At 39.5% G+C, this 231,440-nt stretch overlaps 3 protein-coding genes and 1 non-coding gene across 9 annotated transcripts; 3 read left to right on the forward strand and 1 right to left on the reverse strand.

Moving 5' to 3' along the window:
* The first annotated feature begins 8,646 nt into the window (after positions 1–8,646).
* PARP14 (poly(ADP-ribose) polymerase family member 14) lies at positions 8,647–59,170 on the forward strand. The gene is made up of 17 exons (XM_003825201.4): positions 8,647–9,135; positions 13,247–13,380; positions 15,144–15,177; positions 20,364–20,606; positions 23,490–23,726; positions 27,462–29,707; positions 31,797–32,033; positions 32,582–32,803; positions 36,261–36,339; positions 41,448–41,597; positions 41,896–41,958; positions 42,283–42,450; positions 46,396–46,602; positions 46,684–47,283; positions 48,579–48,712; positions 56,150–56,324; positions 56,646–59,170. Exons 1-17 carry the CDS (start codon positions 8,949–8,951, stop codon positions 56,933–56,935), a joined length of 5,406 nt encoding a protein of 1,801 aa, XP_003825249.3. The 5' UTR covers positions 8,647–8,948; the 3' UTR covers positions 56,936–59,170.
* HSPBAP1 (HSPB1 associated protein 1) lies at positions 48,206–118,446 on the reverse strand. Of its 5 annotated transcripts, XR_010111455.1 has the most exons (9): positions 116,858–117,087; positions 104,255–104,440; positions 95,236–95,417; positions 85,754–85,890; positions 81,787–81,958; positions 79,111–79,194; positions 69,347–69,457; positions 68,599–69,219; positions 48,206–48,454 (listed from the first exon to the last, which is right to left on the reverse strand). XR_010111455.1 is itself a non-coding variant. In XM_034957188.3 (8 exons), the coding sequence occupies exons 2-8, from the start codon at positions 104,391–104,393 to the stop codon at positions 68,686–68,688; spliced, it is 1,359 nt and encodes a 452-aa protein (XP_034813079.2). In that variant the 5' UTR covers positions 104,394–104,440; positions 118,311–118,446; the 3' UTR covers positions 68,327–68,685. The 5 variants fall into 5 exon arrangements, 3 of the variants coding, with proteins under 3 accessions (XP_034813079.2, XP_054966327.1, XP_008948748.2); XR_010111456.1 differs by lacking the exon at positions 104,255–104,440 and having other exon boundaries at positions 116,858–117,075; XM_034957188.3 differs by lacking the exons at positions 48,206–48,454; positions 116,858–117,087 and adding an exon at positions 118,311–118,446 and having other exon boundaries at positions 68,327–69,219.
* LOC112439497 (small nucleolar RNA U13) lies at positions 76,924–77,027 on the forward strand. The gene has a single exon (XR_003027771.1). It is a non-coding gene; the product is annotated as a small nucleolar RNA U13 (small nucleolar RNA).
* On the forward strand, positions 118,434–215,212 carry SLC49A4 (solute carrier family 49 member 4). 2 transcript variants are annotated; one of them, XR_010111457.1, is made up of 10 exons: positions 118,434–118,784; positions 130,081–130,174; positions 150,059–150,324; positions 156,587–156,716; positions 168,715–168,823; positions 179,236–179,303; positions 183,013–183,140; positions 195,215–195,397; positions 202,065–204,365; positions 208,616–215,212. XR_010111457.1 is itself a non-coding variant. In XM_034957189.3 (9 exons), exons 1-9 carry the CDS (start codon positions 118,442–118,444, stop codon positions 202,178–202,180), a joined length of 1,437 nt encoding a protein of 478 aa, XP_034813080.1. In that variant the 5' UTR covers positions 118,434–118,441; the 3' UTR covers positions 202,181–215,212. The 2 variants fall into 2 exon arrangements, 1 of the variants encoding a protein (XP_034813080.1); XM_034957189.3 differs by having other exon boundaries at positions 202,065–215,212.
* The last annotated feature ends 16,228 nt before the right edge of the window (positions 215,213–231,440 follow it).

Raw genomic sequence — 231,440 nt, forward strand, 5'->3', positions numbered from 1 at the left:
CCTGGGCAACATAGCAAAACCCTGTCTCTTAAAAGAAAAGATAAAAATCTTGAAACTGTATAGCCTCAAATTAAGCAAAATCTGTGATTTTGCTTATCTGAAGATAAGCAGAAAGTGGCAATATTACAAGGAAAAATTAACAAATCATCTACCAGGTATGAAAGTCTCTATTTTCCCATACACTCACTACCAGAGCTTTGTTATTCAGGCCATATAAACATGATACAGTTAACTTGGCCTTGAGGTAGACCTGGATTCAAACGTAAGAGTCAACAGTATTCTCTGCTATAGGTGGGAGAGGTGAGGCAAAGGCAAGGCCAATGAGAGATGCTGCTATGAGTTGCCAGCAGCCAATATTTCCAGCAGCTGGGGAATGGGCTTATAACTCTGAAGAAGGGATCCAAGCAGAGCATTGCAGTATGCACTATGAAAGTACAGCATAATGTTGAACTCTACGGCAAGACAGCCTGGGTTTGTATCCTAGCTTGACCATTCTCTAGCTGTGTGGCCTTGGGCAAGATATTTAACCTTGATATTTTCTTGATAACCAAGATATTTTCTGTGTCTTTAGTTAGGTACATCTCTTGTTAACCAGTTAGGTTAGGCACGTCTCTTGTTAACCAGTTTCCTCATAATAAAGTGGAGATAATATTAATCGTCTTATAAGTTTGTTGTGAGAATTAAATGAGTTACTATACTGTTTTATGAACTGTAGATCCTACTGTAATAATGGGTTGTAAAATCAATTTGTGAGTTTCAGTCTGTTTTTTTCCATGAAATATAATATAATCAATACTTTTATGATAAGATGTTCTATTGGCAAGCTATAGGGAAACAGGTACTCTCATACATTGCTGGTGGCAGTGTAAAATGGTACAGTTACTATTGTGGTAGACTGTTACAAAATGCTGCCCCCATGACTTCTATTTCCTGTATTCATACCCAGTGTAGTCTCTGTATTAGTCCATTCTCCCATTGCTATAAAGAAATACCTGAGACTGGGTAATTTACAAAGAAAAGTGGTTTAATTGGCTTACAATTCTGCCAGCTGTACAGGAAGCATGTCTGCAGGAAACTTATAATCATGGTGGAAGGCAAAGGGGAAGCAAGCAGGCATGTCTTCACATGGCCAGAGCAGGAGGAAGAGAGAGAAGGGGGAAGTGCTACACACCTTTAAACGATCAGATCTCATGAAAACTTACTCACTGTCACAAAAACAGCAAAGGGGAAATCAGCCCCCATGATCCAATCACCTCCCACTAGGCCCCTCCTCCAATACTGGAGATTACAATTCGACATGAGATTTGGGCAGGGACACAAATCCAAACCGTATCAGTCTTCTTCCATGTGAATGAATATGAACTAGCCCTGTGACTTGCTTTTACCAATCAAATGGGGGAGGCAATGTTATGTGACCTCAAAGCCCATGCCTTAAGAAGCCTTGCAATTTAAATTTTTGCTCACCGTGAAGCCAGGGCCATATAAAGTCTAGGCTATCCTGCCCGAGAGATCACATCAAAGGAAGGCTCTGTATTCTAACCATCGTAGCTGAGGGGCCAGGTATGAGTGAGGCCATCTTAGATCTTCTAGACCAAATAGCAGCTGTATGAGCAAGCTTAACTGGCACCTCCGATAGCAGAGAGGAACCATCTTAGCTGATCCCTGCCCAGCCAACTCACAGAGTGTGATAAATATAAAATGGTTGTGTTTTAAGCCATTACATTTTGATATGGTTTGTTATCTAACCACAGATAACTGAAACACCTATGGAAAGAAATTTGCAATATATAAGGAAAGTGTACATGCATTTTCTCTTTAACCTGTCATTCCCACATCTAGGGATTTACATTGAAAATATACTCCCAACAAAACAAACAAATAACCAAACAAACATGTGCAAGGTTACTCAATGTGACATTATTTGTAATTGCAAAATATTAGAGATGCCCTAAATGCCATGCCTAGGAGATGAGTTAAATAAACTCTATATACCTATACTTCAGTGAACTGGGCAGCTGTAAAAAGTAATGAGGAAGATCTCTGTGATCTGATATGGAATAACTTACAGCATATATTAAATGTAAAATTCAAAGTATAACTGTGTGTATAGATACAGATATAGATTACTTATTTATAGCATGTTACCTATTGCATGAAAAGAAGAAAAAGTCATACATAAAACACATATTTTTGCAAAAAGAAAACGGTGGGCCCTCTCCCTCTCCCCCTCCCCCACCCCCTCCTCCTCCCTCTCCCTCTCCCTCCCCACGGTCTCCCTCTCCCTCTCTTTCCATGGTCTCCCTCTGATGCCAAGCCGAAGCTGGACTGTACTGCTGCCATCTCGGCTCAATGCAAACTCCCTGCCTGATTCTCCTGCCTCAGCCTGCCGAGTGCCTGCGATTGCAGGCGCGCGCCGCCACACCTGACGGGTTTTCGTATTTTTTTGGTGGAGACGGGGTTTCGCTGTGTTGGCCGGGCTGGTCTCCAGCTCCTAACCGCGAGTGATCTGCCAGCCTCGGCCTCCCGAGGTGCCGGGATTGCAGACGGAGTCTCGTTCACTCAGTGCTCAATGGTGCCCAGGCTGGAGTGCAGTGGCGTGATCTCGGCTCGCTACAACCTCCACCTCCCAGCCGCCTGCCTTGGCCTCCCAAAGTGCCGAGATTGCAGCCTCTGCCCGGCCGCCACCCCGTCTGGGAAGTGAGGAGCGTCTCTGCCTGGCTGCCCATCGTCTGGGATGTGAGGAGTCCCTCTGCCTGGCTGCCCAGTCTGGAAAGTGAGGAGCGTCTCTGCCTGGCCGCCATCCCATCTAGGAAGTGAGGAGCGTCTCTGCCCGGCCGCCCATCGTCTGAGATGTGGGGAGCGCCTCTGCCCCACCGCCCCATCTCAGATGTGAGGAGCGCCTCTGCCCAGCCGCGACCCTGTCTGGGAGGTGAGGAGCGTCTCTGCCCGGCCGCCCCATCTGAGAAGTGAGGAGCCCCTCCGCCCGGCAGCCACCCCGTCCGGGAGGGAGGTGGGGGTCAGCCCCCGCCTGGCCAGCCGCCCAATCCGGGAGGTGGGGGGCGCCTCTGCCCGGCCGCCCCTACTGGGAAGTGAGGAGCCCCTCTGCCCGGCCACCACCCCGTCTGGGAGGTGTACCCAACAGCTCATTGAGAACGGGCCATGATGACAATGGCGGTTTTGTGGAATAGAAAAGGGGGAAAGGTGGGGAAAAGATTGAGAAATTGGATGGTTGCTGTGTCTGTGTAGAAAGAAGTAGACATGGGAGACTTTTCATTTTGCTCTGTACTAAGAAAAATTCTTCTGCCTTGGGATCCTGTTGATCTATGACCTTACCCCCAACCCTGTGCTCTCTGAAACATGTGCTGTGTCCACTCAGGGTTAAATGGATTAAGGGCGGTGCAAGATGTGCTTTGTTAAACAGATGCTTGAAGGCAGCATGCTGGTTAAGAGTCATCACCACTCCCTAATCTCAAGTACCCAGGGACACAAAAACTGCAGAAGGCCGCAGGGTCCTCTGCCTAGGAAAACCAGAGACCTTTGTTCACTTGTTTATCTGCTGACCTTCCCTCCACTATTGTCCTATGACCCTGCCAAATCCCCCTCTGCGAGAAACACCCAAGAATGATCAATTAAAAAATAAAATAAAATAAAATAAAATAAAATAAAATAAAATAAAATAAAACGGTGGAAGATTATTCCAGAAACTGATGATATGATTACCTGGTTACTTACAGAGATAGTGGAGATGGAGTGAGAGGATTAGGGGACTTCTCTGAATATATATCTTTATATGGTTTTGATTTTTGAGTGTTAAAATTTTATCATTTCCAAAAAGAAAGAAAGTCAACAAGGATGAGGAAAAGCCCTAAAATTGAATCCAAATAGAAATGATGACCCTGATTATGTGTCTTATAACAAAACCATACTCAGGAAAAAAGTATTCCAAGTAACTTTTGAGCCTAGTACTCTTACTGTACACCCTCAATAGTTTCTATTCAGTGGATAAAAAGAACTACAAGGAAATCTTTATTTAGTAGATTTGTTGTTGATAATGGTATTGGGTATTGGTGTTTGTCTTAGTCTATTCAGTTTTGCTATAACAGTACCATAGACTGGCTAGCTAATAAACAATAGAAATGCATTTCTCACAGTTCTGGAGTCTGGGAAGTCTAAGATCAAGGTGCCAGCAGATTTCATGTCTACAGAGGGCCCAAACTGCTGATTCACAGATGGCCATATTCTTGCCATGTCTTCCTATGGCAGAAGGCAGAGAGGAGCCCTCTGGGTTCTCTTTTATGAGGACACTAATCTGACTTATGAGGGCACCACCCTTATGACCTAATCACTTCCCAAAGGCCTCAATTCCTAATGCCCATCACATTAGGAGTTAGGATTTAACATATGAATTTGGGGGGGATACAAGCATTCAGCTTATAACAGAGTTCCAATTCCAAACTATGTTGTGTGTAATGAAGGATTGAGAAAATAAGTAAATATATTAATGTTCTTGGGAAACAAAGTTCATACTTTGAGATAAGGTTCATACAAGAGAATCATATGAGAAGAAGATCATAAGAATTATACAAATATGAAATGGTAGGAGAGAAAGAACCTGTGGTGACTGATTGAAATTAGAGCTATTTCCTAACTCTGTCCACAAGGCTGAATGGAAGAATTAGGCTTATACTATTTATTTCTGCACAGTCTTCATTATATATTTTTCCCTTGCTAAAGTATTTTTTTAGGCTTCAAAGGAAATACTTTTGTCTTCTAGTATAATAGTAACATAAACAAAGTATTCCTTGAGTTGCATGATCTGAGGTCATTGTAGCAACCAAGAAGAAAGGTGAGATTAGATGTCTGAGTAAAACTTCTGGAAATATCTTTCTGTCTTTATTATTCAAGAATTTAATGGAGATGTGTGTGGGTGACACAGACAGTTCTGGAAGTGAGCCCAGAACTCAATGAGTTCTTTCAATTTTCAAGTTGAATTCTGACAGTTTTTGTTGTTTTTCTTTAAATTTGATTACCACATTGACTCTGTAGCTACATTTCCAGGCAGTCCATAATCCAATAAAAACGTCCTGCCTCAGGCTTTGATGGATCTAGGACTTGGAGCTTTTAGATAATAAATATCTGTGATATTTGTAATGGTGTGCCACTGTTCATCTCTTTCCAACTCGGCATTCACTGAAATCACACTGGGAACTTCATCAGCTGTCGTGAGAATATTTACATCATGGAATTGAAAAACACTACAAATCAGGGCCTGAGTCATTGCTTTGTTGGTTATGTTGACTTAAAGTGATGGAGAATTTGCTAACAGGGCAGATTATTTAAAAGTGGGTCACATCTATAGCCATTACATTGTAAAAAGCACAAATAATTGAGGAAATATTCTTCCAGTATTTGAAAATTATTATCCAATTTAGTAAAGAAGGAATTATGTCATTGACAAATAAGGGTTCTGACATGTCTGCATTGCTTCACTTTCATTTTACTTGTTAATGTAAACAAAAGTGTCAACTTACATTTATGTCAAAACTACACTCATTCCTCAATGGCAACCATAGTTTGCCTATGGCTTTAAAAAAAAAAAAAAAAAAATATATATATATATATATATATATATATATATATATATATATATATCTCCAACACAGACTTTATTGTTAAATGAGTTATGTTTGTCTTGCACTAATAAACTTTTATTTCACCCAAATTAGAGCAATAATCTTCCATACTTAAGTATCTTCCCTGCCCAATAATTCAAAGAAACAAAATCCAGAATGATTAGTATAGATATAATTGTGGCAAAAATCTTTGAAACATTCTTTGAGAATCAATCAGCTATTTAGAAACCACAATAGAGTATTATATATTTTGTTATTATTTGTAAATTATGTGTTATCCAACCATTATATCAGTAAAATTTATAATAAACATAACACACATGGAAACTTTGTTTCAAAAATCTGGTTGCTCAATATTTAACAGCCATTACTGGTAGGTGTCATGCATGATATAGTGTGGTAATAAAATATTGTGTGTTTCTATTTAAAAAAATATGATCTAGATTATACTGAAAATGAATGCTTGTCTTGAGACATACACATGTGTGTTCAATTCAATGGTTACCTAATTGCATGATGAGGAAAGGTCTTTACACAAACACGGAAAGATCAAGTCTACTCTGGACTCTTCTGGAGAAGCCACCTCCACCTCCCACTCAACCATAGTATTGGTGAAATGAAATTACTTCTATTTGGGAAAATGCATCATTAGTAATTACTGTCCTGGCCAGTTGAGGGGTATGGAGACTGTCCCTATGGAGGTTTGAAGATAAAAGCTCTTGAAAGGTACCTGAGCATAGGGAGTAAGGCCAAAGACTGTGATGTGTCCATCAGGGGGCTCCCTCTGAGGGCAGAACTTCTTGGAGTACTTTTCCCTTGATGTATGGCCATGTCTTATTTTGGGGTGACTGGGTCAGGAGTTTCAGAAGCAAAATGAGGTGGAGTGGTGGGCATGAGGTACCTACAACTCACTGATTCAGGACAGAAGGGAAAGCAGCCCTTTCCCTCCTTTATACCTCAATGGTAGAAATGAGGAGGCTGATGCTAGTTGGTAGAGAAGTTCAAAGGAGCACGATGCTAGGCTACGGCAGTTTGTAGAGAAACCAAAAGGGGGAATTTAGATGAAGTAGGGAAAGGGAAGTTCAGCCCAAAAATGCAGACATGGGCTGTTACATTAAGATGAGCTGTAGCTGTGAAGTAGAAGGAGAATCAAGGAACACGGCCACTTCTACAGCAGGCCACCCCCACCCCAGGCCCTGAGAAGACACGTGCTTCCCAGGAAGAAAGGATCGGAAGGCAGATACCCACAGGAAACAGAGAATTGTGAGAGGATACGCATTCTTCAAGTGAACAAGGCAAAAATAACTTGCAGAAAACAAAGTACTGCAGGAGCTAATGCCGTTCAACAATTTGCCCCTTCTAGAACTTTCTTTCCTTGGCTTTCAAGACCTGCCATCCTGATCCTCTGATAGCTCCTTCCCAGTCCACCCAGGCGTGATAAGCAGACCTCGGGTGGTAAGACACATTGTCGATAATTAAATAAACCCTCGAAAGTAATCCAGAAATGCCTCTGACTTTATTTCTTATACAATAATTATGTGAGGAAAAAGGGAAACTTTTTGCTGAGTTCTGGAACCCCAAACTCAGGGGAGAGTGGGAGAGGAGGAGTGCTGATTTTAGTTGTGGTTTGGGATGAGATGTAAAGGCCCTGGGGAGAAACAGTCACCAAGTCTGGCTGAGGGCGCTTGTCCTCCCGTCTTCCGCATGCGGGGGTCCAGAGCAGTTTTGGATCAGATGATGAGCGCCATCTGCAGGTAGCAAGCTGGAGGCAGGAGAAAATATCTGTGTACTGTTTAGGATTATTACAGAGCCGAAATAAAAGCCAGATAAACCATTTGGCCCATCTCTGGTTCTCTTCATTCTGAAATTCAGCCCGATCCTGTAACCCCACAACCTACTGCCTGGCTCCTTCTTCCCCTTCACGGTCACATTTCTGCAAAGAGCGTGTTACGCTCTCTGCTTCCACTTCCTTCCCTCCCTTTCAGTCTTCAGTAGCTGCCATCTCCCTCTCCTCCCTCCTCACCAGGAGACTATGCTTGCCGCTCCCCAGCAGTCCAGCAGACACTTCTCTGACCTGAGGTATCGGTAGCACTGGAATGATAATCCCCCCGCCCCCCTCGACTTGCAACACTGCTTTATTTGGGGTCAAGGAAACACACAGCCCCAGCTTCTCTCCCATCACTCGGTCTCCCCTCTTGCAGATGCCACTATTATCCAGCCACTTGCACGGGCCATCCATGGCTGACCATGGAGTCATCCTTGAGCTTCTCCTTCTCTCAAGGCTCACATTCTTCAGCAAGTCCTGCTTTCACTATTAATTGAGAATCCTCGTTTTCTCAGTTCTTCTCTGCCAGCACCCCAGTCTCAGCCACCCTTGTCTCTCACTTAGGACACTATGGTAGCCACTTGGCTGACCTCTCTGCCTCCACTCTAGCCACCACGCAGCAGCCGGAGTGATCCTGTACATGTGAATCACACCGTGGAACCCCACTTCCTAACCCTCCAAGGCTATCCCCTGATATCCTGGGGTTATCAGGTTACATGTCACCGCCCTATAAACCCTCCCTGAGCCGCCACAGCTGGACTAGGAGCCACTCCTCATCTGTTCCAGGAACACAAGTATATTCTTTCCCAGAGCACCTATTGCCCACTGTGTTCACCATAGCTCCGTGAGCTCAGCGAGGGTTCAGTGAGTGAGTGCATGGCGCCTAGTAAATATTCCACAAAAAAACTGTGAGTGTAATTGTTTCCCCCACATTTCTAGACATGTAGTATTAACAGATCAAGGAACAGAAAGCAAAACAGGGAAAGCAACGTAAAATTCTGATAATCACAATGATTGCTGAAAAAGTCCCCAAATAGGCAGCAAACATTCTAAAGGGGCCACAGTTTGTGAGTCATTTTATTCTTTTGTAAAGAGTCGGCTTGCGGCAAAAATTAAATGATCTTTGCGTTTGGGCAAGGTCTGGTGCCCCAAAGCTGCCGACTTGATCTGCGGTTGGGGCGAGCGGCAGGTAGGGGGCCCGGAGTTAGGAGGGGGTGTGGGAGCCCGTGGAGCACAGGTGAACTGAGGCCGCCTTCCCGGGGCGCCGCTGGCCAGCCCCAAAGGGTTACTTTGGCCTTGGCTGTGGGCCGAATGCGAAGGTGGGGAGGTGGGCGGGGGATGACTCTGCCATTCCTGAGTCCGCTGTGTTAGGCTGAAGGCAAAAGGAAACCAAGGCCTGGGAGTTTTCCAGGAAACGAAAGCGAAAGAGTCAAAGTTAGCGGCCCGGAGTTGGCGCGGCCCCTGCAGTCCGGCGGAGAGCGGAGCTGAGGATGGCTGTGCCCGGCTCCTTCCCGCTGCTGGTCGAGGGCTCCTGGGGCCCCGACCCCCCGAAGAACTTGAACACCAAGTTGCAGATGTACTTCCAGAGCCCGAAGAGGTCGGGAGGCGGCGAGTGTGAGGTCCGCCAGGATCCCAGGAGCCCATCCCGCTTCCTGGTGTTCTTCTACCCGGAGGACGGTGAGGGGCGCGAGGGGTGGGGTGAGGAGGGGGCACCTCTGCCCTCCCTCCAGGGAAATGGCGGCAGGGCACGCACGGGAGGGTGACCCGCCCGACTTCGGCGGCTGCTGTAGCGGAGGTGGCCGGGGCGGGGACGGGGGCGGGGGCGGCAGAATGGATTCCGAGCGCACCCGGGGCGCTGCGGTTCCCCGGCGCCCTGCGCTTCCAGGCGCTTAATGGCGCGGCCCGGAGGTGGCGGCGGAACCGCGCAAGTAACTCTTTATCCCTCGATCGTTTTCTGTCTTTCCCTGTAGTGGTGGTGTTATTGTTTGTTGTTGTTGTGGAAGTGAGTCTATCCTCTTATCATCCTTTTCTGTCTTTTCCTGTTGTTATTATTCTTGTGTGGGGAAGGAAACTGATTAAGAAACGTGGCAAGTCACAGAGATTCCTTGTGGTTCTTGGAGATTCCCAGGGGTCCCGGGGTCACTTGGGAGAGGGGCAGAGGCGCTACCTAAAATCACACTGCCTGAATGTCAACGTAGAGCCGTCACAGCGGCCACATTGGAGGGGCTGTCGATCGACCACAGGTGCCCATTGTCGAGGGCCTGCCGGGGCCTCTTCTCTGAGTCTCTAGTGGCCCTCAGATTGGGAGCAAGGATGATATTTTGAAGTGATTGTGGGTTGGGAGATTTGAGCTTTGGAGGGAAAGTCGGCAAAGTTCCCTCCTTACAGGCCCACCACTACTTGGTGGGCCAAGAGCCCAGAGGTGATCTGCTGGCTCAAGGGCCTCCCTGGTCTGCAATGGGAAGCCAGTGACCTGCAGCTCCCAGAATGGGCACCTTTTCCACTGGCATCTTATGGATGATGACCTATCGGGATCTAGTCAACCCCTAATTCCGCTTTCATGTCGCTAGATTTGGAGAAGCATTCGGGCCAGAGGAGAGGCAAGGAGGCTGAGGCTGAGGCCATGCAATTAGAGTGCCCAAGCAGGGATCCAAAAAGGAAAAATGAAACAGAAAAAGAATGGCGCACAGAAGGAAGGAAGGAGGGGGACAGGAGACATGCTTGGCTCATGGCCCTTATGAAAACAAAATACCATGTTTTCCTAGGATTAATTTTACCAAGGAGTGCTCAGAAGGGCAACTGTGTGATATTAGTCATTTCTCTTTTGGGTGTCACTTTTCCTTGAGGGTTTTCCCCACTTTGACTTCAGAGGACAGCATCACCATCGATCTGGCCCTTAAGGATGCTTCTTTCTCCTTTAGATTCCATTATCCTTAGAAGTAGGTCTGACCTGCATCTGAATCACCTGGAGAGCAGGTTAACCAGGCACCTTCCCAGCGCTGTTTTAGAGATTCAGGTTCAGTGAATGTGGGGTGGGTGGGAAGCGTGTATTTAACCGGCAGCCCAGGTGACCCTGATGTGTTCAAGTTTCAGAATTTCCGTAGTTAATGTTAACCCCAAATGAACAAAAAGAGAAATAATTATACAAATTTAAACAGCATGAAAATACAAATAGCACAAAGTATAATTTTGTGATGATAAAATAACTCAATTCTAGCCCTCCAAGCAGAAAAGATTTCAGTCTTCCTGCTGGGCTTCCATCCTTGACCGGCCCCAGCCCACTACTCCTCTTCCTCCACCCCCAGGCTGCTCCAGTGGCCCCTCTTGTCTTACCCCCCCAGCACAGATGACCCAAAACTTATTAAAACTCAAAACCGGCCGGGCGTGGTGGCTCACGCCTGTTAATCTCAGCACTTTGGGAGGCTGAGGCGGGGGATGACGAGTTGAGGAGATCGAGACCATCCTTGAGCAACATGGTGAAACCCTGTCTCTACTAAAACACACAAAAAAATTAGCCGAGCGTGGTGGTGTGCGCCTGTAGTCCCAGCTACTCAGGAGGCTGAGGCAGGGGAATTGCTTGAACCAGGGAGGCAGAGGTTGCAGTGAGGCGAGATCGCACCACTGCACTCCAGCCTGGCAACAGAGCAAGACTCCATCTAAAACAAAAACAAAAACAAACAAAAAAAAGAAACAAACAAACAAAAACAAACTCGAAACCTAGTATGGTCTAAGTTCTTGGGGGTGGAAAATCCCTAGTCAGTTTCAGTTTCCTACTTGAGGAACCGCTTTCTCAGTAACAAAGATCAGGAATTTGCTGACAATGAATGACCTACGCTTGAAGTCCCAGAAGTGCATTCTTCTTCTGCAGAGGACACTCTCCACCCTCCATGCCAGGAAGTGGCCTCAACAGGTGCGGGCCCATAGCATAACCTGCTTTGATTCATATAAACTGTAATAGGCAGATAATAAGAATGAGCCCACCAGCACTTCTCCGTATTTATTCATGTATAGCAAATAGAAACAAATGGGAAGCTGTATCTCACTTTTATATAGTTCACTGGATTTCTGAAAAGTTGGTGTAAATTGACATAACATTTTAAGCCCTGTTTCAGATGTGTCTATTTTATCATACTTTACCAACATAGTTTGGTTCCTGGTTGTTGTCGGGTTCCTTGTGGTAAGAACCCATCTTCTCCTTAAATAAAATTAAATGTTGATGATCTAAAGTTGGTGCAGGTGGAAGACTGTCCACTTGGGTAAGGGAGGTTGGACATCAGAGTTTCAGCTTTTTCCTCCCAGATTGACTTTCTCCTTTTTGGAGATCATGTACCCATATTATTACCAACTGTTCTCCTGAAATACTTGTGCCCATAAATATTGCCCACAATCTGAGAACAGACTGGCACATTTAGATGCCTAGACAGGACTTTATCGAAGTCTAGGGAATAAGAAAAGGACTGTAACACAGAGGTCCATGACTCTAAATAACTTGACTTACAAAATTTAGCTTGTTGCCAGGCTGCAGGGGTCCTATCCAGTCCTCAATCCCCACCTTGGTTTAGTAAAGCCCTTCAGGAGTTTGTGTGGAAACATCTGCCCTCCTCATAAAGAGTGAGATTAGAAGCTGGCGTTCCTTCTCAGGTTGTTTCTGAGGCCTATTTCTGAGTTGGCATCCAATTAAGACCCCACTTCCTCCACCCTCTTCACAGAGGGTTGAGGTGGGAAAGCTATCATGCTCCTATTCATGAAAGATTCTGATCTATATCCTTGGCCTCATCAGGCCAGCCATATCAGAACACAGCACAGTGACCCAACATTCATGCTAGAGCTACACCTGTGACCTGTAGGGCACTCTCAAAAACTCCTTTTTTCCCTGACCTCTTTGTACCATCTGACTATGTTGATCATGCCTCCTCCTTGAAACTCACTTCTTCCCTTTCTTCATGGACTGAGATACGCTGATTTTCTTCATATCTCTCTGGCTGCTCCTTTTTATAATTGTAACTCACATCTGCGTAGTTCTTGAGGATGTTACAGTGTGCATTCATGGACACCACTTTAAGTGAGGAAACTGAGAGTTGAGAGAAGTTAAGGTATTCACTCAGCTATTTGTGGTAGAGTTGGAATTCAAATCCAGATCTTTGGACTCTATGTCCACTGTTCAGTTGTTTCACTACAGCCAAGCTGCCTGATATGCTAATCTATTAATTTGTTCATTTTTTTTTGCAAAAATCTCTCCCTTCTTTTATACTCCTTTTACTATCAGATGTGAGACCTGTTTCTAACTAGGCTCCTGCTTATAGCCACCTAGCCACCTTCCTAAAACGTGACTTTCATCATGGCATGTCCCAGTACCCAATCTTCACTGGCTCCCATTGAAGGATGCTTTAATTTAATTCACTTCAATATAGAATAAATATTGCTACCTTTTGAGTACCTCCTGAGTGTCAGGTCCTGTACCAAGTTCTTTACAATGTTTCTTCAATTTAATACACGTGGCACTCATACAAAACAATCTCCATTAACCTTACAAATAGACAAGAAAACTGAGGCCTTATAAGTATGGCTTATTAGGGAACATGCTCTATATTAAAAAGTCAGTTTAAGGATGAAATTCAAATCCATGTTTGCTTGCTAAACTTTTCCTCTTTTACTTCACATATAGCCTCTCTTGAGAAACTGACCAAGCCATTGATTGATGGTAATGTAGCCCACGGAAATCATAGAATAATTTTGTAAATAAAGATTGCTTGTCATTTGTCTTTTTTCCCCCCTTTGGACATTTCAGTTCGGCAGAAGGTTCTGGAGAGAAAAAATCATGAGTTGGTATGGCAAGGAAAAGGAACATTCAAGTTAACTGTCCAGTTACCTGCAACCCCAGATGAAATCCATCATGTCTTTGAAGAGGAACTTCTAACAAAGGCAAGTAAACTTTAGGCATGAATAAAAGGGATTTAGGTCTCCCAAGGTGTGTGAGATGGGAATCACCATGAAGAAAATATAGTGGAAAGAAAAGTATGAAGCAAACTGCAGCAAGAAAAGCAGATTACAAATGTAGGGGGAGTGAGGGCAGTGGAAGGGTAGGGTAGTATGGGATAAAGTAGGAGGGGTTTTTTTTTTTTTTTTTTTTTGAGACGGAGTCTCGCTCTGTCGCCCAGGCTGGAGTACAGTGGTATGATCTTGGCTCACTGCAACCTCTGCCTCCTGGGTTCAAGTGATTCTTCTGCCTTAGCCTCCTGAGTAGCTGTGACTACAGGCATATGCCACTATGCCCAGATAATTTTTATATTTTTAGTAGAGACGGGGTTTCACTATATTGGCCAGGCTGGTATCAAACTCCTGACCTCATGATCCGCCCACCTAGGCCTCCCAAAGTGCTGGGATTACAGGCATGAACCACCGCACCCTGCTGGGGGTACTTTTTATGTGATTTTAGACACATTTGGAAAAGCCAAGATTTGGGGGTTATAATAATGTTGGTTTTGGATGTAAAATTTGGGGTCTGTGTCTCCAGAGTTCTTTATAACCTGTAACCTGTTATATTTGTTTTATTTTCTATGTCATTTTGAGGAGACAGCAATCCATACTACCTGTATTAAGTATTACCCCAGTTGTAAAATGAAATAGTAACAATAATGATCCAACAACAGATTGCAGGATTATTGTGAGGGTTGAACAAGATGATCTGTATAAAGCACATGACACAGTTCTTGTTATATATAATAAACACTCAGTAAATGTTTTATTTTTATTTGTTTTATATATTTCTTTTTTAGAGGCAGGGTCTCACTCTGTTGCCCAGGCTGGAGTGCAGTGGCATGATCATGGCTTGCTGCCTCCTTGACCTCCTGAGCTTAGGTGATCCTCCTACCTCAGCCTCCCCAGTAGCTGGGACTGTAGGCACATGCCACCACACCTGGCTAATTTTTTGTATTTTTTGTAGAGTCAGGGTTTTACCATGTTGCCTAGGCTGCTTTTGAACTGCTGGGCTCATGTGATCCACTTGCCTTGGCCTCCCAAAGTGCTGGGATTACAGGTGTGAGCCACCACACCCATCCTTAATTTAATTTTTATCTTTTTTAGAGACAGTGCCTTCATCTGTATCCCAGGCTGGAGTGCAGTGGCACCACCATAGCTCACTGTAACCTTGAACCCCTGGGCTCAAGTGATCCTCCTGCCTCAGCCTCCTAAGTAGCTGGGACTACAGGCATGCATCACTATGCCTGGCTAATTTTTTTTCCTAATTTTTTTTTGTAGAGATGGGGTCTCACTATGTTGCCCAGGCTGGCCTTGAACTCCTGGCCTCAAGCGATCCTCCCACATTGGCCTCCCAAAATGCTGAAATTACAGGTGTGAGCCACCAAGTCCAGCCTCAATAAATATTAAACAAGGGAAAAATTATGAGCTAAGATGTTTCTCTGATGTAGGATGTACCTCATATTCCAAAATGCTTGGTGTTAATTGAGGTTTCTGTTATTTGTGTCTCATCTTCATTGGTGATTTTTGTGACTTGCAAGTGAATATGCCACTATATATGGCCCCAGATGTATTCAAGAGCACCCTTATCAGACCTTTTCATTATTGTTTCTATTTACCCTCCATCTCCAGGCTGGTCCCAGGGACATTTTCTTATGTAAATAAATTGTTAATCATGTATTAATGCTACTTTATTGTTTGTGTTTCAGGAATCCAAGACCAAAGAAGATGTTAAAGAACCAGGTAAAACCTCAGTTGAGATGACTCTGACATTCACCAAGCTGTTTTGCATTTATTAAAGGCAGCACTTGAGGGAGTCAGCCCTCTCTTCTTGACTTCCACAATGCAGGATGTGCTCCGCTGGGAGCTGCCTTGGACTGCATCATCTTCATATTCGGAGCCAGCTGTGCAGAGGGTGGCTTTTAGCACTCAGGTCATAATGATTGGAACTGCTCTCTCTGGGGACTGGGAGACACCTTGCAATAGAGGAGAGGGCAAAGAAGTGCCAGAGAGCTGGGGATGAGCTGATCTTTACTTTCCACTTGTGCTGAGCCAGCCATAGAGAAGCAAGGACACGATATGTCCAAGGGAGTCACATGTGGCTTAGTTGATGAGCACTGCTTCCTGAGCACTGGGTGTGAGGGTGCTGTGCTCTGGAGCCAAAACAGGAAGTTGTGACTCCTCTGTGAACATAGGCTTTTGAGCATTGGTGCAGGATTGGATTGGAGGATTGCAGTCCTCCCAAAGACAGCAGCTCTTCTGATCTCATCTGCTCTAGGAAACAGCCAGCGACCAATTAGCTGTTGTGGACTCCAATGCTCAACTAGCGTCTGGGCATTGAGCTGCCATGCCACTTGACATTTACTAAAGAAGCAACTAGTTTTCACAGCTAAGCATGCTATTATAAAGGGTAGGAAGTGAACTACACTGAATGAACCGAGCTAGAGAGATAAAGTGGTACATATACCTAAACCTTAAGGAAAATGAACAATGTATAATCATTGTCCTCTAATATTGAAATTATCTTGAGAATATGTAGTTTTCTGCAACTTTCTCTTTTGGAAAATGGCACTAGAGTGAGAACTGCCTATATTTGGCAAAAAGATTGGATAGAGATATATGGCTTATTTTTGTCTAATATGGATGTCCTGTTAAAACTGTAGAATTTAGTATGCATGGCTTTCTTAGGCAGCTCAGGAGTTTTATGTAATAGGATTTTTTTTTTTTTTGTCTCTTTAGAGTAATTCCTGCTTTCCATTCCTCACTTGTGGAACTGGCTCCCCAAGCTCCCAGTGTTCGTTGTTGGGATCTCCTAAATCCTTATCTTTTTCTTGGAAGATGCCAAAGCGCTATACTGTCAAGCTCAACTTCAGACTAGGAAGTGGTTTTATATGTGCATATTTATTCTTGCTGTATAGCCCTAGATCTAAAATTTAATCACATCTGTGTTTCTTATGACTTCATAGATTTTTACCTTAACTCTGTCTTAACTGACATGTTAGCACTGTTTTAAATTCGCTTAAAACTCCCAAATGTATTCCCAGCGAAAGCCCCAGTCCCCTTCCACCAATAGACTTTTCATTGTCCTGGGAATTTTAGGCCCATTTTCTAACCTGTTTTTACCTGACCTGGACTCTAAGGATAGTAGCCAGCTAGGAAGTCGGGTTGTCTACACCAGATACTTAAGTTGGCTCCTTTAAAGGAAACAGAGGTTCTTTGCTGAATGGTTACTCCACACTGATCCCTGACTATGGCCCTAAGGCTGGGACTCTTGAAATTAATTGGAATGGGGTAGACAGTTTTAGAACTGAGCAAAGTGTGGGTGGAGAATAGGTACTGACTGGATTCTGTTTCTCAGGGATGGGGAACGTACTCTCCGGACAATGAACCACAACCAACGCCACCAACCAATACTCATAATTAATAATTACAACAGCCCTGGTGCAGAAGACACTGCACCATGAATGCACTAAGCATGCCCGAAACCTCATGCAAAAAGTTTAAAACTGAGGCATCTGCAGGAGCTGACAGGGCAGGGAAAGGCACACACACCAATATCAGGTGAAGTCAGCACTGAGCTAATGTCCTGTTCCAGGATAAGCTTAGTTGGGCTGGGTCTGAAAGGTAGAAACCAGCACTTGGAAGGTCCTGGAGAAGAGACAAGGGCAAGAGCAGAGAAATACTGCTTACCTGTGGTCGGAAATTCTGGTGTTTTCAAATCCATATCCCCAGCCTGGACTCCTCTCTCAATTCCAGAACTTCTGTCTGACCTTCCTGTTGGGAAGTATATTAGAGCCAACATGCCTGAAGCCACATGTGTCATCTTCCTCCCCAAGCAAGGGCCCTTTCTGGCTTCCTCATTTCTCTTGAACTACACAATCAGTCTGCTCGTCACCTACTAGACATTTCACGCATCACTCCTTTCACATCTGCTGATCATAGAGACCTATTTATTTTATTTTATTGTTTTTGGAGAGAGGGTTTCACTCTGTTGCTCAGGCTGTCTTGGCTCACTGCAGCCTCGACCTCCCTGGCTCAAGCAATCCTCCCACAGCAGCCTGCTAAGTAGCTGGGGCTATTATAACATGCATTACCATGCCCAGCCAATTTTTAACATTTTTTGTGGAGTCATGGTCTCACTATGTTACCTAGGCTGGTCTTGAACTCCTGGCCCCAAGTGACCCTCCCGCCTTGGCCTCCAAGAGTGCTGAGATTACAAGCATGAGCCACTGCACCCAGCCTCATTTTCTTTTAAAGTTTTCCTTATCCATCCTTCTCTCACCACGGGCCCTTCCTTTTTACCTCACAAGTTCAGCATGGCAGGAGCTCCCTGCCTGCTCTGTCTGTGTCTGCCACCCTTCTCCTTAAACCTGACCAGCCCTTTGCACTATTGCTAAATAGCCTACCATCCTTTTCATGGAAACCTTCCATGACTCACCCTTACCACAAGCTGGGAGATAAAGTCCAGACCACCTTTTGGATCTAGTCTGCTTTTCTGGCCTCATTTTCTTCATTCTGCACAAATGTGCTCCTTTTGAGCCACATCAGTCAAATCACTGTTTTCTAAATTGTTTGATGCAGTTGCAGCACTCTGCCTGTGCTTCTGTTGCTCACCATTCCCTCTAGCCCACTTTTCTCTACCCAATTCCACATACCCTTCAAGACCTGCTGAACTTCCTCCTCTTCTCTCAAGTCTTTCCATGCCAGCCCAGCCCTTTTATCTCTTTCTGGGACTCTTGGCCTGATTGTTAATGCTCTTGGTCAATTAAGCCTTTCTTGTGGTGAAGCGTCTAATATTGATGGGATTATAAAACTATATTGCTGGAAAGATTCTTTCAGTCCAGTTCACTTAGTCCTATACCCTCATTTTATGATTAAGAGACATGCCCAAGGTCACATGGCTAAAGAGTGGCAGCAGGGATTAAACACATATAGCCTCCTCCCTAGCCCAGCAGTCATTGTGATTTGTCATACCTGTCTCACTTAGTGCTAATTTATGTAGTTGCTTTATGCTTAAGCTATTTTGTTTTTTAATTTAGCATGAGTGTGTGTGCATGGCATGATAGACAGCACACAACAGAGTGGTCTAACTGTTGTAACAAACAACCTCCCAAATCAGTAATCTAACACAACACAAGTTTGTTTGTTTATTTATTTATTTATTTTTCTGAGATGGAATCGCCCAGGCTGGAGTGCAGTGGTACAATCTCGGCTCACTGCAACCTCCGCCTCCCAGCTTCAAGCGATTCTCCTGCCTCAGCCTCCTGAGTAGCTGGGATTAGAGGTGTGTGTTACCACACTCGGCTAATTTTTGTATTTTTGGTAGAGACAGGGTTTCATCACATTGGCCAGGCTAGTCTCAAACTCCTGATGTCAAGTGATCCGCCTGCCTTGTTCTCCCAAAGTGCTGGGATTACAGGCATGAGCCACTGCGCCTGGCCACAACACAAGTTTATTTCTCCTTCGCATCACAGTTCAGTGTAGTTGGCAGCTGTGGTGGTGGTGGGAGTGTCAGTCACTTCATGTGGTCATTCAGGGACCCAGGCTCCTTCCACCCTTTGACACCATTATCTTTAAATGTGGTTTCCAAGGTCACTGCAAGGGAGAATGGGGTTTCATATTAAGGATATTTATATTGGCCAGGCCTGAAGGTGGAATTCACTTCCACCCATATTCCATTAACTGCAGGAACACTACTGTTGAAACTGAGCTGCAGGAAACTTGAGAAATATTGTCCAGGAAGTAAGCAAAATGGATTTGGTGCACACAGAGCATTTTATGTGGCCACTGCGAACATTTACACATGTCATTTGTCTCATATACCTCCATTAGAAAATCTGTAAATTTCTTATCTAATTTTTTTTATATTCTTACTTCTCCTTACATCCAGGGTCTTGAACACGAGAAGAGTCCCCATTGAAAAATTGTCCACAGAATGCCTAAAGATCAGATCGTATCCACCATGCTTCAGTGGACAAGCATACAGTGAGACTGACCTTGTGTATATGTGTAACTCATTTTTACAGTCAACAGTGGAGAGGAATGAGTCAGCTGGGTGATTGCCATTCAGCGGGCTTTGTATGCAGCAGGCCTTGGCCATTTCACTTTCTGTGTGTATTCCTTAATCATTTGCTATAGGGATCCTTTTTTCTTTCCAGTGATGGGAACTTAACTATTTTTCGGAGTATAATGTGTTAGGTGATACCCATGTTTGGGCATCATCAGATAGTCTTGCTTTCCTCCAGTGACCCAAGCAGTAAATCTCCAATTCTGCAAACATTTACTGAGCCTCAATTATATACCATATGCCAGCAATACAAGGATGAATAAACGTGTGTCTCGCTTTTGAGAAGCTTTGTTGAATAATTTTAGTCTGGTGCTGTGCTAGAAATAGATATCAAGTGCTAGGGAATATAAGGCAGGTTCCTCAAAAAGGCCAGGCAGAAAAGGGTATAATAAAACTAAACTTCAATTATGTATAATTTTAATATAAAATTCACATATAAAAATAGTCCTATAATGTAAATTGTTCTATAAATGACTATTTACTTAGCTAAGTAATGTGAATATTTTTTCTTATCACTAATAATTTTGGACAAATTTTTAAAATTCATTTCCACAGAGGTTAATATATGTACCCATCAGCAATAAATGAAAATATTTTTATCCCTATAATGCCTATAATCTTGAAAATACAGACCTATTTTGTCAAAATGAAAATTTAAAAATATGAATTTTAATAATAGGCAATTACATGTTACATGTTGTTTTTATTTAAATAAAGCGAAAAGCCATCCAAGGTCTGTTATTCTGTGAGTTAGCCAAGAGATTGGCAAGGAAAGAGGGCAGTGCCTTGTGATAACTTACTTTGCTAAGACCATGGTAGATAAGTATAACATCTTGTACCTCTTTTGTCTTCCTAAAATCAGATGTGTCAGAAGAATTGGATACAAAACTCCCTCTTGATGGTGGATTAGACAAAATGGAAGATATCCCAGAGGAATGTGAAAATATTTCCTCTTTGGTGGCATTTGAAAACCTCAAGGCAAATGTGACTGACATAATGCTAATCTTGTTAGTGGAGAACATAAGTGGCCTGTCTAATGATGACTTTCAAGTGGAAATAATAAGAGATTTTGATGTTGCTGTTGTTACCTTTCAAAAGCACATAGGTAAGATGAAGTGACACTTCCTCTGCCTGTCTTCTTTGTACCACATCATGGGACTTGAGATATCTCTTAGGGGGACATCTCTGAAAGTTTGACTCTTTCTAGTAGCTACTAAGAGAGGTTTCCAAGTTAATATAGTTTTTTTTAATTTTGAAAGTGAAGCATATTCATATTGAAACCAAATTCCGTATTTTTAGTAGAATTAACTTTATTGCAGGAGTGCCCAAGTGTGTGTGTGTGACTGAGAGAGAGAGAGAGACAGGCAGAGACGGTAAGAAAGTGCGTGAACACAGCAAAATAGACATCTGAAGTCCAAGTGATTCCAAGTACAGGAGTCGGCTTTTTCACATGTGTTATCTCACTGGGTGAAGTAAATATTTGTATTACCAAACTGGACTTCATGGAAGGTAATGATAACACACTCTCATAGAGTGCTTACTATAAGCCAGGTGCTATGCCAGCCTCTTTACATGTATTAATTTATTTGTCCTTTCCAAAACCTTATGAGATTATTATTATTGATCCCCATGTCACAGTTGGGGAGACAAAACACAAAGGTGAGAATGCATGGACGAACTGGGTTTGAACCCAGGCAGCCTATCTCTACACCTGTCCTCTTACCACTTTACCTGATATTTCCTTAGCACTTTCATGGTCATTCACATATGTAGGTATGAATAAGTGCGTGTGATGCAGAAAATGAGTACTCTTTAAGGTAATTGTCAGGAATCTGTAGACAATCTCTGAGATTGGGAAGAGAGCTGTCACCACCCAAAACAAGTACATTTTCCACTTCTAAGCCTTCACTATTCCATGGCCGTGGCAGTGGAGTGGTTAAGAGCACAGGTCATGGAGTCAAAATTCCAGTTCTGCCATTTAACTAGTTATATGAGGTTGGCCAAGTTATTATCCTCCCTATGCCTCACTTTCCTCATCTATAAAATGGCACGATAATACCTACCTAATATAGTTTTTGTAAAGATTGAATGAGATAATGTTTGAAAAGTACTTAACATAGGGCCAGGTGTAGTGGCTCACGCCTGTAATTCCAGCACTTTGGGAGGCCAAGGCAGATGGATTGCCTGAGTCCAGGAGTTTGAGAGCAGCCTGGGCAACATAGTGAAACTGCATCTCTACAAAAAAATACAAAAATTAGCCAGGCATGGTGGCGCACACCCGTCCTCCCAGCTACTCAGGAGGCTGAGGTGGGAGAATCACTTGAGCTTGGTAGGCAGAGATTTCAGTGAGCCAAGATCATGCCACTGCACTCCAGCCTGGGTGACAGAGTGAGACCCCATGTCTGAAAAAAAAAAAAAGAAAAGAAAAAGAAAAGAAAAGTACTTAAGAACTTAACGTAGTACCTGAGACATAGTAATGACTCAAAGGGAGCTATTCTTATTTCAAATTTATTACTGTTTCTTACAAAGGAAAAACTAAATGGACTTGCTTTTGTTCATCGATCAGAATCTTGAATGCTTAATATGTGCCAGGCACTGGTCTAGGTGCTGTGGGCACAGAGATGAATAATCAGGTTCCTGCCCTTGAGAAACTCATAGCCTGGGGTCAGGGAGGAAGCCCATATGTAAAGAAATAAAGAAGGTCCAAGAGAAGAAGCTGTCTCTAAGCTGTGAACAAAAAGCTGTGGGAAATGGGAGGAAAGGGACCCAAACAAGGTGGCTTGGTCTTGCTTCTGTGAAGTTTATATTCATAATGTCCAGAATATATTCCATCTGCTTGACATAGATCTTTCCCTATCCATCTGGTAAACCCCTCTTCATTGTTCAAAACCCAGATCAGAGCCACTTACTCTGGGAACCATTGTCTGATTCCCAGTATTAGTCTTCCCACCTCATTTGATCCCACAATAGGCAATTTATTTGCTCTCAAGACTTGCTCCCACATGGATGATGCACTGGCAAAGATTTGTTATATTTATTTCTGTATCCTCAGATCCTAGCACAGTGCCTGGCACATCGTGGGCCCACCATCAATACTTATTATTATTATTATTTTAAGATAGAGTCTTGCTCTGTCGCCCAGGCTGGAATGCAATGCAGTGGCGTGATCTCAGCTCACTACAAGTGATTCTCCTGCCTCAACTTCCTGAGTAGCTGGGACTACAGGCGCGCACAACCATCCCTGGCTAATTTTCGTATTTTTAGTAGAGACGGAGTTTCACTATGTTGGCCAGGCTTTTCTCGAACTCCTGATCTCAGGTGATCCGCCTGCCTTGGCTTCCCAGAGTGCTTAGATTACAGGCATGAGCCACCACGCCCGGCCAATACTTATTATTAAAGAGACAATTGAGTTGAGTCCTAAAAGATGAATAGGATCAAGACAAAAACTAGAGAAGAGCATTCCAAATGCAGGAAATTGTATACACAAAGACCCTTTCAAGGAGAAGGGGTTTTACAAAAATAATGACTAGTTTTTGTGGCAACATGGACAATAAAATGAATGGCAGGGAATAACCAAAGGTGATGCTTGGAAATTAGTTTCGAGTCACATCACCAAGGTCATTGTACACCTGGCTGAGGAGTGTCAACACTCATACCTGCAGGTAATGGGGAGCCATTGAAGGGCTTGAGAAAGGGGTGAAATGAGATTTGTAGGGAAAACCCTCAGGAGGGTTGGTGAGGTCTGGGGCAGGAAGTGGGGACACAGCTCAGTGGCAGCAATCCAAGTAAGACATTCGTGTGTGTGTCGCTCAGCGACTGGGAGTTTTAGGTATGTAAATTCTCATGTAGGTATTAAAATCTTGTGTCTAAAAATGGAGTGCTTAGCTCTTCCTTTTATCTCAATTAGTAGCCAGACATTTTCTTCTATACAACATAAAGATACAATAAAAATTTACTGATTTTCTTTCTTTTTTTTTTTGGTTTGTAGATACTATAAGATTTGTTGATGATTGTACCAAGCACCATTCAATTAAACAACTTCAGCTTTCTCCAAGACTTCTGGAAGTGACAAACACAATCAGGGTTGAAAACCTGCCACCTGGTGCTGATGACTACAGTTTAAAACTTTTCTTTGAAAATCCCTATAATGGAGGGGGAAGAGTTGCCAATGTTGAATATTTTCCTGAAGAGAGTTCAGCTCTGATTGAATTTTTTGACAGAAAAGGTAATATTTATTAACCTGTCATACCTGGCATAATCTAGGCCATTATTAGCAGGGCTTAATAGTTATAAATTTAGTTCTGATGTGTTTTATTTATTTATGTATTTCTTTGGGAATTGAATAAATAATCCTGTTCATCTGGGATATGATGCTTAATAAGGCCAGTGATTCAGACTTTAGAGAAGCAAAATCAAGTTTTTGAAAGATATAAGGAGGTTTTTTCATGAGTCTCTACCTATGATGGGCTGAAAAATATATTCTTGGGATCTTTGAAATAATATATTAAAAAGGAGATGACCTGTGTTTTAGCCACACACTTGATAGAAGCTCTCAAATTAATTATGACAAGGTTAGGTAAAGAAATACTCAGCAACTCATAGAGTTCCTATAAAGTACCACTCCTTTCACCTATTGTATCATCATTCAAAAATGGACAGGAGTGGTTTCACATGACCAGTGGATGCCTGCTGGACTATTGTTTGGAGTGACCCTGTGAAACCCATGTCTAGCTGAACCTTAGAGAAACACTTCTGAGTGTTTTGTGACATAGACTGCCAGTTCTCTGAGGCATATGCAAGGTCAGCTTGGAGGTTCCACTTGTGTTCAGAAGTCAAGGCTGAGCAGAAGGAATTAGGGGGCCAGGCTTCTTAGGAAAAGAAGGAAAACTGTGCCTGGGATTAATCAGGGTGGGGCATGACATAGGATAATGTGGTATGCCACCCACTTGAGAGAAATTGTTTCAACAAGGTACTTGAAGGAACCTCCCTTTTCCCAACTCAGTTTTCACGCGTTGGGAAAACTGGATGAAAGTATGGTTTGAATTAAAATGGAATGAAAGACCTACTATTCCTTGGGCAAAGGGACAAAGAGGAGCTTCTGTCACATATTCAAATCTCCCTCTGCCTGGTCTTGGGCCCAGGGAGAGAGAGGGGTACATAAAATCCTCTACCCTAGAAATTGACCTCCCAGTTTGTGGTGAGAGTTGATATTTTCAGGGCTTTCAAACATCTTGAGGGCATGGGGCTGTTGGGTTTGTCCTCAGAAGGGCTATTCTGCACATACACAACTAATGTTAAGTACTATTTAATTAAGGTTTATTTTCTGCCAGAGCTATTCATGTAAACTCTATGAGGCACTCTCAAAGGTTCCCTTTCTCCCTGATCTCTTTGCACCTTCTAACTTTTTTGACCACACCTCCTCCTCCAAACTCACTCATTCGCTGTCCTCCACCATCTGTGATTTACTGACTTTCTTTTATGTTCTCTAGCTTCTCCTTTTTATTTTTTATTTTCATTTTATTATGTATTTGAGACAGGGTCTCACTGTCTCTCAGGCTGGAGTGCAGTGGCATGATCATGGCTCACTGCAGCGTCAACCTCCCCGGGCTCAGGTGATCCTTCCACCTCAGCCTCCAGAGTAGCTGGAACTACAGGTGCATGCCACCATACCCAGCTAATATATTGTATTTTTAGTAGAGATGGGGTTTCGCCATGTTTCCCAGTCTGGTCTTGAACTCCTGGGCTCAAGCAATACTCCCTCCTTTGCCTCCTAAAGTGCTGGGATTATAGGCGTGAGTCACTGCACCCAGCTTAGCTTCTCCTTCTTTTAATTTTAACTTACATTTGCATAGCTTCACAGGGTATTACCAAGTGCATTCAGACAGTCTTATGGGCATCTTGATTGTTATAATCCCTGTTTTACACATGAGGAAACTGAAGCACAGAAAGGTCCAATAACTTGCCCAAGATTACACAGCTAGTGAGTGACATAGTCAGGATTTGAACTTGGGTATTCTGGTCCCATAACATATACCCTAACTTCTCTCCTCTTTCCAAATCTCCTGTTCACCTATAACATTAATTTTTCTTATAGGATATTTCACCATTCACAATGGGTTGCCAATAATGAGGCAGATGGTAGATAGAGCTTGGTTTAAAAGAGAATTTATTGCACAATATTGTGTTTTATGTAGATTTCTTGAAAGGAAAAAATTAGGCATTTTACTGTAAAATTATTTGGTTCAACTTCACAAAATCTGTTTTATTTCTTAAGGAAGAGAATTTTCATTGAACACCTATGTCTGTAAGATCTTTTGCTGTTTTTTCTGCTACAGTATCTCACAATCCCATTAATAATCTAAACAGTTAGATAAACTTTGTCCTTACAGACAAGAAAAGCAGGATGGAGACTTTAAGGCATATTAAGGTGACATCTGTGATGGTTCTTGAGTCAGACAGACCTGAGTTTGATTCCTGGCCTTGGTGCTTACTAGCTTTGTAATCTTGGCCAAGTTACTTTAACCCACCTAAGCGTCTGTGTTCTTATCTGTAAAATGGGGTTCACATTACTGGTTACTTAGAGGAATGCTGTGAGGTTGAAATGAAATAATACCAGCAAAGAGCTTGGTGCCTGATGGTGCTCAGTAAGTTGGTAATCATAAATACTGCCCAGGCTCAGGGCTGCCACAGAGCCATGTTGAAGCTATAAAGCTCAGGGCTGCCACAGGGAAGTTGAAGCTATATGTTTGGGCCTCTGAAGGCCACTGCCTTTCCCTCATGCTTGATACCAGCTCTAGGACCCAATCACACACAAGGTGAAGTTATTTTTAACATCTTTCCACAAAGGTTGCTCTTTTAACCCAAGTTGTTATTGGAGCACATTCTGATTCCCTTTCTGCAGATGCTCTGCCTAATAACTTACACAAAACGAGGAGGGGCTTGGAAGAGAAGAGCATGCGCATGCACACACATGCAAACACACCCAGTGAAGTGGAAAAGGGAGATTCCAGCAGGGCCAGGAGGAGGTGTGGTTCTTACTGAATCAGTCTGTGGGGCTGGGTTCTCAGAGGACAGTGACGATAACTTGGATTTGGTAGAGGGGCAAGAGGATGGGCTTTGGGGTTGGACAACCACTGAATCTCAGCTGAATTATCTGCAGTCTATGTAACCCTATCCAAGTTATCTAACCTTTCCTAGCCTCAGTTTTATCATTTGTAAGTAGGATGATAATAATAATGTCTCTACCTCAAATGGTTGTTGTGAGGATGAAATGAATTAAATATATGTAAAGCACTCAGAATAGTGTGTGACACATGCTAAGCTATAATAATTTATTATTATGCTCCTCCTTTCTGAGGTATTAATGTTAATCTAAATCAACTTTGAAGCCTAAAATTATAGGACTGTACAAGAAGACCAAATAGCATAATACTAAGGTGAGCTTCACTTTGAGCACCAAAATATTTTTTATACTTTGAGCACCAAAATATTTTTTATACTAGGGCAAACATTATTCTCATGATTGTGACCAAACTCATGTATTTCTTAACATGATGGTGATATATCAGTAATATCAGGAAAACAGTAAACAGAATTTAATTAACAGGATTTCAACATAGATGGATCTTGGCTAGAAAGTAATTATTCCATTCAATAAGGGATACCTGTGCACTGCTAACACGTATCAGTTTATATTTGAGCACTTTGAGAGTATACTGCTTTTTAATACGCTGTAACATCAAAATTCTACCAACATTAGATTTTTTTTCTCTAAAATGGGAAGATTTTGTTTTGTTTTTCTTTGCCACATATCATCTTGGTCTTACATTGTTTTATTTCTTCCCTTTAAGTGTTAGAAAAACATTAGATTTTTTTTTCTCTAAAATAGGAAAATTTTGTTTTGTTTTTATTTGCCATATATCATCCTGGGCTTACATTATTTTACTTCTTTCCTTTTAAGTGTTAGACACCATCATGGCCACAAAACTCGACTTCAATAAAATGCCACTTTCTGTGTTCCCATACTATGCCTCATTGGGCACAGCCTTGTATGGAAAGGAGAAGCCTCTGATCAAGCTTCCAGCACCATTTGAAGAGTCACTAGATCTTCCCTTATGGAAGTTCTTACAGAAAAAGAATCACCTCATTGAGGAGATAAACGATGAAATGAGGCGTTGTCACTGTGAGCTCACGTGGTCCCAACTCAGTGGTAAAGTTACCATCAGACCAGCAGCCACCTTAGTCAATGAAGGAAGACCAAGAATCAAGACCTGGCAGGCAGATACTTCCACAACACTCTCTAGCATCAGGTCTAAATATAAAGTCATCCCAATTAAAGTGGATCCAACAATGTGGGACACCATAAAAAATGATGTGAAAGATGACAGGATTTTGATTGAGTTTGATACACTTAAGGAGATGGTAATCTTAGCAGGGAAATCAGAGGATGTCCAAAGCATTGAGGTACAAGTCAAGGAGTTAATAGAAAGCACTACTCAAAAAATTAAAAGGGAAGAGCAAAGTTTGAAGGAAAAAATGATCATTTCTCCAGGCAAGTATTTTCTTTTGTGTCACAGCAGTCTACTGGACCATTTACTCACGGAGTGCCCAGAGATAGAGATTTGTTATTATAGAGTCACTCAACACTTGTGCTTGAAAGGACCTAGTGCAGATGTGTATAAAGCAAAGTGTGAAATCCAGGAAAAGGTGTACACCATGGCTCAGAAAAACATTCAGGTTTCTCCTGAGATTTTTCAGTTTTTGCAACAGGTAAACTGGAAAGAATTCTCTAAGTGTCTTTTCATAGCACAGAAGATTCTTGCACTTTATGAGCTAGAGGGTACAACTGTTCTCTTAACCAGCTGTTCTTCTGAAGCCCTGTTAGAAGCAGAAAAGCAAATGCTCAGTGCCTTAAATTATAAGCGCATTGAAGTTGAGAACAAAGAAGTTCTTCATGGCAAGAAATGGAAAGGGCTCACTCACAATTTGCTTAAGAAACAAAATTCCTCCCCAAACACTGTAATCATCAATGAGTTAATTTCAGAAACCACAGCTGAAGTCATCATTACAGGCTGTGTAAAAGAAGTAAATGAAACCTATAAATTGCTTTTTAACTTCATTGAACAAAACATGAAAATAGAGAGACTGGTTGAAGTAAAGCCTTCCTTAGTTATTGACTATTTAAAGACAGAAAAGAAGCTATTCTGGCCAAAGATAAACAAGGTAAATGTGCAGGTAAGTTTCAATCCTGAGAACAAACAAAAAGGCATTTTACTAACTGGCTCAAAGACCGAAGTACTGAAGGCAGTGGACATTGTCAAGCAAGTCTGGGATTCAGTCTGTGTTAAAAGTGTCCATATTGATAAGCCAGGAGCCAAGCAGTTCTTCCAGGATAAAGCACGGTTTTATCAAAGTGAGATCAAACGGTTGTTTGGTTGTTACATTGAACTACAGGAGAATGAAGTAATGAAGGAGGGAGGCAGCCCCGCTGGGCAGAAGTGCTTCTCTCGGACAGTCTTGGCCCCTGGCGTTGTGCTGATTGTGCAGCAGGGTGACTTGGCACAGCTTCCTGTCGATGTGGTGGTGAATGCATCTAATGAGGACCTTAAGCATTATGGTGGCCTGGCCGCTGCGCTCTCAAAAGCAGCTGGCCCTGAGCTCCAGGCCGACTGTGACCAGATAGTGAAGAGAGAGGGCAGACTCCTACCGGGCAATGCCACCATCTCCAAGGCAGGAAAGCTGCCCTACCACCACGTGATCCATGCAGTGGGGCCCCGCTGGAGCGGATATGAGGCCCCGAGGTGTGTGTACCTATTAAGGAGAGCTGTGCAACGAAGTCTCTGTCTAGCCGAAAAATACAAGTACCGATCCATAGCCATCCCAGCTATTAGTTCTGGAGTCTTTGGCTTTCCCTTAGGCCGATGCGTGGAGACCATTGTTTCTGCCATCAAGGAAAACTTCCAATTCAAGAAGGATGGACACTGCTTGAAAGAAATCTACCTTGTGGATGTATCTGAGAAGACTGTTGAGGCCTTTGCAGAAGCTGTGAAAACTGTATTTAAAGCCACCCTGCCAGATACAGCTGCCCCGCCAGGTTTACCACCAGCAGCAGCGGGGCCTGGGAAAACATCGTGGGAAAAAGGAAGCCTGGTGTCCCCGGGAGGCCTGCAGATGCTGTTGGTGAAAGAAGATGTGCAGAATGCTAAGGTGAGTGTCGCCTTTACAGAACACCACCAGGGCACTGTGACTTTACTTAGTCAGTGGCTCTCTCATGGAGGGCTGAAGAAAGATAAGGACCAAGGTGAGAATCAAGGGAGAGAGAATCCCATGCCTTCTACCCCTGCCTTGAAACAATTTTCCTTAGATAATTGGGCTTCTTACCAAATCATTTACTAATAGAGATCGGCCAATTATTTGTGAGAACTGAAAGGGTATAGAGGTCAGATTGCTAGATTTCCAGTAGATGTAAAAATCCATAATATCACACGTTTAGACAGTTCTCTATACCTTACACCTGCCGTGTTTTGGTAAATCTAAGACTAATTTCCTAATTTACTGACAGCAGATACAGAACAATCAGAGCATAGGGTATGCAGAAGACAGGAATCTTGTCAATGATGCTGAGCAAGAGTGAGCTTGGGGCCAGAGTCTAAGGGGCCATCAGCGCCCAACACCAGTGAGGAAGTGAAAAGTGGACCTGAGGAAGTTACAGGTGCCAGGCAATATGTGGGGACAATTCTTGTAGGCTGCAGGGGCATGGCAGGGGTTGGGGGGAGGCTAATATGTTTCTTTTTCTTTTTATTTTTTTGAGGCAGGGTCTCGCTCTGTCACCCAGGCTGGAGTGCAGTGGCACCATCTCGGCTCGCTGCAACCTCCGTCCCCTGGGTTCAAGTGATTCTCCCACCTCAGCCTCCCGAGTAGCTGGGACTACAGGTGCATGCCACCACGCCTGGCTAATTTTTGTATTTTTTTTGGTAGAGATGGGGCTTCACCATGTTGGCCAGGCTGGTCTTGAACTCCTGACCTCAGGTGATCCACCTGCTTCAGCCTCCCAAAGTGCTGGGATTAGAGGCGTGAGCCATCATGTCCAGCCAGCACTGTGCTGTTTTTGACAAGCATGTTCTCATTCACTGCCATGCGGCAGATTCTAGGATTATTATTATTCTCACTTTACAGATGAGGGAGTGAGACTTAAAGGGGTTAGGTAATTTGCCCACATCCCCCAACTAGCAAATGGTAGAGCCAGGATTGGAATTTGTTCAGGCTCTTAACCATTGCACTCTTTCAAAATGTTAAAAATAATGTTGTGTCTCATTTTAAAAAATTAAATAAAAACTCTTTGGACCAAGCATCAGTTATGGGAATGAATTTCATTCCTTGTCCCTTTTGACACCAAATATCAAGACATTCTTTCCCAGCTAGGCATGGTGGCTCATACCTGTAGTCCTTACTACTCGGAATGCTGAGGTGGGAGGATCACTTGAACCCTAGGAGTTTGAGGCTGCAGTGAACTATGATCATGCCACTGCCCTCCAGCCTGGGTGGACAGAGCAAGACCCTCTCTCTTAAAAAAACAAAAACAAAAAAAAAAACAGTCATACTTTGCTTTCCTTTCACTCCCATAGATGCTTAGCTTCCATGGCTGTAATAACTGCTCTGCATTACTCCTTAGTGACCCAGGCAGGACAGCTTTGAAAATCACTTGGTTACATTCCCTCTCCTCTGTTCTCTTGACCTCTCTAATCTAGCCTGATTAATCTGCTCACATTCACTGATGAAAAAGCTTCCGGGGCTGCTCCCTTTCTGTCAGGGAGTCCAGATGTCTTGGCACTCGAGGTGGGCCGCCTAGTTTACCCCCAGTGTAACATTTCTAGCCTGGAGCGTACCATTTTGCTGCAGAAGCTCTCTCAGATCAAATTAATCTGTTCACAGCTCACAACCCACCATGCCTATGTTCATGCTGCTCCCTGTCTTGCTCTGCCTGCTGAAATTCTTCCCATTTCTCAAACCCCACATTGCCCATGGTATCTTCACTAGTTACTGAAACAGCTTTCTCTGGACTCCTTCAGTGATGCCATACCATTCATAGATTACTTTTTGACTGCTCTCTTTTTTTCCTAAGTGTCACTTCAATAAGTATTTAGTCACACTTTGTCTTATGTTGATATTTCAATCACTGAAACCGTAGTCATCTTAGTTGTCTCCCATTGTGCCAAGCCCAGTGCCTCAAATATAGTAATCATTGATGAATGCTTTTTGTTAAAATTTGAAACAAATTTTTGGTTTTGTCTTTAAGACCGATGTTGTTGTCAACTCCGTTCCCTTGGATCTCGTGCTTAGTAGAGGGCCTCTTTCTAAGTCCCTCTTGGAAAAAGCTGGACCAGAGCTCCAGGAGGAATTGGACACAGTTGGACAAGGGGTGGCTGTCAGCATGGGCACAGTGCTCAAAACCAGCAGCTGGAATCTGGACTGTCGCTATGTGCTTCACGTGGTAGCTCCGGAGTGGAGAAATGGTAGCACATCTTCACTCAAGGTTGGGCCTGGTTTTGAATTCTCCATGAAGTCGGGTAGCCCTTTGGGTTCTCCTTTTAGTAGCGTATTGATTGGACATAGATTGGGCCTTGTCTGTTTCTCTTCCATAATAATCACTCTTTTGGCAGATTCCATCATGTGGCCATTTCTTTCAGCTGTAGCTGACTTCTCCTGAGGACTAGTTAATACTATAAATGGATTATTGTGCTCAATAATTATTGGAGCTCAGGGAAGGGTTACTGAAGATAATATTATTGCTTGCTTAGTGAAGAAAGCCAGAGGAGGGTGTGAAGAATGGAAGAGAATGAAGGAAAAGAACAGTAGTTGCTTTGCTTCTTTCCTTCATTGTGAATGTGTTTAAGTCTCTCGCATTCTCTTTTCCTTTTCCTTGCCTTCTCCTGTATTTTTCTTTCCTCTTCTGATTGCCCTTAATCAGTGTTGACAGCAAAAAGGAGTATTCAAGTTCACAAAGTTGCTAAATTCTTGTCCTTTTTGTTCTAACTCCCATTTCTAGACAAGATGTATAAGGATGTGCTTTGTGCGTTTCAGATAATGGAAGACATAATCAGAGAATGTATGGAGATCACTGAGAGCTTGTCCTTAAAATCAATTGCATTTCCAGCAATAGGAACAGGAAACTTGGGATTTCCTAAAAACATATTCGCTGAATTAATCATTTCAGAGGTGTTCAAATTTAGTAGCAAGAATCAGCTGAAAACTTTACAAGAGGTTCACTTTCTGCTGCACCCGAGTGATCATGAAAATATTCAGGTACAGTGCCACTAATTTCTGATTATTTTGGCAACTGAGACCTAGTGTTTTTTCAAATGTCTTTTTGGTCTAACAGGATACTTTTTTCATTCATTTCCCCATACAGGAAAGTAAGAAGGTAGTTTATACTTGTAGTTGTAGTTGTAGCATGACAAATTTTAAGAAAAGTTACAGATGTAGAAAAAATTTAACTTCATATTCAGGAAAATTTTGAACATATCCAAAAGTAGACATAATAGTATAATGCAGTCCCTTGTACCTATCACTGAACTTCAACAGTTATCAACCTATGGCCAATATGTTTCATCTCTATCTTCATCTATTTCCCTTCCTTCTATATTATTTTGAAGCAAATCCCAGACATATCATTTTATCCATAAACAATTCAACATTTATTTTAAACAATAACAATTCTTTTTTAAAAAGTAACATAACCACAATATTGTATCACACCTAAAATAAATGGACAATAATTCCTTTAACCAATTATCAAATCAATTCTCAAATTTCTGACTATCTCATAAACGTTTTGTTTTTACAGCTTTGTGTTTGAATCAGAATCCAAATAAGGCCCACATATTGCAATGGAGTTGACTATAGGATTTCCCTCCATATGGACATAGAAATTTTAATACATAGTATAAAAGCACAGTCTGGCCTTATCAATAGGAAGATGTCAGAAGGTGTGGTTAGAATGGATTAGCACATTCCCATGTAAATAGGAGAGTTGGGACCAGAAACACCAGAACTATCATCAATCATGAGTTCATGATTCAGCTCACATCAGCTGTGGGAGAGCCACTGGACTCAGCATTATGGCAGCACAACAGGCTTTTAAGCCATTATCCCTGCACTCCGAGTCTTTACTTAATCAAATAAAGTAGATGACATTCAGTGTTTGAAAATCTCCCAAGGTACTGCAAAAATTGATCAAACAGATTAAGATCAGCAACCCAAGAGATACCTGTGGATCATTGGACCATCTGAATTTTTAGGTAATGCTTCATTTTTCTGTGACGCTAGATACTACCTATAAGTTCTTTGGAAGCAAGTAAATCTGACCTGAATTCTGATCAGGCAGCCAAACCACCTGAGTAAAATATGTGGTCCATTTACTTGTCCCGTATAATTAGTTACTCTTCTGTGCAACAGAAGCTTTTAAAATAATTTCCCTATGACTTGCATTGTGCAAGGTGATGTGGATCGTGGAACAGGACGAATAGGAATAGCACATACTTTCCCTCCTATAAATCACAATTACTTTGGAGCTAAGATTTATATACACAAAATGAACTAAATGAGAGGCATGAAGTGCTGTTTTTGAATGAATGGGTGATTGAATTACAGCATGAGTCCTGTGACACAGACCTGAACCTTCAAATATCACTCTTTTTCGTGCAACCTCAGCATTCATTTTCTTTCCTGAAGACTGAGTATTTTTCAAATACTCTGTAAAAAGAATTAGTCTATACAGATGCCTTTAGTACCATTTGAAATTCTCTGTATGTGTCTGTTACACTTTTTCTCTTTAGACTTTTAAAGACAGTTAAACTTTGGTTACATTTGCACAAAAAAATCAGCAAAGCTTATCGAGATGTTTATAGATGGAGACTGTCACAGAGGTTGCAAAGCAGCAGTCCTGTGATTTGAACATGGCCTCTAGATGTGCTTTATTTAGATTATTAAAAAAAAATTTCAATCAGTTGCTAACATTTAAAAATCAAAATTTTTACATAAAACTCTAGATATTCACTACAACCTAAAACTTCAAAACTTCTGGCACATTAAACATGGCTTCCTGCTTGGGACAGGAAGTTTTCCATGGCTGAGTGGCAGGTGTTCTCTAGTTCTCCATAGTCAAATCAGACCACCTTTACACTTGTGCCTTACCTACCTGGCTCCTGGAAGCCTGTGAGTCTGAGATCTTTGCTCTACCCTCTCTCTGGGTCCTTCTCCCATTATTGCATCTATCTTTAGCCAAGATGTTACTTGTTTTTTTTTCCAACAAAATTATCTGTTGCTTGTTTACAAGGAGGAAGAAAATGATGATTATGGAGGGTCACCAACAGGCAAAAAAAAAAAAAAATGAAATTCACAGGTTTATTAACACTAGAATACGTACACCAGCTACTTGCTCCAAAAATCATGACTCCTCAGCCCCTCCTCTTTTGGTACAAATAGGAAATTAAAAACGGAAGTGTTTGGGACCTTGTGATGGTCATTCTCTTAACATTGTAGTTTTTACAATTGGCAAGTTATTTGCTTTGACTGACTATTATGGTAATTCATGTTCATTGTAGAAACTTTGAACAATGCAAAATGCATAAATTCTTTAGTTGGATTTTATTCCAGCCTGCTTTTTTTTACATATGTACTTTTAAAAGTGGGATTGGCTCGGAGCGGTGGCTCATGCCTGTAATCCCAGCACCTTGGGCAGCCAAGGCAGGCAGATCACCTGAGGTCAGGAGAACAGCCTGGCTAACATGGTGAAACCCCGTCTCTACTAAAAATACAAAAATTACCTCCCAAAAATTACCTCCCAAGTAGGCTGAAGCAGGAGAATCACTTGAACCTGGGAGGCGGAGTTTGCAATGAACCAAGATTGTGCCACTACACTCCAGCCTGGGTGACAGAATGAGACTCCTTCTCAAATAAATAAATAAATAAATAAATAAATAAATAAATAAATGATTGTGATTATAAATTATTTTATTTAATATCCTTCGCTTTTATTTTCTATTTCACTAAATCTTCTTTGAGGCTGGGCACAGTGGCTCACACCTTTAATCCTTGCACTTTGGGAGGCCAAGGCAGGAGGATCACTTGAGGCCAGAAGTTCAAGACCAGCTTGAGCAACACAGGGAGATCCTGTTTCTACAAAAAACAAACAAACAAAAAAAACAAAAAACAAAAAACGTAGCTGGGTGTGGTGCCATATACTTATAGTCCCAGCTACTTGGGAGGCTGAGGTGGGAGAATTGCTTAAGCCCAGGAGGTCGAGGCTGCAGTGAACTGTGATCACGCCTCTAGCACTCCAGCCTGGGCAACACTCCAGCCTGGGCAACACAGCAAGACCTCATTTAAAAAATTCTTTGAAAATACGATTTTTAATGGCTAATAAATACTCCAACACATGGATACAGCAACATTTATTTAACTTTTTCCCTGTTGAATTTTTAACTGTTTTTTCTCTGTTATGAATAGCACTGTAGTGAATATCCTTGTATTTATCCACATCATTGTCCACATCGTTGATATTTTCATTAGACACATTTATAGAAACAGAATCATGTGTTGTTTTTATAACTTTCAAGATCTGCAATGAAATTAAATAATACTGTTTGAGAATGGTTATCTCCCAAATATGTATGTGTGCATGCAGGACAAAACACCCTGATGATTCCAATTTATTCATCTACTGAGGAGTGTAATGATCAACGCTATGTTTATATTTCAGGCATTTTCAGATGAATTTGCCAGAAGGGCTAATGGAAATCTCGTCAGTGACAAAATTCCGAAGGCTAAAGATACACAAGGTTCAGTAAAGCTTCTAAATTGAGAAGTGATTTCTAGTTGCTAAGTAACTGTTCATTGACAGGTAAAAGACAGTAGTGATAATTTTTATGAAAAAAAATCAATGAGTGACAAATGATACTAAGTTATGTTTCATATACCTGAGCATGTAAGACACTGGTCATGTTTATATAATCTGAAGCAAAAGGGAAGGCAGGCCAAGTTATGTAATCTGTATAATGGGTTTTAAGTAATGACAAGACTACCATTTCCTGAGGAGAATGTGACATGTATTTTCCAAAATAGACAAATTTGAGAGACAATACTCACCAAATCTTTCACCTTTGTCAAATTTGTTGATGCCATATTTGAGTTTATCCTGTTTGAGTTTCACCGAGGCTTCTTGATTATAAAAATTTCACCAAATTTGGAAAATTTTAAGTTATCTCTTTAAATGCTTTTTTGTGCACTGATCTATTTCATATCTCCTTCTGTTTTCCAATACTGTGGTGCTGAGCCTTTTGACAGTGTTCCAAGGTCTCTGCAGAGCTGTTCTCCCCATGCCTACCCCCCTCAATCCCACTCATCTTTTTTCTCTCTTGTTCTTCAGATTGGATAATTTATCTTGACCTGCCTTCAAGTTCACTGAGTCTTTTCTCTGTCCTCTATGCTATTGAGCCCATCCAGTGAATGTTTTATTTTAGATATGTATGTGTATGTTCTAAAATGTCTATTTGGTTCTTTTTTAAATTTTTAAATTCTTTAAAGTTTGAACTTTATTTTCATTTGCAATATATTATTATTATGATTATTTCAATAGTTTTGGGGGTACAGGTGGTTTTTAGTTACATGGATAAATTCTTTAGTAGTGATTTCTGAGATTTTAGTGCATCCATCACCTGAGCAGCATATACTGTACCCATTATGTAGTCTTTTATCCCTCATCCCCCTCTCAACCTTCCCCCTGGAGTCCCCAAATTCCATTATATCACTCTTATGATTTTGCATCCTCATAGCTTAGCTTTCACTTATAAGTGAGAACATAGGATGTTTGGTTTTGCATTCCTAAGCTACTTCACTTAGAATAATAGCCTCCAGCTCCATCCAAGTTGCTTCAAAAGACATTATTTCATTCCTTTTTATGGCTGAAGAGTATTCCATAGTGTATATACAGCACATTTTCTTTATCCACTTGTTGGTTGATGGACACTTAGGTTGGTTCCATATCTTAAATTGTGCTGCTATAAACATGTGTGTGTATGTTTTTTCATATAATGACTTATTTTGCTTTGGGTAGATACCCAGTAGTGGGATTGCTGGATTGAATGGTAGTTTTACTTTTAGTTCTTTCAGGAATCTCCACACTGTTTTCCGTAGTGGTTGTAATAATTTGCATTCCGACTAGCAATGTAAAAGTGATCCCTTTTTACCACATCCATGCCAACATCTATTGTTTCTTGACTTAACTTATGGCCATTCTTGCAGGAGTAAGGAGGCATCTCATTGTGGTTTTAATTTGAATTTTCCTGATGATTAATGATGTTGAGCATTTTTTGTTATGTTTGTTGGCTGTTTGTGTACCTTCTTTTGAGAAATGTCTGCTCATATCCTTTGCTGACTTTTTGATGGGATTATTTGTTTTGTTTGTTTGTTTGTTTTTTCTTGCGATTTGCTTGAGTTCCTTGTAGATTCTGGATACTGGTCCTTTGTCGGATGCATAGTCTTCGAATATTTTCTCCCATTCTGTGGATTGTCTGCTTACTCTCCTGATTACTTTGCTGTGCAGAAGCTTTTTAGTTTAATTAGGTCCCATTTTCAATTTTTGTTTTTGTTGCATTTGCTTTTGGGGTCTTAGTCATGAATTCTTTGCCTAAGTCAATGTCCAGAAGAGTTTTTCCAATGTTATCTTTTAGAATTTTTATGGTTTCAGGTCTTAAATGTAAGTCTTTGCTCCATTTTGAGTTGATTTTTATATGAGGTGAGAGATGGGGATCCAGTTTAATCTTCTACATGTGGCTTGCCAGTTTTCCCAGCACCGTTTATTGAATAGGTATCCTTTCCCCAATTTATGTTTTTGTATGCTTTGCTGAAGATCAATTGGTTTTAAGTATTTGACTTTATTTCTTGACCCTCTATTCTGTTTCATTGGTCTATGTGCCTATTTTTATACCAGTACCTTGCTGTTTTGGTAACTATAGCCTTGTAGTATAATTTGAAGTTGGGTAATGTGATGCCTCCAGATTTGTTCTTTTTGCTTAGTCTTGCTTGGCTATATGGGCTCTTTTTTGGTTCCATATGAATGTTAGGATTTTTTTTCTAGTTCTGTGAAGAATGATGCTGGTATTTGGATGAGAATTGCATTGAATCTGTAGATTGCTTTGGGCAGAATGGTCATTTTCACAATATTGATAATTCCCATCCATGAGCATGGAATGTGTTTCCATTTGTTTGTGTCATTTCTTTGACCAGTGTTTTGTAGTTTTCCTTGTAGAGAACTTTCACCTCCTTGGTTAAGTATATTCCTAGGTATTTTATTTATGTATTTATTTATTTTTGCAGCTGTTGTATAAGGGATTGAGCTTTGATTTGATTCTCAGCTTGGTGGTTGTTGGTGTATAGCAGGGTTACTAATTTGTGTACATTGATTTTTTAACCTGAGACTTTACTGAAATTGTTTATCAGATCTAGGAGCTTTTTGGATGAGTCGTTAGGATTTTCTAGTATACAATCGCATTATCTGCAAACAGCAACAGTTTGACTTCCTCTTTTCCAGTTTGGATGGCCTTTATTTCTTTGTCTTGTCTGATTGCTCTGGCAAGGACTTCCAGTACTATGTTGAATAGAAGTGGTAAAAGTGGGCATCCTTGTCTTGTTCCATTTCCCAGGGGTATGCTGTCAACTTTCCCCCATTCAATATGATGTTGGCTGTGGATTTGTCACATATGGCTTTTACTACTTCAAGATAATGTCCCCTCTATGCCTATTTTGTTGAGGGTTTTTATAATAAAGTGGTGCTGGATTTTATCAGATGCTTTTTCTGCATCTATTGAGATGATTATATGATTTTTGTTTTTAATTCAGTTTATGTGATGTATCATATTTATTGACTTTTATATGTTAAACCATCCCTGCATCCCTGAGATGAAGTACGCTTGTTCATAAGGTATTATCTTTTTGAAGTGCTGTTGGATATCGTTAGCTCATATTTTGTCAAAGATTTTTGCATCTGTGTTCATCAGGGATATTGGTCTGTAGTTTTTTTTTGTTGTATCCTTTCTTGGATTTATTATTAGTTTAATACTAGCTTTTAGACTGATTTAGGGAGGATTTCTTCTTTCTCTATCTTTTGGAATAGTTTCAGTAGGATTGGTACCAATTCTTTGAATGTCTGGTAGAATTCAGCTGTGAATCCACCTGGTCTGGGACTTTTTTGTTGTCGGCAATTTTTTTTAAGTACTAGTTCAGTCTTGCTGCCTGTTATTGGTCTGTTCAAGGTTTCTGTTTCTTTCTGATTTAACCTAGGAGGGTTGTATGTTTCCAGGAATTTATCCATTTCCTCTAGAGTTTCTAGTTTGTGCACGTAAAGGTGTTCATAGCAGCCTTGAATGATCTTTTGTATTTCTGAGGCATTGATTGTAATGTCTCCAGTTTCATTTCTAATTGAGCTTATTTGGATCTTCTCTCTTCTTTTCTTGGTTAATCTCGCTAATGGTCTATGAATTTTCTTTATCTTTTCAAAGAACCAGCTTTTTGTTTCATTTTTATCTTTTTTTGTTTGTTTGTTAGAGGTCTTTTTAAAATAGTTTCTATTTCTCTGCAGAGACATCCTATTTTTCCATTCATTCCACATCATTTCCATCCATTCAAATGTGTTTACTTTGACCTCATGGATCATAGTTATAGTAGATGCTTTAAAGTCTTCTATAATTCACATCTTTTTGGGATTCACATCTTTTTTTTTTCTTTTTTTTATGGAGTCTTTCTCTGTTGCCCAGTCTGGAGTGCAGTGGTGCAATCTTGGCTCACTGCAACCTCCGCCTCCCGGGTTCAAGTGATTTCCTTGCCTCAGCCTCCCAAATAGCTGGGATTACAGGCCTGTGCCACCACGCCCAGCTAAGTTTTGTATTTTTCTTTTAGCAGAGGCAAGGTTTTACCATGTTGGCCAGGCTGGTCTTGAACTCCTGACCTCAAGTGATCCACCTGCCTCGGCCTCCCAAAGTGCTGGAATTACAGGCATGAGCCACCATGCCTGGCTGGGATTGACATCTTTTTTTTTTTGAGACAGAGTCTCACTCTGTCACTCAGGCTGGAATGCAGTGGCACAATCTCAACTCACTGCAGCCTCAACCTCTGGGGGCTCAGGTGATCCTCCTACCTCAGCCTCCCAAGTAGCTGGGACTACAGTTGGGCACCACCATCCCAGCTAATATTTGTATTATTTGTAGAGATAGGGTTTCACCATGTTGTTCAGGCTGATCTCGAACTCCTGGACTCAAGTGATCCACCCACCTCGGCCTCCCAAAGTGCTGGGATTGCAGACATGAGCCATCGTGTCTGGCTGGATTGACAGCTATTGATTTTCTTTATCCTTAAGGGTTGATCAAATTTTCCTGGTTCTTTATATAACAAGCAATTTTGGAATATAGACTGGACATTTTAAATATTATGTTGTGAGACTAGGGCCACCCTTGGGTCAAAGCTGGGAGAGAAAATAGGAAAAATTTTAAAACAGAACAAAATGGAAAACCGCCCCACTTAGCAGATTGCTTCTGCAAGTTTTGGCACCTTTCTTCAATCTGTCTGCTGTTATTGTAACTTTTCAGAGCTCTTGGGTGGTGGCTTTTTGTATTTGTTCTGTTTTTAGTTGTAATCAACGGGAGAGATAGGCTATAGTATGCTAACTTCACCTTGGTCAGCACCAGAGTTCATGTTTGATATGGATTCTATTTTCTAGTTCTTTTTTCTTAAACAGATCATCACTGAGGCTGAGGAGCAGGGCCAGGTTAAAGACCAGAGGTCACAGAAAGAGAGAGAGAGGGAAGACATCCAAGAGGGTCCCATGTGAGCAGGATACCCAAGTCATTCTTGCTGTGGCTGACTCGGTTATTGACTTTACTTCTTTTCTTTTCAGGTTTTTATGGGACTGTTTCTAGCCCTGATTCAGGTGTGTATGAAATGAAGATTGGCTCCATCATCTTCCAGGTGGCTTCGGGAGATATCACGAAAGAAGAGGCAGATGTGATTGTAAATTCAACATCAAACTCATTTAATCTCAAAGCAGGTACTTGTACAATTTTGATGAGTGCAATAGTTAATGGTAGATGCTATGAAGGAGGGTTTCCATAGCCAAACTGGTTTTTATAACTTTGGCTTGTTAATTAATAACTTTTAAATTATGTTGACAGGGTTTTCCATAATTAATAATGTTTATTTTATGAAGTTTTCTTCTTTGTCATCAGCAATACCCAATTAGAGGATTCCTCAGATGATGGAGAATGCATTCAGATAATCCTTCTGATCCAAATATACCATAGTGGTTTTTTACTCATGTTTGTTATCATCTTGATTTTCTCATGTAGGGGTCTCCAAAGCAATTTTAGAATGTGCTGGACAAAATGTAGAAATGGAATGTTCTCAGCAAGGTAAGGCATATTCTATTTTTTGGTCCTAAGTTGTAATTGTATGGGAGGCTGTGGAGAGGCTGAGAAAAGTCTTAGGGTTGGGGAGACAACACTCTAATTTTAAAATGATACATTTTACTAAAGAATTCCAATCACAGACACTTAGAAGTGAAAAGTAATCTCACAGTTAAAAGTAAAGTTAAGTCATAGCATTCCATCAAAGATAGTATTTCAGGAGTTTTTTATTCACAAAATGCTTACTTGCCAAGTTATACATTTTGCTTTCTAAACAAATGACGGGTTCAACATCTACTAATTTTGCATCTTTTTGTCTGTGTTTCCCAGCTCAGCAGCGCAAAAATGATTATATAATCACCGGAGGTGGATTTTTGAGGTGCAAGAATATCATTCATGTAATTGGTGGAAATGATGTCAAGAGTTCAGTTTCCTCTGTTTTGCAGGAGTGTGAAAAAAAAAATTACTCATCCATTTGCCTCCCAGCCATTGGGACAGGTTCGTAGCCTCTGGCTGTCAAGGCTAAATCCCAAGCCATCTACTTTCCCTTTCATTTGGAGCTGAGTGTGAATGCGGTCAGTGCTGAGTCTGACCCAGGGCAGCAACCATTAAGCTAGGAGTGGACAGCTTCCTCCCCATAAGGCAACTCCCAAGGGAATGACAAAGCCTGTGGATTGTTTGAGTAAAAGAGGGACAAAATGCAGGAGACTGAAGAGAGTGTTAGAATGTTAGAGAGGCAGAAAGAAGGGAAGGGAAAATAAGGAGGAGAAGAGAAGGGAGAGAATGGAAAGGCCATCCCTCATTCTCTTTCCTCAGTTACTTTCCCTTTTTCCATTCCCTACATATTCTCCATTATGCAGTCCTTAGCTTCCTCCTCTTTCCCCTCTCCATGGAGAATATTAGTACAACAACTGCCACCTCACTCTAGCTGATTCCCAGAGGAATATTACCAGGCTTCAGCTCAACAGTCAGCTGTGTCACTTGGCCTCAGGGCATTTCTGTGTAGAAGCTTCTCAGGCACCAGAACCTAGTGGGTCAGAAACTCAACTCTCCACTTTCCTCTTTTCGGCCTACTTGCTTCTTTGATTTTCTTCTTTTCCTAAAACTAGGTAATGATAGCGTGATTTTTCATATATAAGGATGGCGCTCTGGATTTATCATTAGTTAGGTGGTGTTTTTTTTTTTTCAATTTAAGTTCTGGGGTACACGGGCAGAATGTGCAGTTTTGTTGCACAGGTGTTCTTTGAGCTCTTTAGGAATCCCTGCTTGGTCTCCTTCAGAGAGCTGGTCAGGGGAGGCATGCATTCTTAGGCTTGAAGTCAACGGAGCTGCCTTGTTCCAGTACGAGAATAGTCAGCATCGGATCTGTCATTCTGTTGCTCGGGAATCTAAGTTTGAATCTCTTATGCTGGCATTCTAGGCTTTCCAAAAGGTTATCCTCAATAAACTTAACCATCCTTGTCAATTTCTGGGCCTTCTTCTAACCCTCTGACCCATATCTGTAATTCTGTACCATTTCTTATAATGTTCTGAGATGGAATTCTATATCTATTTTACAGCTTTTCTATTTCTAAAGGTATAATTTTTGATCCCTTTGTTTTCATTCCCCTTAGAGTATCATCTATTCCTAGCAGATTAGCCAACATTTCTCCTATCTCTCTCTACCAGTCATCTGTCTATCATCTATCTATCTATCTATCTATCTATCTATCTATCTATCCATCTATCTCTATCATCTCTCTACTTACTTATCTTTTATGGACACCCACCAATGACTCCTCAGTCTCTGTCTCCATCTGTTTTTTTTTTTTTTTTTTTTTTGAGACGGAGTCTCGCTCTGTCGCCCAGGCTGGAGTGCAGTGGCGCGATCTCGGCTCACTGCAAGCTCCGCCTCCCGGGTTCACACCATTCTCCTGCCTCAGCCTCCCGAGTAGCTGGGACTACAGGCGCCCGCTACCACGCCCGGCTAATTTTTTGTATTTTTAGTAGAGACGGGGTTTCACCGTGTTAGCCAGGATGGTCTCGATCTCCTGACCTCGTGATCCGCCCGCCTCGGCCTCCCAAAGTGCTGGGATTACAGGCGTGAGCCACCGCGCCCGGCCTCCATCTGTTTTTTTCTCTGAGCTCTAGTCTTGGGTTTCCACCTTCAGTTGATTTGGGCCAAGAAAGCAGGCAGCTTAGGGGTGCCACAGACCTTCCCAGAGGAGTCCCTGGTAGAGTCGAAAGAAGAAACAAAGAAAGAAGGTAGGTTTCGTTTTGTATAAATATGTACACATTTGAGCATTTCTGGACTCAATTCTGGGCTCAACAACAAATCCTGTTGTTTCTTCCACTGACCTGGTTGCATTGCTGGTCAGCACAAATAAATCAGGGTTAGTGGGTTATCCTTGCATGTCCTCTTTACCTATCTTTATCACCACCTGAGCTGGTTCTGAGACTGATAGATGTAGAAGCTTTCTCTTTTAGTGGTGTATATGAGTTGAATTAAGACTGTGATCAAGACAGCCTCTGGCAGTCAAAGGAGCCTCCTCTCTGTTCCTTAAAGACACCTGCATAAGAGGAGAGATTAGGTGGTCAGCAATACCTGTGATCACCTCAAGCTCAATGCAGACTCCAAACTCTCATTCCTTGTCATCTCCCCAAACCTGCCCTTCCTCTTATATCCCCAATCACGTGAAAAACATCACTTTCCATCTAGAGTCCTTGACTCTACCCTCTTCATCACTCTGATCTTCATTAGCTTAGGAATTATTTGATTGACTATTTACTGAGTGCCTGCATCTGCAAGGCACCATGTTTAGGCTCTGGAGATAGAAAGATAACTAAGAAAAGGATCCAGTTCACAAGGAGCACTGAGCCCAGTGTGAGAGACAGGCATGCAAACAAACAACTGCAATGCAACGTGAACCATGATATAGTGAAGGTATGTGTATGGCAAAAGACAGAGAGGGAAAGGTCAAGGACAAACCCAGCTGGTCCCTAGGTACTCCTGACTTTACTTCCAAAATAGCTCCTCAATCCCTACTCTTCATTCTGGCCTCGTCTTTTTGTTCAGCTCTTGTCTTTTGACTAAGCTTTTATTACAGCCTCCTAACTAGACCTGGGCTCCCCACTCCATGCTTCCTCCATACCCCTCCAGACTTATCTTCCTCAAAACTAGGTCTGTTCTGCATACATGCCAGGCTGAACATATACCCATTACATAGTTCTATCTGGCATAGCCTTTCCCTCAATTTTCCATATTTCACCTATTGATCACCTGTTCATCCCCACATATCACATCATCTGTGTTCTAGTAAGTGCCTGGTGAGTACCTAGCCAGTGAGTGATAGGACATAGCAGATGTTTCTTGAAAGTGAATGAATGTAACTGAATGTGTCCATATAAACTCTTCAAAATACCATGGGAAAATTACAGCTTTGCAGAAGAGAATTTCCCTCTTTCTCTGATCATCTGATTTAAAAAGATTTGAACAACCCCCCTTGGTTAATTTTATGTGGGGTTGTCTACATTCCCACAATTGTCAGCATAGCCAAGTCAAAGAAGCCTACTCTTCTTCTGCAATAGTGGTGGGTACCATGAACAACAATTAGCCAGGTGGGCTCTTAGTCTGTCACATCGGCTTGGCCAAGGAACTTTTACATTGCCCATCATGTGACTTTGCCAGCTGTTATTCACATGGGACTGTTCCCACAGCTGGAAAGGGACTTTTCATGATTTTACCTAGGCTGTCGCTTCCATGGCTTGAGAAGGAGGATATGGAGTATGCTGAAAACAGGGAACGCTCTGCTTCAGGTGGCTACCTTGAATCCTGCTGGTCAGCTAAAATCTCACTGAGTGTGGAGGGAAAGGCTTCTTGGAGGCTTATAGATAACTTGTGTCTGAAAAATTATAGATTATAACAAATAGCCTGTAGCACTGGGTGTCTTACTAAATTTTGCTTTGTTCAAATTAGGTTCCCAGAGATATCTGGGAGAATAAGGATACATACATAAAATCAAGTGATGACGGATCCAAAAAAAGATTTTCATCTTTAAAAAGTATTTTATGTCAACATATATTAGCATCTGCTTTTTATGAAATTTCAAGGACACTAGTGAGCTAAGAAGAAAAGCTACTTGTGCTCTGTAATAGGAGAGGAGGAACACAATGAGCTGGGATCAGTTGAATAGAGTAGATATGATTGTCAGACACCAAAAGTCAGATTTCTGGGTCCTTTGTTCACTGCTAGGCTGTGGGCTTCCTGACATCCTGGAACAAAAACCCTTCATTGCATGTAGGACTTCAAAAGTGTTTGCTGATGCTTTGTTAGAAAATTCCACAATGATGAAAGAATTGAGGAGTGGGCATTTATTCTCTGAGCATTGGAAACCCTAATTTATTCCTCAGCCTTCCACTTGGGGATTTTTTGTCCTTCAGCAATTTTATTATTTGCTTTTCCAGGAAATGCCAAACAATACCCAGATAAGGTTGCTGAAGCCATAATTGATGCCATTGAAGACTTTGTCCAGAAAGGATCAGCCCAGTCTGTGAAAAAAGTTAAAGTTGTTATCTTTCTGCCTGAAGTACTGGATGTGTTTTATGCCAACATGAAGAAAAGAGAAGGGACTCAGCTTTCTTCCCAACAGTCTGTGATGTCTAAACTTGCATGTGAGTTGTTTGCTTTTATGAAATGCATGTTCATAACGTTGATGTCACATGGGAAATACCTAATCTTCCTTTTCTTTTTAGCATTTTTGGGCTTTTCAAAGCAATCTCCCCCAAAAAAGAATCATTTGGTTTTGGAAAAGAAAACAGAATCAGCAACTTTTCGGGTGTGTGGTGAAAATGTCACGTGTGTGGAATACGCTATCTCCTGGCTACAAGACCTGATTGAAAAAGAACAGTGTCCTTACACCAGTGAAGATGAATGCATCAAAGACTTTGATGAAAAGGAGTATCAGGAGTTGAATGAGCTGCAGAAGAAGTTAAATATTAACATTTCCCTGGACCATAAGAGACCTTTGATTAAGGTTTTGGGAATTAGCAGAGATGTGATGCAGGCTAGAGATGAAATTGAGGCAATGATCAAGAGAGTTCGATTGGCCAAAGAACAGGAATCCCGGGCAGATTGTATCAGTGAGTTTATAGAATGGCAGTATAATGACAATAACACTTCTCATTGTTTTGACAAAATGACCAATCTGAAATTAGAGGATGCAAGGAGAGAAAAGAAAAAAACAATTGATGTCAAAATTAATCATCGGCACTACACAGTGAACTTGAACACATACACTGCCACAGACGCAAAGGGCCACAGTTTATCTGTTCAGCGCCTCACGAAATCCAAAGGTGAGTTAAACATTCATACTTGTCATCCACTATTTCACATCTACTTTGGGCATAACACTATTTTGTACATACATCAGAATTTCAAATAGGAAAAAATTCATGTGACACTAATGAAATAAACTAGAAAATGTGGCCTCTGCGCCTAAAGAGCTTACGTTATGGCCAGGAAAACCCAGAATGGATGTACCCAAAAGCCTGAAGATGACTATCTTCTTGGTAACAATAGTCAAATCTCACCTTTGTTCTCATCTTTACAGTTTATAAGCTTCCCAGAGCCAGTTGTGCTGAGAAGGTAATAGCTGCATCAATCAGGGGAAGGAAAACCATAGGCTTAAAGGAAAAGTGATGGCCCAAGGTTTTCTAGAACAAAAAGGCAAAGGGAAAAACAGAAAGGAAAGCCTGGTCAGAGGGTGTGCCCTCTCTGTGTCTGACTGATAATCCAGGGAGGATCGGGAGCCTGTAGGAACTTCTCCCAGTAGTCACCTCTGCCGAGAGCAAAAGGTTCCTTGACACACAGGGCAGGAAGCAGGCTTCAGATTCTCTGACCAGACCTACTCTCCAAGAAGGGAAGCCCTGTCTTGTGTAGGCAGCCCTTCCTACCTTCAAACCAGATTAAGTCCCCTTTGAAAACGAGTAAATTGGCTTCCATTACACTATATTTATCTCTTGTGAGATCAGTGTGAACAGATTCCCGAGACTCTGAGCAACCCTGGGGAAATGATAAGTCACATATAGTATTCTGCTTAGCAGAGGAGAAGACAGAGCTGTCACCACAGCTTGTCACATAGCAAAATCTGCCACCTAACTGCCTCTTAAAGATGCTATGAAGAATAATGAAAAAATAGATGTAGAGTGCCTGTGGTGGTGATGGTGAGGAGTTCTGGCAAAAATCCATGCATAAACAAAACAGCAACTACTTAGAACACTGTAGGGAAATAATTTATTGTGAAATTGTGACTACTAGAGATTGAACAGAAAACACAGATGAGTTATACTGCACCAACAGTTCTCAAATCGTAGTATGATCCAAACTTAGGAGGCAGACATACAGGCTCTGCCCCTCACAGATGCTGATTCAGTTGATCTGTGGCTTTCCTTTTTTTTGTTTAACAAGCATTCCAGTTGGTTCTGATGTAGGTTGTCTGTTGTTCATGCTTTGAAAAGCGTTCTCCTAGAAAGATAAGGAACTTTTTGAATGCTTAGAATTGGGAGATAGTAAAACAAGAACACAGATACTAAATGTTCCAGAGTGTACCGGGGATGTATGAGGGCATCCTCAAATGTCTCCTTTGCAGTTGACATCCCTGCACATTGGAGTGATATGAAGCAGCAGAATTTCTGTGTGGTGAAGCTGCTGCCTAGTGATCCTGAGTACAACACGGTGGCAAGCAAGTTTAATCAGACCTGCTCACACTTCAGAATAGAGAAGGTAAGCCTTCTGCTAGAATGTAGTTTCTGGATGGTGGAAATAAGTTCTGTCATGGTCCTATATAAAATCCATTTTCATTCACTTCCTATCACATTTTTTAAACCCAGAATTAGAATTTGTATGGTAATTAGTAGTTCTAGATTCTACTCATGTGACCATAATTACTGAGGCATTAAGATTCTTGTGTCAGTGATTACAATATTTGATTGTAATATGATAGAACACCAAAGACATATATTTACTTTGTGAAGCAAGCTAATACAAATTCAAAGATATGGCTTTAAAATTGGATTTGATAGCTAGCAAATTCCACAGAGAGCCATGCAGAGACTCCTCAGATCAGGACCATGTTACTCTGCCCCATTATTCACAGATCAACAGTGCTTCCTTGATAAAGCCAGCAGCCCTTTTCTCGTTTATCATAATTATTTTGGGCAGGTGAGTGTGATGATTCGTGCCTGTAGTCCAAGCTATTGGGAGGCTGAGGTGGAAGGATTGCATGAGCCCAGGAGTTTGAGGCCAGTCTGGGTAACATAGTGAGATCCTGCTCTCAAATAAAAACAACCAATTATTTTGGCATCTTCTTCCATTTTTAAACATTTTTGATATTGCTCTTTGAAATTATATTTTCCTTGACTTCTCTAGCAAAATTATTATGATTTTTTTTTCCTTGACTAATTTTCTTTTCATTTTTGCAGGCGCGCTGTTTCTCTTCCAAACCCCTAATTCTAGCTTTATTCACACCATTTATGCTTAAACGGTCTTTTGTCTCTGTACCTCACCAGGGAATATATTTACCCTTCTTGGATTCAACTATTAGTTCAATGTCGATAGCTCCCAAATCAACATTACCAACCTGGGTCTTTGACTCAAGTTCTAGAACATACTCCCAGTGGCCTAAAAAAATCTCCACTTGAGGCCGGGCACAGTGGCTCACACCTGTAATCCCAGCACTTTGGGAGGCCGAGGCGGGTGGATCACGAGGTCAGGGGTTCAAGACCATCCTGGTGAAGATGGTGAAACCCCGTCTCTACTAAAACTACAAAAATTAGCCGGGCATGTTGGCAGGTGCCTATAATCCCACCTACTTGGGAGGCTGAGGCAGGATAATTGCTTGAACATGGGTGGCAGAGATTGCAGTGAGCCGAGATCACGCCACTGCACTCAAGCCTGGTCAACAGAGAGTGAGACTCCGTCTCAAAAAAAATCTCCACTTGAATATCTAACTGCAAAATCAACTTCTCTAAAATCTAATGCATCATATGTAAGTAATTCTCTTTCCCTTTCCTTCCTCATTTCTGTTTTTGGTTCTACCACTTTCTGAGTAAAGCCGGAGATCTTTGATCCACCATAACAAGTCTGCCAGTAAGACCTGCATTTTCTTTCTTTGCAAATTTTTCTTACTCTCTATTTGAACTGCCAACACTGTTTATTCATGTTGTTAAGTACATAATAATTTAAAAAGATTCAAAGTGCCCTACAAAGATATAAACTATACCTTCAGATAAAATAAATATACAAAGAAAAATGGTTAAAGAGAAAATAATGGCAGGGAAAATAAGATAATACAGACGAACTGCTAGTTCTCAAAAATATATAACATGAGGTTACCAATTTGTCCCTGAGCTTCCTAGTAGACAAAGCAAGAAGTAAACATTCAGGTACAAGACTCATAATGTCCGTAAATCAAAAAGCAAACCATTTGATAAGGAGGCTCACAGCTCCTCACAATACTGAGACTGACTCCTGAGAGATTTCTCTTGTGAATCAAGTAGTAGAGAATATCCTCAACATCATCCTCACAATAAATTAAATATCAACTTTTATATCACTGTTTTTTTTAATGTAAAACTGGTTGAACAAAACCGATGCCTGATTGAATGAAAACAATTCTATGAGGCACCAAGACAATATGATTCAAGTATGCAGCTCTATGATGGTCTATTTCTGAGATAACAAGTAAGTCTCACTCCAAGTACCAATTACTACTAACTGGTAGTGGCTGATAGGCACATTGTGATGAGATGCTAAGTTTAGATTGAGCAGGAATGAATGTTCTGCTTGACCAGCAATATCTACAGTGGGCCCTGTGGATGCCTGCTGTGTATTGGCAGACCCTGGCCAGAGAATTGATTTCAACACTTTTTTGCAGTGAAACCTTTTTTTTCAATAAAATCTTATGTGAAATCCCAGTGTATGAACCAGATAAAAGCAGAGGTGTGGGTAGTACTTAAGGCGCCTCCATGGAGGTCCCTAGAATTGTGAAAATAACATAAAAAATAGGTGGTCTGTCATCCTCTATGACTATTATGTCTTATGATTAAGGTTTTTCATATCCATAAGCCTTCCACTTAGATTCAACAATTTTGCCACTTTTGCTTTCTCTCCCTGTCTGTTTTTGCTGAAGCATTTGAAGGTAAGTTGCAGACATCATGATACTCCTATTTTAGCAAGTATCTCCCAATTAAAGACATTCTCCTAAATTATGGCAATGCCATTATCCCAATTAAAAACTTAACATTAATTCAGTAATATCCAATATGCAGTTCATATTCTTTTTTTTTTTTTTTTTTCCCGAGACGGAGTCTTGCTCTTTCACCCAGGCTGGAGTGCCGTGGCGCGATCTCGGCTCACTGCAACCTCCGCCTACCGGTTGCAAGTGATTCTCCTGCCTCAGCGTCCCGAGTAGCTGAAATTGCAGGTGCCCACCACCACACCTGGCTAATTTTTTTTTGTATTTTTAGTAGAGATGGGGTTTCACCATGTTGGCCAGGCTGGTCTCGAACTCCTGACCTCAAGTGATCCCCCCGCCTCGGCCTCCCAAAGTGTTGGGATTACAGGTGTGAGCCACCACATCTGGCCACAGTCCATATTCTAATTTTTCCAGTTGTTCAAAAAAATCTCTTATAACTCCCCCTCCCCAACCCCAGTCTGAGTTCACACACTGTTTGGACATTATGTCTCCTTTGTGTCTTCTAATATAGAGTAGTACTCTTGCATTTAAAAAATTATTTTTCATGACATGAATTTTTTAGAGTTTAAGCCAATTGTATTGTAGAATGTATCACATTCTGGATCTGTCATGTCTTGATTTTTGTGGAAGAATCCATGCCAGTTTTATAGATTCTAGACTTATCTGATTCTTGATAATATCATTTATTTCTCTATCCTCTTTATTTCTGGTAAGCTGAGTTAGGTTGAAAGGTTTGAGTAAATTCAGATAAATATTTTTTGCAAGAATACTTCATAGGTGATACATCACATCAGGAACCTCAGATGGTAAGGCCATCCCACTATTAATGATGCTAAGTTTGATCACTAGTTAAGTAGGTGACCACCATTTCTCTCCACTGGAATCAGTAGATTATCTGTGGGATGATACTTCATCAGCATATGAGTATCCTGTTCCCCAACAATTTTGTACTGATTGATTTTCACTTCCATTGATGATCCTTGCCTGAATCCATCATTACACTGGAGGTTGCAGGATGTTGATTTTCTAATTCTGTCATTCCTTCTGTGTATGTTATTTGGCATTTTTTAAAAGAATAAATGTTCTTTTTTCCTGATTTTGAAAAAAATCAGTATGTTATATTTAATTACAGTGATTATTCTGTTAGATGTACACATTATCCTCCATTTGGCTGGCAGGAAGTTGGCTCCCATGTCTTTTAATGACCCCATTAATCTTTGAGCATTTCTTTACTTTTTGCCATGAGATTTGTCTTGCTTATCCTGTACTTTCCTTGTCTCGTGCCTGGAATCAGACATTTTTCTAAGAAGCCATGTTACCTTTTAGTGGGGAATGGTAGTGAGAAACCAAGAGTCGTGTGTCGCGTGTGTTCACTGCTATTGAAGTGTTGCTGTTTCCAGGGTCTTTTGTGGCTAGAGCTAAGAAAATCATGAACTTGTATTTATGTTTTCTTTTTTTTTTTTTTGAGGCAAAGTTTTGCTCTGTCATTCCAGCTGGAGTGCATCGGCGTGATCATAGCTTACTGCAGCTTCCAACTCCTGGGCTCAAGCAATCCTCCCCACTCAGATTCTAGAGTAGCTGGGGCTACAGGCACATACCACCACGCCTATTTTTTTTTTTTTTTTTTGTAGAGATGGAGTCCGTGTTATCCAGGCTGGTTTCAAACTTTTGACTTCAAAAGTGCTGGGATCCACCCACCTCTGTCTCTCAGAGTGCTGGGATTACAAGTGTGAGCCACAGCACCCAGCCATATTCATGTTTTCAATTAAAATTTAATGTTGAAAAATTGTTTTTTTTTTTTATTTAAGTATTTATTGATCATTCTTGGGTGTTTCTTGGAGAGGGGGATGTGGCAGAGTCATAGGATAATATTGGAGAGAAGGTCAGCAGATAAACACGTGAATAAAGGACTCTGGTTTTCCTAGGCAGAGATCCCTGAGGCCTTCCACAGTGTTTGTGTCCCTGGGTACTTGAGATTAGGGAGTGGTGATGACTCTTAACGAGCATGCTGCCTTCAAGCAGCTGTTTAACAAAGCACATCTTGCACCGCCCTTAATCCATTTAACCCTGAGTTGACACAGCACATGTTTCAGAGAGCACAGGGTTGGGGGTAAGGTTGTAGATTAACAGCATCCCAAGGCAGAAGAATTTTTCTTAGTACAGAACAAAATGGAGTCTCCTATGTCTACTTCTTTCTACACAGACACAGTAACAATCTGTTCTCTCTTTCTTTTCCCCACATTTCCCCCTTTTCTTTTCGACAAAACCACCATCGTCATCATGGCCCGTTCTCAATGGTCGCTGTCTCTTCGGAGCTGTTGGGTACACCTCCCAGACAGGGCGGCTGGGCAGAGGCGCTCCTCACTTCCCATACGGGGCGGCTGGGCAGAGGCGCTCACTTCCTAGATGGGGCGGCCGGGCAGAGGCACTCCTCACCTCCCAGATGGGGCGGCTGGGCAGAGGTGCTCCTCAGTTCCCAGATGGGGTGGCGGCTGGGCAGAGGTGCTCCCCACCTCCCAGACGGGGCAGTGGCCAGGCAGAGGTGCTCCCCACCTCCCAGACAGGGCGGCTGGGCAGAGGTGAATTTTTTCTTAATATCTTAATATTTTATGTCATTTTGTGTACAAAATATAATTTTGGCTTTTAATAATAGTACATTCTTACTTGTTTCATCCTATAGAATACATACAATTGTTTCAAAATTATCATACCAAAATTATTATTAGCAATATTAAAATAGCTATGCCAGCTTTCTTTTGGTTATTGTTAGCATGTTATGGTATATCTTTTCCCACTCTTTTTCTTTTAATCTTATAATAGGTGTATATTTAAGATGTGTCTCTTGATAGCAACATATACTTGAGTTTTGCTTTTCATCATCCAGCCTGACAATCTTTTATCTTTTAACTGGAGTACTTAATCTTACTTACTGTACTTACTGATATGTTTGGGTTTAAATGTACCATATTAATCTCTGTTTTCTATTTATCATATCTATTCTTTGTTCTTTTTTATCTTTTCCTGGTTTCTTTTGCATTATTTCTATTTCATTTTCACCCCTATTATGTTGTTAGTTATACATTCTAATTCTTTCATTGCTTACCCTAGAGATTATAACATGCATCCTTGACTTATTGAACTGTAATGTAAATTAGTATATTCATCATTCCCCAGACAATGCAAAGACCTTTGAATACTTTAAGCCTTATTTATCTCTCTTCTGCTTTTTGTGTTGCTTTTAACACACATTTTAATTCTATTTATATTTGAAACCCGATGAAACATTTTTAATTTGTTTATATTTATTTATATGTACCAACATATTTACCATTTATTTCCAGTGTCCTTCAATTCTTCCTATATTTCCATGCTTCCATGTGGGATAATTTTTCATCTAGATTTAGTATTTCTTCCAATGCAGATCTGGTAGTGATGAATTCTCTCAGTTTTTATTTATCTGAAAATGTCTCTTTCTCTTTCATTCTTTGAAGGATATTTTTGCTGGGCATAGAAGTTTGGATGGCAATTATTTTCTTTCAGCACTTTGAAGAAATTATTGTCTTCTGATTTTACTGTTTCACCATACTTCCCTTCTCTCTGCAATCTTAGTTCATCAAATCCTTGATGGCTTCAAATAGACTTTTCTTCCTCTCTAGCTCTTCTAGTAGTTGTTGGTGAGAGGTTGGTCTGATAAAAGTAATCTACCCTGGCTAGACATCTGCTGCTAATAATAAACCTACTAAATAAAGTTTAAGATTTATTTGCAATTTTTTTTTACCTTAGAATTTATCCCATGAGAAATGTAGAATCAGGTTACTATATTCAAAAATTACTTGACATAATTATTTTTAAAAATTTTAAAAGAAACAACCTTTTTAAATTTAAGAATTAAGAGACTAAGAAATTGAGAATTATTTCAAAACTCAAAAAATGTTGAAGGCTTTAAAAATGAGTAAGATAAAATGTAAGGTAAATGAAATGAATGTAGGCATTTTGAAGATTAGAAATTTAGCTGTAGGTAAAGAATACAAAGGAAAAATAATTTTAAAATCATCAACCAGGTCAACAAAATATATGTTAATGCCGAGACTTTGAATTAGAGTGCGAATTGTATCTTAATTAAAAAGAGAAAACCCAAAACTGGAAAAAAAAAAAAAAAAAAAAAGAACCAGATGATAGCAGGTAATGGTGTTAAGCCTGAGAGTTCTCCAAAACGGAAAACATTCTGACAACATGGACAACAGGGAACCTTTACCTTGTGCATTTCCATGAGGGACTTTGGTCACCTTTACCCACCCCTCGGTCTTCCCAGGACAGCCTTATGAAACTGCTACTACTTGGTGACTAGGGGAGTTTAGAAGTAGAACTGCAACCCAGGACCCAAGCAGTTTCCACCACCGCCCTGGAGGCCACTGCCTAAAGAGTATGGTCAAAGCATGGCCACTTTGGTCTACAACATTCAAGATTCATGCACCGGTCTTCCAACTGGACCAGAGATTAATTTTCATTAGTTAATTTCATTCTTGCCTAGATACTCTGTTCCTTCTCTTACTGTTAGTACACAACTAGGTCAACCAGTATCCCAGAAGGACTGAGGTGGTGAGAGGAAAAGTGCAAAGTGAGGTGGACAGCAACAGGAGCAGTCATTAGAGTATGTGTAAAAAGCAGAAGTTGCAGAGGCTGGGTCAGCAGAATTCATGTCATGAGTACTTAAAATCCTAAACCTTGTTTGATCTCATGCGGTACATAAAAGATGTTAAAAATTAAACCAACATTCTTCCCATTGCCTGTTTTTATGAAACACTGGATCTAAAAAGGTTTCTGAATGCAGAAAGCTGCTGTCTGGCATTGGATTTGCTGTTTAGTGTGCTTTTATTTATGAAACATAGTGATCATGTTTCATTTGCTGTATATTGGCAAGTGCTCTTGGAACTGGCAGAATATTATTCTTTATTAATTTGCAGATTGAGAGGATCCAGAATCCAGATCTCTGGAATAGCTACCAGGCAAAGAAAAAAACTATGGATGCCAAGAATGGCCAGACAATGAATGAGAAGCAACTCTTCCATGGGACAGATGCTGGCTCCGTGCCACACGTCAATCGAAATGGCTTTAACCGCAGCTATGCCGGAAAGAATGGTAAGGAAGCGAGTAATCTGGCTGCTTGGAATGAGGCGTCAGCCATGAGAGCCCGAGTTGGCTGGGACAGTGTGGATTCACTGTGGTCCCCCATCATTGGTGGCCATGTTGCAGCCCGAGTTTCAGGGTAGGACTCACTGTATTTCATCCCAAAGGGGACTGACTGGCCCTTCTAGGTAGAAAAATTGATGATTAAAAGTGAAAAGCACACACAAAAAATTTTAAGAGAGGCTTTAGAAAAAACATTATTTAACAGATTGGGCCAACATATCAAATTTTACATTAAATTGAAATGCTTAAAAATGGTTTTTCTTTTCACAGCTGTGGCATATGGAAAGGGAACCTATTTTGCTGTCAATGCCAATTATTCTGCCAGTGATACATACTCCAGACCAGATGCAAATGGGAGAAAGCATGTGTATTATGTGCGAGTACTTACTGGAATCTATACACACGGAAATCATTCATTAATTGTGCCTCCTTCAAAGAACCCTCAAAATCCTACTGACCTGTATGACACTGTCACAGATAATGTGCACCATCCAAGTTTATTTGTGGCATTTTATGACTACCAAGCATACCCAGAGTACCTTATTACGTTTAGAAAATAACACTTTGGTATCCTTCCCACAAAATTATTATCCATTTGTACATATCTAGTTGTAAAACAAGTTTTAGCTTTTTTTAATTCCTCTTAACAGATTTTTCTAATATCCAAGGATTATTCTTTGTCGCTGAAGTCAGTCTTTCTTCAGCTTCTCTTTCATAATGGAAATGAACTTATCTTGAGAGCAAATAACTTGGAAAATTTAAATGAGATAATGCAGTTGCAACTGTGTGTCCACAAGTATGGACATCAAATCTGTGGGAAAAGAACAGGTTTGTATTTTCAGGAAGGAGAGAATAACAATCTTATAGACAGAGGGCACAGCTAAGCACAGCTGCCACTGCAGGAGACAGGACCCATGTCAGGATGCCATAGTGCTGTGGGGAGCACAGTATTACCCAGTGGGTAGGGCTTCTGTCTTCCCTGGGAGTAGGGATGGTATCTTAGTCAATTTTTTTCCCTTGGGATGAGGTCTGTGCCTGATGTACAACGGATACTCCATAAATGTTTGACAAACCAACGAAGAATTAAAAAAAGCCTAGTCAGACTCCCATCCAAAGTAGGAACTATCTCTTTAACATTCTTGACTCACTATCACTTTACCTCAAATTGAACAGATTCCATGACGGAACTTCATTCTTCACAAACTAGCCAGCGACATGTGGGACAGCTCTGGCCAGGGCTCTGGGACTGCAGTGTACTTGCGCTCTGCACGGTCCAGGAGCTGTGATGTGGCTGTGGTCTAGGGGAATCCTGCCCCATGGAGTTGCGCAGCACAACCCTGGTTCCAATTGCCAGAAGGCTCTTTTTAATGCTGAACCAAAATGTGCCTTTTTTTTTTTTTTTTTTTTTGAGACGGAGTTTCACTCTTGTTGCCCAGGCTGGAGTGCAATGGCGCGATCTCAGCTCACTGCAGCCACTGCCTCCCAGGTTCAAGTGATTCTCCTGCCTCAGCCTCCCGAGTAGCTGGGATTACAGGCATGCGCTAACACACCCGGCTAATTTTGTATTTTTAGTAGAGACGAGGTTTCTCCATGTTGGACAGGCTGGTCTCGAACTCCCACCTCAGCCTCCCAAACTGCTGGGATTACAGGTGTGAGCCACCGTGACCAGCCAATGTGCCTTCTTATAGTGTCTACTCATTGGTCTTTGTTCTGCCCAGTGATAACAATGGGATAACGCCTGCTACACATCTTCATTGTGAAACCCTTCCCCTGTGCTGAGATTAAATGAACTCTAAGATTATTAAATAGTATATTTTCCTTGACAGCCTAGCGTTTGATAATTTTAAAGCCTTATGTATAAATAAACCAAAGGAAGTAAGCAGTCATATTGCTAATTTGCTAACTCCTATCTATTGAATGGTGAAGTTTTAAAAACTTCCCCAGGTAAGTTTAAGATTCAAGCACCATCTATTGAGCACCTAGATTGTGTGCCAGGTAGTAAAATAGGTGCTTTCACACACATTGTCTCAATTCCTGTGAGGTCAGAATTATCTCTGCATTGGAAACTTGAGGAAACATGCTCAGAGTGCAAGAAGCTTCCTTGCCTGAGATCACCTAGAAAGGAACCCTCAGAGCTGGCAACTGAATCTTGGTCCCTGTGATGTCAAGCCCATTGCTCTCCCACTGCAGAACATGGCCTCTAGATTAATGCCACCGATTCAGGAACACCTCCGACAGTCTTGAAATACCCCCATCTTCCCTTGTTTGTTTTTTCCTTCTGGCTTCTTCTATTACAGTCTCTTCATTTGAAGCTCTGTTGGCCAAGGCCAGAGCTGATACTGACATGGAGCCAATGCAGATAGCACATCAGATGCTAGGGGTCGCTGGGAGGATTAAGGGACTTAATCTGCTAGGAACACCTGTACTTGAAGTGGAGGAGGCTAGGGGGCCACAGTTGCTGCTTCATTAACATAGAGGTTTTGGATTTTTTTCTCTTGTGGTTTGTTTTTTAAGTGGATTGGCAGACTCCTTGTTGCTTAAGAGTGGCTTTCTAGGCAGGCCACTGGCATCTGAATTCATCATTGACAATAAATGTAAGAAATTGGAATAAAAAAGAGAGACCTGCTGTTATTCGCTTTTGTTCTCCAGTGATTTGATTAACTCAGGGCAAGGCTGAATATCAGTGTATCGCACTGAAGAATAATAATCCATTCAGTAATGTTATAGTTATCCTCAATCTAAGTATGTCAACTGTCATTTTGCTCCTTTTCAAATAAAATACTTGAAAACTGTCATTTAATGGTAAACATTTTTATCCTAAAGGGCAAATACAGGGGGGCTTAATGATAAACACAGACCACTGCTGATAATAATAATTAAAAAACAACTAAGTATGACAGCATGAAGGGATGCTCAGTGTATTAATATTTGGTTGAAAATTACAGGAAGGGGCACAATACAGCCATAGTTCAGTGAATCTGAAGGGCTTATTGACCCCAGCAAGTAGCCCCGGCTGAAACAAGTCCACTTTGCACCTGTGATAGGTCTTGATCGTTTACTCTAGGGTCAGAAATTCTCTTTTTTGGTATTTGGATCACCTGAGGTGTTTGCTGAAACTCCAAGCTCTGGCCTCATCCCAAAGGAGTCAGATTCTATAGCACTAAAGTGGTTCCCAAGAATCTGCATTTTGGGCAAGCACCTCAAATAATTCTGATATCTCTAACACCCAGAGCCACCTTAAAATGTTCATGGGCCTCAGGCACTTTTGCCATTGTGGGCCCTTTATTGCATAAAAAAATTAAATATAATTTGCAACTGCATTGACATGAACACAAATGAAGTTGAGGCTGGATTATATATTTTGTTCCTCATTTTAAAAGAAACTAAAACATTTTTGTGGCCTCCTAAAAGATTCATGGGCCCTAGCCATTGTCTACTGCACCTAATGGATAAGGCAGCTGCTGCTGCTCCCTTGATTCTGTGATGTTAGGCAGAAGGCTGAGCTTTTATTTATTTTTTAATTTTTTTAAGGATAGAGGTTTTACTATGTTGCTCAAGCTGGGCTCAAGCAATCTCCCTGGCTTAGCTGGGATTATAGGCACATTCGGCCGGGTTTGTATTCTTTAACTACTTTGGCGCCCAGGCTGGAGTGCAGTGGTGTGATCTTGGCTCATGGCAACCTCTGCCTACTGGGTTCAAGCAATTCTCTTGCCTCAGCCTCCCGAGTAGCTGGGACTGCAGGTGTGCGCCACCACACTCGGCTAATTTTTTATTTTTAGTAGAGATGGGGTTTCACCATGTTTGCCAGGCTGGTCCCACACTCCTGACCTCAGGTGATCTGCCCACCTTGGCCTCCCAAAGTGCTGGGATTACAGGCATGAGCCACCGTGCCCAGCTGAGGGTCTCTTTAATCAATGGTATCACTCACTCAGGCAGCTTACCTGTGAAATGCAGGATGAAAAGGGACCCAGCTACTGTAGTGGCTGACAGCCCCCCTTTCACTCTCTTTTCTCACATCACTCTTTGCGGATAACCAGAATCTCTTGCTGCCTTGTAGTCTCTACGAAATCAGGAAATTACCCCCCATAATCCGTTTCATACCATAGAAATCCATACATAACAATGTGTTAACTCTTCTCCCAGGTCTCAGCATGTCAAAGACTTAACTCTAATTGAATTAAATGTTTTGTCTCAAAACACCTTGTAAACTTTCCTGACCCCAACCTACACTAAAAAATACATTTTATATCAAGCCCAATACATACACAGATGTAACTGAAAAGTTTTATGAGATATACTTACCCTGAAATATTTTTCATAAAGGTGTCCTGAAATAATAGAGTATTCCAGTTCAGTGACATTATTTTATTCCATTAAAAAAAAAAAAGCTAGTCTCTGTAATCCCAGCACTTTGGGAGGCTGATGTGGGCAGATAACACGGTCAGGAGTTCGAGACCAGCATGGCCAATATGGTGAAACCCTGTCTCTACTAAAAAAAAATACAAAAATTAGCTGGGCATGGTGGTGTGCACCTATAATCCCAGCTACTCAGGAGGCTGAGAAAATCGCTTGAACCCAGGTGGCAGAGGTTGCAGTGAGCTGAGATCGGGCCACTGCACTCCGGCCTGAGCAACAGAGCGAGACTCCATCTCGAAACAAAAAACCAAAACAGAGCAAAAAAAACATGCTGGTCTCACCCACTACACTGATTTTATAATAGGTCACTATCTGCAGTTTGAAAAAGTGGTCAAAGGAGTAGGAAGCATAAAAAGTAAAATATCTGCAGTAAACGATGTCTATTTCTGCAATAGGAATATACCAAGGTGGGGGTGGAGCCAAGATGGCCGAATAGGAACAGCTCTGGTCTACAGCTCCCAGCATGAGCGACGCAGAAGACAGGTGATTTCTGCATTTCCATCTGAGGTACCGGGTTCATCTCACTAGGGAGTGCCAGACAGTGGGTGCAGGACAGTGGGTGCAGCGCACCGTGCGCAAGCCAAAGCAGGGCGAGGCATTGCCTCACTCAGGAAGTGCAAGGGGTCAGGGAGTTCCCTTTCCCAGTCCAAGAAAGGGGTGACAGACAGCACCTGGAAAATTGGGTCACTCCCACCCGAATACTGCGCTTTTCCAACGGGCTTAAAAAACAGCACACCAGGAGATTATATCCCACATATGGCTCGGAGGGTCCTACACCCACCGACTCTCGCTGATTGCTAGCACAGCAGTCTGAGATCAAACTGCAAGGTGGCAGTGAGGCTGGGGGAGGGGCGCCTGCCATCGCCCAGGCTTGCTTAGGTAAACAAAGCAGCCGGGAAGCTCCAACTGGGTGGAGCCCACCACAGCTCAAGGAGGCCTGCCTGCCACTGTAGGCCCCACCTCTGGGGGCAGGGCACAGACAAACAAAAAGACAGCAGTAACCTCTGCAGACTTAAATGTCCCTGTCTGACAGCTTTGAAGAGAGTAGTGGTTCTCCCAGCACGCAGCTGGAGATCTGAGAACGGGCAGACTGCCTCCTCAAGTGGGTCCCTGACCCTCGAGCAGCCTAACTGGGAGGCACCCCCCAGTAGGGGCAGACTGACACCTCACATGGCCGGGTACTCCTCTGAGACAAAACTTCCAGAGGACCGATCAGGCAGCAGCATTTGTGGTTCACGAAAATCCGCTGTTCTACAGCCACCGCTGTTCTGCAGCCACCGCTGCTGATACCCAGGCAAACAGCATCTGGAGTGGACCTCTAGCAAACTTCAACAGACCTGCAGCTGAGGGTCCTGTCTGTTAGAATGAAAACTAACAAAGGACATGCACACCCAAAACCCATCTGTACGTCACCATCATCAAAGACCAAAAGTAGATAAAACCACAAAGATGGGGAGAAAACAAAGCAGAAAAACTGGAAACTCTAAAAAGCAGAGTGCCTCTCCTCCTCCAAAGGAACGCAGCTCCTCACCAGCAATGGAACAAAGCTGGACGGAGAATGACTTTGACGAGTTGAGAGAAGAAGTCTTCAGACGCTCAAACTACTCTGAGCTACAGGAGGAAATTCAATCAAACCAATGGCAAAGAAGTTAAGAACTTTGAAAAAAAATTAGACGAATGTATAACTAGAATAACCAATGCAGAGAAGTGCTTAAAGGAGCTGATGGAGCTGAAAGCCAAGGCTCAAGAACTACGTGAAGAATGCAGAAGCCTCAGGAGCCAATGTGATCAACTGGAAGAAAGGGTATCAGTGATGGAAGATGAAATGAATGAAATGAAGTGAGAAGGGAAGTTTAGAGAAAAAAGAATAAAAAGAAAAGAACAAAGTCTCCAAGAAATATGGGACTATGTGAAAAGACCAAATCTACGTCTGATTGGTGTACCTGAAAGTGACGGGGAGAATGGAACCAAGTTGGAAAACACTCTGCAGGATATTATCCAGAAGAACTTCCCCAATCTAGCAAGGCAGGCCAACATTCAGATTCAGGAAATACAGAGAACGCCACAAAGATACTCCTCGAGAAGAGCAACTCCAAGACACATAATTGTCAGATTCACCAAAGTTGAAATGAAGGAAAAAATGTTAAGGGCAACCAGAGAGAAAGGTCGGGTTACCCACAAAGAGAAGCCCATCAGACTGACAGCGGATCTCTCGGCAGAAACTCTACAAGCCAGAAGAGAGTGGGGGCCAATATTCAACATTCTTAAAGAAAAGAATTTTCAACCCAGAATTTCATATCCAGCCAAACTAGGCTTCACAAGTGAAGTAGAAATAGAATACTTTACAGACAAGCAAATGCTGAGAGATTTTGTCACCACCAGGCCTGCCCTAAAAGAGCTCCTGAAGGAAGCACTAAACATGGAAAGGAACAACCGGTACCAGCCACTGCAAAAACATGCCAAATTGTAAAGACCGTCAAGGCTAGGAAGAAACTGCATCAACTAACGAGCAAAATAACCAGCTAATATCATAATGACAGGATCAAATTCACACATAACAATATTAACTTTAAATTGTAAATGGGCTAAATGCTCCAATTAAAAGACACAGACTGGCAAATTGGATAAAGAGTCAAGACCCATCAGTGTGCTGTATTCAGGAAACCCATCTCATGTGCAGAGACACACATGGGCTCAAAATCAAGGGATGGAGGCAGATCTACCAAGCAAATGGAAAACAAAAAAAGGCAGGGGTTGCAATCCTAGTCTCTGATAAAACAGACTTTAAACCAACAAAGATCAAAGGAGACAAAGAAGGCCATTACATAATGGTAAAGGGATCAATTCAACAAGAAGAGCTAACTATCCTAAATATATATGCACCCAATACAGGAGCACCCAGATTCATGAAGCAAGTCCTGAGTGACCTACAAAGAGACTTAGACTCCCACACAATAATAATGGGAGACTTTAACACCCCACTGTCAACATTAGACAGATCGAGACAGAAAGTTAACAAGGATACCCAGGAATTGAACTCAGCTCTGCACCAGGCGGACCTAACAGACATCTACAGAACTCTCCACCCCAAATCAACAGAATATACATTGTTTTCAGCACCACACCACACCTATTCCAAAATTGACCACATAGTTGGAAGTAAAGCTCTCCTCAGCAAATGTAAAAGAACAGAAATTACAACAAACTGTCTCTCAGACCACAGTGCAATCAAACTAGAACTCAGGATTAAGAAACTCACTCAAAACTGCTCAACTACATGGAAACTGAACAACCTGCTCCTGAATGACTACTGAGTACATAACGAAATGAAGGCAGAAATAAAGACGTTCTTTGAAACCAACAAGAACAAAGACACAACATACCAGAATCTCTGGGACACATTCAAAGCAGTGTGTAGAGGGAAATTTATAGCACTAAATGCCCACAAGAGAAAGCAGGAAAGATCCAAAATTGACACCCTAACATCACAATTAAAAGAACTAGAAAAGCAAGAGCAAACACATTCAAAAGCTAGCAGAAGGCAAGAAATAACTAAAATCAGAGCAGAACTGAAGGAAATAGAGACACAAAAAACCCTTCAAAAAAGTAATGAATCCAGGAGCTGGTTTTTTGAAAAGATCAACAAAATTGATAGACCGCTAGCAAGACTAATAAAGAAGAAAAGAGGGAAGAATCAAATAGACGCAATAAAAAATGATAAAGGGGATATCACCACCGATCCCACAGAAATACAAACTACCATCAGAGAATACTACAAACACCTCTACACAAATAAACTAGAAAATCTAGAAGAAATGGATAAATTCCTCGACACATACATCCTCCCAAGACTAAACCAGGAAGAAGTTGAATCTCTGAATAGACAAATAACAGGCTCTGAAATTGTGGCAATAATCAATAGTTTACCAACAAAAAGAGTCCAGGACCAGATGGATTCACAGCCGAATTCTACCAGAGGTACAAGGAGGAGCTGGTACCATTCCTTCTGAAACTATTCCAATCAATAGAAAAAGAGGGAATCCTCCCTAACTCATTTCATGAGGCCAGCATCATCCTGATACCAAAGCCTGGCAGAGACACAACCAAAAAAGAGAATTTTAGAACAATATCCTTGATGAGCATTGATGCAAAAATCCTCAATAAAATACTGGCAAACCGAATCCAGCAGCACATCAAAAAGCTTATCCACCATGATCAAGTGGGCTTCATCCCTGGGATGCAACGCTGGTTCAACAAACGCAAATCAATAAATGTAATCCAGCATATAAACAGAACCAAAGACAAAAACCACATGATTATCTCAATAGATGCAGAAAAGGCCTTTGACAAAATTCAACAACGCTTCATGCTAAAAACTCTCAATAAATTAGGTATTGATGGGATGTATCTCAAAATAATAAGAGCTATCTATGACAAACCCACAGCCAATATCATACTGAATGGGCAAGAACTGGAAGCATTCCCTTTGAAAACTGGCATAAGACAGGGAAGCCCTCTCTCACCACTTCTATTCAACATAGTGTTGGAAGTTCTGGCCAGGGCAATTAGGCAGGAGAAGGAAATAAAGGGTATTCAATTAGGAAAAGAGGAAGTCAAATTGTCCCTGTTTGCAGATGACATGATTGTATATCTAGAAAACCCCACTGTCTCAGCCCAAAATCTCCTTAAGCTGATAAGCAACTTCAGCAAAGTCTCAGGATACAAAATCAATGTACAAAAATCACAAGCATTCTTATACACAAATAACAGACAAACAGAGAGCCAAATCATGAGTGAACTCCCATTCACAATTGCTTCGAAGAGAATAAAATACCTAGGAATCCAACTTACAAGGGATGTGAAGGACCTCTTCAAGAAGAACTACAAACCACTGCTCGATGAAATAAAAGAGGATATAAACAAATGGAAGAACATTCCATGCTCATGGGTTGGAAGAATCAATATTGTGAAAATGGCCATACGGCCCAAGGTAATTTACAGATTCAATGCCATCCCCATCAAGCTACCAATGACTTTCTTCACAGAATTGGAAAAAACTACTTTAAAGTTCATATGGAACCAAAAAAGAGCCCGCATCGCCAAGTCAATCCTAAGCCAAAAGAACAAAGCCGGAGGCATCACGCTACCTGACTTCAAACTATACTACAAGGCTACAGTAACCAAAACAGCATGGTACTGGTACCAAAACAGAGATATAGATCAATGGAACAGAACAGAGCCCTCAGAAATAATGCCACATGTCTACAACTATCTGATCTTTGACAAACTTGACAAAAACAAGAAATGGGGAAAGGATTCCCTATTTAATAAATGGTGCTGGGAAAACTGGCTAGCCATATGTAGAAAGCTGAAACTGGATCCCTTCTTTACACCTTATACAAAAATTAATTCAAGATGGATTAAAGACTTACATGTTAGACCTAAAACCATAAAAACCCTAGAAGAAAACCTAGGCAATACCATTCAGGACGTAGGCATGGGCAAGGACTTCATGTCTAAAACACCAAAAGCAATGGCAACAGAAGCCAAAATTGACAAATGGGATCTAATTAAACTAAAGAGCTTCTGCACAGCGAAAGAAACTACCATCAGAGTGAACAGGCAACCTACAGAATGGGAGAAAATTTTCACAACCTACTCATCTGACAAACGGCTAATATCCGGAATCTACAATGAACTCAAACAAATATACAAGAAAAAAACAAACAACCCCATCAAAAAGTGGGCAAAGGACATGAACAGACACTTCTCAAAAGAAGACATTTATGCAGCCAAAAAACACATGAAAAAATGCTCATCATCACTGGCCATCAGAGAAATGCAAATCAAAACCACAATGAGATACCATCTCACACCAGTTAGAATGGCGATCATTAAAATGTCAGGAAACAACAGGTGCTGGAGAGGATATGAAGAAATAGGAACACTTTTACACTGTTGGTGGGACTGTAAACTAGTTCAACCATTGTGGAAGTCAGTGTGGCGATTCCTCAAGCATCTAGAACTAGAAATACCATTTGACCCAGCCATCCTATTACTGGGTATATACCCAAAGGACTATAAATCATGCTGCTATAAAGACACATGCACACGTATGTTTATAGCGGCACTATTCACAATAGCAAAGACTTGGAACCAACCCAAATGTCCAACAACGATAGACTGGATGAAGAAAATGTGGCACATATACACCATGGAATACTATGCAGCCATAAAAAAGGATGAGTTCATGTCCTTTGTAGGGACATGGATGAAACTGGAAATCATCATTCTCAGCAAACTATCGCAAGGACAAAAAACCAAACACCGCACGTTCTCACTCATAGGTGGGAATTGAACAATGAGAACACATGGACATAGGAAGGGGAACATCACACACCAGGGCCTGTTGTGGGGTGGGGGGAGGGGGAGGGATAGCATTAGGAGATACACCTAATGCTAAATGATGAGTTAATGGGTGCAGTACACCAACATGGCACATGTATACACATGTAACAAACCTGTACATTGTGCACATGCACCGTAAAACTTAAAGTACAATAATAATAAAATGAATGAATAAATAAATAAATAAATAAAGGACTATACCAAGAATCACAGCTACCTTACTTTGGCCACATTCTCTGTCCCAATGTACTTGATGAGGTATTGTCAATGAGGTCTCATTTTTATTATTCATTCATTCAAATATTTAATAAGCACCTACTACATGCTGGGTACTCATTGCGGCTCTACAAATAACAGCAATAATCACAGTCCCTACCCTTAAGGAGTTACATTTTGGTTGAGAGAGATAGTAATGAAATTCATAGGTAAATACATAGTGGTCAGATGGAGATAAAAGCCACAGAAGGGCTCTTTTCAGGCCCTTCTTTCCCTGGCATGCTTACATAACAACACCCTCCTTCCCTCTGTGACAACACGTACTTTCTTTGGATTTACTGATACTCATTACCTTGAGGACAGTAGGATAGCCAGCAATCAGTTCATCTCAAAGGTGACTTTGCATATCTTTTCTGTTGTGTATTTGTTTCATGCATGGTTACTCAGAGATCAATATGCTTTTCTAATTTCTAAATTCCTTCTTAGACAGTAATGGTAATTAATTATCCCTGGATCTTGCAAATGTAATGAGAGTGGGATCAATTTCACTGAGCTAAGCCTTTAGTCACTGTTTGGGGAGTTTGCGTCCTTTTTAGCCCTAGGATTGGTGTCCCTAGATGTCCAAGTTCCTTGCCTAAAGAGGCCTCATACTGAACCCACAACTACTTTTCTCCTGATTGGTATCCTACTCTGAATGACAGGGGATAACCAGTGAGAATTCTGCAGCTGTTACAAGTGAGATCACTTCAGAGCGAGGCTAGACTCCAGACCCACTGGATCCATTAGACCAGAGGCTGACAAAGCTTTTCTGTAAAGGAACAGATACTGAATATTTTTTCTGGGCCATACACTCTCTGTCACTACTCAACACTGCCGTCGTAATCCTGAAGACATCATAGACAATATGTAAATGAATGGCATGGCCGTGTTCTAGTAAAATTTTATTTGCAAAAGTAAGCAGCCGGCTGGTCCCTGGTTGAGGCTGAGGAAGACATTACTTCCTGCTGGAAATACTTGGGACTTACATTTGACACAGGCTAAAAGTATGGGATGAGAGAGGAACAAAAGCTTACAAACAAAGAGCAGCCAGTTTGGCCAAAGAGGAATGTGCATGAAAGAAGGTGGCAACAGACTGACATGTAATTCGGTAAGGATAAATACATTTACAAACGTGCAAACTGACCTTTTGCTGGTTCATCTTTATTTTAGTCATACTACTTAAAAATATATATTTAAAAAATATTATTTTAAAAGTCATCTTCCACTTGCATCATAAACTTCTTCCTTGTATCAAAAGTTGTGCCACCATCCTGGTTACTTGTGGATTCACCAAGCAGTCCAGCAAGTCATCCGTAGAAATGAATGTTTGAGAAGGAGCCGTAGTAGTATTTGAGGCAATCTGTTCCTCAATTGCATTTTCACTGTTGCTCATTATTTGTTGTCTCTTGGCACAATGCAATTTTCCAAAGTGTTCTCCATCCTTGTCCACAAAGTCTTTCCCATCACTTCCAAATATGCCTCCTCTTTCTGAAGGCGGTTCTTCGGACCTCTGTGCTACAGGGACCAGATCAGGGCCAAAGGGACTTGCTGCCTCCGGTTTGTCTGTTCCTGTGGTCAAGTTCTGGCTACCTGTTTGGCCCACCTCCATGTGGTTGCACACATTTAATTCTTCCTTTTTCATGTGCTCTCCATCTGTTCTCAGTGCTTGGATTTCTACTACCTCAGATGTTCTGCAACGATCAAAAAATGCAGAAACAGCTGCATTTAAGTAGCAACAGTTGACTGCATGGGACGTTTCCTCAACCTAAGGGAAAAGAAAAACCCTTTAAAATGGTTACATACATTTAGTTATAATGGAAAACATATGCTCTAGTCAGGGCTGGTTTACCACAGGAAACTAACTGCCATGATGAAGACCAGAAGCCGCCTACCTCAGTGGGGTTTAACCAGGCTCTGGTATTTTGTGGATTCTCTGCAGTTTTCAGGGCACACACAAGCATACGGGTGATTGCCTCTTCTACCCGGGCTAGGTGATCCTCTTCCTGAATTAAAAAAACACGCTTTTAACTTTTGTTAAGTCTCATGGCTTTTTAAGAGATAATAAAGTCTGTTTTAATTTCATCTTCTGTTCTCTCATTAATATAAGCTTTGTTATAGAAGGAATGAATATGCTATTGGTAGAACCACAATTTTTGTGTATTTACTATCACCTGCCATCTAGAAGAGCTGCAGAATATTTCACCAATCAAATTTAAGTATGTATTCTATCTATAAGACATGGCCTTAAGTATGAATCACCTTATGATATTTTCTCCAATCTTTTCCATTATTTGACATGTTTAAAGTTTTTTTTTTAAAGTACCACATACAGAGGAATAATCCCTATAGAGTCTGACAAGCAAATTATTTCAGAGATGGAAGAAAAATTACAATAAACATGCTTGGCTACAAGAATGAGATGGCTATCCATCTAAACGTGGCTTTAAGACAGAGTAAATATAAGGTATAGCATTAATGAGGCACTGCATTAAAATCAACAACTTCTGTTTACCAAAAAACACCACAAAGGAAAAAAAACAAACTAGATGCCTGTAACATATATAACTGATAAAATATTAATGTGTAGAATAATCTACACATATCAATAAGAGAAATGAGCAAATTTTAAAAAATGGGCAAAAGACACAATGATAAGCATTTTAAAAAGGAGCAATCAGAGGACTAATAAACATATGAAGATATGTTTAGCCGCCAGGGAAGCGCAAATTGAGAAATCCATGAAATTGGCAAAAAGGGGCCTGATAGTTCCAAGTGGGACATTGAGAGACAAAAGTCTTATACACTAATGGGAAAGCAAACTGAGAGAGACATTTGGAAAACATGGGTGGCATTATCTCGTAAACTTGAGTATTGTATACCCTATGGACCAGCAATACCACTCTGAGATTTATACACAGTCTAGATAAACTTTTGCACATGTGTGCCAGGAAACATGTACAAGAATATTCTGTTCATAGAAGCAAAAAACTGAACACTGAATCATCCATCAATAGAACAATGAATAATATATAAATTATTATAAATATAATAAATTATTGATATATATACATATATTAATATATGAATAGTAACTAAAATAGTAACAATGAATAAATATTAATAATGAATAAATTATGGACTACCTTAACACAGTATTATATCACAGTGAAAATGAATGAACAGCTTACATGTGACAACACAAATGAATCTTAGAAACACAATATTGAACTTAAAAAAGCAAATCTCCATGATGAGATACCACTTCACACCAGGATAGTGCTAATAAAAAAAAGACAGATATTAACAAGTGTTGGTGAGGATGCAGAGAAATCAGAATCTTCATACATTGCTGGTGGGAATGTAAAATGGTGCTTCAGAAACCTGGGAGTTCCTCAAAAGGTTAAACACAGAGTTACCATATGTAATGATTAATTTTGAGTCAAGGTGGCTATACAATAGCGCCCAGTTGTTTGGTCAAACAATAATCTGGATGTTGCTGTGAAGATAACTTGAAGATATTATTAGCATTTACAATCAACTGACTTTATGTAAAGGAGATTATACTCAATAATGTATGTGGTCCTTACCCAATTAGTTGAAGTCCTTAAGAGCAAAAACTGAGATGTCTTAGAGAAAAAAATTCTGCCTCAAGACTGTAATAGAAGTCCTTTGTGAGTTTCCAGCCTGCCAGCCTGCCCTACAAATTTCAGACATGCCAGCCACTATAATCAAGTAAGCCCATTCCTTAAAGTAAATCTCAATCTCTTGTTCTCTATATAAATACAGACATTTCTATCTATGTATTTATAGATATCTACATTTACGTATATGTAGATATCATGTAAAGATATCTATCTACGTATATACTCATACAAATGGGATTACTGGATCATATGGTGTATCGGAGTTCCTCAGAGAAACAGAACCAACAGAAGATACAGTCAGATAACCAGATACAGACATAACACATAACATTAGATTCATTATATACCATAAGATTTAGCCAGGCTATAGCATGCATCAGTATTTCATTCCTTGTGATAGTTGAAAAACATTCCATTGTACACATATACCACATTTTGTTTATCCACTCATCAGATGATTGATATTTGAGTTGTGTCACTTTGGGCTATTATGAATACTACTACTGTAAACATTCGTGTAGAAGTTTTTGTGTGGGCCAGGCACGGTGGCTCACACCTGTAATCCTGGCATTTTGGGAGGCCAAGGTGGGTGGATCACCTGAGGTCAGGAGTTCGAGAACAGCTTCAACTTGGAGAAACCCCGTCTCTACTAAAAATACAAAATTAGCTGGGCCTAGTGGTGCATGCCTTTAATCCCAGCTACTCAGGAGGCTGAAGCAGGAGAATTGCCTGAACCTGGGAGGCGGAGGTTGCGGTGAGCCGAGATCGCGCCATTGCACTCCAGCCTGGGCAACAAGAGCGAAACTCCGTCTCAAACAACAACAAAAAAAGTTTTTGTGTGGACATATATTTTCATTTTCCTTGGGTATACACCTAGGAATGGAATTGCTGGGTCATATGGTATATCAGTCAAGGTTCTCCAAAGAAAGAGAACCAATAGAAAAAAATATATATGTGTGCATATGTGTACAGAGATAAGACAGATGGATAGATGGACAGATAATGTGACAAAACTTTTTTGTTTAAACAAGAGAATGAGGAGAGTGAACGGAACAGACAGGAAAGGGATTGGGAAGAACACAGCACAAATGCAAGTTACTGATAAAATTCTAGGCTGGGCATGGTGGCTCATGCCTGTGATCCCAGCACTTTTGGAGGCCAAAGTGGAAGTACTGCTTGAGGCCAAGAGTTTGACGCTGCAGTGAGCTATGACCGCACCACTGCACTCTAGCCTGGGCAACAGAATGAGATTCCATCTCTAAAAAATAAAAAAATAAAAAATTCTAGTTTTCGGGTTAGGTAATGAGTTTACTGGTGCTCGTTGTATTATATATTATGTTACATATTCTTTTATATGTATAAATATAACAAAAGATATAACAAAGGAAAAATGCTGAGAATGAGAAAAAGCTTTAAAATTAACAAAATATTTTCTAAAAATGTTTAGAAAAAATACTGATAAATACATTTCAATACTCGAATAAGGAGGTGAAAAAGATGAAAAGGCACCAGCCAAGAAGAAATGAATCCTGCACCACTTGAACAGAGCTAAAATCTCTACTTTTTTCCAAGTATGTGATTCATGAAAGCAATATCAGAACCTGGGGTTAACTTGAGTTATATAAGTATGGTAGGCTCTAAAACCTATGAGCTTTTTGGAGCTAAATTTGGCAAAAAGAAGGAATTATTGTCCAATGTTGAAGAGACAATGATAAAAGCAACATATGACAGAGAAAGATATGATTATTTAACTCCAATTGTGCATTCCAGTTTTTCAATAAACATTGAATGGCCTTCAAACAGAATTATACAGAAAGATGTTGAAGAAGGAACTGGAGGTCTGGTTTGGTGAAGGACAGAAATCGTCCACTTGAAATCAGCATGAAGTTCTTAGCTACCTACTTCTAAGTACTACCTTGGAGTCTGTTTATAGTCAATGATACTAATCCTTTGGAAAATTATACAAAAGATGACTAAATAGTATATAATAAGCCTTTTAAAACACTGTGGTGAAGTCTTTCATGTTATTGAGGCCATGTAAATTCATATCTAAATAAAATATGAACAAACAGTATACTATGGTAAATTAAAAAACAGTATATCAAAACCAAGTGGTATTTACTCCAGAAATTAAGGATGAATCAATATTAGGCAATCAATTGATATAATTTATTGCAATACCAGGTGTTTACTAAAGAAGAATATTATGTAATCATCTTTATCAATTCAACAAAATTCAATACCTTTTCCTGATTTTGAAAAAAACAAAAAGTAATGAAATAGAAATTGATGGATACTTAATATGATAAAACACATACAACTCAGCCGCAAATCTAGCATTTCATAGTCAGGAACAAGACAAGGATGCCCACTATCTCCCCTATTATTAATGAATTGGATGGATTAGCCAATGTAATCAGACCAAATCTCCACCCCCACCCCACAATTATAGGCAAACAAATTAGAAAGGAAGAAGAAAAACTATGTTAATTTTCAGGTAATCTGAGAGATACCTGAAAACCCCAGAAAGTCAATATAAAACTACCACAAAATAAAATAATTCAAATTAACACAAAAATCAATAGATATCATATACACTAATAATATCCAGTTAGAAGACAGAATGGAAGAGAAGACCTTACCCTAGCAGCAAAAAAAGATGAAATATGGCAGTCCGCCCTTATCTGCAGTTTCACTTTCCACAGTTTCAGTTACCCGTGGGCAATCTCAGTCAGAAAATATTAAGTGAAAAATTCCAGAATTAAACAATTTATAAGCTTTAAGTTTCATGCAATTCTGAGTAGTGTGATGAAATCTCTCACCATTCCACTCCACACAGTATACATCACCTGCCTCTGAGTCACTCAGTAGTTAGCTCAGTGATCAGATCACTGTCATGGTATTTGCAGTGCCTATATGCAAGGAACCCTTATTTTACTTAATAATAGCCCCAAAGTACAAGAGTTGTGATGCCGGCAATTTGGATATGCCAAAGACAAGGCATAAAGTGCTTCCTTTAAGTGAAAAGGTGAAAGTTCTTGACTTAATAAGGAGAAAGAAAACCAGCATGCTGAGGTTACTAAGGTCTATGGTAAGAAGAAATCTTCTATCTACAAAACTGTCAAGAGAAAAAATTATGGTAGTTTTGCTATCACACCTCAAACTGCAAAAGCTGCAGCCACAGCACATAAGTGCTTAGTTAAAATGGATTAAGTTTGCATCTTAGTTAAGACATTACATTTGTAGGTGGAAGGCATGAACAGAAAAGTGTTGACTGATTACAATCGGGTTTGGTAATACTCGGGGTTTCAGTAATCCACTGGGGATCTTGGAATATATCCCCCGAGGATAAGGAGATACTACTGTATTTAGGAATAAACATTTAAAAGAAATGTGCAAAGCTTATGTGAGGAAAACTTTAAAACACAGCTGTAAAAACAAAAACAAAAACAAAACTGGACTTGGATACATGGAAAGGCACCTAATTTGTGGACAGAACAATTCAACATCATAAAGCTCAGATAAAATTTAATATGGATCAAAAAAAAAACATCAAAAGGTTTTTTTTTTTTCCTAAAGCTAGACAAGCTGATTTTAAAGAACACATTAAAAAAACAGAGGCAAGAATAGCCAGAAAAACCCTGCAAAACAAAGCAATGGTTAGTCCTACTGATGTTAAAACATAAGACCTCACTAAATAAATAGGCAGAAAGACCAATGGACAAAATAGACCCAGATATGTTCAGGTATCTAGTATATGATTAAACAGACATTTCAAATCATGAAGGGAAAACAGACTGTAAAATAAATGATGGTCCTGACAATCCTATTACCATTTTGGAAAAGATAAAATTAGATCTCAAACTTATACTATATCCTAGTGAAAAACTTCCAAATGGATAAGAGATCGAAATGCAAAAAACATGAAACAATCTAAATTCTAACACAAAACATTGGTGAATTCCTTTATGACCTGGAAAGGGTCATATGACCTTGGTTTCTAATTATGACTCAAAAACAATAAAGTTCAACAACAGATTTTGTTGGTGAGGCTGTGGAGGAAACAAGCACTTTCACATACTACTAATGGAAATGCAAAATGGCACAATCACAGTGAAGCTGAATTTGGCAAAACCTAACAAAATTAAAGATACATTTACCCTATGACATGGCAAATCCATTGTTAAGATCTCCCCCAAAGACACACTTCAACAAATATAAAACAACATATGCACAAGGTTATTCAGTGGCATTATTTGTAATTACAAAAGACTGGAAACAACCCAAACATCTATCCTTAAAGGAACTAATGAACAGTAGAGCACCCATACAGTGAAGTACTAGACAGTGGTTGAAGAAAAATATGAATATTTCTCTGTACTATTATGTAGTGAAATTCAAGATATTATTGTTGAAAAAAGCAAGGTATAAAACACTATAGTTTATTACTTTCTGTGGAATAAAGGATAGAAAATTTAAAATATATTTGAATAAGTATATAAATAAATAAGTAAAGACGTATTTATATGCTTATGTACTTTGTACATATAAGACTGTTTATATACTTATTTACATATATAAATATATCTATTCATTTACTTTTATATATAGATATACATATATATGTTTACAAGAAACACTGGAAATGATAAACCAGAAATGAATAAAAATGGATCTCTATAAAGGTTGGGAAAAATGGAGTGGATGGAACAGGGATGAAAGGCAGACTTCCCTGAGTATAACTTTTAACATAGTTTTGACAAGTTAAATGTTCTACATATTCAAAATATTAAATTAGATCAAAATTTTAAAAAGGTAAATCCTAAAATTGAAAACAAACTGAAACAAATGAACTTAACTAAATATCCAATTAGTAAAATAACCATAAATGAAAAGAATTCCTTCACAATGACTCCTGAATAAAGGACTTTGTATCTATCCCTCTTAGTGATAGATACAGTCTAATAATAAAAAGAATTGCAAAGAAATCTTAATTTTTACTTGCAAGCTTTATGGTTAGTAGTAATATTACTATTTGAATTTTGGAAACATAAATTTGACATCTTTTTCTTTTTTTGAGATGGAGTCTTGTTCTGTCACCAGGCTGGAGTGCAATGGCGCGATCTCAGCTCACTGCAACCTCCACCTCCTAGGTTCAAGTGACTCCCCTGCCTCAGCCTCCTGAGTAGCTGGAACTACAGGCATGCGCCACCATGCCCGGCTAATTTTTTGTATTTTTTTAGTAGAGAAGGGGTTTCACCATGTTGGCCAGGATGGTCTCGATCTCCTGACCATGTGATCTGCCCACCTCGGCCTCCCAAAGTGCCGGGATTATAGGTGTGAGCCACCGCGCCCGGCCAAATTTGATATCTTAAAAAATATATTGCTGGATACAGCAAGCAAGTAAATATGTTACTGGTTTTCTTTTTTTCTTTTTTTTTTTTTTTGAGACAGAGACTCGCTCTGTTGCCAGGCCAGAGTGCAGTGACTTGATCTCGGCTCACTGCAACTTCTGTCTCCCTGGTTCAAGCGATTCTCCTGCCTCAGCCTCCCGAATAGCTGGGATTACAGGTGCGTGCCACTATGCCCAGCTAATTTTTGCATTTTTAGTAGAGATGGGGTTTCACCATGTTGGCCAGGATGGTCTCGATCTTTTGACCTCATGATCCACCCACCTCGGCCTCCCAAAGTGCTGGGATTACAGGCGTAAGCCACCGTGCCCGGCCTTATGTTACTGTTTTTAAGGACCCAGATTTTCAGTGTTAAGAGAAGAGATAAAAATACAGAAACAAATAAAAAATTCTATCATGTTAAACTTGAATTAGATACTTTTATAGTTCATAAGTCTGATGATTGGGTGTCATGCTCATGTGTGAGACATGCCTCCCTTAAGCCTTGTTATGACGTCAGCATATTACCTGTCTAGATATATTTTTTAAACACATGAATTAGAAATATAAATACATCAATATCTATCTATCTATCTATCTCACATTCTAGCTACATCACTGAAAGAGCCTAGAAACACTGACACCCAGGAGCAATGAACAGATTTAGAGCTGAGATCTCAGTTTCTAAATGCCATTTCCTACAAAAAGAACTGTGGCTACCTGGAGAAATGATTGACTTCCAAGTGTGGGGCACTAAAGGAGAAAGGGTATCCTGGGATATCTTCCTGTGCCAGAAAGCCAGGATACACTCAAAGTCTAATTAACGGGGACATATCAAAAGGGCACAGGCCAGCTTGAAGTTTCACTAAAATGACAGATAAGACCCAAATTTAAAATTATCTTGTCAAGCTGGAATGCTCAACCAAACCAATATGATGAAAATTAACAGGGATGACTGTAAAATACTGGATTTAGAATTAAAATCAGCTTTATAGGTACAGGATAGGATTCAACCTGCCTGACAGCAGATCATGTGAAAAAAAAAACACAGATATTTTAAAGTTGAATATGAAACTAAAGTGAGATGAGATTACTTAAAAAACTAACCCAATATTACAAGCAGCACTGGAGATATTTAGGATCGAGATCATGTGGGGTAGAAATCTTATACTCTACCAAATAAGGCCTACTGATATTCAGTTTTAGGCACTATATATTAAGAGAACTATTCTTGACATAATAGCTCTCCCTCCTCCTCATAGCAATTTCTACTTTTTAAACACTTCCCATATGCCACGCACTATATTAGATGCTTTTACAATGTGTTGTCCAATTACTCTACTGAGGTGGGTTCAATTATAATCCTCATTTTACAAGAAAATGGAGGCTTGAAGAGATTAAGTAATTATCTATGTTAGACAGCTAACAAAGGTAACCTGTATCTTAAAGTTGCCTGATTCCAAAGTCTATGGCCAGAATGGTAAAAAGTCTGGAAAAAGGAAAAAATCACCCATAAAAACACCCCATTAAAGAAAGTAAGAGGTTTTGAGCATGGAAGAAGAAAAGATTATGGAAAAACTTGGAGGTATTTTCAAATATTTTAAAAAGATGACAGCTCTACTCTTTAACAACAAGCGAACTTCCTTGGGAGGTGAAGCACCTGTCAGGGCTATTGTAGATATGACTTTGGCATTGGGAGTGGAAGTTCTCCATGGATTCTACCTTGACATCTGCTGCAACTCCAGTTCAGCATGCTATAGGCGAAATTTCTGTGACGCTACTGATCTCCTGCCATACCTCTCACTTAAGCCTCAAGGGCTACAACTCTTCACTAAGCCCACACAACATAGCTTTCTGTAACAATATTCCTTCTGTTCCACTGATTCCAAAGCCATTCCTATTAGCAAAGGATAGGAAAAACTAGACTAGGGAGAGGATACGGCTGTCAAACAGAGCAGAGAGATGCAATCCAGGCTTCAGGTCAAGGAGAGCAGAGATGCAGTCAGGGCCTCTGGTTAAAGAGAGGCAGCTGCAATTAAGGCCCCAGTTGAAGAGACAGACTTGAGCATAACAAGCAGCTATTCTAATTGTCAAATAGAGCAGGCAACCAGGATTAAGCTTAACACATCAGAGGGAAAGGCTTCTGGCAGAAATGAAATGATAAAAACCTAGCACTGAAAGAAAGACTCCGCTTTGAGAATATGTAGAAGCCAAGACAGAATTCTGCAATTAGTAATGACCCTGAACCAAGAAGCAGGTATTTCCAGCCCAGATGGTGTGAAAGAGGAGCGGCAACAAGGGACACATATCGGCAAATCTGGCCAGGCCCAATACAATTTTCCTAACAACACTGGTCAAGGGAAAGGACCCTGCATGCCAGCATCAGGCACATTCTGTGTCCTTAAAAGAAAGAGAGTGGCACACCACTAAAATTCCAATTTCCAACCTAAACATCCATTAACAGAAGACAGAATGCATATGTTATAGTGCACTGCAACAAAAAAAATACTGAAGCATTGGTTAAAAAAAATTAATTACCCAGTTGTACAGCCAGACCTTATATATCTTTTAAAAGCATGATTTGCACTTACTTAAAAAAAAAAAAAAACAACGAAAAAGTACCAGTTCAATCCATGAGTTTATACTGACAGTGACAGGATCAATGGATTCTACGTAATGCCACCAGTGTCTGGGAACAAAGAGAACCTGAAAACCAAACAAAGAATGGTTAGCACAAGAACAGGACGTTTCATTTTTATGTCAGAATCAGACCCTAATTGAGGCTGCTAGGAAAAAAAGGAATACAAATGAATTCACAATAATATTGCTGGAGAAAAGTAAAGTAAGAAAAAAAACCCCGCAAACCTTTTTTCCTTTTATTCCTTTTTTATTGACAAGTTCACATGTTCTACAAAGGATACTGCCAGCATCTCTATTCTCTTTAATCCTGGGCCTTCTTTGTCTGCACCTAAATCTTAGTACATGATTCTGAGATTCTAATTTTTCCTCCTTTCCGTCACAAAATAGTTGCATGCATTCTGAGAAAGGGCATAGGTAAAACACATAGGACATGGCTGCTGTTTTCTCACAGCTCAAAATCTAGCCAATGAGAAGATAAAGTATAGAAAGGTGGCATTATAGAAGTGGTAAATCAGGGGACAATGGTGTTTGAGAATTTCAGAGGTGGGTGAAACAGGCATGAACTAGGGAGGTCAGGGGCAACATGGATGGAGGAAGTGTGATTTGAACCCGGGCTAGGAGAGAATTTAGACACAGAAAGAATGAGGACATGCCAGGAAGGATAAGAGGTACAGGTGAGGGAGGTAGGACTACAGAAGATAGCAAGTAGGTCAGTCTTACTATCACAGAGGGAATAATGGGAGATAAGGTAGGGGAATTAGTTTAGGGACAGCGGACTTCAGAATAAGAATCTAGATTTTATCTGGTAGGCACTAGGAGTTGTTGAGAAATTCTAAGTAGGGGGATGGTTAAAATAGTGGTATCGAGAGAGTCTGAGAAGGACAGGAGATACTTGCAAAGGTCCACTTATTAAATGTTAAGATATAAATAGGAAGGTATAATAAACAAAAGCAATGGGCAGAGTCAAGAAGGATGGCATCTATCCAGACTCAGTATGAGATTTCCTATTAAGAGCAGAGTAGATGGAAATGATGTGAAGCTTTTGGGCTTCACATTAGGAAACTACTGGTATTTGCTATGAACAAGGCAGGACTGGGAAATAGAAAGAGAGATCCTTTCAGGAAAACTGGAAACTATAAAAGGCCACTTGATAGTCATTAGTAGGTTATGCATGTCCTATCAGAGTAAAGTTTCAGTAAAGTGGTGACAGAAAGAGCTGGGTTTGAGTGGATTAAAGAATGGATAGGATGTAAGGAAAACTGATACAATAGGCAAAACCAATCACTCAAATTTGGCTATTAAACACAGAAGAGAAAATGAATTGGCAACCACTTCACACTCTCTGGAATGGCTGTAAAAATAATGATTAAAAAAGCAAAACAAGTGTTGGGAAAGATATAAAGAAATTGGAACCCTCATACAATGCTGGTGGGAATGCAAAATAGTACAGCTGCTATGGAAAATAGTTTGACAACTCCTCAAAAATTTAAACACAGGGTTACCATATAACCCAGCAATTCTACTCCTAGGTATACCCAAGAGTATTGAAAACATATGTACACACAAAACTTGTACATGAATGTTCAAAGTAGCATTACTTTTAACAGCCAACAAAGCAGAAACAACCCAAATGTCCATCAACTGATGAACAGATAAACAAAATGTTGTATATCCATACAATGGAATATTATTCAGCCATAAAAAAGAAATGAAGTGCTAGTAACATTCTACGATGTGGATGACCCTTGAATACATTATGCTATGTGAAAGAAGTCAGACACAGAAGGCCCTGTATTATAATATTGCACTGTGTGAAATGTCCAGAATGGGCAAATCTAGAGATAGAAAAAGATTAGTTGTTGTCAGGGGCTGTGGGGAGAGGGGAATGCAGAGTGACTAACAGGTTGAGGCAACTCAGTCAAGTGAAATTGTTTGAGTTGATAGTACTTGAGTGAAGGAAGCAGGAAAAGAGCGAGTGAGACGGGTACAATGGATGGAAGACAGGCAAGGGAGAGGGATAATCGAGAGAATAAAGTCTTCTTAAGTGACTAAGAAAACCTTTCAAATTATTAATGAAATATCAGACAGCAAGTGCCAATGTTGAAAAGGAAATTTTCCTCACTGGGAAGCAGCACTATGTACAATACCTTTGGAAATGTTTCAGAGTTAGTAATTTATGAAAACAACATCCATTTTTGCTTAAAAGCAAACATTCTCGGTTCCTTCTGCCCGTTGGCCCACACCTGGAGGCATTCCGACCTGTGTTTATGTGTCTGGGTTCAGTTCTATCATAATTGAACAGATACTAACTGTGATTAAATGTTCCAGAGATGCTCGAGTACCCATGCCTTGAACATTTTCTCCTGACCTAAATGAAAATGACTCTTGTAGACTGTCTTCCTCCAAAGTCCATTCTCCTCTTTACCAATAGGAGGAGCTGTGTTCCCTCTTGCCATTTCCTTTCCAGGACCTGTGAAGCAGAGGTGTCTGTGTCTGAAGCCTACAACCGGGGAAGCTACCTTCCAACAGCAGAGCAGAGGGAAGGAAGACATTCTCATTTGCACTGCGCGGGGAGGGGAAGCACACAGCATAAGGACTTGAGAGAGTTACAGCTGTGGTGTCCCCTGGCAGGTCATTAATGTTTTAAAGCCCTATTACCTGTCCTGGGCTCAGTATAACCGTATGTCTTTGAGCTTTCCGGAACTGAGGAAAACGCTTTAAATCAGGATTGACAACATTGATTTTACTGAACACACTAGATTCTTCATAAGGGATTCTAGTTGGATAAAGGAAAGGAGTATCTTCAGGAGGAAAGAGATGCCATCGTTTCCTAATTAAAAAAAAAAAAAAAAGATACAAGTTAGTACTCTGACCTTAAGACAAAACATGGAAGAAGGCAAAAGCTAAGTGTTCATTTTTACTTGTTTAAATTCAATCCCTAAGGGAATACAGGCACCATCAGTGGTCACCTGTCCATCTCTGACTCAGCGCTAGAATCCCTCTGCAGATACCGGGTGGAAGGTTGTGTAGCAACTAAGGGGCTGACTCATGGATGTCTCAGGACATCCATGAGGCAGCCTCTTACATTGCTGGGACAGAATCTAGTTCATAAGATCATTCTTTCTTATCTCAAATCAAAGTCTGCCTTCTCATAAATAGTTTTCATCCCTGACTCTAGAGCTATTCACAATAACCCCCACCCTTTCAAATATCTGTATTCTTATCTTATTCAGAGCAAACACTCATAGTTCTATCCACCAAATAGTTTCCAGACTTCTCCCTGTTTGGGTTATAAATTCCTTAAGTTAAACATTTGTTAAGTTAATCCATTAGGGAGTGGACATGCACAAATAATGCCACATAAATAAAGCAGTATAATATAGGAATTTTCAAAGAAAACTGTAAAATGTTTGTCACTTAAAACAGTTTTGAAAATGGAGGTAATAAATTCTAACTCACAAAACACTAGACACACCTATGCTTTATGCCAATAGAGGGAAGACATCTGAGGCAAAAGCGAGAGAAGTATGAGAAAAAAATGAGACCCAGACATCTAGATGTCTAGATGGGGAGGCAAAGAGAAAAGAGGGAAAAACCTAGTTCTGAGAAAAGAAGCCCAAAGCCCTCTAGTGACCCCTTGCAGTTGTTAGAATGGGGCTATCAAGTCCTTTCAGAACCAAGAAACAGCGGCTGCCGTTTTCGAACTAAGAAGTATATGCTGAAGTCTTATTTTGCTTTGGAAATTTGAAGGTTTTATAGAAATAGTGAAATTCTTTACTCTTCAGTAAACATTTACATTCAAGCCATGTGTGGTGGCTCACTGCCTGTAACCTCAGCACTTTGGGAGGCCGAGGCAGAAGGAATGCTTGAGGCCAGGATAGAGACCAACCTCGGAGCCTGGGAAACATAGCAATACCTCATCCCCATAAAAAATTTTCTTAAAAAATTAGCCAGGTGTGATGGTGTGTGCCTGTAGTCCCAGCTACTCAGGAGGCTGAGGTGGGAGGATTGTTTGAGCCCAGGAGTTCGAGGAAGCAGTGAGCTATGATTGTGCCACTGCACTCCAGCCTGGGTGACAAAGCAAAACCTTGTATCTAAAAAAAAAAAAAAAAATTCATTTCGGAGCTATAAGGGAGCCTATCAATTTACACAGCCATCAGCTTAAAAACCATTGAGGTTCAAAAGCTGTTTGCCTAATCTTAAAGCTTTAACTTAATTTAAGCTTTAAGAGCTGCTCCATTCCACTGTATGATTAGTTTGAAAGCAGATTTCAGTATTGATATGCTTCGAATGTTAGAGTTGGAAGGGCTCTGAAGAGATCATCGTCTAATTTCATTTCCAAAGTAGTGGCAGAAAGACTCAGAGCTTGCCCAGTGTCACTCACTGGGGTAGTGGTGGATTCAGAGCTAGGTCACAGATCTCCTGGCTTCTCCAGATCCCAGTTCCTTCCCCTGCACCACAGCAATATTTCCCAAAGGAATAGCCATAATGATAACCATCCCATCCAATCTGCTTTGTTTGGGTTAAAAAATGTAAAATGCATGAATCCTTCTATTAGAAAAGGTATTCAATCATCATGTGATCTCCTGCTTTAAAAACTTCTCATGGTTCTGGATGCTGAAAGAACAGAGAATAACAGTGTCTGCCTGGAAGTCAAGACCCTGGGGACTCAACCTACCTGCCTTTCTGGTCTACTCCCTCTGTCTCCAATGCACAACATATACTGGACAACTCAAGGGGTCCTCTCTACACCCCATGCTTTCTCAGGGTCCCTCCGCCCTTCCCATCTGGGTCTTTTGAGCACTTATCCATCCTTCAAGGCCCACCACAAATGGCAGCTCCTCTGTGAAATCTTCCCTGATCTTTCCAACAGGAACATGATCTCTTCTACTTTTTAGTCCCACAGCTCTGTGAAACCTTCCTCTAGAGCATGGGCATTCTGCCTTGTATCATGGATGTCTGTCGGCTTGCCTTGCACTCTGGCTGTAAACTACCATCATAGAGAGGGTGTCTTACTCCCTCACCTCTGTACCTACTGTAACACATGGTCCCTGTACAGAAGGATACTCAATGGATATTTACTAAAGCTATTTTATTATTCCAGAGTTACATAAGGCCAGAAAATGTCTTATTACAAAGTTAAAATAAAGTGATATTAACTTTATATCATAGAGAGAATTCAGGTATTTTTTGATGTTTTTCCAACTTGAATTTCTTTGGCTTGTTTCCAATTCAGAACACATGGACAGCAGCTACTTAAAATGTTGTCTCTCTTACCAAGTTTAAGGTTTCAGCCTGTTAACTCCACAAGGATAGAGACCACACTCATTTGATTGACTCTTGCATCCACAGCGTGTAGCTATGTACCTGACACATTCTATGCCCTTTAATAAAGACGGAATGCATCAGAGAATGGACTAACTTCTACCATTCTGTAATTCTCAGAGTTCTTCACATGTGAAATGTATCCACAGACATACTGACTGTTTCTCCTGAATCTGCTCATAATCCTTTTCACATCTAATAGGTCTGAGAACTTGCACATGACCTTTTCTGTTTTACTCTCTGTGCTGCCCTGTAAATGTCCCACATGACCAGGAGAATAGACTGGGGCATCATTAATTAGGGGAAAATAAGGCTGCACATACATCTGAGTACATTCTCCAAGTGGCACAAACACTTAGACTCTCATAGAACTCCAGAAACCAGGTATATCAAAAGCACTGCCTATCCCTCGTATCTTCTAGAGTCCACAGATAGATGGAGACAAAAACTGACCTAAGGTAACAATACACTGTATTGTGTCAGGTAGGCACAAACTAAAATTTAGAGTTGAAAGCGTCCAGTATTTTTCAAACCAGGATCGCTGGCATCCCTTGGAGAGGAGCTTGAGGGCAACAGTGAAGCCTCTTCCTTTCAACAAACTGCTCTGCTCTTATTTATTTAGATTTGAAGAAAGGGTGTTCCCATTTTTAAATAAAAGTTTGAAAACTACAAACTCTTATGTAAAAAAGAAAAGCTAAGCATAGGCTGGGCATAGTGGCTCACACCAGGACTTTGAGAGGCCAAGGCAGGACTATGGCTTGAGGCCAGGAATTTGAGACTATCTTGGGCAACATAGAAAGACTCCATCTCTAAATAAAAAGTTTTTTAAATTAGCTGGGCATACTGGCACACACCTGTAGTCCTAGATACTTGAGAGGCTGCGGCAGGAGGATGGCTTGAGGTCCAGGAGCTATGATCATGCCATTGCACCCCAGCCTGGGCAACAGAGCAAGACTGTCTCAAATGTCTCTAATTTACAAAAAAAAAAAAAAAAAAAGACCAAGCAGAGAGCTGTCTAGCTGACCTGGGAGTGGAATCTCAGAGTTGTAGAATAAACTCTCTGAAGACAATCCTGATCATGACAAGGCATGCACCTGTAAACCACCATTTTAACTGTCCTCATTTCACAGAGGAGAAACCAAAACCAGAGGTTAAGAGGTCTGCCCTAATCATGAGGCAGGCTGACAGGATGGGGCTGGGACTATACCTTGGGGTATTGCCCTATTCTCTCTGCCACCCCTATTGCATGCATGCACACATGCGTTCCACACACACACACACACACACACACACACATTACCTTCCTTGTACCTGGAATACCAAGTTACAACCATAGGAGTCCAGATGACAGGGTGTGTGGGCTCCCAAGGAGCCAATCCACAATGTACTTTCCTGTCCATTTCTTCCAGGAAACCCGAAGTCAGACCATTTCACATCCTGTTTTGAAATAAAGTTGCAATCCATCAAGAACTAACCAACTTCTCCGTATGGTAATGCTGCCCATTTTCACTTGCACATCTGTTATTTAGCAGTTGGAATATTCTATTATGGAAAATGCTACAGATGGAAGAGGTTAGGTTTCCAGGGCAGTTCAAGAAATGTTTTTAGCCAATAACATATTTGAATAACCACACTAATAGTAATCATTCAACAAATATTTACTGACTACTTACAACATGCCAGGCACTGTTCTGGAAGCTTGTAATGAATCAATGAACAAAAGAGACAAAATGCCTACTCGGATGAAGCTTACATTTCAGAGTTGGAAACAGACAATAAACAGACAGGATTATGCTGATATTTAGGGAAAGCGTTTTTTGGGCAGTTAGAACAGTGAATGCAGCGGAAATGGCATTATTTCAAATATCTCTGAGACACAACCGAAGAAGTCAGAAAGCCGTATTTCCTCTAAGCAGTGCAGATATTTGTGTACATACGCAACTTACTAACTTTGTGTACTTCAATGACCACATAAATGGAGACTTCTCCTACATTAGTGGGGTTACTTAAAACTATCAATGCTGGAGCCTTAGCTCATACCTACTAGATCAGTCTTCAGATGAGGGTGTCAAAATACATCTTTTGAAATATACATCCATGGATGGCTTTCAATATACTCCCCAAAGTCATGAACTTCTTAAGTGCAATGATCTTTAGAACAGAGACAGCATAGTGCTCTGGACTTAAGACTCTCCATATGCCTGGTTCTGTGGGCAAATCCTGCCCAAGTCAACTACTGGGAAAAGCCTATACTTTTAGAAGCCGATGGCGCATTTGCAGCACAGAAAAATAGGGTCACGCATAAACCCAAATCCATGTGATTAAACAGATTTATAAGCTAGAAAAGAAAAAGAACATACTAGTGAACCAAGCATGATGGCTCTGCCTTATTTTTATTTTAATCATGAGGTTTTCTTTTCAGTTTTAAAAAATAAAAGCAAAAAAAAAAACACCCCACTTCTATGTGCAGAACATCGTTCTCAATGCTGACACTCCTTTTATCAGTAACTGCAGTCTAAATTTTCTATTTTTAGAGGGAAAACATTAACAGCTGTATTCAAAGAGAAAGGATTTTAAAGAGAAATTTAATGGATGGTTTTGAGGAAGACTAGAAAGAGCATTTTTTTTTTCATTTTTGCTTTGAGTGATGAAAATGGCTGAATACGTGCACATAATTAATGTCTGTCACAGAAGGGGGAATTTTTGCAAGGTCAGCACCACTGTAAATGCACATGGCTCACATGTGGCAGTTCCAGTGGGTGGCAAAAATCCTGTTCTCTCTGCATGTAGCCTATAAGCTCCATACTGGGCGCTTACCCCTGTTTTCTCAATGCCTAATTTAGTACCTGGCTCAGAGTTAGAGCTTGGAACACACTGGCTGCTTGGGAGGGAAAGAAGAATCTGTTGACTTATGATGGTTAAAATAGTTCAGGCCAATGACATTTTTGAGTATCTACCATATACCTGGTATGATGCTGGGTGTTGGGGATACAAAAATTAATATAACACAGGCCAACCCTTCAAATCTAATAATGAGTGATAATCCCATAAACAGAGCCTTTCAATATGATGTAACAACCGCTCTGACACAAATATGCAGGGAATGCTTTAAGATGACAGCAGGAGGGCCCTGCACCCAGCCAGGGAGCTTAGGGGAGGCTTCCAATTAACCTGGTCCTTGTTGAACAATTTACCACACCTCAGTCTGAAGAATTTAACTAAAGGTAGCTGAAAGCCATTCAGTATAAAAAGGAAAAAAGAGAGAATTGCCTTAGCTAAGAAGAGATAGGTCATGTGATTCTTAATCTTATAGATACATCCCTTCAGGAATCTAATGAATACCAAAGCCCCTTCTCCTCAGAAAAAAGCACACACGAAATTTCATATATACTGTCAAAGAGGTGACAGACCAACCCCACATGAAAAACCCTGTTCTAGAGCCCTGCTTTGGAAAGAATCACTGAAGGAAGATTTTTCTACAGGGTGAGGTTACTGTATGAGAAACTGAGGAGAGGCTTCCCTGGCCTCCTGTCTAACAGTAATAATGACTTAAAAAGCAAAACTGTCAGCCAGGTGCGGTGGCTCATGCCTATAATCCCAGCACTCTGGGAGGCTGAGGTGGGAGGACTGCCTGGGTCCAGGAGTTCAAGACCAGCGTGGGCAATGTTTGGTGAGGCTCTGTCTCTACAAAAAGCTTTTTTTTTTTTTTTTTTGTAACAAATTGGCTGGGCATGGTGGCATGCACCTGTGGTCCCAGCTACTTGGGAGGCTGAGAAGGGAGGATCACTTGAGCTTGGGAGGTCCAGGCTTCAGTGAGCTATGTTTGCACCACAGCACTCCAGCCTGAGTGCCTGAGTGACAGAGCAAGACCTTGTCTCAAAAAAAAAAAAAAAAAAGCAAAATTGTCAGTGTAAAAATAGACAGCATTGAGAGTTGGGATTCTCTTCCCAATGAAGTTCAGCCACTTATGGGTAGTCAAATGCCTGAAGTCAATGTGGGCCCAGGAATCTGTCTTGAGTCTTGCTAGAAACAGGAGGCCCTGTTTGGGTGCTACATCTGTAAAACCAAAAAGGGTGATCAGTGGGGTGATCTGTTCTGGAGTCTACTCACACATACCTCAAGAGTTGGAAAAATCTTTAAAAATCATCTATTCTCAGCAAGTTCTATTCTACACCATCCCTGAAAAGAGCGACAAGTAGCTAGCTAGTTGACCACTTACTATAAAATCAGTATCTACTTCCTGCTAGCTTACAGAGGAGGGTCCTAGATCTGCTTTCTATAACTAAAGAGAACAAGTTTATTTCCTGCCAAAAATTGCTATTTTTATCAGAAAAACTGTCCAACTTCTCCTTTATCTTTTTTTTTTTTAACCTAGACGCAGCAGCATTAACTTTTCCTTCCAATTGCTCTTCTCTCAATTTCCTTTACTTTGTCAACAGCCCTAAAGCCTGGCTCCCAAACTGAACCCCAGATACAGTCTACACAGAACCTGTATCCATGGAATTGTAACATTCCATGACCCGCACATCATACCATTAATGCACTGTCAGACGGCACTTTTCTTTTTAAGCAACTAAATTATACCAAGGCTAATATTGGGCCTCCCTGTCTCTTACTTGCACACTGTTGCTTAGCATATCTCTTCAGCCTTGACTTATAATCAAGGACTAGCCTAATATTTCCTAATTTTCCTTGTGATTTACTATTTGACTTATGGATTATTTAGAAGTGTAATGTTTAATTTCAAATTTTGGGGGATTTTTCAGCTATCTTTTTGTCATGAATTTTTAATTTAATTCTGTTGTGGTGAGAGAACATACTTTGTATGAGTTAAATCCTTTTAAATTATTGAAACTTGTTTTATGGCCCAGAATATAATCAATCTTGATAAAGATTTCATATGCACTTGGAAATAGTGTTTTCTGTTGTTGGGTGGAGTGTTTTATAAATGTCAATTAAATCAAGTTGATTGTTCAAGTCTCCTGTATCCTTACTGATTTTCTGTATATTTGTTTTACCCATTATAGAGACAGAGGTATTGAAATCCCCCTACTATAATTGTGTATTTGTGTTTTTCTCATTTTAGGTTGGTCAGTTTTGTTCATGTATTTTGAAACTGTTACTGGGTTCATACACATCTGGGATTATTATATCAGCTTGGTGAAGTGACCTTTTATTGTGATGAAATACCCTCTCTACCTTGGGTTTACTTGTTCTGATGTTAACTATGTCTGTCTCCTCCTTTGATTAGTGTTAGCATGAAAAAGGAGTACTTACTATATGATTCCATTTTTATGAAATTCTAGAACTGCCAAACTAACCTTCAGTGACAGAAAGTAGATCAGTGGTGTCTGAGAATGAGGGTGTAGGGAGAGACAGGTTAGGAAGGGACACTGGGAACCTTTTGGACATGATCAAAATGTCTGTCATCTTGGATGTGGTGATGGTTTCTTGGGTGTAGGTATATGTAAAACTTAATCAAACTGTTCACGTTAAATATATGCTGTTTATTACATATCAGTTATACCCCAATAAAGCTGTGTGTGTTTTTTTTTAATACAATGCTATTAGTACACTTTGGTCCCACTGTCTCGACACTAGCAGTTTTGTTCACCATTGCATTTGTATCATCAGTGCAAATGTCAACACTGTGAAATAAGCAAGTATCATCTTAGAAGTATTATGAAAATAATTTTGATCTCAAAGATCCTCTGAAAGGGTGTCAGGGACCCCCAGGGGTCTATGGGCCACTCTGGTTTACAACATCACAACTGTAATTACTCTATTTTTTTCTGTTCTGACTCCTCCTCTAAGTAATTCTAAAACAGTTTCTTATGAAAATACATTTTAAATCATACTCCAGATTAAAATTAAAATACTTTAATCATGTTCACAAACATTTTATAAGTTAAAATTATATAAGGATAGCATTTAAGACCCTCCCAAGTATGGCTGATGCCGCCTGTCTGCTCCACGCAAGGCCCTGTCCAGTCTCCCCACTGACCTATGTTCTCTCTTCCCTCCTGGCCTCTGCTCATGCCCCTTTCAATTTCTGCCTGTTAAAGTTCTATGTTTTAGGGCCTGGCTCAGGTTCAGCCTTGGCTATGAAGCCTTCTCAACCGCTTGTCCCCATATCCATCTGTCCCTTGCCTTCCTTCCTATATGTTTTATTTGGATTACTATTTAAATGGTAAGCAACACAGAACGTTTGTGTTCTGTTCCTTTAACAATATTGTAAGCTCTTTGGGCAATGTTTTATAATTTTTTATTCCTGCAAACTGCTAACATAGTGCTGAATACATAATAGGTATTTGAGTGATTATATAAGTGGATTTTTTTCCTACTCTATTTCTTGTTTTGATATTTCTCTGGTCTTTAGGACCCCTCAGAGAATGTTTTGACTTAAACCCGTAGCTTCACCTTTGTCAAATTTTCTGTGGCTTCTAGTTAATCAGTGTAGCATTTGTCAGCCTTGGTAAGAAATTCTTAATCTCTCTGGCCCTCTACTAGTTTTTTAAGTTTTTACTTATAGCCTCTACTTGAAGTTTCCTCTTATTAACTCTTTTCTTCCACAAATTAAATTCATCCATGAAAAATATGTACATTGATAAACATACTAATATGATTGGAAAATATCCTGTAGCCTTGAGATGGCCTAAAAGTATGATTTTGACACTTAACTGACTTTTGTGTATAGCAAATAAAATTAATCTTATTATTTTTTAGTTATACATCATATCATTGACTAAATAAAGCATTTGTTTTGAACATTTTGTTCTCTACTTTCCTAGAAAGGTAGTTAATTTGTGACAGTACAAAACAAAATTTCTTGCTCTCAGACTCATTAGGTAAGAATGACAAGTTTTACCTTTTGCAATTATCGTAAGTATCATCATAATTGAAGTTATTAAGAATCAACATGTAACAAAAGGGATTTTGCCCCAAGGATGCTTCTCAGGTAGATTCCATTTGATATTGTGATTTGAATTGGCTACTGAAGGTCAGGAGCCTTGTTAAGTCACCAGGACACAGAATCCCAAAATACAGTAGATGGAAGATTAGTTGTAACATGTCTTGGACTTTAAAACATAGCTATGAGAGCATGTTGAAATTGAGGCAGGTGATTTGGTAATGAATAATGGCGTCTGATGGCCAGTGATGCTTTCTGATGAGACAAGTTGGAATGTAAGAATTAAGGTGTTTATCAAGCCTTTTCTGTTTATGTACCTAAGGTAATTTTTCTAAGGAAAAAGAGACTCAGACAATTGCTAATGTATAATGTCCATTTAAGGGGCTGTTTGAAATTTGGATTGAAATATTTATCCTTCGTAAGTTTTGGATAGTAATTATAGTTAATTATATTATTTTAAAAGTTGCATTTTTGGCTGGGCATGATGGCTCATGCCTGCAATCCCAGCACTTTGGGAGGCTGAGGCAGGCGGATCACTTGAGTTCAGGAGTTCAAGGCCAGCCTGGCCAACACAGTGAAACCCCGTTTCTACTAAAAATCCAAAATTTAGCCAGGTGTGGTGGTGCACTCCTGTAATCCCAGCTACTCAGGAGGCGGAGGCAGGAGAATTGCTTGAACCTAGGAGGCAGAGGTTGCAGTGAGCTGAGATCATGTGACTGCACTCCAGCCTGGGTGACAGAGTCAGACTCTGTCTCAAAAAAAAAAAAGAAAAAGAAAAAGAAAAAAAAAAAAAGAAATACATGAGCCTGAAAGCTTCCTAATACTATTTTTCTGATAAGAACAGTGGTATTAACAAATGTGACCTTTTGAATAATGAAATGTATCAAGTATACTGAAAATGTGTCAACATTTGGAAGATCTACTAATTCAGTAAGTCAATATTTTCCAAATGGTCCATGAATAACATTACATAAGATCCATTCTGTGCAAGACAGACCAATGGATTTTATAAGAGTAGAGAGTTCATTCATTATAGGTTCAGATTTTTATACTGCAACTAATGAACCTTTAAGAAACTACCCCTCATCAAGTTTGGTGTGGTATAAAAAAATCCACAATTATCTGAAAAGGCTGTTATTAATAAATACTCCTCCCTTTTTCAGTTTCATATGTGTGTGAGGCAAAATTTTCTTCATATACTTTAAACAAACCAACAAATTGCAACAGCTTGAATGGAGAAGCAGAGAATCCAGCTGTCTTCTTACAGCCAGACATCAAGAAGACATGCCAAAATGTACAACAATCCATCCCTCTAATGACATTAAACATTTTTTGAATATAGTTATTTTCTTAAAAATATTATTATGTTAACGTATAGTGGGTTCTGTCATTTTAAATAAATCAATAAACATTTTTAAAATATACCGATTTTAATGTTTAAGTACCCACCATTTTATGACAGATAATAAGAAAGCTTGAAACAGCAAGTAATAAGACTTGGTGGCTGAATGAATTAAACCAACACAGGTACCTGTGATGTAAGAAGACTTGGTGCCCAGAAAATTTTGAGACAAAAGATGATATAATCTTAATGGACTTGGTTATTCATAGCAGAATTAATTGCCATAATATGAGCTGACAGAAAACTCATTCAACTCAAAATATCAGATTTTATAAGGGCTCAGTTAGAATTCCAGCACATTGCCAAAAGGCTGCCCTTTATATCCGCACTTAATGGACAGGTCACATACTGCACAGTACTGCCTTGCCTGGGATGGGACAGAACTACTAATGGGGTCAGATCAAACACTCATCCAAGGCAGAGTGAGCCTACACTCAGGACAGAGAGTCCCAACAGGACTGAACGTATGCACACCCTCTGTAGGCACAGCAGTAATTAAAGCTCTGTAGTAGTTAAAGCTCTGAAGGCAGACTATTTGGGTTACCCCTTCCTCACTGTATAATCTTAGAAAAGGTTTACTTAACCTCTTTGGGTCTCATTTTTCTTAAAATGGGGATAATTATTAAATCATAGAGTTACTCTGAGGATTATAAGTGTAAAACATTAGAAAAATTCCCCCAAAAAGTAAGTACTTGATCAATGTTACTATTAAGCAATACTTTACCTGAAATATGGAGTAAAGTACTAGTCTAATTTACGGAATGGTGGGGCATGGGTATGAGAAACATAACAAAACACTTTTAAAGTTAACTATGAAACCTGTAAGTTCCATAATTAAAGAACCATAAAGTGATCACAATTAAGGTTGTAAGAAAAAAATCTACCTTAAAATTATCATTTAAAAATGAGTAAATAGTAGATTTGGTATTGACTTTGAATTCAGAGTCATTTACTGAATGTTTTTAAAACCTATGCATTTCTTTCATGGGTATGAGAATGAAAATACATTCTCAACTAACAACTATGACAGGACGGGCACAGTGGCTCACGCCTGTAATCCCAGCACTTTGCGCGGCCGAGGCTGGTGGATCACTTAAAGTCGGGAATTTGAGACCATCCTGGCCAACATGGTAAAACCCTGTCTCTACAAAACAATACAAAAATTAGCTGGGCATGGTGGCAGTCACCTGTAATCCCAGCTACTGGGGTCAGGGGGCGGGCGATGGCTGTGGCAGGAGAATTGCGTGAACCCGGGAGGAGGCAGAGGTTGCAGGGAGTCGAAATTGCGCCACTGCATTCCAGCCTGGGTGACAGAGTGAGACTCCATCTCAAAACAACGACAACAACAACAAAAAAAACAACTATGGGGCAAGGTGACACATTTTTCCTTTTTTTTAAAATAAAAAAGCAAAATTAAGCCAGGCGCAGTGGCACATTCCTATACTCCCAGCAACTCGGGAGACTGAGATGGGAGGATCTATTATAACAACTATGTTAACATCAGCATTTACATCTTGACTCAACATAAAAAAGAAAAATATACACTGAACGGAAAATTAGTGAGGAGCCAAAGAACTATCAGCCTATATGAAAGCCAAGTCCAGAGAGCGGGTGGTGGCAGAGAGGAGAAGGGGTGAACAGCCTGCAGGGATGGTGAAATACTTCTCTCCACAAAAAAGGGGCAGGAAGAAGGACTCTGGAGCCTTGGCCTGAGTCAGGGCAAGGCAGAGTCCTCCAAACAGCCTCCGGGATGGCTCCCATTCCTGCCCCACACCTAAGACACATGGAAACAAGAGCAGAGAGTTTGCAAAATTATCTCACAAAATAAACTGCCAGTTTAAGGTAGAAAACACTTAAAAGAGGATATGGTAGTCTGGAAACTCTGTTGTCAGTTATGTCAACATACGGCAAAGAACTTCCATAATTCTACTTCTGCAAGTCACTCCCACACTTCTACAGGGCTTCCACTACCAAATACTGACAGCCAAGTGTTCTCTGCCTCAGGTCATGAACTGCCAGAGAAAACAGCTGTCCAAAATCCCTAGAGCAGGTAGAAATTGCAGCAGCAGCCTGGTCACAGCCCAAGGAATGCTCCTTCACAGAATCAGCTTTATGCTTTCATCTGCCTCACTGACAGGACAAGAACTTACATGGAGGTCAGGAGGCAATGAAGTTTTATACACAATCTATGATTCTAACATACTCCAAACTGACTCAAGCACTGTTTAAAAGCAAAGGAGGGTGTGTAGGAAGTTTGGGAGTAGGAAAACAAGGAAGGCTGCTCATCTGTGTGAGCCAAATGGTACACTTCTCTTCAGCAAATCTTTTGGTTTGAGTGGGTGAAATATCCAAGACTCATGGCGATTACTTATGAGAGAAAAAGGCAGAGAAGGTGCCAGGGAGATTCTAATTTGTGTTCTTTTCTCAAAAACAAATTCCTACCAAGATTAGAAGGAAGGTTCTGACTTACCTGGAAAATATCTGTCTTGTCTTCAAATAGACTGACAAAATATTTATAGTCAGCATAAGCCCAGAACTTGGAATGGTCATAATCTCTAAATGGTCCAGAAATACTAGACTGGTCACAGTTCCAGGTCAGAAACTCTTCGAGTGTAGCTTCTACGTAATTACATGTAGTTTCAAACTGAGGAACTGCAATGTAAGAGAATGCAACCTTAAATGTATAATGAACACATTTCCTAATTATTTTTTTTTTAAATAAAGATAATTTCAATCAAAAAATTAACTTTGAAGACTAATTAAAAATTCGTGTTGAGCCAGGTGTGGTGGTGCATGCCTGTAATCCTAGTTTCTCTGGAGGTTGAGGCAGGAAGATGGCTTGAGCCCAGGAATTTGAGACCAGTCTGTGGAACAGAGCAAAACCCCATCTCCAAAAAAAAATTAATTAAAAAATTTAAAAATTAATTTGTATCTGTTATATAATGAGTGCCATTTACAAAATTCACAATACTCAGGATTAAACATAAAAGTATAAAGCAGTTTTAACCTTAAGATTAAAGACTACCCTATGAGTAGATTTAATAATCCAAACTTGAGGATTTAGTAAATAAAAACTTGAGGCACCATACAGTTAAATGCAAAATTTTATGCTGCTGACACCTGGAAAAGGCAAAGACCACTAGAGATGAGGGTTGATCAGGAAAGCTTCAATAAAAGATGTATTATCTGTCCACAGTGGCTTGTTATTATGGGTATGACTCCAATGAGTCAAGATTGGAGTCTTGGATTGACACAAAAACTATTCTAAAAGAATGATGAAATTAATTTTATTTTGCAACTTAAATGAACAGAGGAAGTTAATATTTAAGAAATCTGATTATGACTTCCTTTACAAAACATGAAATCCTTTCAGGATGTGATGTAGATCAGTTAGCACAGTGCTTGACACAGCAGATTTCAATAAATGTTCGCCACTATTTTTTTATTTTTTGTTTTTGTTTTGAGACAGGGTCTTGCTCATCATATAGGCTGGAGTGCAGTGGTGCAATCTCGGCTCACTGCAACTTCTACCTCCCGAGTTCAAGCAACCCTCGCGCCTCAGCCTCTCAAGTAGCTAGGACTAGAGGCATGTGCCACCACGTCTGGCTAATTTTTCTATTTTTTAGTAGAGATGGGGTTTGGCCATGTTGGCCAGGCTGATCTTGAACTCCTGGCCTCAAGTGATCTGCTCACCTGGGCCTCAAAGTGCTGGGATTACAGGTGTGAGCCACCGTGCCCAGCCAATGTTAGGCACTATTATTAGTACTTCTTATCCATTCATATATTTACTTGGAACCCTTTAAAAGTTAGCTGAATCAGTAGCAGGAAGAGAAGAATATTCACATTCTTCTTTCAACAGCTTTTATCTTTTCTCTACGTTTCTGCCTGTAACTGCTTAGAATTATCCAATAATCTTTTTCCTTTACCTTCTTTTTCCTAAGCCACAGAATGGCAGAGAGGTAATAGAGGCAGGGTGTATGTCAACGAATCATCCTAATTCATCCACTTTAACTTGTCACCTCACTTTGAGAAGCAGAAGAACTTAACTAGGGCACATTTATCTAAAAGATTAAAATCTACATATTCAAGAACTATTTAAATTTTAACAATTTTTGTAAAGCACTTAGTGCCTGGCACATAGTAAACAATCAATATACATAAACTCTTAACATACCAACATTGGCCAGGCGTAGTGGAACATGCCTATAATCCCAGCACTTTGGGAGGCCGAGGTGGGAGGACTACTTGAGCCCAGGAGTTTGAGATCACCCTGGGCAATACGGTGAAACCCTGTCTCTACAAAAAATACAAAAAAATTAGCCAGGTGTGGTAGCACGTGCCTGTAGTTGCAGCTACTCGGGCAGCTGAGGCAGGAGGATCACTTGAGCCCTGGAGGTTGAGGCTGCAGTGAGTAGAGATTGTGTCACCGCACTCCAGCCTGGGTGACACAGTGAGATCCTGTCTCAAAAAAACAAAAAACAAAAAACAACCAAAAAATTATCAACTTCATCAAAAATTTACCATAAAAGCACAGAATTACATAAAGTTTAATTTTGACAAACAAAAGTGCATGTGGCAAGAAAGCTGTACGACTCTGGGAAATAGGAGTCATTTCTAAAAGATTTAAGTAACTCCACTATAAGCCTAAACATATTATACTGTGTTAGGAGTTTTCACTTTCTAGAATTCAGTCCAACTGAATACTAAAGCCATTAAATGAGCTACTTGCCCCTGGGGTGGACTAAGCAGGACTTTTCTGTTGAGGCCAGCTATCTCAGGCAAGCCTGATTTGCAGCCCCCAGAACCTGGCCTCATTAGAAGACTTCATTTGCTGTTACAGCAAGCTCTGCACATTAAAAAATGTTAAATCTAAAAATGTAAAAATTACATATGAGAACTGTTACTGTCAGGGGAAAATTATCATGAATGGAATGAATGGAAATGACAGATCTTTTCATTTCCATAATGATATAATTTTTTCACTCTTTCCTGGTAGTAGCATCATTAAAGGCACTGCTCTGATTTTGTTATAATGACAATTTCTTTCTGGGTAGTACAGTTGTTATTCTTAGTTTGTCTTATGCAATGAAATTATTCCTTTCTAATTTTACCATGATTCTTTCATTTAACGTTGAAGTAGTCTAGGCAACTATAACGTTCATCCTACTTACTGTAAAGTGCTAGGTAAGAAGCTCAACTGAGGTCAGGACTTGGCAGTGTTGTACAAGCTGAGCTTGCTTTTAATTATTATAAAAAGGGGTCCTAAAATAGTTTCTGCACAACAGGATAACAACTATTTCTCCATTTTGTTAAACTTTCATCATTTTACAAATAAGAAATACTACATGATGCATAAACTCTAAACAGGTCTTTTGATCACTCTATCCCCCTGCTTTCAGATGTTCAGGGTTATTTCTACAACTGCTTGCCAAATTTACTGCCAACTGAGATACAACACTGCCACTGAGCACGTATCTTGGGAAACAAATCTGATCCAAAATGCTATGTGATGTTCTCTATCTGCTTCCTAAAATAAACTAAGGAACACATGATATTCAAAAATGCCAATTATTAACACTTCTATTTCAAGTATTCTAGATAAATTCTAACCAAGACCTAAGACCTAAAACAGAAATAAGAAATACACTCAACAGAGAGGAAACAAAGTTATCCTTACTTTTAAAATCATATGCCTGTCTAACTAGAAAACCCACAAGACAACAAAAAACTACCTAGGCTAATAAGTAGGTGCACACAATATAAACACACAGAAACAACTGGCTTTTCTCTATGACCAATCACAACCAGTTAGAAAACTGTAACAGGCAAAAATATTTCCTTCGTAACAGTTATAATAAATTTACAATATTTTAAGGAATCTGTAGACCTATATAAAAACTATAAATCATTTTACTGAGAGCCAAATAGACTTGATAAGTAAAGATAACATGTTCCTGTGTGGGAAGATACAGTATTATAACAATGGGATTAATTAATTATAGAGCTTAATGAATTTTCATTTGAAATCCCAACAGGATTTCTTTACAGTGAGAACTTTGTGTAACTCTAAAGTTCATTTAGATGTATAAAATTCAATAATATATAAGAAAACAGAGTAATTAGGGAGGATGAATTGTATATTCAAATATTAAAATACATACCAGAACTAAAATCATGTTTTAAAACTGTTTTACTGGCCCCCAAACTGGTAGCTTAATATGCGGCCCAAAAACCAATGCTGGAATATACAAGAATATAGTAAAATAATAAAGGTGATTTCCAAAGTCAGTAGGGTAAAAAATAAATATTCAGTAAACGGTACTGGAATAAAATTTCCAAATTTAGCTATTTGTGTAAAAAAAATTCATTGACTACCATATACCAAAATAAATAAGAAATGGATAGTTAAATGTAAAAAAGAAATCATTAATCAATTAGAAAAAAATTATTAGAATATTTCTCTATTTTCAGGATAAAGAAGGAATTTCTGAAGTTAAAATAAAAATGTTAATAAAGCATTATTTGATTATATAAAAATATAAAACTGTGAAGCTAAAATGAGAAAGCAAACAATAACTAGGAAGCTTATTAGTTAACAACACAATCTTTATTTTTTCATTTGTTTTACTTATTTTTTTATTTCTAGAGGCAGGGTCTTACTCCATTGCCCAGGCTGGAGGGCAGTGGCGTGGTCAGAACTTTGAACTGCTGGGCTTAAGCAATCCTCCTGCCTCAGCTTCCTGAGTAGCTAAGACTACAGGTGTGCACCATCACACCTGGCTAATTAAAAATTTTTTTTGTAGAGACAGGATCTTGCTATGTTGCCCAGGCTGTTCTGGAACTCCCAGTCTCAAGTGATGCTTCTGTCTAGGCTTCCTACAGTGCTGGGATTTTAGGTGTGAGTCACTGTGCCATGCCACAATCTTCATAATATATATGAAGAATTCAAAAAAATTTTTAAACCCTAAAATCCCAATAAGGAAATAGTCAAAGACCGATTATCAGGAAAAAATACAAATTACTAATAAACATGAACATATGTTCCACATCACCAGCAATCAAATAAATGTGGTTTTTTTTTTTTTTTTTGGAGACAGAGTCTCACTCTGTGGCCCAGGTTGGAGTGCAGTGGCACTATCTTGGCTCACTGCAACCTCTGCTTCTGGGGTTCAAGCGATTCTCACGCCTCACCTCCCAAATAGCTGAGATTACAGGCGTGCACCACCACACCGGCTAATTGGCTAATTTTTTGTATTTTTAGCAGAGACGGGGTTTTGCCATGTGCCCAGGCTGGTCTCGAACTCCTGAGCTCAGGTAATCCGCCCACCTTGGCCCCCCAAAGTGCTAGGATTACAGGCATGAGCCACTGTGCCCGGCCAAATAAATGTTAATTAAAATAATGAGATAACATTTTTCACGTAACAGGGCCTCACTCTGTCTCCCAGGCTTGAGTGCAGTAGCATGATCCAGCTGACTGCAGCCTCGACCTCCCGGGCTCAGGTGATCCTCCCATCTCAACCTCCTGGGTAGCTGGGACAACAGGTGCACACCATCATGCCAAGATAATTTTTTTATACTTTTTGTAGAGACAGGGTTTTGCTATGTTGCCCAGGCTGGTCTTGAACTCCTGGGCTCAAGCAATCCTCCTGCTTCAGCCTCCCAAAGAACTGGGATTACAGGCATGAGCTACCATGGCCAGCCTGAAAGATCTTTAAGATAAATTTCAGTTTTGGCCAAAGAGTAGCAAAACAGGAACCCTCACATGTTCTGAAAAGAATGTAAATAGAAACCGCCTTCGTGCAAAGCCCTTAGCTGTATGTTTCAAAGTCTTTCATTCTTTCACTTCACAAATTCAATGTCCATTAGGTGCTCAGCCCATGATGAGATGTGGCCCTTGCCCTCACAGAAGTGACCTTCTTGAGGGGAAGAGACTTTAAACAGGTAATTATACAACCATGTGATTACAACGGTGCTAAGTGTTACTAAGAAATACAAAGTGTTCTGAGGTAATTGAATAGTCACACCTGATTTGGGGTATGGGGAAGGATAGATTTGGTCAGGAAAAATGACATTTAAGCTAAGATCTGACAGAAGGAGATGAATTATTTAGGTAAAGTTGGGGGAAAGGGAAGTGAGAAAAGAGAGGCTAGACACAGGGAACTACATACACATGCAAAGGCCCTGAAGTAGGAAGAAACAAAGCCCTGGAAATACAGAAACTGAAAAATGCTTGTCTGGCCTGAGCTCAGGGAGAGAAATGATGCTGGGCCTTCCACACCACAATGGACATTTTGGTCTTTAGCCTAAGCGTAACTGGAAGCCATTTAAGTGTTTTAAGCAGAGAAATAAGATTAGATTTGTTTTCCTAAAAGTCATCTCTGGCTTCAGTATGAGGAATGGTGTGGGAAGGGAGGGCAAGGGGTGCAGAGAGACTAGGATGAGGCCACGCAACTATGGAGGTGAGAGACAGCGAGCAGGGTAACGCCCACTAGAGGATGGCTGTGGAGACAGACAGAAGCAGGCAGATGCTAGATATTTAGGATGTAAGTCACTGAGTCACAAGACACCATTCAAGACAGGCAATCAGAATGACTCAGAAGTTCTGGTGTAAGAAGCTTCACAGATAATGTTGCTACTGATGATAATGCTCATATCCTTTGATCCAGTAACTCTCCTTCTAGGTATCAATCCTAAGGAAGTAATCAGAAACTTTGACAAAATTTGTTTGCAAAGATGTTCACTACAGTCTTTTTAAAATTTAAAACTTGTAAGCAATCTAAATCATCAAAACTTTAAAATAAATTATGATACTACCAAACAATGAAATATTATGTAGCCATTGAAAAATCATACAATCTCAAGAGAAGCTGCTCAGAGTAAAAAAAAAAAAAAAAAAGCAAGCTGTGAAAATTAATATAACTTTATTTTTAAAATACAAAAAGGCCTACATGGGTGTACCTCAAAATATAACTAGTGATTATCTCTGGGTAGTGGGACCTTTGCAAGTCAAATACTTAATAAGGGTAGTATCCAGAATATATAAAGAACTCTTATAACTCAATAATAAAAAGACAAAAACAATTAGAAAATGGGCAAAGGATTTGAATAGACATTTTTCCAAAGAAGACACACAAATGGCCAACACACACATAAAAAGATGCTCAACATTATTAGTCATTAAGGAAACACAAATCAAAACTATAATAATACTTCCCATACACTAGAATAGTTATAAATTTTTTTTCTTTTTTTTTTGTACTTTTAGTAGAGACGGGGTTTCACCATGTTGGCCAGGCTGGTCTCAAACTCCTGACCTCGTGATCCACCCGCCTTGGCCTCCCAAAGTGCTGGGATTACAGGCATGAGCCACTGCGTCCGGCCTAGAATAGCTATAATTTTTAAAATAGAGTGTTGGCAAGGATGTGGAAAAAACTGGAACTCTCATACGTTGAAGGTGAGAATATAAAATGATGCAGCTGCTTTGGAAAACGGTTTCTCAAAATGTTAAACACAGAATTACTGTATGACCCAGCAATTCTACTCCAAGAGAAATGAAAATACATGTCCACACAAAAACATGTACATGAATGTTCATAGTAGCATTATCTGTAATAGCCAAAAAATGGAATGACTCAAATGTCCATCAACTGAATAGATAAATAAAATGTACATATTTGTACAACAGAATATTATTTGGCAATAGAAAGAACTGAAGTACTGATATGTATTACAACATGGATGAACCTTGAAAACACACTAAATGAAAGAAGCCAGGCACAAAAGGGCCAATAGTGAATGATTCCACTTATATGATATATTCTAAGTAGTCAAATTCATAGACACAGAAAGTAAATCAGTGGTTGCCAGGGCCTGGGGTAAGGCAGAATGGAAAATGATGGCTTAAGGGGTACTGGGCTTATTTATGGGATAATAGCAATATTCTAGAATTAGATAGTAGTGATGATTGTACAATATTGTGCATATATTAACAACCAATGAATTGCATACTTTTAAATGGCTAAAATGCTAAATTTTATGTTATGTGGATTTTATTTAATAAAAAAGAACATTGTCTTTACCAAAAGCTCAGAGTCATTTCTCACAACCTCAGAGAGTTATTTTCCTTTTTTTTGTGCTTAAGTATTAACTTGAAAATGTCAAATTACTGTGTCTCATCTATAAAATGGGATAATAGCAGCTCTGTCCTAAGGTTTTAGGAAGATTAAGAAAGCTAATACCATATGTGCAAAGTATTCACAATAGTGCCTGAAACAATAGCTTTAAATAAATGTTAGCTATTGGTAGTATTGTGTACTTGGAGTCTAACTAGAATGTGAAAAAATTACTATTTCTATTTTTCTCCAAATTAGTGCCTAACAGACACTTCAGTGAGAGGCAGATTTCTTTGACTAAAATCAAGAAAGAAAAGGCACTATTTGATTTTTATGTTATTGCTGCTGGTCTAAGATTGAATTTTAAACAGTTTGGTCTCTGATTATAATGAGATGACAAAGAGTTCCAGGTATATTCAACATGCTACACCTGTCACAGGAGTACAAAGGGGTTCCAGACACCAAAAACTAAATAATTCTGTCAGCTATACTACAAGGTCGAAATGAGAGAAAGCAGCTTGGAGCAGCAGGAAGGGAAGCTGGGGACTTTTCTAGTTCTCCTAAGCTATTAATAGATATTAATAAGCCACTTTACCTCAATGCTTAAAAAACTGAAATTCTAGACTACCAAACTTACCCATATTGAAATACAAGTTAAACATCAGAAAAATGATTATAGACTCTCTTAGATTAGAAACTGTAATTTTAGAGTTAATGGTAAATTACCTAAATTTTAGAGTTAATGGTAATTGCTTTATCTGAAAATAGGGCAAACAAATCAAAATGTTATGATTTTGATTTCAGAAAAGAAGAGGCAGAATCTATTTGCTTAAGAGAATAAAAGAGCGAGCTTTACATATGTTTCATGTTTGTGCAATGCAAAACAGGTCAGTCAGTCAATAAAGCAGAGGGATAAAATTAGAACCAAGTAATTATATACAACTATAAATAGTGCCTGAAGCCACAAATAAAAGGACACATTCTACTTGAGTAAAAAGTGGACGGGACTATTAGATTAGTATTGGTCTAATAGGAACATGAATAAGAGCACATTAACAAATATTTATTTATTAAGTGTCTAACATTTAATGAACCACAATAATGTCTAGCAATATACATATAAGATACATGAACAAATACATTTTGTATGGGGTTATAAACTATAGACAAAACAGTCTATAGTTTATACAGACAAAAACAAAAAACACTTAAGCCAAACTGTTTTCCAAACCTTCCAATAAAATGTTCCTGTATGTGCAGTGAATGGTCAAAAAAAGGATTAGAAAGAAAGGATTCTCAAGAGATCAGGAGGCCACTGCTGAGAATGTAGGGATGCTCCTGAAGAGACATTATGATGGTGATTACCTATAGTCATACCTGTGCTCATGCTTTTCATCCCCATTCTGAATCGTATCTGCTTGCCATGAAGGACCTGTGAAAGGTATTTAGCATTCCAGTGTCGTGCTGGCCAATCAAACACCATGTTACAGAAGATTGCAGGTTGTTGTAAAGACATGATAATTTCTTTTGCTTTCTCTGGCTTAAAAGGTTTGACATGTTCACCTAGAAAGAGAAATGAATACAGCAATAGATAGAAAACTATCAAGTTTTTTCATACAATATGGAGAAAAAAATAGCTAATATTGTTTTTATCATGGCAAATCATTCTCTACAATTAAAATAATGTATATGTCATTTACTGCTGTTTATATACACATGTGGCCTCAAAAGACCTAATTCTTTTCTTTTTTTAGATCCAGGGGTATATGTGCAGGTTTGTTACATGGGTATATTGTAGAATGCCAAGGTTTGGGTTTCTATTGAACCTATCACCCAAATAGTGAGCACAGTACTCAACAGGTAGTTTTTTTAACCCTTGCTCCTCTCTCTCCCTCCCCTCTTTTGGAGTTCCCAGTGTTTATTGTTCCCATCTTTATGTCTGTGTGTACTTGATGTTTAGCTCCCACTTATAAGTGAGAACTTGTGGTATTTGGCTGTTTCTGCATTAATTTAAGATAATGGCTTCCATCTGCATCCATGTTGCTGCAAGGGAAATGATTTTGTTCTTTTTTATGGCTGTGTAGCATTTCATGGCGTATATATACACACCATATTTTCTTTATCCAATTCACCATTAGTGGGCACCTAGGCAGATTCCATCTCTTTGCTATTGTGAATAATGCTGTGATAAACACATGAGGGCAGGTGAAAAGACCTAATTCTTAAATGATTTTTCTCATACTAAATTTTAAGTGTTTAAATTTTGGTAGATATTTACAATATACAATGTCAAAAATGAAACTTTAGTGTTAAAAAAAGGCTTTCCAACTACATCTTCAAATTTTAAAAGATGTGATTTTTTGGAAAATACTACTTCCTGAGTAGAGGATTATGTAAGAAATGCTGATGGGAACTACTCTTGAACAACTAGAGTTGCTGGAGTCAGTCACAATTCTACCCGTTGTATCACAGGTTAATGCCAGAAAGACTACTGAGTCAATATAGCAGTCAACCTGGGAGGGGAAATATTATTTTTATTGCAATTTTAAAAGGATAGAAGATGTACTTAGATGGCAATCAATATTAATCCTTGGTTTCAACTGCATCTATAAACAGTACAGAAGAGCTCTACAAACCAACACTGTAACTTACTATTTAAATAAATTTCACAGAATCATAAAATATTAACCTTGGATAGGATAGTAAAGATTAGTAATTTTTGAATAAAAAAACAAGCAAGTTTCTCTTTTAAAGACATCTTAAGAGGGCAAGTTTTTTGGGAGGTTTAAAAAACCTCCCAATAAAATGTTCCTATATGTGCAGTGAATGGTCAAAAAAAGGATTAGAAAGAAAGGATTCTCAAGAGATCAGGAGGCCACTGCTGAGAATGTAGAGATGCTCCTTTATACTCTCTGACCCTCAAAATATATATTTATGATTCTCAAGAACAATCAGCTAACCCTCTATTTTAGTTACTTTATCTATAATTACACTTAATTCAAAAAATTAAGAAAAATTCTTAAATAATCCAAATTCTTCTATCACCCAACCTTCTTCTCTATGATAAAAGGAAGAGGGATAGGGAAGGAATCATCAAAGAACTTGAGTAATTTGTGTTTGTCTAAAGGTAAGGCTTGTTTTTAAAGAAACTGAAAACTTAAATCAGTTTGGCCTCCTTTCTCAGACAAGGACAAAAACTTGGAATCCCTTCTTAAGCCGTCAGTGAAAGTCAGCAGGCTCTAAGCCCTTGGCAGCTGACATTTTGAGAACAATCTGTTACCTTCTACACAGTCATCATTCTAAGTGAGGAGGGCAGCGTGGATGCTTAGAAGGGAAAGGCAGAAGACTCAGGGAGTGTGTGCAGTGAGAAAGAGAAGGCACCCTTGGTCTCACTGAAAAGTAGCCCCTGGTTTATCTTCAGGTGACCTTTACATGGTAAAGAGCCTTGTAAAGGATAACATTATATGACCAAGAATACAATTTTCTGTTTTTCCTTGAGATGGTTGCTTTTTGTCGTGTTTTTCACTTTTGACATGTACAGCAACTTTGCATTTAAGTTCTTCACCCTTCCATACAGGCCTATGAATCTAAGTACAAGATTACCTATATTGCAGTGCACCAAATCTTCCTGGACTTGATGTGCCTGGATTCCGCGTGTATGAAAATGAACACCCACATTTTTTTATTATACATTTTTAAAGTTTTGCTGTAGACTACTTGTACGGAACGTCAAATTTCTCCTCTACCCTCTTAAAGTCTCTAGCTGAGGCTGACGTAAAACAGGTTAACAGGGAAAAGCATACAAACATGATTCAGTACTTTTTACATGTACATGGGAGCCCTCACAAGAAAAATGAAGACCGAAAGAAGCAGTTAGAGCTTACTTAACATCTATATAGTAGGTTGGACAAAGAGTAAATTTAGAAAACGTGACAAGACAAAGAAGTTGGGTGACTGCAGTTAATTGTGGAAAAGTGACTGGAAAGTTAAGGGTTGGTTTAACAAGGTTTGTTTGTACAGATTTCTCTCAGCCTTTATTACCCATCTTTGGTTATAAGAATGTCTTCCTTGTTCCTGGTACAGGGAGGGCAACTTTCACATGGAAGTTTTACCTCCCACTTTTGGGAAGAAAAAGGGAGCTCAAAATGACCTTTTTGCATCTGCTGTTTTTCAGTGCCTTTTTTTTTTTTTTTTTTTGAGTCTTGCTCTATCGCCAGGCTGGAATGCAGTGGTGCAATCTTGCTCACTGCAACCTCTGCTTCCCAGGTTCAAGCGATTCTCCTGCCTTAGCCTCCTGAGTAGCTGGGACTACAGGCATACACCACCATGCCCAGCTAATTTTTATATTTTTAGTAGAGATGGGGTTTCACCATGTTAGCCAGGATGGTCTCAATCTCTTGACCTTGTGATCCACCCACCTTGGCCTCCCAAAGTGCTGGGACTACAGGCGTGAGCCACCATGCCCAGCCTTTTCAATGCCTTTTACCCAAAATAATCAATATACCAAAGTGGCATATTTGGGGGTGGCATATTTTGATCCCTACACTATGAAAAGCTATAATATATTCATGATAAATAGTATTCTGTTTTTCATGGGATATAAATTGGAATCATCCTTTGGGAAACAACTGGGAAAAATGAAAGAACTGTTCATTATCTCAGTAACTCATGTTATAGGAATTTACTGTAACAAATAATTAATCACAAGCTATGTACAGCATACACATACACACACACAAATGTCTACTACCACACTATAACAACAAAAAATGTAAACAACCTGATGCCCCAAAGCAGAAAAATATTTACTCAATTATGACAAGGCAATCCCATAGTATACTATATCCACTAAAAATGAGGGCTGTCTAGAAATATGTAGAGATATGAGGTGGGAAGGGAGAGTTGGACCTGAAGTTGACTCAGAGAGCTATTGCAATAGCCAAGCGATAAGTATGATATAGGCCTGAACAACAGGGGTGGCAGTGAGTAAGTCAGATATGGTGAAGATGAAGAAATACTAAGAGAATAATATCAAAGGCTATTATAACCAGAGATGTGGGGTGGGAGTCAGATGTAGCCAAAAGACTGAGGTGTCTAGACTTGGTGACTTGCCATAAGAGAAGTCAGGAGCAATAGCTCATTCTGTTGGGAAGATGAGTAGCTTGATTTTGAACACAGGCATCATAACAATACCATACATTTAACTGTTTAATGCTTCACTGTTTACAATGCACTTTTACAGACATTAAAAGTGCTCATCTGATCTTATAAGAAGCCTGTAAAACAGGCAGAGACAGTAATTCATTTCCATTAACTGAAGGAAGAAATGGAAGCTTAGATGTCAGAGGACTGGAACCAGATTTATCAGGTCCCCTCAGTCCAAGTCCAGTGCTCTTTCCACTGCACAATCCTATTTCTAGAGAATTGACTGTGTGATTTAACTAGGGCTAAAAACTCAGAAGAAAAAATATAACCTGAAAGGATACACAGGAAAGCTCAAGATCAATTCATAGATAATCATTCACATGTGCTCCGGGGAGAGAGGAATGTTTTGAGGAGTGCATGAGTGTATGTGCACATGCACTCATGGCAGGGAGTGCTAGTTGCCTGTGACAAAGACTCTTTGCTTGGCCAAACTTTAGTCAGGCTTTGATTCTTCTGCTAGGTCCATCTATGCACTTCCTTGTAAAACCCAGTTTTAGGAAAGAACCTTGCTAAGTCAGTTTAGCAAGAATTGCCCCCATCCCTGATATCTGATCAGGTTCTTCACCCCCAACCAACCTCCAGGTGGTATCTGATCACCTTGGCCTGCCTTCAGCAAGAATCCTGTTAGGTTGGTTTTTCCAGATTTCCCCTTACCCCTGATGTTTCCTCTTAGTAATTTCTTATCCACTGACTCTGCTCCTTGGCTGTAAATTCTCACTTGCCCATGCTGTCTTTGGAGTTGGGCCCAATCTCTCTCCCCAGCTGTGGGACCCCGTTACAGTAGTCCTTATATCTATGGTGATGGTCCTGAATAGTCTTCCTTACCATGCCTTAACAAGTGTCACTGAATAATTTTTTATTTAACTTCTACTTACCCAATACTCATTCTCTTCTTCCTTATTAAAGAACTTTGGGCGACAGGACTGACTGAAAAATTTTATTTCCCAGACTTCTTTGCAGACAGGAGTAGCCAAGTATAGATAGATAGATAGATAGATAGAGAGAGAGAGAGAGAGAGAGAGATAGATAGGGAATATATATCTATAATTTCCGTGTGTGTGTGTGTGTGTGTGTGTGTGTGTGTGTGCACGCGCGCACATATGGAAGTTGCGAGTCAGCCTTTTTGCCCTCATCCTTTTCTATATACTGCCTGGAAAGCAGACATAATGATTAGCCCTCTTGAGAGACAAATGAAAGGTCCAGGAAATCGCAAACCTTAACCAAAAGAATGCAAATACGTTCATCTTTGTGCTACTGAACCAACTACTACCTCCTGAATCCTTTTAGATTTAAAAAAAAAAAAAAAACTCCTTCTAGTCTAGACTGTTATTAATTCATAGCTGGTATAACACCTTGCTTTCTGAGGCCATCATTTTCAAGGATAACCATATTCTCCCTCTACACTGTTCTGTGGCTTGGGCTGGATGAATCATGGCTGGTCTGACACACTGTAGCATTCTTTCAGTTCCAAGATTGTAAAATATTCAACCTTTGAACATTTTGCTTCTGGAACTTTAAAGGGCAGAGAAAAACAGAAGCATGAGTTACTTTGGGGTAGCGATTTATTTATTCTACTTACCTTACATTAGAGCCAATAGATCACATGGCTTTGATTATTCCCAAAATGGTTCATACTTGGGTAGATATAACTGGGTAGCCTTCTATAAATATGTACACAGGCGACAGTAACACATGAGTAGTGTTTTGACAAAAAAGCTACAAAGAAGTAAATATTTCTTCTCTAGCATAAAGTTAAATTTAAAAAATGTAATTATCTGATCTAAAAATCCCACACATCCCAGAGATTATTTAATAGGAGACCTCCAACACTAAAATTTGCTGAGAGAGTGCCTGGCCTAGTGACTGGTATATATTAAATGCCAAAACATTTGCTAAATGAATGAGAGCACTATGAAGTGTGTGCAAAGCAGAGTAGCAGGATGTTCACCATAACAGGAAATTAGCATATTTACAGAATTTCAGGCCCATCGTGAAATAAAACAATCAGCTGGTTGTGAGATAAAACTAATTTAGCTTCTGATAATTTAATCAACAATAAACTGGGCCATTAAATTAATGAATTTAAATGTTACAATTTCCTTTAAAGAAGAATGCAATGCTACCCTGTATTAGTTAAACAGCCTATGGATGCACCCAGTTATTCCATGCTAATAATATTTTGCAAAGAGCTATAAAAATTCTGAAGCAACCTCAACAGTCTTCAAAGGATAAGGGTATTTAGGTCTAAACTTGCAGCAGGTAGTAATTTTTAACTAGATGATTTAGAAACTACTGAAAAAAAACAGATTAGTGATCTGGGTGTTACACAATAGTTTTTTCTCTCTCCAAATGTAGGATGTTCTCCAGTCAATGTATTACAGCCTGAGTTACAACTAATTCTTTGGAGATAGTGAAACATCATCAAAAATAAATTGTGTCCTTCTCAGTAATTTTTTAAAATTAATGTAAAGTACAAGATAATTTGAAACCTAATTTCTCTGAGAACGCCAACTATCTGGTGTCAGTCAATTAACACCTGGCCTGGATTTGTATCTGAGATTTAGACTTTAAGACAAGAATAAGGAACATTTACCATGTGTCCAGGACACTCCGAATATTAACAGAATATAATAAAAATCTTGAAATTGAAATTAACTTGTCTCTCATCACATATAATTTTAATGAAAAAGTTAAAGATTTTTTAAAACCTTCAGAAGTTGACATAAGAGTAAGTCACACATTACACTACAGAGAATCACTATAATGATACAGCATGAATTTAAAACTGGGTCCTGGCACAGTGAGATCATTTATTTCTGAATGTATACATCTAAGTGTATATATGGTGTTTCATCAAACAACTATTGTATATACATATAAGAAAGTTTAAAACCTCTGGAATGGTAGATATTAGGGCAAAAAATAATGACCATTTGGGTCATGTTAGAAAAACCTGATGGAATCGTGCAAGTACTATCTGACAAAATTACTGGATTAGTACTGAAGACTGAATGGTAAAACTTACACCAAAAAGAATTTTTCATTTTGTAGCCACGATTTTAAAATGTCAACACAAACTAAGAAAATTCTCCTGAAAGGTAACATAATACTTAAGTACAATGACGGCTAACCATAAACCCTTTGAATTTCAAGGTCTAGAAGGTGATGTCTATCACTGAAAAAAGCCCACAAACATTAGTGCTGCGGCTGTTATGACCTAGCCTTATCAATACCAATGTTTGGTGTGGCAGTAAACACACAGGAAGTTCAGGCTGGGCACCTGAGACAGTTACATCCTGGACACTTACCAAAGGTTCATGAGCCTTTTAGCTTCTTTCCATCCTCCTACACTTATAAACCCTTATTCAGTTAACCCAGAAAACTTATCTTTACCTCAAAAAATGGCTCATAAATTCAAAAGTAATACTAGTCTTAAACCAAAGCAAGAAAAAGGAAATCTGTCTATATTTTAAGTGAAGTTAACACTAGAAGGAATGATGTCTCAAATACTAAAGGTTTTTGCAACGTACCTCCAAAATTTCTACCCAAATGTTTCCATTGAACCCCAGCCTCCCCAAGTGAATTTTCGATAATTTAAAATAAATGATTATTTTATCTTACTTTTCCTCAAAAGTATTCAACAGTAAGGTCTTGAAAAGACATTTGCACACCCATGTTCACAGCAGCACTATTACAATAGCTAAGTGGTGGAAGCAACTCAAAGGTCTGTTGACGAATGGATAAGCAAAATGCTTACACATGCAACGGAACGTTATTCCGCCTTAAAAAGGAAGGAAATTCTATCATATACTACAACATGGATGAACCTTGAAGACAGTATGCTAACTGAAATAAGCCAGTCACAAGAAGATAAAACTATATGATTCCACTTATATGGAGTATCTAAAGTGGTTAAATTTCTAGAAACTGAAAATAAAATGGCAGTTACCAGGGACTGGGGGAAGAGGAGAAAGGGAAGTTATTGTTTAACGGATACAGAGTTCCAGACTTGCAATATGAAAAGCTCTAGAGATCACCTTCACAATGATGTGTATCTACCTAACACTACTAACACTGAAAAATGGTTAACATGGTAAATTTTATGTTATATGTTTTTACCACAATAAAACAAATGGTATTGTTTTTCTGATACTCATCAATACCAAGCATTCAGTGAAATTAAAAATTTTATCTACATTATGAATTACATATGGATTCTAACATGGGAATTTTTTACTTTTTGAGATAACACAGACTTTTGCTTTTCTTTAAACTCCCCCACCCTTTGCCCCTTTTAAAAATGAGAACAAAAATGACATGGTGAGTACAGGTCTCCAACTGAAAAAGATAAATCCAGTTATGTAGGAATGTTAGTTCTAAGTGAAAATCAATTCCATACAATTCTAGATGAGATATTTCCTCAGAAGGCACTGGAAGAAGAGTTACTAACACATTCTCCTCTTCACCAAGGAATAATCTTGGCTATAACTAAAAACTAAAAAACAGCCCAATAGAGAGAAATATAATAACCTCAGTTTGAAAGATAGAATCACACTCAAATAACTGCAATTTTTAATTTCACTGAATGCTTCAATCAATGTATGATTCTGAGAGTAACATTTCACATTCAGAATTTAAATTGATTCTTAATTAACAATAAGTAGTTTCATGTTTGTTTTTAATTATTTCTAAGCTGTTATTTCAAACAAACAATATCACATTCTTGAAGGCAGACCTCTTACTTTTATCTCCCTAGAGGTTAGTCCAGTGCCTAGCATAAAATGATGCTAAACAAATGTTTCTTTCAAATAACTGTATAAGAATACCTGATTTTTAGCAATGTATAAAACTTTATTGAAACTAAGCACTTGTTTTCTCCACTTCTGTAGAATGAGCTATCAAGCATAACCAAGGTGATTAGTTCCACGATTTTATGCTCACCTCTACCAGTTACCCTTTCCTGCTCCCAAGCACTGACTCACTCCTATCAGTCCTAATCACCCGCAACCCTACGGCAACCATGCCAAAGCTTCTTTTTTTTTTTTTTTTGAGACAGGGTCTGGCCTTGTTGCTCAGGCTGGAGTGCCCTAGCACGATCTCAACTCACTGCAACCTCCGCTTCACAGGTTCAAACGATTCTTGTGCCTCAGCCTCCCAAGCAGCTGGAACTACAAGCGTGTGCCACCATGCCCAGTTTATTTTCGTATTTTCCGTAGAGACAGGGTTTCACTATGTTGCCCAGGCTGGTCTCAAATTCCTGAGCTCAAGGGATCTGCCTGCCTCGCCTCCCAAAGTGCTGGGATTACAGGCATGCACCAGCATGCCTGGATGCTTCTTCACTCTCAAATCTCCAGTACCTTTCTCTACTTCCTTACTTTTGTGGTACCTTGCTCTATTTTTCTGCTAAGACTGAAACCCACGATTTTCCTCTTCGTCACTTCAGCATTTCTGTTTTCACCCTGCTCTTCTCTGGATTCAATGGATACAAGTCTTCCCCTTTTTCACCCAGGTTCTCTGTCATTATTTCTACTTTAGTAGAATTGGTCTCCTCACCTGGCTCATCTTCAAGAAATTATCCTAGGAAGCACAAACCAACCCAATTTCTATTAGTTCCTTCTCCTCTCAGCCTCCAAAGTACTTAATGTGTATCATATTGAGTATCATATCCCAGCTAATTACATCTGACCTTTAGGATATGTCTTATACTACTGTTCTTTTTATCTATGTCTTTATTGCCAAAAATGATATTTATAATTATTTTGGGGCAAAGATTGTCTTCTGCTTTACCACATGAAAAAGGTCTGTTTACCATGTGCCATTCAAATATTTTTTGATAATGGAATAAGTTTGCTCAAAAATGAACTTTTCAGCTGGGCACAGTGGCTTATGCCTGAAATCCCAGTGCTCTGGGAGGCTGAGGTGGGAGCATCACTTGAGGCCAGGAGTTCGAGACCAGCCTACGGAACATTGTGAGACCCTGTATCTACAAAAATAAAAAATTTTAAAAATGAACTTTTCTATGACTCCTATTGTATTCATCATTGTACTGAACATACTGACCCTTTCACTTGACTTTATTTAATGTATTTATTTTTCTCATTCTCTTACATAACATCTCTAATTTCTTTTCTTTCAGTTTCAACATCAGTTACTAAGGCTGGCACTTTCTATTAATAATAAAAATGGTCACCATTCTTGAATATCCAATTCCTGTCAGATACTATGCTAGATAATCTACACATATTAACTCTAATCTTCACAATAATCATGCATTTTACAGAGGAGGAAACTGAGGCTCAAAGGGATTAAGTACCTTGTCCTCCAGTCTTTCTCCCTCCAATCGATCTTCTACCCTTCAGCCAAAGTGATCTTCCTACAACCAAATCTAATCATGTTATTTCCCTCACCTAAAGCTCTTTAAGGCTTCCTACTGTCTTAATGTCTAGATTCCTTAACTAGGCCTAAGGTAACCTTCAGGATACCTCTTTTCTTATCACTCCTGACACCAACTTCTTTCAGTTCTTGGACCATGCCATGCTTTCTCCTTTTGCCTCTGGACTTGGCATGGAGTGCCCTTATTCATCCACTCAACAAACATGTGGCATGTGCCAACTATGTGCCTGGCATTGTACTAGCAGCTGGGCACATGGTAGAGAATGAAACAGACATAGGTCCTGCCCTCAAGGTACTTATGATCTAATGGAAAAAACAAATAATAAATAATTACAGATTGTAGTAAGTAAAATGACAGAAGCAGGATGCTGTATTCCAGAACATCTAGGGTTGGGGGGTGCAAGAGAAATCACAGTGACTGTTTTAAATAGTTTGGTCTGGTAAGGTCTCAGGTGGTGACATACTTTAAACCTAAAGATTAAGCCAGCTATGTGAAAAGCCAAAGGGGAGGTGAGTGACAAGAGATCCTGCTAAAGACATCAGCAGAGCCCAGACCAAGGATTATTACAGGCCACGGTTAAGAATCAGGGTTTTATTCTAACTTCTAAGGGCAATGTAATTAGCTGAAGAATTTTACATAAGGAAGAGTCACTTTTTGCTGCAGAATGGAGAAGGGATTAGAGGGGCACAGAATAGAAAACAGAGACACAAGTCAGTCAGGAAGATACAGTAGTAATTGAGGTGAGAAAATGTGGATGATTTGAAGTACGGTCTGATAGTGAAAGGAAAAAAGTAGACAGATTAGATGCAGAATTGACCTGACTTGCAAAGTCATTACCTGAAATTAAGAAAGAGGCAGTGAGAGGTTATAGAGTTTGGGAATTTGTCATTGGAGAACGTTAGCAGGCTCACTAGAGAAACAGAGGATCAGAGGGATCTCAAGCCCATACTGACTGAATATTCAAGAGTTTGGCCATTTTCACTTTATACGGTCATCAATTTGTGCAGGACTTCTTCCAGCAAAGTTCAGGCCCACGGGTGCAGGTACAAAGAGGGCAAAAGGTTGACTTCATCCAGAGTAAGAGTTTTGTCAGAAAAAAGTGCAGGAAGGGACAAGAGAATTTTTCAAAGGAATGACATACATTCTGGATAAGGGGGTGCAGTGGATAGAAAATGGCAAGATCAATGCAATGGAGGTATAGATGAAGGTCAAGAATTGTCTCCCTGGTAGAAAGTGGTCAGATAGTAGGAGGCTATAATTTGTTTCTTCTGCTTGGAATGGGCATTTCCCCCTTCAGCAAACTATTTGACCCCTAAATACATCCATCTTTTTCTGCTCCCTGACTTCCTGAACCCCAGCACCACTCCCTGAGTTTGTCACCATCTCATCCAATCAGAAAGGCCCACCTCAGCGGATCACAAGGTCAAGAGATAGAGACCATCCTGGCCAACATGGTGAAACCCCGTCTCTACTAAAAATACAAAAATTAGCTGGGCGTGGTGGCACGCTTGTAGTCCCAGCTGCTTGGGACGCTGAGGCAGGAGAATTGCTTGAACCTGGGAGGTGGAGGTTGCAGTGAGCCAAAATCGCGCCACTGCACTCCAGCCTGGTGACAGAGCGAGACTCCGTCTCAAAACAAGAAAAAAAAAAAAAAAAAGAGAAAAGAAAAAGAAAGGCCGACCTCAAACTATTCGCTCCTTGAAGCATTTATGTTCTCCCCACTGAGATCCCTCCTCCTAACAACCCTCACAGAGTGTACTACTGGTAGAATAGTTCAGGTGACCACATAGTAAGTCATTCTTTTTCCTTTCTAGGCTCCTTTGGAAAAGGTATTGTTATAAATATTTAAAAGTCTCTGGATCCTGCGACAGTATTCAGAACACAGCCCTGCACGGTGCAATCATTCAATAAATAATAACAGGGATCTCAGGCTCATGGGCCTCCAAACCTCATCCCCACTTGCTAAACCAGGGTTCACTGAAATAGAATAAAAGCGCATAATCCCTGTTCACAAAAGTCTCAGATAACTTCCATTCATCTCAAAGGTTGCCTTCAATTTCACAAATTTAATTTTAATCCCCTCTAAACGTTCAAAACACCTCTATTTAGCTAATGATGGGCAAATATAAAACAAAACAAAACAAAAATAACACCCCATGCATGAAACAGCACTCGTAGGCTACCCTACGACGATCAAAAATCTGGATGCCACAATTCGAGAAATGCCACGCTCACTAGAAAATATAGATTTTTCTTCATAGTCTAATGCAAGGCCAGAGAGACCTGGGTTGGGGCTAAGGCAAACGGCCCCACGAGGGGTGCCACGAGAGTCGACTGGCATTGGGTTTGTACTCAGGGTCGGACCTCAGCCTGGCACCTACCTTCCTCCCCTCCAGCCCCAGCTGCAACGATCACAGGAGTGGTCGCCTCGGAGCCTGCTGCCATGGCTACCGCAAGGCGGGTTCTGCCGGAACCCAAGGCGGAGCGGAGCTGGGGTGGGGTCAGAGTAGGGGCCAAACTCCGAGACCCGAAGCTGCACTACAGGAAGGAGCCCCGGCGACTCCCTCCCGGCTCCTACGGAAACGCCGGCTCTCACGTGGAGGTCACGTGACGGATGCTGGGCGGGACCATGCAGCTTTGTTTTGATACCCCGGGTGTGGAAATACAAACACGTGGTCTGAGTTGTGGCGCTTTTTACCTAACCCAGACCTTAGCGTTCTTTATTGTAGTCTTAGCTTCGTTTCTGTTTCTCCTTTTCTAGTCAGATCCTTCCTTTCCACCTCGGCTTTTCTCCACCCTAAAGGATTGGAGTTTTAGGGGAAAGTTTGCCGCTTAGTGGGGCTCCGGCGGTGGGATGGGTCTCTGCCGTGAGCTTTCGCGAGCCGCTCTTGGCAGCCTGGAATGCGAGGCTAGCTCACGCTTCTCTTACACCTCTCTTGCCCTTCTGGTGGTAACCTGACTCCTTCTGATTTTAGTGGCTGCCGGGAAATACGAACCTCGGGCAAAGAATCCTGTGATTGCGTTCCCTGTGACTCATTTCCCGATCCAGACAAGCCAAATTGCTTGACTTAGGTTTTCAAGGACACTAATCCACAGCTGTCAGGCTTCTGAATTTGTATACCAAAATAAACAAACAGCTGTGTGAAGAGATCAACAACCACCTTTCTTCTCGTTTACCCTGTGGTCAAATCATAATCACTGGAGATGGATCTTCGGGGCAAAAATCTTCCAACTTTACTGGACATAACTTTATTGCTCGCCTATCGGCAGGCGAAATGGGTAAAGTTTACATATATATGAATGAAATTGGCTAGTTTGGAATCTCCTCTTTGGATATGTAAGACAAAAAAGTAACAAAAAATAGGCAGTACTTATTGTACGTAAGAAATGATTTTTATGAGATAATCCCCTGGGACCAACTACGCTTAAACTTTATCCTTCGCCTATAATTTCTGAAGTTACTAACTCAACAAAAATGAGAATAAGCCCAAAATAGAAGCAAGCATCGGGTTAACTGTGGTCACTTAACAGGTCACTGTGTTGTTTATTAGGCACAAGATTTAACTTGGACACTTCCTCCAAACACCCCAGGGTTCCTTGCCCAACCTCCTCGAATACAGCCTCTCTGGGAGTTTCCCTCTCCCCGACTCAGCCGCGCTGGTCCCTGCCTTTTCAGCGCTACCTGCCCTCCGTCTGGGACCTGGCTCCTTTCCTCTCGCCGGTGTTTCCTCGCCACCCGCGGAGGGGAGGGCGGACCCCAGCCTCCTTGCCGCCTGCCCCGCCTCCCCGCCTCCCCGCCTCCCCGCCGGCCCGGCTCGGGCCGCGCAGGCGCACCAGGCGCGGCCCGGAGGCCGAGGGCGACCACAGCAGCCTCCGCCTCCTACTGCTCCGGACGATTCTGCGCTGGGCTAGTCGGCGGTGACCCGGACTGCGCCCGGCAGTGGCTTCGCGGGCGACGCGTCGCCATGGGCTCTCGCTGGAGCAGCGAAGAGGAGAGGCAGCCGCTGCTGGGGCCCGGGCTCGGGCCTGGGCTGGGGGCCTCCTGGAGAAGCCGGGAGGCGGCGGCGGCGGCGCTGCCCGCGGCGGTCCCGGTTCCCGGGCGGGTGTACGGGCGCCGCTGGCTGGTGCTGCTGCTCTTCTCGCTGCTGGCGTTCGTTCAGGGCCTGGTCTGGAATACCTGGGGTCCCATCCAGAACTCGGCGCGCCAGGCCTACGGCTTCTCCAGCTGGGACATCGCGCTGCTCGTGCTGTGGGGGCCCATCGGCTTCCTGCCCTGCTTCGCGTTCATGTGGCTCCTGGACAAGAGAGGTGAGGGGTCGCGGAGCGCCAGCCCGCGCTGTCTCTCCTCGGGGAGCAGGCGCCTGCCCGCGCTCCAGGCCTGCCAGCCGCCTCCCTTGGCCCCGGCATAGGGGTTGTGTGAGGTGATAGAGTGTTGCTAGCATTCCATTTCTGACTTAGGAACCCTCCGTCCCCAAAGCGACAAATATGGAAAGGCAACCTTGCAAATATTTATGTTTTTTATCAAGGCCCTTTATGCAACACCAGGGATTTAAGCGATCTGTAAACGTTCAAGTTTTTACACATTGTGAACATCAGAGCATCCGCGTGCACGTGCGGTGTATGTGTTTTACACCTGACAAAAATGACTGATGCTTTGACTTCAAAGGGATATGGGGATGTTGAGGATGAAAGGTCAGAAAATAGATTGACGGTGCCCATATGTAAGGAAATAATGAGTTCGTTTTGTGTAATAGATGACTCCAGCCCAGGAAGAGCTATTGGGAAACTCAGATCTGACACTTTGGTTTCTGGAAGGTGGTGCTCGGCAGCTTTAAGATGTGTGTATGTGACTAGATGGCTTTCTCAGTTGAGATTTGTGACTTTCAATTAAAGCTTGCAGATGAGTGAAGATGCTTGCTTAGAATGGTACCCTGGACATCTCACTTTACCACTTGCCAGTGTGATTCTCTGAGAAGAAGAAGCCATAGGGCTGAGAATCAAGGCATACTTACCACATAAGTATGGATAAATGATTAGTAGTGACAGTCTACCCTCAAGAGGCTGTTGTACAAGATTTTATATTTATTAATTGAATAATGCCTGGGAGCTACTTTGTACAGTTTCTGTTCAACCTTTTATAAGTTTTGTTGCAATGAGTTCTTTAGTCAGATTTGGAAGGTTGTCTTAGTCCACTGGAGCTGCTATAACAAAATACCATAAACTGGGTAGTTCATAAACACAAATTTATTTCTCACAGTTCTGGAGGCTGGGAAGTCCAAGATGAAGGCTCAGGCAGAATCGGTGTCTGGTGAGGGCCTGCTTCCTACACAGTGGTCTCTTCACTATAACATAAGATGGAAGAAGGGGTTAGGGATCCCTCTGAGGTCTGTTTTATATGGGCAGTAATCCTATTCACATGGGTTCCACCCTCATAACCTAATCACCTTCCAAAGGCTGCACCTTCTTCCATCATTTTGAGGATTAAGATTTCAAAATGTGAATTTGAGGCCTGGCACAGTGGCTCAAGTAATCCCAGCATGTTGGGAGGCTGGGGTGGGAGGATTGCTTGAGCTCAGGAGGTTGAAGCTGGAGTGAGCTGTGATGGCACCACTGCACTCTGCCCTGGTCAACAGGGCAAGACTCGTCTCAGAAAAATTAATACATAAACAAAATATGAATTGGAGGGGAACACATTCAGACCTCAGCAAAAGTCAAGTGTAGGTAGGTATAGAATTGCAATTGTCTGGCATGTAGTTAGCACTCAAAATTAGTTGGTTATTAAGAGAATAGAATAGCAGGGTGATGTTAGTAGCTATACTTCCTTCTCTCCTTCACTGGAATTCCTTCATTGGAATCCATGTGAAAAAGACTAAGGAATAGTTGCTTGTGAATTCCTTAATGATCAACAATATAATGTAGCTGCTAAAAAAGAAAGGACAGTTTAGGCATAAAAACATAGTGTCCAAAACAAGAAGCAAAATAGTTTGATAGGCTCTACATTAGTGTTTAGTTCTGAGCTTGATTCTGAGAAGGCCATTTGACAAACTGCAGAACTTTAAAGGTTCTGTGACAAGAATGATAAAGGGTATAAAAATCATGATGTGTAAAATGAAGGGAACTTGGGTGTATCACACTTCAAAAAGAAACTTGAGGCAAGATATAGACTATGTGAAGATCAAGTCAAAGAGGAATTCGACTTATGTGTTGTTCTAGGAGGAAGAACTAGACTGAGTCAAGTTACAAAGAAATGTAACTCAAAGCAATACAAGGAAGAACCTTCTAACAAAGATACCCAGCCCTGAATGGGTGTGTCTTGACTGCTGTAGAACTTCCAGCTAGAGCAAATACTTTTGCAGAGGATGTGTGCTAGATGCCGAGGAAGGGCTTCTCCTACCAAAGGGAGATTTTCTTTGGGTTTTTGTTGTTTGCTTTTAAACTAAATATTGATTTTCTCTGGGTTTCTGCTGGGCTCAGTGGCTCATGTTTGTAATCTCAGCACTTTGGGAGGCTGAGGCGGGTGGGTCACTTGAGCCCAGGAGTTAGAGACCAGCCTGGGCAACATGGTGAAACTCCAAATCTACAAAAAATACAAAAATTAGCCAGACATGTTGGCGTGCGCCTGTAGTCTTAGTTACTGGGGAGGCTGAGGCTGGAGGATCAGTTGAGCCCAGGAAGTAGAGGCTGCAGTGAGCTATGATTGCTCCACTGCACTCCAGCCTCGGTGACAGAATGAGACCCTGTCTCAAAACAAACAAACAAACAAACAAACCCAAAGTAGTACTTTACCTATAATCAATGTTACAATAATATTTTTTTAAAAAGAAAAAAGATTGTATTTGTTTCCACTGATGTATTTTTCTTCTGTTCCAGGATTTGGTCTAGGGTCCTCTGTTAAATTTAGTTGTAATTTCTCTTTAGTTTCCTCCAATCTGTGATAATTCCTTGGTCATTCCCTTAACAAGGTTGGCTAAATTCAGGGGAAAATGCTGTGTTGTAGTTTCTTTTTATTTTTATCAGGAGCATTTTTTCAATATTATTCCCCAAATTTAGCCAACCTTGTTTTTTATGGTAGAAAAATGTTAATTTGCACCCTTCTTATTATAATTGTACCTACTATCCATGGCAGGATAAATTAGAAACTACCCATTCATTTTATAAAATAAGGTACTTTAGTTCTTCAGTAGTTCTTGTGACTATATGGTGAATTCAATTTTATATTTTCCTTTGGTTGAAGCAATAAAAAATACATTTAAAAATTCTCTTTATTAGGAAGTAGTTTTCATTTTTAGTAGAAGAAAGCAAATACACTTTTATATGTTGGCTTTCCTGCTACAGGTGTTCCATCTACGCACGTAGAAAGCAGGTTCTTTCTTGCTTCTGGCATCCTTGGGTACTAAAATATCTTTTTTTTTTTTTGAGACAGAGTCTCACTTGGTCACTCAGGCTGGAGTACAGTTGTGTGATCTTGGCTCACTGCAACCTCAACCTCCCTGGGCTCAGGTGATTCTCAGCCTCTGAGTAGCTGAGACTACAGGCACTTACCACCAAGCCCGGCTAGTTTTTTGTATTTTTTGCAGAGACAGGGTCTCACCATGTTGTTCAGGCTGGTCTTGAACTCCTAGGCTCAAGCAAGGCACCAAAATATCTTGCACCCTGGGGGATAGGTGGTTGTTTGGCCTTTGTGCTGCCTCAAGCCCCAGCCTGATTAGCCTAGGAGACTGGTTATCTTCCTAAAATGGGTTTGTACCTTCCCACCCTTTTTCATTTACCAGCAAGGAGACAGAAAAGGACTAGCCAGAGAGATAGTAGAGCCAAGACCAAGTGTGCCCTCAAAGCTAACTAAAGGAAGTTTCAAGGAGATAGCAACCCAGTGTGTTCCATGCACTGGGGACATGGCCCTCACAGACCCTCCTCCTAGTAAGGAGATCCAGACAGCAAACAAGAAAAGCAAATATTTAGTATGTCACCTAGTGATATTGATACTTGCTTTGGAGAAAAATAAAGCAGGGTAAAGGAGGAAGGGAATGTGATAGAGTGGTATTATACTTTACATAGGGTTTTAGGGAAGGTGTCACTGATAAGGTGTATTTGAGCAGACACCTGAAGGAAAAATGACATCTGACATGTTAGTTCTGGAGAAGACCGTTTCTGGCAAAGGGAATAGCAAAGATAAAGATTCCAAACTTGTCTGGCATATCCAAGAAAGAGCAATAAGGCCTTTGTGACTGGAGTAGAGCCACTGAGGGGAACAGTGGTAGGAAATGAGGTCAGAGAGGTGGTGAGAGGCCAGGAGATACAGGGCCCTGTAAATCATTCTTAAATGGCATCTCAGCCATTATCGAGTGAGGAGGGCTCACTCCATTGACGGGCTTTAAGTGGAAGAGTAAAACGATGACTATGCTCTTGTCTTCAGGACAAGAGCCAGAACAGGGAGACAAGTTAGGCTAGTAGAATAACCCAGATGGGAGCTGATGATGGCTTTTGACTAAGGTGATAGTAGTGAAGGATTTGAGAAGTGGTTAGATTGCAGATATGTGTCGAAAGTAGATTCACCAGTATTTGTTGATGGATGAGATGTGGAGCATGAAGGAAGGAGACGAGTCTAAGCTGTTTCTCAACTTTTTAGTGTTACTGATAGGGAGAATACAGCTTCAATTTACTAAGTTGTGTAAGATGGTAGAGAGAGCAATTTTGGAGCAGATGGCATGGAGATGAGGGATTTGAAATGCCTATTAGATACCCAAGTAGACAGATTAAACTGTCAATTGGATATACAAGTATGGAGTTAAGGGGAGAGGCCTGTGCGGTATATTTGGGAGTTGTCAGCCTACAATGGTATTTAAAGTAATGGGGCTGGTTCAAGCTCATTCTTATTGGTTAAAAAAAAGAAAAAAGAAAAATATAAAGTGTCTTGTGGCTGGGTGAGATCACCTGTGGAGAAGGGTGGAGCTTCCCTGGAGTAGAAGACTGAGCCTTGGGGCATTCCAACATTCAGAGGTTGGGGAGATAAGAAAGAACCAGCTAGTAAGGACTGAGAATAGAGCACTGGATTTAGCAACATCGAGATCTTTTGGTGTCCTTTAAAAGAATCATCTCCCTTGAATGATGTGGTGAGTTTGAAATAAAATGTAACAAGAGGAATCAAAGACAGTGAGTGTAGACATTTCTTTCAAGAGTTTATGCCATAAAGGGCAGCAGAGAAATAGGCAGTAGCCAGAGGGAATGTGGGTACTAAGGAGGTTTAGGCTTTGTTTTGTTTTTTCTTTTTTTGGTAAGAGATATTAAAGCATATCTATTAATGCAGCATCCTAACAGTTCCATAAAAAGGGGAAAATTGATGATGCCGGAGGGAAAGGGAGGAACTGCTGTAGCCATGTAGGCAAGATGGGATGCGGTCCTCCAGGGCACAGGTAGACAAGTTGGCCTTAGATAGAAGCATTGACAGTTGATTCTTTAGTAGTGACGGGAAAGAAGATAGAGTATACACATAAGGTGCAGATGGTGGATCATAAGCGCTTGTAGAAGTTATCTTTGCTTTTCTCCCCTCAGAAAAATAAGAAACAAAATGATCCCCTGATGAGGGAGAATAGGGGAACAGTTACTGGAGAGAGGATTAATTATGAAACTATTTTATAGAAAAATGGAGAACACATGGTTTAGGAAATTGTAGTAGGATTGTTGGGTAGCACTGAGGGCCTGCTTTCAGTGACTGATCATTAATTTGAAGTCAGACCAGTCAGCATGGTTGTGTGTTTCCCTCCAGCCTGTTCTGCTGGGCAAGTACAGGCATGGGCAGAGTTGGCAGAGAGATTTAACCAGGTTGCAGTTTTACCAGGTGAATAGAACTGACAAAGTACAGGCCAAGAGTAGAGGGTTAGGTAGAGAGCAATCTGACCGTGGACCATGGAATCTAAGGAGGACAAAGGAAACACATGAGGTGGTTGAGAAGAAGTAGCAAGCTCCCAAATTGTCATTCCGTATTTAATCAATAATTTGTTCTTGTTAGACTACTAGAGGGAATGAAAGGGAAAGAGAGGAGGCCATGGTTGAGGAATGGGGTACTTGAAATTGAGATTATGGCCTGTAATCCCAGCACTTTGGGAGGCCAGGTTGGGTGGATCACCTGAGGTCAGGAATTCAAGACCACCCTGGCCAACATGTAGAAACCCCCTCTCTACTAAAAATACAAGAAATTAGCGAGGTCTGGTGGTGGGCACCTGTAATCCCAGCTACTCGGGAGGCTGAGGCAGGAGTATCGCTTGAACCCAGGAGACGGATGTTGCAGTGAGCTGAGATCGAGATCGTGCCATTACACTCCAGACGAATAGCGAAACCTCATCTCAAAAACAAAAAAAAAAATTGAGATTATGACATGGATGTAGTTGTGGTAAAGATAAGGTCAGAGTATAACCAAAAGCATGGATGGCAGAGGTAGGGCAAAGAGCGTACCTCAGACCATGGAACAAGAGGTCACAGATCTGAGAGACCAGCATACTGAAAGGATCATCTAGTGGATATTGAAATCACCAAGTTTATGAAAGGAGTAGTGTCCTGAGGAGTAATAATGAGCCAAGACATCTTTAAGCAGTGAAGGCAAATGACCTGGAGGCAGGTGTGTGGTGGTCTGTAGACAACCGCAGCAAGGAGCAGTGGGTATTAGTCAGAAAAAATTAGACCAAAGTCTGTTCTGGCCATGATGGACTAACGGGAACTGGATTTATCCTTCTGTCTTAATTAAAAATGAAAAATAAGAAATCAAAATATATGGAACTAAATAAATTTCATGAGCCAGGCATAGCACACCTGTAATCCCAGCTACTGGGGAGGCTGAGAAAGGAGGATCACTTCAGGCCAGGAGTTCAAGACCAGCCTGGGCAACATCGTGAGACCCTATCTCTAAAAAATAATAATAAATAAATATTAGAATAAAACAAAATATGTAAAACAATGGTTTTCAAACATTGGGCGACAGGCAGGGCAGGACAGGGCAGTGATCCCTATGACTGCTTCAGTTTACCATCCGGAGAGAATTTCCAGGCAGGAGTACAGAAATGGGGAGCTCAGTCAGAGCCCAGCAGTTTTCCTGAATTGAGGAGACGGAGGTGAGAATTCAAAGAGGCCAACATAGCTAGAATTCTTAAGGTAGAAAACAACAGAGGAGGAAACTTTACAGAGAATGTTCTGGATCTGCAGGGTGTTCCTCTTGAGTCTTCAGCAGAAAACTGATCAGAGGATACATGTGAGGAAATTAGCCAAGACTGGAGGAAGGACTGCCAAAAAAGAGCAGGCAGAACAGTTCCCCAGGATCACACAGGCTGGGAATAGTTCATGTTCCCAAGACCTGGAATGGAAAAACCTCTGCAAACATACAAATGTTCAAGAAGATAGAAGAAAGAAAGCATGAGCACATTAAGGAGAGACAAAGAGGACAGAAAAAGAACAACATTGAACTTCTAGAAATGAAAAATGTAATCAATATGTAAGATGAAAAATATAATCAATGTCTGAGATGAAAAAATATACTGGACAGGATTTAACAGCAGACTAGACATTGCTGAAGAAAAGGTCATGTGACTTGAGTATATAGCACTAGAGACTGTCCACAATGGAACACAGAGAAATAAAGACTAAAACCGATCAAACAAAAAACATGAGTATCGGTGAGCTGTGGGACAGTTTTAAGTGGCCTAATATGCATGTAATTGGAGTCTCAGAAGGAAAAGAGAGAGAGAAGTAAGCAGGGAGAGCATGGAGTGAGATGGAGTGGTGCAAGAAAATTGAAGAAATAATGGCAGAACATTTACCAAATTTAATGACTTCTATAAACCCACAAATCTGAGAAATTTAAGAATCCCAGCAGAAGACCCATAAGGAATCCTACACCAAGGCACATCATGGTCATACTTCTTTAAAACCAGTGATAAAGAGAAATCCTTAAAAGCATGGAGAGAAAAAAGACCAGGTAACTTGTGGGCAGAGAGAGTAGGAATGATCTGGAAGTGGCAGGGAAAGCAATGTAAGGGATTTCTCTGGGAGTAAGAAGGTAGAGAGAATGTTTGGAGAAGAGCTTCAGGAAGGTAGGGATTCCAGTGATTATGCCTGAGCACTCCAGAAGGCACAGAGGAAGGTTTCTGGAGTTGAGGAGGTAGGAGGCAGAGATGAGGTCTCATTAGGGGATGTATAAAGCCATATCAGAATAAAGATGACCTGTGAATCTTGAATCTGTTGTGTCTGATTTAAACAGGAAAAACAGGCATTATGTCATTAGTTCTGACAATCTCCAAGGCAGATTGGGGTGACAAGGCTGTGAGGGTTATGAGCAGGGAAAAGGGGATCTGCCCCGGAGCCAGCAGAGCTCATCTTCACTTCAGCTGATGGAAGTGTGGAGCCACGGGAGGGTGGTCTTACCAGGTGAGCTCTGTGCCTGTTGCTGATTTTCCATGCTTCCACTATGGGTGTGTGGGTTGTGGGGGAGGGATTTAGTCAACTCTGCAGCCTGATTCTTTAGACATCTGCTGTGGAGATTTCCATTCCTACACTCAATGGGTCCCCAGCAAAAGGAGTTATCACATCTGTTGAAAGGAAGCATTCTGAATGTTGGATGCCATGTTTGAAAAGAAATATTTTTATTTTCAATGATGTTTGTTTTTCTGAAATTGTTCACAGATGGCTTTTACACTTACATCCTATTACTGTTGTAATCACTTGGGGTCTATTTATATAACAGTCCTATATGTCTCAGAAGCCAATGTGTTAGGCAGTTCCTACATTGCTATAAAGAAGTACCTGAGGCTGGGTAATGTGTAAAGAAAAGAGGTTTCATTGGCTCACGGTTCTGCGGGTTTTACAGGAAACATGGTGCTTGCATTCACTCATCATCCAGAGAGGCCACAGGAAGCTTACAATCATAACAGAAGGTGAAGGGGGAGCAGCCACATCACTTGGTGAAAGCAGGAGCAGGAGAGAGAAAGTCGGGGAGGGGGATGCCACACACTTTTAACAGGCCAGATCTCATCTCCTGTGAACTCAGAGCAAGAACTCAGTCATCACCAAGGGGATGGCCCAAGCCATTCATGAGGATCTGTCCCTACGATCCAAACACCTCCCACCAGGCCCCACCTCCAACATTGAGGATTACATTTCAACATGAGACCTGAGTGGGGACAAATACCCAAACTATATTAGGCTATTCTCCTGGGGTCCTCATAACTCCTTTCCCTTGATGAGCTGATATCTTTTTGATTACATGGAATTATAGAGTTATGCCTTGTCAGGATGTGAGTGACATGAAGAAAGCATTTTATTCAAGATCATCAGCTGGGATAGATTAAACAACACTTGGCAGCAATTAAAAATACACAAGAAAGCCACCACACTGTACTTGTGAGGTTGCTTTATTTTTCATTTTTGTATTTTTGTGGAGATGGGGTCTCACTATGTTACCCAGGCTAATCTCAAACTCCTGGCTTCAAGGGATCCTCCCACCTTGGCCTCCCAGTGTGTTAGGATTATAGGCATGAACCACAGTGCCTGGCCACAGGTTGCTTTAATAAGCAGTTTTTCACAATTTATTTACTCTTAAAAGTTTATATTAGCTGTTGTATTGTTAAATATTTGATAAAAAGCATAACTGAGTAAAGTATGGTAGCCTTCAGCAGTAACAATAGGAAGCCTGGTTATTGGACCATATGGCCATAAACAGTGCCTCACTGCTTGCTTGGTGTCTGCTTACCTTAATTAAAAACAAACTCTTTAGAAAAAAATAAATATCATGTAGAATGTAAGCCTATGGTCCCCAACCTATAAAAATTCTATTCAGTATCTCGTAGGGTACCCAGTATATCCTTATAAGAGCAACATTTTGTGATTTTAGGTTATTTATGACCGTGTATGTACGTTTCATTAATTGCACTCTGTTTCCTATGGCTATAATGTGATTTTTAAAGTCTGTATTCTGTTAGTAGAAGCAGTAAATGAGCAGTATGTATGCATTACTTGTTACCAAGAAGCACAGTTCCCTATGGTATTCCTTCTGGTAAATTGTATTAATCATATCCAGATTATATAAGAATATTATAAAGTAATTCAGTTCATGTCACAAATTATCCTTAATGTAGCATGTCTGGATCTCAAGTTTATTTTCTTTGCTATGTTTGATCTGCATAATTATAGTCTTGTTGACTTTCAGTTTTCTTCAAGCAGAGTAGCTCTTTAAAAACCAAACATTTAACCATGTACCCTCTGCAAAAAGAGAGAGAGAGAGAGCCCTGGAAAAAAAAGAAATATTACATTAGTCAGTTTATGTCTATTCTCTGTGTGAAGTGGTTTCAAGGTGATGTTGGATTTGGGAAAAATTTGAAGCAATGTGGCCACCTTTGCCATAGACTTTGTATGAACCACCTGTGTGATGTGGCTGCCACAAACAGTAAGATATGTTAATTTAGTATTAACAGAGGCGTAGCATTCCAACAATAGGAGGATAGAATTCTGTTAGGTTACTCTGCCATAGCTAGAATATCATTGTCTATTTCTGATTATCTTGTTTTTATATTTGTATACTTTGCCCTCTGTGTGACCAACCACTGACACACATTTTCAAAGTAATTGTTGTGTTTGGAATACAAGGGGAAAAAACTATCTGATCCACATTGTCTTCTAAAGTCCTAAGCCGTGATTTTTTAACATTATTAAGCATTATCCTATAATGAAAACCATCGGATAAATCAAGAAAAAAATTAAGACTGTGATTATATTAATAATCAGTTCTAAAGGACCACTTCCTATGACGCTTTAACAACCTTAGCTTGTTCTGCTTATGAAATATGTAGTTCCCTAGTTGTCAGTTTTGAGAAAAGTTAAGGCAATAATCTATCACCTTAAAATACTTTTTAGGGACAGTTAAGAGTTTTTTTTTATTAGCAGCTTACATTTGAAAATTCAAATTTGTCTATTAGAGATATAAAACTAAAATATCTAGTCTTTGAAAATTATTTGCCATATTTTTAAGTATTATATCTGAACGGAACATTTTAGACATTCCTTTTGAAAAATTAGAGCTAATAGAACTTCTTCCTCTATCTTTGATATGAACATTCCTATTTTCCATTAAAGTTAGAATCATCTCATTTTCTTTTTTCTTTTTTTGGAAACAGAGTCTCACTCTGTCGGCTGGAGTGAAGTGGTGTGATCTCAGCTCACTGTAGCCTCTGCCTCCCAGGTTCAAGCAATTCTCATGCCTCAGCCTCCCGAGTAGCCGGGATTACAGGTGTAATCCACCACACACGGCTAATTTTTTTATTTTTAGTAGAGACAGTTTTACCATGTTGCCCAGGCTGGCCTCAAACTCCTGAGCTCAGGTGATCTGCCCACCTCGGCCTCTCAAAGTGCAAGGATTACAGGTGTGAGCCACCATGCCCAGCCCATCATTTCATTTTCAGCATGTAGGGTTCGTTGTTTTTTTTTTTTTTTTCCATTTTTAAAGTTATACAGAAAAGCCATAATATTAGCATATAATGTCAGTATGATTGACTAAAAATAATCTTTATTTTTAGCATTGGACTTAGGAGAAAATCAAGATAATTTCAATGTCTTTGTTTCATTTTAGGTCTCCGGATAACTGTGCTCCTGACATCCTTCCTTATGGTTTTGGGAACTGGTCTAAGATGCATACCTATATCAGACTTAATGCTTAAAAGAAGGTAAATCCTGTAAATAACATTTCTCCCCCATTTTTCATTTTATTATGTGTATAAATTTTTAAGAAGATCAGTAAAGGGTCATATTTATAGAAGCATTTTTTTTGACTCTATATGATGATTAATTTAATCGACATTTAGCAGTTGTCATATGGAAGACACTAGTTGTTGTGGAAATAGAAAGTGCAAGTTAATCTTCATATTGTCCAGGAACAGTAATAATCATGTGAAAATAATAGTATAACATACCATTTGTAAGTATAATAATATAACATATTATATATATAATAGTGTAGTTAATGCTACAGAAGAAATACAAAATTGCCTCGAGACTAGGAGAAGTTTTGGCTGTGGGTATCAAAAAGAGGAGTTCATAAAGGTGGTGGTAATTAAACTAGGCATTGAATGATGAGTAGAATGTTGGTAACTATAGTCAGGGGAAGGGTATTCCAGGATGGGGTAATAGCAAGAGTGAAGCCATGGAGGCAGGTAAGCATAGGCCTTTTCTGGGGTGGATAGGTAGTCTTATTTGTATATAGCAGCCTTTCTGCAACTGGGACCGTGGATTTATTCTTAGGGAGTGTAAGGTATACAAAGGTTTTAAATTTTGTTTTTATATTGGTTATGATACAGTATTATTTTACCAGTAATAATCTGCAATAAAACGGTATTTTTGTTGACCAGGATGTTAATTTCTTAAATTAGGGTTTCAGAGACTGGGGTCCTTGAATGTGACCTTGAGAGTCGTTGAGAAATTTTTTCCCTTTCAGAAGGACCCATGAATTACTCAAGTTCAAGAGATACTGGTCTACAGATTAAGGTGTAAGAATGGGATATAAAAAGATGAGGTTAGAAGGTTATATTTTGATTCTGAAGGGTCTTGATGCCATCCTGTATTATTAACAGTGTACTTTCCTCACTGGAGAGTGGAAAACCCCTTAGGCTCTTAATCAGAGGAGTGCTAGTATCAGACCTATGTTATATTCACTATGGATTGAGATATGTAGGCTTGATTATAAGGGGTAGAGATTGCTGGCAGAAGACCTGGAAAGATACAGTGGGACCCCAAGCTGAAGTCATTCTTTTGTTGGTTCATTTATTAGGTCATTCATTCATTCAACAGAATTCACTAAGCTTCTACTATGTGCCAACCTCTTTTGTGGGCATTGGGAATATGACAGAAGACAAAGCAGATAAAAATTACTATGTAATGTAGTAAATTACATAGTACATTACATAGTACATAGTAATTTACTATATAATGTACATTACATGACATACTATGTTTGTGATGTAGTTTCATTCCACTCAGGGAAACCAGCAATAAACTAGATAAATAAGTAAAATACATAGTATGTGCTATGGAGAGTAAAACAAAATAGGAAAGAAGGATATGAAAAGGCGAGGAAAGGATGGTGAGATTTCAGAAAGAAAAACCTAACTGGGAAGATAATCTTTTGGGATAAAAACCTGACAGAAGTCATGGATGATGCAGTATCTAGGAATCAAGCATTATATGCAGAGAGAACCGCAAGAGTTCAGGGTGGAAGAGGGACAGGGATGCCTGGCAGGGAGGCTGGTGTGGCATGAGAAAAGCAGGTAGCAAATGAGGTCAGAGCAGTTACAGAGTGGTAGTGGGAGGGTGGGACCAGATTCTTTAAGACCACGTCAGCTCCTCAGCTTTTTCTGAGCTAGGAAACCACTGGAGGTTTTGAGCTGAGAGTGCCATGGTGCTCGGCTGCTCCTTTGAGAATGGACTGAAGCTTGAGGTCATGGGCATAAGTAAGGAAAGTTGGGAAACAAGTGCAGTAAACCAGGTGAGAGATGATGGTGGCTTGGACCATAGTGGTGGCAGTGGGAGTGGTGAGAAGTGGTCAAATTCTGATCATCTTGAATATTCAAAATGTAATTATATTCTGATTATATTCTGGTCCATTTGCTGATGGACCAGATGTGGGAAGTAAGAGAAAGGAGTCCAGAATGATTCCATGCTGTGGGAAGTTGGGGGAATGGAAAGGATGGCACAGACATGAGGGGAAGTGTGAGAAAAAGAGATGGGAGGTGATATGCTGGAAGTTTCACTCGAGGGACTCTGAAATTGTTGATTCCATTAACAGATGGGGAACACAGAAGTGGGGGAGAGTGGATTTCAGGGACAAGATGTTGACTTTCTTTTGGAACAGAATTTTTCAGTTTCAAAATAAACGTTCAGTTTTGAATTTCAAAATGTGTTTTCTTTCTAGAAAATTTAGGGTACAAGGGTTCATGTTTGAAAAGGGAGATAAGACAATCATCTAGGTTCCTATGGAAAGCTAGTCATAATTTTCCATCCTTCTCAGTTAGATTTTAACACAAGTCTCATTATTGTATTTGAGATGCTCTTAATTTTTCAAACACCCAGAGGTGTATTTTTTCAAGCATCCACAGATTTTAAGTACAGATTTTCAGTACAGATTTTCACGTAAGCTTAAATTCAACACTGCTTTCTTTTAAAATGCCTATTAAGGCCAGGTGCAGTGGCCCACACCTGTAATCCCAGCACTTTGGGAGGCTGAGACAGGTGGATCTCTTGTGCCCGGAGTTTGAGACCAGCCTGGACAACACAGCGAGACCCCATCTCAAAAAAAATACCTATTAATATTTTTGCTAGTTTTTCTTCTGTTTTGGGCCATCCATACTATTACTTGCCTCCAGTCTCATATCCCTTTATATCCTTTCCATATACAAAATTCTGGGAATAATAGAGTTGACCCTCCATCTTGGAGAAGGTGGTATGAAAAAGAAACAATTCATAAATAAATGTAAACAAATGTAGAACAGGTAAGAAGTAGAAATAAAAAGTTCAGAGATTGAATCTTTCATAAAAAGAGTGTATAAATTGAATTTTCAATCTTATGCATTCATCTATAAAGAATATAGGAGTATTAACCCCTTGAAATAAGACTTCATTTTGTAGTCTTTAAGCATATCTTTTAAGCAGTGTTGTTAACAATGCATGATGCAGCTGTTAAAATGAAAATGCTACAATTGGAACATGTATTTTCAACAAATCAGGTATATAGCCATCACTTTTAAGCTTCAGTCTCCATCCAATGTTCCAGGGAAGGCCAGTGTTGAAACAAGCATTTACAAGTCTGTGTTTTTGTGGCCTTGTTTCACTCAGAGCTTTTTGAGCTTTTGACCCAGCCTTTTGGAATGGCTCCCCTGCACCCTTGACTTCCTGTATCTTAGCTCCCTTAAGTATCAAGACATGAGAATAGCAGCATTCTGACAAGCTCTTCCTAACGGTGTTCTACTTATATATAGTATCAGTATTTATTTTATTTGCATAGTACTGATGAAAACTCAGGAAAAAATTATTTTGCCACGTTTCTCTTATAACATCTTAGATAAATAAGGAACTTGGTATAACAAATTATAAAGCATTTTTTCTTCTATGATCTAGAACAAAATAATACCCCAAAAAATTGTAAAAGCCATCACTCTATTGCAATGAGCGCTATTACTCTATAGTGTGAAATATTATTATATTGCTTTCCCAGTAAACAACTTAAGGACTTCTGGAGGGTGAACTTATAGTAAGTTGTATCTACTCGTAATCATAGGTGTATCCAGTGATTTCCGTAACACATGCCATGTATATTTTTAAATTTTATTTTAAGTTCCAGGATGCATGTGCAGGATGTGCAGGTTTATTACATAGGTAAACATGTGCAACACATGCCACATTATCTTTTCAGTTCAGTGTAATTTTCATTAATATTAACAATACTTAACGTTTACCAACATGTATTAAATAGTTTGGTTCTAGTAAACATAGATTTTCTAGAAATATACTCCATTGTGAAATACTTTGCAGCTGGCAGGATTATGTTTAAAATGACCCTAACAGAAAAAGGTGAATTGTTTAGTGACTGATTTTGTGACAGCTGCTTAGCTATCTGAATAAATAGGAAGAAGAACCTAGTTCCCTCCCTTACCACTTAAGTAAATCCCAGCTGGATCAAAGACTTACATGTAAATAATGAATCATAAAAGTATTAGAACATGACTGTTTTACAGAATCTGAGGGTGGAGAGGGCCTTCCAATTAAGACACAAGTCCCAGAAGCCATAAAAGAAAGCCTTGATATATTTGACTGTGTAAAAATTTAGATTATCTTTATGATTGAATATACTATAAAACAAAGTCAAAAGATGAGTTAACTGGGAAATATTTGCAACCGTAAGACAAATGAGTAATTCCTTAGTTCTTTGAAATCAATAAGAAAAATAACAACTCAATAGGAAAATAGGTAATGGATATGAGCAAGCAATTACAGAAGTTGAAATATAAATGGCATGAACTCAAGAGAAGTTCAAGAGAATTCTTTCTTGAGAACTCGAGAGAACTCAGGAGAATATTCAGCTTTCGTCGTAATTAAATAAATGAAAATTAAAATAGCAGACAGATGTCTATTTACTGGCAAAGATGAAAAAAATTGATAATGTTCTATGCCTGAGATGTGGGGAAAAACAGGCACTGCTGATGTGTGAGCAGTTTGGGGCATCATCCTATTTGGAGGGCACTTTGGCAGTATTTACCAGATTCAAATATACATGTCTATAACCTACACCTATATTTGCACTTATAGAAAATTAGCCCACATATAAAGCTCTATCAGTTTGCAAGAATTACCATGTTTGTGCAGCTTTGCTTGTAATAGCAGAAGGCTGGATGTAACCCAGATGCCTTTGGCAGAGAACTGATTATGATGCAGTATATCATGGAATCATATTGCACCGTGAAAAGGAAGTAAAAGTCCTATAAGTGCTAATATGAAAATATCTCCAAAATATATTGTTGAGTTAAAAGGCAAACTTTAGAATATTATGTTTAGTATGTTCTTACTTGGAAAAAAATGGGAAGGGTATCATTGTTTTTTTCTGGGAAGAGCATCTGAGGAATAGAAGTCTGAGGTGGAAAGGACATTTACTTTTTATTTTTTACTACTTTTGGGAATATTTTTACCATGTGCATATATTAGCTTTTTTTTTTTTTCTGGAAACACTCTGTTGCCCAGGCTGGAGTGTGGTGGTGTGATCATAGCTAATTGCAGCCTCAAACTCCTAGGCTCAAGGGATCCTCCTGCCTCAGCCTCCCATGTAGCTGGGACTACAGGCATGTGCCATCACACCTGGCTAGTTTTTAAATTTTTTTGTAGAGACAGAGTCCCAATATTTTGCCTGAGTTGGTCTCAAATTCTGGGTGCTAGTGATCCTCCCACCTCAGCCTTCCAAAGTGCTGGGATTACAGGTGTGAGCCACCGCACCCAGCCTATATTACCTTTTTAACTGAAAGCACTAGCTAAGTAAAACTAAAATCACCACCTCAGAGCCTTAATAATAGGAAAAGTAAAGAGAAGGAAGGGTTATATATAAATTTGCCCAGCATAGAAATGTAAATCTTTTGATGTAAAAATGAGCAATTGGTAGATTTAAGAACTAAGACTTTTCTCAGTAAAATACAGAAGATTCAGATTCCCCTATATCAGTGTCTTCTAAAATATCATTCACAGATTTCCTGCTTATTAAAATACAGATCCCAGGGCTCCAACCCAGTCCCACTTAGTTAGGCTCTTGAGTGAACCCTGAGAATGAGCAGTTTTAACAAGCTCTTTTAGTTAGTCTTACACTCATTTAAATTTGAGAACTACTTTCCTAGTTCCCTAGTCTTATACTCATTTAAATTTGAGAACTACCTCCCATCTTCACTTTAAATAGTAATTGATTAAACAAATACCTTTATGCTTGTCCATCCTACAGTATAATCACACAATACATTTAATGTCTTATTTTAAAGCAGATTAAGGATTAGCCTCTATTTAATAAGTCTATTTGCCTTAATTTGACTCTTAAAACTCAAGGCAACTCAAGGCAAGTAAAACTCATGACTATGTCTGCATAGTGGTCAGGTGGACTTAAGAAAGATTTGTAAGAAAAGATAACCAGTCATGATAAGCATTTAAGAGGGAAAAAAAGGGAGTAAAAGGTGTGTAAAGGCAGGGCGTGATGCCTTTATAATCCCAGTACTTTGGGAGGTCAAGGCGGGCGGATCACCTGAGGTCAGGAGTTTAAGACCAGCCTAGCCAACATAGTGAAACCCAGTCTCTACTAAAAATACAAAAATTAGCCGGGCGTGGAGGCGCTTGCCTGTAATCCCAGCTACTCGGGAGGCTGAAGCAGGAGAATCCGGGAGGTGGAGGTTGCAGTGAGCTGAGATTGCACCACTGCACTCTACCCTGGGCGATAGAGCGAGACTGTCTCAAAAAAAAAAAAAAAGCTGTGTAAAATTGTCTTTAGAGTTTTGGAAAACTTTTTTTAACCTTTTTGTTGTTTTTGAAATACAGTTATTTATGAGACATTTTTTCCAAGGGCCCACAATGTCATTTATGAATTTTTTATTGACTTTTTTCTTGTTCGGTGCATCTTACAGAGAAGTATATACAACATACATGTGTATCATCAGACTGATACCCATGTAGCTGTCACTCAGCCCAGACTCCAGAAGTCTCCTGCGTGCCCCTTCCTGCTCATAATCCTCTCTCTCCCTCCTGTATATCATCACAATCATGAATGGATAGAATTTTCAAAGTAGACTGAGTTGAAATTTATTAAGAATATATTCAAAACCTATTGCAAATGTTTATTCTTTTCTTTGAAATAAGGATTTGCCTTAGATTTGTTTTCCGCTTAATACCAAAGGGGCAAACAATTAAAACTTTATCTGCAACAAAATGATTAGAGGAACAAAATATGCTAGAGGCAGATGTTGATAACAATTTAACATATAATTTTAAAAATCAGTAGGATTATTTGAAAAATCATATTTTATTAAATAGAAGTTTATGTATTTTTGCAAATTCATTACATATTAGTTTAAAAAAATGAATCCTTACTTTGCACCATGCATTAAAACATATTCCTGATGGATTGGAGAGCTGTGTATTTAAAATGAGACAGGATAAGGGAAAATGAATCTTAAAGACATTGCTTTATTTCCCAAGCATAAAAACAATGAAAGTGGTGGCTCACACCTGTAATCACAGCAGTTTAGGAGGCCAAGGCAGGTGGATCACTTGAGGCCAGGAGTTCAAGACTAGCATGGCCAACATGGTGTGAAACCTCATCTCTACTAAAAATACAAAAATTACCCAGGCATGGTGCATTCCTATAATCCCAGCTACTCGGGAGGCTGAGGCATGAGAATCACTTGAACCTGGGAGGCGGAGGTTACAGTGAGCCGAGATTGCGCCACTGCACTCCAGCCTGGGCCACAGAGCAAGACCCTGTCTCAAAAACAAAAACAAACACAAATCACAAAGGGAAAGATTTGTGATTTGGGTTTTCAGGTTAGAGTTAGGCTAACATTTTGACAACATTTTCCAGCTTTATGCTTCAAAACAGATTATAAAATTAAAATGCAAACTGGGAGAAATATGTGTTGCAAATATAATAGATAACTTATAAGTAACATGAGCATTTTTGAAAATTGAATAGAAAAATGGACATAGTAGACATGGCTAACAATTGTTGATTCTCAGATTTCATCATTTAAATGTATAATTCAACAGTCAACATTTATTGACAGCATATGTATATGTTAGTAAAGTACAGACTGAGCTGTGTAACAAACCAAAAATATTGAGGCTCAATAAGGTAGAAGTTCATTTTTCTCTCAAGGAACAATCTAAAACAAGCTTGTCCAATCTGTGGCATGCATGCGGCCCAGGATGGCTTTGAATGTGGCCCAAAACAAATTTGTAAACTTTCTTAAAACATTTTTTTTGTGTGACATTATTTTGTGAGTTTTTTTGTGTGACTTTTTTTTTTCTTTTAGCTCATCAGCTGTCATTCGTGTTAGTATACTTTATGTGTGGCCCAAGACGGTTCTTCCTCTTCCAGTGTGGCCCAGGGAATCCAAAAGATTGGACACCCCTGGTCTAAACAATAGTGGGCTATTCAGGGGAAGTAGGCAGCTTTGTTCTGAAAGGTCCTCCGGGACCTAGGCCCCTTCTCTATTGTTGCTCCAGCATCTCCTAGGGTGATATTATTGTCTGTATCATGCTGTCATTCCAGCCCACAGGAGGGGAAGTGGGATATCCAAGGCAGGTGACTGCATCTTCTTTTTTTTTTTTTTTTTTTTTTGAGATGGAGTCTCACTGTCACCCAGGCTGGAGTGCAGTGGCATGATCTTGGCTCACTGCCACCTCCACCTCCTGGGTTCAAGCAATCCTCCTGCCTCAGCCTCCTGAGTAACTAGGATTACAGGCACCTGCCACCATGCCCTGCTAATTTTTGTATTTTTAGTAGAGATGAGGTTATTTATGTTGGCCAGGCTTGTCTTGAACTCCTGGCCTCAAGTAATCTGCCCGCCTCGGCCTCTCAAAGTGCTGGGATTACAGATGTGGGCCCCCATGCCTGGCCTGTTTGTGTCATTTCTAGCCATATCCCATTGGTTGCAGACTTAAAACTTGGCCACATGGATCTGGAAGAGAGGTTGGAAAAGTAGCTCAGCAGCAATGTATGTAGTTAAACTCAAGGATGCCATACCAAAACAAAGAAAGGGAGAATAAATAGGCAGAGACAGTTAGGAGTCTCTGCTGTCAGATGCCTCCATGTGTCCATGCGCTCCCCTCTTCCCATGTAGAGAACATACTCGTCCTTCCTCAATGGAGAAAACTCAAAGTCCTGTCCAATTAATGCATCCAGCTCAAAATCCAGAATCTCTGGGCTCTATCAGATCTTTGTGGCTCTCTGAAAGTAATTTCTTTGATTATTGTTTGTGGCTTTTGGCTTTGTCCTCTGGAAAGCTCTTTTTTTGGTCCATTATTCCCAGTGACCACACCTGAAGTGGTTGTTGGACATTTCACTTTCTGCTTGATGCTGATTTGGGAACCTGAAGATTACTTTAGGGATCAAGCAGTCTTAATCCTTGGTAGAAGTGTTTTGTAGTATCTTGGCAATACGCTTCCCTCAAATGCTTAACAGTCTTTTGGTCTATTTACATCAGGTAGGTTCCATGGAAATGTAGCCATGCCAAAATATTTCTCCTTCTGCTTATGGTTCTTATACCTGTTGAATCTCCTCTTTACTTTACCAGCTTGGGTACCCATCCCAGATTTTCTCAATTTAGTGGTATCCACACTGATGCCATCTGAAAAAAGTAGGCCTGGGAAGGAAAATGTCACCCTTAACCTAATTTTTGCTGCTAGACTGGCTCTGAAGCACATTTTATTTCCTGCCATTTGGATTCAGAAGCAACCTGAGGCTTCAAATTTCTGGATTCTCATTAAATTTATATTGCAGGCCTCGGGCAGAGAAACTCCCTTAGCAGAGCTCTTGTCCCTTCCATCTCTGCTTGCAAACCAGCTAATTCTTTATATCTCTCTTGTGCCATCCTACACTCAGTAAGGAGCAAGAAACACAGAGTAATGTTCTGATTTTTTTCCAGCAAATCCCAGGTCATCACAAGCAGTGGTATTGCTGCGGCCACAGGTCACCTGCCTTTTCTGCCTACAGCCTGACCACTAAGTCAGTGCCAATATGTTGTGCCTTTGTGAATGCAGCACCCCAATTCTTGAGCTAATTTCTCAATTAGAGGACAAATTAAGTTGCTATAATGAGGAGATCTCAAAATAGAGTGGTTCAAACAAGACAATATTTCTTCCTTATTATTAGTCCAGAGTAAGCAGGTGGGCCAGGGCAGGTAGCAGTTCTGATCTACGAGGTTGTCTAGGGACCTGGGTTCCCTCTATCTTGTTACCTTCTCCCCAGGGAGATGACCTTGACAGTATAGTCAACAGCCAGTTCATCAGCACAGTGGTCACATTGCACCCACAGGAAGAAGCAGAGCAGGGAGAACAGTTCTGTCTTCATGGAGGTGACCTTGAGATCCTCCTGCTCTAATCTCATTGGCCTGAACTTAGTAATAACAAGGCCCCAGCTATCTGTGAGGGGCGCTTTTACTCCTGCAAAAACTTAAGGTCTTCTGTAACTAAAAGGAAAACAGAATGACCCTGGGGTAATAGTTTAATCATCTCTATCACAGGCAAATTGGCTACCTGTTTGGGAGGAAAAGACCATTTTGTTATCCTCATGTCATATGATGTGTCAAAATAAATTCAAATAAACAAAAAGGTTAAATATTTAGCTGAGAAACAATATATGGGGGTATTTATCTGATCTCTACATGGGAAAGATATTTTTTCCAAGCATGAAAATAAAGGAAAATCATAAAGAGAAAGGTAGATAGATTTGAGGAAGAAGAAGTCAGAGAAATGTTTTCTTGCCTCTTCCAGCAACTGCAGTTGCTGCCTTTGAAAACAGAGGAAGAGGGCCCTGAGCCGACGAATGCGGGCGGCCACTACAAGCTGGAAAATCAGGGAAACAGATTCTCTTCTAGAGCCTCTTGAAAGGAACCCAGCCCTGCCAACACCTTGATTTTAGCCCTAGAGTCCCATGTTGGACTTCTGATTTATGGAACTGTAAGATGATGCGTTTGTATTATTTTAACCACTGAGTTTGTGGTAATTTGTTATAGCAGGACTAGGAAACTAGTCACCAAGTTTTGCATGTGTGTGTGTGAGAGAGAGAGAGAGAGTGTGTGTGTATTTTTATTTATTTATTTATTGTTTTCTTTGATTTTTTTGTTTGAGATGGGGTCTCATTCTGTTGCCCAGGCAATTGTGGCTCACTGCAACCTCGATCTCCTGGGCTCAAGCAGTCCTCCTACCTGAGCTTCACAAGTACCTGGAACTACAGGCATGTGCCACCACACCCAGCTAATTTTTTTTTTTTTTTTTTTTGTAGAGACAGGGTTTCACTATGTTGCCCAGGCTGGTCTCAAACTCCTGGGCTCACATGATCCACCTGCCCTGGCCTCCCAAAGTGCTAGGATTGCAGGTGTGCACCACCTTGCCCAGTGTGCATGTATCTTTAAATAGTGATGCTCTATGCTGATGAAGCAGACACTGTCAGCTACTACTGATGGAAATGTAAATTACTACTAATCCTCCTGAAAAACAGTTTGCGAGTATATTTCCTAAGATCTAGAGTGTTCACACATTTTAACTTACCCTAAAATAATTTTGAAAGTAGCTTATATTCACATACAAAGATTGTCACACCAGCATTATTAATATTAGCAAATAAGTTGTTGGAAACAACTATCCAACATTAGGAAAATGGTTAAATGAGATTTTATATATCTGTATAATATAATATCACAAAACCATTAACAATTATTATAAAGAATAATGAAATGAGAAAATGCTTGATAGACCATAAAATGACTTAGTGCATAAGCTGTATATTCAGTATGGTATCTGTGGTTACCTATGTACGATTAAGTATTGATTGATCAAGAGAGTGAGAGATGCATTAGGGAAAGAACTGAAAGAAGAAAAGACTGGAAAATCAAAATATTAGTAGTGGTTGTCTGAATTGGGGTATTCCATTTATAGATGATTTTTTTCTTCTTTATGCATTTCTTTTCAAAATTTTCTACTATGAATATGTATTAATATATACTTTTAAACAAAAAGACAAAATAAAAGTTATGTGACAAGAAACAAGGAATGAAACAAAATGAGGGGAGGTAGACATCTTTCAGACCAGGACTAAGGCCATTTTTCCCCTGTGCATTGCTGAGAGATTATTGTATATGACCTTAATAAAAATCTTGTGAGAGAAACTGGGCTTGTTGGCTCACACTTGTAATCCCAGCACTTTGGAAGGCTGAGGTGGGTGGATTGCTTGAGGCCAGGAGTTCAAGAGCAGCCTGGCTAACATGGTGAAACCCCATCTCTACTAAAAATATAAAAAGTAGCCAGGCGTGGTGGGGTGTGCCTGTAGTCCCAGCTACTCAGGAGGTGAGGCAGGAGAATAGTTTGAACCCAGGAGACAGAGGTTGCAGTGAGCTGAAATCACACCACTGCACTCCAGCCTGGGCAACAGAGTGAGTGAGATTCCGTCCCAAAAAAAATCTCGTGAGAGGCCAGCCTCTGTGGCTTATGCCTATAATCCTAGCACTTTCGGAGGCCAAGGCAGGAGGATCACTTGAGGCCAGGAGGACTAGCCTGGGTAACATAGCAAGACCCTGTCTCTACAGAAAATTTAAAGATTAGGTGTGCTAGTGTGTGCCTGTAGTCCCAGCTACTTGAGAGGCTGAAGTGGGAGGATCACTTGAGCCCAGAGGTCGAGGCTGCAGTGAGCTGCCTTCGTGCCACTGCATTCCAGCCTGGGAGACAGAGCAAGACCCTGCCTCAAAAAAAAAAAAAAAAAAAAAAATCCTGTGAGACAGAAAGTATCTTTGGAGAAATTGAAACAGAAAGAGAATGTGATTTTCTAAAGATTATATGGTTAATAAATTTAGCTAAGACTAGAAGCTAAGCCCTGTGATAGCTAATCTAATATTATTTTCACTGTATTTTTTATGTATTTTCTATAGCTGGTACTTGGTAAGTTATTAAAAGCTTCTTTAGGGCCAAGACTGTAATGCTCATCTTCATATTCCCTTTAGTGCCTAGCTGCAGGTGCCTTGACCATAGCAGATACTCAATAGATATTTTTAATTGAATCATTATTGACCAAAATTAATAAAGGATACAAAAATAAAATAGATTTTTGTGAAAGAAAACTGAGGCTGTGATACCAAAGTTTTTGGAATGCTCATTACTTTTCCACCACCACCTCTATTTCTCTTTTCCTGTCTTCCTTTTTCCTGTAGTTAATTCATAACATCTCTAACCCTCTTTATTGCCCACCTTTTCTTGGGCTAAATAAAGGAAAACTATTTCCAGCACTTTTGCCATTTTCAACATCAAAAAAATCCTATAAACACATGACTTTTTTTAAAGTTTTTTTTTTTTAAAGAATATGAGCTAAGAGTTTATTTTGATATGGCATAATTAGGAATTGGGAGAAAGTTTCTGAACTATTGACCTAATGAGTTTTGGAGGTAAGTATTTTTATGTATTCTAAATTACTTCATATTAAAAATATATAGAATTTAAATTCTGAATACTAGAATAGCACTGAGGAAGTATCTGCCAGATTTCTAAAAAGCCAACTCGAATGTTAGCATCAATGTTAGTCATAATAAACTAGAGGTTTATAAAGCAGGTTGATGAACAGAATAAAAATATTCTGTATTGTGTGCCTTTGGATTTAAGGAACATTGGATTTTCTTAACCATCAGTAATTTTTTTATTATTAACAGAGAACCTTCAGAATGGGATCATGTGAGAGAGTAGAGATTTGTGGACTGATGAAATTAGCTATAATTTTGATTTCTAGTTCTGGCTGAGCCATTAGCTAGTTGTATGACTGGAGCTCCCTCCAATACTTTTTAAAGAAAGGAAAGTTATAAAATTATAAATGTGATTTTACATGTGTTATTAACTTTCTGGAAGGGGTTGGGTTATCTAGGTGAGGTCTGAAGTCACTTCCGGCTCTAAAGATTTTAATTCTAAAACATCATATTATTTAAGTAGAAATAATTTAGGAGTCATAGGTATTTCTTCCAGGATATCAGAAAGCAAAAGGTTAGGATACCAGAATATTAAATGCAAGCTAAAATGTCAACTACATTAGAAGATGTGAACTGTAGATCTTCAATTTGAACTTCAGCTATTGGCATTTGTCTGAAAAGCTATAGTCAATTGAATGATACAGAAAGAAATGCAGCTGTGCACCAGCTCCATCCCACGCACCCCTGCAGGCATTGTCCTCTGTGGGCAGGGGCACTAATTGAGGGCAGTGGGACTCTGCAGCGCACCTGGGGCTGAGCCTGGCTGGGTCCTCTCCTATTCCTGCCACAGGCTAGCAGTCTCAGCAGTGCTGATGCTAGTGGGCAGCACCAGGTCTCCCTCTCTAGTCTCCACCATTCCTGCTCTGCCAATGCAGGAGAAGTTCCCCTCTGATATGGTTTGGCTGTGTCCCCACCCAAATCTCATCTTGAACTGTAGTTCCCATAATCCCCACATGTGGGAGAGACCTGGTGGGAGGTAATTGAATCGGGGGTGGTTACCCCCACGCTGCTGTTCTTGTGATAGTGAGTGAGTGTCGTGAGATCTGATGGTTTTATAAAGGGCATTTCCGCTGCACACACTGTCTTGCCTGCCGCCATGTAAGGCATGCCTTTACTCCTCCTTCGCTTTCCACCATGATTCTGAGGCCTTCCAGCCATGTGGAACTGTGAGTCCATTAAACTTCTTTTTCTTTATAAATTACTCAGTCTCAGGTATGTCTTTATTAGCAGCGGAGAATGGACTAATACATCCTCTCTCATTCACTTTTCCATCTGGCTTGTGGGGACGGGATGAGCCAGGCTTCAGAAGTAGACAGAGGCTAGGTAAGGAGGGAAAAAAGGGAAAAGGAGAAAGACTTCAGAGAAGAGGGAAGAAAAGGGAGTTGGGGGCCGTGGGTTGGGAGGTGGATGGAGAAACAGGAGAGAGTTAAGGAGTCAGTATGAGGAGACTGGGCTGAAGGAGGAGGCACACATCTGCTTCCTGATAGATCTCTCACAGCTTGACCTGCAGAGGTGCAAGAGAAATGCAGTCCATTAACTGTGAGGATACACCTGCTTTCATCAGGTGTGGAGTTTCAGGTAAGGAGGCAAGAGTCAGACCCCTTGAATTAACTAGTCCATTACTGGACAACTGCCTTTCTGCTCCAGAGCTTATTGCCCAGAAGACAAAACTGCCTCCTCACACTCCTAACTTCTGCCCACCCTTCCCAAGTCCACTGTGCTTGAGACAGTTATGTCACATTGGCCTTGCTTTTAAAACACCCTAAAACATCCTTTTTTAAAATGTCACATTGGCCTTGCTTTTAAAATACCCTAAAACATCTTTTTTTAAAAGCTTTATTTTGAGAATATTAGTCATCTTGTTTTTTGTATTACTGAATTTAAACTTGTTAAAATTTATCAATAGAACTGATCTGATGTATGCCTTTGGATAACTTTGTGAAGTTTTGGAAACGCAGTTTAGTTGCATATTTCAGTGACTGCGTGTCCCTGTACTGGGCCCAGTCTGAGTTCCCGAGAGCATCCACACTGCCTTAGCGCTATGGGAGTGAGGCCTGTGGGGACTGCTGCCATGATCCTGACCTACAAGGACCTTAACTTTTACCTAGCAAAACAAAACTGAGGCATGTAATGATGACAAACAATTAATATTAAACTGTGTGGTTGACTTCACTGTACTGAAGATTATGAATCCCCCTCCTTCGTTTTTCTTTGTCGTTTTTAATAGTCAGCCCAGATCAACAGGTATTAGTTTCTGAAAGCCAGCTTCTTTCATAAGTGCTTAGAAAGCATTAGGATAATCGTGAGTTGCATTTTATCTTTTAATGTGTGAAAGTGGAGAGACTTTTTAGTTCAGACTGTTCATTTAAGCTGGATGTTTTTTCTTTTCAGTTCACTTCGCTAAGCTTATATACCTAATTTTTATTCCTGCATCTGTTTCTTCTAGAAATAGTCTAAATCTAGATTTCGATTTCCTCATGAGTCTGACTTCCATGCTGAACACTCCACTGAAACTGCTTCTACTCAGACCACAAATGACCTCTTCTTTGCTGAATCTGGTGGTTACATTTCAGTTATTATAAACGATCTTTCTGTTTGATGTGATGTTGTTGACCGCTTGCTCTTATGTTCTTGGAACTCGTCTCTCTTTGGTTGCCGTGATACCAGTCTTTCCTCTTTTGCTTTTTTTCTGCCTTGTAATGGCTCCTTCTCAATCATCTTGCTCGACTCCCATTCCTCTATTTTTAAAATGTTGTTATTCTCCAGTGTTTCTTCCCCACCCCAATCCACCTACAACTTACATTTCTCAGCTCAGACTGCTTTTCTTAGCTTCTGGCCTATATTAGCCACATGTTAGATGTTTGCACAGAGTTATGGGTGCCCTCCAGTATCCACCCCCTCTCCTTGCCATATATATTGTATCACCTTAATGGTTCTCCAGACCATCCGTCCTCCACCTCCCCACTGTGTTGCCAGTACCACTTTAAACCATGCCATAGAGTCCCTGTCCTGGATTCCATGCCTGAGGGTGTCCCATTCTGGCTTTCTTTCAGCCTTGCCCTTCCATGTGGGTTGAGGATTTCATAGGGCCAAGGGGATGTGCACACCCTGCCCTCTACCCTCTAGTCTTATGCACTAGCTACACAAGACCCCAGAAATAGGCCTTACAACAAGCCTGTTTCCCAGGCCTGCTCTTCCAAGAGTAGGCTGCATCCCTGCTGTGTACTTCCTAGGCCTAAGGGATAGCTAAGGGGCAGCTGTTTGGAGGGGATAGTTGGAGCTTAGATGGAGTTGGACCTTCAGCTCCACATGCATATATGCAAAGCCCTGATATATAGGCCAGGGCCAGAGGTCAGAAGAGAAGAAGGACATGCAGAGACCTCCATCTGTACTCTTGTCATAGGCAGCATAAGCATAGGGCAAGGCCTAACTATTGCCTTCTTTTTCTTTATATTCCTGCTACAGTGCTAGTATCACTGTGCTTTTAGGGATTCTTAAGGGCAAGGGCTTTAGCTTTTTAATTTTACATTCTCATTTGCCTGTCACAGTGCCTACCCAACACATGGTGACTACTCAATATATGTTTGTTGAATTAAGTAATAAATGCATAGTTACCATTTTATAATTATTTTATTTCCTTTATTATCATTTTAAAGAGGTTATGGTAATGTTCATATGATTTTATGATGTCTTAGGGTCAATATTTTTCCAGAAAAAATGTATCTCTAATTTGCATTCCTATTAAATGGAAAAAGTAGACTTAATGTATAAAGCAGAATTTTATTTTTAAATATCTTTTTACAGATTTATTTCATAAAATGATGTTTGTTAATGGTAGGTGGTAGAAAATAGTGTCAGGCAAACATGACAATCTTAATATTACAGATTACTGTAACATCACAGTCCCCAGGACAACAGTGCTTATGACCAGTTATAACACATTAGAAGCTGCTGAACCCTGAGGGACGCTAGGATATAAGTGTCAGAAGGAGCAGGACTAAGTTCTGGAAAACTACAAAGTGCTGGGAGGAGTGGGACTGGGTTTTCCTGCCAGGTTTCTCATGAATTCAGAGGATAACTAGTTCTACTGAGCTTGTTTATGAAGAGTGTATGTATGATGACTTTTAATACAAAAGCATGTAATTATCTAAAATTGGAGTAACTTTACAACACCACATAAGCTTATTTTAATTCCTGAGATGGTTTTTAACTATAACTTATATGCCCTAGATTGGCCTCCCAAGTTCAAGGACCTTTAAACCAAGAACCCATCTGAAGTGTCCCTGGTGCTATTCCTTCTTTGGATACTACTTTAACACGTACTGTATCGTAGTGAGAAATGTTCTGGTCTAAGAGTCAAGTAAACTGGATTTGGATGGCCCTTAAATTATCTGAAACTCACACATTCTGTGACTCTTAGGTCAGACTCTGCTGCTTGGTAATAGTCTATTTGTGATTCCACTGAGAGGTGACAAAGAGTTAAGCCATGGCAATAATTTGAGTTTTATACCTTAACTATGAGGAGCTTCACTTTGCTTCTCTTCTCTTCTCTTCTCTTCTTTCTTTCTTTCTTTTTCTTTCTTTCTTTCCTGTCTTTCCTTTCCTTTCTTTTCTTTCTCTTTCTTTCTTTCTCTCTTTTTCTTTCTTTCTTTCTTTTTCCTTCCCTCCCTCCCTCTCGTCTTTCCTTCCTTCCTTCCTTCCCTCCCTCCCTTCCTTTCTTCCTTTCCTTTCCTTTCTTTTTTTTTCCTTCTTTTTTTTTTTTTTTGAGACAAAATCTTGCTCTGTCGCCCAGGCTGTAGTGCAATGGCACAATCTCTGCTCACTGCAACCTCTGCCTCCCAAGCTCAAGTGATTCTCATGCCTCAGCCTTCTGAGTAGCTGGGATTACAGGCATGCGTCACCATGCCCAGCTAATTTTTGTATTTTTAGAGGAGGTGGGGTTTTGTCATGTTGGCCAGGCTGGTCTTGAACTCCTGGCCTCAAGTGATCCACCCACCTCGGCCTCCCAAAGTGCTGGGGTTACAGGCATGAGCCACTGTTCCCAGCCAGGAGTCCTGCTTTCTTATCAGTCTTTTTGTTTGTTTATTTTTGATTTATTTCTTCCATGTTCTCCTTTTACCCTTAACATTTTTAGACATAGTAAAGTTTACTCATTCCAAGCCTTCTAGTTGACATGAGTCTAATACCTCATTAAAAGTATCAAATATCAAAGCAGTTATTTTATGGGTCATCACACACTGTCTCATTGTTGTGCCATCACATGCAGTGATTAAAACCACTTAATGACGTTATTGCTGGAACATTTCTGTAATAAAATTGCTGTGGGACAGCTTTGGTTCCACTGGCTTTTGGAGGACATAAACAGTTTAAATTATTTCTGTCATCTGGAAAATAATTCCCCTTACACAGAGAGATTTTTAAATGTCTTGAGTTTTTTTAATTTAGTAATATCAATATCAATGACACTTGGAGCTATGTTGCCTTCACATAATTTTTCCAACATAACGAAGCTATGGGCAGCCCTAATTCACATATTTCACTTCCCACTCACTTCTGTTTCTACATTAGGGCCCTTCCTCTCCCCATGTGCCTGTTTATTTTTCTCTTCTGCATTCAGCAAACTTTTCTAACTGGCTTAAGATGGCAGTTTAAAAAAAAAAAGAGGATTTGAGACGCACATAGTGCTTAGAAAGCAAAACAAGCAGAAGAAAAAGATGAGTTCATATCATGAAAATGTCACATGTACTGTCCCTTCCCTTTCCTCTACCTCCAGGGCAAGAGAGGTCGACACATCTCCCTTTCTTGTCTATGCTTTCTTTGGACTTCTGGCCTCTTTTCTACTTCAAGGCAGCTCTTAAATGTGAATGTGTATATTGGGGGTGAGGGAGTAATGGGAGAAAAGAGTTGGTCAACAAGGAACAGGAGTGCTAAGGAGAATATTGGGAAAAGGTCAGCAAGAGAACAAATGGAATGGAAAAAAAGAAACTGCTTTTCATTAATCCTTACAATTAAAGTCAGAATTAGAGTATGAGAACTGGAAGGGACTTAGTGGTCCTGTCATTACAGTACCCTAACCTAACAGATGCTCCGTAAATGCATATTCAACTTCAACTGATGTCCTCATTTCACGAGGGAAGAAATGGAACCCCACAAAGTTAGGAATTGTTCAGGGCTAGCCCTGAGCTCAGCTGGAACCCAGGTCCTCTGGTTCCTCAACTACCTTTTCTATTAGAAGATATTTTAATGAGTCTTTCATTTGTTGTATTTCCACCATTTGGCAAAGAGTGGGTATGAAATGTTGAGCTCAACTATAAGGCTGGTGGCACTTAGTAGGTCTGTTAATGAGTGGCAGTCTAGTAGAAGGAGTATGGATTTTGGAATCAGACCTGGATCTAAACTTCAGCTCTGCCTGTCAGCGCTTGGGCAAGTTTCTTAATCTTTCCAAATCTAGGATTTTTCATCTCAGTAAATGGGGATCATAATAGCTACCACTTAGTGTTGTTATAACAACTAAATGAAGCAAGGTTCTAAGTACTTACAGGAAGTACTTAGTTTGATGTGTGGCACAAATCATAGGTCACAATAAATATTTGTGAAATGAATAAATGGTAACTATTACTATGTTTGATCCTCCCTCATAGGGAGTCAACATACCTGTTTTAGAAGGTAAATCAACATGTCTTTTAGGCATGTCATATTCTTTACAGATATGTATACTTATGGCCATAGTTAAAAACTGCTGTTTGGCTCATTTTTATTTGTCTTAGAAAATGCCTGTTTCAAATACCTCACAGCCTTTTAATTTTTAAATTCCAGATTAATTCATGGAGGACAGATGTTAAATGGATTGGCAGGTCCAACTGTAATGAATGCAGCACCATTTCTCTCCACGACGTGGTTTTCTGCAGATGAAAGGGCCACAGCCACAGCTATTGCATCAATGCTCAGTTATCTTGGGGGAGCATGTGCATTTTTAGTTGGACCACTTGTTGTTCCAGCTCCCAATGGGACATCACCTCTTCTTGCTGCAGAGAGCAGCAGGGCGCATATTAAAGATCGCATAGAGGCTGTGTTATATGCAGGTAATTTGAAGTTTATTTTCTTCTTGTTATACTTTGTCTTTTATCTCAATCATCTTCACTCTACTTTTTGTATAACAGATACCTTCATATGAAATACTTGAGAGGACTAATATGTAAATTTACATACACTGTGCATTCCTTGTCATATGATATAGAGATGCTTAATTAAAACTGAACACTCTTCCTAGGAAGTTAAATTTTAAATTTATTATTGCCACATGGAGGGGTATTTCTTAATTTTAGTCTTTTCATCTATTTACGGTTAAGCACTGTATAACACATTTTCTATGTCCTCTCTAGATATCTTATCAGGGTATAAAACGTCATGACTGACAATAACCTTTTGTTAAGCATCTATCTGTTGGTAGATGTTAAGCCCGTTTTCTCCCTTGTAGTTTCTCCATTATTAGCCATGTTCTGTAACCTTATTTACCTTGATCATCTACAGTTTATCCTCATTTCCTACTCTCTGTATGTTTAGTCTGTTATCAGGGATACTGACCTTTCTAAAATATTCTTTGAATTATTTTATTTCTAGAATCAAGCCCTGGTCCACTCTTATAGTATAGTCTCCTACGGATTTTCATAGATATAGCCCCTCTCTCTATATCCCTGTTTGTTATTTCCTCTGCATTCAGAACACTTTTTGTAGGTGTTTACTATATGCCAAGCACTGTGCTAAGCACTAGGAATTGGTAAGATCAACGATGAGACAATTATAATACAAGTAAAGATATACAGAGGTTGGGAGACCTAACTTGCCTGGGTTTGTAGGGAAGTTGAGGGGGCAGGAAAGGCTTCAACAAGAATGTAATAATTAAAGTTAAGAATTTTGTAGGAGTTCACCAAGTGTTTGAGTGGTTAGTGTATTCCATACAGAGGGAACAGTAACTGCAAAGGCAGGGAAGGTATGAGAGAGCTCAGTATGTCTAGGGAACTGCAAGTAATTGAGTATGGCTGGAGTGGTGTAAATGTTTGTGTTTGGGTATGGGTAACAAGTGGCAGAAAATGAGACTGGAATGATAAGGGACCCAATTATACTGAACCTTGTTTTAACTTTTTTGTTCACTTATCAATTTCACAAACATGTTTTGAACGCCTATGTATCTGTCACTATGTGAGTCACTGAGATAGGCATGGTTCCCGGTGTAACAGAACTTACAGTGTCCTGAATGGTACAGACAGGTAAACAATTGTAAAATAGAGCAGGGAGTATTATAAACCAAAGGCCTACAATTGCTCTGAGAGCTCGGAGAAGGAGCACCTAACCCAGATTTTGGAGGTAAAGTAGAGCTTCCTGGAGATGCAGCTTCTAAATCAGAGCCTGAGGAATGAGAGAACGATGGTTAAATACAGTAGGCAGGAAGATTACACTGTAGAGAGGAAACTTAAAGGAGAAGTCCAGTGAAGGGAGACACCCTGGTACGTTCAAGCCCAGAGTGGCTTAGATCTAGTGAGAGTACTAGTAGGTGAAGCTAGAGAGGAAAGCAAGCCCCACGCAAACCTTCTAAGCAGGCCTGAAGGGTTTAAGGTTCACCACATTGTAGGCAAAGGCCACACTCTGAAGAACTGTATGTCAGAGAGTTATTTGATGACATTTACATTTCAAAATATGGTTTAGAAGGATTAAAACTGAAAGCAAGGGTAGCAGTAGTATATAAAGCATTTCACCTCCTTTACACAACTTATTCCTTTTAAAGAAAAAATAAAAATGTAAAAATGAGTAAATAAAACTGAACGCAGGTGAAACATAAGTTTTAAACTTTATTTTGGTCATGTTATTATTTTTATTGAAAACCTAAGCAATGATTGTAGTTTTTACATGATGTTAAGCACTGTTAAGCATGTATCAATGCAGTACATGCAGCTCATGGTTCTCATGCAGTCAAGCAGAAGCCCCTGCTCAAAGCTTCCCAGTTGCTTCTTCATTGCTTTCATGTTTGCCAATCTGCCTTTCTGAAAGACTGTCCCATGACTTCATTCTATTCAAAATACTGTACTAGAATTGTCATTTTAAAAAGTTAGAGATTCTTAAATTATTCCCGACAAAGGTAACATAAGAAAAGTAAACTACAGATCCAAATCTCAGATGAGTATAAACACAAAAGTCCTGAACAAAATACTAGCAAACTGATTCCAACAACATATATCATAAAACGGATGATATACCATGACTAAATGGGATTTATTCCAGCAATGCAAGGTTGGTTTAACATTCAAAACTCAATTTATGGAATGTATCATATCAGCAGATAAAAGGGAAAAAACATGATCATCTTAAAAGATGAAGAAAAAGCATTTGACAAATCCAACACCCTTTCAATGAACTGGAAACAATCAATGAATTAGGAACAGACAGGAACTCTCTCAACCTAATAAAAAGCATCTATTGGAAACCCACAAGAGGCCTGGCACAGTGGCTTGTGCCTATAATCCCAGCACTTTGGGAGGCCGACAAGGGAGGATCACTTGAGGCCAGAAGTCTGAGACCAGCCTGGCCAACATAGCAAAACCCCATCTCTACTAAAAAAAAAAAAATGGCCGGACATGATGGCACATGCCTGTAATCCCAGTTACTCGGGAGGCTGAGGCACGAGAATCGTTTGAGCCTGGGAGGCAGAGGTTATAATGTGAGCCAAGATCACACCACCGCACTCCAGCCTGGGTGACAAACAAACAAACAAACAAAAAACCTGCAGGTAACATCACATTTCACTTCTAGGGTTATGAACAAGACAAGGATGTCCATTTTTCCATGCCTTTTTAAAACTGTGCTGGAGGTTCTAGGCAGTATCACTGAACAAGAAAAGCAAAAGATATCCAGATTGTAAAGGAAGTAGTAAAGAATATCTCTGTTGAAAATGATGTGATCTTGAATATAGAAAATTCTCTGGAGTTCACTAAAAACTATTAGATCTAAAAAAAGATTTTAGCAAAGTTTTATGGTACAAGATTAATATGTAAAAATCAATTGTCTATATATTGGCAATGAACAGTCTTAACATGCAATTCAATTTGCAATAGCATCAAAAAGAATAAAAGATTTAGGAATAAACTTAACAAATGAAGTGCAGAACTTATAATCTGAAGACTACCACTGTTGAAAGAAGTTAAAAAAGACCTAAATAAATGGAAAGGCATTCCATGTTCATGTTGGGAGGTTTAATATTGTGAAGATATCCCCAAGTTTATCTGCAAATGTAGTGCAATCCCTTTAAAAATCCCAGCTGCCTTTGTTGCAGAAATCGACAAGGCGATCCTGAAATTTACATGGAAATGCAAAGGACCAGCAATATCCAAAACAATCTTGAAAAGGAACAAAATTGGAGAACTCAGACTTCTCAACTACAAAACTTATTACAAAGCTATAAGATAGCATAGTACTGGCATAAGGATAGGCATATAAATCAGTAGAATAGAAATGAGATTCTAAAAAAGTGATACTGCCTAGAAACGCCATTACATTTATGGTTAATTGATTTTTCAGAAGGGTCCCAAGATAATAAGGGAAAAAGTCTTTTCAGTAAATGGTACAGGAATAACTGAATATCCAAATTCAAAAGAATGAATTTGAACCCCGTTGTTAACTCAAACCTAAATGTAAGAGCTAAAACTATAAAACTCTTGGAAGAAGACTAACAAGTAAATCTTTGTGACCTTGGATTAGGTGAAGCCTTTTTATAAAAGACACCAAAAGCACCAGTGACAAAGGAAAAAAGATAAATTAGACTTCATCACAATTTAAAACTTTTGTGCTTCACAGAACCCAGAGAGTGAAAAAGACAGTCCACAGAATGGGAGAAAATAATTGCAAATCATATATCTGATAAGGGACTTATATCCAGATTATATAAAGCATTCTTACAACTCAACAACAGAAAGACAACGCCATTAAGAAGTGGGTAAAGGACTCAAACACATTTCTCCCAAGAAAATACACAAATGTTCATCGAACACATGAAAGATACTCAGTGTCATTAGTCATTAGGGAAATGCAAATCAAAACCATGATAAGATACACTTCACACCCAGTAGGATTGCTAGAATCAATAAAATGGAAAATAATAAAGTACTGGCAAGAAAGTGGAGAAATTAGAACCCTCATACATTCCCATATGTGGGAATGTAAAATGGTGTAGCCGCTTTGGAAACAGTTTCACAGTTCCTCAAAATGTTAAACAAAGATTACCATACAATCCAGAAATTCCATTTCTAGATATATATCCAAGTGAAATGAAAACATACACCCATGTAAAAATGTATACATGAGCATTATTTATAATAGCGAAAAAGTGGAAACAACCCAGATGTCTATCTACTGATAAGTGGATGAACAAAATGTGATATATCTGTGCAATGGAATATTATTTGACAATAAAAAATACTAAAGTACTGATACATACTCCAACATGAATGACCCTTGAAAACATTATGCAAAGTGAAAGAAGCCAGTCATAAAAGACCACATGTTATATGATTCCATTTATAGGAAATGTCCATAATACTCAAATCTATAGGGACTAAAAGTAGATCAGAGGTTGCCTAGGGCTGGGAGATTGAGAGTAATGGGTACAGAGTTTCTTTTTGGGTTGTTGAAAAAATTCTAAAATTGATTGTGGTTATGATTGTACAATTCTGCTGGTAAATGAAAAACCACTAGATTGTGCACTTTAAATGTGTGCATTGTATGTCATGTGAATTATATCTCAGTGAAGTTGTTTACAAAAATGCCAGTAGATGGTCAAAGAATATGAATAAGGCAATCATGCAAGACATACAGGTGGCCAATATGCATATTTTAGGTGCTCATTCAGTATTACTAATAATTAAAATAACTCTAAATTAGAACAGTTCATTAACTTCTTGTTGCTCCTTAGATTGACAAAGAATAAACAGACTGAAAACACCAAAAAAAAAAAAAAAGAAAGAAAAAAAAGGAATCTGCTAACAATCTTGTGTTTAAAAAAATAGGCATCTTTAAATTTCTAACTGAATTAAACAGAATTATCTGTGGTTAATTGTCTTATAGGAATGTTGTCCTTTTTTGCTAAGAATATAGCCCTAGAATTAAAATTATCCAACCGAAAGGACCTCTAGAAATCACTAAATTCAATCCATTTATTGGCCTAGAAAGATTAAGGGATTTGTTCAAATTACAAGCTAATTAATGGCATAGACAGGTCTATATTCCAAGTTTCCTGACGTTTCTACTAGGGCTGTGCTTTTCTACAAAATTGGACACAGTTATCAAAAGCTGGAACTTCCAAGTGCCAGAATTATAGAGGGAAAGATTGGGATGCTAGAACCTTCCCTTCTATAATGGGGACAAATTAAGATTGTTTGGGTATTCATTTTACTTCTGATTGTTTAATACTCTACATTAGCTAGTCTTGTGTTTAAATTCTATTCTCTGTCTCTTGGTCTCTTATTTTTGGATGCTTTCTTGTTCAAATTTTCCATACAGTCTGTAAATTGGGTCTGTCTTATACAATGCATCAGACTATCCTATTATGAATCAAACAAACCTCCTATCCTGTTACTTCTTACCAGTTTTTTTTTCTGAGTGCCACACTTATTAGACAATCATCCTAGACCTGTTTCACAATCTCTTTTATAGTAAGGTACTGTTGGCTTTTAATGTTTTCTCCATAAGACAACATTTGTTTACTTCCTCAGTCTTTTTATCTGTGTGCCATAGTATCAGCATATACATCATTGTTAGTATAACCTCTTACCAATTACTTGTTGAAATTTATATTTTTATATATTCAATTTTGTTTTTACTAGACTGAGCAATCTTGGCTAGATACTATATTTTGCTTATCTCTATACGTCTCAGACTCAGTTGATACTTAGTAAATATTTGTTAGATAAATAAATACCTGAGAGGCTGGGCATGGTGGCCCACACCTGTAATTCCAGCATTTTGAGAGACTGAGGCAGGAGAATGGCTTGAACATCACTTGAGCTCAGGAGTTCGAGACCAGCCTGGACAACATGGTGAGACCCTATCTCTACAAAAATAAAAAATAAAAATTAGCCTGGTATGGTGGCATGCATCTGTGGTCCCAGCTACTTGGGAGGCTGAGGCAGGAGGATCACTTGAGCCCAGGAGGTCAAGTCTGTAGTGAGCCATGTTCATGCCACTGCATTCCAGCCTGGGTGACGGAGTGAGACCCTGTTTCAAAAAACAAATAAATACTTGAAGTCTTCAACTTTTTGTGTTTCCTGGTTAACATTTTACCTATTTTTTTTCTTTCAGAATTTGGAGTTGTCTGCTTAATATTTTCTGCAACACTAGCTTATTTCCCACCCCGACCTCCTCTTCCTCCCAGTGTTGCTGCAGCTAGCCAGCGGCTGAGTTATCGGAGAAGCGTTTGTAGATTATTAAGGTAAATATACTGAGAGTCACTGGATGGCTTTGACTGACACCTTCAAGGTAACTTCAGATTTTTAAAAAATAATTTAAGATAGTAATTTTTCAGCAACCTATTAATTAGGTTGTAAGTAATTGATAAAATACTTATTGAATATTTTAGATTTCCTACCAGAAATCTATCTTGAAAAATCACCAAAAACAAAAACTTCTATAATTTTTGCCTTCTCTACATATCACCTACTATTATTTGCTTAATGTTTTAAAAATCAAATATTTTATTTTTCTTAAATAATTTTCTTTTTTAAAGAATCCCATATCATACAATAGTGTCTGTGAAATCATGAATTCTATGTGTTATACTTTTCCTAATATGCACATTATTTTAATTTATTATGTATTTGTTAAGGCATATTAAAATAAGCAGGTGGTAGTCAATACAAAGTGAATAAAATAAATAATATTATTCACATATCACCTGAAATCATTTTCTGTACCAGCAGTAGGATCATACTTTAAGAAACCAAATATATTATTTAATTTTATTGGTATAACTTAAGTATAGTTAGATTAAACTCTACTCTTGAAGGCTCAAATGCCCAGTACTGAATTTAATTCTTGGGATATATAAAACACCACTATTCATTATGATTTGCAGTTGGACCACTAGACTTTGTCATTTGAAATTTTTTCACAGGTAGTTGGTATGAGTTTTTATTGATTCTTCAACAACTCTCTCTAAATTGGTTCTTTCTTTTCTTGGGTTCCTCTCCCCAGATGGTAAGTTTCTTGTGGTCAAGGAGTAGTATCTATGTCTTTACATCTGCTGCAGTAATACTGTCCAGTAGGAATAAAATGCAAGCCACATAAGTAATCTTACATTTTCTGATAGTCTTCAATAAATTTTTAAAAATCAAAATCATATCAAGTATCTTCTGTGACCACAGTGGAATAAAACTAGAAGTCAACTCCAAAAGGAACCCTCAAAACTGTACAAACACACGGAAATTAAACAATCTGCTCCTGAATGATTTTTGGGTTAACAATGAAATCAAGATGAAAATTAAATTCTTTAACATGAACCGTAATAGTGATGTAAGTTATTAAAACTTCTGGGATACAGCAAAAGCAGCGCTAAGAGGAAAGTTTATAGCACTAAATGCCTATATCAAAAAGTCTGAAAGATTACAAATTGACAACCTAATGTCACACCTCAAGAAACTAGAGAAACAATAACAAACCAAAACCAAAGCTAGCAGAAAAAAAGAAAAAACAAAGATCAGAGCAGAACTAAATAAAATTGAAACAAAAAATACAAAAGATCAATAAAACAAAAAGTTGGCTATTTGAAAAGATAAACAAAATTGATACCCCATTAGCTAGATTAACCAAGAAAAGAAGATTCAGTTAAGCTCAATTAAAAATGAAAATGGAGATGTTACAGTCAATACCACAGAAATACAAAAGATCATTCAAGACTACTATGAACACCTCTATGGACACAAACTAGAAAATCTAGGGGAAATGGATAAACTTCTGGAAACATACAACCCTCCTAGATTAAATCAGGAAGAAATAGAAACCCTGAACAGACCAATAATGAGCTGTGAGATTGATTCAGTAACTTAAAAATTGCCAACCAAGAAAAGGTCATGGTCAGATTGGCCAGATGGATTCACAGTTGAATTCTACCAGACTTTCAAAGAAGAATTTATACCAATCCTACTGAAACTATTCCAAAAGATTGAGAAAGCAGGAATCCTCCCTAACTCATTTTATGAAGCCATCACCCTGATACCAAAACCAGATTGAGAAAGAGGGACTCCTCCCTAACTCATTCTGTGAAGCCAGTGTCACCCTGATACCGAAACCGGAAAAAGACATAACAAAAAAGAAAACTACAGGCCAGTAGCCTTGATGATCATAGATACAAAAATCCTTAATAAAAACACTAGCTTACTGAATCCAGCAGCACATCAGAAAGATAATACACCATGAGGCAAGTGGGTTTCATACCAGAGATTGTTTAAAATACGCAGGTCAAATGTGATATATCACATAAACAGAATTAACAACAAAAACAGTATGATCATAATAGATGCAGAAAAAGCATTCAGTAGCATCTCTTTATGATAAAAAAAAAAAAAACCCTCAACAAACTAGGCATAGAAGGGACATACTTCAAAATAAAAGCTGTATATGACAAACCCACAGCCAACATCATACTGAATGGGAAAACTTGAAAGTATTTCCCCTGAGAACTGGAACAAGACAAGGATGCCCACATTCACCACTTCGGTTCGAAAGTACTAGAAGTCCTAGCCAGAACAGTCAGGCAACTGAAAGAAATAAAGGGCATCCAAATTGGAAAAAGAGGAAGTCAAATGATCACTGTTTGCCAATGATATGATCATATACCTAAAAAACCCTAAAGACTCTTCCAAAAGACTCCTAGATTTGATAAATGAATTCAGTAAACTCTCAGGTTACAAAATCAGTGTACACAAATCAGTAGCACTGCTCTACACCAACAACGAGAAAGGCGAGAATCAAGTGAATAACTCAGTCCTCTTTACAATAGCTGCAAAAAAATTAAAATACCTAGCAATATTCTTAACCAAGAAGGTGAAATATCTCTACAATAACTACAAAACACTGCTGAAAGAAATCATAGATGCCCATTCAGTGTGATATTGGCTGTGGGTTTGTCATAGATAGCTCTTACTATTTTGAGATACGTTCCATCAATACCTAATTTATTGAGAGTTTTTAGCATGAAGGGTTGTTGAATTTTGTCAAAGGCCTTTTCTGCATCTATTGAGATAATCATGTGGTTTTTGTCTTTGGTTCTGTTTATATGCTGGATTACATTTATTGATTTGCATATGTTGAACAAGCCTTGCATCCCAGGGATGAAGCCCACTTGATCATGGTGGATAAGCTTTTTGATGTGCTGCTGGATTTGGTTTGCCAGTATTTTATTGAGGATTTTTGCATCGATGTTCATCAAGGATATTGGTCTAAAATTCTCTTTTTTCATTGTGTCTCTGCCAGGTTTTGGTATCAGGGTGATGCTGGCCTCATAAAATGAGTTAGGGAGGATTCCCTCTTTTTCTATTGATTGGAATAGTTTCAGAAGGAATGGTACCAGCTCCTCTTTGAACCTCTGGTAGAATTCGGCTCTGAATCCATCTGGTCCTAGGAGCATTCCCTTTGAAAATGGGCACAAGACAGGGATGCCCTCTCTCACCACTCCTATTCAACATAGTGTTGGAAGTTCTGGCCAGGGCAATCAGGCAGGAGAAGGAAATAAAGGGTATTCAATTAGGAAAAGAGGAAGTCAAATTGTGCCTGTTTGCAGATGACATGATCGTATATCTAGAAAACCCCATCGTCTCAGCCCAAAATCTCCTCAAGCTGATAAGCAACTTCAGCAAAGTCTCAGGATACAAAATTAATGTACAAAAATCACAAGCATTCTTATACACCAATAACAGACAAACAGAGCCAAATCATGAGTGAACTCCCATTCACAATTGCTTCAAAGAGAATAAAATACCTAGGAATCCAACTTACAAGGGATGTGAAGGACCTCTTCAAGGAGAACTACAAACCACTGCTCAATGAAACAAAAGAGGATACAAATAAATGGAAGAACATTCCATGCTCATGGGTTGGAAGAATCAATGTCGTGAAAATGGCCATGCTGCCCAAGGTAATTTATAGATTCAGTGCCATCCCCATCAAGCTACCAATGACTTTCTTCACAGACTTGGAAAAAACTGCTTTAAAGTTCACATGGAACCAAAAAAGAGCCCGCATTGCCCAGTCAATTCTAAGCCAAAAGAACAAAGCTGGAGGCATCATGCAACCTGACTTCAAACTATACTACAAGGCTACAGTAACCAAAACAGCATGGTACTGGTACCAAAACAGAGATATAGACCAATGGAACAGAACAGAGCCCTCAGAAATAATGCCGCATATCTACAACTATCTGATCTTTGACAAACCTGACAAAAACAAGCAATGGGGAAAGGATTCCCTATTTAATAAATGGTGCTGGGAAAACTGGCTAGCCATATTTAGAAAGCTGAAACTGGATCCCTTCCTTACACCTTAGACAAAAATTAATTCAAGATGGATTAAAGACTTAAACGTTAGACCTAAAACCATAAAAACCCTAGAAGAAAACCTAGGCAATACCATTCAGGATATAGGCATGGGCAAGGACTTCATGTCTGAAACACCAAAAGCAATGGCAACAAAAGCCAAAATTGACAAATGGGATCTAATTAAACTAAAGAGCTTCTGCACAGCAAAAGAAACTACCATCAGAGTGAATAGGCAACCTACAGAATGGGAGAAAATTTTTGCAACCTACTCATCTGACAAAGGGCTAATATCCAGAATCTACAATGAACTCAAACAAATTTACAAGAAAAAAACAACCCCATCAAAAAGTGGGCGAAGGATATGAACAGACACTTCTCAAAAGAAGACATTAATGCAGCCAAAAAACACATGAAAAAATGCTCATCATCACTGGCCATCAGAGAAATGCAAATCCAAACCACAATGAGATACCATCTCACAGCAGTTAGAATGGCAATCATTAAAAAGTCAGGAAACAACAGGTGCTGGAGAGGATGTGGAGAAATAGGAACACTTTTACACTGTTGGTGGGACTGTAAACTAGTTCAACCATTGTGGAAGTCAGTGTGGTGATTCCTCAGGGATCTAGAACTAGAAATACCATTTGACCCAGCCATCCCATTACTGGGTATATACCCAAAGGATTATAAATCATGCTGCTATAAAGACATGCACACGTATGTTTATGGTGGCACTATTCACAATAGCAAAGACTTGGAACCAACCTAAATGTCCAACAACGATAGACTGGATGAAGAAAATGTGGCACATATACACCATGGAATACTATGCAGCCATAAAAAATGATGAGTTCATGTCCTTTGTAGGGACATGGATGAAGCTGGAAACCATCATTCTCAGCAAACTGTAGCAAGGACAAAAAACCAAACACCACATGTTCTCACTCATAGGTGGGAATTGAACAATGAGAACACATGGACACAAGAAGGGGAACATCACACACCAGGGACTGTTGTGGGGTGGGGGGAGGGGGGAAGGATAGCATTAGGAGATATACCTAATGCTAAATGACGAGTTAATGGGTGCAGCACACCAACATGGCACATGTATACATATGTAACAAACCTGCAGATTGTGCACATGTACCCTAAAACTTAAAGTATAATAATAATAAAATAAAATAAAAAGAAATCATAGATGACACAAAAAAATGGAAACACATTCCATGTTCATGGATTGGAAGAATCAATATTGTGAAAATGACCATACTGCCCAAAGCAATCTACAGATTCAGTGCGGTTACTATCAAAATAGCAACATCATTTTTCATAGAATTAGAAAAAAAATCCTAAAATTCATATGTAACCAAAAAAGAGTCCAAATAGCCAAAGCAATCCTAAGCAAAAGGAACAAATCTGGAGGCATCACATTACCTGACTTCAAATTATACTACAAGGGTATAGTTACTAAAACAGCATGGTACTGGTATAAAAGTAGTCAATGGAACAGTCCAATGGAACAGAATAGAGAAATCAGAAATGAAGCCAAATACATACAACCAACTAATCTTCAACAAAGCATACAAAAACATAAATTGGAGAAAGGACACCCTATTTAATAAATAGCTCTGGGAAAACTGGCAAGCCACAAGTAGAAGAATGAAACTGGATCCCTATCTCTCACCTTATACAAAAATAAACTCAAGATGGATCAAAGACTTAAATATAAGATCTGAAACCATAAAAATTCTAGAAGATAATGTTGGAGAAACCCTTCTGGGCATTGGCCTAGGCAAAGAATTCATGACTAATACCCCAAAAGCAAATGCAACAAAAACAAAAATAAATAAATGGGACCTAATTAAACAAAAAGTTTCTGTACAGCAAAAGAAGTAATCATCAGAGTAAACAAACAGCCCACAGAATGGGTGAAAATATTTGCAAACTCTGTATCTGACAGGAGACTAATATCTAGAATCTACAAGGAACTCAAACAGATCAGCAAGAAAAAAAAAATTTCATCAAAAAGTGGGCAAATGTCATGACCAGGAGACATTTCTCAGAAGAAGACATACAAACACTAACAAACAGGAAAAAATGCTCAACATCACTAATCATCAGGGAAATGCACATTAAAACCACAATTAGATACCTCCTTACCCCTGCAAGAATAGCCATTATTAAAAAGTCAAAAAACAATAGATGTTGACATGGATGTGGTGAAAAGGGAATGCTTACACACTGCTGGTAGGAATGTGAGTTAGTACCACCTCTATGCAAAACAGTATGGAGATTCCTTAAAGAACTGAAAGGAGATCTACCATTCAACCCAGCAATCCCACTACTGGTGTCTACCCAAAGGAGAAAAGTCTTTATATGAAAAAGACGTATGCACATGCACATACGTGTTTATACCAGCACAATTTGCAATTCCAAAGATATGGAACCAACCTAAGTGCCCATTGACCAATGAGTAGGAAAGGAAAATGAGTATATATACACCATAGAATACTACTCAGCTGTAAAAAAGAACAAAGTAATGCTTTTTACATCAACTTGTAGGGAGCTGGAAGCCATTATTCTAAGTGAAGTAACTCAGGAATGGAAAATCAAACACTGTATGTTCTGACTTATAAGTGGGAGCTAAGCTATGGGTAGGCAAAGACGGAGTGGTATAGTGGACTTTGGAGACTCAGAATGGAGAGGATGGTGGAGAGTGAAGGGTAACAAACTCCATATTGGGTACACTGTACACTACTCAGGTGGCAGGTGCACCAAAATCTCAGACTTCACCGCTATCCAATTCATCCTTGTAACCAAAAATCATTTGTACCCCAAAAGCTATTGAAATTTTTAAAAATTTGTTTTAATTTTTTGTATATTTGGGATAAAAATCTTTGAAAATTTTTAATAATATTTTAACAGGAAAAATAAGTAAAATTAATTAGAAATAAGTAAAATTAATAAGTAAAATTAGTTCTAAGAAATGAGTAAAATCAATTTTAGTAGCATATTGTTTAACCAAGCATATCTAAAACATTATTTTAACATGTAATCAATATTAAAACTTATTAATGAGATATGTTATTCATATAACATCTTTGATATTCAGTGGATATTTTGCACTTAAAGCACATGTCAATTTGGACATTAAATTTTTACTGGAAATACTTGATTTCCAGTAGAATTAAGTGGAATATTTCAGATATCACTAAATTTACAGTTGAAAAAGTATGCATTGAGCAATGTCTCTTGTATTGCACTGTTTATCCTAAGTTAAAAATAAATAGTTTCTGAAATTTTGAATCAACAGATATTTGCAATCGTTAGAAAGGATCTTACATTCTATAGGCCATTGTTTGGGGCTTAATTGCAGATCTAACACTTCTGTAGAATACTATTTTTATTCTTTTCCTCGTAATTTTTAACAAATTTCCATAGCTAAAAACAATTCCTTTACCATCTCTTGATCTAAAATGCTTTTCTTTTTGTACAAGGATCCAAACAGTTTTATAGCTGGCCAAATTATAAGTTCAGATCTGTTAAAAATCATTTAAGTGTTCGTTGGACATTTAATTCTGATTTCAGGCAACTAATTTTCTTGATTCTTTTTTGATCTGAAAAGAAACGTCTATAAAATTGACCATGTGTTTGCTAAAATGTCTTTTAATATTATTCACTTAATTATTCTAAACTTTTTTTCCACAGCAGACATTTTATTTTGCTCTGCTGTAGCAAATTGTAATTGCCGTTCATTGTGAAGTTTGCAACATGCCGTCTTCTATTTTGGTCTCTTCTTTCTACAGGAAATATTCAAATACACAAATTACAATGTCACATGTCACATCAGTGTGTAGAAAAAAATAATTAGAACTGAATCCATTCATTGACGCCAATATCAGTGATGGATTATAATACTAGAGACAACACATGCCCCAGCGTGCACACTATAATAATATCTTAGTGTTGCAGCTGTTAAAGTAAAATGTACTCCTACCAAACAGAGTTACGTTTAATGGAAAAGTAACTTTCACTGCTTCTGCTTCAAATTTAGATTTAAATTAGTTAAAATGAAATAAAATTAAAAAGTCAGTTCCTTGGTTGCACCAGCCACATTTCAAATGCTATGTAATATTGTTTTTCAAACTTTGGTTTACAGCCAACTAATTCAGTGAGGTGACAGCCATTTTCCTTAAGCAAAATAGAATGGAATAAAATAGAATAGAAAATATTATTTCATCACATGTAATAAGGATACCTTCTTTTAGACTTTTGTTTCAGTATATATGTTGCATATAGGTAGGTCACAAAGTAAAAATAAATTTCTTACTCTGGGTACAGTAAAAAGTTTTTGAAAATCACTTCTCTATAGCACGTAGTACATTGCCTCTCACATAATAGGTAAAAAAAAAATGTTAGGTTGAATTGTGATTAGTGGCACACATTTGTAAGATGACAGTTTTAAATGATCGTTTTTTAAAAACAATGCCACTTAAGTAAATTTTTTTCCATGCAAACCTAGCTGCAGATGTTAGATAGCAATAGAGAAAGGTAGAGAGGTAGATTGGGATCATATTATGACATACTAATAATTTTGGACTATTCTTTAGGAAATGAGTCACTGAAGGATTTTAAGCCAAGAAGTTATGTACAAGATTGCAGATGTTAGATAGCAATAGAGAAGGGTAGACAGGTAGATTGGGGTCATATTATGACGTACTAATAATTTTGGACTATTCTGTAGGAAATCATGAGTCACTGAAGGATTTTAAGCCAAGAAGTTATGTACAGGATTGTTCTGACAAGGAAAAACAGTTAACTTAAAATTGTCCCCCCAACCCCTTTGACTTGTGTTTACTTCTAATTACCCTAGAGTCAAACTCTTCATTCTGTTTAAACCGTAAAGTGTAAGATCTTCCTTCTCTATAAAGAGTCCTTTTCACCAGTACCTAACATTCCTTTGTCTTTTATTGCTTACTCTGCATGAATGCCAGCTTCTACCTTTGGGCTCTCCAGGGAAGTTCTGTGGGCCTGCCATGCCCCATTCCCTTCCCACCAGTGTAATTACCCCCAGTCTCTCATAGAATTCCTGAAATCATTGCTTTCTGAGTTAATCAGATTATTTGCCAGCACGTAAACACATTTACTCATCTATTATTTTGTTGTTTATATTTCCTTCTCCCATTTCCCTCCCCCAACCCAGGCCACCTCTCAGATGCCTTTAATGTGTATCTCTTTGTCTCTGTGCTTTTGCAGTATGTGTACTGTTTTGTATGCATCTATGTTTAATTCATCTAAATTATGCCATATTGTGGATATCATTCTGTTTGACATTTTTCACTAAGCACTACATGGTTTTTTTTTTTTAACTTTTCATTTGGGAATGTTACAATAATATACAAAGGTAGAATAGTATAACCCCTATAAGTCGGTATCAACAATTGTCAGTGAGTTTACAACCAGTCTCGTTTTATCTTTGTACCACCCACTTCCCACTTCCCACCTTCCTGCATCATGAAACAAATCCCAGATGACAACTCCATTTCATCCAGAAATATTTCAATATGTGCAATATATGTCAAAAATAGACTCTTTTTAACATATAGTGCTCTTATTTTAACTAAAAACTTTTAAATAATAATTTGCTAATATCAAATCAGTGTTTAAATTTTCAATTATCTCATAAACATTTAACAGTTTGTTTGAACAGTTTCCACATTAGGGCCACACATTGCAATTGGTCCAAAGTGCCTTAGAATCTATAGGTTTCCTTAACATGGCTCTTTGTTTCTTATAATTTAATTGTTGAGGAGCCAGCACTTTTATTCCCAACATCTGGATTTTGTTGATTTCCTCATTGTATAGTTTGACATGTTCCCCTCTCCTTTATGGTTCCTGTAAAGTATGTTATGATTCAGGTTTTATTTTTGCTTTTGTTTTTGTTTTACAAGACCGCTTCGTAAGTGATGCTGCTTCCTTTCATCAGGAGGCATATAATATCTGGACAACTCTCATTTTGTGATGTTAGCACTCTGTTTCAAGATGCACCCCTGCTGCTGTGTGTACACCTAGTTCTTTGTACTCCATGGTATTAATCTATCACATTTCATCTACTCATTCTCATTGTGTACCCAGATTGCCTCCAATTTATTGTTACCATAAACACTACTGCAGTGACATCCTCATGCACGTCACCATAGACCTGAAAATTTCTTTGGAAAACAGACCCTGTAACATGATTGCTAGGTCATAAAATAGTCTAAGCTTAATTTGTCAAGTACTGCCAGATTGTAGTGATGTGATCATAGCACACAGTAACCACCTGCCTCAGCCTCACAATTAACTGGGATTACAGGTGCACACCACTATACCTGGCTAATTTTTATATATTTTTATAGAGGTGAGGTCTCACTATCTTGCCCAGGCTGATCTTGAACTCCTGGCCTCAAGTGATTCTCCTACCTTGGTCTCCCAAAGTGCTGAGATTACAGGCATGAGCCACCATACCTGGCCAGAGCTTTTTTTAAACTACCTACTCATTTGATGAAATAATATTGGTTATCTGTATAATAAACATTGAGAATTTTAAACAATATGAACAAAATATTATTCTTATAAAAATAAAAAATTTCAAGAAGCGAGCCAGGTGCAATGTCTCACGCCTGTAATCCCAGCACTTTGGGAGGCCGAGGTGGGTGGATCATCTGAGGTCAGGAGTTCGAGGCCAGCCTGGCCAACATGGCGAAACCCTGTCTCTACTAAAAATACAAAAATTAGCTGGGTGTGCTGGCAGGTGCCTGTAATTCCAGCTCTTTGGGAGGCTGAGGCAGGAGAAGCACTTGAACCCGGGAGGCGGAGGTTGCAGTGAGCTGAGATCACACCATTGCACTCCAGCCTGGGCTACAAGAGTGGAACTCCATCTTCAAAAAAAAAAAAATTTCAAGAAGCTTGAATTTATTAACTGACAGATTTTTTTCTTTTATAAAGCTTGCCACTTTGAGCTTCTTGAAGAATATATATATATACCTGTACATACACATATTGTATATATATATGTGTATATATAGTTATTCATATGTGTATATGTGTGTATATATACTTTTTTTTTAACTTTTAGGCTCAGGGTACGTGTGCAGATTTGTTACATGGGTAAATTCCATGTCATGGGGGTTTGGTGTACAGATTGTTTTGTCACCCAGATAATAAGCATAGTATCCAATAGGTAGTTTTTCTGTCCTCACCCTCCTCCCACCCTGCACCCTCAAGTTGGTCCCAGTGTCTGTTTTTCCCTTCTTTGTGTCCATATGTACTTGATGTTTAGCTCCCACTGATAAGTGAGAACATGTGGTATTTGCTTTTCTGTTCCTGTGTTAGTTTTCTTAGGATAATGGCCTCCTGCTCCATCCGTGTTGCTGCAAAGGTTGTGATCTTGTTCTTTTTTATGTCTGTGGAGTATTCCATAGTGTATTTGTACCACGTTTTCTTTATCCAGTCTACCATTTATGGCCATTTAGGTTGATTCCACATCTTTGCTATTGTGAATAGTGCTGCAGTGAATACACTCGTGCATGTGTTTTTATAGTGGAGTGATTTACCCAATAATGGATTGCTGGGTCAAATGGTAATTCTCTTTTAAGTTCTTTTAGAAATTGCCAAACTGCCTTCCATGGTGGCTGAACCAATTTACACTTCAACCAGCAGTATATATGCGTTTCCTTTTCTCTGCTACCTTTCCAGCACGTTTTTTTTTTTTTTTTTTTTTTTTTAGTTTTTAATGCCATTCTGCAGATATTTTCTGATTCCGGTGTTCCAGTTTCCAAATGACATACATTTTTCATGACTAAGTTTATTCTAGATTTTTAATTTGTTACAATGTTTCCTTTTATTTCTCATTCACAGCAATTTTCGATTTTTGATGATTGCTTTAGCATATGCCATACCACTTGGTGTATTTGCTGGCTGGTCTGGAGTTCTGGACTTAATTTTAACACCAGCGCATGTCAGCCAAGTAAGTATTTTATTTCTTTATATGTTGTAGGTATTTTTGTTCATTTAATTTATAAATACTGGTTACGTGTTCTCGGTTTTAGCTTCAAGGACTGGGTAGAACATCGTCCTATACCATTGTTGCAAAAGCAAGATCTTTATGGAATAGGTAAAAAATAATGTTGATTTTCCTCCTTGATTTTGACAATAGTTGTGAATTTCACATTTCTGTGGGCATTATTAATGATACTACTGGTTTTTTAAAAAAGGAAGGAAATCTTAGTTTTGTTGACTCCATTCTTTATCCTTGCTTCGTACCTTATAAAGAAGATTAAGATCCCATCATCAAATATATAGCTATTTCTTCATCTAGTTTCTGACTTTCTCTCTGGGCTCCAAATAAGGGTATTTCATTTCTTTAAAAATAAACATTTCACCTATATGCTTGATGTCATCCATTCCTTCTCTTTGCTTCCAGATAGCATGGTAGAAAGGAGGAGAGAGAAATTTGGAGAGGTAAATAGAAGAAAACACACTGCTGTGATATTCTATTGTATGAGTAAAAAAAAAAAAATTTGTCTATTCTGCTTTTGGTGAACATTTGGATTGGATTGTTAACCAGTTTTGACAGCCACAAACAATGCTGTATTAACACTCTCTTACATGTCTCTATGCACCTCTATACACATTTCTACTGGATACATATCTAGGAATGGAACTGCTGCGTATAGTATATGCTACTTTGGTAGATGATGCCAAACTTCTCCAAAGTGGTGGTATCCATGTGTAATCCTACCAGCAAAAATTTCTCATCATCCCACATCATTTGCCACTTGTGTGATAATATTAGTCTTTTTCACTTTAGACATGCTGATAGCTGTGCAGTTGTATGCCATCATAGTGACTTCTGTGGTGTCTTTTCAGTGTGAATTGGATATTATGAATATCTTTTTCTTGTGACATACTAGTTTGAGTCTCTTGCCCACTATTGGGCTGCCTTTTTCTTACCGATACGTAAAGAAGAGAGCTGTGCAGAAGAGGGCTCCCCAGAAGACTTTGGGGGACTCCAGTAATCTTTGGCTGAGAAATGGGCTGCACATATAAAGGGCAAAACTACTGGAGGCTTAACAGAGAGAGTGGTATGGGTTGAAAGCAGAACAAAGATAGAAGACGTCAAGATTGTCTTGGAGTTCTGGCCCAGCCAGAATGGTAACACCTCATTCACACTTGTTAACCAGAATAGCCAAACTGTAGAATCAAGGACCATGCCCTAGGTAGAGGAAGCCTTACTCTAGTGTAGACCCATTATAAACAAAGACAAAAATCTGAAGAGGAGAGAGTTTGGAGATCTATCCTTATAAAGCACAAAATGAGGCCTACACATGCTCAAGGTGATCAACTAGTAATTGAACTGCCTACTAGAACAAAAGCCAGCCATCTTAGAAAAGATAAAAGAATCTAGAATCTCTTTATTGTGTCATCCACAACATACAGTGTACAATTTTTTTTTTTTTTTTGATGGAGTCTCGTTCTGTCGCCCAGGCTGGAGTGCAGTGGCGCGATCTCAGCTCACTGCAAGCTCTGACTCCCGGGTTCACGCCATTCTTCTGCCTCAGCCTCCCGAGTAGCTGGGACTGCAGGTGCCTCCCACACCCGGCTAATTTTTTTGTATTTTTAGTAGAGACGGGGTTTCACCATGTTAGCCAGGATGGTCTCAATCTCCTGACCTCGTGATCCGCCCACCTAAGCCTCCCAAAGTGCTGGGATTACAGGCGTGAGCCACCATGCCTGGCCCAGTATACAATTAAAAAAAAAGTGCATTAAACATGTAAAGAAACAGGAAAGTATGACCCATATTTGGCTGGGTGTGGTGGTCTCAAATATAGATACATAAAATTAAAAAAATTTAAAAAGCAATCATTAGAAACCAACTCTTAGATACTCTAGATGTTGGATTTAGCAGACTGAGGCTATAATGCAGAAAAGAGAAAGATAAATCTTTGCTTGCTCCAAGTTCATAAATATGTTATCTTGTGCAACTGTGTCATCCTGTATAGTAGCTACTAGCCACATTCAAAATAAACTTCAAACTTAATTGATATTTAAACCAATTGAAATGAAATAAAAGTAAAAAATCACTTCCTTAGTTGCAGTAGCACTTTTCAAGTGCGGGATAGCCACATGAGACTAGCAGCTACCATGTTGCACGGTGTAGATAGAGAGCATTTCTATCATCTAAGAAAGTTCTGTTGGACAGTGCTGTTCTGGAGCTCTGTTCTTTTACCTGTCGCATTTACCTAGAATTTAAACCTAGAATTGATTTTGTATTTATTATAAGATAGGCGTTGTTTCTTTTTTCCCCATAGATATTTGTTAACCTAATATCAGTGTTTGAAAAGATCATTTTTTTTCTTCACTGCCCTCTACTCATCTTTGTTGTAAGCAAGTCTCCTTATATACACGGGTGTATTTCTAGACTTTATTCCTTTAGTCTGTTTGTCTGTCCCTGCACCAATACCAAATTGTGTTATTTATACTAGTGTCATAAATAAGTACTAGTTTTGATATTTAGTAAATTTCTCCCTTTATTAGGATTTCTGTTAGAGTTTTTATATTTACAGATCATTTTCAGAATTAACTCCTTTATAATATTTGAGTTTTCTGAACCATGATCATTATATTTCTCCTCATTTACTTAGGTCCCAATGTCTCTGAATGATGCTTTATAATTTTCAGCAAAGATACCTTCGATGTGTTTGTTAGCTTTATTCTCAGGTATTTGATACTTTTTGAAGCTGAGCAGCTTTTAAAATTTTTATTTTATTTTTCTTATTTTTAAAATTGATATGTAATTGTTGTACATATTTGGGGGGATATATAATATTTTGATACCTGTGCACAGTGTATAATGATCAAATTGGTAAGAGTGCTATCCACCTCAAACATTTATTTTTTCTTTGTGTTGGGAACTTACAACTCTTCTCTTCTAGCTATTTTGAAATATACAATAAGCTGTTGTTAACTGTAAGTTCCCTACTGTACTATCAAGTACTAGAACTCACTCTTTCTATCTAACTGTATTTTTGTACCCCTTAACCAACTTCTCTTCATCCTCCCACCCTTCTTCACCAGCAGCTGGTAACTATCATTCTACATTCTGCTTCCCTGAAATCCACCTTTTTAGTTCCCACATATGAGTGAGAACGTGCAATATTTGTCTTTCTATACCTGGCTTATTTCACTTAACATGATTTCACTTAACATCCATGTTGCTGCAAATAACAGGATTTCATTCTTTTTTGTGACTGAATAATATTCCATTGTGTATATATCCGATATTTTCCTGATGCATTCATCTGTTGATGACACTTAGGTTGTTTCCAAACCTTGGCTATTGTGCTGCAATAAACATGGGAGTGCAGATTTCTTTTTCATATACTGATTTTATATACTGATTTTTATATACTGATTTCCTTTCTATTGGGTATATACCCAGAAATGGGATTGCTACATCATATGGTAGTTCTATTTTTCGTTTTCTACGGAACCTCTGTACCGTTTTCCATAATGGCTGTACTTCTTTAATTTCCACCAGCAGTGTCCAAGCACTCCCCCTTCTCTGTATCCTTATCAGCATTTGTTACTTTTTGTCTTTTTGGTGATAGCTATCCTAACTGGGGTGAGATGCTATTCATTGTAGTTTTGATGTACATTTCCCTGATTATTAGTGATGAACATTTCTTTTTGTATATTTGTTGGCCATTATATGTCTTCTTTTGAGAAATGTCCATTCAGGTCTTTTGCTTATTTTTTAATTGGATTGGTTTTTTTTGCTGTTGAGTTGCTTGGGTTCCTTATAGATAGATAGTGGTTCTTAATCCCTTGTTGGATGTATAGTTTGTGAATATTTCTCCCATTCTGTAAGTTGTCTCTTCCCTCTGTTGTTTCCTTTGCTGTTCAGAAGCCATTTAGCTTTATGTAATCCCATTTGTCTGATTTTGCTTTTGTTGCCTGTGTTTTTGAGGCTGTACTCAAAAAATCTGTGTCCAGACCAGTGTCCTGTAGTGTTCCCCCAATGTTTTCTTTTAGTAGTTTCATAGTTTCAAGTCTTATATTGAACCCTTTTCCCTTTTAGAAAAAAAAAAAAAGTGCAGCTCGCTGCCAGCACTCATTTAATTTTATATAAACTTGCTCTTTGATGCTGAAGCAAATCTGACTGACTTTCAATATGAAAATATAAAAACTGTTCTTGGAGTTATTTCTAAATAGAACTAACATCAGAATCATCTGAATCATCAGAATCGTCTATTTCAGAAAAATCGGATCCGTCAAATAAATCTCTAGCCAACGACTGTTTGAGAACGATGTTAATATCACACGTAGGAATGCTCCTTTTTCTAGGATTTGACATTTTCAGCAGTTGAGAATTACTATATTTTGTAAATGGAAATACCACTACTAAAAACAGAATGCTATTAAGTAGAATGATGTCTTTTGTCGCCAAAGTTGATATACTAAGAGTGATGTGAAAATAGTCATAAAAGCAAGATAGTTAATGGCAAAGATATCTTGGGGTAAATGCTGCAGCTGCAAAAGCACCTCTGGCGAGTATTCTCAGGGCAAACAGGAAAAGGATTAAATCTTTAATCCATTTTGAGTTGATTTTTTTTTTTTTGAGACAGCATCTTGATCTGTTGCCCAGGCTGGAGTGCAGTGGCAGAAGCATGGCTCACTGGAGCCTCAACTTCTTGGGTTTAAACGATCCTCCCACCTCAGCCACCCAAGTAGCTAGGGCTACAGGTGCACACCACCATGCCCAGCTAATTTTTTCAAGTTTTGTAGAGATGAAGTCTCTATGTTTCCCAGGCTGGTCTGGAACTCCTGAGCTCAAACAATCCTTACACTTTGGCCTCCCAAAGTGTGGGCCATGTCAGGCCATCTTTGTGTTTTAATTGGAGTATTTAGTGCATTTATATTTAATACAATTACTGACAAGTTTGGGTTTAGACCTGCCATCTTACTATTGGTCTTTATTTTGTTCAGCCCTGTCTATTCTTTTTGTCATCTTTCCTACCTTCTGGATTAAGTATTTTTATTACTTTAATTTCCCCCCACTCTATTAGCTTGGCAGTTATAGACTCTTTTACTGTTTAATGATTACCCTAAAAAGTACAGAATGCACACTTGACTTATCAAATTAGAATTTTACCTTTTCTAGGATAATCTAAGGTTTTTAGAACCCTTTAACTTCATTTAACCCTCTCCCATCTTTCAGGCTATTACTGTCATATATTTTAACTGCACAAGACATTATTGTTTACATAGTTGATATTGACTCGAATTTATCTTCATGTTTACTCATTTTGTTCTTTATTTCTTTATCTTCAGTCTTCAAATCTGTAGTCATTTTTCTTCTATCTAAAGAGCACCCATTAGTGTTTTTGTTTGTTTATTGTACAGGTCTGTGGGTGACAAATTCTTTAGTTTGGTGTTTGCATTTTATTTTGTTGTTGTTTTGGTCTAAAAATGTCTTCATTTTATCTTCATTTTTAGAGTTTTTCTGTTGTTGGGCATAGAATTATTGGTTGACAGTCATTTTCTTTTGGTTCTTTGAAAAAAAAGATCCATTTTCTTCTGGCTTCCATTGTTTTAATTGAGAAGTTAGCTCTCAAATTTAAAAGCTGGCTGCTTTTAAGATTTTCTGTATATCATTGGTTTCAGCAGTTTTGCTTTGATATGATATAACTAGGTGGCTTTTTTTTCTAAATTTATTCTACTTGAGGTTTACACAACTTATTGAATGTCGTCTTGTTAGCTTGATGTCTCTCATTAATTTCTGAAAATTTCTAGTCAGTGTCTGTTCAAAACTTGTGCTCTGTTTTCTCTAATTTCTTTTGGGTATTCTAACTATATACATTATACCTTTACACTGTATTCTCTGTGTCTCTTTTGCCTTTCTTTTCTTCTCCCACCCACTTTTTTTTGTTATGACATATTCTTTTTCCTTTCTATGCTTCAGACTGGATATTTTAGCTATCTTTTCTTCCAACTCACTATTTCAGTTTTCAACTGTGTCAAATATGCTATTAAATTCATCTATGAGTTACTTTAAATTTTATAAAATTTATCTTTGATTCTTTTTTTTTTTTTTTTTTGAGATGGAGTCTTGCCCTGTCACCCAGGCTAGAGTGCAGCGGCGTGATCAGCTCACTGCAACCTCTGCCTTCTGGGTTCAAGCAGTCCTCCTGCCTCAGCCTCCCCAGTAGCTGGGACTACAGGCGCGTACAACCATACCCAGCTCATTTTTGTATTTTTAGTAGAGACGGGGTTTTGCCATGTTAGCCAGGCTGGTCTCAAACTCCTGACCTCAGGTGATTCGCCTGCTTTGGCTTCCCAAAGTGCTGGGATTAACGGCATGAGCCACCATGCCTGGCCTGTCTTTGGTTCTTTTTTATAGTTGACAGATTTCAGTAGAAATGCTTGATATCTTATTTTTTTCTCTATTAAAAATAGTTATTTCAAATTTGTATCTCATAATTCCATTATCTTGGTCCCTTGTAGGTCTATTTATATGTTTGATATTTGGTAATTTAAAAAAATCTCTTTATGCATTCAGTTATTTTTGATTGAGTGCTAGACATAGTACATGAAAAGCTGTGGAGATAATTTAAGTATCAAGATGATATTGTTTTCCTTCAGAGAGAATTTATATTTTTTCTGGCAGAAGTCTGGGAATCACCTTAATCTAGTTTCAGAGCTTGAGATCACTTAAAGCTGGGCTTTAGTCCGTCAGGAGGCTGTTCCATTTCTAGTTCCTCCTACTCTTAGGTACAGCCCTTCAGAGTGCCCAGTTAAAACCCGGGGTTTTTACAAAGCCACCCCACAGCAGGCCCTAAACTCATATTTTTTCTTCTAGGTCAGTGAGGCTGTCAATAACTTCTCAGTCCCTTAGCCACCTTGTCTGAAATTAGCAACAACCCTAAAGGAAAATTGTCTCCAAATACCGTGCTTATCTCTTCAGATTATCTTCCCATCCTAGATCATGGTTTCAGAATTGTGGATTATTTTCTTGGCTCTCTGATGGCTTCAGATAAAATTTTCCCCAGATTTTCTAGTTCTCAACCAGAATACTAATCTAAATTACCTAGTGTACGTGTCTTAGTCTGTTCAGACTTCCACAACAAAATACTTTAGACTGGGTAATTTATAAATCATAGAAATTTATTTCTCACAGTTCTGGAGGCTAGAAAGTCCAAGATCAAGATTCCAACTCATTTATATCTGGTGAGGGCTCACTCTGCTGCCAAGATGGCACCTTCTTGCTGCATTCTCATGTGGCAAAGGGGCAAGGCAGCTCCCTTCAACCTCTTTTATAAGGGCACTCATCCCTTAATTACTTTCTAAAGGCCCCCACCTCTTAATATGATCACTTTAGGGATTAAGTTCCAACATGTGAATTTGTGGGGGACACCAACATTCAGACCATAGCAGCACCTTTACTATAAGAAAGGCTTCCTTTAGTTTTCTCACCTGTTTTTCTGGATGGCAGGTATTCCAAGTATGCTCAGTTCTGTTAAGGAAAAGTGTAGCACCCATTTAAATGATACTGATTTTGACTGGGTATGGTGGCTCACGCCTGTTATCCCAGCACTTTGGGAGGGTGAGGCAGGTGGATCACTTAAGCTCAGGAATTCGAGACTAGCCTGGGCAACATGGCAAAATCCTGTCTCCACCAAAAATACAAAAAATTAGCTGGGCGCGGTAGCACACGCCTGTAATCCCAGCTACTTGGGAGTCTGAGATGAGAGGATCACTTGAGCCCAGGAGGCGGAGGCTGCAGTGAGCCAAGATTGCACCACTATACTCCGGCCTGGGTGACAGAGTAAGGCCCCATGTCACTCACACAAAAAATGATATTGATTTGGCAGATCTGTGCTTCATGTTGTAAACCCTAAGAAGTCCTTCGAAGTATCTTTCTTGGTACAAACTCTGAGAGAGATAGAGACCCTGAATCATATCAGTTATTAAATAAAGTAGAATTTAAAATTAAATGAAAGCAATTTTTTAAATTTTTAAATTAAGTATTGGGTAGAATTGTATTAACTAGGGCAAATGTCATGAACAAAGCAAGTAGAAAAGTACTAAATGTTCTGAAAGTACCAGCATCAGTACAGCCAGATATGCCGTGGTCCTTAACCTAGAGCATGACCCCACTCACCTAGAGGATAGAAGGAAGTGTTTGTGGGAGCCTAGTGGGCGTTGGATTATAGATACCAGATGTGCTGCAATGAGAGGAGTGGTCCTACAGAACAGAGAATTCTCTTGCCTCAAATGCCAATAGTATGAAAAACTATAGAGAGATAATTTAAGCTTCAGGATGTTATCTTTCTCCTGAGAGCCTTCATGTTTGCTTCTGGCAGCAAACACCAATAGAGCAAAAGACTCATATAAAGTTACTGTATCGCTTAGCGTAGGCTATGCTCCTGGGAGAAGTAGACCTCCAAAATTCTGAGACTTAAGAAAAATTTATTTGTCATTCACATTGCAATCTGGGACAGCGCGTGTAATCTAGGACGGTTGTCCAGTTTGGACAGCTCTTTTCCTCACACTGATTTAAGAGACCGAGTCTGCTTCCACTTGTATTCTCTTCTGTCCCCTAGGACCTTGTCATTATATGCATGGGTGCAGCTGGGCAGCTACATCCAGATTGCAGCTGGCAGGAAGGCAGAGAAAGCATGGAGGAGGCATACACCTTCTTCCAAGTTCTAACCTGGAGGTGGCACACTTCACTTATGCTCACTTCCATTAATGAGAACTGACACATGGTCACCTGTTCCAGCTAGGAACTGGGACATGTCATCTAGCTAAGTACCCAGGTAGAAGAAGAAATCGTTTGGTGGACAGCTGGCAATCCCTGTCACAAGTGTAATGAAAAATATGACTCAAAGGCTGGGCGCGGTGGCTCACGCCTGTAATCCCAGCACTTTGGGAGGCTGAGGCAGGCGGATCACGAGGTCAGGAGATCAAGACCATCCTGGCTAACACGGTGAAACCCAGTCTGTACTAAAAAAATACAAAAAATTAGCCGGGCGTGGTGGCGGGCGCCTGTAGTCCCAGCTACTCAAGAGGCTGAGGCAGGAGAATGGTGTGAACCCGGGAGGCGGAGCTTACAGTGAGCCGAGATCGTGCCACTGCACTCCAGCCTGGGCGACAGAGCAAGACTCTGTCTCAAAAAAAAAAAAAGAAAAGAAAAAGAAAAAGAAAAATATGACTCGAAAAACAACAAAAGGTAGAAGCTAGTTTGGGCAATGCTCAAGTGCCAGGTCAAGTTTGGACTTTGTCCTGTAACCACTATTTCCGAGCAGGGACACGGAATGCTTAGGATAATTATTCTGGCAACAGTGAGCAAAATAGATTGCGAAGACCATTTAAGAAGCTCTTACAGGGGTCAAGAAGTAAGAAGATAATAAAAGCAAGCATGGTGGTCGTGGGAAGGAGAAAGAGGAACCAGTATTATTAGAGACATGAAATTTCATTCATAACAACTAACATGCATTGAGCACTTTACATTTATTAACTTATTTAACCCTCAGAAAAACTTTATTATCCCCATTCCACTAATGCAGGAACTGAGACCTAGAGTATGAGTTGGGACAGAAGCCAAGTCATAATAAGAGTTAAAGATACAGGAGTGATGAGGAATGTAGGCAGCATTCGTAGATTGCTGTGAAAAAATGTGGCCACACAAGCAGGAAAGAGACAAGATAGATGGAGAAGCCTCATCAGTTAGTAATAATAATAACAGCTAATGTTTATTGAGCACTTCCTATGTCCTGGCCACTGATCTGGGTACTGTATACAAATTATCTCATTTAATCCATTTTACAGGTAAAAAGACATAATTTGCTCAGAGTCACACAGTTAGTAAATGACAGGACTGGAAATGTTTTCTCAAGAGGGGAACAAGCTATACATTTGAAACCCAGCTCAACTTCTTTTTCTCTGTCTACTCTCTTGCTCAGCCCCACATTTCTCCCTGCCTTCCACCTCCTGATACATTTTTAGTTGTTGCCCCATGTTTTAGCATCTAATTATTACCTAGCAGTTTCCTATGTTGGTTATATTTAAACTTTTTCAGGCTGTGACTATCTTCCATCCTTTTCTTATTTTAAGAGTTCCTAGTCCAATATTAGGCATGTAGTACATACTTGAAAATATTTGTTTGATGACATTGATTATTTTGTTTTCAGTATTCCAATAAACAGTTAATCAAGGACATATTTTCTTAGATGTTTGTATACATTAGTTACACATGAATTCTTTTATTTCATCCATTTAGCTACTAACATATTGATTATAGAGGACTTTTTTTCATTCCTTTTATATTGCAGTATGATCGTCTTGTATTAAATGTGTCTGCTTCTTTCTTAACAGGTAGATGCTGGCTGGATTGGATTTTGGTCCATAGTTGGAGGCTGTGTTGTTGGAATAGCTATGGCAAGGTGAGAATATTTTGTTAAACTTGTGAGTGGACAGAGCGGGGGGAAAAAGCCTACAGATAAATAGGCTCCCCTAAATAAACATTACAATTCAGGGAAAAGTAAAACAAGCAAAGGTCAGAAAGGGGTACTTGTTCAGACTACAAGAAAATTCACATGCGTTATATAGAATTGCTGCTAACAGGCCGGGCATGGTGGCTCATGCCTATAATCCTGGCACTTTGGGAGGCTGAGGCAGGCGGATTACCTGAGGTCAGGAGTTCAAGACCAGCCTGGCCAACATGGCAAAACCCTGTCTCTACTAAAAACACTAAATTACCTGGGTGTGGTGATGAGCGCCTGTAGTCCCAGCTACCAGGGAGGCTGAGGCAGGAGAATTGCTTGAGCCCCGGGAGGCAGAGGTTGCAGTGAGCCATGATTGCGCCACTGCTCTCCAGCCTGGGCAATAGAGTGAGACTCCATCTCAAAAAAAAAAAAAAAAAAGAATTTGCTGCTATAAGAAAGTTTCTCTGGAGTAGTCCCTTCCTCAAGTGTTTTTTTCTGGAGACTGGAAATGTATTTCCAGTGTAGTTAAGGTGCCTCTTTCCATATTATTGGAGAACAACATCTACAAATGGAGACCAAAAAAGGTAATGTAATAATAAAGACAAATTAATAGCCGTGGAGACTAAAAGGGTTGAGAAGAAATCATTTGTAAAAGTGTCAGTAGAACTTTCCATGAACAGGCAGTGTCCTGATTAGCAGACATTATTTATTTATGGTCTTTTTTGGCTGGTATTTTCCTATGGTTATCCCTTTTTGATGCAAAATGTCTGTGAAGACTTTCAGTTTCATCACACTGTCTTTGATCATAACCTATTACAACAACACATTGTTAGAATGAGTCAGAAGTAGGAAAAAGGTCCCATTCGTTCTAAAAAAAAAAAAAAGGAAAAGAATTAAAATGTTACTCTCTTAGGCAACTGCCTATAAAACTATTCTTGGTATTTCCAAAGAGATAATATTCATTCACTTCCCAAATCATTTTACTCTGCTCAAAAACAAAATTAGGCAATCAACTTTACCATGAAGAGGAGAATCTAATTATATATTTGGGAAGATCAAATATAAGATCCATATATCACCTCAATATCTAAATACTTGAATATAATTGATACGGGATAATGTTATACCTAGACTTTATGGTTCACATAGTTTTTCAGGGATATTGAAAGAATAAATTGACATTGTAATTTCTAAATCACTTTATTTGAAGTGTTAGGAAAATATAAGAAAACTAAAAGCTAAAGAAGCAGAAGGGGAATATAGTATTTGTAGGAAATCACTGATACTAAAAATACATTGACCTGTCTTATTTTGACAAGAATCATACCTCATTTTTCTAGTTAAATCTCCAAGCCAATTATAGTGAGTCATTGATCACATCCTATTCTGAGCACCAAATTGGTCAAAGGGGGAACAATTATGTATCAAAAATGAAGTCTCAAATGCTCCTTTGTCATTATTTTCCTTCTGTACCCCTTAATTTTAACTAGATATAGATATAATTAAAGGGAAAATTTAGAATGAGGACTTTTCTGCTTTTAATTTGTTGAAATGGAAGTTCTAAAAAAATACTACCCTTACTCTGGGATCTGAAATCAATTTCAGTTATCTCCTAGCCCTAAAATCAATTTTAAAATTACTTTCCTGACACTGTTTTTTGGGATTCCCTAGGACAGTGCTACCTTGTAGACATACATGAGTGCTTTGGGTGATATTTTTGTAATTAAAGACCGCTATTAAAGATACTTCTTGGTCCTAATAATACACTTCAATGGTATCAGCCTATTTGAAAGGACTGGATCTCCAAAAATAGCAGACTACAGCTGTCGGTTTATTCTTGTATGATCAGTTTCTGTGAAACTTTCTTGCAATTCAACTCTGATTTGTACTAAAAGCCTGTTTTATTCTCTTATAACTTGTCATCTCTGTATCTGACAAATAAGTTTATGCAGCATACCAAAATGTAAATCTGAAAACTGTTAGGTAAGCGTGGGATTAAAACAGTCTTTTGGATTTTCTTGTGGAATATTTTGTAAAGCTGTGGAAACTTTTTCAGCATACCTAAGAATTTTCTGCTTGAGGACAAATTTAAGTCACTGGGCAAAAGTGCATTCATTTTTCCCACCAAAAGATGGCATCAGCTCTCATAGGAAGTCATTTTATTCTAGAAAACACAAACATGATTAACCATATCATGTCAAATAAGTACAAAACAGAAGATAGTATTCAAAGTTTTAAGAAGGACAGTCACATAATTACAATAGAAATGTAAATCAACTTTAGAAAATTAAAAGTGAAGAGACTATAGTAAATGTTGTATTTGAGATGGGATCAGCTATTCTATAAGAGGAACAGTTCTGAAGGACAGAATAAATTGTGCAGCCAGAGGATTGTGCCCGTACAATCAACAGTTAATCCACAGGTGAGGAAAAGCAGCTGGCAAGTGGAAAATTTTTTTGGCATAGCTAAATGATAAGCATCTCTACCAGATGCCCTTTAGTTTCATGAAAACTCAAACATGAAAACTTAAAATGCTATAAAAGTCCCAAGTTTAGAAGAATAATATTCACTATTCCAGATGCCGTGTATGTTTTGTTCTCAGGAAGTTTACAGTCTGGTAGGGAAGACAAAAAATAAATGCAAAAACAAGACAGTTTCCAATAGAGAAAATGCTATGAAGAAATAAAATAGAAAGTGGAGTTGGGATGGGGAAAGACTTCTTCACTGAGCCCAGAGGGCCTTGTTGAACTGAGACCTGAATGACCTGAGGGGTAAACAGGAGTAAGACATGTGAAGATCCGGGTGGTACCAGCATTCCAGGCAGATGGAACAAGTACGGAAGCTACATATTGCTGTGGTAAGCAACCATGGCATGTATGAGAAACAGAAATATGGCCATCCAACTGGAGAACAGTGGGAAAAGAGAGAGCAGGGCCAGGCAGCAGGTCACATAGGACCTCAGAGGCTCTGGTGTAGGCATCTGTGTTTGTTCTCTAAGTGAGTTTGAATTTTGAGAGAGATCTTTGCAAGTTCATGTCAACAAGTTGGCCTGATTTTCAAAACTAAGATAATACATGTTCATTATAGAATGTTTGGAAAGTATAGAAAAATATAAAGAAAATGACAGTGGCACTTAAAAACTCAGAATCAACTGGGCATGGTGGCTCATGCCTGTAATACCAGCACTTGGAGAGGCTGAGGTGGGAGGATCCTTGAGCCCAGGAGTTCAAGACCAGTCTGGGCAACATAGAGAAACCCTGTACACACACAAAAAAATAATAATTAGCCCAGCTACTCAGCAGGTTGAGGTGGAAGGATTGCTTGAGCCTGGGAGGTGAGGCTGCAGTGAACCGTGATCACATCACTACACTCCAGCCAGGCAATGGTGAGATCCTGTCTCTAAAAAAAAAAAAAAAGTGAACACTCAGAATATATCCTATAAATTATAGATCCTGAACAAAGATGCCGTTTTTTGTGTTTTATAAGAGAAAAAAAAATTATCACAAAGTAACATCATACAAGAAAATTTGTTTTAAAAAAACACTGAAAACTGTCTTTTAAAAGAATATATGGAAAATTCCTCAAGTAGTTGTTAGTGAAAGTGTGTCATTTGCTTAAATAGTATTTTTAAATCCCACTAGAATTAATAGGGCATTTTTGTTTTTAGGTTTGCAGATTTTATCAGGGGTATGCTGAAACTAATTCTTCTCCTCCTGTTTTCGGGAGCTACACTGTCATCCACGTGGTTCACCCTGACCTGTTTGAACAGCATCACACACCTACCTTTAACCACAGGTGAGCATAGGCTATTTTTGAACTTTTAATAAATATTTTCATTCACAGAAGTGTACATAACTCTGACAGTAGGACTTCTTCTTGCTTTCTGTAATTGTTAAATATACAAAAAAGTTTCTCTTGTCCAGTCATCAAACCATCATCTTATCTAAAGAGTCCAAAAAATAACTAAAAATATTTTAATTGGTATTTTTCACATGGAAAAGAAGTATAATCTTTAGCCTTAACACACAGAGCATGGAAATGCTTATATTTGTTTAAAATTTCTATCAGCGCGTAATACAAAGATTTTTATCTTGGTTATAGTCATTATATCACTGTTAAATAATAATAATAATTAACAAGGCAAAAAACTATGGTATACTTAAGTAAAATTATTTGAACCAGCCCCTATAGGTTTATTTTACATTTAGTTTTATTCCATCATTAATACAAAGCAAAACTTAACTGGAAATACCTGTTGAAAGTATATTACAGCCAGCTTACTTAGCTTATCTAATGGACCTGAAACATTTTTAGTTGCTGTTGTTTTTGTTGTCATTATTAATGTCATCAATTCAGAGTCTATTTTCTATTGCTGCTGTAAAAGTTATGCAAATTTAGCAACTTAAAACAACAGAAATTTATTATCTTACATTTCTGTAGAGTGGAAGTTCAATACAGGTCTCACTGGGCTAAAATCAAAATGTGAACAGACTATAGGGAAGAATCTTTTTCCTTGCCTTTTCCAACTTCTAGAGGTCACCCACATTCCTTGTTTATGGCTCTGTCCTCTGCCTTCAGAGCCAGCAACCTTGGGTCAAGCCCTTTTCACGTTGCATTATCTGTGCCTTTCTTCCATCGTTACATCTGCTTCTGAACCCTTCCCTTCTGCCTTCCTCTTTCTTCCTCTTCCACTTTTAAGGATGCTTATGATTACATTGGACCCACCAAGATAATTTGGAAAAGTCTGTCAATTTTAAGGCCAGCTGATTAGCAACCTTAGTCCCATTTCAACCTTAATCCCCTTTGTCTTGTGAAATAACATATTCACAGATTCCAGAGATTGTCATGAATATCTTTAGGGGAGGGAGGGCATTACTCTGCCTACCATGGGATCTTTTTAAAATTACTATGACAGATTATTATTGGCTTATAAACCAGAGACTCTGTTATTACTCCTTCCTTTCTTCCAGCAAAATATTAAGATGCATATTTTATATTATTTGCAAGTAATATTCAGCCACCTTTTGCATTATATATTTAATTATAGGATTATTTGGTAGATTGTAAGATTGTAACAGTCATTTATAACAAGCATTTGTGTGAGTAGAAATAAATAAGAGTCTGAAAGTGACTCCATGGGGACCTATTGCCCAGTGGCATGTATGTTCCATGGGAATCTTTGAGAAGGCAGGTGTTTTTGGTCTACATTATATGTAAGGAATATCCCACTTTGGATCTCTATACTCTGTAATAAAAGAACCAGCAGTTTACACATCACAGGCATCAAATCTTTCAAGGACAGCCATTTATTTGGGATTTCCTACCACTTTTACAGTGATAATAGGGCAAGGGGATAACATTGCCCTATACTCAAAATTAGCAACCTCTGCACCAAGCCAGCCACCCTGGAGTGCCTCAGTAAGCTCACAAGGGCAGCACAGGGATCTGCAACATCTGTCAGATACTGGTTGAACCTCTAGTTCAGAGAAGTTCCCAGTTTCAGCATTAGATTCTGCTGCATTCTTTTCGATGACATCATATCTTTGCAAAGTAATTCTTTTGGCAGTTGCTGTGATAAAAAGGGAAGTACCACACAAGTACCACATAAAAATTAGTGTGGAACACAAAATGAGGGTGGGGGTGTCCAGTCTGATTCCAAAACTTTTAAAAGTCTTGCAGTGCGCATCAGTGCACACATCTCATCAATAAGTAATTGTGGTTCTTTAAGGACGAAATAAAAATATATTTCTTTCAGCTTATGGGTATTATTTTTTTAATGGCTACTAAATTGTTAGGACATATCATACATGTTATTAAATAGTTTTAACCAAATGATGTGATTAATGGGATTGTTAGCTGTTTCTCTTGGCCTTGGAACACTGTGAAAAAATTACTGAGATGCTAGGAGTGCTAAGAACAAAGAAGGCCTGGAAATCCCTGTTCTACACCATCCTGCCAACAGTCCCTCTTCTCTGTACACATGCTTTGCCTGGAAAACCCAGTTGTCCAAAGTAATAATTAGATACAGAGTAAAATACTGTGCACTGTTGTACACACTGGCATCCTACATTGGAGTTTTGAAGAATTTTGGCAAGTATTCTGAGCCAGAGCCAGAATTTTTTTAAAATTTTATTCTGGTATAACTTCATAATTTAGCAGTTGTACAACATTCTGGTGGAACAGTCTTAGTTTACAACTCTTCTTATTCATGGCATTACATTCAGATTTTTTGTGTGTGATACTGTATGTCAAGTTAGCATCTGTGAGATTTTACAAGAACATAGTCATGAGTACATAAAGAACAGATTTCTTTCCCTTGAATTAAGTGTAGAATTTTTATTATAAGATAGTACATTCCATTAAATTTTATTTATTTTCAATTTAATGTGATAACAGCTTTATCTCTGGGTGGAGGATTAAGAATGAATTTAATTTTTTAATCTCTTTTTTTTGGTCTGGATTTGTATGAGCATGTTTTAATTTTATAATCAGGGGAAAATGTATTTGAAAATTATTCATCTTTTAAATCTTAAAATTGATGTGATTGACCCTAGTCAAGACCATATTTTACTGGTCTGGTATTGAAAACAATTATGTTGGACAGAAAGGAAAGCAGAATTCTAAATTAAGGCCAGAATTGAAAGATAGAATTGATGTGGCCACCTTAACAACCACAGAATTTATAAGTTCTACTGTTGTTTTCAATTGCAAGTAAGTTTTTGAATGTCACTTAGATACTCTTGAAAGATGTATTTTTACCTTACAAGCACACTGGGTTAAGGACTAGATTTGTCCACATTCCTTCTCTGAATTATAGCAGATTTTTGTCTCTCTCCCCTAATACTACTTAATAGTTACTTAGGTATATATGTCTTATCTTCCCTACCAGTCTGAAAATCTGGAGCATGGTTTTGTGCCAACTCCCACTGTGGAACCTAGCACAGGCCCTGAAGAAGGAGTGAATGAATGAATGAAGTATATGTTATCTCCATTTGAGCCACAGTAAACGTTACTTGTTGCCAGTGGTAGTCAGCAATTGTGGTCACTCTTATTCAGCACTTGCTGTAGGAAGGTAGAAGGGCATGTTTTAAATGGAACACGATAATTTGAATAAATATGTCACAGATACCCTTACAAGCCTTGTAAAAATCTGACCTAATTCCTTTTAAGTAAAAGAGGTTTCGTGAAAGGAAACTTACTACAAAATCTAACTATAGACAAATCTATACCTTTAGGCTGGTATTTAAAGTCCGTAATGGTAAATTCATGTTTCTTTTTTACTGGTCATTCCTATTTTAATCAGGAAAATATCTAGTCTTTTTCCTCTTTCCTAGCAAACTTAGAATTTCTTTTATGGCTTTTTATATATCAGAAGAATCTACGTGAAACGTATTTGTAAATATATGTATTAAACTGTTTAATAAATGGAAAGCTAGTTAATTTTGTTCAACCCATGTGTTATAAGTGCTACTGCTGTCTCATTAAAACTTTGTCTTTTTTTTTGAGACAGTCTCACTCTGTCACCCAGACTGGAGTGCAGTGATGCAATTTCAGCTCACTGCAACTTCCATTTCCCAGGTTCAAGTGATTCTCATGCCTCAGCCTCCCAAGTAGCTGGGATTACAGGAGTGAGTCACCACGCCCAACCTCATTAAAACTAAAATTTTCTATTGCAATCTTTCTGTAGTTCACTGGTTGTGATATTACTGTTACCATCTCTACAGAAGAAAAACTGGGTCATTCCAGTCTATCCCAGAGCATACTGTTTTGATACATTTACTTGCTTACATACATCCTCTTGGAGGCTTTTCCTTAGGGAAACTCAGAATATTTAAAATTGCATTATGTCTTTATTAATTGAAGTACTTAGAATAGGGCGAATAAATAACCTCATGACCAGATAACACAAGTTTCAAAATCTTGAAGTTTATGCAATAAACAAAATTTTGAAAATACATTATTCACCTTATCTGAGAACTAGATGTCTAGCAGCCCTATTAGCCACAACTCACCAAGTCATTTTGTACTGAACAGATGAATGCTTTGAAAATGGCATTTTGAAAAATGTTAGCACTTTGTTGAGTTTACTGAAACAGTATAATTTGACTGTTTGACAGAAGTTGCCTTGGGAGAGATTATTTATCTAATTTCATCTAAACTTACTAGAATGCTATGACAGTGATATCAGAAACATGCTGGATGGGGGAGTAAGGAAGGACAACTAGCTAGACAGAAACCCCCAGGGAGTGATAGCTGACCACAAGGTGACTTCAAGTGTTATTTAAAGAAAGGAAACATACCCAGTTGTATTGAAAGGCATGCAACAGCTGGGTCAGTGGCTTATGCCTATAATACCAGCACTTTGGGAGGCCAAGGCAATAGGATCACTTGAGGCCAGGAGTTTCAGATCAGCCTGAGCAACATAGTGAGGCCATGTCCCTACAAAAAATAAAAAAATTACCAGATGTCATGGCATGTTTCTGTAATCCCAGCTATTCAGGGGGCTGAGGTGGGAGGATCACTGGAGCCTGGAAGTTCGAGGCTATAGTGAGCCATGACCACTGCATTCCAACCTGGATGACAGAGTGAGATCCTGTCTCTTAAAAAAAGAAAAAAAAAAGGGGGGGCATTCAACATGTATAGGCTAGAGAGTAATCCTCTTACTATATTTTCATGTCTTTTGCCTCTGTTCTTAACTACTGTTTTCAATTTTATGGACTAAAAGAGACAAAGTCTCGTGCTCAAGGAAGAAAAAGTAGAATATGGATTAAAAGAAGAGAATGGATTTGTGAAAAATCTTAATGTAAGAATCATTAAATGCTGAGGCAGATCATATAATGTTTATCCATGGAGATTTTCAAGAAGAGAAATAAGTCTTGAAGCAGATTCTGTGTTTCTTACAGTTAGAGGGCTTGACTAGGTATCAGTGAGTGTTCCATGATTTAATAGTACCTTACAGCAAAATATGCCTCATCCTCTTTTGGAACCGCAGTTGCATATACTGCGTATTTTAATCAGAAGTAGGTTATGAAGGCCACAGCAGTCACTTTTTTTTTTAGGAAGAAATGTGATGCTGAGAGAAGAGGTACAGCTCAGTGATATAGAAATGTATATATCTGTGTGTGTACACACATACATGTGTATTCTATGTATTCAGCACACTCAAAACCTATGAAAAAACTATATAGTTAGCAAACACTGTGAATGTTTCTTCTGGCTGCTTGTTGTTTCTCTTTATATGTGCCTTCATTTGCAAAAGGTGTATTTTCACTTGTTCAAGTTTAATTGGATTGTGAAATATTTGTAATAAAGGTCTAATATAATAATTCCCAGTTAACTTTCCTAACTTTATCATGAAATAAAAGTTCAGTCAGTATGCACAATAATAAAAGTTTGTCCAGTAAAGTGTGTTAATGTTATAAGCCTACCCTTCAGGGACATTTCTTGATTCTACTCCTTAAGATATAATTCTTGATTCTACTCCTTAAGATAATTATTATCTACTCCTTAAGATAATAAAAATCTGTTGTGTTATTTTGTAATGCTACTTATTTCTTCATAAAACTGTAAACAAATCTATTATTCTTTTCCACCAAGAAGCACCTACGAGTTTTTTGTTTATTTGTTTTTCTTCTGAAACAGTCTCACTCTGTTGTCCAAGCTGGAGTACACTGGTGCGACCTTGGCTCACGGCACCCTCAACCTCCCAGGCTGAAGCTATCCTCCCACCTCAGACTCCCAAGTTACTGACTATGGCGTGTGCCACCATGCCCAGCTAACTTTCGTTGTTGTTTTTTTTTTTTTTTTTTTTGGAGAGATGGGGTTTCGCCACGTTGTCCAGGCTGGTCTCGAACTCCTGAGCTTAAGCGATTTGCCCACCTTGGCCTCCCAAAATGTTGGGATTGCAGATGTGAGCCCCATGCCTGGCAAGATTTTTGTTTTTAATATCCTGGTTAAGTTCTCCTCCCTACATGTATTTAAATCTGTTATTGATCTACTTAAATGAACTTTAGGCATCATCTAATATAATTTATCATTGAGTAAGTGAATCTCTTCTATCACATCCCAGGTATATGTTCACCTGTCTACAACTTAAATATCTCCCACAAGAGAAGACATTACCTGTTTTGTTGTTAGCTCTGGGGCCTAGAATGTTCATCCTCCCAGTGAGTTATAACTGACTTGGAGCAACATAGCTTGCAGAGAACAAGTCAACTCCCTTTCTCTTCCACTGACAGCCCTCAAAACATTTGAAGACAGCTGTCATGTCTGACCTTAGCTTTTAATCTAACCATCCCCCCCTGCCCCCGACCCCATTCTTAGGACCATTCCTCATCGGATGTGGATTCCACACCACTGACCTGCCGGATGACTCTCTTCTAAACCTATCATAGATTGCTAGGGTCCTCCTTAAAACATTTTACTAGAATTTAGCACACTTTTCCTGCTGCATTCAGCACCAAGGCTGTTGCTTCTCATGGTTAGACATGCTTTTTTTTTTTTTTTTTTTTGGAGAGAGGAATATAATTATCATCTTAACACTGTGCATATAAATGGTTGCTGGGGCAGCAGGTGTCCATCATATTCCTTAGAGTATAAGAGTGATCTGAGGATAGAGTGTGTTTTATTTACTGCTCTAACATAGCAGCCTCCACATAATAGGTATCTGATAAGTCATTTTGAAGAAAGGCTTAAGCTAAGTTTTCCCTCTTATATACTTAAACAATTTGGGGCCAGTTTTATATTTAATGTGATTAAAATTCATCTTTTTGTTTGTAACCTTTTGATGTTCTTTGTTTTTGTTTCTGTCATATAATGTGCAGTCACTTCCAGCTTTTGTGCTGAATACGTATTTGGGAAATAGGCCTTTCATGTCAATACCATTGGATTAAAAAATACCAGGCCTTGTTACTTTTTTTTTTTTCACTGTGACACAGTGAATTGGCAGAAAACATGCTAGAGTCTGTAAGCCTTAATCATATTATTAGCACTGATAATTTACACTATTTCTAAATAAGCTGTTTTTTTACTTTCAGATCTTTGGTAACTTCAACTGTAAAATACTTTACCTGCCTCAAAGAGCTGATAGGATGATCAAATAAGATAATATATGTGAAAGCAGTTTTTAAAATATTTTTGGAAATTATATAAATCCAAGATTATTAAGTTGTAATTGTTATTGCTGTCTTGAGAATCTCGTTAGATGTTGATAGAATAGTTCTTATTCTTATCTGTGATGTTTTATAACCACTGATCCCCTAAGTTTTTAGTGTAACTTTAGTTAATAAAAATGTATTCAGGCCAAGCACGGTGGCTCACGCCTGTAATCCCAGCACTTTGGGAGGCCAAGACAGGCGGATCACAAGGTCAGGAAATCGAGACCATCCTGGCTAACACGGTGAAACCCTGTCTCTAGTAAGAATACAAAAAATTAGCCGGGCATGGTGGTGGGCGCCTGTAGTCCCAGCTACTTGGGAGGCTGAGGCAGGAGAATGGCGTGAACCCAGGAGGCAGAGCTTTCAGTGAGCCGAGATCACGCCACTGTACTCCAGCCTGGGCAACAGAGCGAGACTCCGTCTCCAAAAAAAAAAAAGTATTCACACATAGTTTTGTTTCCCTAAAGTTTAGTAATTTGGTTTTTTATGGGCACAAGGGTGGGGAGGAGTATTTTCAGGGTTATGATCCAAGTCATGTGCTTGAAATACATTCATTTTTAACTGTAGTTTGTGCTACACAGGACTTTGTTTTTTACCATTTAAAGTGTGGGCCCATGAAATTTTATTAGCTTTTTATTAGAAAAAAAATCTGCATCAGCACTTCAGTTGTGTTTGTTCTGCTGAATTACCTTGAATTTTTAATTGAAAGGCAGTTGATTGTAATTTTAGTATCAGTATTATACAAAGTTATGGAAATATTTAATGATCATGTAGTTTGAACCCTCTATGACAAGCAGGAAATTATCTTGTCTGCCTGACTTTTAATAGATGACATTCACCCACTGAATGTATGAGAACTGAAAACCCAAATGGAAGTCAAATTCAGACTTGGAATAATCAGCCTCTGCTTTATGCATGCCCCAGAACACTGGAATATATTAAATCAGTCCTGACACAGCTACCTTCCCCCATTCTGATAATGAAGATCTCAATCTAACCCCTTCCTGGGTAAATTATTGTGATTCTTTACTTTCCGCAATAGTAAGTGATTTCCACATGTCTATCCATTGTAATAGAAACCTCTTGGTCATCACTTTTATAGTAATACGAGAAGCAAACACCAAGACTGAGACAATTGAATGAAAATCTCTAATTTTTGATTACTGGCCTCTGAAGTTATATCATCCATTTATCCTACATATAGTAGCCCATTTGTCCTCCATATAGTAGGAATTCTAACAAATGAAGTGGGAAAATCTTCATGTCAAGGATCCTGCGCCAAGGCTGTGTTATGTGGCTCCTGGGTATAGACATCAGCTCTTTGGGTCAGCTCACCTGGTGATAACCATTTCTGAGCTAATGAGCTCACAAACTCACATGAAGTGGAGTTGTGTCCGCTGTCCATTCATTTGTTCATAATGAAATTTCTTTTAATTTTATTAAATAAGCTATACACATAGTAAAAAATTCAAATTCAAGTAGTAGAAAAAGAGTATAGAGTGAAAAGTCTCTACTCTCCTGTGACCCCCCCCAGTTTTCCTCTCTAAAGGCAAATCTGATTGCCAGTTTCTTCTGTATTCTCCCAGGGAATTCTGTATATTTACAGATAGATAACGTGTATGTGCCGTTTATTTTAATATAACATACTTTTCAGCACCTTTTTCACTTATGTATCTTAGTTATTAATATTATTATAATACATACAGAGGTGCCTCATTTTTAATTGTATAATATTTCTTTGGATGTTTTATAAATTTTTAACCAACCAACACTGCCCCCATTGGGGGATACTTAGTTTGTTTTGAATCTTTTCACACTATATTTTTTTGGGTAAGTGTTCTTTGTATACCTATACCTGCATAGCAGTAGGATAAATTCCTAGGCATGGAATTGCTAGGTCAAAGAGTAATTACATTATTTATTTTGATAGACATTTCCAAATTACTCACCAGAAGATGAGCTATTTACAGTTTCATCAGGAATGTTTAACCACAATAAAAATTTTATCTTTCCAACGACAGTTAATTATCCCTCATCTTCCAAGTTCCTCCCAGGATTTAGATACATAAAAAGCCAAAATCCAAATATTCTTAATAAGCATGAAATGAGGGCCAAGGGAGTTGTATGGTCTTGAGGTCTCAGGGTTTTCAGACAGAGCCCCCTGCTTCCCCGTCAGATGTATCAGAAGAGACTGGACTCTTCTGACACATCCCATGCCTCTTTCTTTGTACCATGCTTGATTTAAAAAATCATTAAAGTCAAATCTCACTTTTCAAGACTCTATATTGATAGTTCCCTTTCAGTGTGTTCTTATTATATTTTCATTATTTTACCACATAGAATTATTCTATTAACCAGATTGTGATTATTTTTCGATTATTACATTTTAATTTGATTACAAATTGTGTGTAGGAGTACATTTCCTTCAGAAATAAAAATGTAGAAAGTATTATTTCAAAACATGTTTCCTAAAAACAGCTAATTCCATTGGAATTTGGGAATCTTTACTCAGAAGTAGCACTTGCTGGTCCTTAAGAGCTTGATTTCTCTCCTGTTACTTCAGTATTTTCTTGTTTTAAACTCTTAGGCTCATCTAGGTTTTGGTCAATGGTTCTCTGTCCTCTGACTACCACTGACTGATGAATAAATTTTTATTTAAAAAAAAACTTTATTATTTTTATCATTATTATTATTTGGAGAAACAGGGTCTCACCATGTTACCCAGGCTGGTCTCGAACTCCTGGGCTCAAGCAGCCCTGCCTCAGCCTCCCAAAGGGATTACAGGCATGAGCCATCATGCCAGCTTGATCGATAGATTATTCTAGGCCAGGTGCAGTGGCTCACACTTGTAATCCCAGCACTTTGGGGGGCCAAGGCAGGTGGATCACTTGAGGTCAGGAGTTCGAGACCAGCCTGGCCAACATGGTGAAACCCCGTCGCTACTAAAAATACAAAAAAAAATTAGCTTGGCATGGTGGCACGAACCTGTAATCCCACATACTCAGGAGGCTGAGGCAGGAGAATCACTTGAACCAGGGAGGTGGAAGTTGCAGTGAGCCGAGATCACACCACTGCACTTTAGCCTGGGCAACAGAGCAAGACTCCATCTCAACAATAATAATAATAATAATAATTAATTAATTAATAATTCTAAAGTGTTTTAGAAATACAATACTCTATAGAAGCCACCAGTGATATTCCATCCCTAGATTTCCTAATGTACCACTAATGAGTCATATGTAAGTAGAAAATGTGATTGATTTATTTGATCTACATCTAGCAAATATATTGTGAACATGAAGTATTAGGTTACATTTTAAGAATCTCTTGAAAATTATGTCACATTTTAAATGGTATTTATCATAGCTATCAGATGCTTCCCAAGTAATTGTGCAAAAAATTTGGTCACTGCCTTAGCCAGCAGTATGTTCTTTATTCACTAAGTGATTCTTTTGTTATCTATTTCCATATCTATCTTCTATTCAAAGAAACAGAGTAATTACCAACTATTTGTATTATCAGAATATACTAAATATTTTGTAATCCCCGAAGACTAATGTAATTGGAGGGGAAGCAAGAGTGGAGGTTAATTAGAGAAATTATATTAGAAATCAGTGTGTACTATTTTTTTTTTTTTTTTACCCCTTCAACAGTGTCATGGACTGTTAATGATTGCATCAGTTATGGTAAACTCTGGTAATCTGATATGTTCTGTGAGTGTGTGAATAATACATAACAGATTTAATGTAACTTCCTTACTTTCTGCAGTTCCCATACAGGATTGTTTTTTTCCTTAACAAATATTTTTATTAAAAATATTTTCCTTGTAACCTTAAACTTAGGATAAATTCTACTTATTATTATCAGTGAATATGATATACTTATTAGGATATAGGGACATGTTTTAGGTTTCTAAATAAGGTATCATTCTTTCCTTTTGGGTTCTGTTTTCACCTTCAAGTTAAAATTAACAAGGGTTTATAGACAGACAGTAGTAGCAATGATTAAAATTAATTGTAGTATATTTCCCCAGACTTTCTTATAAGAATAATATCCTTATTCAATAGACTTTGCCACAGAATAGTGTTAATAGACTTTTTATGCTTTGATTGGGGATCCTAGTCACTATTAATTGTACATTTCTGGATGAAATCTTTTTCTGTGTTTCAAAAAAGTTACTTATTGAAAAAAAAAGTTGACCTAAAACCCATTCCAAAATTGAGGACTAATTCCATTGTGTTTCTCAAGAAATTACCTACTGCATAATGTTTATTTTGTGCTTGAAAGCAATTATTAACTAATCTCTTTAAATATGTAATTTTCAGTAACATTTAATGTTTCTGACATTTATTCTTAGATTTTACGCTCTCTTTCTAAAATTATGGAACAAGTCTACAGGAATGTGACCAAGTAGGAGAAGAATCCTTTTAATTATATGATAGTGGTAAATTGTTTTGTGCTCTGGAATAATCCACCAGAAAGGTAAAGGAGATAAACTGGTACCCATCCAGCAATAAAAATGGTTTTGTATCTACTCCAGAAAACCACAGCAAAGAGCTGGCAGATGTGTGATGCTTTGTCAAACTTTATCAACTACCTTTGAAAAGAAGAAATTTTTGAGTCAATACTTAGGAAAGAGAACACCCCGAAGATCTGTCTGATATGACTCACTGCCGCTAGTGTGAAACTAAAATGTTTGTGTTTTTATTTTAGTGACATTGTATGCCTCCTGTATTCTCCTGGGAGTGTTCTTGAATAGCAGTGTGCCTATATTTTTTGAGCTTTTTGTGGAAACTGTCTACCCAGTTCCAGAAGGAATTACTTGTGGAGTTGTCACTTTTTTAAGTAATATGTTTATGGGAGTACTTTTATTTTTTCTCACATTTTATCATACAGGTAAGAAATTTGATTTTTTATTTACTATCTAAATGTGTTACAAGAAAAGTTTGGGTCACTAGTGTATAGAAGTTTTTATATGGAGAAGTCTCACCAAGGCAAATTACTTTATGTGAACTTCCATTGCCAGTAAAAGAAAAATTCCTCAGTTGTTTTTCTTAAAATGCATTCTAGCTCAAGTGCACCCTCACTCTTCTCTGCCCCGCCCCTGTACTCCCCCACCCCCGAATTTCTGAATTAATTAACCTGGGCTGGAGCCCAGTATTTGTATTTTTAAAATCCTCCCCACCCCCACGCCTTACCCTACCAGGTGATTCAAATATGTAGATTCTCATTGAGAACCTCTGGTCTATTGCTTTTTAAAAACTACTTCGAAGCTCTCTTAACACAGGGTGTAAATTAATGTTAGGGGTGTATATGGAGTTTAAAGCCTGAGGGATGAATGAGAGGATGTCACCCAATGTAAGGAATGCTCTAAAATGTGACACTCCAAGAGGCTGAATTGTTTATAGGAGTGTTTCTGACAGGGTTATAACTGAAATAATAACTGTGCTAACCTCCTTGACTGGAAAGCAAATTTTGAAACTTTTTTTTTTTTTTGAGACAGAATCTCACTCAGTTGCCCAGGCTGGAGTGCAGTGGCACGATCTCAACTCACTGCAACCTCTGCCTCCCGGGCTAAAGCGATTCTCCCGCCTCAGCCTCCTGAGTAGCTGGGACTACAGGCAGGTGCCACCATGCCTGACTCATTTTTGTGTTTTTAGTAGAGACGGGGTTTCACTGTGTTGGCCAGGCTGGTCTGGAGCTCCTGACCTCAAGTAATCCACCCACCTCAGCCTCCCAAAGTGCTGGGATTACAGGCATGAGCCGCTGTGCCTGGCCAGAAACTTTCAAAGCCAGTGTGAAACCTAATTATCCCTGGGTTTTGGACAACTTCTGGCATAGCACTTTCACCCAACAGCAAAAAGTGTCCATAGGATAGATGAATTTCTTAATATAATGAACAGTACATTAGATTGTTTCTGTCAATCAGTAATGCAGGTAAAGTAGGTCTTTGCTAAACCTGATACAAGTTTGGTTTATCATATGAAGGAGAGTGATATTAATGAAGTCAGAAGGCCACTCTTTGTTGTCCTGGAAACACGTGCTTCCTTTAGGGAAAAGTGCCATCACCAGCAATCAGGTTCTGTGCTTCCAATTAGTTTTCTCAACAGCGAAGTCTGACAATCATTACATATCAGCTTTAATCCACTTCAGTTGTATCACAATTTAAATTAAGTGGCTTATTGCCTGTCTGCCTGGTAAAGCATCGGAGATGGCTGTGATCCCCCCTGGGATGGTAGAAGCAGTTTTCCAGCCAATGGGCACAGCTTTGCTTAGTGGTTGGTGCCGCCCAGCAGAGCATGGTTTTTCCTGTCAGCTAGAAATAGAGTTTTGTCCTCTCAGTATTTAAAAAGAACAACAGCAGGTGCCAGATAATGTTATCCCCCAATAAATCTTTTGCTTATGGTCTCTAGGATATAACAAACACATTTTTGTTGATCAGTTTAAGGCAGAGAAGACACCAATAATGGAAACTGCCCTAAACTGTCTTACTGCAGCAGAGCTCCATGCACACCTGACCATTTTGCCTGGCCAGTAGTTTATCTCTGTCACTCTCCTGGGTCCTGCTGCGGTTTTGACTTGTTTAACAGCATCTGGTGTCTGGAGTGAATTAAATGGAACCGACGTCAGTCAGTGCTCATTCCTCATTTTGCAAATTATAGTGACCAGATACAAGCAGATATTTTATTTCTTTGGCAGAGGGAGCAGAAAGAACACTTAGCACTATTTCTGCCCATTTCTGATATAATCAAGGATTTTTCTAGCTGGGAGAAACAAAACTTCCCTCTTTTTGGTCAGTTTCTGACCACGTGTTCTTATACATGTTTGTGTAGATGTTAAAAAGTTTCCATCTAAACTTTGTGACTATTGTGAACAAAAGTGAAACTTATTTTTCAAATAATTTCAATGTTTCTTTTAGATTCAAGGAGTACATGTGCAGGATTGTTACATGGGTATATTGCATGACAATGAGGTTTGGGACATGAATGATCCCATCACCCAGGTAGTGAGCATAGTACCCTATGAAACTATAAATAATCATTAATTTTAATCCACCAAGGTGGTTTCCAGGAAAAGGTCTCATTAAATTTTGGCATTTTAGGCAGTTAATGAGAAGATACCTGTAAAAGAGCCAAGCCCAGGGCACAGCTGGCACCCACCAATGTTTGTTTTGTTTCTTCTAGATAATTAGCTGACTGATGCTAGGAATTTAAATATCTAGTCTTCCATTGTAAAGAAATGCTTTTATAGGTGTATTTATGAGTGTGCATAATGAATACACAAAAACATCATCCACATCTCTCTAGGGCTAAAGTTACTAGAACCATGAAATCTGTGTTGAAACTCTTTTTAGTAGGATTAATTGATCTTCCCCTAAAAGTCCTGCAGCAGAGGTCCAAATTCTTTGTGGTCTCAGGTATGATTATACACAAATTGCAAATCTAAAAATTCTGTAAAACTGTTTCCTAACAATAACTGTTAGTTCCGCAGCCTAGTACCCTAAACATTTTATATGATAAACTGAACCCCCTTCCATTAAAGCCAGTGTTCATATGTCATTATTCAGTTATTTTGAAACTTGAAAACTCATCCAGAAGTTAATTATATGTCAAAATTCAACTATTAGTTATGTGATTAGAAGGCCTGAATTTTTTAGGGGTGGGGGAGACAGGGTCTTGCTCTGTCACCCAGTCTGGAGTACAGTGGCACCATTATGGCTCACTGCAACGTTGGCCTCCCAGCCTCAAGTGATCCTCCCACCTCAGCCTCCCAAGTAGCTGGGACCACAAGCATGTGCCACCAAACCTGGCTAATTTTTTGTATTTTTTGTAGAGATGGGGTTCTGCCATGTTGCCCATGCTGGTGTTGAACGCCTGGGCTCAAGCAATCCACCTGCCTTGGCCTCCCAAAGTGCTGAGATTACAGGTGTGAGCCACCACACCCAGCCTAGAAGTCCTGATTTTTAATCATCATAAAGATCTGTGGTTTTTTAAGTCACTTCTCAAGGAAGTACTAAACTTCCTGACTAGGGTTTTTCCCCCTACAGTGTGCTATCTGATAAATGAATACATCAGATAATTTTTCAGGGCTATACAGACTAACCCCAAAATGACCATAATGGAATGTCTTGCCTAGCAAGCTAGGTTCTGCTGGCAATTTGCTTGCAGATTAGAGCCATTGCAGTCATTGAGGGCAAATGCGGTTCAGGCTCCTATACCAATGCCACTGGCTTATTTGGAGCCCTGGGTCACAGGGTCTCCACCTCCTATTTCAGTTCTGCTTTGGGTACCTGGAACCTTGTCAGAAGTTTTTTAGAGTTTTACTGACTTGGATTTTTCAAGGTCACTTTAAAAAAAAAAGTTGTTACTTGCTCCCTAATATAAACATATTTGTAAAACGGAGTTGCTTCCTGTGTTTGTTTTGAGAATCCCATTGAGTTGACATAGCACGGTGATGCTTTATTCTAATGATGTCACATAGAAAAATCAATTTGAGAATGCTGTTATATCCTTTATGTGCTCTGCAATGTATTCTGTTTAATATTCTGAAGTTTGTGTTATCTGTTACTTTTTGTTCCAGAAGCTTTGCAGCGGGTTTTGCTAAAAGCATCATGATTTTTATCTCAGCTCTTTCATTTTAAAGTGGCTGACCATGAATGTGAGGCTGTGTTGTCACTCAAAAGATTCAGGGGCCTGGCAGAGGTGGGAGGCATTGACTAATGGTTACCAGGAAAACAAAGAGCAGGTGCAACAGATGTGGACTAGTGAGAAGTAATTTTATATCTAAGAAGCAGAATAATGGAATGTGATGGTAAGATCTACTGGGTAATTGATGTGGAATGAAGATAGCAGGGCATTATCCTGGGAAATCATGGGGTCAGCTGGCTGCTCACCTTGAGTGAGAAAGGAGACAATCTTGTTAAATCATCATAAAAGAAAATAGGAAGTTTGTTCTGGAGAGTGGTAGCTGGAAACAGACAAGTACTTATAAGTGGTAGAAACCGAAAGCGTGGCGCCACTGTAGGGAAAGATGAGGTGAAAAGTACAACAGTGCTTCCAGAAGAAAAAGTAAGAGGATGAGCAAAATCCCAATTAATTCAGTCCCAACAGAGCCTCACCATTTGGTGCAGAGCCCACTTCACTGAGTAAAGTCAAGCACCTGTCTAAACTATAAGTTGGCAGAATGAGCACTCCGACTGCTGTGTAGTAGACAGTAGAGACACAGCAGAAGTATGGGGCAGACTGTAGGCCCCTGCCTTCAAGTGTGGATTTATATTTTATCTAGTGAAAGGCAAAGGGAAGGAGTATTAGAAAACCATGCTCATTTTAAAAGATGAAAAGAATTATAATACAAAAATTTCAGTGGCTCACGATTCTGTTAGTTCATCTACATCAGGGTCAGAAAGGGGATCAGGAAGGACAGCAGCTGACTTTGCTACTGCCAAGTCAAATTAGATTTTTAAGCAAGTCATTTCCTTGCTTATTAGAGCACCTAAACAGTGGTTTATGTGAATGGTTTTCAGCAGGAAAATGTAGAGGTTCCCCTATCTCTGACTTTTTGCTTTCTAAAAAGGCAAATAATTTCGAAGAACACTTGTAGTTGATTGAGACAAGTGAATTTACTGAGAGGTGGATTTGACTTTTCAGAGAGAGGCACACAGTAAAAACCAGTCAACAAACCGTGGCGCTAAAGAGCAATTATGAGACGTTTTTAGAGATTTCATCTGAACCTATGTAGAAGAAATGATTTTACAATTCTAATAGTAACTCTGAAATAAAAGATCTGTTTTGACAATATTTGAAGTGTTTCTCAGTTTAAGAAAAGCAAGGACAAGCTGATTGTTGCTATGTGTGTTGCTCTAGTTCCCCATAAAATACAGTCTCTAAGATATAGCAACTATCGTTGTAAACTGTTTTGTCAATTACCATACTTTTTTTTAATCTGTTGCTTAAAACTCGACCCTGAAGTCCAAGTTCTCCCTTTTAATACAAACAAAATGCTATTGTCTATATTTTACTACTTTTTAATTTTTTACTACTTCTTTTTGCCTAGTAAAATTATCAGAAATCCAGGGGTTATATAGTCAACATAAAAGCAGAAAATGCCCAGTGTGTCATTTCAGGGAACATCAGAATGAAGACAAGATCTCATAGATCACATCTTCTCTGAGTATTTAGACTATGTCCAATCCAAGTAAAGCAGAGAAAACAGCTTTGCATAAAAATACCATTGAAATATATGTCTTTGTTACATACTATAGAATAGCATGTCTGACTTTTAAAACATAGTAATTGAGAGGTGGGGAGTCTGTATTTGTGAGCATATTACAGAAAAAAAGGTATTGCAGCACCTTTTCTTGCCAGTCAGTTTTCTGATTTCCATTCCTGAGCATAAATTGCTCCTTTAGCCATAAGAATTACGGATTAAACTAAAGCAGCAGTGTGGAAATCTTTAGGATGACTTTTGAAGATTAAGGCAGTATTAGCATTTTGTAGAAGTACAAAGGGAAAATATAAACCCATAACAGTGACCAAAAAAGAAAAAAGGCACCAAGGAGCTTATTTTCCTTGTTTATTTTTTGAATTGAAACTGCTGAATGGATATTAAACTAGAAACGTTGTCCCCACCACCTTCACCAACCTCTTTATGCCGAGGAGCTATTCACTTCAGAGCCTTGGGATTGACTGGCAGATGGGATTGGGGTAGAGGAAGACTGAACAGATGCACAGCCCTAGGGTCCCTGGAGCTCCAGGAAGCAGCTAGAGGCAGCCACAGTGGTCAGTGTGTGTTGGTAGCAAATGGCTGAGGATTGTCTTGTTGGAGAATCCTGAATTCATGAGAGAGCATTTCTGAAGAACCATGTTCTTGACACATTAAATCAAACAACAACAGAATTGCCCATTCAGATGATGCCTATAGGTTTTCCAATAATTGGCATCATATATAACCATTCATGCTGGTAGAGAAAAAGACTAGAAAGAAATAAGCCAAAATATTCACAGTGATCTCTCTGGGGGCAGAATTATGATTGATTTTTTGTATGTTTTATTTTTAAATATATTTTCTCATCTATTTTACAGTGATTTCTACTTAATGTTTTTGCTGAGAAATAGATATTTCTATCCAAAACATATAAAAGTGTTATTTCAAAATTCAGATGATTTTCGTATTTGTCTTTTTAATCCATCAGATATTTATAAACAGGGACAAGAGTGATGATGATAGAGGGTACTTAAAAAATAATTATCAAACTAACATTTAAAGGTGATTGATTTTTTTCTTTGAAGTAATTTATTTTGTAACCAAAGTCAAGGTGGATTAAATTGATGAAAAGTTATGAACAATATTCATTAAAAATATTCCACATGGAAGCCCCGTCATATATTACACACATCACTTAGTCTCCAGATTGTCACTATTTATTGAAAGCCAGTTTCTAGGCCTTCCAGGGTACATTTATTATGAGTACTTTTTAATGCAGAGCAGCTTCCTTCCGGCATACAGGTGGTGGTCTGCTGGTGATACATGAATGTTTAAAACTGCATGTTTTTTTGTCTTACAGAGTTGTCTTGGTTCAACTGGTGCCTTCCCGGGTCGTGTTTGCTCAGTCTCCTCCTCATTCTGTGCTTCAGGGAATCCTATGACAGACTCTATCTTGATGTGGTTGTCTCCGTTTAATAGCACAGACTTGAAGGAGTTTAAAAGGAGGCTGGAAATCAATACTGCACACTGCACATTTGCTCGGAATTGCACATCTAACAGGAAAAGAGGGAGAAGAAAGAAACTTCATTCAGAGGTTTTGTTAGGTTACAGATTATCACATTAATTTAATTACTACTAGGTAATAATGGGAGACTTGAGTGATAACAGGGGATTTTAAAACTCTACAGATGGCATACCTGTGCCTGCTTCTGGGGTTGGAAGTGTGACTTCTTACACATAAAGCACTACCTAAGTAATTCTCTCTCTGTTTTGTGCCAGTGCTAAACTACTGATTACTTGTAATTATGAAAAGAAATAAAGGGTGTCTATCATATGAAGATAACGCCTTCCCTAAGTCACATATCAGAATAGGAAGATAGGCCACTAACTTCTAAAGAAGTTCAAACCCTGTATCCAATTTTAATGATAAAATAGCCAAGAGGTATATCGATGATAGAAATTAGCCACGTGTACACTACATTTTTTCTAATAAAGCCATTTCTTATATGACTCCTTATTTTAATCAGGTCAGAAGCCCTTGGCCATCTTTACTATGGTGATCAGGTGCTTTCCAGTGACTTCTGAGCATAGGCACTGTGTCTCCATCTCAACTTATCCTTGTTTCTGTGAAATACAATTTCATCTACTAGGCCCTTAAATAATTATGTGAGGGTGACTAAATGTTTAATATGATTACATTAAATATTGTATGAAAAAATGTAATTCCATTAGGATCTAGCACTTTGTTACAAGTGAAATGACAAGTCACATGGACATACTGTGTCTTCTGCCTGTATATGGTGGCATGAGATGTAATGTCCAGACCCAACAATTATTTACCAGGGTTAGATTTTATTCAGTGACCCTCGTTTAAAAATAATAATTTATCACATTGAAACTTTCAGCTCTGTCGAATGATTTCTGAATTACATCCTGTGTTTCAGCTTAGGTTGTAAAATACTCCGTTCTCTGTGGAGTCAGCATGTTTGAGAGGGCAGCGTTTTGCCAGTACCTATCTTCTTTCTACAGATGATAGCTTTTTAAGAAATAAGAGTTCCACATTGAGTGGCTGTCAGACACAGATTTCACTGTGACGTAAAATACACTGCAGTGAGAGTATGGTATCACCACTATTCATATTTACATCATTCCCCTCACACAGAAAAACCAACCCTTTTCCCAAAAAGTCGAGAATACTGCTATACCTTTATTATTCTCAGCTTCCTCCAGCCCTTCTTCTTGTTTTTCCTCACTTGAAATTGAACCTTCATTGTCAGCTGAGTATATATACTTTTGTGTTTTCCTGGACAGAGTGCAAGTGGCTCTTATCAGCCAAGGTGGTGAAGGTTCAGGAAAGCTGGGCAGCACTGGGCCCTGCTCCTCTCTGCACCTGTGTGCGCCATGACACACCCACATGCAGATTCCCAAGTCTGTCTCCCCTCCCGCTTAGCAAGTACAAGGCTGTGCATTAACTCACCTCGGTCCTAGAGGAGTATCCTAGTACTGCTTGGCAACTTCTAAGACCCTAACTTGTGAAACTAGGGAAGTAAGAAACCGTTCAAATTTAACATCTGTCTTCAGTCATCTTTAAATCGTCTCTCTTTATAAACACTCTGCTCACTTAGCAGAAGGACTGAAGGAACTAAGGAACTTGCTAAAGAGAAGAAGAAAACAAAAGCTAGGCTTAGTTCCAGTTAATTCTGTTATTCTTCTGAAATAAAAATGAAATAAAAGGAAGGCAGAATTCTCTTTTTTTTTTTTTTTTTTTTTAGACAGGGTCTTGCTCTGTGATGGTGCAATCTCAACTCACTGCAACCTCCATGTCCCAGATGCAGGTGATCCTCCCGCCTCAGCCTCCCAAGTAGCTGGGACTACAGGCACGCACAACCACGCCTAGCTAATTTTTCTGTTTTTAGTAGAGACAGTGTTTCTCCATGTTGCCCAGGCTGGTCTCAAACTCCTAAGTGATCCACCCGCCTCAGCCTCCCAAAGTGCTGGGATTATAGGCGTGAGCCACCACACCAGGCCAAGAAGGTGGATTCCTTGAAGATGATTCAAAGCCAGCCATTAAGGATATCCGTAGACCATGACCCGGATGCTAAATAAGCACCACCCCTTCCTGTTCAGAGGGAAGAGAGAAAGGAGAGGGAAGAATTATAAGGTATTTGGTTTTAGTCTGAACTATTATGTTTGAGGATGTTGTGGTATAACGTTCTGCAATAGTAAGATTTCTTGTGTAGAACATTTTAATTATGGTTAATTGCACTTTTTTTTTTAAGGGACAGGATCTCAGTATGTTGCCCAGGCTGGACTCAAACTCCTGGGCTCAAGTGATCCTCCTACCTCAGCCTTCCAAGTAGCTGGGACTACAGGCATGCACCACCACACCAGGCTTAATTCTTCTTTTAACACAAAGTAGAATAACACTCTAAAAGTATTACCTAAATGACTAATTAGTTCAAAACATCCCAAGTGGTAGTGATTAAAAATTCTTGCATTGTTCAGAATTCTTGTTTTTAGAATACATGAGGTGAGACGAGTCCCTGTACTTTGTTTGTATGTGCTTACCCCTCCAGCAGGTAATTGTTCTAATTATAAACTGCAACTGTTTTAAGTGATCAAAAATTTCATATACCAAACCTGACAGGAAGGGAACCAAAAGGCTTGGGGGTGGGGAGAAGATTACACATCATTTACTTGAATATTGCAAATCATATTTTCTTTTTGTTTTTATTTCTATCATGCATCAAAATAGACCAGCTGCTTTCTTTGCACTTTCTAACCATTATAGAATCCTAATGAAATGTTACAGCTGAAAGAAATCTTAACCCTTCACTAATCCAAACCCTCATTTTAGAATTTATAGAAATGATTCTAGAGAGGTAAAGTACAACTGAGGCTCACAGTTTCTGACTCCTAAACCAGGTGTTTTTTTCCTACCTCACAGAAGCTTAATTTAGACCATTTTGGGTGTGCATGAATACCTTCATGTTAAAAAATGATAGGGCTTTAACAGTAAGCTTCCATTATTGAGTATGGGAAGTACAAGGATTAAATTAAGGTGATTATTTGGTTTATAAGTAAAATTCTCTTTTCTCCATCACTATCCTGAAGATGCTCTGACAGCTCTTAGCCCTTGGGTTGCAATGACATCATGTAAAAAGATTCTGATGAATAATTCAATCCCATAAACTAAGTCAACACCAATATTAATTGGTAAGGACATGCTGTAGTGCAGGTTCCCTGTGGCTTATCAATTAATACTTCACAGTTTATGGGAAGAAGCATTTTTTAATATGATCCCTGGTGGAGGTATAGGAACAAGACAGTTGTATACACAAATGCATTTCACTGGAGGATGGAGCTAATTACGAGAGAATCAAATACAAATGTAATTTTGTATATTTAAATATATATGGCCTGAGGGCCAAGTTTTTTCGTAGATCATGTACTCATGTTTAATTATGGAGAATGTTTACAGCTTGTTTTTATGAAGCCCTTCTAACGAGAGATCTAAGCTAAGGGATTTTAAATTGAAGAGATTAAATCCCCGTCTACTTAACTTTTAATTAGTTTTTTTTTGTTTGTTTATTTTTTGTTGTTTTTTTTTTTTTTACTATTTTACTAAAATCCAGGCATTCATCTTACTGTTTGCATAAGTACAAGCTTCACTTTAGGCTCAAGATTGAATAAAAATGCATAGCAAATTTGCTTTAAATTAATGTTTAAAAAATCACATTGCACATTTGTCCCTGAAATAAGTACAGAAATTACTATCATTTTGCCATATTAAGGCAAGTACTAAAGCTGTGATATGAAGAAAATGTCATATTAAAAAAGAAATGCAGGAAACTATGAGAACATTTTATCAAACCTATTTTATGAATATCGGAGAAAAATGCAATTCCACTTTGATTTGGAATTATATTCATGCAGAAGGGACAAGATAGTTTATTTCTTTACTATCAGACAGTGTGCTGGTCTGTTAGGAAATGTGAGCGATACTCAGAGGGAATGTTTCTGGGTGTCAGAAAGTCAGTTCAAGAAAGTGGAACAGGACTTTACAGTGGGCTTTGGGGTACTTTGTGCTCAGTAGAGGTGGGGTGGCTTGCTCACTCAGCAGACATCTTGGCTCTCGAGCTCATTTCCTCACGTGTCCTGGTTCAGATGGAACCTCAAACTTAGGAGAGGATTCCAGGAACTAATACAGAGGCCCGTAGGGGTCCCTTGGAGGGTGTCATCTCTGGCCAGGGGGATGGGAGTGATACAGGCAGTTACATGGCTCTCAGTCTCTCTGATTTACATTTGTTTGTGGTCAGGATTTAGATCACTTTATGATTTTCTGAGGCTCTGACTCGTCAGATACCTTTCTCAACCCTTGGATGAATCTGACCTCAGCTCTGTCCCTGAGACCTTCCACTTTCTCGAACTGACTTTCTGACACAGGCTTCTTCACCCTCAACCCCTCTCCAGGATCCCCAGCAGAAATCCATTCTCATTCCCAAATAGGAAATAAGGCCATACGCTCAGTCTTTCCTCTCCTGAACGAGACGCTAGCAAGCTCAGAACATGAGTAAGCCCAGGTGCTCCAGAAAGATTTAACAGGTCTTCTCACAGCTAAGCCTTAGAAGTTCGAGTATTTCCTTGATATGGGAATTTCAAAGGTCTCTAACAAGTTTCTATAGTTATTACTTGTTGCATTTTTAGAATATGGGCTAATTGCTTTATGTGGTCTTTTGGTTGTGCTCTAGAATCTGATATGCCTCAAACAGTAGCTTTCCATCTTAGCCCACTCTCAAAAAGAGAGAACAAAAAGCTACCCAGCCCCAGCTGTTCTGTTCATTCAACAAGGGAGAATTAAACTTTTTTTTAACCTAGCTAAAAAATGAAAGCATAGAATTGATTTCAGTAGCTTTGATGAAATGATCAAAACACATCAAGCTATTTTAACTCTAAACGTGCTTGCTGGACATAGTACATTGTAAGGCTTGGGACTCCAAAGGGGATACCAGAACATCAACCCAAACATCACAGAACTCTTCGCATTCCCTACTTTATAAATTCTTCTGATTTATAAAGGCAGCTTCTGCAACCTTGAACAAAATGGCAAGGATAACTTGGAGAAACTGTCAGTTTACCTTAATGTTAGAAAATGATACTTCTTTTAAAGCACTATTTAATTTAGACTTCATCTAATTCAAATTGGCTTTCCTATTTACCCAGAAGGATCATAGAATCAAAGAAATGATCTAATTCAGCCACCTCATTTTACAAATCAGTAGAGAACCTTTTAGGTTAAATGACACAGCCAGGTTTTAGCAGATCACTTGGCTCCTAGACCAGCATTCTATCCCTAAATGATCAATGTGTTAGCCATAAGTAATTCTTTTAAGTAATTTTTTTCATTTCTTTTAGAGTTTTGAAAATTACATGAGAAATACATGAGTGTATAACTATTATAAAATAGTACAGGAATAGAAAGTAAAGTCTACCTCCATACAAACATGCTGTTTAATCCATTCTCTCCAGAGGGTATCATCATTCATTCTTTCAGAAGAAACTTGTGTATGCATTTACATATCTATGTATAAAAACTCGGGGGGCATTTAAAATCGAGTCACCTAGGGATCTCTTTCTTGGACCATATTGGTATAAACTTTATGGGCAGAAGCAGAAGTTTCTGAGATCCTTATTTCTCTCCCAGATGAATCTGTCAGATGTAGCATATTGTGGTTAATATAGATGTTTCACAGACCTGCTTATGTACCATCAAGCTTTATCATATTCTAAAGTTCAAAAATGAGTTCCAATATGCACTGTTGTGTTTTCTTACTGGAAGTACAATTTCTGTTCTTAACACCATCAACTAAGCTCCCTGTACTGTGAGAAAAGAAAGTGAGTAACCGACCTATGAAATCCATATAGATTTCCTCCACAGGACTTTCTTGGGTTCCCTGTCTCTGCAGAGGCACACAATATTATAGAAAACAGAAGCCAAAAGAATAATCTCATGCAATTTTTTTTTTTTTTTAGACAGGGTCTCACTTTATCATTCAGGCTTGAGTGCCCTGGTGTGATCTCAGCCCACTGCAGCCTCAATCTTCCAGGCTCAAGCAAGCCTCCAGCCTCAGCCCCCCAAGTAGCTGGGACTACAGGTGTATACCACCATGCCAGCTAATTTTTTATATTTTTTGTAGAGATGGGGTTTCACCATGTTGCCCAGCCTGGCTTGTGCAATTTCGTTTTTTGAAAAAATAGCTAATGGAGATTCTGATAATTCTTATTGTTTCCTGGTCAACTTCTGTGTCTTTCCTAACTTTCAAGCTGTCAGTAGAAATGATGAACTGTAGCAGGCCAGAAGCTCAGCTTCATTTGGTCACTTTTTCCTTTCCTGTCTTCTTGCCCATCCAGCTTTCCCCTTTCTGATGGTGTCTTCTTATTTCTGACAATGCTTGGGAGCGAGCTGTGTGACACCCAGATTTTATGAGTTGCCAGCGGTGGAGAGGAGAGAGCCGGGCATGCAGATTCTTCATGGACCCTACTAGAGAGGACAGAGAAAAAGAGCACTGGTGTAGGAGCCCACGGGTCTGGCTCTTAACCCTGGCCTGGTGACTTCAGCTATTTGACCTTGAGCAAGTCACTTCATTTCTCCTTTAGCAACATCTCTAAAATGAGGGAGTGAACAAAAATGTTCCCTTAGATTTCTTCTAATTCAGACATACCAGTTGATTCTTGTTTAAATATGAACATGACCAAAGCATGTGCAGTCTGTAAAGCTGGAGAGGTGCCCAGCACCTTCGTGTTTCCATTTGTGCGGTAGCCCCCCTCATGTGAGCCCTGTACGTGAACATATGAAATCTTATGCTGCATCCACATTCAATAAGAAGAAATTGCTTTTTCAGTGTCTGTGGGAGGAGATAAGCTGCAGGTGCTGTTTATTTTCCCAAAGGACTTTATATATGAAACACAGGGTTTATTAAATTTATCAAATGCAATAAGAGAAAAATCTGTCATCTGATGTTGAGATAGCATACTGGGAGCCAGGTCGGGGTACTGCATTTGCTCACCAGAATCAGATCAAACGAGATACGAGTCCTTTGGTTTGGTTGGATTCATCATGAGGCAGCATGGGTTTGCACTTGTAGAAATCAAAACTGTTGGGTCAGATAGTAAAGCCAATCCTTGAACTTACATCTTTAGTTAAGGCATCAAAGAATTGTAAGTTGCTTTGCAATGATGCCATCTCCACATGGTCAGATTCTTCCAGTAAACTGTGCAGATATTTTACAGAATAAGAGCTAAGTTTCAGCATGTCAAGGAATGATCTGTACTCAAGTGTTAGTAAACAAGGGTTTGTTTGTTTGTTTGTTTGTTTGTTTGTTTGTTTTGAGACAGTCTCTGTCATCCAGGCTGGAGTGCAGTGGCATGATCATAGCTCACTGTATCCTCAGACTACTGGGCTCAAGTGATCTTCCTGCCTCAGCCTCCTGCGTAGCTAAGACTACAAGCTCATGCCACCACCCCTGGCTAATTTTTTTTTTTTTGTGGAGAAGGGGTCTCACTATATTCCCCCAAGCTGGTCTTGAACTCCTGGACTTAAGCAATCCTCCCACCTCAGCTTCCCGAAGAGTTGGGATTAAAGGCGTGAGCCCCCATGTCCGGCCAACAAGACTTCCTCGTGACTATAATGTGAGCATAATATTAATAGCTCTGAGAGAGAGAAGTGAACCAGAAGACCAACCTCAGTGTCAGGAAGTCTGGGCGTCTGTCTTCTGCATGGCTGAAGACATGGGGCTTTGGGCAAGTCATCTGTTCTCTTTGAACTTTGGCTTCCTCACTTCTGAAATAGGAGGGTCAGAGAAGATGTTTCTTTTTGCTGAAAAGTTTTACAGTTCTCTGATCTATACCCCTTGGTCACACACAACCAAAAAGTAGAAAACATGAGTGCAATACTTTTCCACCAGTACTCCCAGTTTATACATTATCTTCTCAAACCAATAAGGAACTTCTACAAGGCCCTGTTAGTGATGTGTTACAGGTGCCAGCATTAGGGAAACTTTCAGACTGTTATATCTATTCGTTCCTTCATCCATGTATACTTCTATTCATTCTGTATGCAGAGTAATTTATATATGTACAATTACATGGCAGTGAAAGATAATCAGAAAAATGAAGATTTTTTTTTTTTTTGAGACAGAGTCTTGCTCTGTTGCCCAGGCTGGAGTGCAGTGGTGTGATCTTGGCTCACTGCAACCTCCGCCTCCCGGGTTCAAGGGATTCTCATGCCTCATCCTCCCGAGTAGCTGGGACTACAGACATGCGCCACCATACCCAGCTAATTTTTGTATTTTTAGTAGAGATGGGGTTTTGCCATGTTGGCCAGGCCATTCTCGACCTCCTGGCCTCAAGCGATCCTCCTGCCTTGGCTTCCCAAAGTACCGGGATTCCAGGCATGAGCCACCATGCCCAGCCAGAAGGTTTTTTTAAAAAAACAAAGACACTCCTGAACTAACAATTACAAAGAGCTAGTGACAATTTCCCAAATAATTATGCATAACAGGAGCCCATATATTGTTCTCAAATCATAAACCATAACTGATTTTGAGGAAAAGACATTCTGTCCCACTGATATTCTTTTCATGAGTAAGATCTGGATCTGTCTGGAGGCACAAAATTGATTTTTGCATGAGGAATCCCAACCCTACCATCATTCCATGGCTGAGGAATTGGTTATTACTCCTATGGGAAATTGGCAATGTTGTTGGTACCCCAGCTTTCTCTTAAGACAAAATTTAACAAATGCATACATGCTAAGATGCATATACTCATAAGGCTTTGTGGGTCTCCTTTCTAAGGGGAATTTGAATACTAACAAGAACAAAGACTAAATACCAAAAGGGAGCTTTCTAATGGTAGAATTTGGGATATCAGGTAGCCACATAGAGCAGGGCTACTTTGGGGGCTGGAGACTGCAGAAACCCTTCAGGTTTATACGTGTGAGTAAACCTAATCACACTTGATGTATTGCTAGTGAAGTCCCAGCCCCCTGAGCCTTTGCAGAAATCCAAAGAATGCTAAAAAGGGCAGGTTTTAGTTCCTGCCAATTATTTCATTTAACTACAAATGCCCCCAGTTCCGAATTTACTTCCCTCCCCACCAGAAATATGTCATTTTGGAGGCTTGTGAAAATTAAGCATTAAGAAAATCCCGCCTCCATCCTAATACACTGCATCCACAAGTCCCAAACAAAATCACTTCCTTGGCTTACACACATAACTACCTGTTTCTGTTTAGGTCTGTGACTCAGAAAGTGCCTGGAAGAAGTCATGAGAGGGAGTCGATCCCATCTTACCTGCCATAGGAAGAATAGGGCCTGCTCAGTAGAGTTCAGTGTGTGTGTTGAAGGTGGTGGTTCTTAGTCCTTCCCTGAATTCACTAATTCGCATTGCACTCACTCTTCCTGATCAATGAGTTATTGCTGAGAAATCATTATAGTAAGTAATACAGGTGTCCCCAGTAAAGCCATCCCTCTCCTCCAAACCTCCGCTGTCCCTTGGGTTTTGGCTCCAGGATCCTTGCCCCATGTCCCAAAGAATCCCTACCGTGGGCCTCCCTCCTCCTCTTTTGTCAATTGCACTTGACCTTTTCAGGAAAAAGAAATCAATTGATACCTTAGTCCTAATGTTTGACCCTTTTCTATCTCAGAATAGAGAAGTCCCCATATTTGTTCTTTTTTTACTCAAGTTTAATATAGACCACCTAGGCACAGAAGCTCCGTGCTATATTCTGTTGCCTATAATTGTCCTTCCATCTAATTGGGAAAAGGTTACTCTATTGAACCATCTGCTGATTCCCTTACCTTTTCACTCTTTTGTCAGTATTCCTTTACCAGTAAATTCTTGGTTATCTAGGTCCTGAAGTTTCATTCATGTTTTTTTTAAAAGCTTTAATTTTTCTTAGGAAAACTGTTTCTCTCATCTTAAAGCAGACTATGATCTTTTCTACTTTGTTATACAATCTGAACATAATGAACACTCTAAAGTCAGGCATGGATTTTATCATAAAAGCAGATCGTATTAAGATTTTTTTAAAAAAGAACCAGGATTGAGGAATCTGTAGCTAATAATTTAATAATTCACCAGCATGTTTTGGGCTCCCACTTCATGCTGGCCACTGGGCTAGGCACTGAGGGTGCAGAAGCAAACAAATCAGCCTCCTGGCCCTCAGATTTGCATTCCAGTGAGTCCATTCATAAAACCTAACTCAAAGCCAGCAACACCCCCAAAAGGGCTGTTGGAAGCTTTGTAGCTCATCTGTACAGCTGTCTTGGTTTCTGTACGGGATCTTACTTTCTTGGGAAAATATGTTCTAAATCCTGTTTCCTTTGGCCATTAAAAATCCATGCTGTCCCTAATCAATATATAGTTATGTGTGACCTTCTTAGAATAAAAAAAATGCTGCTAAACAGCCTTTGAAGGGAAAGGCAGAGAAATCTGTTTTGATGGCTTGAAAATAAGTGAAAAGGTTTTTAGGGAAAGCTAACAAGCTTTCAAAGATTTCAGATCTGCCAGCATTCATTCATTAAGGCATGGGATTAGGCCAAAAGAGCCTCCTACCAAGGGAGAGACAGGAACCATGTAAGGAGATCTGTGAGACCGCTGTGGAAGAGTATTGAAATAGAAGCCAGACCTGTAGACGTATTTGTTAATATGTGTGCCAAGCCAAAGTACAGGAGGAGGCTTGGAGGCATGGAGTTGTGGTGGAAGCAGGTTCTGGAAAGCAGAACTCTGAAGCTGGCTCATTCTCACCAAGTCATCTGGCCCAGCCTCCCGCCTCCAAGCACATCCTGCCTGCAGAGGGTCTGGCTAGCTGCCTTTTCAGCTCTCGAGGGATAGAGATTCTACAACCTCCCTCTGTCATCAGTTCCAGAGCCACTCCCCTTTGCACTAGAAGTTCTTGCTTTCAAAGAATGAGGGTGTGAGGGAGGGAGGGGTCAAGAAACAGAGTGACAGGGGAAACAGGCAGAACAAGTCAGGGCAAAGGACCCCAGCATGAAGAGTTGTGGAGGTGGAGGTGGGGAAGCAGCCTCACATCTCACACTTCCTTCCTTCTCTTAAATGTGAGCAGCTGACTCCAAGCCTTGTGGAAACTCTAGAAGGTAGAACCAGCCATCTGGGGAAGCTGGCCTTACAGATGCCCCGTCTGGCATAGTGGAGGTTCCTGTGCTCTGAGAACGCAGTGTGAATCTAGACATCCACTGCAGCCTGGGAAGAGCTGTGTTTTCTTCAAAAGTCTTTAACTTTCACAGTCACCCCTCTAAAGAAATGTTCTCTGATTGAAGGCATGCTTCTATTCCTACTTTATTGTGTTTCATGCATTCTGCCAGAGTAATTACTTTTCATACCAATTCTTGGATGCAGAGAAATCTCTGGTAGTCTAAGGGGATTTCGATCCAAGTAAAGCTACTATCTCCTATTCCATCCAGACTTTTCCGTCTGCCTCCATTCTCTCAGTCACATACCTAGAAGCAAGCCAGAAAGCCTGTCCAACCAAAATCACTCTCCAAAGCCCAAGCACTTTATTGTTCTCCCTGTCTGTTCTCGAGCCAAGGTGTATTTGGCCTCATTTTATGCCGTTAGTTGTCTGGCTTTCATGGCTCTGCACCACATTACAGTCAGAGCAGGAAGGCCAGCAGTGGAGATAGAATTATGGCAGAAACCCAGAGTAGAGGCCTCTGCTGGTGAGGGAGCCTGCAGCACTCTCCACACTGGTGGGTCCTAGCATGCCCAACAGACCCCCATCCCTTCCCATCAGCCTTGGGCCTTGAGTCTCATTCCAACTCATCCCCTCCCCTTTCCCTTCTTTCCAGTCCCAGGCGACACTTGATGCCTCTGACTCCTTTGAAGAGGGCATCAAGAAGTGAAAGAACAAAGTCCTTTTCTGTTCGGGATCTGGGTCCATCCTGGGAGAAGTTTTTGGCAGAAATGGCTGCAGTGGAACCCTCTGACTGCCAGGGTGAAATAGTGCTCCAGCAGGCTGTGGCAGACTCGCTGCCAGAATGGGTCAGGACTGGCCCAGAGGACAGGGTCATCTCTTGAGAGTCCTCCCAGCTCCAGGGCCTGATTTTAAAGCAGTAACACGAGGATATAGGTTATATACAGGCTCCTGGAAGGCAGGTGCCGCAGCTCCTGTGACACCCCATATGCCTGAGCAAGCTTCTCCAGCACAAGAGATGATGCAAGTATGAATGGGTGCGGGGGGAGCTTAAAACCTGCCAACACTGAGACTTGATGCCAGGGGCCGTGCACCCGCTCTGCCACCTGCTAGGTCTGTGCAATGGTCAGAGCAGAGGTGTGTGATGAGTTCAGCTCCCAAGCACATCCACACTTAGGAAGTGTTCTGTGTGTTTTTAAATAATCCTTACCATGTAAAGATTGTATTACATTTGTATACAAAATTTTTTTGCATTTTACTTTTGTAATATTTGGGGTTTTATAGATTTTTATTTTATGGCCAAGTATACTTTTGTAAGGAAATGTTGAAGTCTTGAGTATTTTTATTCTTTTAAAAAACTATAGTTAGTGTCAACTGTGAGCACTGATAAATATTATTCATGTGTGGTTTTCCTTCTTTTTAATCCAGACTTTTTAAGAAACTGTTTTGGCATAGAGCTTTACTTAAAATGCTGCTTCATTTTACACATTGTGAATACTGAAGATTCTAAAAAATAAAGATGCATTTAAAATCTCTGTGCTGTTCCATTGTAGAAATGGTAATGTGCATTGCTTTGCCAAAGTGGTAATTAAATGTTTAATGGTTTAGAACTCCTAGTTCACAACAGGGCTTCTCGTCATCACTTGTAGCGTGCGAGCTTCCAAATAAGCCGCTATTTCTTTGGAAAACGCACGCACTTAGGCATGGCGATCTCCTGTTCCGTTAGGAAATACGGTTATGTTGACATTATGGTTACTGTGCTTGTGGTTTTGCAATAAACATGTATTGAAAGCACTTGTGATAACGTGGTCCGCATTTTGTTTTTAATCAAACTCCAAATGGCAGTAGAAGTGGAGCCAAAGCTTCCTGAGCGTTCGGGCAGCAAGATGTGGTGAGAAAAAAAATACGAGCAAGGAAGCAGAGGCGGCTGGGCCAAATCCTTCTCCTCCGCAGCAAGCCCGGAGACGGGGATTCCGTTGTTGCTTTTGGAAATCCCCTGTCCTCATTCATTTAAAAAACATAAAATCAAGGAGGGGGATAATTACATTTACCTTTGCCTGGATTTTATGGTGTTGGAATAGAGTGAGGAGCACAAAGCTCCTGGCACATTTTGATTGCCTCATACATGTTCCTGGCCTTCTTCCCTCCCTTCCCTCTTGAGTCTTCAGCGTCTATTCAATGAATGCTGGTTGGGTGAACACACAGTGTACCTATGTTAATGCCATATAGGAAACAGAATTCTTACCCTGATTTTAAAAAATAATTTTTCCATTATAAAATAATACACAGGGCCAGGCACATGCCTGTAATCGCAACACTTTGGGAGGCAGAGGCAAGAGGATAGCTTGAGCCCAGGAGTTCAAGGCTGTAGTGAGCAGTGACCCTGCTACTGTACTCCAGCCTAGGTGACAGAGTGAGACACTGTTTAAAACAAAAAACAGCTATTAAAGACATTTTTAAATACAGGAAAGTGTAATGCTTTCTTCTTGCTGTAAATGTCTTTTAATATAGTACAGATTGTACTGTGTTTTTGTTTTATATTCTTAACATTATATCCTGAACATTTTCCCATAACAAGGAAACATAATTTAAAATTTCATTTTATTGTGGGACATTAGGTTGTTCCTAAGGAGATCGATTCTGGGGAATACCCATTGTATATTTATCCTAGTTTCTGATGATTTTGTTAGAAAAGATACCCAGAAAGCACATTACTTTGTTCAGATATGAAGACTTTAGCTCCCGATATGTGTCCCCAGGTTAGTTCTTTAGCCAGCCCCATAGGGTCTACTAGCAAATGAATGCATTTCAGGATTCTGCTCAGGTGAGAAGGGTGACAGGAGAGTGAGTCACACTGACCTCTTCCCCTTCCTGTTCTTTACTTACAAACCACATGCCCTCGGCATGAATGGGCCCTATTTCACCTCTTTAGTTCTTTCTTATATAAAACACTGGACCTGATAGCGAGGTGCAGTGGCTCACGCCTGTAATCCCAACATGTTGCGAGGTCAAGACGGGAGGATCGCTTGAGGTCAGGACTTAAAGACCAGCCTGGTCTCTACCAAAATAAAAACTTAAAAAACACACACACGACTTGATGATCTTTAAGACCATTCAATTCTTAATTCTAGCAAAAGACAGAAAGGAGACGATGTAGGAAGGGCTGGAGGGAGGGAGGCAAATTCTCATTTGGATATAAATGGAGATGGGGAGGCCCTATAAGGGATACTTTCGTTTTTCACTAGTGGTGTCTTAGAGAGTTGTTTCATGCATAATTTATTGGATGGGTATCATTTGTTCCCTAAAGGATGCTAGGTTATATTTTTGAATTTTGTCAACAAAGCAATTTTTATGACGCTGAAGATCATATTTTTCACATTTACTTTGACATATCCATGACTCAGATTGCGGAAACAGGCCTGAACCCCCAGTGCTTAGCTCAGTAACAGTGGTGATAATTTTGGGTGCTTGCTCTATGCCTGATACTGTTCTAAGCACTTTCCATGCCTCAGCCTCACAGCAAACCCGGAGTAGGTTCTATTATTAGCTCCATTTTGCATCAGAGGAGAAAACTGCCCCAGGTCAAATAGCTGGTGTGTGGGGTGGAGCTGGGTTTGAGCCCAGGCCATGTGGCTGCTGCAGAGCCCCGGGCTCTAACCAGGAAACAGTAGGTGCTGGGTAGCTCTTTATCCAAATGTGGAGGGAAGGGGGTTTTCCGAGGGCCATGGATTTGTACAGGCTGCCCTTTGTGCTACACGAAGTCCTTTAATCAATTTACTCTTCTCAGAACCCCTGCGAAGTAGGTGTCACCACCCCCATGTCACGAAGCACACAGCTGCTCAGTAAATAGTGGGGCTGGAGTTCGGAAGTCCACGGTCATCCCTCAGCATCAGGGGTCCTTGGATCAGGGCAAGGGGCACAAGAGGCTCACAAGCACGAGAGACTGAAGGAAAGCAAGAACTGCCTTTCCTAAAACTGATCTAAGACAGCGCCTGCTGACAGGAGGTCACGGCTGCGTTCCGCTTCCCGCTTCCCCTTTCACCTTCTCCCTGTTCCCACTTCACAAGCAACAGACACATCTCTCACACCTAGCAGCACTGCTGCGGAGGTCCTGGATGTAAAAAATAAAAATAAAAAAACTAATAGTAAAATTAAAACCTCCTCACTGCCAGAAAAAAGTGAGAGAAGACGATTAAGAATGTGCGTCCACGGTACCTCTTACGACAGTTGTCATGATGAGTCCAGGGTAGCGCTTTGTATCTGTCCCTTTTCTGTATGTATTTCTGTCCCAGACAATGTGGCATTAGAGATGGGGTGCTTTGACTCGGGATTTTCAGGATTCAGATGGATTATAGAGTGGAGGAGCAGAAAGAATGGCAATTGTTGTTTAATAATCTTACTTCTCCTGTTTCCCAACTACTGTGAAAGATCGCCAAACCGCTGAAGGCAAGTTCTGAGAAAAGAAGGCAAGGAGGGCATCAGTGAGCAACCATGAGGGCAGCAGGACCTTGTTTCTTCCACGTGACACTCGGGTCAAGGCTGCACACCTTATCTAACTATATTCCGGGTTGGAATAAAGCGTGCTGCTTTTGAGTTCATCCTCTCTGCCTCTTCACCATTCTCAGTAGTAAGGAGGAGCTTCGACAGTACTTCCTTCTCTGGTGCCTTGGTCTGTGTCCCAGGGGCATCCTTGAGAGTATTGCAAAGAGGCGAAGGTAGGAAGTTCCCTATTCCTTACTGTACAGATGAACAGTACACCTTCGAGTAAAAGGAACATTGTAAGAGGTAAGTTTGTACTTTACATTTTCTTGGACATTTATTCATACTTTTCTAACCACTTAATGAAGGTACAGTTGACATACAGTTAGCCTCACATATTTGAAGTGTAAAATAAAAGTTTTGACAGGTGCACACCCATGAATCCATCACTACCATCAAGATAGTGAACACATCTACCCCCTTTAATATCCTTCCTTCCCTACACCCCTCCTGTCTCCATACCCCCTCCCCAGGCAGTCATGATTTGCTCTCAGTCACTATAGATTCATTTTTATTTTCTAGAATTGTATATAAATGGAATCATACAGTATGTCCTGTTGTTCTAATTATTTTTGTCTGGCTTCTTTCACTCAGCATAATTATTTAGAGATTTATTCATGGTGCTGCATGTATCAATAGTTTGTTCCTTTTTATTGCTGAGTTAGATTCCACTGTGTGGCTATATCACAATGTGTGTATCCATTTATGTGCTGATGGATATTTGCATCCTGTGCAGTTTTTGGCTCTTATCAATAAAACTGCTATGAGCCTTTGTGTACAAGTCTTTGTGTGGACATATGTTTTCCTTCCTCTTGGGGAAAAACCTAGGAATGGAATGGCTGATCATATAGTAAGCATATGCTGTTAAATACAGATTATAGCAACCCGTTGTTTTGGACTAAGCTCCTGCACCAAGCCCCAATGGACCACTCTAAAAGTAAAAATGGAGTCACTCATGCTAAAGTTCCATATCACCAAACGGAAAATAAGTTATTATCTGACCTTCTAAGAAATCAGAAGAGAGAACGGCCAATTCCCCAGACAGGCCAGTTTCAGTCTTTAATGGGCATGACAATGAAGTTCTCCATGTTTTCATCCTTATGACAAAAAGTCACCTGAAGTCACCTGACGGGAACCAGTTATCTTTCCCCTGTTTTGTCTCCCTGTCCCCCGTCACATGGAAAGTAACTTTGAAATGACCTCTACTCTTTTCTCTTAGTTTTTGCTTTCTTCAGCCCTTCTCTGTCTATAAAGCCAGCCTCTTCTGTTCAGCTCATTGGAATACTTACTCTATTTTATGGAATGAAGTGTTGCTCAATTCTAGAATGGCAATAAAATAGATAAATAAATAAAATAAATAAATAATTAAAATAAAACAAATAAATAAATAAAACAGATAAAGTTCTTTAAGCTAAATTTGTTATAATTTTTGTCTTTTGAAATGCTTGACTTCCAAACTGTTTTCCAAAGTGGTTTCATTTCTCATTCTCACCAGCAGTGTAGAAGAATTCCAGTTGTCCCATATCCTTACTATGCCTTGTATGATTAGCCTTTTTATTTTTTATTTTCATTTTTTATTTTTATTTTTTGAGACAGACTCTTCCTCTTGTCACTCAGGCTGGAGTGCAGTGGCACAATCTCAGCTCACTGCAACCTCTGCCTCCAGGGTTCAAGTGATTCTACCACCTCAGCCTCCTGAGTAGCTAGGACTACAGGTGCGTGCCACCACACCCGGCTAATTTTTGTATTTTCAGGAGAGACAAGGTTTCACTATGTTGCCCAGGCTGGTCTCGAACTCTTGACCAGTATCCACTCGCCTCAGCCTCCCAAAGTGGGATTACAGGTGTGAGCCACCGCACTCAGCCTGATCAGCCTTTTTAATTTTACCCATTGTAATAATATGCTGTGGTATCTCATTGTTTTAATTTGCATTTTCCTAATGACTAAGGATGTTGATCGTCTTTCCACTTGTTTATTTGCCACCCCTAAATCAGCTCTGGTGGAGGGCCTCTTCAAACCTTTTCCCCATTTTTTTACTGGATTTTTTTTTCTCACTGGATTTTTGTTTCTTGGTTTGGTTTTTGAGACAGGGTTGTGTCCAGGCTTGTCTTGAACTCCTGAGTTCAAGCAGTCCCCCCACCTCAGCCTGCTGAGTGCCTGGGATTACAGGTGTGTGCCACCATGCCTGAGTCTCATTGGGCTTTGATCATTTTTTATATGTTCTGGATTTGCAAGTGTTTTCTCCTAGCCTGTGACTTATCTCTTCATTCTTTTAACAATGTCTTTCTTACTTTTGATGAAGTCCAATAAATCAATATTTTCTTTTATGGATTGTTGTGCCTTTGATGTCACATCAATCCTTGCCTAACCCAAGCTCATAAAGATTTTCTCGTATTTTTCTTTTAAAAGTTTTACCATTTTTATTAAATTCTGCCAAAAGATTATCAAATACTATAAAATCCATATTCATCTTTTACTTGGGCACAAGTCTTCTCATCATTGCCAACTTGTCTATTTTTAAAAATTTCTGCCATAGATTTCAATGTCCACAATCTAAAAGATTTCGTCTGTAAATAATTCATTTAACAACAATGATTTTTCAATTTCTGAACTTACTGGCCTTCTGAGATGTCGCACACTCTCTCTTGTGCACACATTGTCTTTCTCTCCTGTTAATTTTTCTCATTGTGGTAATAAGTGACGTTTATTCTAAACTTCTGTTCTCTAAAATTTTACTTTGTATTTAATAATTGTCAAAGTTCAAATATCTTTATAATGTTTGATATCAATAATAATCATGGATATCTTAATCCCAAATACATTTTTAAACTTAGATCTTGTAAGATATTTTTAAAATTAAAATTATAATTCATATACATATTTTCATTGCAGAGAAGTATGATAGGTGAACAATGAAAGACTTTCAGGCTTAAAAATGTATTACATTAAAATAAAATTCTGTGGGGGAAGTAGAAGGATACTCCGAGGAGTAAAAGGAACAAAGCAAATTTTCCAATTGTTCAAGAATTCTTTCTGTATTTTTTTAAAACGCTGTACTTTTTAGATTCTCTTGACTACATTTTAAAAGAACAGTTATATTTTTAAAATGTCACTATTTACAATATGCCAGAAATTACATCTTTTGCAGATCTTTACGATGAGAAATTCTAGATGTCAACATAAAAATTGTGAGGGTGTAACTAATGTTTTGGAAATCTTTCAGAAAGTATGTGGTAAAAAAATAATAATAACAATAATAGTCTTCTACCCCACAGTACTTCACAGAAACGAACAAGCAGGAACATGTGTGGTGCTGGCTGAGAGCTGGATTCACTCCTCTGAGTGGGGAGATAAGATGTCTGGGAACTGGATTTACCTCAGCACATAGACCGTTTATTTCTGGATGTGGCCCAGGAAAGCAAACACAAATGTGTCAAACTCCTCTTTTCTCTGAAAGGGAATTTAAAAGTAAAGATCATAGGCCAAGCCAATGGTAACATCTTTTGGGCAAAGAATCTCCTTTGTAGGGTATTTGGGTAGAGGGAGAAGTTGGTCCAGGAGAGTGAGTTCTGAGCCACACCCGTGGATGTCCATGAGATAGAGAGCTCCTACAGTTACAAGAATCATAGAGTCACTTCAGCCATCGTAAGAAGGTGATTCGACTGGATATGGGTTGGAGCCAAGAGGGGGCCACCTACCCTTTCTCTCTCTCCCTCCCTGTCTCTCAGTCTCAGCCAGTCCGGTCTTTCTCCCTCACAGTCTCGGTGTTTCTGCTACATTCTTCTATCGCTACTAGCCTATCTTATCCTCGTTCTTCAGCCCAGATCCCATAGACAGCCACTCTGACTGGCTTAGCTGATTTCCCTCTGGGCTTTTGGGTAGGGTCCTTCAAGACTGCACACCGTGGCAGGCAGCCAATCTGTAGCCATCCCTGTGCAAAGACCAGCTCAACACTGCTTGTCTGATGGGAGGAGGATGGGTGGGAGGAGCTGTTTCAGAAACCTGGGAGTAATGGACATGACAAAACTGTGACTGAGATGTCCATTTGCCTGTCATTTTCTAGGGTGGAGATGGAAGTCTGGTCTTCCCATGCCCACTTGTCTCAAGCCCCTCCCACACATCAAGTGACAATAACAGCTTTTCAATCACCATTTAGGGACCATATGGACATTAAAATGAAGATGAAGAGAACATAGGAACTCTGTAAGTCTAAAAAGATGCCCTAAACAGCCAGAAGGGCCCCACTCCTTGCCCAGATCACAAGTGCTGGTAACGGAGGGTTGGGGGAACCAGGGAGGAATTCCAGGAACCATGGGCCTTGTCCCTACTCCTGAGATAAGGAAAGGGGTGGAAGAAGGGAGGGCCGTAGGATCCCAGACAGCTTCAGTGTCGAGGGCTTTGGGATTCCCTCTGCCCAAAATGCCCAGGTATAGATCCTGAAAGCCCCAACATCACTGACTTCTTTGAGGTCAGACCCTGAAAACCTTTATGCACGGTCAACCAGTCACACTTAGGCTGGAATCTGTGTAGCCAATTGGTATTTTAAAGAAAAGAGACCCAGGAAACATAAGACATCAAAAGAGGCAAGATTTGATAGCAAAAAAAAAAAAAAAAGTTGTAAGCCGAGCACGGTGGCTCATGCTTGTAATCCCAGCACTTTGGGAGGCTGAGGCAGGTGGATCACCTGAGGTCAGGAGTTCGAGACCAGCCTGGCCAATGTGGTGAAACCCCATCTCTACTAAAAACACAAGAAGTTAGCTGGGTGTCGTGGCGGGATCTGGTAATCCCAGCTACTTGGGAGGCTGAGCCAGGAGAGTCCCTTGAACCAGGGAGGTGGTGGTTGCAGTGAGCCAAGATTGCACCACTGCACTCTAGCCTGTGGGACAGAGTGAGACTCCGTCTCAAAAAACAAAACAAAACAAAACAACAACAAAAAACCCAAATAACAAAACAAAACCAGATGTAGTGTGGCTCTCGAGGAACATCTGACCAGGTTCCTGGGGAACCAGGGCCATGGGAGGAAGAAGGGACTCTTCTCCCATGAGAAAGGCCTGGAGATGCAGGGACTCTCAAGTCACTTTGGCCGACTTTCTTGCTCCCCTAGAATGAACCCTGCACTAAAAGTGGAGAATCACTTCTATAAGTGAAAGACATAAAAAGAAAAGATATAAGGTAATGTTACAGTAAGTTGGGCAAATCTATCAAAATTTAAAAACATGTATACTCTTTGAGTAATTCTATTTTTTCAGAATTCATTCTGCCATTATAGCTGTATATATATAAGGATAGTATTCGCCTGTAATCCCAGCACTCTGGGAGGCCGAGGCGGGTGGATCACTTGAGTCCAGGAGTTTGAGACCAACCTGGGCAACATAGTGAAACTTCATCTCCACAAAAAATACAAAAAACTAGCTGGGCGTGATGGCATGCACCTGTAGTCCCAGCTACTCAGGAGGCTGAGGTGGGAGGATCGCTTGAGCCTGGAAGGCAGATGCAGAGGTTGCAGTGAGCCATGATTGCACCACTGCACTCCAGCCTGTGTGACAGAATGAGACCTTGTCTTATTAAAAAAAAAAAAAAGAAAGAAAAGTATTTGCAACATTGTAACAAAAGATTGAAAATATCCTAAAAGTTCATCATTAGGGGTTTGGTTAAATAAATGCTGGTGGCAATTGTTGGGGAAAAGACAGACATGGAACACTCTAGGTGACAGATTGTTAAGTGGGAAAGCTGGTGCAGAATAGTGTGTACAGGTGAGCCCATATGTTGCCCAGAACACACACTTGGGCAAATGCTAAAATCAATATTGGTTTAAAGTTGGGGTCAAAACCAAATATTACCATCTCAGAATGAAACTCCTGGGATGCAAGAATTAACCTGAAATTTCATCCCAAAGAATGTAATTATTATTATAATTTTGCTAATGGTCAAATTCTAAGTTTGACCTTATGGTACAAGAACAGTAATCACTCAGCATGATCAGTTGCAAAACGGCTCTGTGATCACGTCACTGCAGTTCTTGTTGTTGTTGTTGTTGTTGTTGTTGTTTTTGAGATAGAGCTTTGCTCTTGTCACCCAGGCTGGAGTGCAATGGCGAGATCTCGACTCACTGCAACCTCCACCTCCCGGGTTCAAGCAATTCTCCTGCCTCAGCCACCCAAGTAGCTGGGATTACAGGCACCCACGACCACGCCCAGCTAATATTTTGTATTTTTAGTAGAGATGGGGTTTCACCATGTTGGCTGGGCTAGTTTCGAACTCCTGATCTCAGGTGATACACCTGCCTCAGCCTCCCAAAGTGCTGGGATTACAAACATGAGCCACAGCACCTGGCCTTCACTGCAGTTTTGTCATAAGAAATAGACGGTCACTTTCCAATGAGAATGGGAGAGAAGCCAGGTATTTTTCGGATATTACATTTTCCCGTACTTTTTTTCTTTTCTTCATTCTCTTTATATCCCTTGTTATGTCTGAATCAAAGGTGATTTGTCATGGATATTGTACATGGTTTTGCAATTTTTTTCTGCTTATGGAATGTTGAGATAGAAAAGCTAACTTTCTTTTTTAAAAAATTCATTTTCATAAGATGTGAATTCCCAAATAGAATTTATTCCTGAAAGACTCATAACCTAAATGGAATTAAATATCAAAAATCAAACATAATTGTTAAAGGTGATTTTATTTACCATAATGCATGTAAGATATGCACCAAGCTAGACAGATACTAGAGTTATGACTTAATCAAATATCTATTATTCTGACTGGTATTATTGAAAATTGTTTAACATTCATTGGCTCACAGAGATGATAATGTTCTTCCTAAAGTTATCTCACTAACATTCTCTTTCAGTATTCTTTTTAATTCTCAGTCTTTTTCTCAATTTATTTGCTATTTAAAAGTGCTTAATTGTTTTTGAACATAAAATTAGCAGCTTTCACCATCATTATGTGAAACATTAATTATTGTGGCTTTTTAATCTTATAATAATAAATATATGTAGTTCAAATGACTGAGAATTTTAACATATGAAGCATAAAAGAGACTTTCATTTCACTTCAAGACTCATTTGATATTTATAGTGAGTATCATCTATTAATAAATCTAAATGGTATGCCTCGTGCATATTACTAATGTTGGTATTCTGATTAGATATAATGATAGACCGGGTGCAGTGGCTCACACCTGTAATCCTAGCACTCTGGGAGCCAAAGTGGGAAGATGGTGTGAACCCAGGAGTTTGACACCAGCCTGGGCAACATAGTGGGACTCCATCTCTACAAAAATTTTTAAAAATTAGCCAGGCATGGTGGCATGCGCCTGTAGTCTCAGCTACTTGGGTGGCTGAGGTAGGAAGATTGCCTGAGCCCTGGAGGCTGAGGCTGCAATGAGTCATGATCACACCACTGCACTCCAGCCTGGGCAACAGAGCAAAACCCAGTCTCAAAAAAAAAAAAAGATATAGTGATAACCTGTGTAACGATGACTGTAGATTAAGCACAAACTCTCAGGGATATTATAAATAATATTGAGGTAGGCATTCAGCTACTGAGACTTCCAAAAGCTGAGATTGAAGGCCAATTCAAAGATTTCTACTGAATATCGAGGCCAAAGCCGACTTTTGGTGCATTTTATGTACACACATGATAAACATACATATATGTGTCTGTGTCCCTGATCTACCTCTAGGTGCCTCATGGAATGAGATCTTGGGGCCTAGGAATCAAGAATGGGAGATTCACTTTTTAATGGATATCCTTTTGTACTGTGAGCTCTTTGGAGCCTACACCCCTAGGAATCTCAGAAGGGAGATTTATCAGGGGTGGTGGGGGAAGTGGACCCTCTGTTTTTGAGAGTGCTCAGTGCTGGGCAGAGCTGATTAGGAATGTCCAAGTACGGTGGGGGTCCTGTATCCTACCAGCCCTGGAAACTGGGGTGCAAACCTAGGGAAACATCTCCCTTTTAGCGTGATTGGAGGGTGATTGGTGGAAGGACGTTATGGGTAGGGATAAATTTTCCCACAAACTCCAGAGTTCACATTCCAGACTCTAAAGCCTGAGCCTCCTCCAGTCAGCACAGCTACAGAATTAGAGGTGCAGCCCCCAAGGACTAAGTGAGTGCCCTGTTGGCAGCTCAGGATGAGGAGAGAGGCTTTTCCAGAGCAGCGTGTTTGGGGCTGGCCTGCAGGGTTCTCAGTGAGTCGTCAGGGTGACCTAGCAGTGCAGCTGGGGGCCATGGAGTGGTCTGAGTGGCAGGCCAGGCTGGCTCAGAACAGCTGGGCCCTGGGAGGAGCCTGGGGCCCCAGTGAGCACAGGCCTGGTGGACCTCCAGTTAAAAGACTCCTTCCTAGGGAGCTCCTGAAATGCTGGACCCAGGTGACTGACACATCGTGTGGTAAAAATGGCGAGATATCTCTCCTCTTCTGGAAGATCCCCTTTTGGAATGCTGCAAGTCTCAGAGGCAAGGCTTGTCCAGTTGGCTGTCCAAGGAAGACATATTCACAGGTTCCTGTGTGAGGATGATGGGTTCAGGGTGTCTGATTTCCCCAGATGGCCCAGCCTAAGGCACACAGCTACTTATATGGCCAAAATTCTCTTCAGGGGATTGATATGTTACACTCCCACCAGCAGTGTATTCTCATTTGATGGTTACTAACCCTAAGGGCTAACACTGATGAGTACTTGCTACCTGCAAACCTTCACTTCTGGAAATTTATCCTAAGGACATAGGAATATGTATAATAGAAGGAGGTTCATAATAGTATTCGTTGGTAAAAGAAATTTTGAAACAAATGAGAGTGGTTTAAATAAATTATGATACATTTATGTAATAGAATGGTACATTTACATAATAGAGAATAAAATGTATGTCGTGGAATGGATAATTCTATGTAATAGAAATAGAACTTATATAACAGAAAGTTAGGATTTTTCAACCATTATGCAAACCTTTTCCAAAGTAAATCTTAGTGGCATAAACAAATAAAATATATAAAAATTGAACTTTCTCTTATTGAAGTGGTGGGGTGGGGTATATTTTTACCTGTGGAGCCCTGCAAACAAAGCCCTCTCTCCCTCCCTGACCCCATCCTAGGGCAGCCACTGAAAGGGATCCTGAGGCTCTAGGGAGAATTTTTTTTTTTTTTTTTTTTTTTTTGAGATGGAGTCTCACTCTGTCACCCAGGCTGGAGTGCAGTGGCACCGTGTCAGCTCACTGCAACTTCCGCCTCCTGGGTTCAAGCAATTCTCCTGGCTTAGCCTCCCAAGTAGCTGGGATTACAGGCACCCACCATCACACCCAGCTATGTTTTTTTTATATCTTTAGTAGAGGCAGGGTTTCATCATGTGGGCCAGGCTGGTCTTGAACTCCTGACCGCAGGTGATCCGCCTGCCTCAGCCTCCCAAGAGAATTTTTAACAATGTAGGAAAATAATGATATAATGTTTTGTCTTAAAATCAGAATAAAAACCATCCACATAGAATATCTTAATTTTATGAAACACTCTCAAATCTGCACAGAGCCATAGAAAAACGCCTGGAAAAAGAGCATATTAAAATGATGGTTGTCTCCTGGTTGGATTTTAGGGCATCTGTATTTTTCTTTTTAATAAGCTTTTCTTTTTATTTTCCAAAATTTCTTTAATGAACATGTACCATGGTTATAATCAGGGGAAAACAAGAAGTTATTTATTTCCCTCCCAATATTTACCCCAACATTCAGTTGGGACCAAAAAGCTCAAAGGCTCGTCCCTCTGGTGTTGTATCCCGCATGATTAAAAATTGTAATATATATTAAAAAGTTATGATTAAGTCCATATACAGTGTTTCAGTTACGCGATTATCAATATGATCATGGTTGAACCAAATGGTAAACAAGGATTACATTTCCCTTCCTTGTGCTCTTTTTTTTTTCCTTTTCTGGTGCTAATAATCATCTCATTTTTGGAGGGAAGACGATATAACAGGGATGGGACAAAGAAAGGGATTCTGGGCTGGCTGGTAAAGCTCTATTTCTTGACCTGGATTATTGTTACAAGGGTGTTTGCCCTACATTCACTAAGCTATACTTGCTTTTTTATGATTTTCTGTACCTGTGTTTTATTTTACAAAAAAGAAAAAAAGCTTAAATAAACTATGCAACAAGAACCAATAAAGCCTCTCTTTGCTTAGTTTTCTTTGAATGCAACTTTAAGTCTTTCTACAACCCACCCCCAGTAGTTTTATAAAATAAATCTTCATACAACTTTCCATACAAACCTGCCACATAACCTATCAGTTCCATTTTCTCCTGGATCCTGCAGGGTGCATACCATCCTCCAATACCAATCTGAATTGGTTGCCCACTAGGACTCCTTCCTGGCTTCAGCCCCTCTTCACCCCCTTCCTGTGTTAGGTCCCCTTTCTTCTGGATGCACATTTTCTTTGTTTACTTCCTTGTTTTAATGAAACCAAGGCACATGTGAGATATATTCTTTGAGACTCTGCATGTCTAAATGTCTTTATTCTCATATGACTGACTCATAGTTTGGCTGGATATAAAATTCACAACTGAACATCATTTTTACTCAAAAAATTTTAAGTACAATTTTCATTGTATTCTAGCTTCAAATTTTGTTAGTATGAGACTTTCATATTCCTTTTTTTTTTTCGGTCTGTTGTTGAAATGTTCTTTTCAAGCCTAGTGTTTTGAAGCCTAGTATTTTGAAAAGTCATATGACTCAGGGGAGATCTTTTTCATCTATGGTTCTAGGTACTGAATGTGGCCTTTTATCTGGAGACCTCCTTCTTTGGTCCTGGTAAATTTTCCTGTACTCTTTCTTTGATATTTCTCTTCTGAGTTTTCTCATGAGCTGTTAGACCTCCTGGGCTGATCCTCTTGTTTTCTTATCTTTTCCCTCTTCTTTTCTTTTTTCTTTCTTTCTTTCTTTTTTTTTTGTAAAAGGCAAAAAATTTATTGATTCTGAAGGGAAACCAGAGCATCCCCTCTTATTTTCTATCTCTTTGTCTTTTGTTCAACTTTCTGGGAAATTTCTTGTCCCTTTAAGCCCTTTAGCTAATTTTTTTGCTGTCATATTTTTTAATTTCTATGAACTTAAATATGTCCTTTAAAAATTACATCACGTGTTTATTTCATATAGCATCTTCACTCATTTCTGAAGAATATGGTGTCTTTGAAGTGCTCTCTCTGTATTGTCTCTGTTTTCACTGAGTTCCACTTTATCTGTTTCTTTGTTTTGGTGTCTCTTTCATGTTGGACCTTTTCCTCTGATGTCTGTGATCCTTATGTGCCCATTCGTACCACCCTCCTTGTGAGGGAGCACATTCTGAGATTCCTCACCTCTGGGCCAGGGTTGGTTACCAAACAGCCTTTGCTTACTATGCCACCTCATCTGCAAGCAGTGTGGATGCACTAAAAACTAACCGCAAGCTCTGTGTACAGGGTACTGTTTGTAAACGAGTGTACTTTGCTCTAGGACTATATAGCATGATGACCAGCTAGCTTATTTCAGAATTTGTAGGGTTAGTTCATTTCTTCAAAAGATCATCTTCTAGTCTTCTGCCTGGGGAGGAGGAGGAAGAAAAAGGGGAGGAGGAAAAAGAGGAGGGGGAGTAAAAAGAGGAGGGGGAGGAAAAGCCTGGCTGTCAGAGTCTTGGAGTTAGCTTAGGAAAGGCAATGGCTGAATCCCACTGACAACCAGAGTCTGTCCAGACAACTCCTTACCACACACCCACCTCTGGGCCTGGTGTCCCCAAGTCCAAGGTTTCTCTGGTTCAGTGTCTTAAGGGAACATACTTATTGCCCCCTGTGGAGACAGAGGAGTGGTGATGAGCTGTAACGGTGGAGAGTGAAGACAATTTGAAAGTCTAGCTGAAGCTTACACACAGATGTACAACCAATCCCTCTCTTTTCAGTCCCCACCTTAACCCCACCTTTCTCATTCCTGGTTTCTCCAGTATCCGGTTCTTTCTGAAATCACTTGGATGCTTAAGTTTGGCCCACATCCATTCTACTGGATGCCTGGTTCCTCCATCTGCTTTCTGTCTTCATGGATCATGACTTGAGGTTATACATACATCCTAGATTTACTGAAAATAGTGATAGAACTTTTGTTTTTTACTCTGTTTTGGGGGTGATTCTGAGAGAAAGGGGGATAAATGTCTTTATACCACCATTTAAAATCCCTAAGTCTCTGCCTTGGTTTTTAGTATAACTGTGATTATCTTTTTGGTTTTCTGTATCCTCTAAATTTTCTGCAATGAATACATATGACTTTAATAAGAAAATGCACACACAAAGTCATTTATACACAAAGGGGTGCAAAAAAGCCTGGAGCACCCACTCCTGCATCTTCCTTACTCCTGCTGAGCCAGCTGGGACAAGGAAGAATCCCTTGCCCTTCACGCCTCAGCTCCCTGACATCTGTCAGAGATCCCCAGACCCTCCTTGTCAGGGAGCACATCCTGGGATTCCTCACCTCTGGGCCAGGGTGTTTACTAAATAGCCCTTACCAACTTTGCCAGCTCATCTGCGAGCAGTGTGGATCCTTCATGCATTCTGAATGGTCATGCCTCCAAAGCCACATTTTTGCAAAGAGAATTCAGTGTGTGTGTGTGTGTGTGTTGAACTGGCACTCAAAGATTGACATTCTGCTGATGCCACTGCAGTCAACAGCGGGTGGGCATTGCCCGGGAAGTCTCCATGACCACTTCCTACAGACCTACCTGGTCCCTTCACTTGAACACACCATGAGGGGCCCTTCTGAAGCAGGCACCCTGGGCCCTGGAACACTCTTAAACTTCAATGACCCTCCAGTCCAAGGGGGCTCTGAGACCCCAGGATCTAAAATGCCCTGCTAGCTGGGTGCAGTGGCTCACGCCTATAATCCCAACACTTTGGGAGGCTGAGGGGGACAGATTGCTTGAGTCCAGGAGTTCGAGACCAGCCTGGGCAACATGGTGAAACCTCACCTCTCAAAAAAAAAAAAATCAAGCATGGTGGCACATGCCTGTAGTCCCAGCTACTCAGAAGGCTGAGGTAGGAGGATCGCTTCAGCCTGGGAGGCAGAGGTTACAGTAAGCTGAGATCGCACCACTGTGCTCCAATCGGGGGGACAGAGCAAGAATCTGTCTCAAAAATAAATATATAAAAATAAATAAATAAATAAAATGCCCTGTAGGCCCCCATGAGCTCGAGACACATGGGGCTAAGAGGAACCAGTCAGGAATCCCAAGTACTCACATGCTTCCTGAGCTCTCGGATGGGGCTCCACTGTGCTGATGACACTGCCATTCCAGTTGTCCCAGGTAAGCAGGAAAGATTTCAGGCATGTTCTTTCCTCCTCCTTGCTTCCAGGAACCTTTAAGCTTCAAGCACTCCTCCCTCCACTCCCCAAGAGCCTCCGCCTCCTCTACCACTAGGATGGCAGGTTTTACAGCCTGACCTACAATTAGATTCTGCTGGGAATCCTAGGAGAATTGATCCAGC

Source organism: Pan paniscus, chromosome 2 (assembly GCF_029289425.2).
Source record: "Pan paniscus chromosome 2, NHGRI_mPanPan1-v2.0_pri, whole genome shotgun sequence".
NCBI lineage: Eukaryota > Metazoa > Chordata > Mammalia > Primates > Hominidae > Pan > Pan paniscus.

Excerpts from the sequence above, each read along its gene's own strand:
- PARP14 (XM_003825201.4), top strand. The coding sequence starts at position 8,949 with ATGGCTGTGCCCGGCTCCTTCCCGCTGCTGGTCGAGGGCTCCTGGGGC. Across the intron at positions 32,034-32,581 it reads GTAGCACATCTTCACTCAAG|ATAATGGAAGACATAATCAG; the intron begins GTTGGGCCTGGT and ends TGTGCGTTTCAG. Across the intron at positions 32,804-36,260 it reads GTGATCATGAAAATATTCAG|GCATTTTCAGATGAATTTGC; the intron begins GTACAGTGCCAC and ends TTTATATTTCAG.
- HSPBAP1 (XM_055110352.2), bottom strand. The coding sequence starts at position 116,921 with ATGGCAGCAGGCTCCGAGGCGACCACTCCTGTGATCGTTGCAGCTGGG. Across the intron at positions 104,441-116,857 it reads TGGGGCTGGAGGGGAGGAAG|GTGAACATGTCAAACCTTTT; the intron begins GTAGGTGCCAGG and ends TTCTCTTTCTAG. Across the intron at positions 69,220-69,346 it reads CCTGGTTAAACCCCACTGAG|GTTGAGGAAACGTCCCATGC; the intron begins GTAGGCGGCTTC and ends CTTTTCCCTTAG.
- SLC49A4 (XM_034957189.3), top strand. The coding sequence starts at position 118,442 with ATGGGCTCTCGCTGGAGCAGCGAAGAGGAGAGGCAGCCGCTGCTGGGG. Across the intron at positions 150,325-156,586 it reads AGAGGCTGTGTTATATGCAG|AATTTGGAGTTGTCTGCTTA; the intron begins GTAATTTGAAGT and ends TTTTTCTTTCAG. Across the intron at positions 156,717-168,714 it reads AGCGTTTGTAGATTATTAAG|CAATTTTCGATTTTTGATGA; the intron begins GTAAATATACTG and ends TCTCATTCACAG.